This window comes from Pogoniulus pusillus, chromosome 39 (genome assembly GCF_015220805.1).
Source record: "Pogoniulus pusillus isolate bPogPus1 chromosome 39, bPogPus1.pri, whole genome shotgun sequence".
In the NCBI taxonomy this organism is placed as follows: domain Eukaryota; kingdom Metazoa; phylum Chordata; class Aves; order Piciformes; family Lybiidae; genus Pogoniulus; species Pogoniulus pusillus.
Genome location: NC_087302.1, coordinates 8,632,653 through 8,875,615, shown reverse-complemented (window position 1 = coordinate 8,875,615; position 242,963 = coordinate 8,632,653). Strand labels below are relative to the sequence as shown.

The 242,963-nt window shown below is 57.6% G+C and overlaps 11 protein-coding genes across 33 annotated transcripts; 6 read left to right on the top strand and 5 right to left on the bottom strand.

Annotated features, from left to right (window-relative positions):
• Positions 1-12,211: 12,211 nt before the first annotated feature.
• ANKS1A (ankyrin repeat and sterile alpha motif domain containing 1A) lies at positions 12,212-82,925 on the bottom strand. Of its 7 annotated transcripts, XM_064173842.1 has the most exons (26): positions 82,684-82,925; positions 68,982-69,062; positions 67,982-68,138; positions 66,189-66,251; positions 62,109-62,405; positions 61,427-61,502; positions 61,046-61,147; positions 59,676-59,771; positions 59,388-59,584; positions 58,793-58,885; positions 54,804-54,921; positions 48,434-48,993; positions 39,867-39,933; positions 34,591-34,697; positions 23,844-23,942; positions 23,385-23,537; positions 23,109-23,216; positions 21,427-21,591; positions 20,959-21,084; positions 20,734-20,805; positions 20,278-20,364; positions 19,893-20,030; positions 18,752-18,922; positions 17,613-17,711; positions 16,853-16,950; positions 12,212-15,180 (listed from the first exon to the last, which is right to left on the bottom strand). In XM_064173842.1, the coding sequence occupies exons 1-26, from the start codon at positions 82,890-82,892 to the stop codon at positions 15,177-15,179; spliced, it is 3,543 nt and encodes a 1,180-aa protein (XP_064029912.1). In that variant the 5' UTR covers positions 82,893-82,925; the 3' UTR covers positions 12,212-15,176. The 7 variants fall into 7 exon arrangements, with proteins under 7 accessions (XP_064029912.1, XP_064029911.1, XP_064029915.1 ...); XM_064173841.1 differs by having other exon boundaries at positions 12,212-16,950; XM_064173845.1 differs by lacking the exon at positions 17,613-17,711 and having other exon boundaries at positions 12,212-16,950.
• A 1,342-nt stretch (positions 82,926-84,267) lies between these two features.
• On the top strand, positions 84,268-86,893 carry TAF11 (TATA-box binding protein associated factor 11). Of its 2 annotated transcripts, none has more exons than XM_064173931.1 (5): positions 84,268-84,529; positions 84,603-84,742; positions 84,937-85,085; positions 85,471-85,567; positions 86,549-86,638. In XM_064173931.1, the coding sequence occupies exons 1-4, from the start codon at positions 84,317-84,319 to the stop codon at positions 85,560-85,562; spliced, it is 594 nt and encodes a 197-aa protein (XP_064030001.1). In that variant the 5' UTR covers positions 84,268-84,316; the 3' UTR covers positions 85,563-85,567; positions 86,549-86,638. The 2 variants fall into 2 exon arrangements, with proteins under 2 accessions (XP_064030001.1, XP_064030000.1); XM_064173930.1 differs by having other exon boundaries at positions 84,275-84,529; positions 84,998-85,085; positions 86,549-86,893.
• Positions 86,894-87,119: 226 nt separating this feature from the next.
• Positions 87,120-115,483, bottom strand: BLTP3A (bridge-like lipid transfer protein family member 3A). The gene is made up of 21 exons (XM_064173928.1): positions 115,386-115,483; positions 108,999-109,161; positions 107,506-107,544; positions 107,005-107,096; positions 106,647-106,836; positions 105,955-106,095; positions 105,257-105,427; positions 104,886-105,057; positions 103,892-103,978; positions 103,150-103,314; positions 102,463-102,605; positions 101,687-101,828; positions 101,040-101,236; positions 98,782-100,322; positions 98,153-98,349; positions 97,381-97,532; positions 97,131-97,278; positions 96,037-96,308; positions 94,971-95,079; positions 94,425-94,519; positions 87,120-89,608 (listed from the first exon to the last, which is right to left on the bottom strand). The coding sequence occupies exons 1-21, from the start codon at positions 115,427-115,429 to the stop codon at positions 89,483-89,485; spliced, it is 4,386 nt and encodes a 1,461-aa protein (XP_064029998.1). The 5' UTR covers positions 115,430-115,483; the 3' UTR covers positions 87,120-89,482.
• Positions 115,484-118,082: 2,599 nt separating this feature from the next.
• SNRPC (small nuclear ribonucleoprotein polypeptide C) lies at positions 118,083-122,635 on the bottom strand. 3 transcript variants are annotated; one of them, XM_064173603.1, is made up of 7 exons: positions 122,370-122,635; positions 121,860-122,271; positions 121,514-121,556; positions 121,093-121,201; positions 119,471-119,563; positions 119,011-119,115; positions 118,083-118,468 (listed from the first exon to the last, which is right to left on the bottom strand). In XM_064173603.1, the coding sequence occupies exons 2-7, from the start codon at positions 121,991-121,993 to the stop codon at positions 118,344-118,346; spliced, it is 609 nt and encodes a 202-aa protein (XP_064029673.1). In that variant the 5' UTR covers positions 121,994-122,271; positions 122,370-122,635; the 3' UTR covers positions 118,083-118,343. The 3 variants fall into 3 exon arrangements, with proteins under 3 accessions (XP_064029673.1, XP_064029674.1, XP_064029675.1); XM_064173604.1 differs by having other exon boundaries at positions 119,471-119,560; positions 122,370-122,630; XM_064173605.1 differs by lacking the exon at positions 122,370-122,635 and having other exon boundaries at positions 119,471-119,560; positions 121,802-121,884.
• A 306-nt stretch (positions 122,636-122,941) lies between these two features.
• ILRUN (inflammation and lipid regulator with UBA-like and NBR1-like domains) lies at positions 122,942-153,487 on the top strand. 2 transcript variants are annotated; one of them, XR_010308782.1, is made up of 6 exons: positions 122,942-123,287; positions 136,238-136,392; positions 139,746-139,943; positions 142,858-143,186; positions 149,950-150,186; positions 150,629-153,487. XR_010308782.1 is itself a non-coding variant. In XM_064173407.1 (5 exons), exons 1-5 carry the CDS (start codon positions 123,130-123,132, stop codon positions 149,983-149,985), a joined length of 876 nt encoding a protein of 291 aa, XP_064029477.1. In that variant the 5' UTR covers positions 122,942-123,129; the 3' UTR covers positions 149,986-153,487. The 2 variants fall into 2 exon arrangements, 1 of the variants encoding a protein (XP_064029477.1); XM_064173407.1 differs by having other exon boundaries at positions 149,950-153,487.
• Positions 153,488-167,957: 14,470 nt separating this feature from the next.
• On the top strand, positions 167,958-178,006 carry SPDEF (SAM pointed domain containing ETS transcription factor). Of its 3 annotated transcripts, none has more exons than XM_064173601.1 (6): positions 167,962-168,178; positions 173,708-174,169; positions 175,072-175,269; positions 175,361-175,408; positions 175,797-175,937; positions 176,024-178,006. In XM_064173601.1, exons 2-6 carry the CDS (start codon positions 173,734-173,736, stop codon positions 176,200-176,202), a joined length of 1,002 nt encoding a protein of 333 aa, XP_064029671.1. In that variant the 5' UTR covers positions 167,962-168,178; positions 173,708-173,733; the 3' UTR covers positions 176,203-178,006. The 3 variants fall into 3 exon arrangements, with proteins under 3 accessions (XP_064029672.1, XP_064029671.1, XP_064029670.1); XM_064173600.1 differs by having other exon boundaries at positions 167,967-168,178; positions 175,794-175,937; XM_064173602.1 differs by lacking the exon at positions 175,797-175,937 and having other exon boundaries at positions 167,958-168,178.
• A 421-nt stretch (positions 178,007-178,427) lies between these two features.
• Positions 178,428-195,373, bottom strand: PACSIN1 (protein kinase C and casein kinase substrate in neurons 1). 2 transcript variants are annotated; one of them, XM_064173599.1, is made up of 10 exons: positions 195,355-195,373; positions 183,480-183,612; positions 182,762-182,918; positions 182,409-182,644; positions 182,135-182,290; positions 181,621-181,796; positions 181,211-181,331; positions 181,006-181,127; positions 180,534-180,721; positions 178,428-180,180 (listed from the first exon to the last, which is right to left on the bottom strand). In XM_064173599.1, the coding sequence occupies exons 2-10, from the start codon at positions 183,540-183,542 to the stop codon at positions 180,071-180,073; spliced, it is 1,329 nt and encodes a 442-aa protein (XP_064029669.1). In that variant the 5' UTR covers positions 183,543-183,612; positions 195,355-195,373; the 3' UTR covers positions 178,428-180,070. The 2 variants fall into 2 exon arrangements, with proteins under 2 accessions (XP_064029669.1, XP_064029668.1); XM_064173598.1 differs by lacking the exon at positions 195,355-195,373 and adding an exon at positions 189,450-189,569.
• Positions 195,374-196,504: 1,131 nt separating this feature from the next.
• On the top strand, positions 196,505-202,426 carry RPS10 (ribosomal protein S10). Its single transcript, XM_064173607.1, has 6 exons — positions 196,505-196,604; positions 197,223-197,372; positions 197,792-197,963; positions 201,430-201,507; positions 201,795-201,850; positions 202,340-202,426. The coding sequence occupies exons 2-6, from the start codon at positions 197,223-197,225 to the stop codon at positions 202,379-202,381; spliced, it is 498 nt and encodes a 165-aa protein (XP_064029677.1). The 5' UTR covers positions 196,505-196,604; the 3' UTR covers positions 202,382-202,426.
• Positions 202,427-204,783: 2,357 nt separating this feature from the next.
• NUDT3 (nudix hydrolase 3) lies at positions 204,784-226,390 on the top strand. Its single transcript, XM_064173606.1, has 5 exons — positions 204,784-205,225; positions 217,086-217,196; positions 223,099-223,143; positions 223,541-223,625; positions 223,996-226,390. The coding sequence occupies exons 1-5, from the start codon at positions 205,127-205,129 to the stop codon at positions 224,163-224,165; spliced, it is 510 nt and encodes a 169-aa protein (XP_064029676.1). The 5' UTR covers positions 204,784-205,126; the 3' UTR covers positions 224,166-226,390.
• Positions 226,391-228,046: 1,656 nt separating this feature from the next.
• SMIM29 (small integral membrane protein 29) lies at positions 228,047-232,467 on the top strand. 3 transcript variants are annotated; one of them, XM_064173445.1, is made up of 5 exons: positions 228,047-228,200; positions 231,245-231,417; positions 231,508-231,533; positions 231,611-231,716; positions 232,044-232,467. In XM_064173445.1, the coding sequence occupies exons 1-5, from the start codon at positions 228,107-228,109 to the stop codon at positions 232,104-232,106; spliced, it is 462 nt and encodes a 153-aa protein (XP_064029515.1). In that variant the 5' UTR covers positions 228,047-228,106; the 3' UTR covers positions 232,107-232,467. The 3 variants fall into 3 exon arrangements, with proteins under 3 accessions (XP_064029515.1, XP_064029516.1, XP_064029517.1); XM_064173446.1 differs by lacking the exon at positions 228,047-228,200 and adding an exon at positions 230,201-230,252; XM_064173447.1 differs by lacking the exon at positions 228,047-228,200 and adding an exon at positions 230,625-230,706.
• Positions 232,468-232,755: 288 nt separating this feature from the next.
• Positions 232,756-241,401, bottom strand: HMGA1 (high mobility group AT-hook 1). 8 transcript variants are annotated; one of them, XM_064173448.1, is made up of 5 exons: positions 241,311-241,401; positions 236,258-236,369; positions 235,435-235,518; positions 234,920-234,970; positions 232,756-233,988 (listed from the first exon to the last, which is right to left on the bottom strand). In XM_064173448.1, exons 2-5 carry the CDS (start codon positions 236,357-236,359, stop codon positions 233,914-233,916), a joined length of 312 nt encoding a protein of 103 aa, XP_064029518.1. In that variant the 5' UTR covers positions 236,360-236,369; positions 241,311-241,401; the 3' UTR covers positions 232,756-233,913. The 8 variants fall into 8 exon arrangements, with proteins under 8 accessions (XP_064029518.1, XP_064029522.1, XP_064029523.1 ...); XM_064173452.1 differs by having other exon boundaries at positions 232,756-233,935; XM_064173453.1 differs by having other exon boundaries at positions 232,756-233,932.
• Positions 241,402-242,963: the final 1,562 nt, after the last annotated feature.

The following is a 242,963-nucleotide window of genomic DNA, read 5'->3' as shown; positions in this document are numbered from 1 at the left end:
AGGAAAATGCAGCAGGACATAAGGCTGGGAGCTGGGAAAGTGGTTGGAGGCAAGGTGTGTGGTGATCTCACCTGTCCAAGGATGTGGGGGTGCATGGCCCCAGCTAGCCATCGTGCCCATTGGCAGCCCCCATTGTCCTTCAGCCCACTGTGCTGCTCCTGCACCCTCTCCTATCCCCTTTTGTTCCAATAACCCCTACAGATACAATGAAGGAGGCTGGAGGTGATGGAAAACGTCCAGATAAGCCAAGGCACTGGCTGTGGACACGGGGGAAGGAATTGCAGCTGGGAGGATGCTGAAGAATCTCTGAGTCTAGTGATGATTTCCTTGCAAAAACACATGGCCCTTGGGCTGCCTTCATGGGCCAGGGAGAGCAGCACATGTGAAAATCGGGAGCTCATTCACACACTGGATCTTTCCAAAGACAGAGGCCAAGGGCAAGACTCCCTCCTGGCCCTGTGGAGCCATCTTACACCCATGGAGCTCTGCCTGCTGAAGGTGAGTCCCCCAGCCAAAGCACTGAGGTCCTAAATCCATGTGGGAACCAGACCCTTTCAGGGGAGCAGGAGACCAACATCAGCTGGAGGCCAGATCCACAGTCAGGCTCCTTGCATGCAATACAAATCTTCAGGGTTCAAATCCATGTTTTTGTGGCAAACCCACAGCCAGGGGAGTTCGAGTGGCCCTTATCAGCCTGGCCTGGCAGCTCAATGAAAAGCAACTTCCAGCTCACCATAACTAAAAGTTGCTTCTCAGCAGGGACAGCTGCTCCTGCCACTGTCCAGTGGGAATAGAAATCCAGCAGCAGAATTTCTCCATCAGAAATCCAACATCCCAACAGATCTCACTATGAGAATCAAATCAGTACTGCAAACCCTTCCCTGGCACAGCCAGGCTCCAGGACAGCCTGTGAAGGGGCAAAGGTACAGACAGGATGAATAAATCTGTAACAGAATTTTGTACATAAAACAAATGCAGAGGTGTCGGTGTTGGGAGGCATCGGGAGAGGACCATTCCCACCAGTGGGAATGTGCCACCCTGCTTTTCACTGCCCTGGAGGAGGTTTTTTGCTCTCCTGCCAGTGCCAGTCTGTGCCAGGAGCTCTTGGGGGTGAAGGCTGCTCCTCTTTGTGTGCAGCGCTGAGCAGGAACAGGCTCTGGACCTTGCAGCCCATGTCCAAGAACATTGCTAATGGGATGCCCAGCAGCCTCCTGCAGGCATCAGCTCGGCAGCGACGGCAGCACTTCTCTTTGCAGGCTGGGGTTTGCTGTGCCAGCATGAATGTCTCTTTGAGCTGTTGTGAGAGCAGAGTCAGAACGCCCTCAGAGTCTCAAAATGCAGAGGCTCTGCTCACCTGCTCCGGTGGATCTCTGTGCCTGGCCACCACAACTTGGAGCAGGACATGTTCACATCCCATCCTATGATCCTTTATCATCATAACCAGAGGCACAAATGAAGAAGCCTCCTTCTTTTCTGTCCGCTTCTCTAACCTGTCTTCTAAATCTGGAGGCTGATCTCAAGGCATGAGGGACAGGACCTTCGGCAGTGTTGATTTATAACCAAGCTGCTAAATTACAGGTTTAGACATCAGTATAAACAGCCATAAACCAGCCCTAAATACACATCTCCGTCTGTAATCACCGCGCCGGAACAGCGACAGCCGCGCAGGGACGCGGCACAGCCTCACTCAGGCCCAGACCGCTGGGCTGGGGCTCTGGCCAAGGGCTCCCCATCGAACCAGAGCCTAGCCTGCTGGATGGGTCTTGCTGTGGAAGGTAAGTTGATGTCAACACTGGAGAGTGGAGGGTCTGACCCCAACATCACAGAATCACTATAGCTGGAAAAGACCTCCAGGATCACAGAATCATGGAATTGTTTTGGTTGGAAAAGCCTCCCAAGAGCATCCAGTCCAAGCATAGACCCAACACCACTGCGGCCACCAAACCATGTCCCCAAGGTCCATGGGCATGTTCCTGAACACCTTCTGGGATGGGGACTTCCTCACCTCCCTGGGCACCCTGTTCCAATGCCTGACCACTCTTGCAGCAATTTTCCCTCATCTTCAACCTAACCCTCCCCTGGCAGAATTTCAGGCCATTTCCTCTCATTCTATCACCTGACAGCAGGAAAAAGAGCCCAACCTCCACCTGACTGCAGCCTCCTTTCAGGGAGCTGTAGAGAGCAATGAGGTCTGCCCTCAGCCTCCTTTTCTTCAGACTAAGCAACCTCAGTTCCCTCAGCCACTCCTTGCCAACTTGTTCTCAAGCCCAGCCGTTATCTGCCAGGACACAGCTACCATACCCCTGAGCACTATACATCCAGGTATGGTGACTGAACCGCTTCAACCCCTGCTTCTCTAGCAGGATTGCAAAGCACCACAGGGAAGCAGCAGGGCTGGGGTGAGCTGCTGATGCTCGGCGTCTTTAAAGAATTAAATAGGGTCGTGTTTGCTTCCACAAGCCTGTGCCTCGCTGAGCGGAAGAGGGGTGGACGAAGGTCCTGTGGCCACACACACCCTGGTGCCCTCCGAGCGCAGGGCCATCCTCCTGCACAGCAGGCAGATGGGGAAAGCCGGCAGCTGGAGATTCCCGAGATCACAGAGGGATTCTGGAAGAAGGTCTATGAATCACCCTGGAATCGCCTGCAGGACAGCCTGTCACTTCGGCCCCGACGGCTCCGGACCAGCTCCTGCTGCCGCGGCGCGGGGCCGGCCCGGATCCGGCCCTGGGAGCCCTCTCTGGAGCCATCAAAGGCATCAGGACAACGCTGCCAGCCCTCGCCGGCTGTGCACTTGTGTGTGTGTGTGCGTGTCTCAGGAAGGGCAGGAGGTGGCAGGACTCCGCTCCCTGCTGCCTCCACTCCCCGTTGTGCACCTCTGGGCAAAATCCATTTGCTGTCGGCTCCATGTAGGGCCAGGAGCTTTGGTCCATTGTGCTGCGGCGCTGAAGAGCCGACGAGGAATTGTCAGCCATGCTGAAACGGTTACATGGGGAGTAATGAAAATTTACTGCACCCTGCCCTGCTCCCTAGCCAAGGAATAAAAGCAAAAAGATCACAACAGGCATTTTTTTAATTTGCAGCGAAATTAAAAGAAGAAGGGACCCGTGCTGGTAAACAGCAACCGCAGCGCCGGATCAAAGCCGCTGCCTCCTCTCGGACGGGGCTTTAAGAGGCTTCTGCAGCCACAGGGATGTTTACACAGGCAGGGAGATCCATACATTGTGCTGTCTTGACGCTGCCTCTCCCCCCCCTCAATCTGGCAAAACATTCCCTAGGAGGCGACGTGAGGTCATTCCGAGCCCCTGCCTTGTTTTCCTCAAGCTGCCGAGGCTCCGGGGCAAGCGGCAATTCATTTCCCATTAGCACACACACATTTGCGCTTGGAACTCTCCCATCTGCATTTTGCTCAAGGGGCTTTGGGAAAGATGGGGGGACACACACCAGCCCTCGCCAGCTTGTTATTGCATTCCCAGAGGGAATACCAGGAGCCGGGGCTGCTGGGAGGGTCAGCAGCACTGGGAAGGCCACATGGAAAGGACATGGAGCTGGGAGGCAGGCTGGCATCTTCTGCAGCCCAGCCATAATGCTCCTGTAGCTTCCACCACTTTATGACAGGCAGTCTCCAGCATAGAAGAGATAAGACTATTTTTATTCCCAGTCAGGAAAATGCTGTATTCCCAGTCCCACACCAAAGGCCCAGGTGTGAGTGTCTCAGTCAGTCGCCATCACCATCACCTGGCTGCATCCCTCATTTTCCCACCCTACAATTTTATCAGGATGCCTCCAAGGTGGGTAAGAAAGTACCAAGTCCGACTCAATGCCTGCCTGTCACCTGGTGACACCTTTTTTCCAGTGTCACAGAGCTTCCCAAACAGCTGCACGAGGTGAAAGCTCCTGTTTGTAATGCCCAGCCTGCAGCAGGAGGTGACACAGGCTGAGGTGAGGTGACTTACCCAGCGTCACCAGGAAGGTCGATGGCAGAGCCAGGAATAGCCCCATTCCCAGCTAACCACTAACCACACATCCCAGAATAAGGGTCCCTTTTTCCAGTTGGATTTATAACAGCTTTCCAGGTGACATCAGCTCTTACTGAAATAGGCAGGCTCTTATTCCAGAAGAATTCCTAGGCACTCAGCTGGAGTGGGTACAACCACTCCAGGGTGTCTGCTGTGGCAAACTCTGTGCATGCTCCCTGAGGCTTTTATCTCCTGCTCTGCCTCCAGCATGAGCACCTCTACTGACAGGTCCTCATCAAGATGTGGGTGGAAAAGGAAGGGGCTTTGGGTAGAATTTCACCAAGGCAGGTTTAAGTTGGACATGAGCAGAAAATTCTCCACTGGAAAGGTTGTCAAGCCCTGCCCCAAGCTGCCCAGAGGTGGTGGAATCATCATCCCTGGAGGTGTTTTAAAGCTGTGGAGATGTGGTGCTGAGGGACATGGTTCAGCGCTGGGTTAGTGGTTGGATTCTTAGGGCTCTTTCCAGCCCAAAGGCTTCTATGAGTCCAAGAATACATTTTGTGTCCTGTGCAGGTGAAATGAAGCTCAGAGCTGAGGCCTGCAGTACGTTACCAGCACAAGCTGCTGGCTCACATCACAGCCACTGCCCATACGGAACAAACCCACGTCCTCTGCCAGGGGTGCAGCTGGCTTTGTGTTGGGGTGTACTGGGGGGGCATCAGCTGCCTGCTGCACTCACTGGAGATCCCGGGGCCAGCAGCCGTGGCGAGAGTTAACTTGGCACCAGTGGCACAGCTTTGCAGGGCCCAGTGTGTGTTCAGAGGTGGCACAGCTCTCTCTGAAATAGTTTGTGATTCTGCTGGGGATAAACCCAGCCCCCCCCCAGGCCGAAGGAGCCCCATTAACTGCTCATGCTGCAGTGAGGCTGGGGTTTACTTGCCCATCAGCACCTTTCCCCCTTGCGTCTCCGCCTGCAGCTGAACAAAGCTACAGTTTGTTCCCAGGAGGCGCAGCCAGACCCCGGCCAACTGCGGCAGTATTTTGTTGCTTACACAAATGCCACCGTTGGAGCCGCACCGCATTTTGGGGGTGGGGGGAGTGGAGGAAGGCTTTTCCACCCCGCCCTTTTATTTTCCAAAGGGCTTCTCCAGGATCCTGGAGGCACAGCTCTGAAAGCCCTGGGCGTAGCAGGAGCCTTCCGCAGCGCAGGAGACGCTTTAAAGCGGGTAGCCCTGCTCAAGGGCACTGACCTGACCAAAGGCATTCGCTAATTAATTCATTCTTCCAAGAAACTTAACTGCCTCTTGCCTTCGGAAACCAAGGCGAGCCCAAGCCAAATCCAAAGCCTGCTGGAAAACACGGAGAGACCCTGACCGAGTGCAGAAAGCTGCAGAGACGGGAGCTGGCTCTCGCCCGGACGGTGCCAGTCGCCAAGAGCCGGCACGGGGCAGCCTGCCAGTTCCAGTTGCCTGCTTCGCTGTCCCCTGCAAGGTTCCTTGAGGTGGCTTTCAGGTGCTGCAGTGGCAGGGCACAGGCTCACGCCAGCTGTTGGCGTGATGGATGCTCCATCAGTCTGCACTGTCGTCCTTCCACACTCCCCGGAAAGTCCTCAAGGGATTCCTGGTCCAGTGTGATCTCAGCACAGCTCATCCCCCCACTCTACTCTTCTGAGCACGGCTCCCAAGATCCCCCCCAAGCACATCCCAGCATCCTCACCCATCAGCACCCCCAAAAGCTGGGTGATCTCTGATCAAGCCCCAAACATCACCAGCAGCAGAACAAAGGGACTCCAAAGAATGAAGTTCCCTCAGCACCACGGACCGGGAAAGCCCTGCAGGATCTCCTCCATGATCCTGCACCAGAGCAGTTTATAGCATGAGAACGGAGCTGCCGCAGTGTGCCAACAAGCCCCTAACCACCCGAGAGCAGCTGGAAGTAAGGTGCCAGTATTATGTTTTTACATTTAAAAGGAACTTCTTCACCTAGAGGAAAGCAACCTCCTTCTGGGATGGCCAAGGAAACCACGCTGGGATTTTCCATCTGGGCAGGACTGACTGTTTATGGGCAGCAATAAATGGCTCTGCCTCAGCAGGTTTTCCTTTCTATATTTACCCTCCCCTGAAATGAACATTATTGGACACTGCCACATTTATTCCCTCTGACCAGGGGGGCAGGCAAGGGAACTACCCAGCCACAGCACGTCACAGAAATTGTTACTCTGCTGTTTGGCTGGGGCAGGGGCAGGAGGGAGTCCCCTGGTTTTCTTTGGGCAGTGCTCAGGTCCTGCTTACAACTTCCACTGCAGCTTGCTTGTGGCTGAGGAGAGATGGAGCTCATGGAACTGCTCTGCCAGTGCCTGGCAGGTCTCCATCTCTCTTCCCATGGCACTCGAGCATCCTGGGCCACAGAATCATGGAATTGTTTGGGCTGGAAAAGGCCTCTAAGAATGCAAAAGAAATTGTTTCAAGTGAGGGTGGGGAGTTATTGGGACAGGCTGCCCAGGATGCCCCCTGCTTGGAGGTGTTCAAAGCCAGGTTGGATGAGGCCTTGATGGACCTGGTCTAGTGGGAGGTGTCCCTGCCTGCAGCAGAGGGGGGTGGACCTGGATGCTCTTTGAGGTCCCTTCCAACCCAAAGAATTCTGTGGACTCATGAAAGGGTGGAAAGAGGTCCTTTCCCCACGGCACAGGAGGAACTGAGCTCCACTGAGGCCACACAAGAAAGCTTTTGCAGGGCAAGAAAGCACACCCAGATCCCAGGTAAATGCACAAGCATGAGACAACCCCCTCCAAACTCTCTCCAGGTTCCAGTTTCCACTCTGGGTGTTTCCTTACCTATCCTCAAGGTGGGAATTCCCTGCAGATGCAAAGGGCTGATCTCTCCCAGGGACCTGGCAGGCACAAAATGCCCTGCTGATGTGCAAAATGGCTGTGAAACCCTATCAAGTCCTTCCTGACAAGGAGCCAGAGGGACTGAGCCATGGCAAACCAAATCTTAACAGGAGCCAGGCCACTCAGCTGTAAAATCTCTCCTAATCCCAGCCCGGGGAGAGGAGAGGGTGGGGAGGTCGCCTGCCTCTCCAGGACCTGGCCCACATCACATGGTGCCTCGGGTCACGCTCCTGCCCACACCACCTTCAAATCTGGGCTTGACCTCCAATTCACCTTGAAGTTCACTAACTAATGGTGCCAACTGCTTTGGCACACTGACCAGGAAAGAGGCTCACAGCATCCCAGAGAGAACAGGGGCATTAATCCTCTGCCGGCAGCAGGGGGAAGTCAGTCAGGCATGGACCTGCTTTGGTTGGAAAAGCCCTTAAGGATCATCGAGTCCAACCCTTCTCTAACTCTGCCAAGGCTGGTGCTAAACCCTGGCCCTCAGAACCACATCTCTGGGCCTTTGAAACACCTCCAGAGGTGAGAATTCAGCCACCTCTCTGGGCAGCCTGTGAGAACCCTTTCAATGGAGAAGTTTCTTCTGCTGTCCAGCCTAGACCTGTCCTGGTGCAACTTGAGGCCCTTTCCCCTTGTCCTGTCACTTGGGGGCAGAGCTCAATCCCCACCTGTCTCCAGCCTCCTCTCAGGGATCTGTAGAGAGCCATGAGGTCTCCCCTCAGCCACCTTGTCTCCAGGCTGCCAACCCCAGGTCCCTCAGCTGCTCCTCATAAGGGTCATTAGGGTATGCAGGTGCCAAGGACAGCCCTCAGAAGGACTCCTTGGACTTGGGCAGCAGGGATGAACTCAGCTTTGTTCTGTTCACCTGGGCCAGGACCTGGTTTGTTTTGTTTTCCCAGCTCAACCTTTTTCCTTTTGGAAAAGCCTGTCCTGGTCAGAAGAGCAGAGCAAACCCTTCCCCAGACAGTGGCTCTAAGAACATTTGTGTTAATCCAGATTAACGAAAGAAGGCAATTTAGATAAACCACATTAAGCCAAAAAGCACCTTTGAACTTTTCTTACCTTGGATCAGGATCCCACTCCGAGCACTGTGTGTGGTTTGGGCCTCCCTGTGCCACAGCCTCCCCAGAGCCAAGCCCTCCACCAAGTCAGAATTAAGTCAGATCAGCAAGTGTGGAGATTCTCCAGAGCCAGGGGTGCTTTGCATCTGGAACCCAAACCCAGTTCTGGGCCTGGGAGTGTCTGATGGGGCAAGGATCATCTACCCAGCTCTGTGCATGTCTCCCAGCCACAAAGTCTGGGCTTCAACCAGGCTGCCTAAGGGAGCCAACCCCACCCAAGCCTCAGTCTAGCCAGCATCCCTGAGTGTGCAGGCGGCAGGGTCAGTCTGAAATGCCCCAGGGTCAGGCACTGGCCACAGGAGGTGGGGCAGGACAGGAGATGGTTTGCTTGCAGCCACCAGTCCTCACAGCTCAGACATGTGTGCTGTGACCAAGAAGGCCACCAGTGTCCTGGCCTGGATCAGCACCTTGAGCACTGGGCTCAGGTGTGGGTCCTCTCTCCAGAAGGACACTGAGGTGCTGGAGCAGGTCCCGAAAGGGCAATGAAGCCTGATGGTCTAGACCATAGGTCTAGAGGAAGAGCTGAGGGTTGTTCAGCTGAGGAGAGGCTTTCCGGCCCTCTACAGCTCCCTGAAAGAAGGCTGGAGTGAGGTGGGAGTTGGATTCTTCTCCCAAGGAACAAGTGATAGGATGAGAGGAAATGGCCTCAAGTTGAACCAGGGAAGGTTTAGGTTGGACATGAGAAGCAATTTCTTTATGGGAAGAGTGGCCAGGCACTGGCACAGGCTGCCCAGGGAGGTGGTGCAGTCACCATCCCTGGAGGGGTTTCAAAGCCACCGAGATGTGGTGCTGAGGGCCATGGTGTAGCCCCCGGTGTGGCAGATTTAGAGAATGGTTGGACAAGATGATCTTAGAGGGCTTTTCCAACCAAAACCATTCTATAGCTCTCTCCATGGCACACTGCAGATGCAGACAGGTTCACAGCTCCTCTGGTCCTTCCCCAGTATGATCATCAGGGTTACAGATTTCCAAGGTGACAAAAGGGCAGACTTAGAAATGCCCCTGTGGAGCTGCTGACTCAACCACTCCCTCTGAAAGACTCAAAATCCCAATTTCCTCTGTGGGGATTTCAGCTTGACTCAAATAATGAGATGAATCTAATCATAGAGATGGATGAAGCTCATTAAAGCAGTAGATTAAAAAACCCCACCCTGCCTATTACCCCTGCTCCTGGCCTCACCTGCATTTGTGGCAAGCTAAAGCCACCCAGGGACTGGATTTCCTGACGGAAATCTGCAGCAAATACACTAAAAAGCCATTCTGCTGCTGCAGTTCTCCATGAGAGCAGTCCCTTGGGAAAGGAAACGCACGCAGGGCAAATGCCTACAGAGGTAAACACAGAGAGCTGCCTCCTCTGGGATCGGGAGTCAGAGGCTGGGAGCAGTGAGCCCTGCTCTGAGATGGGACAGCAGCAAACTGTGGTTACCGCAGGGGCACTTCTGGTTTGTTCTCTGTAAGTGCTGTTCCCGTAGCCTCAGCTTCCTCACACAACGCTGAAGATCAGAAGACAGATCTGGCACTTCACACAGCCAAACAGGGAGCACCAGGGGGGATTCCTGGACAGAATCTGGGCCAGATTGCCCCCGGATGAGTTTTAGAGGGTTTATTTCTCGCAGTCGGCTGCTTTCCTGCCTATCAGCTCCTTCCTCTGGCTTTGTGCAGAGCAGTCACCCCTCGAAGCCTCTTTGTGCCCTCATGCGTGGGTACAGAAGGTTTTTTTGGTGGGAGTGAATCCTCTGTATGAACACTCCTCACATGCAGACACAACCTTCACACTGCAGGCCCGGGACCTCATTGCCTTTGCTTCCCATGTTTTGTCCTGGTGTTGTGTTTTCCACGCAGGAGCCACCAAAAGCGCCTACGGTTGTCCCTCAGCGGCATCACACAAGGGAAAGGGACCACACTTCTGGAGTGTTTCGTACGGCATCGCCGAATCATTTCGACTGGAGGAGACCTTTTTGCTGACCGAGCCCAACCGTAACCGCGCAGGGGCAGGCGCGCCCCGAGCCGCGCCGCTCGGCACCACTAGAGGGCAGCAGCGCTCCGCGGCGCCGGCGCAGGAGGCGCCCGGGGGCGTCCACGTGCAGGGACTGACCGCGAGATGCAGGCAGAGCTGAAGCGGTGCCGCTTTGTCACTTTGTCACTTAAAAACTCCCTCTTTCCCTAAGCCCTCAGGCTGCGGTTAACATCCTTTTGCTTACTCTTATGCTGGTTTTCTGCAGCCGGCTCTGCATTACGAACCGACAACAGGGAAGAACTGACGGCACCTCCAAAGTGATGCCTGTGCGTGGAGTGGTACCCAGCAGTGACTGCCAACTGGGGCAGCTTCTTCCCAGACAGGTGTGTGTGTAAATAATATAAACATAAATAGTATAAATGTAATTGTGAACAGATACCCCGGGCCAGCCTCTCTGTCGCATTACAGAAGGCAGCCAGAGCCTCACAGACGCTTGCACCACCACCTTGTCCAGAACGACTGAAAGAAATCCCAGGAACTCTTGGCTAAGCTGCCCAGTGAGAGGAGAAATGGCACTTCTGCAGGAGCCATTAAACACCACCAGGGACCCTGAGTATTCCAAGTGGATGTTGAGCTTTTCATCAGCCCAGACCCCCAGGGCCTGTTCCTCAGGGCTGCTCTCTTCCTGAGGGTGCACTGACTCCTCTGTCCACGTCACTGACAGAGATGTTACACAGCACTGCTGCCAGCACTGACTCCTGAGTGAGCCACTTGGCACTGGTGCCAGGTGGACATCGTGCCTTTGATCACCACTCTGCATGCCACCATCCAGCCAATTCCTTACCCAGCAGTGCTCCACCCATCCAGTCTGTGTTGTTCCAGTTTGGTGACCAGGACGTCCTGTGGGACAGAGTCGAAAGCCTTACTGGGGTCCAGGCTTTAAGTGATAATGGTCCCTGGAGAGCACCCTGCTGGGCACCCGGCTAAGCAACGGCCTGGAATACTGCTCCAGCCAAGTATTTGTTCAAATGGTCTAGGAAGAGCTGATTGTGTCGACCCTTATGGGTCCTCCGAAGGCTGCCCCGTGGCTGGCTGCGGTGCCACGAGCATCTCATGTACTCCAGCTGATTTCCAGGACCAGGCTCCTCTTGGAGGAGCTCCTTCCAGGTGAGGCTCCTCCTGCCCACTGCTTCATCCAGCCATGGATCCTTCCCAGCCCCCCCCTGGACTCCATCACCACTGTTTCTGTGGGTTCCTTCATTCCAGCAATTCAGAAGGCTCAATTAAGAGCCCAACCCAAAGCTCCATACACTCCAGGCTGGGCAGGGTGTCAAAGCCACGGCTCACTGATGCGGTGGCACTGGAGCTGCAGGACTTGGCAGCTTTCCCTCCCCATGTCTGCAGCTCAAGCCCCTGTCTCACCTGTGCTCTTGGCCACTGACAGCATTTTCCACTACTCACTTCAGGAGCAGCAAAACCTCATCTCTGAGTTCCTCAGAGAAGCTCCCTGCTGCTGCAGGCAAGATAAACTTCCTGAGGTTCCTTCTGCCCAGTTCTGCAGCCTGGCCAGGTCTCAGTGGATGGCAGCACAGCCTGAGAGGGTGTCAGCTGCTGCGCCTAATTTTGGACCATCAGCAAAACAGCTGAGAGTCTTCTCCGTCCCTTCATGCAGGTGATTGATGAAGATCAAAGAGTGGGTAGAGCCTGTGCTAACTGAACACCACCAGGCTGCTTGCCCTCACTCCTCTTACCTTCTCGGCTCGAGTTGCTGGAGCAGGTCCAGAGAAGGACAATGAAGCTGTTGAGGGGTCTGAAGAACAGGGCTGGTGAGGAATAGCTGAGGATGCCGGGGGTGTTCAGCCTGGAGGAGACTGAAGGGTGATCTCATTGCTCTCTACAGCTCCCTCAAAGGAAACTGGAACCAGTTAGGGATTTTGGTCTCTTCTCCCTGGCATCAGGTGGTAAGACAGGAAATGGCCTCAAATCGTGCCAGAGGAGGTTAGGATGGACATCAGGAAAAAATTTGTGTCCTGGAAGAGTGGTCAGGGATTGGCACAGGCTGCCAAGGAAGGTGGTAGAGTTCCCTTCCCTGGAGGTGTTCAAGAAAGGTGTGGCCATGGCACCTGAGGACAGGGTTTGGTGCCCATGGGGGTGCTGAGGTGATCTTGGAGAGGCTTTTCCAGCCCAAACAACTCTGTGATTTTGTGACATGGGCAGGATCAGCCCACAGATGGCAGGAGGCAAGCAGGAACCCACGGAGGTGTCAGTGAGAGCGAGGCCAGGGTGTGTCTAAGCTGGTTTATTAGTTCAGCCTGCTCTAGGTTGTACAGTCATGGAGACAACAAAACGACTGCTGGAAGCCCAGGAGTATTTACAGTCTCGCCTTGTTGCATGAGGTCAGCCTATGGTCGCTTATGTTTGGTACCACAAACGTCTAAAGGTCAGACAGGTTCTGAACAGATTAACAACTGTATGTACAGGAAGCAAGAGGAAATTCAAGTATCAAAATACAGACAGATTAAATAACATTTGTATTACAAATCAGTCCCACTGCCAGACATCACAACGAGCAAAAAGTGTCCACACTGCAAACTGAACTCAGCTGCTCCCTGCCTGCGCGGGGCCGTGGGTGCTGCCTCCAGGGCTAAGAGGTTTGAGCTCAGTCGACTCTGCCAGAGCAGCAGAGCTGCCTCCTCTCGCAACCAACCAACCAACCAGCCAGCAATGCCAAAACCAGAGCTAAAAGGGAACCTTCTGCAACCAGACAGAGCTGCAAACTGCCTGCTTGCTCTACAGAAAGATCTGTGGAGGGACTTCTGCTGCTGGAACCTGCTCGGGTGGGGCAGAGAGAGCCTTCAAGAGGCTGCGCCCACTGCAGCTGCACCCAGAGTGTGTTTGGAGGGACTGTTTGGCCTCTGGTCTGTGGCTCAGCAGCCTTGTGAAAGTCCAAACTTGTCACAAGAGGTACCTCCTGGTAGGTGCCACATCTTGTCCCTGTGAGTGGGACAGGTGTGCCCCCCACACCTGCATCATTTCTTATAAAAAGATAATTTCTTCTCCAAGAAACCAATCCCAAAGCAAGTTCAGAGGCAGTTGAAGAGCTAAGATTTGCCTTTTTTTTTCTTTTTTCTTTTTTGTAAATACAAAAGGATAAAGCAGCTTCAATTTGAAAAAATAAACTAAAATAAAACAAAGTAAATCATCCCCTCCTGTACAAAAAAGACAGAACTCTGCATCTTGGGTCACCTGTCCTGGGCTCAGGCCATGCACAACACGGAGCCTGTCCCCAAAGAGGGGAGCCAGGCCCAGGGCAGCACTCACTTGTCCCAGGCCGGCAGCAGAGCAGATGTCCTTTGATTCAAAGTCATGTTCAGCACCAGATATTGAGGGCACTTCCCTCCAGAGGCCCCAGGACCCTGTAGGGAGCCCAAACACCCCGTGGTGGCTGTGAGCCAGTGGCTGGCAGGGCCCAGGGCCAGGCTCCAGCACAGAAGTACCTTGAGTAAAGTCAGGGAGTGAGAGGGGAGAGGCAGTGCCCAAACTGCTCCTTTGCACGAGGTGAGAAAGGTCTGGCTACGAACTGTTGGGTCACTAAAGACAATCACAGGGTTACACCCAGGACTGGGAACGACCACCAGGGTCACCAAGCCAGTCCCTTGAAGATTAGAGCCTTCATCACCACGTCACCTCCGAGCCAACCTTCAGCAAGCTCAGGCACCAACGCCCCAGTGCACCACGCAAAGAGGGAGCCCTCCCGATCAGAGGTTCAATTTGCAGTCTCTCCAAGACTTGTTACCAGCACAGCAAACATTTACACTTACACCAGCATGAATTGCAACATTTGCAGGACAAGGAACTCAGCTTCCAAAATTCATCAGCCTACAGCGACCTCCACTGCCCGCCTCCCACCCCCCATTTACAGGTTCATGCCCTTGGGATTCTGCCTTACTCCTCTCCCAGACTTGCTGGCTGGAGGGGCACGCATGAAGTCCTGACCTACAGCAGCAAGTGGAGGTAAATGGGATTTCCTGGGGCACTTCATAAGAGTAAAGCAGCAGGGAACCACCACCACAGTGCCACCTCAACCACCATGCTGCCGGTCGAGATTTTCTGCCTCTGAAGCATTAAAATCAGAAGCAGTTTGACTTCTCTCCCCTGAGGGGAGCAATGCTGCAAGGAGGTCAGTCAGAGCCAGACCCCTCCCGGGAGATGCTTTGGTCATTCCAAAGGAGAGGCAGCACACAGCACCTTTGGGGACAAGGGACTCAGGCCGTGCTCAGGTTGAGAGGCTCCCTCCTCAGCTATGGAGTGCTTCAGGGTAATGCCCAACATTTAACTCCTCCTTTGTTCATCTTCTGAAGCTGTTGCACTAATTAAATAATGAGCTAGTATCAAAAAGTGCTAAATCACCATGGAATACACTTTAAAAACCAATGTCCCCCAACCTCGCAGGGCATAACTGGGTTTGAAAAGAAGGTGGGAGCACGGGAGGCCAGGAAGAGAACTCAGTGCATAACGGGAAGCAATTGTGTCCTTGCCATGAGCTGCAGGGCGGCAGCTCTCTGGAGGGGCAGCAAGCTCTGTACCATGGGGAATGCTTGGCCACAGCCACTCCAGGCTGCAGGATCCTTTGCAGACTCTTCCTTAAGTTATTTCCAATTGCTTGGAAGGGCTGGAGCAGCTCTGGCAGCAAAGGCTGCTGACCCCCATGGGCTCCTCCTGCTGCAGGAAGTTATTGCCAAGAATTTGGCCTCCTCTACTCTTCACCCAGAACTGAAGACTTCAAGTACCATCAGAGGTGCACACAGCACTCCCACTGCTAAGCCTTTCTGCTGCACTCCTTGCTGGACTGTGTGGATTCTCAGTCAATAAGGATCAATATAGGTGCTCCTCACCAAGACCTGCAGTGCTACATTTGAACAGGAACTGGATCTGCTCAGTGCCGCTTCTTAAGTGAAAACAAACCAGAAATGGGTCAAGAGATGTTTGTCTCGGGCTAGAGGAGGGGACACCACGCTTGGAAGGCTCAGCTTGCCTCTGCTAGACATGGAGGGAGCTGCTTGCCTCAGCTGGGGGCTGGGATCTCTCTCCCCCCTCTGCTTTGAGAGCCCTCACTGAGCGGGGCTCATGCACCTGCTCCAAGGCGGCCACCAGTGCCAGGTGGAGATGATCTTCATGCCAGCAGGGCACTGCTTCTTAGGTCTCTGCCCCGTTACTACATCTCCATGGCTGGAGCCAGCTGCCTGCGATCAGCTTCCCAGAGGCAAACAGAAAGGAAGAGAATGGAATGAATGAGTGCTGAGGCACAGGAAAACAAGGGCTGGGGAAGATGAGGCAGAGGTGCAGCAGAGCCGTGAGGGCCATGGACATGCAGCAGAAGCTTTGCAGGTTAGGCAGGGCTGCCTGTGATGCCAGCAGGCTCTGAGTGGTCACCTTTACCAAGGCACATGCTCCAGGGACCCTGTTTCGGGAGGGTCAGCTGAAAGCAGGGTGAGAGCAGGAGCTCAGACCCTCAGAAGTCAGCATGGGCAGCTGCATGCTTCAGGCCAGGCTCTGCAGTCCCACTGCTGCTGTTAGTTCAGTTCCTCTTTGAAGGACACACTGCAGCTCCTGGGGTCATGAACCACCACATGGCATCCTGCACATGCTCCAACCAGAGCCAAGTGCCCTGTGGTCTCCTGCAAACAATTCCCAGTCATGTTCTGGAATTAAAAGCTGCCTCCACTGAGGCAGAGAGCAATGGGGAGGCTTTCCCAGAGGAGAAGCATGCGCACTAGGGGTGCACAATGGGGAGAGGCAAGAGGTGCCCAAAGCGGGGCTATTGCTCAGTGAACCCTGGCTCTCCAGGATGGAAGGTGACAGATGTTTCATGATCCCTATAGCCCTTATTGTGCACTGGTTTGGAGATGGCAAACAAGCTGTGGGATGGGCAGCAGACTGATTTCAATCTCGTTTCTCCTCTGGGCAAAAGGAGTGCAGCAGAGCTCCGTCTGCTCACAGTGCAGCGCCCAGCCCCTCACCAATGCCTCCCCAGCACAGGGCTCACAACGTGTGCCTCCAAAAGCCTAACCTCCTCACGCTCTGCCGAGAACTGGGCCCACAGCTCATGGGAAGTTTGCTGAGCACAAACAGGAGGGGGGGAAATCCTCCCAGGAGGGACTGAAGTGCATGCAACGCAAAGTGCAGCTGCCCTCGGAGCAGGGCCAGAGCTCACAGTGGGAACGCTCACAGCCAGCCCAAACCAGCACTCCCCTCGGGGCATGTTTCCTGCTTCAGGCTTTGAGGGGAGAGATTCTGGGCATGGGTCCCCGTGAGAAGGTCTGGTGAAGGTTGCTATTTGCAGACAGCATCACAGTGGTTAGTGTCGATTCCAATGGCAGGCAGGAAGAGGGGAAAGTTCACCGCAACAGTACGCAGCTGTGGCTTGGTCAGGAGGAAGAGGATGGAGGAGGAGGGAGTGCGTGCACCACAGAGACAAGAGGTCTCCATCAGTCCGAGGATAAGAAGGTGAAAGAGAAAAAAAAAAACAACCAAAAAAGCCTGGGGAGTGTCACATTGCCCCAGGGATTCACAGTGCCAGGGCGAGGGGACAGACATGGAAACGACTGGCGGTGTCCGGGATCCACATCTCCGACTGCCCCGGCCTGCACCCCTCTGCTCCCCCTGCCTCCCCCACACCTGGCAGCCTGTCACCCTGTCACCCTTCTTCCCGAGTCAGGAGGATTCACAGTGCTCAGTGGTGCTCAGGTAAAAAAGCTGGTTAAGGTCCTACAGTCTCCTAAGTGCTGCTGCCTTGAGGCGGTGCCTAGGCAGGGCTCAGCGAGCAGCCGCAGCAGGAGGGAGCTTAGAAGAGCAGAGATCAGCTGGCAAAGGCACAGTTAGACAGGGTGGGCACGGGGTGCTTTAGAAGATAGTGGTCTCATACTTAGTGCTGAGGGTCCGCTTGGAGTCCTGCTTGGGGTCCACGACCCAGGAGACACTGGCATGAGACTGGGGATCTTGGTCCACTTCAGGGGGCTCCAGCTAGAAAACAAGGAGAGCAAAGGGCAGGTCAGGCCACCAGGGCAGGGCAGGTCACCACTTGTGCTGCTGGGTGCCTAGAAGCAGGCAGAGGCTGCGGCCCTGCCTGCTGCCCTGCCCAGACCTGCACAGGTGTGCAGGGCAGCAGCATTCACAGGGGAGGCACTGGAGCTCCTCACAGCTACAACATATCTGACCATGCCAGGCTCTGCCCAGCACCCTGACAGGACTCCCAGGCCCCTGTCACCATGAGCTTCACTTCAGCTCACAAGCAAGCATGGAAAATTGAGTGCTGCAAAGAGAGGTTCCTGAAGTACAAGAGGCAGAGGGAGAGGGGGAAGGCAGCTACTGGCAGGTGGGCTCCTGTTTGATTTACTCTCCTGACCAAGCACAGCTCTTTCATCTGTCCTCCTGATTCAGGCTCCTGCAGGAGGGTTAACAGCAGCAGAAAGAGCAGTGTAGTTAGCTGAGGGCTGCCACTCTGCATCAGCAGGGAAGGAGGTGAGAGGTTTGTCCCTGGGGTTCAGCTGAGCCTATGGCAGAGCCCTGGAACAAGCAGCTCAGAGGAGACAGGAATGGAGAGGAGGGGAGGCAGGCGGCTGGCGGTGGCTGGGGCAGCTCAGGGTCGGTTGGCAATGGAAGGTGGCAGGAAGCAGGGCAAAGACCTTGGCTCCAGGGCTAAGAGACTGCAGCGGCAGGTAGGAGGGGCGGTGAGCTGTGCAGGTGTGACACAGACAGCAGCGGGTGTCGGGAGGGAGCGGCACCTGAGCGGGGGGAGCAAGCACAGCACAGACAAAAGGAGACGTTAAGGCAGGCAGAGCAGCTGGCCAGCAGCCCCTGCCCCTCAGCAGCTCCTGCCCCAGCTGCCCTTGGCTACAGGAGCTCTCCTGTGCTGCAAACCTCAGACACTTCCAAGCCCCACCTTGATGTGTTCCTGTGACCTGCCCTGGGTGATCCTGCTCTAGCAGGGGGTTTGGACTCGATGGTCTCTGGAGGTCGCCTCCAACCCCTGCCATGCTGTGACTCCATGAAACCACAGGTTTCCTCCTGACCCTACTGTAGCTCTGCAGGGTTTGCTTGTGGCAACTATGCTGGACCCAGGCCCATCCCACCCAGGCTGTCAAGTTAATGGTTGGACTTGATGATCTTAAAGCTCATTCTCAGCCTAAACGACTCTGCTATGCTCTGATTTCCACCTCTGTTAGCCCTCATCCCACCAGGAGAAGCCCTAACATGATAGCAGGGCTGCCAGCAGAGCCACAGGCAGTATCAGTGGTCCCTGAAGGTACAGGCACCTTAGAGAACCATGGAATTGTTTTGGTTGGAACATCCCCCCAAGACCATCAAATACAACCATAGACCCAACACCACCATGGCCACCAAATCACATCACAAAGTGCCTTTCTTGAACATCTCCAGGGATGGGGGACTCCACCACCTCCCTGGGCAGCCTGTTCCAATCCCTGACCACTCTTGCACCGAAGAGATTTTTCTCTCATTTCCAATCTAACTCTTCCTTGGCATAATTTCAGGCCATTTCCTCTCAATCTGTCACCTGATACTAGGAGCAGAGCCCAACCCCCACCTTGCTGCAACCTGCTTTCAGGGAGCTGTAGAGAGCAAAGAGGTCTTTCCTCAGCTTCCTTTTCTCTGGACTAAACACCCCCAGGTCCCTCAGCTGCACCTCACCAGCCCTGTTCTCCAGACCTTTCACCAGCCTGTCCTGGTCTGGGCTCTCCCACGGCTCAAGGGAGGGTTACACCAGCTCAGGGCCTGCAGCTGAGCCCTGCCCATGCCTACGTACTGCAGCTTTCCTCATGCCAGCTCGGGGTTTAGGCACGGGTTTGGAAGATTTTGTTTCAATCACTTCTCCTGCTGCAGCACCCAGGGGCTTTGCCCTCTGGGCCTGGAGGGCCAGCTGGTAGGCAACCTCAAACGCCTGCCCCAGCGTGAGGATGATCTCATAGGTCAGGTTCTGTGGAGAGAACACAGAGAAACGGAGCCATCAGGTATGGGCCAGCAGAGGTCCTGCAGATGCAGACCTTGGCACAGCCTATCAGCTCTTCATCTCGAGTCACATCCTGCTGTCACCCTGGCAAAGCTGCTGAGCTCCTGCCCCGCGAAGGAGCCAGCACTGAGCTGCCTCCACGCTCAGACAGCCCTGTCCATGGGCAGCAGTGGCAGCCCTGACAGCATCACTGTTCAGCAGCGTTTTGTGTTGTTAAGAGACAAAGGCAAAAACATCTTCCAGGGTGACTTAGCCCCAGAACAAAAGCTGTGTTCTGGAGTCAATTCGAAGGCTGCTAAACCAGCCCACTGCACCCCATCTAACTGAGGGCACCTCCAGGTTTTGTTCCTGGCATACTCCCCAGAAGGGAAAAACTCCTTGGTGACCTTCTTGTGGCCTTCCAGGATCTGAAGGGGACCTACAAAAAAGCTGGGGAGGGACTTCTGAGGCTGTCAGGGAGTGACAGGACTGGGGGGGAATGGAGCAAAGCTGGAGGTGGGGAGAGTCAGACTTTGACGTAAGGAGGAAGTTGTTGAGCAGGAGAGTGGTGAGAGGCTGGAATGGGTTGCCCAGGGAGGGGGTTGAGGCCCCATGGCTGGAGGTGTTTGAGGACAGGTTGGCTGAGGCTGTGTGCAGCCTGCTCTAGGGCAGGGTGTCCCTGGGCATGGCAGGGGGGTTAGAACTGGCTGATCCTTGTGGTCCCTCCCAACCCTGACTGATTCCGTGATTCTTTGATCCCTGCCCTGCTTCATTCAGCACTGGGCACTGCAGCAGTGAAGCCAGCCAGGCCCTCTGTCCACAGAGCTCCCAGGTGCCAGCACCGGCAGCCAGGACTCAGGGGTACTTGACAGTGGCACCAGGTGAAAGAGCCCCAGAGCAAAGCAGTGCCTGGTGTGTGACAGTGCAGCACTGCTGCGGAGCAGCGGCGGCAACTCACCACGTCCACGGTGCTGAAGACGTGGCAGTAGTGGTGGTTGGTCTGCAGGTCCTTGGTGATGTAGGCAAAGGTGCAGAGGTCCTCGGGGTCTTGCGCAGCACAGGAGATGTTCCGTATCTCGTGCTCAGCGATGACATTCTGCAGAGGTCAGCCACAAAGCACCTGTACCCTTCTGGGGTGGCACAGGGAGCCTCCCTGCCAGGCCAGGCCCAGCTCCCTCCCAGTGCACCACATTTCACCAGCATCCAGCCTGTCATCACCACCTCCCTGGCAGCTCCTCAGGACCAGCTGTAGCTTCTGAAGCTGGTAAATGTGCCCAGCAGCCCCCTCCCAGACTGCAGGTCTTGTGCCTTCAGACACCAGCTTTGAGCCACCTGAAGCTCACCTTGTTTGAGGCATCGATGAACTTCACCCCCTTGTAGGTGATGGACAGGATTATGGTGGGGATCTTCTTCATATGCTCTGTGGACTTCTTCAGAAACAAAAACACTCCAGTGACCACTTGTGAATAGATGCTCCCTTCTTCACCACCACCCCAGCCCCTGTCCCACAAAGGGGTCTTGGACCAGAAGGAAAGCTGGTTCCTGGTGGAAGCAGAGGGTGCTGGTGGATGAGAAGCTGGATGTGAGCCAGCAATGGGCACCTGCAGCCCAGAAGGCAAACCACATCCTGGGCTGCAGCAAAGGCAGTCAAGGGAGAGAATCCTTCCCCTCTGCTCTGGTGAGCCCTGCAGTGCTGTGTCCAGCTCTGGGGCCCTGAAGGGTTTGGGGAGCCACAGCTTCACTCGGATCCCCCCAGTCCCATCAGCCACTGCAGGACCCCAGCCCCACGGCCCCCATACCCTCATCTTGGCACAGGCGTCCTGCGTAGACTCTGTCCCCCGGAGGTCTTTGATCAGCATCGAGCCCAGGTACTGCTTGGGGCAAGGAGAAGCCTTCAGGGCTGCAGGCAGGATGCCTGACAGCCACTGTGGCTGGGGAGGGACAGGTCCCGCGGGGAGGGAAAGGAAGTGTGGCAAGTCCACACACAACAGCCTGGCCCAGAGCCTCCCCTGCCAGCCACTTACGTTGGCCTCATAGCCACAGGACTCAAAGATGAGCTTCTCTGGCTGGTGCTGCCAGCTCTGCACTGGGGCATAGGGGGCAGCCAGGCTCGGGGGGCGCAGAGTCAGCTTGGGCTCCCGATGGTCCTCCTGGAAGGGGCGGAACATGAAACTGAACCACAGCAGGTCCCACCTGGCTTGAAACACAGATCTCAGGGGGCTCTCTGGGTCGATGAGATTGAGGTTGGCAGTGGCCAGAGCCTGCAGGGGCTAGCAGGAAACAGCACATGGCAGGGCAAGGTGCCAGCGGTGCTGAGAGCCTGAGGCACACAGGTTTAAGGTGAGGTGGAGCCATCAACGAGCTGCTGTCACCAATGCCCCCAGCAAGCCATGCCTGGGCACCTCCCTGGCACTCCACACATCCCTGAGGCTCCAGAAAAGGGAGAAGCCGCACAGAGGGGCCCCAGGGCACACAGGGGCACTGCCACTGACCTGAGCTCTGTAGCGCTCAGCTTTGCAGTAGGAAGCAGCCTCAGTGCCATGCTCGTGCTGCCTCCTGGCAGTGTCCCCCGAGGGCAGCAGCAGATCCCCAGATCTCCCTGTGCAGGAGTCACTCTGGCTTAGGGGTGATGAGGTCTGGGAGATCAAGTCCTGGCACTGAAAGCAGGAGACACCATGAACCATCACAGAAAGCTTGTGCCACAGCTGCGCCCACACCTCGCTCCTCTTTACAGTGCCCCACACAAAAAGGGCAATGATTAGGGTTCATGGGGTCAGCGCCTGCTTGTAGACACCTCCCTCAGTGCCACCCATCACAACATTCCTGCTAATAGATCCAGAGAGGCACAGAATGGTTCGGGTTGGAAGTGGCCTCAAAAGTCATCCCGTGTCAACACCCTGCCATGGGCAGGGACAGCTCCCACCAGCCCGGGTTGCTTAAGGCCTCATCCAACTTGGTCCGGCACACCTCCGGGAAGGGGCATCCACAGCCTCCCTGGGCAACATGTGCCAGTCTCTCCCCACCCTCACTCTCAAGAATTTCTTCCTCTTCTCCACTCTCACCCTCCCCTCTCCCAGCTCAAAGCCCTTGTCCCTGTCCTGGTACTCCCAGCCCTTGTTCACAGTCCCTCCCCAACTCTCCTGGAGTCCCTTCAGGTACAGCTCTTAGGGCTCCCCAACTGCCTCAGCCTGCTCCCACAGCAGAGGTGCTCCAGTCCTCTGATCATCTTTACCCTGCTGCTCACACTGCTTTTGCTCTGCCTATTCCACAGGACACCCCTGGATTGCTCCAGGTTGCTCTCAGGCAGGTTCACAGCCTCCCATGAGATCATCCCAGGAGGACAGAGCCAGGGTGAGCTACAGGCAGGGACTTATAGAGGAACAAGCTCCACTGAAGCACTAAGCAAAGCACTCCAAAGCTGCTGACCATCAGCCACCCCAGGAGAAGAATCCTGGGAGCCCAGCAGGAGATCAGCCCAGCTGCCTGACAGCCTGCCTCTTCCCCTGGGCAAGATTCGCTGTCCACCCGTGCCAAGCACCTGACAGACAGTGCCAAGGCAGGGAGTTGGCAGCTGCAGTGCGCAGCAGCCCCATTCAAGGGCCACTGATGTCCTCCCACTCCTGGAGCACACCAGCTGCAGCTCCAGGAGATGCTGCAAACGTGCCCACCCTCCCTGCCCAGCACAGCAAGCAGGGGAAGCTGCACCAAAGGGCTTGTCTCCTGCTCCTGCACTGCCACAATCCTGTTTATGGTCTTGGGAGGATGCTGCAGAGAGCAGCAGAACCCCATCTGGCTGCTGCTCCCCATGGCTTTTGTTGATGGCAAAGGGGGTGGCTGAGCAGTGGGGTGGAAGACACCTTCCCAGCTCCCAGAGCAGTACCAGCCCAAATCCCTCTTCCTTCTAACACCTGAACTCCAGCTCCAGAAAAACAGAGCAAGGCACAGCAGCCCAACCTGCCTCAGCTGAGGCTGTTTTGGTGGAGAAGCCCTGGGAATCCCAGCAAGGTGATGAGCACAGCACCCAACTGCTCTCCCCCAGGGTTGTAGCTGCTAACCAGACAGAGGACAACAGTTCCTGCTGGAGCCATGTTCAGGTCTTCGAAAAAAAGGAAGGAAGGTGAAGGAGAGCCAGGGCAGAAGGCAGCAGCCTGAGCAGACTCCACCAAGGACTCACTCTGAGCTGCGAGAACCGCGGCGGCTTCGCTGGTGGCTCCTCGTAGGGTCTGTCTGCCAGGGAGGCAATGATCCGCTTCCGGTGGCCCAGCAGGTTCACTTTCAGCACCTGCAGGGACAGGACAGGCTCACTGCTGGCTTCCTGCCCTGGGCACGGAGCAAAGTCTCTGCTCTTGGAGCAGCCCCGTGCCCCTCTGACGCCAGTCCCGGCAAGTCCCAGCCCTGCAGGACCGCGGGCAGGACCCGGCTGCCATGGCAGCAGGACAGCAACACTCACGTTGACTATTTCCAGCTCCCAGAGGTTTTTCACAGTGTCAATGGAGCTGTAGCCACTCGAGAGGAAGGACTGAACATAGTCCTGCAGCCCCAGAGAGTCGAGCCAGGCAGGCACCGAGGGCTGGCTGTTTCCATCGCAGCCCAGGGGCTTCAACTGCAAAAGCACAAGGAAGGTGTGAGAAGCCGCGGGGGGCTGGGATCCAAGACCTCAGTGAAAGCCTTTAGGTCAGCATCACCTCCACCACTGCGCAAGCAGGGGCTGAGACTGGCAGGAGCCACAGCCCCCCTGTGCCCAGCACGGAGCCATCCCAGATACACAAGTCAATGGAGCAATGAGGACCTCCTGCTCCTCCCTACTAATGCCCGTGGGTCCCAGGGACACAGCTGTGGTCCCAGGGACTGGTTTTGTTTCCTCTGCTTGCAGAGCTGTGCCGGGTGGTGCCCTGCAGTGGGTGCTGACCTTCGGCAGGGAGCGTGCAGCCTGGAGCAGCTTGCGGCGGTGGTGCGGATCCCCGATCCCGATATCCCGCAGGTCCTGGTCCTCCATGACATTACAGCCCTGTGGGGACAGGAAGGAGAGGCATGGGAGCAGAGGGCAACGGCATCTTCCCCAGGTGTTGGAGGGGAGATCCTGCACCAGCACCCTCCTGACCTAACCCTCCCTCCTAACCACACAGAAGGAAGGCTCCGAGGATGACCCTGGTCACCGAGAGGGCTGACCCGAGAGGGGCTGTGGCTCACGTGGCATCAGAGGGGCAGAGCACTGCTGTCCCCTCCCTCCCTGCTCTGCTGCATCCTCTTCGAGCCAGCACTTACAGCATCCTTACGTTTGCTGCATAGATGTTTTGTCACTGCTGACAGCCCAGCGAGCCTCAGCCCTGCCCCACACAGGGTGCCCGGCACAGGGGGACTGAGCTCTGCTCAGCCTCCCTCCACCACAGAACTCCTCACAGTTGTGTCCTGGGAGCTCAGGATACCAAGTGGTCAGATTTGTCCTCCACCCCCCAGGCATGGAAACAGCCCACCCGGCTCCAGCAGAGGTGCTCCGGGCACTGCGCACGCTCTGGTGAAGCCACCACTGTTCCTCTGCCCCTTGCAGAGCAGAGCAGGTGCACGCAGAGCACCCTGCCTTTACCCCTCTCCTCACAACCAGCTCAAGCTTCCCTGCCCCTCCTACCTGGGGAGAGCTCAGCAGGAGCTCCAGGCACAGCTCCTCACGGCTGGAACACGCTGCTGTGTGACCCAGAGCTTCAGCTGGAGTCTGGACACCCCCTCCCGGCCCTGCCTTCCCTGCTCTCAGGAGAGGCACAGCTGAAGGAGGAGCTGCCAGAGCTCCCCTGCTCCACATTTTGGTCTTAGCAGCAGAGCCCTGATTAAATTGTCTGTGGGGCAGCAGGGCTGCTGCAGGGCCACGCAGGCTGCGGGCACAACGGCCCGGGGCTTCAGGAGTGGAGGAGGGCCAAGGGGCAGCAAATGTGTCCCAGTGCTACCTCCGACACCGCCTGTAGGATCCCAGCACCTGCTTCAAACACAGCAGCCAAAGGTGAAAGCAGAGAGCTGCTCCCTGAGCAGCCGACCCACCTGAGCATGCACCCAAGGGCAGAGCAGGAAGAGTCCTTCCCCTCTGGGCACCTTTGCCACCAGAGCAGCCCACAGGGAGAGCTCATCTCTGATGGTGGATTTGCAAGTCACCAGGTCCATTCATCCCAGCTTGGATCAGCACTGGTGTGGCTAGCAGGAGCAGGGCAGGGTGAGGGCACTCTGCACTGGTGAGGCCACACCTTCAGTGCTGGGCTGTTTTGGGCTCCTCACTCCAAGAAGGACATTGAGGGTCTGGAGCAGGTCCAGAGAAGGGCAACAAAGCTGGGGAAGGGTCTGGAGGATAGTGCTAAGGAGAAGCAGCTGAAGGAGCTGGAGGAGTTCAGCCTAGAGAAAAGGAGTCTGAGGGCAGAGATCATTGCTCTCCACAGCTCTGCGAAAAGAGGCTGGAGGCGGGTGGGGGTTGGGCTCTGCTACCAAGGAACCAGAGATAGGACAAGAGAAAATTGTCTTAGGTTGCACCAGGGGAGGTTCAGCTTGGACACGAGGAACAATTTCTTCCCCAGAGGGTTGCCAAGGCCTGGAACAGGATGCCCAGGGCAGTGGTAGAATCATCGTCCCTGGAGAGGTTCAAAAGCCATGGAGATGTGGTGCTGAGGGACATGGTCAGCAGTGGACTTGGCAGTGTTGGGTTAACAGCTAGACTTGATCTTAAAGGTCTCCCAGCAAACCCTTCACCAAGTGGGGACAGCAGTGGGGACTGCTCACTCAGTGGAGCAGCTGGACAAGCTGGGATGGTGCTGATGGGCAGTGTTTGCTAACCCAGCCTGCTGAGCCCAGCTGCACTTCCACTCATGCTCATCTTCCAGCACTGAGCCAGTTTGGTGCCAGTGCAACAGAGACACTTGGCTGGCACAGCCCCAGGATGCCTAAGTGATACCAGCATGGGCAGTACCAGGCTCGAGGCAAGGCACCTATTGGTGCTCTGCCACTTTTAGCATCTCAAGTTGAAGGAAAATTCCTTGCTGTGGAGCAAGGATCCAAGTGAGTTAAATACTGCAAAGCCTGCAGCTTTCTCCAGCACTCCTGATTTTTGTGTGTCACATCAAATTCCCTCAGTGCCAGTCCTGACTCTCAAGGTACTTAACAAGGATAGACAAAGCAGAGCAGCTCCAAATAAATCACCACAGCCTGCTGTGCATCAGCCTTTGCTCGCAGCAGCGTCCTTTAAAGACCTCAGATTTCAGCTCTGTGACAAGCAGGAATCTGCCCCCAAAACGGCTGATGAGCTGCAGACACCCTGCAGAGCCTTTAGCTCCTGCCCCAGAGCAGAGCAGCTCCCTGAAGCAGACTTTCCACCTGTTTGTCTGTAGCACCCCACTCAAACAAAAGCCATGGGGCAGAGATGCTCTCTCCAAGCCACCACTGCCACCAGCCAGGCACCTCCTGCTCTCTGCTGGGCTCCTGCGCCTGCCAAGCCAGCAGCAGCCAGGGCAGAGGCCGCTCAGCACCCGGCTGAAACCAAGCCCCAGGAGGGAGATGGCCCTGACAGAGAACACCTGCTGTGAGGTTCCTGGGGTTGGATCTACACAGCACCCCAGAGCAGGGCTGTGCCTGTGCAGGTCTGGGGACTCTTCCCCTTGGGTCTCTCTGTCATTTTATCTTTTCCACCAGCTGCCTTTGGTGCTGTCACAGATCAGCGACCAGACCGTGAGATGCCACCTCCCGGGCACTCAGTGAAAGCTGCAGAGCCTGTGCCCCGGGCTCAGGGTCAGCCCCCTATGGGTCCTCTGAGGACAGGCTCAGCCAGCAGCAGAAGTGGGGGACAGGAGAGCTCCTGGGGACAGGCTCTGCTGGTGGCCAAGACCCCCACGGTCCTGCAGCAGCAGCCTCAGAAATGCCAATTCCAATCAAAAAAACCTCCCAAAGATGTGCTGCAGACTTGATTGCTTCTGACAAGTGGGTTTCACCTTGCTCATCCCTCCTTGGCTGCACAGAGCGAGCACGGCTCAGGGCTGCACCCCAGGCCAGAGCCTTTGCTTTCATCCATGCTGCAAGAGTGGCAGACACTTGAAAGCGCTACTCGTGCCAACACCTCCCCATGCTCTCCTCACTTCCAGCAGGAGCTGGCTCTCAGCTCGCGCTCAGGTGGCCTGTTTGGGCTCTCTTCCCAGGCACCCAGCCCCGTGCTGCTCCAGGTGTTCAGCAGTCATCAGTCCTGGTAGAACATCTTTGGTGATTTTTCCTTCCCAGAAGAGCTGGGATGATCCCTAAAAACCCACCAGGACACAGAGGTTTAAATGGTTTTGGCAGGGAATGCAGGAGTGAGATTCCTCTGCTAAGCTCCAGCTGTGTGTGAGGGTGAGGTAGGCAGGAGCCAGCAGCTGTGATCCTTAACAGCTCAGGCTGGAGATGAGAAAAAATTTCCTTCCTGCACAAGTGGTCAGGGACTGGAACAGGCTGCCCAGGGAGGTGGTGGAGTACCCATCCCTGGGGGTGTTCAAGGAACATGAGGCTGTGTTGGTGTTGGGGTTGATGGTTGGACTCAATGATCTCAGAGGGCTTTTCCAACCCTAATGATCTATGACTCTATGATTCATCACCCAGAAGAATCCTTCTCTGCTCCCCTGGCAATCCAAAGAGCCTGAACCACCAGCCCAGCCACAGGGAGCTGAAACTGGGCACAGTGAATCCTACCTCTGGGTCCAAACTGGCAGAGACACTCTGGAGGGGCTGTCATCCTCTAGCCTGGCCTTCAGCTTCTTCAGAGCTGACCAGAGCTCCCTCTGTGGAAAGGCACAAATACACAGGACCACGAGGGGCATGTCTGAAGCCCATCTCTGCTCTCAACACTGCCCTCAGAGAGGGCAGAGATCTGCTGGTGATGGATCTGCCCCGGGGAGCCCTGAAGGACAGCCAGTGTGGGCATCCTGCCTGTAGACACAAGTGTTTGGAGAAGGGCTCTGCCTCGGTCACGCTTCACACCTTGCACTGTAATTACACTGCCTGCAAGGCTCCAGGTTCTCATTAAGGAAGAAAAAGCCCAGTCAAAGGTGAGGCTGTGGGGACTGTGTCCCCTCCTGCAAGCAAGCTGACCCCGAAGGCGAGTGAGCCAGACGCGGGCTGCGGGAGGCTGCCAGCACTGCTCCTCCAGCTGGGTGCTCTGCAGGCACTTAACTACCCAATTTTGAGATGCTGCTTCTCGCAGATCCTGGCTCCAGTCCATGCTCTCTTTCAGCTAAGGAAGAGCCTGAGGCAGAGAAAGTTTGGGACAGGACGTGGAGCCTGACCCAGCCAGCAGCGCAGCTTAATGAACCCTGACGGCCTGGCGAAGCGATGCCAGCTCGGGCGCTGCTCCTGCCACCAGCCCTGGGGTACAGGCAGCAGCGGACAGGGACCAGGATCTGTTTGCCATTAACAGCATCAGATGCAAAACCCAAACACAGCCTCCCCAGACTACAAAAGCGTCTGCAAACATCTACAGCAGAGTGCCCTCAGCTGCAGCAGCCAAGCATCCATTTGCTGCTCGGAGGAAAGCACACAGAGCTCTTTTCTCTCCCCTCGGCACACACAACTTGCATCCAGCTGAGGGTTTTGCTGCTGCTGCTCTGCTTTCAGCAGTTAAAAGCCTGGATGTGGCAGAAAGCAGAAGGACTCAGCTGCTGTTCCAATCCCTGACCACTCTTGCAGCAATTGTTCCTATCTCCAACCTAAACCTCCCCTGGTTCAACTTGAGGTCATTTCCTCTTGTCCTATCACCTGATATTAGGGAGAAGAGACCAACCCCACCTGGCTCCAACCTCCTTCCAGGTGAGGTTGGGCTCAACACCACTTCAATTTCTCATTTCCAGGTGAAAAAAGGATCAAGAACGTTCATTTTGGTCACTTTGGTACCAGCTAGCTGCAGCCTTCAGGAAGCCCATACAGGCAGCTCAGGGTTTGCACCCAGGGGACAGTGACTCAGTTAGAGGCCCAGCAAGGGGGTCTGGGGCAGCCCTGCAAGGCTCTGCCTAAGCTGCCAGGTGTGAAAAGCCATTAGGTTTCATGGCCCCACAGCCTCGGGCAGCATCCCAAGGCTAAGGGAAGGCAGAGAAAGATGAGCTATAGAGAAGGTGTTCCTGGAGCTGACAAAGCCACCCTGGCTGACAATGAGCCCCCTGCCCCCCCTCCCCCATTAGTGGTTAATGACACACAGCTCTCCTGGCAGGGCTGGCAGGCTGTGGAGTCTCCTTCCCTGGAGACTTTCAACACCTGCCTGGATGGGCTCCTGTGCAATCTGGTCTAGGCATGGCTGTGTTGGCATGGGGGCTGGACTAGATCTCCAGAGGTGCCTTCCAACCCCCACCCATCTGCCACTCTGTGCAACCAGGGGAAGAGCCAGAGTTGTTCAGCTAAGGGCACAGTTCCTCCAGTGCCTGTGGGAAGTCCCACACAGTGCCCAGCAAAGCCTGGAGCAGCACTGGCCACTTCCTTGCTGTTCCATTCTCTGCCCCCCGCAGGCTGGCAGTGTGACAGTGGCAGCAGAAGGGATCAGTCATGGCTGCTGAGCTCAGGCAGCTTTATGGAGAGGAAAAGAAAATTAACTGCTACTTTAATGGCTTTTTTTAATGCTTATTGGGCCTGCAGCTACTTGTGAATCAAACATAAGTATCATCTAAACTGCCAGTTCTGGTCCACCCACTTTGCTCCTCAAAAGCCCACTCGAATTGGCTGCTCTCCACGGTCCACATCCACCCCCCGGGGAGCTCTGGAGCAGCTCCCTCAGACCCTGGCTCACTGCACGTCTCCACTCTTGCCATCCCTCTCCAGAGGAAACCCAAACCCCCACAGCACCACAGACAAAGCACAGTCCTTGAGAACCACCCAAGCAGTATCTGACACCCACCAGGGAGCTGTCAACCCCTTCCATGCCTTTGTGTGAGTTGAGTCCTGCTCAGATGCTTGGCAGAAACCCTCCCACGTGGGCCCTGTTCTGCTCTTACAGGATGCCTATCCAGGGCAGCAACATCAGTCTGGGGACCAAGGAAGAAAGGCAGCTGCAGGAGGCTGGCAGCAGCATTGAACAGCAGCCAGCGCCCCAGCGTGTGGCTGATGCACTCCCTGCCATCTCCTAAAAACAAAGCTGCTGCTGGGGCTTCGCTGTTGTGCTCTTAGCTAAGCAAACCCCAGGGCTTACCTGCGTCTGTGCTCAAGAACCATCCAACAGCAGCACTGACACAAAGTTCTGTCTCAATTTCACCAAGCACAGACGCAGAAACCCTTCTCGGGGGGTCTCTAGTGGGTGCCTGTTCTTCACAGACCAGCACTGGGTGCAAACCACCACTGGAATGTCAGTTCCATCTTCCCCAAATGACTGCTATGAAGTAACAAATCTCATACGAAAACAGAAAGCAGCTCTGGGGCGGACAGAGCCTGGCTGCTGCCCAGGGAACCAGCACCCGTGAGCCAGGCTGGCTACTCCTGAAGCAGACCGTGCAAAGCAGAGCCACAACCCACTGAGGCCCCCAGGAGATGCCCTGTGCTCGCCGCAGCCGTGCAGGCATGGGCTGCGAAGGAAGATGATGCGGAAAGGCAAACACCACGGAGCCAGCATCCAAAACGTGAGGGTCTGCAGGACGGTGACCCAGCTCTGTGGACATCTCATCCCTTGGTGCTGGGAGGGCTCTCCTCAGACCCTGCCTGGCAGTCTCCTGCTGGGCTGCTCCTCAGCTCTGCTCACACTCCAAGACAATGCCTCAGCTCCACACCAGCCCTTTGCCTTCCCAGACACAGGGAGAAAAGGAAGGCTCTTCAGTAACCAAGAGCACTGCAGGCTGATCAAAGGTGGCACCGAATTACATTTGATCCAATTAGTGCCAGGGCTCTGAACTATTCGTGGGCACCCCAAAGAATGCAAAAAGCCCAGAGGAGAATAGAGGAGCCCAGAGGAGCCCAGGGCACTCCAGAGAACAGACTTCCATGCCTGACTCTGTCTCATTCAATCAGCATTAGCTGCTTTCCACACACTCCACGGGAGTCCAGGCTTCAACAACAGAGCAAACAAAAAAGCCATTAAAGTGCTTTATGTCCTCTTTTACCTGCTCATTTGTGAATCAGAGTATCTTTGGACTGAATAAGAAGTTCAGCTAGAGAATAATGGTGCAGTTGCCAGAGTGTGAGAGGTTTGCCCTTCTCAGATGTCAGCCTGATGAGCTGTCTGGGGGACAGCAAACATTCAGCCCTCCAGGGGCAGGGAAAAGCTTTGGCAAGCAGCTCAGACACCATTATGGGATCCGTGGGATCATAAAACGCTGTAGGGAGGGTGCAGGTCATGGTACTTCCTTCCCCACCACCAGCCCCTGCAACCCCTTCCTATGACACCGTCCCTGGAGGTGCTCAAGAAAAGCCTAGATGAGGCACTTAGTGCCATGGTCCAGTTGACTGGATAGGGCTGGGGCACAGGTTGGACTGGATGATCTTGGAGGTCTCTGCCAACCTGGTTGATTCTATGATTCTATGACACTGGCCACGGCCCTGCTCTCCAGCACACAGCAGAGTCCAGCCTGGCCCTTGCTCACTCCTGTGCTTGCAGCAGGGCACTGGGATGCATTGCACATCTGCCAGTGCAAAACCAGTTCCCATGGACCTCCTGAAGGGAGCATCTGCTGCAGGGGCACTGATGAGTGCAGCAGACACAACTCTGGCTCTAGGAGCAGCAGAACCCACTTAGTCCATATTCCTGTGACAGTCTCCTGCTCTCCCAGCTCCCCCAGCTCACTACCAGTCAGGGACCACTAAGTCTGACACTGCTCATCACTGCTGCACTTTGGAGATGTGACTTTTTGTTTTCCCCCTCTGGTGGAGGATGAGGCCGTGGCTCTCCTGAAGCCCTGAGCACTCCCAGGGCTACATTCCTCAGCATGGAAGGTGGCAGGGCTGGCTTCTCCTGAGTGGTGGAGTGCCCTCGGCCCCCCAGCACTGCCAGGGCTTGGCAGGCAGCTCTGGTGAGAGTTTTCCTCTGCTTGCAAAGCTGAGCTTTTGCTAAGTTAAGGACAGCACAGCCCATGCCAACAGCCCCAGTTCAGCCGTGGCTACCCAGAGCACAAATTATGAGAGAGCTCCAGCAGGCTGTGCAGCAGAGGATGTTCAGCACCATCTCCACTCCAGCTTTTTCTCATCCTCAGCTGGCAGCTCAGGCTGCTCTCTGAATTAAAGCAGAAGTTGAGTGTCACAGTCTGACTGCCCCAAGCCAGTAGTGCTGGCAGTGAAGGCAAGGCAGAGGCTGAGCAGAGGGCTCTGCTCACTTGGGGCATGGGGTTTGTGTTGGAGAGGCACAGCAGCAGCAGCAGCAGGTAAAGCCTCCCTGTCAGCACTGCCCACAAGCACCACCACAAAGCCACTGCAAGCAACTCCAAAGGAGTATGAGAATTTCTGAAGACACAGAGAAGTGCCCCATGTGCACACTGCAAAGAAGGCTCAGGCTTTTAGAAGACTAAGCTGCCTAAACCCAGCTTTTAAAGCCCATTTCTTCCTCAGAACAAGCCAGAAGGTTCCACACAGCCTGCAGTGAATCCAATCCCCTCCCACAAACACAGCACCCAAGCCTGAAGGTCACAGCACAGCAATGGTTAACCCACCCTGCTGACCTGCCTTAGCAGCACCCAGTCCTGCCTGAAGCCAGCACTGGATCAGGGTCATTCACCCTCAGCTGGGCACAAGCATCCTGGGGTTTGCATTTGAACCTGGGCAGCTGTTCCCAGGCTGCCCTCCTGGGCCACAGGCACCACTGCAGCCCCTCAGGCTGCTCTGCAGGTTGAAGAACTGAACAAGAAACTGCTGGAAGTGCTGGGACAAAGCAAGGCACTGCAAGGCCTGAGTGCAGGCTCAGCCCACCTCAGCTCAGGCTGCAGGTCCAGGCAGGGTGAGAATGGTTGCATGCACAGAAGGGGGTGGGTTGGAAGGGAACTTAAAGATCACAGAGCTCCAAGCCCCTGCCATGGGCAGGGGCACCACCCACAGCCCAGGCTGCTCCAGGTCCTGTCCAACCTGACCTTCATGCCTCTTGTGACTCCCTTCCACACCAAAGGCTTCCAACACCTTCATTTTCCTCCTAAACCCTCCTTAGCCCCACGGCCTGGCTGGCAACTGGCAACCCACAGCCCATCACTCCTTGGATTCTGAAACGTTTAAGGCAGTGAGGCTCTAGCAGGGACCAAACCCTTCAGAGACAGAGCTGAACTCCAGGAAGGTAATGGCACCTAGCCTGAAATCTCTGTTAGTGACTGGAGCTGGTGGCTAATGAAGAAACTGCTGTAAGGAAAGAGGAGGAAGGGCCAGGCTGGAGCCAAGCAGCCAATGACTCCCGGCACGGCCCAGCTTCAGTGCTGGCAGCAAAAATTCATCTGAGAGCAGCAGACCACCTCTAGACCCACATTAACCTCTTGCTCCATGTTTGTACCAGTAAGTTTTATTCCCACAGCGTCAGAAGCTGGAGGTGAGCAACACCACAGAGGAGAAGTTCTCAGTAATTTGATTTTCATGCTGGGCTGGCTGCATTAGCTTCAGACTCCCTGGCCTTGGAGGGAGGATTTAAAGTCAGGCTTGGCACGGCTGCCAGAGTCAGCTTCCCAGTAAAGGGTATAAGCAGCAAAATGGAGATCAGCCAGGAGCTGCAGGAAATCTTCCTGAAGTTATTTGGCCTTTTAAATGTGAGAGCAAGGAGTGAGGAGAGTATCCCCTTGCCTGAAGCCAGAGCTCCTTCCCTAGAGGCGGCTGCCAGCACCGGCTGGGGAAGAAAACCACCAGCTGTGGACAACAGCAAGGAGGCCTCCAAGCACCCCATGGAAGCACAGCCAGACACGCACGAGGAGCCTGCCCTTCCCCTTACAGATGAGAGTTCTGCAGCAGCCTGCAGCTGAGTGTTGCTGGTTCCTGCCAGGGAGCCCAGTCAATACCAATTCCCACTCACCAGGCACCAGCTCCCAGGGCACAAGCAGGGAGTGAATTTCCTTCATCACTGGAGTCCTGTGCTGGCAGGGCTGGCACCATGCTTGCCAGGCAGGGCCAGGCAGTGGGTCACTTCTGAATGGAGTCATTACACTCTGCCTTGGAGCGCCCTGCAGACACTGCTCTGGCATCCATTCCCTTGCCCCTTGCCCAGCCCTATCCAGGCTTCCCTCTCCACTGCTGGATGGCTGCTGGCGTTTCCAGCACCCCTTCAGCACTGGGTCAGAAGGGACCCTCTGAGGTCATCTGGTCCAAGCCCCCTGCACTCAGCAGGGACACCCCCAACTAGACGAGGCTGCCCAGGGCCACATCCCATCTGATCTCAGATGTCTCCAGGGATGGGGCCTCAACCACCTCCCTAGGCAGCCTGTTCCAGTGTCTCACCACCCTCACCAAGCAGAACTTCCTCCTAATGTCCAAGCTAATTCTGCCCTGCTCCAGTTCCAAATCATTGCCTCTTATCTCCGCAGGCCCCTCTAAACAGTCCTTCCTCCAGCCTTCTTCCAGGTCCCCTTCAGATACTGAAACGCAGCTCCCTGGAGCCTTCTCCGGGCTGAACAGCCCCAACTCTCCCAGCCTGTCCCCATAGCGGAGCTGCTCCTGCTGGGCTGACAGAGCCCAGCTGCGCCAGGCAGCGGTACCAAGGGGCCAGGTCTGGCCGCCTGTGCCCGGCAGGGACTCACCAGGAAGCGGAGGTCGTCGAAGCCGTTGAGCAGCAGCTTGCTCTCGTACTGCTGCAGGCCGAGGGTCTCCAGCCACTCCCCGACGCTCTGCTCCAGCATCCGTGAACCTGACGAGAGAGGAACCGGCAGGCGCTTGAACAGCGAGAAGCCGTTCAGGCGGTAGCAGCGGCACTCGGAGGAGGACAGATGGCATTGCCACATCATGGTCATTACCAGCGAGAAACCCAAAACACTGTGCTCAGAGAACAGCAGCCCAGCGGGCAGACAGCTCCTCGGGTGAGCACAGACAATGGGCGGGCGTCGGTGCCCCGGCGCACTCCGCTCTGCTTCTGAGCCCTCTTAGCGCTCAGGGAAAGAAACGCCTGGCCCGGGCCAACTGCCTGGAAGTGCTCCTGCGACCATGGCATCACATGCACTGCTGTCAGGGCTCAGACCAGTTCCTTGCCAGGCAGCCATCCAAAGCCCAACCCCATGGGGATGTGGATCCACTCCTTGTCTCATCAGAAGTGGGCGGGAGGAGGGCAACAAACTTCCACCCTTGGCACTCCCAGCCAGTCGTAGGTGCGCGGGAACGGAGCAGAGCTCCTCTCATCCATGCAACTTGGGATGCAGCACCCTTGCTCAGCAGGCCAGCAGAGAGGGCTGGGAGCATCAGAGGGCAAAGCAGCTAGAGAGAAAATGCATCTTCATGCAGCCCAGACATAAACCAGACACGACGGACTTTGAGGAAAGCAGCAGAAGCCAGCCAGGAGCAGCTGTCCACAGCAGACATGCAAGACAAAGCAACCACACAGACTGCAGCAGAAGGAAAGAAGGGCTTTATACTTTTTCTCCCCAAGCAGTCCTGAAAGAGGCAAACCATGGTAAGGGCTTTTTTCTGGCCGTTAGGGCATTGGGAGGAGCAGAGGTGGGAGTGAGCCTGAGCAATGAGGCTGAGAGTCTTGGCACTGTCCTTTCACCAGCTCTCTGGACACAGGGCATGGCAGGAGGCAGGTGAACGGCACCACTGCTCCGGCACTGACTGCACCCAGTGCATCCAGTCCCACCAGGTGTTCGGTGCATGCTCCTCTGTGCCCATCCTCCACTGGCTTCAGCTAAGTGCAGTCACTGCACCTCAGCCCCCGGCTCAAGCAGGGAGCAGCTCTGGAGGAGCAGGCATTTAGATCCTTGCTTCTAAAGCATGGTAAAACAAAGAACACGCAAACGCCAGCACTCTCGCTCCTCTTCGGTGGCAGCTCAAGCCCGAGCCGTGCCCTGGCACCTCCTCTCAGCCTGATGAGTGAGATTCTTTTCCCCAGCACCCTACAGGCGCTGTGCTGATGAGCTCTTCCTTCCCCCACCCCTGGGAAAAGGGTCCAGTGACTTGTTACTCTCCTCTAAAAAAGCTTGACACCTTCAACAGGACCAAAAAAAGTTCAGAGAGCTTCTTCTCCTTGGGGAATTTGCTACGCAAGGCAGAGCTGCTCAGGCTCCTCGGCACACCTCTGCCGAGGCTCTGTGCAAACAGAAGGACGATCAGGAAATGCAAGTTTGCTTCCTTTGAGCCTTCAGGTCAGCTGAAGCGGCTTGGTACCTTCGGAGCCAGCCTTCCCACCCCCGCCCGCTGCGATGGCTGCAAAAGGCAGAGCTCACGCTGCGATCTGGCAGTTCTTGGGGTGGGGGCTCCTGCTGCTCTGGTCCCCAGGAGGGCTCCTCTGCCAGGCGAGTCGGGCAGCGCTGGCCGGTCCTTCTAGTGCACGCTGCAGCAGGAGAAACGCGGGCATCACAAAGGGTTTCCGTCTCCCTCCCCTAAGGCAGCCTGCGCAGGAGGGCAGCATCTGAAGCTGGAGCTGATGCCAGCAGCTGCTGCTGGCCCGGGCTCTCCATCCTTCGCTTCCTTGCTGCTCGCTGCGCCGGCGGCAGCCGCGTCCCCGCCCGTCCTTGCCGGGCGCTGCAGCAGCGCTGGGCTTTGTCTGCAGGCAGCGAGCTCCACGCTTGCCGTTTCACTCTCGGTCCTGTCTCCTGCTCTCGCACTGCCTGTCCCTCCCTTCTCCTCATCCTCCTACCCCTCCCAGCTCTTCCATCCTCTGTACAAGCCGTGAGCAGCCTTGGCAGCAGAGGCTGCAGGAGAGGGGAGGGAGGCAGCAGCGCTCTAACTCTCCAGTGGAAATTCCTGGCTGCCCAGGCTTTACTGACGGATGGAGCCGGCAGCCTGGGCTTTCAAACAATGATGGTCCAGGTCTGCTCTGCCCGTTCCCGGTGATTTGTGGCTGGCTCATGTTTAATTTATGGAGAGAGAGGTGAGGAAACTGCTTGCTGCCTACTACAGCAATTCTGGGAGGGGAATGAAACCGCAGAAGGTCTTGAGCTCCTGAATTCCCTCACAAAAATGCATTTACTCTGCTCAGCCTTTTGTGCTCTGGTGCTGCAGTTCTGCTTTGAATGGGGAAACCTGCACCGACACCAAGTGCAGCGTTTGTGCCTGTAAAATCACTTCCAATCAACACAGAGTGAGGGAGGGGAATGGGGGGGAGGGTACATCGAAAAGAAAAAGAATATAAGAGATGCCCGAAACATCCTGAGCTGAAAATAAAGCAGCACAAAATACACTTAATACTTGCAGGTACCAAGGACGGCACAAGAACAAATGAAGCCCCAGCAATGCACCCCCCAGCAAGAGCCTGACCACAACTCCTGACCGAAGCAAACTGCTAATTCTCAGCTCCATCCTTTTCCCCATGTGCCTCAGTTTAGGAATTTCAGTTTTAAAAGCCTGCAGAAGGGGGAAGAGTCAACAGAGGGCAGTTAGAAATAACTGGAGTATTTAACACTTGCAAAGAGAGCAACTGGAGCCACACAGCCCCCCTGGCAAGGCTCGCCTCAAGAACCACAGACTTCAGTGCTCCTGCTGAGCACTGAGCAGATCTCCTCTGGGGCTGCTCTTCTCCAGGCTCAGCAGCGCCAGGGCTCTCTGCTTGAGATGCTCCAGGCCCCTCAGCAACCTCATAGCCTTTGCTGGACTCTCTTCAGCAGTTCCCTGTCTCACAGAAGTTCCGGGCTCCCTGGGGTGGAGGCACTGCTGCTGCTCCCCGGCTGGCTGCACTCAGAGAGGAAAGAGGACAGAGGCTGTGCACCAGCAATGGATCTGCCTCCGAGGGGTCCCAGCTGGAGCCTGACACATCCCAGCCCGTGGGGGAGCACCTGGCCGGGGCGGGGGCAGCTCCTGGGTCTCCTGCTGCCAGAGCTGGGTGTGCATTTTGCTGAGAACTGCCGGCACAATGGCAGCTTTGGCCGCAGAGCTGGAGAGGCTCCTCCTCCCCTCCCTGCCAGACCTCCTCACTGCCGCTATCGACCGGGCACTGCTTCACCTGCCACGGACATGCTGGGGTGGGGTCACCGAGCCGGACCTCAAACAGTGCCATCGCCTTCAAACCAAACCCCGCGGTCCCTTCCCCGCCCTCGGCAAAGCCATCTGGCCCGAGAAGCCCTGAGCAGTCCACGTACAGTCTAGGGCAGGCACAGGTGGAATTTCCACTGGGAATGCAGTGGGAATTCCACCTCTCCGAGGCAAAACCCCATGGGTCAAAAGGGCTGCAGATCAGCAGGAGTTGCCTACGGGGATCCACATCAGCATCTCCTCAAGGGAGGTGCTCACCCGGAGCAGCTGGGATGCAGAATTTAAAAGGACAAAGTTCCTCGTGGTGGCAGCTTTCCAGCGTCCTCCACTGCGCTGCAGGAAAGGCAAACGAGTTCTGCTTTTGTCTGTGCTCCTGGCTTGAAGGCAGGGAAGAGAACGTGGGGCAGGAAGAAAAGCGTGGCCAGCAGCGCAGGTGAGGTTCTCCTCCCTCCCTGCTATTCTGGTGAGGCCACATCTGGATTACTGGGTCCAGTTCTGGGTTTCCCAGTTCAAGAAGGACAGGGAACTGCTGGAGACAGTCCAGTGGAGGCTACACAGCTGCTGAGGGACCTGGAGCAGCTCTGTGAGGAGCAAAGGCTGAGAGCCCTGGGGCTGAGCCTGCACAAGAGCAGCCCCAGAGGGGATCTGAGCAATGCTGAGCAAGAGCTAAAGGGCGGGGGGCAAGAGGAGGGAGCAACTTTAAACACAATTCCATCTCACGCCTCCAGGGCTGAAAGGACTTCTTGAGCCTTAAAGAGCAGAACCCCAGAGTGTGGAGGGCTGCAGAGAAGTTCTGCTCATTTCCACAGGAACAGACCCACACTGACATAACAAAACACAGCCTCTTGTCCCTGCCTCATGCACCTGCAACAGAAGTCCGATCGTGGTGGGGACTGAGAACAGCCAGAAGACAGACAGGCAGCAGCTCTCTGTCAGACTGGCTGCTTCCAGAAAATGTTGTTGCTACCCACCAGAGAGTTAACAGAAACCTGAGACAAACATTCTGCAAGGCAGGAGAAAGCTGTGAGCCATCAGCTGGAAGTTCCCAGAAGCTGTGTTGAGAACAGTAACTGCAGGATCCAGGAGATCGGCAGAACTTCCTACCCGTAAGGTGCTGGCTGGAGCCTTCACACCATCCTTCAGATGCAAGTTAGATTTTCATTCTTTCATTCTGTAGGTGCAGAAAACCTGGTCCTGCTCCTGACACTGAGCAAGGACCAGCTGCAAGTCTGAAGCACCAGAATGCAGCTGCCACTGGGCTGCATGAGCAGGAGCAAGGAGGCAGACACCATGGACCTGATTCCACTGCCATGAGCTTGAGGGAGAGCACAAGAAACTCTTCAGAGCACTCACACCAGCCAGCGACTCAAGACCTAAGGCAAGGACTGTAAGGAGTCACTTCAGGCATCAGAAACCATCAGTAACAACTCCACAATGCTCAGCCATGAGCTGAGGTTTAAAGCTGTGCCAAGGTGCCAGACACCACCTCAGGACTGCCCAGCTGATGTGCTGCAAGCCCCAGCATTCAGGAACAGAATGGAAAGAAGCAAACCCTACACACGCTGATGCCACCAGGGGAGCATTAACCAGCGCTGGGCTAATCAGGGTCCCCTCCCTTCCCAGCACCAGCTGTGGTGCTCTTCACCCAGTCCCTTCCCCTCCAGCAGGCTGAGGGTGGGACAGCTGAGCGCTACTCAATTCAATCCATCTGCCAGAGGAGTATGGAGCTGGGATTGCTGTGAGCAATACACTGGGAAGCCAAAGTCTGCTCCTGCTGTGCAGAGCCCTCTTCCCCCTTCTGGGAGCCAGAGTAGGTTAAAGAGCTCTGCAGGCAGGAGCCAGCACCTTGTCTTTGTCCAGAGCCCAGCCAAGGCAGAGAGACAGGAGCTGGGTACACTACCTGAGATCCTCTGCTGCTCCTGAGAGAAGTCGATGCCTTCGCCGATGGAGCTCATGATTTTCTCAATCTGGAACAAGATAAAGCAGCAGATGCTGCATTATTCATAAAGCCTGAGGACAGGTTCAAGGCAGCCCCAGGACTGTACCTGCCATGTGTCTGCTGGATGCTAAGTTTCCTCTGACACAGAAAAGGCACCTTAGCACCCTGCCCAGAAGAGCCTTTGTAAAAATGGGGGATGTGGAAGGGATGAGGAGAGGACAGGACTCCACAGAGCCTTCCCTTCCACAGCCTGCTAGCATCTGAAAATTAACAGCTGCAGCCAGTCCACCCCTCCAGAGCACACAGCTAAGGCAAGGGAACCCCAAATTCTCTGGCTCACCCTGTGCAAGTGTGCAGCCCCCACTGCCACCAGCAGCACAGCCTGTGCAGCTGAACTCGCACACAGCACACACAGGTGAGCTGGGCTGTGCTCAGCTGTGTCTGGGGGGCGGTTTTGGGTTGGTTTGCTTTGAAGCCATCACATTTCCCAGCCCTGGGCCTGTGCTCCTCACCACTGCCAGCGAGAAAGAGCTGCAACAGAGATGAAGTTTGCAGAGGCAGCAGCACAGGGCCAAGTGCCTGGAGGACCCAGGAGAGGGAGCTGGAGACAGCTGGAGACAGCTCCGTGCCCGGAGCGAAGCCAGGCACTGCCAGTGCCTCGGGGCAAACCCCATGCCAAGGTAAAAGCTGCTGCCCGAGCTGGTGCCTTTTCCCTGAAGGGCTGCACAGAAATGACCGAATTTGCCCCAAAGCAGCAGTTAATGCAAGCTGCATTTCCACACAGCCTCCAGAACCCCTCCTGAAACCACCACTGCGACTTCCCAAGCCCAGCCCTCGAGCAGACCTTGTAAGCTGAGGCTCTAAAAGCCACGCAGAGGGCACAGTGACAGCGACAATGATCAGGTTAATCTGTTAAGGTGAAACTGTGCCTCGGGTAGTTGGGAATTTTCAATATCCTAAGGCCCTAAAGCCCCTGCATGAGAGGAAACCCTGCAGAGACCCAGGGCTGGCTGATACCCTTGGCACCAGTGGAGCAGAAAACGACCCCAACAACCCAAGAAGCCCCCGGATGGGAGATGTCCCAGGGAAATACCCCTGTGGGCACCTCAGAGCAGCTGCTGCTGGATGCAAGGCTGGTACAGGATTGGCCCTGGGGACGAGGGGGAGGTAAGCTTCAGCTCTTGCTTTTCCTGGTCTTTTAAGGACAGAGCTGGGGAAAGAGGCCAAGTTCCACTGGACCGCCCCTGAGCCGCCTCTGTGAGATGCTCTGCTGGGTGCAGCTGCAGAAGACTTCAGCTTTGGGCTCTGGGAAATGCTGCCAGGGGCTGGACTCTGACTCCCATTCAGAACCAAAGTCAGCTTCAGGCTGAGCTCCACCAGGGAGGGTCCTTTTTGTGAAACAAAACCACGCAGAGTCTTAAAAGGCTCCTGCCAAATCCCACCTCCAGTGGAGCCCTTCCTGCTGTGGGAAGCAGAGAAGCAGTGCTCCTGGAGCACCAAATCCCACGAGGGAGAGGGAGTCATGGGACCAGCTGAGGAGTCACTGAAGGATGTGGTCCTCTGCCCTCAGAGCACCATGAGAAGTAAGTTTATGGAGCTTGAAATGCAGCTACCTGGGAGTTCTGGAACCAGCCTGGAAGAGTGATTCAGAATTCACTGGAACAATCCCAGAACCCCAGCATGGTGTGGTGGGAAGGGACCTCTGGGGATCATCCAGTCCAACCCCCTCTGCTAAAGCAGGGTCCCCACAGCAGCTTGCTGAGGATCACAACAGCCAGGGGAGTTTGGAAGCTCTCCAGAGAAGAAGACTCCACAACCTCTCTGGGCATCCTGCTCCAGGGCTATGGGCTGACACCACGACAGATTCACTTCTTCCCTTTGCCAGGGCTGGATCCAAGCTCACATTAACTCGGAGTGCCAGGTCTGGCTCCCTTGTTTCCACCCTGCTGCCTTCCCCTAACACCAGAGGACTTGATACTTTTCAGGTCCAGACTCCAGCACTGCCAGCTTCAAGTCAAAACACCCTGGTGAGGACTTGCAGGAGGCTGCCTCAGCACTAAGCCACCCAAGAACCTTTCCTGAAAAGCAGGGAAGCTCTCCCAGTGCTACACAGACCTGAGCAGAGCTGTGCACCCACAGCTGCACCACAGTGAGCAGAAGGGGACCCTGCCCCATGCCCCTGGCTCTGAGCACAGAGGGGAACCCTGCCCCATGCCTCTGGGTCTCCATAGCAGCAAAACTCTCCCCATCCACACACTGACCTAAGCTGCTTTACTGATCACTTCATTAGGAGGCTGCAAAGACAAGACGACAGGGAGAGGACACAAACTGAATGCCTTAAAGCATCCCTGAGCTCCACAACCAGTCCTCAGCTGCACCCTACAGCACCAGGACTGTTTGGGCTGGGAAAGCCCTCTGAGATTATCCATCCAACAGCAACCCAGCACCATCATGGCCACCAAACCCTGTCCCCAGGTGCCATGGGCACACCTTTCTTGAACACCTCCAGGGATGAGGACTCCACCACCTCCCTGGGCAGCCTGTGCCAGTCCCTGACCACTGTTACAGGACAGAAATTGTTCCTCATGTCCAACCTAACCCTGCCCTGGCACAATTTCAGGCCATTGCCTCTCATTCTGTCACCTGATATAGAGGGAAGAGACCAAGCCCCACGTGGCTCCAGGCAGGATGAGGCTGGAAGAGAGGACACCCTGAGCAGAGCCCATGCTGAGGGGTTGAGGCTGCTCTGTCCCAATGGTTAATTATTGAAACACAAAAATCTCCTGGCTAAACACAGCAGAGCAACTCAGGCCTGGCTGCAGCCTGAGCACTCAGCTCTCATTTGCATTGGCTTAACCTGGCTTTTTCCTCTGAGGCCCTGAGCAGGTTGTGGGGTGAGTTTGGGGTGAAATGACAGATATAAAACTGCAAAATGCTTTTGCCTCCCACCTCCATGCAGCCATGGCTGTCACTGCTCAGCTGGCTCCGTGCAGCCATGGCTGTCACTGCTCAGCTGGCTCCGTGCAGCCATGGCTCTCACCGCTCAGCTGGCTCCGTGCAGCCATGGCTCTCACCGCTCAGCTGGCTCCGTGCAGCCATGGCTCTCACCGCTCAGCTGGCTCCGTGCAGCCATGGCTCTCACCGCTCAGCTGGCTCCGTGCAGCCATGGCTCTCACCGCTCAGCTGGCTCCGTGCAGCCATGGCTCTCACTGCTCAGCTGGCTCCGTGCAGCCATGGCTCTCACTGCTCAGCTGGCTCCGTGCAGCCACGGCTGTCACTGCTCAGCTGGCTCCGTGCAGCCATGGCTCTCACTGCTCAGCTGGCTCCGTGCAGCCACGGCTGTCACTGCTCAGCTGGCTCCGTGCAGCCATGGCTCTCACCGCTCAGCTGGCTCCGTGCAGCCACGGCTGTCACTGCTCAGCTGGCTCCGTGCAGCCATGGCTCTCACCGCTCAGCTGGCTCCGTGCTGCAGAGGTGCAAAGAAATCGCTGGAAAACTGAGATAGGATCCCAGCATGGTGAGGGCTAGAAGGGACCTCTGGAGGTCATCCAGTCCAACCCCTGCTCCAGCAGGGCACCACCAGCAGCTTGCTCAGGGTCACAATGCCCAAAGAAGACTCCACAACCTCTCTGGGCAGCCTGTTCAGATGGAACCTCCTGGGTTCCAGTGTGTGCCTACCGCCCCTTGTCCTGTCCCTGGGCACCAATGACAAGAGTCTGGCCCCATCCTCTTGCCCCCCACAGCCCTTTAGCTCTTGCTGAGCAATGATCAGACCCTCTCTAGGGCTACTCTCCTCCAGGCTCAGTCCCAGGGCTTTCAGCCTTTGCTCCTCACAGAACTGCTCCAGGTCCCTCAGCAGCTTTGTAGCCTCCACTGGACTCTCTCCCTGTCTCTCCTGAACTGGGAAGCCCAGAACTGGACCCAGGACTCCAAATACTTTGGAATACAGAAAGGCTGAAGTGCTGCAGAGAGGCTCCAGCCTGCAGCATGCTGATCAGTGTGCCCTGGTGGCCAAGAGGGCCAGTGGGATCCTGGGGTACCTTAAGCAGAGTGTGTCCAGCAGACCCAGGGAGGTTCTCCTTTGCCTCTATTCTGCTCTGGTGAGACCTAATCTTGAGTACTGCCTTCAGTTTTGGGCTCCTCAGTTGAAGAGGGACTGCTGGAGAGGGTCCAGTGGAGGGCTACCTGTTCTAGTGGGAGGTGTCCCTGCCTATGGCAGGGGGTTGGAACTGGATGATCCTTGAGGTCCCTTCTGACCTAAACCATTCTATGGTTCTATGAGGGGACTGGAGCTGACTGATGAGGAGAGGCTGAGAGCCCTGAGGCTGCTTCGTCTGGAGAAGAGAAGACTGAGAGGGGATCTAATAAATGTCTAAAATTATCTGAGGGCTGGGGGTCAGCAGGGGGGGACAGGCTCTGGTCACTGCTCCCTGGGCTAGGACAAGCAGCAATGGACAGAAGCTGCAGCACAGGAGGTTCCAGCTCAACACAAGGGGGAACTTCTTGACTGGAAGGGTCCCAGAGCCCTGGCACAGGCTGCCCAGAGAGGCTGAGGAGTCTCCTCTGGAGCCTTTCCAGGCCTGTCTGGATGTGTTGCTGTGTGACCAGAACTAGATTGGATGGTCCTGTTCTGGCAGGGAGTTGGACTCGATGAGCTCTTTGGGTCCCTTCCAACCCCTGACATCTGTGGTCCTGTGATTTGTCTGTTTTGCTGAAAACCAGCACCACCACCCACAAAAAGCAGCTGGGTGTGGCTGTCACCGAGGGCTGGGGCAGGGCTGAGCTCCACACGGCAGGCAGCCAGGAAAACAGCAACAGGCAAGAGAGGCCAGAGCAGGATCTGCCTGCAAGGAGACTGCCCCGGGGCTGAGGGAGCCAGGGGGATTATTTGCAGAAGGCCACTAGAGGCTCCTTCCCACTGCCCTGCTCTCAGCAAGCTCTGGTGCCCATCCTGATTTCCCCGGTTCTACCTCCTCCCCAGAGCCGAGGCTGAAGCCTGGAGCCAGCAAATCCATCGAGAGACACAGAGGAGGATTACACAGTCCTGAGGTCTTTTGTCACCAAGCTGAGAGCTCCTGCAGCAGCTCATTGGCATGCAGGGAGGAAGCTTCATCCAGAAAGCACCAACGGAGCAGCACCCCACGAGTGTGGCACTTGCCCAGCTTCGGGGGCATTTCGATGCTGATGGAGCTCTCTGGAAGGGGCTTCAAACCTCCCCCACGGCTGCAAAGCCCTCCCAGTGGCCACCAGTATGAGAGCATGGGATTGTGCTGTGTCTCTGCTGCATCAGTGCCTCCCACGGACACAGCAAGGTCATTCTGAGGGAAGGAAAAGGAGAAGCATCAGCTGTGTGCATGCCCAGACCCCAGACTGCCGGCATGGAGGGGCTGGAAGGGGCCTCTGGGGATCAGGGAGCTCTCCAGAGAAGACTCCACAACCTCTCTGGGCAGCCTGATCCAGGGCTCCAGCACCCTCACACCAGTTTGTGCCCACTGCCCCTTGTCCTGTCACTGGGCACCACTGACAAGAGTCTGTCCCCATCCTCTTGCCCTCCACTCTTTAGCTCATGCTGAACTTTCACCTCCCAAAGTTCACTGGGACAGAGGAAATCTCACTGGGGGCAAAGGGAAAAGAGATTTGACCCTGAGGGGTGATGCAAGAATTCCTGACAGGAAAAGCAAGAGGAAATGCTGGGATCTGGAGATAAGAGAATGATCAGCACAATAATTAAGCCAATCGAGGTCCCGATGGCCCAGCACAGCAGAGAGGACAACCTCTGCCTGCAGCCTGCCTTCGGCTCCATCAGCCCTAAGAGCTTTCCAGCTGGAGAGCTGTGCGAGGAGGCCAGCTCAGGGCAAGGGGCACTCCCCAAAACAGCCTCTGCTGCTCCCAACAGCCAGCCCGGGGGCACAAGTGTGACCCCTACACCCGAAGAGAGTCAAGGAAACACTACAGGAGGCTGCTGGGAGCAAGGGGGGGTCCTGTGACCCACCTGGTGGAGACAGAACCATGGAACCTTGCAGTGCTAGGGTGGAAGGGACCTGGGAAGCTCATCCAGTCCAGCACCCTGCAGCCAGCAGAGCACAGCAGGGCCCACAGGAGCCAGAGACAGGGAGGGCACGACAGGCTGCGGGCAGCAGGAGCAGGCAGAGGCTGAAGGGCCTGCATTTGTCACTCGAAGCACCAGCGGCTGCTCTGCAGGAGCTTGTCAGAGCTGAGCTTTTACAAGATGCAGCTTCACCAGCAGCTCCCCCCTGAAGAACAAGTGACAGATCTGCATTTGCTGTCAACTCCAGCTCCCAGCTCTGAGTTTCCACTCCTCGCAGCAGCAGGAGCTGTCCTGGAGTTTCACATCTCGGTGCAAATGTTCTCAATCCCCAGCTGTGAGCTTCTAATTGCAGCACTAATTCCCTGGGGACTTAAGCACCCAAACAGGGCTGAGGGGCTGAAGGGAGCTCATCACTTCAGGCCACCCCACAGCAACCACAGCCCTAACGTTTTCTTCCCCAAGGCCCCAAAAGCTGTGGTGAAGGCACCACTACCTCCTGGCATCCACCCTTATGTGACACCAAGAACCCCACCTGTCCACAGCAGGAGCAGGTCTCTCCCTGAACGTCCACACAACACCCACTGCTGGCAATGCCAGTGGGCAACCCTTCAGCCTGTCTGCCACAGCTGCCTGCTGCACAGAGCTGCCTGTGGCTGCCTTCCCCCTCAGCTGCCTGCACAAGGGCTGTTAACACTCAGAGCACTGCACACTGACCTGCCCTGGGCTGCCCTCATGCACAGGAGGAGCTCAACTGTCACTGGCAGGGGCAGCTCAGCACTGGTCTCTGCCAGCCTGCTGAGTTCAGAGGCTGCAGGCTGCAGCTCATTGAGAGCAACTGCACGACCCTGTTCAGGGGACTAAGCACAGCTCCAGCAGCCTGCACAGTTCTGTGTTTCATCCTTGCCGTTGGCACTGCAAGCAGCTTCACCAGGCCCTCTTTGCACACACAGATCACTGGACCAACCTCCCCATGGGCACATCTCAATCATCAGCTAACAGCCACAAGACTCTGCTTTAGGCTTTTTCAGAGCAAGAAGCAGCTTGACCAGATCAGCTTCTGGCTCCCAGCAGCTCCATTTTACGCTGCTGCCAGGGGAAGCTGCTCTGCCCTGTGCCTCTGCTGCTGACAACATCAAAGAGTGCAACCAGGAGGCAGTAGTAGTCCCCACCAGGTATCTGACAGTAAAGCATCTGCAACCAGAAGAGCTGCAGAGGGGATTGGGGATGTGCAGCCCTGAAGCAGTGCAGGGGATGCTAACACTTCAGCAGGGTCCTTCTTGTGTCTCCCTTCTGAGGCTTTTAAAGCCGGAGCAAAGTGCTGGCAGGTGCCGCACAGGAGAGGCCTGGGGATGGACTGCTTCAGGAGTGACTGCATGGAACACACTGAACCATGCCTTAAGCCTTCACTTCTGTGCATCAAGAGGAACTGCATCTCAGGCTCTGCTCTGCAGCTGTCCCTGCTGACTGCAGCGGGGCTGGACTGGAGCAGCTTTAGGTCCCTTCCAACCCATAGCAGTCTGTGATGCTATGAACCAGGGGATGAGCTCATACTGAGGAGGGGTTCCCACTCAGCCTTTAGCATCTCAGAGCACCCCCCTGCTCCACAGGGGTTGATTCTGCCCCCAGGGCAGGATCAGTCAGCACACAGAGGGCGAGTGAGCAGGGCACAAGGGTCCCAGGAGCTCGCACCCAGCTCCATCCCAGCACCACACCGGAGGTTGGTCTGCTCTTTGTGTACAAAGAGTGGCTGTTGTGAGCTCATCTGCTCTGCAGTGCTGCTGCTCCACTGGCACAGAATCATCTCCAAAGATGCTGTGGTGCTGGATTGCAGAGGGACACTTAATGTGGCCCGAGAGCCTCACCACGGCCAGCTTTCTGAGCATGAGATATTTAACTGTCCACGGGCCTCCTCTTCTGTAATGACAAGACTTCTAACAAGCTGCTGAAATGAAGGTGAGCAGGAAAGCAGGAGCCATTAAACACACAAACAGCAGCCTAGCTGCTGCTCCCTTCCTTCCATCCCCAGGAGCCCAGCACACGGCTTACTCCTCACCAGCAGCAGGCACCCAGAAACAGAACCTTCCCCTTCAGATGCTGGGACAGTCCCGAGAGGCAGAACAGAGGTGGGCAGCAGAAGGATCTGTGAGGAGCTCTGTTAGCAACTCTCCCTCATTATAGGCACAAAAACTTCCGTGGCTTGTCTAGAATAGATCAAGCTCTGCATCTGAGTAACTTCAGCTTTGGAAAGCCCTCAGCTTCTTACAGTTCTGCTGCTCTCCACCTCCACTGAAGGCAATCCTTTGGCATTCAACACTTTGAAGACTCCCAGGTGAGCACTGGCCTGTTACTGTGACATGAGGGTTCACAAAGCACTGAGAAGCACCCCAGACCCCCTCTGACGGGCCAGCGTGGCAGGGAGAAGCTCCCTCTGGGTGGCTTCATTCCCGGCACAGGAGCTCTGAAGCAAGCTCAGCCTTACCTCATCCCACTCGGAGGCGAAGGATGGGGACTTCTCCAGGCGCCTCTTGCCCGCGCTGCAGTTGGACAGCGACTCGCTGCGGCTGCCCATGGCGTCCTCCTCCGTCGGGGAGCAGGTCAGCAGGTCCGAGTCCGACTTGGACAGGCTGCGGCTGAGCTTCAGCTCGGCCTTGGGCTTGCCGCCCGGGTGGGCTCTGCCCACAGCCCTGTCCCCCTCTTCCTCAGCCCCACTGGGGTGCTGCAGCCCGTGGGGGGTGCCTGCGGTGTCGGGGCCCGGGCGGCTGCCGAGCGCGTGCTGCACGGTGGCGTAGATGGCTCTGTGCTCTGGGGAGCTGCTCCGTGCTGGGGCAGGGGCGGGCAGCTCAGCATCCTCCAGCTGCATAGCAGGTGGGTGGCTGGTGCCTTCCGTGCCTCCCTTCTCCGCGGAGGAAACCAGCCTGAAAGGGTCCTCGCTTATCTCGCAGATCGGGGAGGAGCCGTGCAGCAGCCCGGAGAACTGCTCCGGAACGTGGATGTCCTCGGCAGAGTCCTGGCTGCGGCTGCCACTGCTCCTCCTGTGGTCTTCGAGGGGACAAAAATGGGGGGAATTAAAACCATGGAAGCAACAGCAGAATCAGCTCCCCCCGGGCCTCAGTCAGAGAGAGCAGAGGTCAGCAGCGCTCCGCAGGCACAGCTCGTGCCCAGGGTGGCAGCGTTCACAAGACTCCAAAGCCTGTCCTGAGGGATGCAGCTGGCAGCCTCCCTGCTTTCATCCCTGCTGACACAACTATCAGGCCTTGCTATATAAGGCTAAGAGAAGTGCTAACTATATCCTGCACAGAGAGTAAGCGAGGTGGGAGAAGCCAGACGGAGGCTGCTGGAACATCTGATCCCTTTCCATGAAGGCCAAAGAGTTATTCAGAGCTGTGCTCCCTGCTCTTGGCACAGACTGCAGGGTGGGAAAACTTCTGGACTGCAATCAGCCTGTGAGCTCCAAACTCCACTCTCCACAACGAGCACTGCTTCCCGCCCTGCCTCCCGAGCCCAGCCTCTGCTCCGGCCCCGGAGAGAGGCAAACAGCTTGTGCAAGGGGAAGCCTCTTCTGCCAGCAAAGCAGAGCAGGGTCTGACCTGCCCTGGCCAGCTGCTGCGTGCCAGCTGCCCCAGACAGAGCACCCTGCTGCCCCTCCCACACCTCCCTGCTGCCCAGCCACTCCTGCAGCAGCATCTTTAGTGTCAGCTACCAGGGTCCTGCACACACCATGAATAATTGGCTGGTGCCAAGTGCCAGGCATGTGCACAGGCACATCCACTCCCCCTGGGCACACCTGAGCCTGTGTTTGATCTGTGCAAGCAAAGCTTTGTCCTCAGAAGTGTAACTTCTGGTCACCACGTTTTGTCCTGTATCTGCTCACAAACTGCTTGCCCACTGTGACCACTTCCACTTAGTGCTGGGGAAGCAACCCTCGGGCCAAGGACCTAAACCCGACGCTGTGAAGGAGCAATGAAGCAAAGCACCCTCACAAGGTGGCTCTGAGAGGCAAGGAGGATGTTTGGATGTGAGCAGGAAATTGCTTGCTTCGGAGCCAGCAGCCAAGGGAAGCTGAGGCAAACGAATCCTCATCTCAGGGGGCAAAACACACTCAGGAATTTTGCTTATCTTGAACTGGAAGCAGCTTATTAGCAACGGCAGAGATCAGCTCCTGTCCCCAGCATCCTTCCCAGCACAAAGCCTGGCCAGGGCACTCTGAACACCAGCACCCATCTGGGTTTGTGGTCTGTCCTCCCACCAGGAATGAGGCAGGAAGGGCCTGAGTTAGTCATTTGCCTGCAAACTGCTTCAGCTCCTGGGGACCCACACGCCCTGTGCTGGATGAGCATAACTGGTCCCCCTCTCAGGCAGGGCTGAGAGCTCTGCTCAGCTGGCAGCTGAGTCAGGAACATCCAAAGCCTGAACCGAGCTGAGCTGCCAGGGCAGTGCACCACAGGCCCTTGCCTCTCGGTGCCAGGGCTTATCTCACTCTGGATCCTACGAGGTAAAGATTCCAGGACAATGAAGTAGTTGTTGACTATCTTGCACAGGCACAGAAAGCACAAGTTCTGCAGCTGAAGCTGCCAGGGGGAGGCACATGGGCTGTGGGCAGGTGGTGCCACCAGCACCAGCCTACTGCTGTCTGAGGGGTGCCAGCAGCGGCTGCCATGGGAGCACCTCAGGAGCAGACTGCTTGGTTACTCTGCATAAAGCTGTGGAGCTGCAGTGCTGGAGAGAAACCTCAGCAGCGATCAGCCCCACTGTGCCCACAGGGCTGGCACTGGGAAGAAAAAGTTCCTCACCCAACAGGGGGACAGCCAGAGGAATCCGATGCGGGGGGTAAAACTCGTGCTAAACCAAGAGCTTCTCCTCAGCCTCTTTCCTTTCTTGGCAATAATTTCTTCCATGTCCCAGCTTAACCTTCTCTGACATTTCTGCTGAAGGCAGAGGCGGCTGCTGGGAGTTTTTGCCATGTGCTGGAGCCCTTGGGTCCAGCCAGCACAAAGTGCTCCAGCCTCAGCTCCCACAGCTCACAAAAGGGCTCCTGTGGACCAGAAATCACAACCAGGCATTCATCGGGCTGAGGAGGAGGACTTCAGAACACAGGGCAGCTGCCAGGGAAGTAAGAGATGAAGCAAAGGCAGGAACATTTGGCTCAAAAGATGAGGAGCAGCTTGAAGGAGACATTTCAGAGCACGCAGAAACAGTTTGGTTGGAAAAGCCCTTTCAGATTCTCCAGTCCAACAACGACTTAACTCTGCATTCTGGGGCTAAGCCGCGTCCCTCAGCACCACACCTCTGCAGCTCTGAAGCCCCTCCAGGGATGGGGATTTGGCCATCTCCCTGATGAGTCTGTAGCAGTGTTTGAGAACCCTTTCAGTGGAGACGTTTCTCCTAAACCTCCCCTGGGGCAGCTTGAGGCCATGCCGCTTGTTCCTTGGGAGCAGAGCCTCAGCCTCCTCTTCTGCACACCCCAAGCTCCCTCAGCTGCTCCTCCCCAGCCCTGTTCTCCAGACCCTTCTTCCCTGGCTTTGTTGCCCTTCTCTGGACATGCTCCAGCCCCTCAATGTCCTTCTTGGAGGGAGGAACCCAAAACTGAGCCCAGCATTTGCAGGGAGGACTCAATTAAGAGCTTCCCTGCCAGCAGCATGATGGTTCCAGACAAGAGGCACTTCCCTAAACTCTTAACACTAAGCTACAACCACTCTGCCTCGGTCGAATTTCTTCCCCTGTATATCATCAGCAGGATTTGGTTCATACCCTGGATTAGGAGGATGAAGCTGTTAATGCAGCTGCTTGTGCTCAGCTCCTCAACCTTAAAGCATCCTCTACCCTTCATCTAGAAAAGGTTTCCCCTGTTGCACCGTGCCAGAACGTGGCAAGTGAGGAGGATGCAAATTCCTGTGGCACACAAGACCAGAGAAGAGAAGGAAACTGGGTGTGGGAGGCAGCTTTAGGGGTGCCAAAGTAGCCTCCAGCTGCAGTAAAAGACAAGCAGTGGAGCAGTGCCCATGGCACCCAGATAGGCTCAGCACTCACCTGGGTTGGTCTCAGCAAGCTCAGCCATTTGGGGCAGTTTCTCCTCCTACAACTACCTGAACTGTTGCTCTTTCATACTGCCCTTCCACTAGCAGCCTGTTAACAGAGGGCAATAAAACACTGCCATGACTGCTTCCAGAGGTCACTGATGAGGCTCTGCACAGAAGCTTCCAGACACATCACAGGAGCAGAAATGCAGGCTCGGAGCTGAGGCAGGGGGAATGGGTCTGGCCTGAAGCCGTGGTGAAAGGCAGGGAGAGCAGCAGGCTGTGGTCTGCACATCCACTTCACAGCAAACCATCAGGTTTCTGTCCCTTCAAACCTTGTGTCCCCCACACTGACATCCACACAGCCACAACCTGGCTCTCCAGAGCTGTTTTCTTCAAGCCTCTCTGTAGCACAGCTTGGATCATGTCAGAGCCCTGGATAAGAGCACAAGTCACATGCTGGCTGAACCAGTATAGCCACAAATAAAAGCCTCTAGCAGGAGGAAGGGCAAAGCAGGGACTTCAATGATGTCCATGCTCAAAGGTGATCTTTAAGGGTCCCTTCCAATCCAGCCCATTCTGTGGTTCAAGCTGGGCTTGCTCTGGCAGCAGCACAGGCTCAACACACAGCAGTTTTTACCAACTATCAGAAGCAACCAAGTCAGTCCTACCTGCAGCTGGTGACTGCCGACAGCACTTGTGGATGGCTCTCCTGAGAAGCAAGACAGACTTCAGAACTCAGGAGTACTTTCCACCAGGGCTGTTTGAGCACAGCAGCGGCTGGGCAGTCTGCTCCTGGTCAGCTCAGCACCCCTGGCTTATCCACAAGTCTCGCCGCGAGGTCTGAGTGCCATGAGCTCACACACGGAGTTTCCTCACCAAAGGGATGGGAAAACATTTGGCTCAGACCACTCCTGATCCTCTGCCCAAAGCATGAGGCCAACTTTTCCTACTGCTCCAGCATGTGACAGCAGAGTGCTGCAAGGCACACAAAGGCACCCAAGCTAGGGGATAATGCCACATTGAGCCAGCCACTGGGTACAGGACAGCTCGACGCAAGGGGAACAAAGCAGCTATCAAAGGCTCCATTAAAGCCAGCCTGCCCAAGCCCAGCCCTTCAGCTGCCTCTTCAATAGCCTGCAGGAATCTGAGTCCTCCTCTTCTGACCAAAGGCTCCTCCAGAACTCAGCAAGCACCATCTAGAAGCCCTCTCAGAACCAGGGCCAAGAAGCAATTCAAAGCCATACTTCATCCTGCTCCTTGTCTTTGGATTCAGCTGCTGCCTTTGATGCTCCAGGACCCTTCTGATCCAGAGGTGGGAAAATTCTCCAACACCCCAATTAAGGCTCCAGCCCCTTGCTCAACCTTTAGCTTCTTGCCAAGATGACCACTTCTGTATGTATCTTCCCCCTGCAGCAGCCTTGCTTCATCCTTAGCTACATCTGCTCCCACCTTCTGCAGGCTCTCCTGACCCCACTGACAGTGCAGGTGGGGAGCATTCCCTCTGTTCCCAGAGCGTGGAGCAGACTTCAATAGGCTAAAGGAGCTTCCTGCAACCTCTCCAGGAAGTAGGGCTTAGACATCCCCAGCACAGCCCCCTCTGGGTGTTCAGAACAGATCTGCATCAGGAACATGCAGATGCTGAGATCTGGTTTCAGTCAGACCCATAACTGCAGCTCTCCTTTGCTCCCATGGCCAAGCCTGGACATGGGAGCCAGAAAAGGGAGCTAAGCACCCAGGAACAGTTTACATTCCACTAACCAGCAATGACTTCACGTTGAAAAGATGGCCTGAAAAGATGGCTGCTGCCAAGGACCATTCCTGGCTGAGATCACAAAGCACCCACCTAAAAAGCATCCAAACTGCCTCGGGCAGCAAGTGCCGGTGGCAAGGCCTGGTGGGAAAGCAATGACCTCTAGTGCCACTCTGCAGGGGCTGAGAGTGTGGCAGGGCACAAGCAATGAAAGTTATGCTCCAAGGAGGGGGGGAATAGAACCTGCAGGTCTCACAGAGCAGTCACTGAGGCATCTCATCAAGCCCTCTTCATCCTCTCCTCCTCCTCAGAGTGAGACGGCTTCAGGTTTAGAGCCCAAATGAAATCCTTCCAAATTCCTGCTCAGGGCTTTTGCATAAAGCAAGAGATGTTTTCCATCTAAACAAATCTTCTGTTGTTGTTGAAGGAAAGCCAAAGAGCCCAGCAACAGCCAAACACAAGGGACGAGGTGTTCCCAGCTCCTCTCTGAAGCACACAAGTTCCTCTGGGAGAAGAGAGCCTGGGTGGGTACCCAAGCTGGCCACGCTGCATCTGTAGCCAGTCTGATGCTTGCTCTGCACAGCTTCGTTACCCTCCTCTGTTAGTTTACATCCCAGATCAGGGAATACTCATGGGATACTGATTTGCAGAGCAGGGCAGCAGACTCAACCATCTGCTGATCTAAACATGGAACACCACCAGGTCCTCGGAGTCAGCTGGATGGAGAACTGCCCCATGGAAATGCCTGCCCTGGCTCACCCCACTGCAACAGCACAGCACAGCTCCCGCCCTCCTGCCCTCGCTGACTGCACAGGACTGGGCCATTTGCTAACAGAGAAGGTCCTCACAGTCCCTTTGCTGTCGAAACAGCAGAGCTGTCCTTCCTCAGCGTACACTCTGTACAGAACACTCAGATCTCTCCTTCAGAAAAGTGGAGATCGTCAGGAAACAAAACAATTGCAACCCAGACCCCAGGGCCCCACCCAGCAGCCACTTGCATTGTTCCAGTTGCTCTCTGCCCTCCAGATCTTCCTTCAAAGCGTCTCAAGCCAGCAGCTCTGCTTTCTTGGGTGGTCACTTACCTTTTGTTTTCCTGTCCACTGCAACTGGCTTCTTAGTTTCTGCTGTAAGCAACAGCTCATAGGGGTGTTCCTCTTCCTCAGCTCCACTTCCTTTGCTCTTTCCTCGTGCAACAGAGGCCTGAGAAAAACAGCTTCATGTAGAGCTCCACAAAGCAGAGCTGTTTACCCCAGCAACAGCACAGCTCCCTTTCTGCCACGGTTTAAAGTAAGGAACTGGCAGAGGCAAGAGCTTCACTGTGGAGTACAGTCCAAAGTCCAACACTCTTCCCTCCCACCTCCCTCAAAAGCCCACCCAAACCCCCTGGATTTTCTGGGGTTTCAGGTTGCTGACAGCTTTCTGACCAACTGATCCTCTGCACAGGGCTGCAGGCAGCCTGGGGAGGGGAGAGGAGCTGAGGCCTTTATTCCTGCTCATCCCAACTCAGACTCTTTGCTGCTGGAATTTGCATCGTCATTCACTATTTAGTTGCTGACCCTATTAGGACATGACAGAAAAAAAACCCTCACAAAACAGCCCAAATCCCTGCCACCTTCCCGGCAAGCTCCCACCCAGCATCTGGAACCTTGGGACATGCAGCGTGTTTAGGACTAAGGGGCCCTCAGGCAGCACTGTAAACTCGGTTTCACCTCAGGATGTGCAGCGCTGATTGTGCTCATTCCAATCCCCCAAAGCCTCTGATCAGAGCTTGTCTGGAATATTGGCAGAGCCTCCACCCGCGTAAGGAGAGGCTGCTGTAGGATCCAAACGAGCCCCGCTGCAGACTCGCACTTGTCGGGCTGACAAGCGCCCCTTCGAACCCCACTCCAGTGCTAATGGTGCCAACCTGGGCTGCAGGGCACCCTGCCGGCAGGGCCAGCTGCCTTTCAGCACCAGATCCTGGCCAGACCCTGGCAACTCACTGCTGCCTCGTCCCGAGAGCTAACCACGGTGGGATCAAACCCCAGCGAGGCAGCAGGTGACCCCGGGATGCCATGAGAGGGAAGAACAGGTCCGAGCAAAACAGCCCCGGGAGGGCTCTGAATGGAACCTCCTGGAACTGCCTCTGTCGAGACAGCAGGTCCGGCACCTCCCCCAGTTTCTTCCCCAAAGCTGCTCCAAGAGCAGCCAGGTACCTACCCAACTGCAAGTGAGCCAGGGGAAGCCTGGAGAGTCTGCAGGGACCAGGCGCCAGTTCCTCACTGCCGCTGCTCCAGCCCAGCTGGCTTTAAGTCAGCTCCCCTCAATGGCAGGAAGCAGCCGCGTCCGGCAGGGAAAGTGCTGCTGTACCTGCCCCGGGCTGCAGCTGCAGCCAGGGCTGTGCCTGCTCCCCCGGGCTGCAGCTGCAGCCAGGGCTGTGCCTGCTCCCCCGGGCTGCAGCTGCAGCCAGGGCTGTGCCTGCTCCCCCGGGCTGCAGCTGCAGCCAGGGCTGTGCCTGCTCCCCCGGGCTGCAGCTGCAGCCTGGGCTGTGCCTGCTCCCCCGGGCTGCAGCTGCAGCCAGGGCTGTGCCTGCTCCCCCGGGCTGCAGCTGCAGCCAGGGCTGTGCCTGCTCCCCCGGGCTGCAGCTGCAGCCAGGGCTGTGCCTGCTCCCCAGGGCTGCAGCTGCAGCCAGGGCTGTGCCTGGGCACAAACCTGAACGTCAGAAGTTCCATCTGAACCTGAGCAGGAACTTGGAGGGCGCTGGAGCCCTGAAGCAGGCTGCCCAGACAGGCGGTGGAGTCTCCATCGCTGGAGCCATTCAAACCCAGTGTGATCTTTAGGTGACCCTGTGCTGGCAGGGGGTGCCCTGCATGGTCTCCAGGGGCCCTTCCATCCCCACCATGCTTTGTTCCTGTGATCAGCAAAGCGTCAGATTAAGGTGTTAATGAGGAGTACATTCCTCCAGGTGCACTTCGTGCTCTGCAGGGGTCTCTGAAGGGCAGCTCCACCTCCCCTCTGGAGGGCAGCTCCACTGGCATCTCGTCCTTTGGCTGCGCTTCCCCTCGGAGATGAGCAGAAAAACAAACCCCAGGGGGGCTCAGCTGGCAGAGCAGGCTCCTGCTTACCAACAAACCCAGATCTCTGCAGACAGCAGAAGGCAGCTCCCCAGCCCCTCCCTCTTCCCTTTTGCCTGTTTTCCCGTGACGAAGTGAGAGGTTCCTGGTTCCTGCACAGCCCAGCCTGGCAGCACAACACTGACACCACTTTGGAAAGCGGAGCTTGGCCCTGCCCCAGGACATGCCACGGCCAAGTGGCCTGGCCCGAGTGTGAGAGCAGGTCTGGAGGACAGCAGCTCAGAATGATGACAGCATTCCCTCAGCATGTTCCTGTTCTTGCCTGCCCGGCCCAAGGAGAGCATGCACTGAGGTGGGCAAGAGTCAGAAACAAGCAGAACACCTCAGAAGCAGCGAGCAAAGAAGAATCAGATCCAGACCTTCCTTAGTGGCACTGGCACAGGCTGCCCAGGGAGGTGGAGTCCCCATCCCTGTGGCCATGGCACCCAGGGACATGGGTTAGTGGCCAGCGTGGGGTTAGGCTGATGGCTGGACTGGATGATCTTGGAGGTCTTTTCCAGCCCAAACAATTCCATGCTTCTGTGAGCTTGAAGGTCATTTCCAGGCAGTGATACACTGCCTGTGGGCTCCATCAGTTTTGCTGGTTGCAGACCAAGACCTCCCCAGTGAGTCACTTGTACCAATCTCTCTGCCAGGCAGAGCTCCTTTACTGGCTTCTGCTCCCCAAGCTGTTAAGGGCAGCACAGCACAGCAGGTGCTTGGTAATTAACCGTGGCCACACGGCTCTGCAGGAGCAGCCCAAGCACATTTCCCTCCCTCCTGTTTAGCTTCAGGAACAAGTTCTGCTGTCCATTTGTGCCCTGACCTGCTACCCAACTCTCCACTGCCCAGAGCTGGCCAGGGAACTCCTTCTCAGACACTGCCAAACCCTTCTGACAGCAGTCAGGACATCAGGTCACAATGTCCTAGCTCAGCTTTACAGTTCATGCACTGCCTGGAGCTTTACTCAGAGAACCACAGAATCAGTTTGGCTGAAAGAGATCTTTAAGGTCATGGATTCCTGACTGCCAGGTCAGCACCAAACCATGCCCCTCTGCACCACATCTCCACAGCTCTTCAGCCTCTGCACAGGTGGGGACTCTGTAAAAAGCCACTCCTGTTAAAGCAAACAACTTCTGCTCCTGTCTCATGTAGATGCAAACCAAATCACAGAACACAGATCAGGTTTGTGCCCTGCAGAAGCTGCAGCAGACGAAGATGCTCAGAGCAAAGCATCTGGTGAGGCTACTCCAGCAGCCAGAGGCAGGGCACCCAGTGCTTGTCCTGCAGCTCCTGTGTTTGGGAAAGCAGAGAGCCACAGGGCCTGGGGATGCTGTCAAGGTTTGCCTGGTGTCAGAAGAAGCTGCCAAGGCAGATTTGTGGTTTCACAGCCCCTCCACAGCGGGGTCACCTCAAGAGCCCTCACCTCTGAGTTTTAAAGGCAGGTGAATAAAAATGAGGAACAGGTAGCCCAGGAGCAACAGTGCAGAAGAGAAGAGCTTTGGTGTCCTCCGAAAGCAGCTCACACTCATGGACCTCTGCAGGATGCAGCTGTAGAAAGTGCTGGGCCAGACTGCTGCCTGAATCCAAGCCCTTGATCTCTGTTCACATCAGTGGGAGCCACAAACCCACGCATCTCCTCCACAGCTGGAAGCTCAGAGGAAGCAGGAACTAAAGGACCCTCTAGGTTTCAAGTGAAGATGCATTTGGTAGAATCATTGTAAGCGAGCAAGAGTCCACACCACAATGTGAGTCAGAAAAATCTCTTCCTGAGGGAATTCTCAGCCAAGAATAGGAGAGTAAGGCTGGAGGTCACCACAGAGGTGCCCTGGAAGAACAGCACAGAGGATGTTCCCATGGCAAGTGATAGCAGCAATGCTGCACAGCCACAGCTCAGCCTGCAAGGCAGCTGACGGCACAGACAGAGACTCTTTTCTAAGCCATACGCCTGCAGAACCTCCAGCTGCAGCCCCACCTACCTCACAGGCAGCACCATGGCTCATCTTCTTCTCCATCTGCGGCTCCTCCTCCTCATCGGGCGGCGGCTTGGCAGGCGGGGGTGGGCGCTCTCTCTGCGGATCAGAGGATGCCCATCAGCCGCCCGCTGCCCAGAGCCATCTCCAGGCCATCAGCCCTGCAACAGCTCCATCTGACGGCAGCGTGGAGCAGGCAGCGCCGAGCCCTCTCCCTCAGCAAGCTCCTGCAGCTCATCTCTCCTCCTCCCTTTGCACTGCAACTCAGCCCCTTCTCTGCTCTTGCAAGGCAGAGACAAGCGCACACAGAACGACTGAACAGAACCAAAAGATGGGTTTGGGTGAAAAAGCCCTTTCAGATCACCCAGGCTCTGCCAAGTCTGGTACTAAACCATGGCCCTCAGCACCACATCTCTTGCCTTTTTTCAACCCCTCCAGGGATGGGGATTCAGACACCTCCCTGGGCAGCCTGCACCAGCATCTGAGAACCCTTTCAGTGGAGACGTTTCTTACACTGTCTGACCTAAACCTCCCCGGGTGCAACCTGAGGCCATTTCCTCTTGTCCTATCCCCTGTTCCTGGGAAAGAGAGAGCTACATACAGGCCTGACTGCTGCTGCCTTGAGCGCAGCTGACTCTGCTTCCTTATTGCTGGACTCTCTGTCCGAGGACCTGCCACTGGCCAGGCTGTCCAGGGAGTGGCAGGAGGTGGCATTGTACAAAGCCTCGTAGGGGCTCTCCTCTTCTGGGGGCATCTCAAAGTCTATGATCAGCTCTGTCACTGCTTTCTCCACATCACCTGCAAGGGGGAGAGAGAGACAAGGACGTTACTGGGGGCATCTGGCCCTGGCAGAGGAGTGCTGTGGCTGCTGGGTGGTGTGGAAGCCTACCCTGGGCTACCCGGCACACAGGGTCAGAGGCTGGAGCCAGAGGTGCTTGAGGAGTCTTCTCTGCAGCTTGGGCACTCTTCTTCCCAACAGTGTAATCTGCAAGGAGGAGGGTGACAGGGTCAGGCTATGGCAGTCTGGTGTCCTGTCCCAGTTGCTACCTGGCACTTCCTCCATGGCCAGCTGCCAGCTTAAGTCTTCAACACAGTAACCCAAGTACATCATCAACAGTTGCAGCTCAGATCCCAGACCAGGAGCAGGCAGCTCTGTAAGCACAGCACAAGGTTCAGGATGGCTCCTTCAGCTCTTAGAGTCTTTGACCAGAAAGCTGCACAGCTCCTGCAAGGGCACAAGGTCATGGGGCAGGTGATGTCATGGGGTAAACACAAGCCACATCACTAAGCAGAGGCAGCCTTCTGGAGCCACAGCACTGAGAACCCAGGGCCAGCTGTGGGTGCCAGGCTGCAGCCGAGGCCAGAAAGATGAAGCCAGCCAGCAGCACCCCGAGCAGCCAGCAGCACCCCCGAGCAGCCAGCAGCATCCTTGAGCAGCATCCCTGAGCAGCACCCCTGAGCAGCCAGCAGCACCCCTCAGCAGCATCCCTGAGCAGCCAGCAGCCAGCTTGCTCGCAGGAGAAACCCAACAGCAGCTACCTGCAAGAACTTCACTTCTAAGGCCCATCCTTGGCTTCAGTTTCAGAGATAACCCAGCAGCCTCCCAGGCAAAGCTTAATTAAAGTCTGCAAAGTGCTTTGAACCTGCAGAGCTCTCAAAGGCTGCAGATGAATAATGCACAGCAGTTGCACAGGCTTCTGATCTCCCCACAGCTGAGAGGAAATGGAGCCAGCGTAATTACAGGGGCTGGCCGGAGCTGATGCCACATTTCACTCCCTGACTTGGACAGGCATAATGGGCCAAGTTCCTTCACAAACCACAAGCAATCAAGGCCTTTCTGTAAACCTCAGCTGCAAAATTCATGCCCAAACTCCCCAGTGAAGTGAGGAGCAGGATGTAAGCTTCATGTCTGCCTGCACAGACACATGAAGGAGCTCATCCAAGCCAACTGCTAAAGCTATCACTTTGCATTCTGCAGGCAGATTCAGGCCAGCCTTCAGCTTTAATTCACTTCTGGAGCTAAACAAAGCTCAAACTGAGCCTACTTAAACTGTAAAGGTCATGCCCCACTCCTTCAGAAAAGTAGCCAATCCCCCTGCAAGTCCCCTGCCGGCACTGGCTCTGGAGACATCTGAGCAAGGTTCCCAATGAGGGGCCCGACCTAGAGCTGCTTTGCTTTCAGCACCTTCCAGGACTGGAGAGCAAAGTCCTGTCTGATCAGCATCCCAAACACTTCCCTCCTGCCCACACCTCACTGACCTTCGATGAGAGCTGCTATGTGCTGGCTCTTCTGAGAGGGGAGCTCCCTCACAATCTCCAGAGCTGTCAGGCCTCGGTTGTCCTTGATGTTCACATCAATACCTGTGGCAGCAGTGGCAGAGAAGGCAAAACCAAGGACGTTTTCCATGTGCAAATCCATGACTTTCATTGTGAGATCCTGCATTTGGGATCCTCACTGAGGAGCGCTACAACAGTGCTCCAGAGAGGCAGAGCTAAATGCCAAGAGGCAGCCTCTCCTATAGCCCTCTCTGAGGAGCTTTGAGAGCTGGCTGGAGGAAGATGCTGCACCATAAAGGAGTCTCCTCAAGCTCCAGGAGAGGGGGTCATAGGTTATTGCTTCCAAGGGGATCATTCTCTCACCTGCTGCCAGCAATATTTGTACCACATCTGTCTTGCCAAACAAAGCAGCTTCGTGCAAAGCACTGCCCTTCTCAGTCTGCAATTCAAATAGAGACAGCATAAAGCCAGGGATGGGGGCACGTTGGAGAGGGTTACAGAAGCAGGACAGCACCATGCACAAGGTGAGGGCACCAAGGGCTACAGTTGAGAACAGACCCTCAGTGTCCCTACAACTGGAATGGAAGATGGAGATGGTCTCTTCAGAGGCATGCAGGCCCAGGCTGGAGACCAAGGAAGGACTTACTGCAGCCTAGCCAGAGCTCATGTCCTGGGCAGGCAAGCTGAGGCCGTCGCAGCCGAGCTGGTGTTGTGCAGACAGCAGCTCCCAAGGCCTTGATAGGACGAGGCTCCGGCGGCCTCCCTTGCTATCAAGAGCTCGCAGCACTGGGGGCACAGGAGCTCAGGCAAAAGGGCTTTCCCTGCTCTCTCCCTCTGTCTGGGGCTCTGTGCCCAGCTAACAAGCAGGTGTGAAGCATGCAGTGCCAGAATCCCTCCAAGCAGCCCCTCAGAGTGACCAAGAGCTGAACAAAAAGCCCAGAGGAAACCAAAGCTGCTGCTCACCACGGACTGCCCCAGGGCAGAGGCTGCACAGGGTCTCTGTGCCCCCACAGCCAGAGCAGCCCTCCACAGACACAGCAGGTACCTGGTAGTTGCTGTCCATGCCAGCATCCAGGAGCACGTGGACCACAGTTTTGTGCCCGTTCCTGGCTGCCAGGTGCAGGGGGGTGTGCTTCTTGGTGTTGCAGCTTAGAAGATTGGGGTGAGCGTTCAGGAGCATCTTGACCACCTCCAGCCTCCCATAGAGCGCCGCCAGGTCAAGAGGAGTCTCAAACTTGTTGTTGCGCATGGTGGGGTCTGTCAGCTCCTCCAGCAGGACCTTCACCACCTCTGTGTGCCCGTACTGGGCTGCACAGTGCAGGGCTGTCTCGTTGTCATTGTTCTGGGAGTCACAAACAGCAGCACGTCAGAACGGGGAGAGCAGAGCCACTCCAAGCCTTGCTCCAGCCACTGCAGTTCAAGTGCAAAAACGAGACCCAAAAACCCAAACCAAAGCAGCTGGGAAGCAGAGAGCCCAGTCTGAAACACAGCCTGGTGGGTGGTCACCATCTCACTGGCCATTTACCAGGCACAGATGGCCCCTCATGACCCCCCCACCCTGTAAGAGCTCCAAACCCACTCTGAATCAGCTTTACACAGTTAGGGGAAATCTGCATCACGGGACATAGCTGCCACATAGCGAGCGAGGACCTGTCCTGAATGCACTGAGGTCACAATCAAGGGACCATGCTGATGGTTAAGGGACCTTTGAGGTCTGTCTGGATCCCCACAGACTCTGCTAGTGCTTGGGCAAGGCACTCTGCTATCTGCTGGCAGCATCCCATGCTTCAGAAATGCCTCAAAAATAAAAGGCTGCAATACAGGACAGGCAACCTGCAGCAGGAATTCCACCTGCTGGAGCTTCATCACCCTCATTTTGGATTCAAGGCTCAGTTCTTTCAGCCCCTGCTGGTGCTGACTGCAGCAGCCATCCCACCTCTGCAGTCCTCACAAGCAGGCATGCAGGGCGAGGGTAAGTTCAGGCACACACAGCTTGTGACGCCGAAAGCAGTGCCAGGGCCCCAGGCCAGCTGGGCACCAAGAGGGCATCTGCACAGGCAGAGCCTGCTGCAGCTGCCAGCTGCAGAACCAGCAAAGCAAAGTGCTGGGACGCAGCAGCCCAGAGTGCTGCACCTGCAGCAAACAGGATCGTGACCAGGTGTAAAAGAGGGCAAGGGGCTCTGGGGAGGCTCTCTGCAGCTGGTCTAAAAGCAGAGGCTAAGGGCGCAGGGGCAGCAACAGGCACATGCAGAAGAGGTACTGAAGGAGGCAAGCAGAGCATGGCATCGCTCACAGCACACAAGCGTAAAGTCACACAGGCTCTGCTGGCAGGGCTAGAGGCAGCCACGGTGAGGGAAGGGACAAACGAGGGGACAGAAGCTACTGGAAAACAGAGAAGTCTGCAGGGAGGAGTGAGAAGGGCAGAGAGAAGCAGAGATCACACCCAGCCATCAGCTGAGGCTGCTGGTCTCAGGGCATTCGAAGTTGGTCACTCATAGTGTCCCTGGATGACACAAAGGGACCCCAGGCATGGGTGAGTCCATGGCACAGCCAGCCCCAGGAGCCCAGTCTGCCCCCAGCCTGCCCAGTTTTGCCCTCTGGAGCAGCAGGTCTCTGCCAAAAGGGCCACGGGGGGCAGGCACTGCTCACATCAGTGAGACTCCAGAGCTGTCCCTGTCAGATTTCTGAGAAGCTGCTAGACAAAGACTGCTCAGGAGTGGTTTAGGTAGACCTGATCCTGTCTCCATCATCCTTTGATCCCATCCAAGCTCTTCTTGAGGCTCCCCTGTAGGACTGTGGGAACTGTGTGCAACTCTGACTGCAACCTGTCCTGCCACCTACTGCTGCAGTGGCAATCTCTGCTCCCGCAGCAGCTCTGCCCTGCTACCACGCACTCCACCACGTCCCCCTTCACAGCAGGCAGAAGTGAGAGGGAAAGGAAGCAAACCACAGGCCTCACCAGGAGGTGACACCCGAGGCCCATCACACTCTCAGGCACCGAGCAGAGCTGTCTGCAGCTGCCCTCTCAGAGGCACCGACCCCTTCTGCCCTTGTGCAGCACTCAGCTGCCGTCGCTGCCCTACACGGCACTGCCAGGAGCAGAGAAGGGGCAAGCAGGCTCCCTCCCTCCCTTCCTGCCGGTGCCCAGCAGTGCCACACACACCTGAGAAGGGCAAGGATCCCATCTGTGCTGCCAGCCTGGAAGAGCTCTGCAGGGCTTGGCTGCTGCTGTCTTGTGCAGACTCCAGGTGGGAGAAGTCCACTGCTCCCCGCAGCCCAGAGCTTGAGCACTTCCAACCCCATCTGCAGGGTTCATTTGCTCCCAGTGGAAACAGACCAAGGCAGTCTGTGCCCTGCACAGGCCTGAGCCACCTGACAGCTTTTTCTGCTGTGACTCAGCTCAGCTGCCTGGCTCCCTCAGACCAAGTAAACCACCACACTGCAGACAGCAGGAGTTATTGGAGCAAATCTGCTGCTCCAGCTCTGAACTTTGCGCCTTTTGCTTTCGAGAAGTCCTTCAGGCGTGCACAGACACACTGCAGGGACCTCCTGCTGAAGCAGAGGTGTTGAAAAGGAAGGGGCACAAAAGCTGTTAACGACTGCCTTTAACTTGGAGAGGGCAAAGAGCTTCTGGCTTCCTTGTCTGTTTCTCAGTGGCTACTGAAGCGCAGCAAAGCATAGTGCAGCCTCACAGAAACGCTTTCCCTCTCTTCTGAATGTCTCTAAACGCTGGGAAAGACGAAACGCAGAATCATAGGTTCACATAATGGTTTGGGTTGGAAGGGAACTCGAAGATCACCCAGTTCCAATGCCCTGCCATGGGCAGGGGCACCTCCTGCCAGACTGGGTTGCTCAAGTCACCATCCAACCTGGCTTTCAACACTTCCAGGCTTGGAGCCTCCACATCACCTCCAGGCAGCCTGTTCCAGTGCCTTACCACCCTCTTGGGAAGAATTTCTTCCTCATATGTCATCTAACTTTAAAGCTGGAGTGTGTGAGATTTCACTCTGGTGTTGGCTAAGCTGCTTCCAGGCACTAAACTGCTCCCCTGGGACGTTTCCACAGCAGACATTCAGCAGTACTGTAAAACTCCCACCTGGGTTTTTGTTCAACTCATCATCAGGGATGAGGTCCTATGAGCACCAGAGTGTTCCTGAGCTAGGGGCTGCAAGCCAAAGGTCATTCCCAGCAAGCTCAGGGATGCTGAATTTGTGTTCCCTAGGCCCTGCAGATCAGGCAGTGGAAGCTCTACCTGAACTCAGGGAGCAACCTGCCCTGCATGGCTGGGTCCAAACTAACAGGCTGGAAGCAGCTGTGGTGTGGTGGTTCAGCAGCAGTGCCTCTTGACAAAGCAGCAGAGCTCTCATGTCAGCACTGTCCTGCAGCTCCTCCACAAACAATGAAAGACAACACCAGGAACCTTCTCAGGGCTTCCTCGGTGGCTCAGCTTCAGCACATCCTAGTGCCGATGTAGCTCGAGGGCAGCTGACAGCAAGAGAAGAGCAAGAGAGGCAAGAAAACAAGAACAGGAGACTGAGGGATGAAGGGTTGGACGGGACAGACTGGAGACCAGGAAAGAGAGACTGATGCAACCAGCAGAACACGAAGGACTTGGGAAGGGAGGCTCAGATGTTGCTGCCTCCCCTGCTCTCACCACCACCAGGAGACTCAGGAGCCCAAACAATGAATACAGCACTCTGCATTTGGGAGAAGGCATCCAAAGTCACTGCAAACAGCCCCCAGGGAAGGTGCATCCATGGTAAGCAGGAAAACTCAAACTCCTCTCTGCATTTCTCTGCACCACAAGCACAGGAACTGAACCCTGCAGCAGCTCAGTGCAGTAACTTTACCTGCTGGGAGCCATCCAGCCCAGGGAGCAAACTGAGCATCAGCACCAGTCCTACAAGGCTAAGCAGTGAAGGAGCCCCAGGGAAATGAGGAAAAGCATCCCTTAACTTGGCTGTCTAGAACTGCTTTGAAGAGATAACCCACAGGAGGTAACTGGTCCTGCTTTACTCTTCCCCCAAGCAGCTGCAGAGTGAACTGGAACCATTGCAGCTGGCTGAAGTTGCAGCTGGCAGCAGGCGAGTGCAGCTTGCAGCAAGGATGAGAGCACAGTACACACCTTGGCATTGATATATGGGTCAAAGGGGCCGTGCTTTTTGAGTTCTTTGATCTCAAGAGCATTCTACAAAAAGGAAGAGGAAACAAGAAAAAAAATGTGATCATGAGATGGGTGAGAAATGGCAACAAAGCAATGGGTGACCCCCGAGGGGTGCAAAGGACGCAGCACCTTGGTCCAGTCCAAGCCATCAACAGCAGAAGCCGTTCCAGCTGCTGAATCCTGCAGCCTGAACTGCTCTGCCCTGCATGCACAGGCTGCTGGCCTGACTCTTCTCATCTGAAAAGCTTCTCAGCCCCCAGCCATTAATGAAACATCACCTGGAGGGGACACTCAGCTTTCAGTCCTCTGTCAAGGGCTCCTCTGGCCCAGTCCTGCTTGGAGCCCTAAGCCAGCTCTCATCAGCCAGGTTGTGAATAGCTGCCAGCTTCTCAGCTGCAGCTCAGCACCTTGCATGCCTGCAGCAGTGCCTGGAGACAGTGCCTGAGCACAGCCCTGGAGTGGTGAACTATCAGAGACTGAGACACCTTGAGCTGCTCCTGCTGGGTGCAAGAGCTGCAAGAAGCAGCCCTGGCACCGTGTTTTGTGTGCCTTAGGAGCCTGGAGAAGTCTGATGCAGAGTTAGCTGTCTTGTCTTGAGGAACAGAAAACATAAGCAGGGCACTTTGGTACCCACAAGGTATGGCTGGAAGGGGGACTAAGACTCCTAAATCCAACTGCAAAGGGAGTTTGCTCCTTAGTTTCTGAGAAGTTCCCAGAGCAGATCAAAATGAAACAGCAGCAGCTCCCAGTTTCCAGCTGCTCCTCCTGGCTGTGGTGGATTTGGCTAAACAAGCCCAGAGTGCCTTGGGAATTCAGTTCTGAAGGAATGGACACTTCCAGCCTGGTGGGAGTAAGGCAGGGAAACTTCTTTTGTTTTACTCCTGGATGTAACTCTGAGGAGCTGATTCCCAGGGACATTGGATGCTCCTGCCCCAGGGACAGGACAGCCAAGGGCCACTGCAGGTCTAACTACCTGGCACTGAGGCTCACTCAGCAGCACTGCTCAGCTGGCCTCACCCAAAGCTCTTTTATTACAGAAGTATTTGGGTCTCCCGGCAGCAGCCTTTCAGATGTGCCACAGAACCAGACCTGACTTCCCAGGGCAAGTTCCACAGGAAACAGCTCCTCCAAAGGGGGCACAGCACAGCAGAGCTCTCTCAACCCCTCTGCATCCAGCTCAAGACTATCACTGTGCCCAAGGGATGAAGCCCACCACATTGCTTTCTTCTCTCTTGCCTGGTTGAGGAAATGATTCCTTGAGGTTAAGCCAGGGATTAAACTGAGGGTAAGTAGGGTTAAAATGATCTTCCAGCTTACAAATGAGTTACTGCAGCAAGTGCTAGAGCCAAGCCAGGAGAGGAGCTAAGAGAGCATGGCCAAACAAAGCTGCTTCGAGTGGTTCCCAGCGAAGGGAGCTGACCTGTTCTCTGCCAGGGCTGGAAACCCTCTCAGCTATCCAGTAACTGAAAGGAAAAGCTGTGGGTTAGTCTCAGAAGCCCAGGAGGAAAGCAGGAGACCAGTTCCCAGGTGTGGGTTGGTTCTTGTATTTCTATCTCCGGGTAAACATCTCCACCTTATTCACTGCACCTCCAGCTCTGCACTGGCTGTGTTTATTTTAGGCAGTACCCTTCTTGCCCCAGCAGCAAGGACTTCACAGCACTGCTCTTAGCCTGGGCAGAGGCAGGAGGCAGCTGAAGGAGCTCTCCCCACCAAGGGAAGTGATTGGACAAGGTTTTGGAGAAAAAGGCACAGACCTGCTCGTTCACTTTGGTGTGCGAAGGTCCCTGGTGGATGAGGAGCTTCACTATGTCTGCATCTCCCTTCCAAGCTGCCAGGTGAAGAGGGTAGCAGCCCTTGCAATCTGCCACGTTGGTCAGGGCATCATTTCTCAGCAGAACTTCCACCACGTCCCTGCAGGAGAAGGCAATGTGAGTCCTGGAGTCACAGCTCAGACTCCGCAGCAGGTGTGGCACAAGAAGTTAACCTGAACAGAAGCAGTTCAGAGATCCTCCTGATGTGATTTTGAAGTGCTCCTATGAAATGCTGCCTTGGGGGGAAGTAATGACAGGACCTGCTGCAGTGCACTCAGGACAGCTCTGTGCTTACCTTCACACTGAGGCTGAACAGGGACTGAAGTCATCCACAGGCTGCTATGGTGCAAAGTGAATTGCACCAGGACAGTGCAGATCACAGAACCATGGATAAGGTAGAGTTGAAAGAGACCTTAAAGCTCATCCAGTTTCAACACCCTGCCATAGGCAGGGACACCTCCCACTAGCCTAGGTGGCTCAAGGCCTCATCCAGCCTGGCCTTGAACAAATCCAGGCTTGGAGCCTTCACAGCTTCTCTGGGCAGCCTGTTCCAGTGCCTCACCACCCTCATGGGCAAGGACTTCTTCCCAACGTCTAACCCAAACTCAGCTTCTTCCAGTCTGAAGCCATCACTGCTCATCCTGTCGCTCTGTGCCTGTCAAAAGTCCCTCCCCAGCTCTCCTGCAGCCCTTTCCAAATCCCGGGATGAGGAGTGAAGACTTTAACCCTGTGCAGGGCAGGCAGCAGGGAGCAGTCCCAGAACTCCCAGGCTGCAGGCTGGGGTTACCTTGGAGCATGTCAGGCACAAAGCAAATACATGGCACGGCAGTGTGGCACAGGAAGCATGGCACGGCAGCGTGGCACGGGCAGCGTGGCACGGGCAGCGTGGCTCATAAAGCCCAAAGCATCACCCCTGGGTGCAAGGCATCGGAAGGTGACTCACCTGTGCCCGTTCAGAGCAGCGTGGTGCAGGGGAGTGTACCCAGTGCTGTCCACGCAGTTCACGTTTGGCCCTCTCCAGATGCTGCAAGATGGAAACCAAGAGGGCACACTTAGGCACAGAGCAAACTGACAGAGCTGGCAAGGCCTGGGCACAGCTCTCACTTGCTACCCTGCAGCCACAGGTGTGCCAGAAAGCATCTCCAGAGGCACACATCTGCTGCAATGAGCCAGGAGACAGCAAACCATCGACCTGCTGCCAGCTCCCACCCCTCTGAGGAATTCTGCCCTCTGCCCTCCATGGCAAAGGTCACTTGAGATGGAGGTCAAGGACCGGGAGAGTCTCACTGTCCAACATTGCTGCCACCTGGCAGCTGCTGGCACCTCTCTGAAGGGGCAGGCGGTCCCCTGGCCCTTGAGGACATTGCTCTCTCCCCTCCCCTGTTCAAAAGCCGAACCCCAAGGATTTAGGGATTAGCCCTGTGGAGGACTAACCTCCCCTCTGCCCCCTGCGAGGTGTCCTATCTAAAAACCTGGAGCAAGGCAAGTGGCAGAAGCTGGCACTGCCCCAGAGCTCACTGGTACAGGGGCCAATTTCTGCTGCCATCCCTTACCAGTGCTGCCAGCCTCTCCCAGAGAGGGCAGGTAGCCTCCAGGCAGACTGACGCCCTTCCCCTGTCCCACAGGCAGCCAGCGCAGGCCACCTCTCCTTCCCTGCTGCCCTGGTTTACACTTCATGCTGTGGAGAATGAGCTAGGATTTAGGCTCAGCCTGCCAGCCCTGCCCGGTGCCCTGTGTCCTGCTGCACCGAGAGCTCTGGCTAGGGGCAGATCTCCACAGCGCCCCTGGTCCCCAGCTGAAGCACTCTGGAACCCAGCCAGCTGCTGCTCTCTCTGCAGTGCACCTCTCCTGATCGCTTCATTGCCTCCTGAGCATGGAACTGCTGTGCCCCTTGTGAGCAGCAGCTGGCTGGGTACTGCCCAGCACCAGTGAGGAGCAGAGGGCTCCCAGCCAGCCCTGCACCACTGAGCTGCAGGGAGCCCAAACCCACAGCAGCCCTGCATGGACCCAGGGCAAATTCAGAAGTGACCCAAGCAGCAGGCTCAGTGCCCAGCCTGTTTCACAGAACCACAGGGTTGGAAGGGACCCTCAGAGGTCATCTTGTCCAACCCCTGATCTCAGCAGGGACATCTCCAACTGGAGCAGGCTGCTCAGAGCCACATCAAGTTTAACCTTGAATGCCTCCAGGGATGGAGCCTCCACCACATCCCTGTTCCAGCATCTCACCACCCACATTGCACAGAACATCCTCCTGATCTCCAACCTAACTCTGCCCTGCTCCAGCTCCAAACCATTGTCCTCATCCTGCCTGTAGGGCCCCTTCAGATACCAAAATGCAGCTCTGAGGTCACCCTGCAGCCTTGTCCAGGCTGAACAGCCCCAACTCTCCCACCCTGTCCTCATGGGAAAGCTGCTGCAGCCCTCCAGTTCCAGGTGGGATCCAGAGTGTGCCCTGAAATAGAAAAGTCTCTACCCCCAGGCCACTGCTGATCCAGGAGAGCGTTACAAAAGGCTCTGCAGTACCCAGACAGACACAAGCTCCACGGAGGACAGGCAGCTGAGGGGAAACTTTATCCAAGAGGGAAGGGAAGTCAGCCACAAAATTCATTTTGCAAAGGATCAGAGGCTTATCCAGAGGCATTCCCCACACCACAGCAGAAGCAAGCAGCAAATCAACACGGGCATGTAAACCACCTCCAGTGCTCCCAAGCACCTCCAGTGCTCCCCACAGCATTTGCAGGACGATGGCTTGAAGCACACCCAGAAGATGGGAGAGACACCAAAACCCAACCAGAGCCGAGGAGGTGCCCTGCTGCATCCAGCTGTGCCAGCCCTGAAGCGTGGAGGGCACCTGAGTCATTCCTAGGCTCTGGTTTATTTCTGGCAGTGAGCTCATGCAGTGTGGCTGCCCAAACAGTTTATAGCTGGAGTTAAAGCAGCAATTGATGGTTAAAAGTAGGCCAGAAAGACTCATGTGCAGTCTGCAGCATTTTGAAGCACTGCACCAACTCCTGCCCTGGTGCTGGCTGCTAACCTGACCTGAACCAGAGTTTGGAACCACAGCAGGAGAGCTGAGGTCTTACACTGAGCTCGGGAAGCTCCAGGGTGCACACATGGAAACCCAGCAAAGCTCCCAGCTGCTAACCCTCTAGCAGGAGGCTTGGAGGGGGTCTTCCAGCCCCCCTCTGTGCTGGGACTCTGAGTGATTCCCTGAAGTTATGAAGCAAGGAAAACCAAAGGCAGGAGTGTGGTGGCAGCCCCACCAGAGCAAGGCCTCCCTGGGGGACACCTCCTCAAAGCCCTAAGCAGCACCTTCCAGAGCTCAGCACAAAGCTCACTCCAGAGAAGAGCTGGGGGCCAGGAGGCAGCAGCAGGCTCAGCAGTGAGTGCTGACTGTTGTGGAAATCAGCTGCTGGAGACTCAGACATGAAACAGGAGAACAGAATATGCTGTGCCCTTGCCTCCCCCTTGCCCTGCAAATAAACCCCAGCAGTTCAGACTGACAGCACCCAAGAAGTGTTTACAGTCAGATGTGAAGGCTGCAGGGAGGTGCATCCATCTCTGCCCTCCTCTTCCTCCCCAGCTCTGCTCCAGACATTCTTCTGAGCGAGCCAACCAAAGCTTTCATCCCACTGCTTCTGAAGCAGCGCAGGCACTGAAGGGACAGACCCAGATGTGATCCTGAGATGAACACAGGAGAGCTGCAGCCTGGAGGAGGCAGAGGTGGGAAAGCACTGGCACGGGAATGTCACTGCCGGGGCACTGCAGGCCCCTCAGGGCACTGATGCACCTCACTGAGTGACATCTCTGCGTCCCCTGCAGAAGCTGTGGGAGAGCTGCTGGAAACCTGAACTTCACCCTGAGGGTGCTGCAGCCCTGCAGCAGGCTGGTCCTTCCCGGCAGACTTTCAAAGCCTGCCTGGCTGCCTTCCTGTGTGACCTGATCTAGGCAAACCTGCAGGAGCAGGGGGCTTGGACTGGGTGATCTCCAGAGATCCCTCCCAGCCCCCACCGTGTTGGGCTTCTGTGAGACACAGCCCAGGCTGGAGCCCCAAACGCTACCCTCAGAACCCCAAAGTCCCCTCAGAGCAGCCTGGGGAGGAGGTGGGCACTACAGCATTAGGTGAGATCTCTTCAAGTGAAGACTCTGCCAGGGGTTTTCCAGCCAGGGAAATTTAAAGAGGATTAAAGCAAGAGGAACAACTCAGCAAGCCTGGGAGCTGCCAGGCTGGTGAGTGTGCAGGGCCCCTGCAGTCAGTCGCACCCGGGCACTCTGGGCAGCTCCACTGCACTGCTCCTGGCTCCCTTTTCTCCCCAGTCCCCCCAAGCCCTCATGTCAGAGCAAAGAGCTTGCTCTGCTCTCAGGCTGCTGTGCAAGGCTCTCAAACCATCACCTGGAGCTCACCTTCCTCACAGCAGCGCTGAACTCTCTCCAGCAGTTCTCTGTCTCTCTGGAACTGGGGGAGCCCAGAACTGGAGGCACCCACCAGGGCAGTCACTGCACCAGGCAGTGTCCTAGAAGCATCTCACTGAACCCTCAGGGGCTCAGCAGAGCTCTAAGGACGGTCACATCTGCTCTGCCTCCACTCGCCCTGCTGCTTCCTTCTCCCCTGCTCCATGACTCAGCAAGTGCTGCAGCTTCTGCAACAAGGCCTCCTGTTAGGGAAGGCTGCTGCAAGAGCACCGCTGGAGCTTACCATCAGCCCCTCAGCTCCTTAAACAAGACCAGATTTGTCCTCTTGCCTTGCCACTGATTTCTGCCTGACCCTTGGAACGTGATTTAAGCTGATCTGGGGCAATGAGCTCGGGCAGGATGCACAGGGTGGTGACCAGCAGGGGTCTGAATGACTCCAGAGATGGAGACTCCACCACATCTCCAGGCAACCTGCTCCAGGGGTCCAGCACCCTCAAAGTTCTGCTTGATGATTAGATGGAATTTGGGTCTTGGTCTCTTCTGCCCAGTCTCATGTGACAGGAGGAGAGGAAATGACCTGAAACTGCACCAGGGGAGGCTTAGGTTGGGGATGAGAAAAAAACTTTGCTGCAAGAGTGGTCAGGGACTGGAACAAGCTGCCCGGGGAAGTGGTGGAGTCCCCATCCCTGGAGTTGTGTGGCCATGGCACTTGAGAACATGGTTCAGTGGCCATGGTGGTGCAGGCTCCCAGGTTTTGCTAGGACACAATTCCTTAGCACCTTCCCTTTGCCCTCCCTCTGGAGCAACAGCAGCAAACTGCTGGGCAGCTCCCACGGCAGCGCTAAGCTGGCTGCAGCTGGCCACTGGCGCCCTCTCCTTCCTCCTTTGTGAGATGATTTAGCAGGCTCCAGGACCCCCAGAGACACAACCAGCAGCAGCAGAGCATCGTGTCGTGAGCTGTTCATGTCCATCTGCACTGCTCCCTTCTGACAGGCACACAAAGGGGCTGAGCAGAGTAGAAATGTTGCCAGAAGGAATCTGTGCAAACCCACCCAACTATGTGACTCTGGCAGAGGGCACTGGATCCAGCCAGCTGAAAGGTCTTTTCCAACCTAAAGGGTTCTGTGAGCCATTCCCAGTGTCTATTATTCCCTCTGCATGGGGGAAATGGATGCATAAATGCAGTGGTTTAGTATAGAAGAAAAACTCTCATGCTTTGCCAGGCACTGACTGCCAAACAGCTCCATGGCCACGGGCACCGGAACAAATCACAGCTCCGGTTCTATTCTACCCAGCACTCAAGATGGATCTTAGTGAAGGACACAGAACTGTTGGACAGGGTCCAGAGGAGGCCACAAAGACAATCAGAGGGCTGGAGAACCTCTGCTATGGGGACAGGCTGGGAGAGCTGGAGAAGGCTCCAGGAAGACCTTAGAGCAGCCTTCGAGTACCTGAAGGGACTCCAAGAATGCTAGGGAGGGACTTTGGACAAGGACTGAGAGTGCCAGGACAGGGACAATGGCTTTGAGCTGGGAGGGGACAGAGGAAGAGTGGGATGAAAAAGAAATTCTTGAGAGTGAGAGTGATGAGAGCCTGGCACGGCAGGGAGGGTTCATGTAGTGTCTGAGCATTGCCCAGCAGCAGTGGCTATGCTCAAATTGAGCAGTGCCTTGCCTACATGTATCAGGGTCCCTCCAGGGATCCCAAATTCCTACTCATCACAGAATGGGTTGTGTTGCAAGAGACCTCAAAGCTCGCCCAGTTCCAATCCCCTGCCGTGGGCAAGGACACCTCCTGCCAGCCCAGGCTGCTCAAGGCCTCATCCAGCCTGGTCCTGAACACCTCCAGGGAGGGAGCATCCACAGGCTCCCTGGGCAGCCTGTGCCAGCATCTCCCCACCTTCACTCTACAGGATTTCTTCCTAAGTCCTTAAGAAAGGTCAGGAGAAGCAGGATGGCACCAGCCAAGGCCATGCTGTGCTCTGGAAGCACCTGTGAAGCCTGGCCCCTGAAGAGCAGGCAGGAGAGGGACCAGCCAGGGCAGCAGATCGTCTAAAAGCCGCGGCAGCTGCTCTGAAGCTGTCATCGCTTCTCGGTGCCATCTGCAGAGCAAAGTCAGAGCTGAGCAATGTGCCTCAGCCACCAGGCAAATGAGACGGAGTAGATGAGAAAGGCCCTGCCCTGCTAACTGCTTCTGAAGAGCTGCGGCACTGCCTGAAGGGCAGGTACCAGGCTCTGGGGAGCTGGCACAGACATCTGCAGGCATCCCTGACTCTGGTGCAAGAGCAGAGCAGGCAGCAGAGAGCCCTTCCCACACACTTCACTCTGCACCTTGGGCTTCCAGCTCCATTTTACCCACCTGCCAGATCTGACTTTGCCCAGAGGTGGCCTCACGCAGCTCTGCTGCTTACCAGGAAGGGACACATTTCCCTTGGGAACAGACAGCCAGAGAACACATCCCAAACCCCTTCACGTATTTCTGTCCACGTGTCTGAAAGCACAACCCCCAGCCCTGGGCTCTCCCTGCAGGACAGCCAGGAACTGCCTTCAGCAGCCTCACATCCCGTGCCCAGATGGGTGGATGGGTGCAGGTCAGGCTGCTCAGTGACAAACTGCTGCAGGGATAAACCTCTCTACTTCTTCAAGCAATGCCAAGGTCACTGCAGCTGTCCCAGCCTCATCTGTAACAAGGATCACAGTGTGTGTGGGGGTGGAGGGGTGGGAGCTCTCCAGAGAAGGAGACTCCACAGCCTCTCTGGGTAGCCTGCTCCAGGCCTCCAGCAGCCTCATGTCAATAAGTTTCTCCTCCTGTTCAGGTGGAATCTTTCATTTCCCTGCCCATCAGAGGCTGGCAGGGAAGCCCAGAAAGCAGAGCTCTGGGCACTGAGGACACAGCACAGGCTCCCCAGCTCTGCACAGAGAGGAGGGCAGCTTCACTCCCTAGCACCAAGCTCTTCCCGAGCATGGCTCCCACCTCCCTGCCCTCTGCCTTTGATGAAGCTTTTACCCCTTCATCAGTCTATCCAAGATTGTTCTCTTGCTGACAGCTGCTCCCAGGTGGACTAACATTTCAATTGCTGCTTTTCTCCCTTCTGCAGGGAGCAGCTGTATGAGCTTCTCCAGTCTGTTGCTATAGAAACAAATCAATCCTCAACAGTTTTATTTTTACCACTCTCTGTGAAAGAGGATTTCTCTCATCTCCATGACTAAGCTGTCCTCCAGAGCCAGCTCCCGGGACAGGGCAGCGCAGAGCTCCTCACACCTTGCCTCAGTGACAAGAGGCAATGGCCCTCACCCTTATCCAAAGGCACCTCCTTCATCTCAAGAGGACTCTTCACCTTGAAAGGCTTTCTGCACCCATGGAGCAGAGCAGAGGAGGGCACAGCCTGGGAAAGCTCAGCAGAGCACTCTCCAGAAAGCTCCAGCACCCAGCAGATGTCAGGCAGTAGCATCACCTTCAGCCAGCCCCCACAGAGCTGCAACTGCAGGCTGAGCTGTGCTGGGGGTAAGCTCCTGCGAGAGGCTCAGAGTGGCACAGAGGCTTTGGCACCCCTGAGCTGCTGCCAGCCTGCACAGCAGCCCCTTGGGCACTGCCAGGAAAGTAGCTCAGCCTCCAGGAACCTGCCCAGGAAGCTGTCTGATCCTCAGCCAGGTGCAGCTGGAAGAGCTCTCTCCCTTGTGACCTGGGAGGTGTAACCTCCATGCACATCTCTCACTTGTGCCTTCCATCTCCTCCTTGGTTTCCCTCCAGCCTCACTCAAAGCACTGCCACAAAGAGACTCCACTGCCTCTTGGCTCTGCTGCTCCCAGCACGTCCAACACTGCTTCCTACACATGCTCAGGAAGTTCAGCTCTCTGCCAAACAGCCTCCATCAGCTGGAGCAGCTCAGGACCCAGGCTGCCTAGCCTTGCAGCTGCCCTTCCACACACACCTGCTCTGTGAGCAGCCCACTGCAGGGACAGAGCTGCAGCAAGATCACTGCTCTCTGAGGCAAAGGGAAGGGGCGAGCTGCTCCTCTGTGCTGTCACCTGCAGGCTCCTGCCAGCTCCCCCTCACTAGATTTCAGAGCTGTGCAGCCCCATGCACAGAAGTTTTCTGTTAGCTCAATCAGCTGGAGAGATCCACCCTGGCAGCAGGGCCAGCACCAGGGGAGGAAGGTGGGGCACAGGAGTGCTCAGAACACAGCTCACAAACAGGAGCGCTGCACCGCTGGCACCCAGACCTGCTGGGAGCTGCCAGCAGCCATGAGGCAGCCGACGAAGATCTGAGCTGCTCTGCTGGCTGCGCTGCAGCTGCGGGAGGGGAGGCAGCCACGAGTGCAGACTGTGGGCAGGGACAGCACCAAGGAGAGGGACGGAGCCAGGCACCCCGAGGCAGCAGCAGCAGTTTCCTGTTGCGGGGAAAGGGCAGGCAGGGAAATGTTTTCTTTGCACCTCGACGCGCTCCTGGAAGCTTGGACCTTGGAGCCGAAGCTGCAGCACCTGGCGCTTAGCCGCAGGACGTGGCCACGTCGCCAGGCGGCAGGCACAGGTGAGTCTGGTCCCCACCACCCGGGCGGCAATCCCTCCTCTTCCCAGCCGCGGCAGGCCCCCTTTCCCCTGGGAATCACAGAGCACAACCATGGAACTGCCTGGCTGGAAAAGAGCTTGAGATGACAGAATGATAGGGGCTGGAAGGGACCTCTGCAGCTCATCCAGTCCAGCCCCTGCCAGAGCAGGGCCACCCAGGGCAGGGCACCCAGGAATACGGCCAGGGAGGTTTGGAAGCTCTCTAGAGAAGGAGACTCCGCAACCTCTCTGGGTAGCCTGCTCCAGGCTCCAGCACCCTCACAGCAGAGGAGTTTCCCCTCACGATCATCAAGAGTAACCATATCCTAACATCTGTACACAGCTGTCAGACCATGCTGCTCAGCTCCTCAGCCAAACACCTTTCAAGCCCCTCCAGGGTTCCAGTGCCCCACAACCCCTGCAGTGAAGAAACAGCTCCAACTCTCCAACCTGAGCCTCCCCTGATGCAACTTGAGGCCACTGGGCAGCAGAGAGGCTGCAGCTGGACTCAGAGCAGCAGGAGCAGCAGCACTGAGAAATCAGCTCCTCAGATCAGCCAGACAAGAACAGAAATGATTTCCCTGGCTCTAACCACATCTGGGCTCTCTGAAGCTCCTCTAAGTGGCAGCATCTCATTTCCTGAGCTGAACTAAGCCCTTGCAGCAGTAACTGCTGCAAATGGACCAGAACATTGCTGTGGCTTCTGAGCAGCAACAACTGAGCCCTTTCCACAGCAGATGTGCACAGAGTCCTGATCCACAGCAGAAGTATCCCCCTGAGGGGCCTTGAGGAGATCACACACACACAGCCTGGGGCTCAGCAGCAGCCTCACTTTCTCCTCTCCCCAACAAAGAGCTGCAGCCTCTTCGCACCAAGATGCCAACCGATAGCTTTGTCTGCAGATGTGGCTGGGACTCCACTCGGCCCTTACTGCTGCTGGCAAAATCTCCTGGATGCAGCTCGGTATTCCAGGCCACAGACTGGTTTGTTCCTTCCTGCCCTGAACTTCCCAGTGAAGCAGTAAAAGAAAACACCACACAAAAAATCCCTGCTTTGCAGCCTCTCTGCAGAAGTGCCCCCAGAGCCCAGGAAACCTCTGGGACTCCACAGCATTCGCATTTCTGGACTTGCCTTTGCTCATCAGCACCAGGCTGTGCTTATGCAGAGTTGCTGCTGTCTTGAAGTGCCACTGCCCTGCAGGAAGTGCTCCTGTTGGTGCCACAGGAGCAACGGACAGAAACTGCCCCAGCCCTGCTTTGGGCCTGGCATTCAGCAGGCTCCCAACGGTCACAGCCAGTGAGCGGATCCCAGAGGCTGTGTGGACGGCAGCAGGATGCCAAAGCCTCCTCACAGAGCCTGGCAGCCACCACCTCTCTGCAGGCCCCACCATCTGCCTTGTCAAGACCAGACACCCACCTCCCCCCCTCCTTCACCACTTCTCATCCACCTCACATCTTCCCCATCACCTCTACCTGCCCTCTGCCTTCTCTCTTCCAACATCAGCCTCTCACTGGGGGTTTTCTCCCTGCCCAGTGCTGTTATGGTGGCACAGCCAGGCCCTGGGGAGAGGCTTTCATTTAATTCTGTCCCTGCCTTTCCTCCTCCCTTGGCTTATCAGGGTCCCTCACATCTCACTTCCTGCTGACCTGCAGAATGGGTGACTCCAGCTGGAGCTGGGGCAGCTGCTCACACCCAGGGCTCAGCTCCATGATCACAGCAGGAAGCAGAAGAGCTTCAGCCCCTGATAAAGTTCACATGGCAGTGGTAACAAACCCAGCAGGCAGTGAACTCTGTGAGAGCAGCAGTTGTGAGCCTGTTCTTGGCAGGAGCTTCGGGAGGATGCCCCAAGCAGCTCCCTCAGCAGGACACAGCTCCAGGGGGTGAGCAGCTTCGGTAGGGTGGGGAGACAAAAGGGGCTCCAGGAAGGAGCTGGCTGCCCAGAGGTGTCTCAGGAAGGGAGGACACCAAACACACAGCAATGACCATGGACAGGCTCCTCCACCGCAGCCGAGGGGCAAGGCACCCTCAGCTCCCACGTCCTGCCTCCAGGCAACATTCTCATCCCCACCGTTCAGGTAACCTAGCTTGAGTCCACAGCCAGTGCAGCTAGCCCCCAGCCCTGGCCACCCTCCCCCCACAGCCTTGAGAAGCTGGCACCAAGTGCAGCACCGTGGTCCTCCGCACCAGCTCACCGCTGCCACTGTGACCTGCTCTGGGCACCTCTCCAGACCCTGCTTACTGGGTTTGATTTAGAAATTGAATCTCAGCATCATCAGGAAGATAAAAGAGCTGAGCATGAGATCTAGGAGCACACTTCTCAGCCTCGCAGCTGCTGCCGGGGGCGCTGACCTGCTGCACTCCTCAGGACGCTGCACTCAGACGGGAGGGGCTGGTGGGTGCACACCAGGCAGTGTCTCAGCGTCTTCTCTGCCCCCCCAGCACCAGGCCCACTAATTTGCCAGTCCCCAACTTTCCATGAAGTGTCAGGCAGACAAAATTTCACACTCCCTGTTTCCAAACCCTTGAAGTTATTTTCACAGGGCTGCAGAAAGGCAAAGGGAGCTTTAATTAAACACCATGTTGGGGAGAACTCACTGCACACCCTCCCTGCCCCCAGGAGGTGGGGAACCCACAGGGGAAGGTGCTGGGGAGGCCTCCTATACCTCCAGAGGTGAACACACCACCAACACACGGCTTGGCTCTGGGGCAAGAGTCAACACCACACTGTGCAGGCTGGAAACAGATCACAACAGAGACAGGCTGGCACACGGGCAGCAACCACCCCACTTCTGGTGCACTTTCAAACTCAACCTGGCAATCTTCTCTGGAAACCCAGCCCAGGAATCTAAGGTTTTGTATGCAGGGGACATGAAGGAGCTCGTCTGCTGCTGCAAGAAGTCTTCCAGCAGAGCCTGCACAGCTCAGAGCTGTGCCACAGCCACCCCAGGACCCTGAGTGGTCATCTGGATCCAGCCCAGGCTACAGAAAAGTTCTGAACACTGCCCAGCTTGTCCCAGCTGTTCCCCAGACTTCTGTCAGGTTCTCCTTGCAGGTGAGCTCAGCAGCTGTTCCTCACAGACCCCTCCACTACAGCAGGAGTCAGATGGAGGCATTTAACCTGAACCTGAAGACCCACAAGGTGCCAGAAGCCATCAGAAAGCACAGGTAAGAGCACCTGCAGCAGCCAGCTGGAGGAGCTGCTCAGCACAGGGATCACATCACAGTGGTTTACCCAGGCTGGAGTCACTGTCCCTGGAGCACGTGGCCATGTCACTTGGGAACACAGTGGGGGGGGAGTTGAAGGTTGGACTCAGTTATCTTAGAGGGCTTTTCCAACCCAAACCATTCTGTGCTCACTTTGGGATCAGCATCTGCTTGGGGTAGGCAAGGAAATTCCTGTGAGCTCAGGGAGGCTGCAGCAGACTTCACACAGCAAGACCAGGACGTGCTGACTTCCAAGCTGGGAACACCAAAACACTTCCAGAACGAGAGCTGCAGCCAGGAGCACACAAAGAGCCTGACAGGAGCTCAGCAGCCAGGAGGAAAAGGTTCGTGGGTTGGGAAGTTTGGTGGGAGGGAGGGATCCTTAGCGGGTCAGTTAGGGCAGCTATCAGACACAGCAGCCGCCAGTGACAGCTGTGACATTCACCACCCTGCAGGTGCACATCCACACACAAGACCATGCCCAGATGTGAAAAAGCAGACACCAAGCAGCATGCTCTCTGCACAAAGCAGCTGGCACCATGATCAGCCCCCCAGGGGAAAGGTCCTGTCGGCAGCACTCTGTGCTGAGCAGAGCTTGGCCGAGCTGCTGGCATCAGGGCTGTCAGCACTCAGGGTGTGTGCTTAGCTCCATGGAGCCTCTCCACCTTATCTGAACACCCTGCAGGTACATCCAGCTCCTCAGCCTCAAGTGGGCAGAGATTTCCCACTCAAGCAACGGCCCAGAGTGATTGATGAGAGAATTCAGTTTGACCTGAGAGCAGATTTACAGCTCAGAGGAGCAAACAGCCGCAGCAGGGAGGCTCCAGAGGGTCTCTGCCGTCTGGCTCCATGAGCAGCTCCAGGAAGGGTGAGTAAAGGAAAAACGGATCAGATTTGGCCACAGACGGCAAGGCACAGTCCTGTAAACAGCCAGCAGTGCAGTGAGAGTGCCACCCAGCACGGGGCACAGACCTGTGTGTCCTGCACAGCGCCCGAGACAGCAAGAAGCTACAGCTCCAGAAGGCAGCAGCAGGATGCCAAAAACAAGGAGAGCAAAAAACCCAGCAAAGACCTCAGAGCTTGAAAAGAGAGCAAACGCTGAAGCAAGTGTCCATGACTCCAGCTGCAGCACCCAGCACAGCTGAGCCCTAGACCCCAGCAGCGGTTCGGGGTCCAGAGCAGAGTGGTGCGACAGGAGCCTTGGAAATCACCAGGGCATGAGCAGGGAGAGGGCACTTGGCCCAGCACCCAGCAGCTCCCCTCGCCCTGGCTGCAGGCCGCAGCCTCTGCCAGCACCCTGACCTGCTCCAGACACGCCATGTTCTCCCAGCTGCACCAGTCTGTAGCTCCTGATGGAGACCAGCAGCACCCACAGCCCTGGAGCCTGCAGCGGACGGGGTCTGGGGGACACAACAGCACTGGCAGCACCCAGTGCTGGCAGCACCCACTCCAGACACCTTCCTCTCTTCTCCCAGCCCCTGCTGCTCCTTGCCTCAGAGCACACAAGTCGGAAGGGATCCACCATCAGGCCCCTACAGTACTCCTTTCCCACAGGCAGAACCAAACCCTTAGGCTCCTTTGGCCCATCTGCACATTCTGTGCACCCCCACATCCCTCGCAGCCTGCTTGGAACACCTCATCCCAGCCTCCTAGGCCTCAATTCCCACCCAACTCGTCCCCTCCTCTGACCAGGCTGACCCAGAGACCCAGAGGACTGACCCTCTCAGCCCCTCCATGCTGGCAGTGCTGCTGCCCACATCCATGTCCCCCAGGGCTCCAACCCACACCACTAAGCCCCAGGGCTCCCTGACAGTCCTGTAGCCCACCCCCCTCCTACCCAAAAGATTCACCCCAAGAGTCCACTCAAACCCCTACAGCTGCCCCCCTACCCTACAGCTCCTCCAAGGCTCATTCCTCCTACCTCACCGACAGCCCTCCCGGCCCCACAGTCCTGTACACACCACCCCCTCTCCACGACGCTGAATCTCCCCAGTTCATTCACCTCTCTTCCAGCTCCACGGCCCCAGCAGCCCGGTCCCTCACACTCTCCAACCCTGAACCCCACACACCTCCCCTGCTGGGCTTGAGCCACACTCTCTCCACTTCCCCTCCTCTCCCACACCATGGCCCTGCCGCTCCTCTGTTCCTCTGCCCTACCTATGCCTTTCTGCCCTATATCTAGCTCCTATACCTGCCCCTCATGCCCTGTTTGCCCTCTCCCACCTTGTACACGCCGCCTCTTTCCCTGCAAATGCCCATTTTGCCCAGTGCATGCCCCCTCCTGCTCTACACATGCCTCTGCTGCCTTACGTTTGCACCTCCTATCCCACGTAAGCCCCCTCCTGCCCCCCTCCCCCCCCAAGCCTTCCTCTTGCCCTGAAGCTCACAGCCCCCTCCCCAAACCCTCCATCTCCACCCTCAGCCCTCCAAGCACTTCCCCGCTCCCGCAGCCACTCACCCCTCCCCGCACGGCCTGCTCACCTGAGAAGACTGGACAGCGGGTGCCCCACACCACCGCTCCCGCCGCCTCCGCCGCCGCCACCGGAGCCGCCGCTGCCGCCTCCCCCTCCTCCTCTTTCCCCTCCAGAGCTACCGAAGCCAGAGCTGAGGCGTTTCCCAGACAACAGTTTCTCGACGGCGGGTAAGTTCCCGGTGCGGGCGGCCTCCAGCAGCTCCTGCTCCTTCCCCATGGCCCGGCCCGGCCGCCGCCGCCGCCCGCCAAGCCACGCCCCCTCCCTGAGAGGGCTTCCGGGGCGGGGCCTGTGGGGAGGAGCCAATGGAGAGGCGGATTCGGCGACTGGGAGGAGCCTTCAGGAGACGTGGCCAATGAAGAGTGGGATTCCGCGTTGGAGGCGGAGCCGGCGGGGAGGGAGGTGGGGTCTAAGACCGCGCCCCCATCCCGCAGGCTCCGCCCCCTCCCGGGCTGGTTTCGTCCCGGGCTGTTTGCAGCAGCTCCATTTTGGGCTGGTTTGGGCTGTTTTGTTTGTGGTACGTGGGGAGAGTTAAAGGTGTGGGGTTGCGGCATGTGTGGCAAGGGGAAATGGGCGGGTTTGGGCCAAATCTTGACTTCCCCAAGTTGGAGGAGCTGAGTGTAAAGCTTAGAGGGGCGGGAGTGCAGGGGCAGCATGTAAGGGATGCGTAGGAGAGGGACGGAGGAGAGGGAGGAACGCGGCTAAAGGAAGAGGGATGTGAAGGAGGATGTGTGTAGAGCAGAAATGTGTCCAAGTGAGGAGTAAAGGAGAGAGTATTGAAAGGAGAAATGCATGTAACGGCTCCTGTGTGTGAGAGGAATGCATCTAGAGGGTGAGTGCATGGAAATGATGCTGCGTGAAAGGAAGAGGGATGCAGAGGAGCATTTACCAAGGACGAGTACAAAGAGGTCTGTAAAGGAGGAAGTGCATCAGGGAGGATGTATGTAAAGGCAGATACGTACCCAGGAAGAATGCATCTAAAGGAGGATGAATCTAAGAGGGGACTGCAGGTAAAGAAGGAGGCACAGCACGGAGCTGCCTCTGCCAGAGCTCCCCCTCTCTCGTTACCAATTCCTGGTAACCCCACAGGTGTCGCCCGGGCAGGCTCAGCAGTCGTTACCCACCACGTGCCCTAAGGGCACTCCACAGCTAACCCACCTGAACGGGACCTCGGCAGGCTGAGCCTTGGCGGAGCTGTGTGCAGGGGTTGGCTCCAGCAGTTTTCCAGGAGGATGCTAAAGGCACTCCTGGAATGCACCCCTGTAGCACCTTTTGCCAAAGGCATTCCAGGACTTTGCCTGCCAGCACAGACGCTGCGGTCCGGTGTTGATGTGGCGCTGCCTTGCAGCGCAACAAAGAACCAGAGCAGTGGGGGAGGGGAGGCCAGAGGCTGAGGAGGGCCAGGGGCAGGTGGGCGCAAGGATTCCCACTCCGCCGCAGCCTGACCCTTGCTGCCTGCTGCCAGAGCAGCAGTTGCTAGGAGGAACCACCGGCGAGGTCTGGCCACGTCCCCGGCCCAGCAGCCTCTTGAGCGCAGCCTGCCCCCGGCCTCCCCGGCCGCCAGGGGCCGTTGCCATGGCGACAGCCTCCGCCCCGCCCCGGCCCCTGCTGGCTGCGTCATCAGCCGGCGCCGCTGGCGGGGCATGGCGGACCCCGGCGAGCCGGGCCGGGACGAGCTCACCGCCTCCGCCGACCAGGAGCCACCTCCCGCGGCCTCGTCCCCCTCGAGGGATGGAGCGACGGCGGCCGCAGAGGAAGAGGAGGAGGAACCGGCGGCCGCCGAGGTGGCGGGAGAAGGCGAGGCGGCAGAAGCTAGCGAGGGCGGCGAGCCCAAGGCGGAGACGCTGGACGGGGAGGTGAGGCCGGGGCGGGTCCGCGGTGAGCGGAGCCCCGCGGGGTCACCGAGCCGAGCGCTGCGCTCTCGACTAGGTGAGGAACGCGGAGGGCGAGGCGGTGGACGGAGAGGACCTCAGCCTGCAGCCGTCAGCGGCCAAGAAGGTGAAGCTGGAGCTGAAGGAGAGGAAGGAGAAGAGGCAGAAAGTGGACGAGGACGAGATCCAGAAGATGCAGTGAGTGCCGAGGGTCGCCGGTGGCCGGGGCTGTGCGGGGTTTGCAGTCATTTAACCGAGCGTGGGCCCGCAGGTACCCGTGGCCGCGGCTCCAGCCGGGTCCGGAGCGGGCTGCGCGGGGCCGTTCCCTCCCAGGGGCTTTGTGTTCCGCGGGAGGCTCGGGATGGCTGAAGGGTTCTGTGGGACTGTTGCAGCGACCTCAAGAGCTTCAGACTGGGTTTCTTCTGCTGTCAGCAATCCACTCTTCTGCTGCAGGATCCTGGTGTCCTCCTTCTCCGAGGAGCAGCTGAACCGTTACGAGATGTATCGGCGCTCAGCCTTCCCCAAGGCTGCCATCAAGCGGGTAGGGCACAGGCAGAGGCTGAGCAGAACGAGCAGGCTCAGCGTTACAGAGCCTGGCTGGGGCTGGGCCCTGCATGCTATGAGGTGGCTTTGTGGTACTCCCCCCTCCAGCTGCCTCCCAGCCCCCGTGGTTGAGGCCATTATCAGAACGGCTTAGCCCGGTATGGCCTGGCTTGGTGGCCTGGCTTGTCCCCTTGCATGGCTTCTGCTCAAGGTGGAGCTCACCTGAAGGAATGGTGGCCTAGGGGGCATAAGGCAAAGGGGGCTGTGACTGGTACAGGGTCTGCAGCTGGAGCCCTGGGCTCTAACTGATAGCTGTGAGTTCAAATGTTCCCCTGCTGCTGTGTGCCCTGCCCTCAGCTGCCTGCTCCTCTCCTCTTGCCCAGCTGATCCAGTCCATCACTGGCACCTCAGTCTCTCAGAACGTGGTGATTGCCATGTCAGGCATTTCCAAGGTCTTCGTTGGGGAGGTGGTTGAAGAAGGTGAGTGAAGAGTTAACAGCACAGGGTCGACATTGCCTGCAGCGCAGCAGGACTTGGGACAAGCCTGGACCCTTCTCTTGCTGTCCCTGGGGCCCTCAGAAGCTTCTTGCAGCAGAACACTGTGGTCTGCACCTCCAGTGCTGGGATCAGTCTTGGGCCTCTCACCACAAGGACATTGAGGGGCTGGAGCAGGCCCAGAGGAGGGCAACAAAGCTGAGGAAGGGTCTGGAGAACAGGGCTGGGGGGGTTCAGCCTGGAGAAGAGGAGGCTGAGAGGAGACCTTACTGCTCTCTGCAGCAACCTGAGAGGAAGCTGGAGCCGGGTGGGGGTTGAGCTCTGCTCCCGAAGGACAAGTGACAGGACCAGAAGAAATGGCCCCGAGTAGCCCCAGGGTGGGTGGAGCAATTTCTTCCCCAGCAGGGCTGTCGAGGCCCGGCCCAGGCTGTCCGGGGCGGTGGCAGAGGTCCCCCAGGGCTGTGGGTCAGTTGTGACGTGGCCGTGCTGGGCTCAGGGCTGGACTGGATGAGCTCCAAGGTCTGTTCCATGACCAGGCTGATGCAGCTGTGCTGCTGGCTGCAGCGCCGTGTGGTGCCTGGGGAGGTTTGGACAAGCAGCTTCACTGCTCATTAAGTGTTCCAGGTCATTAATTGCTTCCTGTCCTGGGCAGGAGGCAGGAACAAAGCTCGCTCTAAGTGACAGGCGCTGGGTGTTGTAGCTGCCTGTCACTGCTGGGCACAACCACCCCAACACCACAGCCCAGGGGTGACTCCAGAGCAGGTGGTTTCAAGTCCTGAGTTCTGGCAAGACTCAAACCAGCTGAGTGCCTTAAGAGCAACTTGTTCTGCACTGGCATCGATGCCCCCCAGGGCCCTTTCACTCCTGTCCGTTAACCCCGTGGGGTGCCTGCTGCCTTTGACCCTCAGAAGCAGGCTGGGCTGGGCTAAGCTGCCATGCTCAGGCAGCCCCTGGTACTGTTTTCAGCGCTGGACGTGTGTGAGAAGTGGGGGGAGCTGCCCCCTCTGCAGCCCAAGCACATGCGGGAGGCTGTCAGGAGGCTGAAGGCTCGAGGACAGATCCCCAACTCCAAGTACAAGAAGATCATCTTCCACTGAGGTGAAAGCTGCTCCGGCTGTGCCCCCTGGGGCAGAGCTGCAGCATGGAGCTCCTGCTGAGGTCTGCCCTGGGAGCCCAGCGTGGAGGTGGAGGCTTGGGGCCCTCTGCCTCAGCAGAGCAGGAGCAATGCTCAAGGCCTCCAGTGCTCCCCCCCGGCGTTTCTGCGGCCCCAGAGCAGTGTCTGCTTTTGTACATTAAACTGGTATGTTCTTAGCCTTGCTGGGAGCTGCTCATTGTGCAGGGTGGGGGAGGGCAGAGCCTGCTGCTGCCACTCAACCAACCCCACCGCGTTTCAGAAGCTTCCCCTTGCCTGGGGCAGGGTTGTGCCATTAGCAGCATCTGCAGCCTCCACTTCCCAGAGCCATCTTTGTGGAGCTGTTTAGAAAACAGGACAAGAAGGGAGGGGAAGGGGGAGAAGAAATAAAGCCTCAGCCTGGAAGGAGGTTAACAGTTTAATTTCTTGTCATGGTTCACAGAACCAATAACTGCAGGAGTGGAAACAAAACTGCAACAGCTTCCAGTGCTGTCCCCAGCTCCAGGCCACTCAGCTGCATGCAGAGCAGGGCCCCGTCAGCACCTTCCATCTAGGAGAGGCTGAGGCCAGATGCTCTCCCAGGGTCGAGCTGGGGTGGATGCACCAAGGATGAGTTTGGCTCTCATCACAATGCAAAGACCTTAAAGAAAAGGCTCTATGGAGTAAACTCTGCTGGGGTGCTGGGGCAGCTCTGTGGCCGGCAGGACGGCCCTGGGCCGTGCCCGCAGCACTTCAGAACAAAACCACAGGAGGGCTTCGATTCCCAACCCGAACCAGCTGGCTGCAGCTGCTGGAGCAAGAAATGGGCTGCAAACAAGCCAGCCCTGCTCAGGCTGCAGCTGTGGAGGGAGCAGGCAGGAGGTGACAGCTCCACAGCCCAGACCACTCCATCCCTCCACTCGCTTCCCAAGCTGGCTGAGATGAAGCTGGACACCGTTCAGGACACACCTGCAGAAGAACAAAGACCCCTCCCCAGTTCCATCTATCCAGTGCTTAACAGTGAAGAACAGCCCGGCCCCTGCCTAAGGCAAGCAGCACTCCTGACTCCACACTGTGGGAGCAAGCACAGGAGCACAAAGAGAGGGCTACAAACTCAGTTTTGCTGCTGTGGGCTTTGTGGGTGCTGTTGTGGTTCTTTGTAAGCTGTTCAGAGGGAGATTTGTGCCTAGGGAGGAGGCTGCTGTGCTGCCTCTTGCTCCTTAGCTGCTCCCAGCAAGAGCAGGTCACTGCAGATGGCAGCTCAGAAGCTCCTGCTGCAGAGCTCCACACCCAAGGCAGCAGTGGTGAAGCCACTCTGGCACTGAGTATTCTGTTCTGGGGCCAGGCCTGGCTGGCTGCCCAAGGTCAGCTCCTAGCACAGCACCACAAACCTGTCCCATCAGAGGCTGTGCTGGGCAAAAGCAGTGCCCCCACACATGGCCTGGTACTGGAAGGATGTCCCCACTGCCCCAGAGCAGAACTGAGCTCAGGAAGCATTCAACAGCTCCACATCTGGGCAGGGACAAGGGTAGAAGAGCACAGCAAGAAAACCAAACCTAACTCCCAAGGTCTCTGTGGCATTTCCAGGGCTCAGCTCCTCGCATGGCAGAGTCAGACCTTGGGTTACCTTAGCTACAGCTCTAGGGGGGATGCTGCCAGGGAGAGAAGAACCAAAACACCCAGAAAACCCCTGCCCAGTGAAGTTTTGGGAGTGTGCTCAGCTGAAGCAGGCAGCAGGGACTGTCTGGCCTTGAGACCAGTGATGCTGGCACCACCCAGACACAGCCTGCCACTGCACCCAGCACAGCCTGGCAGCTGCCCCCTGGCAGCAGCACGTTGACACCAGCACCAAAGAGCTGCATGAACCCAGATTCAGGCCTAGAATACCAAAAAATCCAAGCAGCTGCAGGCAGCAAAGATGCTGCTTGTGACAGGTGGGGACCTGTGCTCACCTGTATCAGAGGGGGCTGACAGTCACCCCTGGGTCAGAGCACAAAGCAAGCTCTGCTCTGCAACAGACTCCATCACAGCTTCTTCCTCCTGCAGCACCTTGCCCAGGAGAGCACAGCCCCAGTGCCCATCTGCCAGCCTGGCTCCAGCAGTGGCTCTGACCCTGCACTTCAGAAATTCCATTTCCTTTTAGTTAATTTTTACCTCATCACTACTGGAGGCTCCCCCTTGCTCTCCACACTCCTTTATCAGCCCAGTCAGAGCCTCCTTCCTCTTCAAGGAAGCAGCTCCAGCAAAGGCAGGAGGAGAAACCATGCTCAAGCCAGCAGCTACCCCCTGGAGAGCAGTCAAGTGTCCCCTCCACTCTGATCAGCACTTTCTGACCCACAGCCCAACATCCCTGATCAAAGATGCTCAGGCCCAGGCTCAGTGCTCACAAACAACGGTGCAGGGCTGAGAGAGTCAGAAACCCCAACCCAGAGCCACTCCCAGATGTCACCATGGCAGCGGAAGCTGAAAGCTGTCACTGCCACCCACGGATGTGTCCCTCAACCTCTGGCCTTGTCTGCAGGCTGACCACTGCCCTGCTTCAGTGACAGAGGCAGCACCACACTGCCAGGACAGAGGGAAGCGGCTGCAGACAGGCAGCTCCTCCTCACTCCGCCCCTGCCACTCAGCCAGACCTCCCTCCCCCAGCGCCTCTGCTGTCCCCGCAGGCTCCACGCGAGGTCGTCAGGCTCCAGGGGGTTGGTCCATGCAGCAGCAGCAGAATGCAAGTCGCTGCTGTAGTGCTGGTGGAGGTCTCAACTCCTGAGCAGCTGCAGGCTGCACCTTCGGTGTCAGAGCTGGAAGAGGGGGTTGTACTTTCTGACCTCCTGCAGCAGCCGAGCCTTGTCCAGGTTGGCTTCCGCCAGGGCCATCCTCACGGCCTGCAGCTCCCTCTGCAGCTCTGGCACTTGCTGTAACTACAGGAGATGAGGAGAGTCAGAGCAGGACTTCCCAAAGCTCTGCAGCAGGGCAGAGACAAACACTGGTCTGCTCCAAGGGATGAGCTCCAGTCTGTGCCACAGCCCCACGGAGCCCACTGACAACATCACAAACTGCCACTGGTGCCTTACAGGGGGCAAGGTACCCTCCCTGGAGCAGCTAGGCTGAGTCTGGCTGCAGAGGACTGCACACAAAACATCAGAACAAACCCTTGACTCTGACCTGCATAACTCTTCAGCAAGGGGTCCTGAGGCACCTCCACAGAGCTGTCCAAAGTAAGGTGCCAGCTGCAGCAAGCAGATTCCTGGCATTCCTATTTCCTGTCTCCATGACCACAGTGAATTCTCTCACCCAACACTGCAGGGAGATCCCACTGCAGCTCCGTGGCACAGGGACAGCTCTCCTTGGGCTCTCAGAAACGTTTTTACTCAGGAATTCTGCCTTTGTTCAGTTCAGTAACACCAGAAAGCAAACTTGAGCTAAGCTGCCTGTGCTGCTCCTGTGCTGCAGGTCAGGGCCCTGTGTCATGAGATGCTGTGAGTGGGAAGAAGAGAAAAGCCTGCACTAACTGGAGAAGAGAAGTGAGTGGATGTGCCAGCAACTGCAGAACAAAGCCCAGTGCCAGGCCAGTGCCACAGCTGGGCAGCCACAGCAGGTGTTCAGCAGATCTGTGCTTTGAAACCTGCAGCCTGGCTTTCAGCACAGGCTGGACAGGAACTGCAGACACAGGGAGCAAAGTGGAAGGAAGCTGAAACCAAACAGCAGAAACTCTGAGCAGCTGGAAAGTGCCTGGCAAAACAGCTCTGTCTGTGGGAACCTCCCAGTGGCTGCTTTTCATATTCACAGAAGGGACCTCAAAGCTCATCCAGCTCCAACCCCTGCCAGGGGCTAGGACACCTGCCTAGGGTGGAGCAGTCACCACCAACTGTGACTAGCTCCACAAAAAACAAGAAAAAGAGAAGAGTTGTAGTTGTCGTGGACTCCATCTTGAGAGGGACAGAGGGACCCATTTGTCGTCCCGACCCGTCTCACAGGGAGGTCTGCTCCCTTCCTGGTGCCCGGGTTAGGGACATCACCAGGAGAATCCCTAACCTAATCCAGTCCTCTGATTATTACCCCTTGTTGGTAATACAGGCTGGCAGCGACGAAATTGAAAAGAAGGGGACCAGGGCAATTAAAAAGGAATTTAAAGCCCTGGGGAAATTGATAGATGGGGCAGGAGCACAGGTGGTGTTCTGCTCAGTTCCCTCTGTGGCAAGGGAGTTCACAGAGAGGAATAGCAGAACCTACGATATCAACAAATGGCTGAAGGGATGGTGCCAGCGGCGTCGTTTTGGGTTCTTTGACCATGGGGGAACTTTTACTGCACCGGACCTGCTGGCTTGTGATGGGGTGCAGTTATCTAGGAAGGGCAGGAGAGTCCTGGCAATGGAGTTGGCAGGGCTCATTAGGCGGGCTTTAAACTAGGTCTGAAGGGGGTGGGTGAGGAAATTACTCTCTCTGAGAAGGAGAGAGATGGAAGGAAACTAAGGACAATTGAATCGAGAGCCCAGCTGAAGTGTATCTACACCAATGCACGCAGCTTGGGTAACAAACAGGAGGAATTGGAAGTCCTGGTCCACCAGGGGGACTACGATGTAGTTGCCATTTCAGAAACTTGGTGGGATGACAGGCATGACTGGGCTGTTATACTGGAGGGATATAACCTTTTCAGGAGAGATAGGCAAGGGAGAAGAGGAGGAGGGGTGGCCCTGTATATTAGGGAGTCACTCCATGCCATTGAGCTAGAAGTGAGGGAGGAAGGGGTAGAGACCTTGTGGATTAAAATCAGAGGGAGAACTAATAAATCTGACATCCTGGTTGGAGTCTGTTACAGACCACCCAACCAGGATGAGGGAACAGATGAGATATTTTACAAACAGTTGGAGGCTGTCTCAAGATCTTCAGATCTTGTCCTTGTGGGTGACTTTAACCTGCCAGATATCTGCTGGGAACTTAATTCAGCAGAGAGGAGGCAGTCCAGGAGATTTCCGGAGTACATGGAGGACAGCTTCATGACCCAACTGTTAAGCGAACCTACTAGGGGTCAAGCTCAGCTTGACCTGCTGCTCTCCAACAGAGAAGGGCTGGTAGGAGATGTGGCAGTGGGAGGCTGCCTGGGGTGTAGTGATCACGAGTTAGTGGAGTTTTCAATATGCAGGGAGGTAGGGAGGCACTTCAACAAAACCTACACCTTGGACTTTAGGAGGGAAAACTTCAATTTGCTCAAGGAACTTATTTCCAATGTCCCCTGGGCAGCAGTTCTTGAGAACAAAGGGGTCCAGGATGGTTGGACTTACTTTAAACAGGAGCTCTTGAAGGCACAGGAACTGGCAGTTCCCATGTGCCCAAAGATGAGCCGCAGGGGGAGGCGACCAGTCTGGATGAGCAAAGAGCTCCTGAAGGAAGTGGGGGAGAAAAAGAGGGTGTATCGCCTCTGGAAGGAGGGGAAGGCTTCTCCTGATGTGTTTAAGGAGGTAGCCAGACTATGTAGGAGAAAAATTAGAGAGGCTAAGGCCCAGCTAGAACTTAGGCTGCCACTTCTGTGAAAGTTAACAAAAAACACTTTTATAAATTTATCAATGCTAAAAGGAAGGGCAAGAAGAGCCTCCACTGCTTACTGGACCAGGAGGGGAACACTATAACTGATGATGAAGCAAAGGCAGAGGTCCTGAATGCCTTCTTCGCCTCAGTTTTCAACAGTAAGGAGGGAGGAGAAGGAGGCAAGTGGCCTCTTGAACTGGGGGATGGGGTCGGGGAGCAGTGTGTTCCCCTGGAAATTCATGAAGAATTAGTTCAGGACCTGCTGAGTCATCTGGACACCCACAAGTCCATGGGACCAGATGGGATCCATCCCAGGGTGCTGAGAGAGCTGGCAGCTGAGCTGGCCAAGCCACTCTCCATCATTTTCCAGCAGTCCTGGCTCACTGGAGAGGTCCCAGGAGACTGGAAACTGCCAACGTGGTCCCCATCCACAAGAAGGGTCGGATGGAGGAACCTGGGAACTACAGACCCATCAGCCTGACCTCAGTGCCAGGGAAACTGATGGAGCAGGTTAGCTTGGGGCCAATAACTGCGCACCTGAGGGATGGCAAAGAGCTCAGGTCCAGCCAGCATGGGTTTAGGAAGGGCAGATCCTGCCTCTCCAACCTGATCTCCTTCTATGATCAGGTGACCCGCTTGGTGGATGTGGGGAGGCCTGTGGATGTGGTCTATCTGGACTTCATCAAGGCCTTTGACACTGTCCCCCACAGCAAACTGCTGGCTAAGCTGTCAGCCCATGGCTTGGATGGTAACACTCTGTGCTGGGTTAGGAACTGGCTGGAGGGCCGGACCCAGAGAGTGGTGGTGAATGGTGCCACATCCAGCTGGTGGCCAGTCACTAGTGGTGTCCCTCAGGGATCTGTGCTGGGCCCCATCCTCTTCAGCATCTTCATAGATGATCTGGATGAGGGCATCGAGTCAGTCATCAGCAAGTTTGCAGATGACACTAAGCTGGGGGCAGATGTGACTGAGTTGGAGGGCAGAAGGGCTCTGCAGCGGGATCTTGACCGCCTGCACAGATGGGCAGAGTCCAATGGGATGGCATTCAATAGCTCGAAGTGCAGGGTGCTGCACTTTGGCCACAACAACCCCATGCAGAGATACAGGCTGGGGTCGGAGTGGCTGGAGAGCAGCCAGACAGAGAGGGATCTGGGGGTACTGATTGATACCCGCCTGAACATGAGCCAGCAGTGTGCCCAGGTGGCCAAGAGAGCCAGTGGCATCCTGGCCTGCATCAGGAATGGTGTGGTCAGCAGGAGCAGGGAGGTCATTCTGCCCCTGTACTCTGCACTGGTCAGACCACACCTCGAGTACTGCGTTCAGTTCTGGGCCCCCCAGTTTAGGAAGGACATTGAGATGCTTGAACGTGTCCAGAGAAGGGCGACGAGGCTGGTGAGAGGCCTCGAGCACAAGCCCTATGAGGAGAGCCTGAGGGAGCTGGGGTTGTTTAGCCTGGAGAAGAGGAGGCTCAGGGGTGACCTTATTGCTGTCTACAACTACCTGAAGGGTGGTTGTGGCCAGGGGGAGGTTGCTCTCTTCTCTCAGGTGGCCAGCTCCAGAACAAGAGGACACAGCCTCAGGCTGCGCCAGGGGAAATTTAGGCTGGAGGTGAGGAGAAAGTTCTTCCCTGAGAGAGTCATTGGGCACTGGAATGGGCTGCCCGGGGAGGTGGTGGAGTCGTTGTCCCTGGGGCAGTTCAAGGCAAGGTTGGATGTGGCACTTGGTGCCATGGTCTAGCCTTGGGCACTTGGACTTGATGATCTGTGAGGTCTCTTCCAACCTTGGTGATACTGTGATACTGTGATACCTCCCCCAGCCCAGGCTGCTCAAGGCCTCATCCAGCCTGGCCTTGAACACCTCCAGGGAGGGGGCATCCACAGCCTCCCTGGCCAACTTGTGCCAGTGTCTCACCACCTTCACTCTAAAGGATTTCTTCCTCACCTCCAGTCTCAATCTCCCCTTTTCTAACAAAGAAAAAGACATTGATGTGGGGGGGAATGGAACCAGTCAGAAAAGCCAAGAGGGAATGAGAGAGCTTCCCCTGAGTCAGGGACTCCTCCTCCCCAGAGCACAGCCAGAGGAGGTGCAGGCTGTTGTGTGCACTCCCCTCTGCAGCACACCTCCCCTGCCAGAGGCTGCAACAAGACAGCAAACTCCACTGCCCAGCCTGCTGCCAGCCCCAGCTGTGCAGAATGGGCAGCAGTGACTCACCTGCAGTCCTTGTGCTGCTGGGACACTCTCCAGGGGGGCCTTCTGCTCCTGAGCAGCTGACACAGGCTCCTCTTGCTTCCCCTGCCCATGGGGAGCTGCAAAGCACAGCACACATTCAGGTGGGACAAAGGCACAATAGAGCAAAGACCATTTTAACTTTTCTCCTCTTTTTAAAGGGAGGCAAACAGCTTCTCTCATTCCCACTGCCAGTGGAGGAGCTGAAGGAAAGGCAGAAGCTGCAATCAGTCCTGTGTGAGCTGAAGGGAACACCAGGCATGAACTCAAGCTGCCAGTTCGGGTATTAACCTGTTCTGTCCTGGATACCAAATGTGCTATGCACACAAAGCAACAGAAGCAGCAGGAAGCAGAGAGGCAGGGACAGGAGCAGCCAGAGAGCAATAGAGGCTGGTTGCTGTGGGCAGGTAGATCCACCTTACACCTGCAGAGCAGAGGCCTCATAGCAGGGCACATCTCCCAGCACAGCACTCTACTTCCTGCACAGCCTGGGGGGGCAGCAGGGCAGAGGAACCCAAATCTGCTGCTGACCTGTCAGGTAGAAGACTCCATCGTCCCTGCGCCTCACCACGACGTGATCCACTGCCAGGGTGACAGGAATAGGGCCAGGGGAGGTTGGGTACAGCTGGGGGCTGTCATCCTGCAGAAGACACAGCAGAGGTGAACTCTGTGCCAGCTCCGGCAAAGGCTTCTCCCCACCCTAGTCTGCACAGCAGTGGTGTTAGCAGCTGGCAACACTGCCAGGGCTCACCGAGGTCACACAGCAGGAGGAAGGGCCTGGGCTTAGTCTTCACCTGGCCAGAGAGCACTGCCATGGAGCAGAGCCAGCTCCTGCCACACCACCTGGGGTGGAGGGGACCTTAAAGATCATCCAGTTCCAAGCCCCTGCTATGGGGCAGGGACACCTCCTACTAGAGCAGGCTGCTCAAGGCCCCATCCCACCTGCCCTTGAACACCCTCAGGCCTGGAGCCCCCACAAGCTCTCTGGGCAGCCTGTCGATATCTGGAGTCAAGGCTGAGGAGAGGCCCACAACCATCACCCCGAAGAGCTGCTCTCACAGCTGTCCTCCTACAAAGTCCTGGGTCCGATCAAGGTCCCTTAACCAAACCTGAAAAGCCAACATCCCTTCAGTCTGGAGATCCTGGTACTGCTGTGCAGCAGCACTGAGGCCTGAGCCAAACCACTGCTTCTAAACCACAGTTAGGCAGTGTCCCCCTCCTGCACAGGGTCCTGCTCTCACCTCATGGCTTCCACCTGCAATTCCCTAGAGAAAAGGTCAAACATTTCCCACCCCACAGCAGCACTTGGAGGCAGAAGTGTTCAGCTCTTCCTCTCGACTCTGCAAAACAGCTCAGCAACAAAGCTGGGGAGAGAGCCTCAATGTCAGACTGCCATTTCTCCACCACCCAAGCACTCAACACTTCCACCGAGACTCCTTCAGCCCTTTTTTAGAAGCAAAACAAAAGAGTGCCAGGGGAGCAGCACCTCTGCAGAAGCCTGCAGCAGCCCTATAGCATTCTCTCTGAAGAAGAACCCTGCAGGTGACCTCTGCCCAGGCTGCCGTGCTGGGGGAACCCCTGGTCCCCATACACTCACCTTCAACGTGATTTTGGCATCCACAACTTCTATCTCCATGGGGATCACCTCTGGAACGATTTCGTCCTCAAGGAAGGGGCCCAGGTTGGTGAGGAAGGACATGAGGAGCTCTGCTGTGTAGTTGTGGAGCAGCAGCTGGAGAAAGCCGTTCTGGAGGGCGAGTGGCGACCGCAGGGCAGCGGCAGGACCCAGCTCGAAGCGCAGGCACACTGCCGGCTGGCTCCTGCCAGCCTCGGGCGCCGCAGCCGCCTCCGGCCCTGCACCTCCCGCAGCTGCGGGACAAAGACCTCACTGCAGAGGGTGCCACAAGGACTCGCATCCCTCCTCTCACCTCCTCAGCACACTTCAAACCCAGCCCCGGTGCCGCAGACACAGGAGCGGCGCACGACGCCCCGCGGCAGGCACCGCAGCCGCCCAGGGCCTCCCGGGCCCTCCGCACCTCGCCCCACACTGCCCTCTCGTGGCCACAGGCGGAACTGTGATGGGAGGCGGCGGTCCCAGCGCGGTCCCAGCGCTCGCCCTGCAGCTGCTGGGTGGTTGTCGCTTTTGGAGCTGGGCTGCCTTGGTTTGGGTTTTTTGTGGGGGTTTTGGTTGCTTCTGTGGTTTTGTTTTTCTTTTTTTGTTGTTGCTGTTGTTTTGGGTCTGAATTCGATTTCAGCCCTGGGGAAGCACTCAAGCCCAGAATCACAGACCAGTTTGGGTTGGAACGGGCCTCAAAGATCATCCAGCTCCAGCCCCCTGCCATAGGCTAAAAACCAGGCTGCTCAAGGCCCCATCGAACCTGGCCTTGAACACCTCCAAGGAGGGGGTACTATTCTCAGAACAACCTCAGGGGTTTTCCAGATCACTTCGTTCACTCAGTCCATTTCATGCCTCCCCAGCAGACGTTCCAAAAAGCCCAGCAGTGACCTTTGGGCCCCACAGAGCTTGGATGGGCAGGCACCTGGGGAACCCCTTACCAGTTGTGTTCCCCTCCTCGAGTCACATGCCACACTACCCACACTCATGTCACCACTGCAGTGCACTGTCCCTGATGGTGACCAGTACAAAGGCCATCTGATGCCATCTGTAGGAGTGGAGCCCAGCAGACTCACCCAGGTAGCCACGCAGGTACTGCCACAAGCCGACGTTGCTCAGCTGCTCTGGGGTCACATTCATCACTTGCACAGCAACAGACAAATCATCACCTCGAGCCTCAATGCCACAGCTCACCTCCCTCATCTTCAGCACCAGGACAGACACCTGGAACAGCCAGAGACAGGTCACTTAGTAAAACAAACATTCCCACAGGATTTGCTTCCAGATCCCCTCAGAGCCATGGGAGTAAAGAGAGACAGAACTGACCAACTGAGGGCTGGGGTCTTCACTCTGAGAAGTTGAGCTGCTCACTTCGGGAGACACTGCCCCCTCCTCTTCACCCACCAAGCTTGCTCTGCTGTCTGTGTCACTGGGGACCTGAGGAAGATGGCCTGAGGGAAGAGGGTCCAGGCTGGACTCTGAAATGGAAGGAACAACAACTCGAGCTTGTTTCTTTGCCTGGTTTTCAGCAGAACTGGTCTCAGAATCTGCCTGAATCTCGTGGCCAGGAGCCATGCTCTGGGGACTCTGCAGCTCCTCAGGTGAGCATGAGCAATGCAGAGCTGAAGCCAAGCTGTGCATGGCAGTGCTCAGTGCACCCAGTCCCTGCCAGTCAGAATCAATAAGGATGGAAACGACCTTCAAGATAGTTGAGTCCAACCATCAACCAGCACCACTAAACTATGGCCTTCAGCACCACATCTATAAGGCTCTGAAACCCCTCCAGGGATGGGGACTCCACCACTTTCCTGAGCAGCAAGGGCCAGAGCCCAACTACCTTCCAGTGAAATCCTTCCTACACCTCTCCTCCATGCCAGCCACCCTCTGGCAGGCAGTTCCAGTCCTTGCTCTAGAGCAGCCCAAGGACTGCACAGCTCTGAGTCCAAGGATTCCTCCCCCCTATGTCAAAGGACAGGAATCTATCAAGGCAGGGAGAGACACTGGGGCTGAACTGTTCATGGCCTTCAAGAAGTGACACGAACAGGACAGGGAACAGCTGCCTGCAGCTGGAGCCTGCCGCCGTCGGAGCCCCACTCACCGGAGTCTGTCAGCAGCACAAAGCCGTCGCTGCCGTCGCTGTCCACCGACAGCCTGTCCTCGGCGCTGCTTCCGTCCGCCCAGGGCCACTCGAAGGAGTGCTGGGATGGGCTCCTCCTCACCGAGAAGAAACGCAGGCGGCTGCTGCCGCCCCCGCCCGGTGTCACTGCTCCTTCCTCTGCCTTGGGCACAGGGTCCCTGCAAGAAGAGACATGATCAGGGCAAACACCTTCACCCCCAGAGCACCCGCAGCAGGGCAGACATAGGCTGGACATCAGAACAAGCTCTGCACAGTGCAGGTGGTGAGACACGGGAACAGGCTGCCCAGAGAGGTGGTTGAGGCCCCATCCCTGAAGACATTCAAGATCAGACTGGGTGGGGCCCTGGGCAGCCTGATCTAGTTGGGGATGACCCTGCTGAGCGCAAGGGGGTTGGACAGGGAGGGTCCCTTCCAGCTCAGTGCACTCTGTGACTGTACTGATACTGGGCTGGACTCTGAACACCTGCAAGTCAGACTGTGGTGCACACCCCCAGAGGATGAAGATCTCTCTAATACCAATGACATGGAAGTAAGGGCAGCAGCTGGCCTACATTTCCCTCTCGCCCCAGCGAGAGGCACAGTTCACTCACTTGGCTGGGGGCAGGGAGAGCATTTTCTGCATGGTGGATGTCATCTTCTCCCTGCTCAGGCTCAGAGCATCCTTTGTTATAGACATGGCCTCTTTGGTGAGGTCCATGGTCACGTGCAGAGCTTCCTTTGTGGCGTCCTTGGTGATGTGCAGTGCACTGGACAAGTCCACCTCTATGTTCTTCAGAGGGATGAGCTCTGCCTGCCCGTCGAGAGCGACGCTTCCCCTGCCCGAGGGCTGCACGTCCAAGGTGGGGCTAGAAGGGAGGGGAGGGCTCTGAGGATGGCTGCTGGTCTCTGATGGCCTTTCTGCAACCAGAGCTTCCACAGCTTCGTGTGCTTCCTCTACCAAACCTTTCTCCTCCATGCTCTTACTGTGCGGAGCTGCACCCAGAGCTCCGTCACTTGCAGACCTGGGGAGCCTCTCCAGAGGGGCACTGGTGGCACTGGCACCTGTCTGTTCAATGCTGCTGCTCTCTGAGACCTCTGAGGGGCTGCAGGGCCCCTTCTCCGAACCAGTCTCTGACTTCAGCTCCTTCCCTTCAGCTGCCAGCCCCTCCTTGCTGTCTGAAGGGGGCAGCTCCGACTCGATCAGGCTCGTGGTGTCCGAGTCGAGGGACCTGGGCTCCAGCACAGGCCCTGGTGCTGGGTTCATGAGCAGGGCCACTTCAACACTGTGGAACACCACACCCATGCAAGCAGACATGGGGTCTAAAGGAGATCCAGTCACCTCCTGGGTATCCTGGGCCAGCTGCTCCTGCAGTGTCTGCAGAACTTCTTTCATCCTGAGCAGCACCAAGTACTGGTAGTGGTTGAGCCGAACTTTGAGATGAACAGCTGAGGACACAAGCACGTGGATATCAGCAGAAGCTTCCAGCTCCTCGGCCACCCCATCAACTTCACACTCAGATTCTCCCAAGACATCCATTGTCTCAGGGACCTTGTAGATGTTCTTCAGATCCTGGTCAGTCTTTGATCTCTGACACACCCCAGGCTCTCTGGAAAGGTTCTCACCCTGGGAGTGATTGCTAAAGCTGGCAGAAGGCTTCATTTTCAACTTGGAGGCAGCCAGCTCCTGTCGCTTGGCTATCTGAGCTTGCCCCCATCTCTTGGGAAGGCAGGCCCAAAGGGAAAGGGGAAAGGGGTCAATAAAGCTCAGGGCTCTGCCCTTGGAGCTCTCAGCCCCCTCGAAGTCCAGGGAAAGCTCAGTGAAATACACAGACCAGAGATCTGCAGAGGCAGAGGCCTTGTGCAGAAGCTGGGGAGTGCCTGCAGGCTTCCGAGGGCTGTCCTGCACCTCGTAGGCGTGGCGCAGGAAGAGGGTGTGGAGCAGGCTGAAGGTGTCCTGAGCCCTTGGGAACTTGCTGTAGCCAGAGTGGAAGAACTCTGAGCTGGCAAACTCGCGGAAGAGGCTCTGGAGGTCCTGGCAGCTGCAGGAGGGAGCGTGGCGAGTGTTGGTGGCAGTAACCTCTGCCGTGCAGATGCAGAGTGCCTGCGGACGGTCCCGGTGCTCGGCCACCTTCTTCTCCACGGGGATGCTGAGCTACAGGAGGGAGAAAGACACGGCAAGGAAAGCAGTGAGGGTGGAACTCACAGAGCCTCATCCTGGCCTTTTACAGCGGAGGTCGCCTGTGGAACAGAACCACCCGAGAGCTCCTGGTCTGTTCCACAGGCCCCAGGGCTGCACCAGGCTCAGTTCACCCCTGCCTGAAAATAAAATACAGTTCATAAATCAGGAAGAGGGATCAGCCAGGAAGGAATTTAAAGTGAGGGTTACTTTAGGTTCTTCTACCATCCATGGCTTAGGCAGCAGCTCAACTTCCAACACTCACTTTGATTCCTCTGCAAGGCCTTGCTGTGTTTTCAGGTCTGCAAAGCTCCCCAAGGCACTGCTAAGGAGGGCAGCCAATGACAACCACGAGAGACACCAGCGCAGCAGACAGCACCACTGGGAACAGCACAGGTGCCAAAGGCAACTTCAAAGGCCAGAGAGCAACCTGTGCCTCCTTGAGCCACCAATTCCTTCTGGAAGGTGTTTCCATAAACTCTGCCCTGCCTGTCTGCCCTGGTCTGGGACTTGAGCACTGTTTCTACTGCCCATGGGTCAAAACAAAGCTAAGCACAAGAGGTGGACTGAAGAAAGTCTGAGAAGGGCAGAGGCTTGGTTTCCTCATTCTAGACCCCAGCTACACCCTGGTCTCATGTCCCCTCCACAACAAGGAGGGAGAGAGGCCTGGGAAAGGAAGGAAAAGAAGGGCACCTTCAGCTGGAAGCCATCCAGGCGCACATCGAGGTGCTCATCCTGCTTGCCCGAGTCCTCCAGGTGCCTGTAGATGGCTTTGAACTGCTCCAGGCTGCGATACAGATCCAGACAGAAGAGGTTTATCCAGAGCACACTTGCTGTGTCCAAGGTAAGCATCAGGCCATTCAGCTGCATGTACAGGTTTGGGCAGGGAACTAGGAGAGAGTTGAGGCAGATCAGTAACAGCAGGAAAGGCTTCTCAGGTGGTCTGCAGCTCAGTGGGAGACCACCAGAGCAGAGGCTTCAGCACCCACGGCACACCCACTGCAACAGCTATGCTGCAGCTCAACGAAGTGTTTGGGACCCCCAGCAAGTCATCTGCAAAGCACCGCACAGCCCTGCTCCAGAGCTATCTGGGAAGGCAGAACCCCAAGAGCTGAGCAAGCAGAGCAGCTCCCTCAGTGTGTTCTGGGTCAGTCCTTTTGCAAGCACATCTTTGCCTTGGCATTTTGCACCACACCAACTCTGACCCAAACTACAAAACAACAGAAAGGCAAACATCAGAAAATGAAACAAACATTGACAGGCAGAGAATGTGTAAGAGAGTAGCTAAAGAACCAGGAGCTGAGCAGCTGCAAGAGAAGCTGCTAACCTTGGGGTATTACCTGGAAAGTCCCGATTGTCTGGGAAGTAATACTCTGTGAACTCAATATGGATTGCAGAGACCTGATCAGGGAGCTTGAAGAATTTCCTACTACATGAGAGCAAGGTGGAAGGTTTCTTGCTTTGCTGCCCAGCTGTAGAAACCTGCAAACACAAGAGCTGTGTTCAGCTCTGCTGAACCTGGCTTCGGCAAACCTGAGTGTCCCAGTAAACCTGCAGCCTCCCCTGCTCAATCCACCTCCTTTACACATCAAACACACTCTGCTTCCAAGTGAAAACAAAGCCTTTTCTACCTGCTAGAGTTGTCAGCTCCCCTCCTTTGATGGAATTCAGTTCCTTATGTCTCCTGCCATGGCTAACAAGAGCCAGGATGACTAGAATTAGGTGACTGAATAAACACAGCTGAACTCTACTACAGCTGCCTGCCAGACTCAACAGGTCTAGCTAGGGATGCCTTCTGAGTCAGAGAACACAAGGGAAGACTTAGTGCTTCTCTGCCACCACTCACATCCTCATTAACTTCTCAAATGTCTGCCTGGCTCTCGACACAAGTCCAGATGTGGACACAGGAACTCAGGGGTGAGCCCTGCAGCTTCCTCTGAGCATGAACAGCAGCAGCAGCAGCTCAGGCACAGCTGAGCAGGCAGCACAGCAGTGCTCGGCTGCTCTGGGCAGACCCTGACTGTCCTGGCTGACAGCAGAATTATCTACAGCAAATCAGATGAAGTTTCTTTCCCAGAGTGAGAGGCCCATGTCCAGCCATGGCTCAGATCCCCACCTGGTGCACATCCAGGTCATCCACTCGAACCAGCAGGCAGCTGGAGCGGAGGCGGCTCCAGGGAGGGCGGTGGAGCCGCGGCAGGCTACTGGGGGGTGCACAGCCTCTCTCTGGGGCACCTTTCTGAGGGCTCAACAAAGGATCTGTGGAGATGGAAAAGCATAACCAGCAGAGTTTAAATGCCCTCTTCTGCAGTGAGCTTCACCATTACACCAGCAGCGATGTGCTTACAGAGCAGGATTACCAGCCCCAGACAGGGACAGCTGGGCAAGGAGAACGACTCCAGAGTCCTGAGGAAAAGCCCTGGGAAAGCTGAGTCTGCTCTGCAGCAAGGGCAGGCTTCACCCAGGACAACCTTCAGCAGGGGAGTGCACAAGATCATCTCTGGAGCTCCCTTCCAAGCCCTACCACTCCCTGGTTCTGCAGCCAGAGTTTCAGTATTTCATTAGTCCTTAGAAACTCATCAGTAAGCCAGGGAAGGGCCCAGGGTAGCCTGCCCATGCCTGCTGCAGTGTTATTCCAGCAGGATCACCACTTCCCTTTGCAATCTTTATGGTTTGGGCGTACTGTGGATTTCTGCAGCAACAAATCAGCTGCTGAAGTGGGCAGAGGTGGCTGGAGGTACTGCTGGATGGGGAAACCCCCTGCCACCTCCTGCTTACCAGGAGTCTGCCCAGACATCCTCACCTGGCTTCCTCCTGAAGGGGGAGAGGGGAGTCCTGGAAAACGCAGGCTCTGCTTCCTCATAGAGCTTCTCAATCTTGCTTTGAAACTCACTGAGCAGCTTCCCTGCCCACTGCCCCCTTGTCTCCATTGCTTCACTGTACCTCACCCAATGTCTGCAGGCATCTCCTGTGTGAAAGCAAACATCCTGGCTTTACAAATGAGGTTCCTGGATATACAGAACCCTCCTGTGCCCCTCGAAGGTACAGAGCTGTGCAGCCATCCTCTCTGGTATCACTTCTGGAACATGCAATATGCAGCACACTAAGTGCTTGTGAAACAAGTGCAGGCTTCCACAGGACAGAGCTGGTCCTACCTGCAAGTGTTCCACATCCAAATGTTGGGAAGAATGCCAAGGTCACTTCTCCTTGGCTCTCCAACTAACCACAAACAGATTTTCTCCTGGCACACACCCTACAGCCCTTCTAGACCAACCAGGCACGTGCGAGACCCAGATCCAGAGCTTAAGCAACTGGAAGGGAATCCCAAGTACCAGCTTCATTCTTCACACCAGAGAGTAACTTATGCCTCTCTGTGCTCTGCTCTGCCAGCAGCTTGTCAGCCATTCACTAGCAGCTAAGAAGATTTCAGCTCCAGGCCCTCTGTGTAGCCTTCCTTCCAGTCCTGCCTGGAGCCATGCAGCATCACTGTCCTTCAACTCCTTTCTATGGCCCTGCTCAAGCTGGGAGGCCACACACTGCCCTACCTGCTCTGTGGAAGGGGTAGTAGTCAAAAGCCATCCTCCTGAAGGTCAGCTGAATGGCACCTCCTAGCATCCCGTGCTTCAGAGTGCCTGTGGAAAGCAGAACAAAGAGAACTGTGACCAGCTCTGCAGTCCCACTCCTGACCCAGAGGCTCTGACTGCCACCATCGCCAGGACCATTCCAACACTTGTCCCAGGCAAGGAAAAGGAGAACTGAAGGTGACAGGCCAACAGTTCCTACTGCAAGAACGAGAGATAGCATCTCAAACAGCAGGATGCAAGATCACATCACCTCCCAGGCCCCTATCAGCTGCACCTCTCCCTGCAAGAACCAGCACTGAGCTTCCAGCACTTGCCGGTAGGGCCAGGGAAACAAAGCCAAGGGAAGGGAGCTCAGGAGCAAGCGGCACATCAGAACAAACTCACCTGGAACAGTGATGGACACGGGCAGGAGACTGAGCTTTACTTTTTAAAGGGAAAAGGTGTAAGAGCAAACAGTGCAGCTTGGGCCAGAGCTGGCTGTGCTGGGGTAGGGGCAAGGAGTCACAGAATGCGTTGGGTTGAAAGGGACCTTGAATCTCATCCAGTTCCAACCCCCCTGCCATGGGCAGGGACAGCTGCCACTAGACCAAGCTGCTCCAGTATCTGTCCAGCCTGGCCTTGGGCACCTCCAGAGAGGGGACATCCTTGCAGCCACGCTACTGTGCCCTGAGTGCTGTCAGAACAAATGTGGACTCCCACACCTGACTGCCACTGCTCAACACCAGACTGTTGCCAGAGCATATCTTCAGTCACTGCAGCTGGGGCACAGACAACCACACCCACTGGTGGACTTCCCACACTCATCCCACAGGGACACGAGCAATGTCCTGACACCTGGGTCAGATGCAGCACCAACCTCTGCAGCAGCCCCAGAGCAGCAGCAGCCCCAGCAGCAGCAGCAGCCCCTTGCTGAGGGCAGGGAGCCCTCCCGGGCAGGGGCAGGCAGCTGCGGTACCTGCGTCGCGTGCGTGGCTGTCGTCGCAGAGGTGCAGGTCGAGGCGGGAGATGAGCAGGTGGTAGGAGGACTCCCTCATGTCATGCTTCTCGAAGTACTGCCCCAGGCTGCTGGCACTGGCCCCTGGCTGCTGCATCCAGGACTGCTGGGTGCTGGGGGCAGGTGGTGTGAGCTGGGAGAGACAGGGGCAGCTGAAGAGAACACACTGGAGCAGAAGATGCTGCTGGCCTCACTCCGGCTCAGCCTGCCAGCTCCCGGCCAGGAGGACCTCTGTGAGCAAGGGCCAGGTGCCAGACAAACAGGACCTGGCTCCTTCGCTGCATCTTTCTCTTCTTCCTGGCAGAACAACATCCAAACCCCAGCTCACTCACCTGTACAGACTCTGGTGCCAAGCTTTTCCTCTGCTGGGCAGACTTCTCCATGGCTTCACTCAGAGACTCTGCATATTTCATCATTGCTTTCAGCTGAGAGTCTGTCAGCACCCACAGCAGGTCATCAAGGAGAAACATCAGCTTAGATGCCACCACATTGCAGTCTTTGGTCTGAAACAGGAGCGTGTCAGGGGCTTTAAGAACTGCAACCAAATCCATGCATTCTTCAGAACACAGAGAAGCTGCAGCAGAAGCAGGAGGTGTTGCTCTGCCACTCATCTGAGAAGCTAACTTAGCTGCTGGATGTACACAGAACCTCCTCTGAGAAGGAAAGCAGCCAAAGTCACTTCCTTATTAGGAGGCAAATTACTCACTGGTTAAAAATAAAAGCCACAAGGATGGCTTCGACTTCAGCACATCAACACTGGCAGCTGAGCACATGGCTACCAGGCACTCACTTCCCTCTGAAGAGGTGACAGCTTGGGACATCCAAACGGGCCTAAAGACCTGCTCCACACATGATGCCTCTCCTGGGTAATTAACTGCTTTGACATTTGGTAGGAACAGAGCTGCCTCCAACAGCCACCAGAGTGAGAGAGCAGCTTGGGCTCTACAGCTGTGCAGGAGATGAATGGCTACCAAGGAACACAGCAGGTCTGCAGCACTGCACCAGGACAAAGTAAGAAGGAAACTCTCACCCTCCTCTTGAGAGAGATCTGGATCCTTCCCTGGTTGGTGATGAGTCTCAGAGGAGTAGTAACAGGATCCTGGTCACCATTGTCAGTGGCATCTGCTTCTATCCGCAGTGTCTGCCAGGTCAGCTCCTTAAACGTCAAAACCTAAGGGGAGAGGCACAGGAAAATGGAGAGACCACCAAGAACTGCTCAAAAGGGCTGCAATGGAACAGGGCTCCAGAAAACCATTCAGGGCACTTTTCTTCTGTCATCTTCAGTACAAGGCCAGAATCATGCCCCAGGTAACAACTCACACCGAGTTTAAAGACAGACAAGCCATGGTGGCACTAGAGACAGGACAAGGGGGAATGATTTGAAGCTGAGGGAGAGGAGGTTTAGACTGGATCTGAGGAAGAAGTTCTTCAATACCAGAGTGGTGAGACTTTGGAATAGGTTGGAGATGATCTCCGAGGTCCCTTCCAACCCCTACTATACTATGAAAGCCTCTCCAGCTGCATTCTCAGGTGAGAGGAGCTCAGAGAAAGCTCTGGGCACAAGTCAGCTCTCAGCAACCCTGTCCCAGCAAACAGCAGGCAAGCTCACACCTCCTGCCCATCACTGAGAACCCAGACAGCAACATCACTTCCCCAGAGGGCCAGGGCAGCACAAGGGCTGCTCTCCTGCACGCGCTAGGAGAGGCCCAAGGCAGCTCTTACCTCTCCTCTTTGAGGGTCAGTAATGCGAGTAAGTCGCAGGTCACTCTGCTGCCAGCTGGGGTTGACACTGTAGCCTTGGAGCTGCCAGAGCTCAAAGGAAGCATGAAAGGCCTTGGAGTGAATCTTGATGGTGATAGAATTGACGACAATAAACATCCCCTCCACGACCTTCTCAGCAAAGCCATACTCACTGCAAAGAGAAGACACTCCCAGGTCAGCACCTGTCACAAGAGGCCCAGGGGCCTCGAGGCTACAGAGGGACTCAGAGCAGCGCCAGAGCGCGGAGAGGCCAGTGGCTAACTGCAAGAGCAGCCACCAGCAGAAGGTCAGGAAGCAGGCAGAGGGCTCTGGGGCTGACCTCTGGCCTGCTGCAAGAGCAATGGGAGACTGTCCGTTGGGCGCCCGCGGCTCCTCGCACGTCCGCATCTCCACCTCCACCTTGTCCAGGTACTGCAGAGACAGGACACAGCAGCACTAAACCACCTGCCAGAGCCCAGCTCAGCCTGAGCCCCGAGGCCCTGGGCAGGGATAACCAAGCTGTGAATCCCGCGTCTGAAAGCTCTCAGAGCAGCAGAGCCAGGGGCAGTGAGTACACAACCCCCAGCAGTGGGAGTTAAAGCCAAGCACAAGGCTGCCCTGCACTTCCCTGAGAGCCCAACCAGCTCCATCCTGCAGCAAGGCATGGGTCTCGTGGGAGCTCACTCACCACCCAGCAGGATTAGCCTCACAACTTTCCCCTTTCCCACATGCTAAGGCCTCAGAGGATTTAGGTCAGTGCCAATCTGAGCGTGCACTTCACAGCTTCCTTTGCAGAGTTCTCCACTGGGAGAGGAAGAGAGTGATGCAGAGGGAGCATTACCAGGCAGATCGGGTGGGTCTTCAGCTTTGTCCACTGGATCTGAAACAACACAGCTGTGGTTACAAGACTTATATTCACGTGGTACAGTTTCAGAAGTTGCAGAAAAGGATCTGAGGGCAAAGTCGGAGCCCCAGCTCCCCAAGGGTGCCCACAGGGACAGCTCAGCACGGCTCACAGTGGCCGGCTCCAGCAGCTTCACACGCACGAGTGCAGACATCCCAGCCAGCAGCCCTCTAAAACCAGCTTAGCTTTTGGGTCTCACATGTCACCACCAGTAACAGACACCCTGCAGGTCAAGTTCCATTTGTCTCATCCCTTTATGGAGAACCTTCTTGTCCCCAAGGAGCTTACAGTGAACTGTTCCTGGCAATCAGGTGACTCCTCTGAAGCCTGCACACAGCCAAAGGTCCATTTTGTGCCTTCACAGCAAGGCTTACTCTGCAGTTCTTGTGGCAGGGAGAGCAAATGTTTGTTACTAAATTAAGCAGATCTGACTCTAAAACCAGAGCAGATCAGATGAGTAAGACAGGCTCATTTTCACTGCCACTTGGCAGGGCAGAGCTGTGTTTGTCTCTTGGATACATTAAACACTTCTGCAGTGCCATTGTGGGTAGCACCAAGCAATATTAAACAATCTGGCACCTCACACCAACTGGAAAAAAAAGATTTTTTGCTCTAAAAAGCACAAAGATGAAGAATTTGCCAGAGCTCAGCATGCAGAAGTGCAAGGGCAGGCACGATGTCAGCAATGATGCGTGGAAAGTGGGGGGTAAAGGCTGGGTGCAGACAGCAGCTTCCATGTGTGCTGCTCTCACATCCACCTGCTGCGTTCCCAGCACCCAGCTCAGCTTTCCAACAGCTCACAGCAGAAGCAGGCTTGCAGAGAGCTGCACTCCACCTCTCTCTGCTTCCTGTTCCTCTTGGGGGGCTGGAGGACTTCTGCAGCATTAACAAAACTTGAGTGGGGATGAGAGAAGACACCGAAGCTGCTCCACTATGGGAGCAGCAGGGACTGGGGGTGAGCAAGCAGAGAGCTCTGTAAACTCTGTGGTGGCACAGATGTGAGGAGCAGTAAACGACTGCACTGCCTGATGCAGGAGGCTGTCAGCTAGAACCAGCACACACACACTGCACACCAGCAGAAGCTGATGTGGGTCAGTGCTGACATTCCCTGCCACAGCTCACTCTGGGCCTTCAGTGAGTGGGTCCAGAAACAGCCTGGGCAAGTCCCTGCGAATCCATCAGCGGCTGTTAGATGCAAAGCCCTCACTGCTGGCTCTAGGAGTCACCTGCAGGCAAGGAAGCGCCACAGCATCCTGCCCTCCTGCTGCTGCCCACTCTCAAGGGCAGCGTTTGGCCTCTGATGCAACCTGCTGTGGCTGCCTCAGTGAGTTCCATCAGCAAACCTCACTCTTAAAGCAGGGGGCTAGAACCATATCACCCTGCCAGCAGGAGGCCTCTGCTGTGCCTGGGGCCACAGCCTCTCTGCTCACCCTGATGGACGCCTTGTTGCAGAAGACTCGAGTGACAGCCAGCCAGGTGGGCAGCTCCAGCACATTCTGCAGCACCTCCTCATCCAGCTCCAGGTTGGTCAGCTGCCCCTGTCCCTTCAGCGTGCTCAGGTTGATTTTGTCTGGAGAGAGATTCTTGGTGAAGCTACAAGATAAGAGAGAGACTTGAAAACCACCAAATCCCAGGAGGGATTGGGTTGGAAAAGCCCTCCAGGATCATCCAGTCTGACTACCAACCCAGCACCACCACGGCCATAAACCACGCCCCGGAGTGCCATGGCCGCAAGGCCCAGGAGAGGTGCTGAAACTAGAGGAGCCCTGAAGAGAGTGACTTTGAGTATGAAGTGCTTGGTGCTTTGGCAAAGCCTTTCTGGCAGCTCTGAACCCCTGGCAGGGAACCAGTACAAGCACCTTGACACCCGAAAGACTTTTGGGGTTCTTGTTTGAAACCAACATTTCAACCAAGCACCAGGAACCAGGAAAGCAGCAAACTCCCCCAAGACAAAAGCAGAGTCAAGCTGCCAGCAATGCCATCTCATGGCGAGAGGCTTCTTCCTGAAGCCAGAGGACAGGCACAAAGCAGCAGGGAATCACTGCCAGGCTGTCACTTTAGGGGAGCAGCAGCCCAGCTCCCCTCTCAGTGACCAGCCCAAGCTCCCCTGCTCCTATGCCCCTGGCAAGCAGCTGCTGCTCTCTCTGGTTGCAATTCCTCCTCCTAAGTCCTGCTGTTTCCACCTCCCTTGATCACAGCCTGCTGGCTGCAGGTCCCTTACGTGCCTGAAATGTCAATGCCATGGGTGAAGCAACTTTGGCAGGGCTGCTCCAGAGCAGTTCTGGTGCAGACCTGGAACCCTGACTTCATCCAAACCACCAGAAACAGCAATTCAGAGGGCACAGGCCCACAGAGGTTTGCCTGTGTCAGCAGGCTGCAGTGTGCTGGGGGTTGGGCTCCCCTCCCTAGCATCAAGTCATAGGAGAGGAAATGGCCTGGAACTGTGCCAGGGGAGGCTTAGTTTGGAGATGAGGAAAAATTTCCTTGCCACAAGAGTGGTCAGGGACTGGCACAGGCTGCCCAGGGGGGTGCTGGAGTCCCCATCCCTGGAGGTGTGCAAAGAAAGGTGTGGCCATGGCACCTGGGGACATGAGGGTGTTGGGTTGATGGCTGGACTGGATGCTCCTGGAGGCTTTTCCCTGCACAAACCACTCTGTGGTTCTGTGAGCACCTCTCCGGGAGGGCTGCCTGCAACCTGCTGCCACTGAGGAAAAGGCAGCTGGAAGGGCACAGTGCCAGGATTCAGAGCTGAAGACTTCCTGCCACATAACGTCCCCAGGCCTGAGGCCAGGGCTTATCCCACACCCTCCCCACGCTGCTGCTGCTACTGCTGCACAGTGCCCCAGAGCAGGAAGAAGCCTCAGGTGCCAGCAGGATCAGGCTCAGCCGGCCGCAGGCTGCCCTCTCTCCTCTCCTCTCCCTGCAGCAGCAGTTCCTGCGCTGTGAAAGGCACAAAGGGCAGCTCGGACAAAGCCGCTGCGCAGAGAGGGGAGGAGGAACAGAGCAGAGCTGCTGGGGACGGCAGCTGATGTGGGCACCGTGGGAGCAGGAGGTGGAGCAGAACTGTGGCTGAGGCACTGGGCAGCTTCTGCTCAGGTAGCCCTCAGCTTCCTGGGGCCAAAGTGCCCTTGCAGAGGTTGGTGGATGGAGAGGAGCAGTGATGTCAGCCCTGTGCTGCTGATGCAGCAGCTCCTGGCACAGGAGGGTGGCACCAACACCAACCCTGGGAGTTTGCCTGCTGCTACTTTTTACCTTGATCTCCACCACTGCAGCACCTGAGCCAGCCACTGCCTGTGCCCTTCTGTCACCTCCCTCCCCTGAGCCCCACATACGCCCTGACAGCTGAGTATGGACTGGGTCGCTGGCACCCCTGCCTCACACATCCACTTGAAACGTGTCACTCCCTCGAACCAGAGGCCCTCCTGTTCAGACACACCCAGGCAGGCAGCCAACTCCAACACTGCACAAAGCAAACACCCCCAAGTGTGCTGCAGCAGCTGTGCCCTGATAGGGAGGCACAGGGCTGGGTGCCTGTCAGGCTGGCACTGTGAGCACCCACAGCTCCAGACCCTGCTGCCCAGGCACCTTCAGAATGGCAGCACTGCCCTCCACGAAGGAACCAGCTCTGCTGGAAGCTGTTGCCATTGTGTCCATCTAGGACTAGGCACTAAGAAAAAAGCAAACACAACCTGAACAGGCAGGTAAGAAAAACGCCCTTGGCACAGCTCATGCTGCTGTGGGCAGTGGTCAGCTTACAGGCAAGGAGAGACTGAGGCACAGAGCAGATTTCTCAGACTTGTCAAGCAAGGATCAGAACTCTGCTGTCTCAAGCCTCAGGCCATGCATGTTGAGATGGGGTAGCTGCCCGGCCAGATCTGATGGCTGGCATGGCCAAGTTGGCACATCAGCAATACAGTCATGTTCATACCTGCAGCTGCCAGGCCACACTGTCTCCGGGTGAGCAGGCAGACAAAGCCAGATGCTGGAACTCACAAACTCCTCTTCAGAGCCATCTCTCTCATTGCCTTGCAGCCATAGGGCCCAGGAGCCCTCCCGTGCTCAGAGGAGATTTTGTGCCTCCTGCAGCTCTTCAGCAATCAGCAGGCTTTGTTTGTCAGTACAACCCCCAGCTAAGCACATTTCTATTCATATCCTTGTTACTATGCTTATGATATGCAAGAGCTAATTAGCAGCACACCAGTGACCTTGATTTACTTAACGGGAAGCATCATCTGCTGGCAGAGGGTCAGCTGCAGATGGAAAAGTACTGGAGACGAGTGGACAGGAAGGGGGCAATTCCTCACCCACAGCCTGAAAGGAACAAGGAATAGCAGCAGCCCCAGGAAACTGCTGCAGGGAAGAAGGCTCTTGGCTGCAGAGGGGTGAGGACAAAGTAGGGAAGTGAAGATTTTCTGCTTGGAACACAAATGGGTAATCCAAGCATGGAAATCAGACAGACACCGAAAGCCAAACCACAGAACTTCATTCTGGCTGCTGTAGATCTGCTGCTGATCCAAAAGCCTCCCCAGGATCCTGGCTGCTTAGGGTTTGGACAGGCCAATTAATGGCATTCCAATCTTCCTAAACTACAATCCAAACATCTCCCTGGCAGGGCATTTCCCCTCATACCACATCTTATCTCAGGAGCCAGAGAGCACGGTCACTTGGAAAGAGGCTCATGACTGCTGCAGGACAAGGCCAGGGACTGCCAAATGCAGCAAAGCTTTCAAGGAAGACAGCAGCAGAAGCTGAACTGCAGATACACGGCCAAGAATGACCTGAGAAGAACTTTGGAGGAAATAAAACTGGGCAAGTCACCAAAACCGGGTAAAAGGGGAAAAAACTGCTGCCTCGAAGGCCCAGAAGCCAAAGCCCTTTCAGGAAGAAAGGCCTTCGGTGTGACTGTGGAGCAGCCTGTGGTGAGCACTTGTACTGCCGCTCCTGCCTGAGGCACTCGGAGGTGCACCTGAGGAAGAGCAGCACTGTGCCCCTGGGTGCCCCTGCTCTGCTAGGGGGCTGGACTGGATGATGTCTGTAGGTCCCTTCCAACCCCTGCTGTGATGCTGTGATTCTGTGAAGTCCAGGAGGAGGTAAAGGCGAATCACTGGGCTTGCTCTGAAGCAAGGTGATGTCCTTCTCTGCATAACTGCAGGCTGGGGAAGCCACCCAAAGCAGTGCTCTTGTTGTGCAGCCTCGGAGAGTTCAAGGCAGCTCCAAGCCGGAACCCAGAGCAAGCAGCTGATGCTACCCACAGCTGGGAGGAAGAGCTCTTTGTCCCAGCCAGCTCTGACGGAGGCTGTAAACAACCTCTGCAGGATCTGCTGCGCTGCCACTGCAGCAGAGTGCAGTGCAGAAGCAGCAGAGGGGAGCCCACCTAACCTCTCTTCTTCCCAGACAGCTATGGGAGGAAGGAGCGAAGCGCACAGATGGTGAAAGTGCTGCAAGTCCCCAGGCTGCTCTGCTCCAGGAATTTAAGCTGCTCCAGCTCCCACAGGCTAAGCTCTCTGCAATACCTTCAGAACTCACAGTCCAGCCTCACAGATCAGCACAAGGACTGCTGCCAGCCCATCAGACCTCTGCCCTGCTTCATCTGAGCAGATGGGGGGAAACCCCTTCACGCTCCCCTGATTTCTGGTCTCTCCTGACCTTTCCTTACAAATTTCCAGATAGAAAAGGAGCAAACTCCACCCCCTCCACACAGAAATGGCTTTAAATGAAGACACAAGAGGAACAAGGAATTGTTTCACATTCAGATTGAAAGCAGGAAAGAAGGGCAGATTAATGATTCAGTAGCAAAGTTTTTCCAGGCAAATGAGCACAGCTGAAAGAAAGCCCCAAGGGCAGTGTGAAGCGAGGCACTTAGAGGAAACAAAACCAGAATGAAAAACCATCTCTGAGCTGTGTCCAGGATGCATCTCTGCAAACCCATCCACAGCGTCCGTGCAAGAGGGGCCAGAGCAGACCCACTGCCTGAAACGATCGAGAGCAGCTGGCAGGAAAACAGGAGCTGCAGAACTGTCCCTGGCTCCCTGTTCCCCCTGGACCTTCGCAAAGGAGGCACAAACACAAGCAGCCTGATCAGGGGGAAGAGCACTCTGAGCAGGAACGAGCTGCAGCGCTGCCAGGTAAGGGAGCTCGACGAGCAAAAGGAACTAAAAGCATCAGCAAGAGAAGCTTATCGGAGACGGAGAATTATCCACGGTCTGGGCTAGAGGAAGGTGTCCCTGCCCATGGCAGGGGGCTGGGACTAGATGAGCGTTAAGCTCCCTTCCAGCCTAAACCAGTCTGTGGCTCTCGAAGGACACACAAAATCTTCCATCCTAGGAGTGGTGGCACCCAGGAACAGAGCCCAGCTCCATTCCAGCCTTCACCAAGAGCTGCTCTCCGTGATAAACACTTCAGTGCCTGCTGACGAGAAGGCTGAATCTGTGAGGAGCACAACGTGCTGGGCAGAGGCAGAACGAGAAAGACAGGAGATCCCTGATGGCAGAAACTCTTCCCAGGGAGCGCACCCAGCAGATCGAGCAGCAGCCTCTGCTGCACTCCTTTTTGGCAGCACCTAGAACACTGGAGTTGAGCAACCAGTGCCTACTGCAGACAGACACTCCTGAGGGGACGTTCGTGGGGATGCTGCTGAGGTTCCAGGATCACTCAGCACTTGCCAGCGGGCTTCGAGTGCTGGGATCCACAGGTCTAAACCCATTCTTGACACCAGGCAAGCCCACACAGCTCACTTCAAGCCCTTTGCCTTGTACCTGTGCTTCACCACCAGTAAACGTGGCAGGGACTCCATCATCCAGAGCCGATAAAGCAGAGAGCAGAGGCACTGTGCAGTGCTGTGCCTCCAACGCCAGCGGCTGTGCCGCTGCTCAGTGTGCATGGCCCAGCAGTGCCTCCGGCCCCGCGCAGCTCTTCTCTCACGGCTGGGAAACTGAGGCACCACAGCTGGCCCTAGGCAACAGCAGAGCCACAGCTGAAGCTCTCTTTGCTGCCCGGCAGCCTCGCACACAGAGCATGAGGGTGGTGCTGCTCAGAGCACCTTTCGGTGCCCTTAACGAGCTTCACTGACAGCCACAAAGCACAGCGAGGATGACAACCACGCTCCCGAGCCCGGCCCGGGTGTATCAGGTGTCAGAGCACTCCTCGCTCCCCATCCGCACAACCTGCTGCTGCTTGGATCCTCTCCTGCCTCAGTCGCTCCCAGCCCAGCAGCAGCCCAGGCCTGAGGCCACTCCTTGGGGTCAGCAAACGCAGCCCCCCAGGGCGGCGCCCCCGGCCGGCCCCTGTCCCGCACCGCCAGCACCGAGGCAGCAACGGCAGCAGCGCCGGGAGCCAGGCGGGGCTGGAAACCTCCACCCCGCGGCTCTAAGGGGCCCTGAAAGGAGGCGCAGGGCCCGTTCCCGGCGGGCTGGGCCCGCTCCCCGTGGCCAACACGACCCGGGGGCTCTCGGACACCCTCAGGCCTCACGACACCTCCGGGCGCTGCGGCTCCAGGCCCTCCGACTCTACCCCCGAGCCCTCAGTCCCGCAGCCCCCCGATCCCCAGACCGCCCACCTTGGGCCTGGCAGCTCCGTAGCCCCACGCCGGCACCCAGCGGCCCTCCAGACCCTACAGCTTCCCCGTGCCCCCGCGCTCTCGGATCTCCCGCCGGTGCCCGACAGGCCCACAGCCCCGGGACCCCAGACCCCCCGGGCCCAGGCAGCTCCCAGACGGGCGCTCCGCTTCCCCACGTCCCACGGCAGCTCCCCGGGATCCTCCCTCACCCGCAGCCCCCCGGTCGCCGGAGCAGGAAGAGGAGCAGCCGGCGGCGCCTTACCGGGAGAGGTGCTTCAGGATCTGCTTCTTGATGATGCCGGCCATGCCGCGGGCTCAGGGCCGCGGGCGCCAGGACCCCATCGCGGCACCGCCGCCGCCTCCGCCCCCTCCCGCCGCCCCGCCCCGCCCCACCGCGCCCCCTGGCGGCCGCGGGCAGGCAGTGCCCCGGGCCGGCCGTCGCCATCCCGGGGCAGCCCCAGGCTCAGGGAGACGCCGAGACTGCGAGAGTGAAGGGAGAACTACAGACACGGAGCGCAGCGGAGCCAGGCTGGCTCCCGGCGGGAAGTACTCCGCTTCAAGCAGTTCCGTTGCCACTTCGTTTGTGTCGCCTTGCGTCCCAAGGACTTCTGCACTTCTTCCCTGGCCGGGAAATTCCCATGCCTGCTGCCTTCAAGGGGCACTGGGCACAAACTGGAACCCAGAAAGTTCCACCTGAACAGCAGGAGAAAATTCTTTGATGTGAGGGTGCTGGAGTCTGGAGCAGCTGCCCGGAGAGGCTGTGGAGTCTCCTTCTCTGGAGAGCTTTCAAACCCCCTTGCCCATTGTGCCCCTGGGCAAGCTGCTGTGGGTGCCCTGCTGTGGCAGAGGGTTGGACTGGATGATCTCCAGAAGTCCCTTCCAACCCCACCCATCTCAACCCCACCACATCTTTCACAGGAGGTTGTTCAAATCACACAAAATCATAGAAATCTCTGCTCTGAATGACCAGGAGTGGCTGTGGTGGCCCCCAGCAAGCACAGAGCTCTCAGCTCTGCTCACCAAACACCTCCTGATAAGATGCAAATCACTCCCACGCTTTGGCAAATATGCTAAGAATGAGTTGGAAGGTTCTGCAGACTGAAACAGATGAAGGGCAAGGTCATGGAACAGGTCATCTGGAGTGGCATCACAGCACCTACAGGAAGGCCAAGGGACCAGGCACAGCCAGCATGGGTTTAGGAGGGGCAGGTCCTGCCTGGCCGCCCTGGTGAACGTGGGGCAGGCTGTGGACTTCAGCAAAGCCTTTGGCACTGTCTGGCACAAGTAGCTCCCGGCACAGCTGGCAGCTCATGGCTGGGACAGATTCATTCTGAAATGGGTCAAGAACTGTCTGGAAGGCCAGGCCCAGAGAGTGGTGGTGAATGGTGCCACATCCAGTTGGCAGCTGCCACCAGTGGTGTGCCACAGGGATCAGTGCTGGGCCCAGTCCTGCTCAATATCTTCACTGATGATCTGGACGAGGAGATTGAGTCCAGCATCAGTGAGTTTGCAGATGGCACCAAGCTAGGAGCAGGAGTGGAGCTGCTGGAGGGCAGCAGAGCCCTGCAGAGGGACCTGGCTAGGCTGGATGGGTGGGCAAGAGGCCAACGGGATGAGACTGAACAAGGCCAAGTGCAGGGTTCTGCACTTTGGCCACAACAACTCCAAGCAGCACTGCAGGCTGGGGACAGAGTGGCTGAGAGGGACCTGGGGGTGCTGGTAGAGAGTAGCTGAAGCTGAGACAGCAGTGCCCAGGTGGGCAGCAGAGCCAATGGCATCCTGGGCTAGCTCAGGAACAGTGTGGCCAGCAGCACAAGGGAGGTTCTTCTGCCCCTGTGCTCGGCACTGCTCAGGCCACACATTGAGTGCTGTGTCCAGGTCTGGGATCCTCCATTGCAGAGAGATGTTGAGGTGCTGCAAAGTGTCCAGAGAAGGGCAGCAAGGCTGCAGAGGGGCCTGGAGCACAACCCTGTGAAGAGTGGCTGAGGGAGCTGGGGGTGTGCAGCCTGCAGAAGAGGAGACTCAGGGCAGAACTCATTGCTGTCTGCAGCTCCCTGCAGGGAGGCTGTAGCCAGGTGGGGTTGGGCAAGCAGCAACAGAACAAGGGGACACAGCCTCAAGCTGTGCCAGGGCAGGTGTAGGCTGGATGTTAGGAGGAAGTTGTTGGCAGAGAGAGTGATTGGCATTGGAATGGGCTGCCCAGGGAGGTGGTGGAGTCACCATCCCTGGAGGTGTTCAAGACAAGCCTGGATGGGGAACTTAGTGCCATGGTCTGGTTGACTGAATAGGGCTGGGTGATAGGTTGGACTGGATAAGCTTGGAGGTCTCTTCCAACCTGGTTGATTCTATGATCCTAAGGCAGACATCCACAGGGCAGCTGGTTGTGAAAACAGAACTAACTCTTTCAGTTCAGCTGGAATCTGGGACCTGCATCACGCAAGGCTCAAGAGCCAAATCCTCTGAATGAACTGAAGGGCCTGGGAGGAGTCCCCAGCTCCACCTGCTTTGATGCTAAGAAGGAAGCTGAGGACTGAGAAGCATTGACTCAACTCTTAACACCACAATTAGCTGTGTTCAAACACCCCAGCAGCAACAGAAAAGCAGAAACAGCTCCAGCACCATCAATGACTGTAAGGAGCAGCCTGTCATGGTGCTGGAGAATCAGCATTTCATCAGGCTCACCTTGGTTTGTGATAGTCACTGGAACCCAGCCAGAGGTACCACTGCAGCCCTTCCTGGTGTCACCTGTTCTGGTTTTAATAATTTTCAACTCATGATTTGAAACAGGGACTCAGAAAGTAGACAGTAAAGCATCTCTGCAGGGCCATGAGATGAAAAATCAGACTAAGGAGGGAAAACACCCTGAGACATCCTGTACCAGACAGGCTGGGAGAGCAAAGCCAACAGACACCTCTGCCAGCCAGAACCAGCACAGAGGGAGGCTCAGGCTCTCCCCAGGTAAACCAGCATCGATGGTTTATTGTTCCATTTCATCATTCAATGACGGGGGGAAACCCAGCAAACAAGTAAAACCAGCAAGAAAACCAGACCAGGTACAAAAGTATCAGTGCAGAGTGTGCCCTAGCCAAGGCATCTGCAAGCCGATGGAGCAGATCTCTGCACACTGATGGAGTACAAAATCCTGCGGCCAGGGGTCTAGGGAACTATATCATAGGGAGGATCAGAAAGTGAAGGAGAAAAGGCAGCTCCATATCAACCTTTATCTGTCTGGACGGGTCATTCCTGGCCTGGTTGGCACCATCATGGGTCTGGAGGGTGGTCTCATCATCGGGGGTCCTGGCATCATCGGCATGTGTCCTCCCATTGGTGGCCTCATCCCTGGAGCTATGGGGGAAGAGAAGGATGTTAGAGGAGAGCTCTTGAGAACCCCACCAAGTCACATCTGCAGGGAACCTTCATCCTACACCTGGGTAAGAGCTGGTCTGGACACTGGCTGAGGTGGATGATGTTTCACTGAAGGATGCTGATGCTGCGCAGAGGAGGAGCCAAGCTCCGAGGTTATGGACCCACTGCGGACTACAGTCACTGACAAATTCTGTGGCCAAGGCCAGCAGTGTCATGGGATGCACTCAGAAGAGTGTGATCAGCAGACTCAGGGAGGTTCTCCTCCTCTACTCTGCCCCAGTGATGCCACATCTGGAGAACTGTGTCCAGTCCCAGACTCCCCAGGTCAGGAGCCAAGGAACCGCTGGAGAGAGCCTAGCAACAGCTGTGAGCTGTACAAAGTGTGCACAGACTGAAATCCTGCCACAGCCTGGCCCTGGGCTCAGCCCTGCTGCCCAGAGAGGCACAGGACAGAATCCAAACACCCTGCAAAGCAGACCACACAGCTCATGGCTTACACACTGACCTATCACCAGACTTACCAGGCCCAACTGGCATCATTCCTGGTGGGGGAGGGCCCATCATTGGCATCATTGGTGGTCCGCCCATGTGAGGGGCAGGCATCATGCCAGGCCTCGGGGGGCCAGCTGGAGACAGACACAGAGTGGTTAGAGATCTGCCTGCTTCCACATTCAGAAGCAGAAGAGCCCACGCGTTGGAAGGGACCTTCAACAAGACTATCTAATTCCAACCCCCTGCCACAGGCAGGCACATCTCCCACTAGAGCAGCTTGCTCTAGGTCCCCCCCAGCTTGGCCCTGGACACCTCCGGGGCTGCAGCCCCCAAAACTTCTCCGGACAGCCTGTGCCAGTGCCTCCCCATCCCCGAGGAAGAGCTGCTTCCTAATGCCCCATCTGAAAAAAGCCCACGCCTGAGCTGAGCTCAGGAGGACTCTGCCGTGCGAGCTGCTCGCCCCACCCGGCGCCGCCCGGTCTCACTCACGGATGCTGGGGGGCGGGGGGATCATGGCTCCTGCGGGCGGCGGCGCCGAGAACGGTGTCGGGGGGATTTTCCCTTGCTGGAATGCAGCCGCTACATTGGGGGGGAAAAGAAAAGACAAACAAAAGGAAAGAAAGAATCCCAGGGGAAAACACAGTTACTAGGCTGAGGCAGCTCCTGCGCCAGTGCTCCGCCTCATGCCACACGGCCAGAGCCATGCTCCACGTCATGCTGCCTGCTGCGCTCCCAGCTCTGGAACCAGGCTCTGCTTTATGCTGCTTGCCATGCTGGAAGCACCTGAGATTCTTGAAGACAATTATTAATTACTCCAGCTGAGTCTAGAGAGCTCCTCGATGAATGTCACACACCTAAGGGGAAGGGAGATAGTGGAGGAAGTCCAGCGCGCAACGTGCAGCTGCAACTGCCACCTGGAACTGGTAGGTGAAGAGAAGCCATCCTGAACATGGTAATAAGGTGACAAAAGGCAGGAGAAACACCTCACGAGGAAGAGGAAAAGAAGAAATTCAAGACTGGAAGTGACCAAAAGAAGACAAAAGATGTGAAAGCTGGGAGCACCTAAAGAAGGCTGCCATCAAGTTAACCTGTCGTTCTGGTTTTGCCTCTGCACAGAAACAAGAGCCATGGCTCAGGCGGCAGGCAGGGAGACCTGGGACCTGAGCCAGGAAACTCTCGACTTTAGGCAAGCCTTTATCAAGGGAACTCATGTCCCTAGGGAGCTGAGGGCAGGGAACTACAGCATTCAGGGAAAAAGGAAGGATCCACACATTTTAATATCCATTTTCCTCTCTTTTGGAGTTCTTATTCCTGCTCTTTCCATAATGCATCCTGGCTTGGCTGGGATAAGATCTTGGGCCAGCCATGCTCTGCAGGTCCTGAGTCAGAAGCTTAAGCTGGGAGGGGCAAAAGCTAGCGCAGGTGCCCCAGCTGGCTCTGAAGTGTATCCCAGATCATCAGTGTCACAGGCAGTATAAAGGGAGAAGCTGGACGAAAAAAGTAGCTCCTGCTCCTTCTCTTCCTCCTCCCAAGGACTCATGGAGGAGCTTGCTCATGACTCTGCTTTCCTGTTTATTTTGACTGCCATGGCTTCACAGGGATGAGCACAATTCTGCCTGCTTTGCATTGTTGCTGGTATGAATTCTGCTGTTTCAGCAAACCCATTGTCGTTTCAACCCACTGATCTCCTCTGCCTTCCTTGATCCCTCTTCTCTGCTGGGGAGGAGTCACTGGGTGGTAGAACAACTGCTACAGTTTAGCCTCAGGTAAGGACTACAGGTAGCCAACATGCCACTGTCAAAAGAAAAACACGTTACGACCTTATGCCACACCACTGCCAGCGCCAGAGGTGCAGGGAGGTATCCACAACCTCACAGCCATGGTGAAGCACTAAACCCCTGCGTGCGATGCCCCCCTGGGCAGAGCCCTTGGCCTCTTACACAGAAACTCAGGCTCTGAGGAGGTCGATTCAAAGTGAGACTTTGCTCATTATTCACACAGCAAAGACAAGGGAGTCAGGAAGAATCAACATGGGAGAAGGGAAGAAAAGCAACTAGGGGAAAGACGGAAGTAACAGGAGAGCACCACAGCCACAGAAGGAGTTGCCTTACTTGTTTTATCGATCAGGCTCTGGGCTTGCTCCTCCATCCATTTCTGGTAGTAGTCCTTCACATTCTCTTTGTGCTTCCGGCCACTGCAGTGAGTTTTTCTCACGGAGGGCTGGCAAAAATTACATAAAGAGGTAGTGAAGTCTCCATCTCTGGAGTTATTTTAAGCCTGCCTGGACAATGCCCAGTGCAACCTGCTCTGGGTGACCCTGTTCTGGCAGGGGAGGTGGACTTGATGATCGCCAGAGGTCCCTTCCAACCCAACAATGAAGGGGTTCTGGGATCACCTGCCCGTCACTACTGCAAGTTCCCGTTCTGTTTTGCAATGAGGTAGGTGAGGCAGCCGAACAGTTCAGGCAACCTGCGTTTTGTTTTAATGCTCTGGGCTCAACAGAGACATTAACACCGGCGGACGGGTTCTTACCGAGTCGTGGGTGAGGTACGTGTCGCAGTAGTCACAATAAAACCTGCAAAGAGAAAACTTCTATTATTAACAAACTACTTTCCCCTGAGAGCGTTAAGAGATTACCTCTCGCGGCAGCCAAAAGGCTGTGCCCCGGGGCTAACGGAAGAGGCGCCCAGGGCAGAGCCTGCCCGGGCCCCAGCACACCCCGGACCCCTCCTCTCGTGTCCCCGCACTACAGCCCCCTCCCGGTGACCAACACGACAGGCCCCCTGGCGGCCGCCCCCTCGGCGCCGAAGCCGCACTCACTTGGGCATGATGTTCCCCGCGCCCCGCCACCGGCGCCGCCAGGAAATGACGCACTCACGTAGCGACGCCTTCCGCTCTCTGACCTCCAGCGGCTACCGTAGAACGGCAGCGGCGCAGGGCTGGAGCAGCGTTGGACGGCGGCCCGCGACGGACAAACAGAACTGCGGACGGGTTTCGCTTTTCCCGCCTCATAGGCGCAGGCCGCGCCCCTCCTCTCGGTCACGCCATGAGTTTACCCCCTTGGGGAGTCACGTCAGAGCTGGGTACCGCAGTCCCCACTGCGCTCGGGGAGGGAAGACTCTCCCGTGACGCAGCAGGCTTGAGTCAAAAGACAGTAAAGAGTTTACGTTAAAAATATTAACGCGCGACAGGACGGTGAGCTGCCGCTCCCCGCGGCGCTGGCGCAGCGCTGACACCTCTCAGGCTTCCTCATCGGAAATTCCCGGTCCACGGACTTACGAGGCTGAAAACTGTGGGAAAAGCGTAATTTAGAGGGGGTAAACCCACCCCTTAGTGAGCCTGTGGGGCTGAAAACTGGGGTAAAACATTCCAGTGGTAGAAAAATCACCTGAGGCTGTGAGGCTGGAAAAACTGGGCTAAACATCGCTCTGGGGGTACGGTGTCCCCTCAGTGAGGCTGCGGGATTGAAAGTTACGGTGAGTGTGCCATTTGAGGAGTGACATCTCCCCTCAGCGAGGCTACGAGTCTGAAAGCTGCGGGGAGAAGCGTCACGGGGGAGGAAAACAACCTCCCTCCGGCGCGGCGCGGAACAGCGCCACCGGCGGCACCGCCGCGGACCGGCGCCGAGACAGCGCCGCCTCGCGTGACGTCACAGCGGGCGCCCACCCCCGGGTAATTTGCATACGTAAACACGCGCTGCCGCCCGCGCCGCCTCCATATATGGGAGACATGGGGGGGGGGAGAGGAGGGGGCGATGCAAGATCACAGGCTCCGCCCCCAGCGAGCACGCGCGTATGCAAACACTTCATTTGCATTCCAGGCTCCACCCCCCTCGCCCTTGCGGTTCCTTCCGCTGGCAGGGGGCGGAGCGACAGCGACCAGGGCCGCCTCGCCCCCGTCACGCGCCACTCGTGAGGTGACGTCACTGCGCTGGCTCCAGACGGGATAGCGTCATAGGCTGCGTGCCCCTGGCGTAGGGAGGGGCTGCGCTTGCGCAGTGTCGCTGTGGCTGGCGGCGCCCGCGCCCCCTCCTCCTCCTCTCCCGCCCCCCGCCGTGCCCGCGCTCCCCCCCCTCGCCCCCATGCGGCGCTGAGGCGGCGGCGGTAGCGGGGCTGCCCCGGGGCGGCGGGGACCGCTGAGCAGCGGCCATGGAGGGTATGGACGTGGACCTGGACGCGGAGCTGATGCAGAAGTTCAGCTGCTTGGGCACAACCGACAAGGACGTGCTGATCGGCGAGTTCCAGCGGCTCCTCGGCTTCCAGCTCAGCCCCGCCGGCTGCGCCTTCTTCCTTGACATGACCAACTGGTGAGGGACGCCGGGCAGGAGGGGCTTGAGGCGGGCTGGGCTGGAGGGGAGGGCCGTAGGCCTCGGGGGGAGGCAGGAGGCCGCCGGCCCTGAGGCGAAGGGCGGGAGGCCACCCGCCCTGCTGAGTGTGAGCTCCTGAAGGGAGCCTCGGGAGGCCGCCGGCGCTGAGGGGCCGCGCAGCGAGTCGGGCCCGCCGCCTCAGGGAGCCGGAGGCCCGTCCAGCCACCCGGAGGGCCCCGCTGGAGGAAGGCGGGGGGAGAACTGCCGAGAGGAGGGGCAGGAGGAGGCATGGCGGAGTGTTTGTTGCGGGCTCCCCGCTCCCCTCTGCTCGCCGGGGTCGGCGGTGTCGGGGCGAAGCGGCGGAGGGCGGTGTGTGTGGCAGGGAGGGAGCTATCATGGCAGCGCGGAACAGAGGAGCAGGACAGGACAGAGGAGGGGCTCGGGTTCTCCTCCCCTCTCCAGTTCGGAGCGGTAATTTTGTCAGTTCGTAGAGCTCGGTCAAAGGGCTGCAAAGCTGTTAAAGAGTGACTAATTGATAGGAAGAGGGGCATGTGATCGGCGGGCACGACAGCTCTTAAAGGGCTCTCAGCGGAACCGGATGATGGGCTGGATCCGGGGATGGCATGTGGTGCCCTGGACACGAAAGTAGGCATCAGAAATGTGATGGAGAGGAGCTGCGTGGAAGTGTTGCAGCCACCGTGGTGTCTGTGCGAAAGTTACCTGGGTGCTTGGTGAAAACTTAGCGTCTGCCTGCAGAGCAGGGCTCCCTGAGTGTCCCGGGGCCTGGTGTGTGTTTTTGGCTGTATACCTTAGAAAAACAAACCAGCACAGCTTATCGGGGAGCTGCAGCTCGGACAAAACGTGGGAAATAAGCAGCATAGTGGTGAAAGGCTGAAACCAGGAGGGTTAGTGCTGCAGCAAGGCCAGTGACTGCGAAATTGCTGCCGAGTTGTGTAGTTTGGCTCCTTGTTACTATTCGCGTCTTTTACACCACTTCTAACAGTGGTAGGGCACCTACCAAATCGTGACCCTCCTGCTAGGTGTGCAGCTTTTCTCTGGGATGGATGCAGGAGAGCAAAGTGTTTCCTGGTTTGGGTATCATAAACAGAGACTACTCAGCTAAGCTGTAGCTAATGTTTCTTTCTTCGTGCTGTAACTTCAGATCCATAAACCTCATGGTTGGAGTTGAAATCCCAAGCTGAGGTTGTGATATCAACAGTTGGGAAGCAATTTGCATGGAATGATTGAACTTGGAAGCAGGACTAAGACAGCTCTTCCACATTTTCCCTTCCATCTTTCCCTCCTCTCCCAGCTCTTTATCAAGTATATTGGCAAATCTGCCGCGGGAGCGAGGGAATAGTAAATATCTGTGTGCCTTGTGAGCTGCACCAACGCAAACGCCTCCCTGGGAGTTTAGAAGTTTGCCTTGGAGATGTGGCTCACAGCAGGAGATGCTTTCCCACTTCGTTTATGTGTTGATAGTATCAATGAAACTACTGAAACTGCAGCCTGGTGCTATAGGTTTGTTCTGTGATCTCTGGGAAGCAGAAAGTGTAGCGGTGCTGATGCAGGAGGTTTCTGCTGCAGGTACAACATAGACCCTCCTGGTCCTGGGCTCTGCTCAGGAGTCCTTTTTCAGGAGTGGAATTCCTGATTGCAGTGTCTGCCATCTGATGAACAGAGTCTCTCTAAAAAAATATTTTAATGACAGTTGTGAAGGAAATCTAAAATGATGAAGGAAGCTTTAATTTCACAACTCCTGTGCCTGGTTTGCTTCTCAAAACAGAAATTTTCACCTGCAGGTGTGTTGGGGTTTTTTTTGAGGTATTAGTTTCTAAGCCTTGTAGCTGGATGGGGACAAGGAGGTGTCAGGTTGGTGTCGTGCTTGCAGGAGTACACAGAGATCAGCACGGGCTCTCCTGTGGTTGCTCTCAGTGGGCTCAAAGCCGGTGTGAGTGTAACCTTTGGCAGCAGGGAGCTGGGCTGGCTCTGCTGCCAGGTTCTGTTGGGCTCTCTCAGGTGTTCCTGCCGGGGCCCTGTTCTCCTGCCCTATTGTTTGCTGGGCCTGAGCCTCCGCAGCTCTGCCCTCTTGTTTCTCTCTGCTTCTCCAGCTCCCACCTCTTTTTCATCCGGCCTCGGGGTTATCAGCCTGGGTAAGCTGACTCTGCTCTGAAAGCTGAATGAAGACATTTTCCTTCTCTAGAGGCACCTTCCATTGCCTGCTGAGGGACCCTGAGCAATCCACCCTGCCCCAGCGGATGTGAGGCAACGGCCTGCTGGATTTGGGCCTTGTGGCCTGGAATTAAGGCCAGAGTCTTCCATCACCAGCCTGGCCTGCAAATAATTTGTCTCTATGGGACTCTCAAGCACCTTGCAGACTTGGTGCTGAGGAACATGGCAGTGTTGGTTGTGGTGGGACTGGACAATTCAAAGGCCTTTTCCAGCCAGAAGGGTTCCATGGTTGCCCTTGTTGAAGGCGTTGTGGCTCTTTGCCCTGCATCAGATTAACCATCACCTGCAGAAGTGGTGAGGGAGCTCCCAGCAGGGCTGGGGAGATGTCCTTACCTGGTGGGCATGTCTGTGGAGGCACTAATTAACACAGGCACATCATTTTCACTAGAAGTCTTTCTCCCAAGTGCGGCAAGTCATAGATCACCTCCAGACCAGAAGCTGTGTCACTGTTGTGTGCCTTGCACACCTCGCAGTAAGGAAGTAGAGCAGTGTGATTTGAATGGTTCTTTCCATTAGTATCAGCACTGATTGTTTAATATGGTTAAGATGAAGTTGCAGGGATTATATTTAGGTAGCTCGTTCAGCCAGTTTGGGGGGAAATGAGTGGCTGGGAATAGAGCAATAGCAGAGCAGTGAAGATCATTTAAAGCAGCCTCGGAGGTCTGTCCATGTCTCCAGCTCCCCTCGAGTTGCTCAGTGTGCTGCCAGAGCTCTGGCAGACCTGGGGCAGTCCTGGGTCTGGTTTTATGAAGAGTAGTGCAGAAATGCTTCAGGTAGAACATCTGCATCCAACGTTTGTGAGCCTCTTCCTTGATCTTCAGGAAATACAGGCCAAGCACTTGGATTGTGCCCCTGTTATTTATTAAACATTTTGCTAGAGTTCTGCCTCTTTTTAATTACTCCTTCAGTTCTGTGGGGGTTCTTCTAGCTTCATAGCTTTCTGCTGCATGAATGTGATGTTCTGAGCTGTAGGATCTTTCAGGGTAGGGCACACAGTCCCTCCTGGCTCTTCAGTTATCTAGTTATTCACTAGAAGTCATGAGGCTTCAGAGAGAGAGGCTGAGCTTTTGCTTCTGGCCTTGAGCCCAAAGTCAGTCTCTCCAAAAGATATGTTGGCACCGAAGTGTTTCTTCCTCAGGAGGAGTGGTTCGGAGCTGTTGGATGCCACCGCATCTAGGATTAAAACTCCACCCAAGCCCACCAAACTCCCTTGCCTGGCATGCTCAGCTCTGCGCCTTCCCCCCAGAGCTGCTGCCGTGCGGGCACCTGGCTGCCTGCGGACCAGGCACATCCCGAAGGGTCGGGGAGGAGGCTCCTGAGAGTGATTTTTGGTGGGGAAGTCAAGTTTCAGGTGTTGAGTGCAGTGCTGTGTGATAGCCTGGCCAGGAACGTGTCTGAGCTTGTCCTGACTCAGGCTACCTGCACAAGGAAACTCCTCCCGAAACCCTTTGTGCTGGTGTGCTATAAACAGGGCAGGTGGTGGGTGCCGAGCCAGCCTGCCCGCACTACCTGCCCACAGGCTTCTGGGGAGGTGGTACCAGGGCAGCTGGGGATACCCCAAGCCCTGGCAGAACAGAAGCTCTGTAGCACTGGGCAAGCCCGTCTTGGGCCCCAGCAGGGCAGGCCAGCGCAGGTGCGGGAGCAGAGCAGGCAGTGCCGATGCAGTCCTTGCAGACAGTCGAGGTCTGTCCCGTGCAGGCCTTTGAGTCCCTCTGAAGCTGGTGTGGGAATTGGAGCAGGTTAAGGAAGAGGAGTTACTGGGTTTAATTGGTGATTATTGCAACTTAAGGGTGAGAGGCTGCAGCGCGAGGCCTGGAGCTCCTGTAACTTGGTGAGAAAGGGAATTAATTGGCTTTGAAGTAGTGGTGCTGGGTTTAAAATCTGTAGCAGAGCTGACTGCGAGGGGGTTCTGGAATTGGGAGACTTCGTGGATGATATTCCAGGCATTTACACTCCCCGGAGCTTTTGTTTGGAGAGGTGAATTTTGATCAGCCTGGTAGGTGTGATATTGAAATGAAATGTCAGATAATGATGGTTACAGTGGGGGGGTGGGGGTGGAAGAAAGTGTTACCGTTGCCAGCCTCAGACTTGTGTGATCTGCCTTCTGGTGGAAAAGGTCTTTTTAAGGTCATCATGTTTGCGGTGGTCGGATCTCTCCTGGAGGCCCTCCACGTTCTTCCATGTGGTTAGGAGAATTTGTAGCTGTGTGATGCTTTAGAGATGAGGCTTTCTTTGCACAAAAATGTTTCAAGTGTTGCCCTGAAACTACAGCAATGTGCTGCAAGCCCTCTGTGTGCACGGTCGGATGCAGGGCCGTGCTGCTGCGGGGAGCAGAGCCACGGTGAGGTGGGGGCTTGCTGGTGGCCATTTCCACATCGGGAATCTGGCAGTTTCAGAGCACAGCCCTGAACATCTCTCTAACGTTCTTGTGCAGTACCAAATTATTGATCTTGGAACACAGGCAGAATGTTGAGTTTCAACAATGTGAAAAGTGCCTTGTAAGTGCTGGTTTGCATCCCTGTGGGTGGGCTGGTTCCGTTCTCACTGGAGTGAGCCACCTGCCTTGGCCAGGTGTGATCTGCTTGGTTGGGAGTCTTCAAACACGGCTGAGCTGCCAAAGGTGGAGGTTGCTGCTTTTACTCTGGCTTTAGGTTTGCTGCCCAGCGAGGCTGCTAGGAGGCTACTTCACAACTCAGCTCTGGGTGGGAGCATATCTGGTTACACTTGGTGTTAGTGATGGTGTTAGCTGGTGTTAGTGATGAGCATGGGCACTGCTCAGGGCAGCACTTGAAGTCTATTTAGCTAAGACAGCAGGACCCAGGGGACTGAACACCCAGCAGACTCAGATCAGGAGGATTCTCTCGCGTGATGGGTGAGACCTCTGCTCCTGCTCTTGCCTGTTCACCTTGCAGCACTTTGCAGAATGCCCTTTAAAACCCAAACACCTTGCAGGGGTCCTCTGATAAGAGTTTTGAACTGCTTTTCTGAAGAAGCTCTCTGAGTGCGTTTCATGAAGGCTTTGGGCTTGAAATGTGCCTTCTTAGGTCACACTCAAGCAGGTTGCCTCAGGCTGGCTGCAGATGAGTGGGTGGCCCTTCAGTTGTGTGTCCTCGGCTCTCCTGCACTTAGGAGGGCTTGCAGGTACCATGGAGGTGGTCACCCTGCAGTGTGCTGTCTTCTCAGGCTGCAGCAGTTGTGCGCTAGGGTTCAGAGATCAATGACAAAGCTGATCTAAAGGGACAGGCAAGGTCAGACTGCATCTGTGAAGGCTTTAGGCATTACCTGCCAGGATGCAGGCACTGAGATGAAATGTGGGGCCTTAGCTGCACCATCAAACCTTTGCCGGTGTGGTTACACCAAAGCCTGCCTGCAGCTGTGGCTGTGTGATTGCTCTGGTAGAGAGGTTCACTACCACTGCCTGCTGCCACGTGTTCCTTCCCAGCCCTAACTAAACACCAGCACTCCTGCAGGAATTTAGTCCATCTCCCAAATCAAGCCTCAGTTTCTTACATCATTATTTAGGTGCAGATGCCCATCTCCAGTTGCTGATCAAACATTTGTGATTACAGACCTGGTCTGGTGGTGGACTGCTGTTTGTATGTTTGTTGTGGGAGAAACTCTTTTCTTGGCTGCTCTGTCAAGATCTTTGCTCCAGTTTTCATTTGGAAATCCTGTGTGAAGTCTGAACAAATTCATGTGGTTTCCTCAGCTGTTCGAAGGCAACGTTTTGGTTGATGTCCAGGAAATTCATTAGTTGCTGTTAGAGAACTTGTCTGATTTTTGGTCAAGTGAAGCACTTGGGAAGCTGAGGATTTAAACCCAAAGCCATCCTTGCTCTAAACCACCTGATGAGCTGCTGTCCGTCCAGGCAGAGCCACCCAGGATGCAGCTCTGGGAGTTCTTGGCGTCCCTAATGGCTGAGGAGCAGAAAAGTCTTTTCAAACTCTGTTGTCTGTTGTGGCAGAGGTGAAGCATAGTGGAGGTCTTCTCTGTACACATGAACCATGGCAGCCTGCTGCCTCTCTGGTGGCCACAACTGTCCCTGATGCTGCTGAAAATTGCAAACCCATGGGCTCAAAAGCTGCCGAAGAGCATCTTTAACTGTCTGGTTCATTAAACCCCCCAAACACCACCTTTCTGCAGAATAACTTGGGGATTTGGCCTGCTTGTTCTGAATTAAACCTGCACCTTAAATCCGCTGGTGCTCGAGCCCTGGAGCATGCTGCAGTGGTGCCGTGTGGCGGCTTCCACAACGTTTTAAGTGGGTGCATGTGAGGTGGGAACGTAAGCAGACAACTGTAGCAGACTCAATCGGGTGCAATATAATTTTAGTCCCAGCACTGCCTTGCATGCCTGAACTTGTTCCCTGGCAGTTTCTGGAGCCTAATCCCCCTTCACTTTAACACGGACAATTATAGATTGGTGACATAGTTTACAGTGAGGAATCAGCAATTACAGAATCTTCCCTGTTCTGGCAGCTCTTGATGACTCTCCCCTGGGAAGAGCTGTTGCCTGTTTTCGGTGGCATCAAGCAGAGAGTGGCTCCTGCTGTGACATTCTCAAAATATTTTATCCCCCACTTAAAGCTCCTGACCAGCTGCTCTGGGAGGGGTCAGCTGCTGGGGTGGCTGCACGCTGGTAGCACAGGGTGCTTGGATGGATGAAGCGCCCTGCTGAAGGAGATGGATGTCCTCTGGTGTGGGGGCTGTGCTGCAAACACTGCACCTCTGCTGCTGTCCCTGCAGAGAACACAGCTTCTGCTCACCTCAGCTCTTTACCGTCTGCCCGGAACGTCCCGTTTGTGTTTGGAGCTGGCTGCTTTCAGCCAAGGCAGTGAAATGTTTGCCTTCGGCTTCACGCGGGAAAAAGTGTAAGCTCCAGATGAACCAGCTCCTGCACTTCTTCAGTGCTGTGGGTTCAGCTTCAAGCTTTCACCTCCCCATACAGTACTTTAGATCATCTGACATCCTAGCCTTATGGCTCAGTGGAAGAGAGGTCAAGAATGAAGAGAACTGATACCTGGATTTTGCTGTCTGAAATGGCTTCTGTTGAAAGCTGTTCCCCGATGGAAATTCCAGTCCTTCAGAGCAGCTGAAGACTTTCCACTTAATTGCCATGTGTCATCCCTGGTGAAAATGTTTGAGTGGAAAGCTCCAGGTAGAAGTGCTTCCCTGTGGTGTATCAAGTACCCTCCTCCTCCAGCTTTCTCTCAGTCCTTGAGTGAGGAGACTCCAGTTCAGGATCTGTAAATGCCTGTAGCATTGTCAATCTGCAGCTGGAGCCAGCACACTCCAGTAAGACACTAGAGACTGAGACAGAGGAGCAGGGTTAGGGCTGCCTCATTTGGATAACCTCCGTGTACAGTTTTAGCCTCTCCCACCTGCAGCAGGGAGAGATGTTCCATTATTTGGGAGTGAGAAGTGATCCATCTGCTGCACTCTTTTTCTTGCACATTTTTGTTTCTGGCACCTCCTGGGTTATTCTGGTGCCACTCTGGTTCCATGCTGCCTTCAGGGAGCGAGAGAAAGGTCAATGAGTTGGTTATGGGTTCAGAGTGTTCACAGCATGGCAGGGGCAGAAGCAGCCTCTGGAGATCATCTAGTCCAGGCCCCCTACTATAGCAGGTGCACCTGGATAGGGTTGCACAGGAGCATGTCCAGGCAGGTTTGGAACCTCTCCAGAGAAGGAGACTCCACAACCTCTGTGGGCAACCTGCTCAAGGGCTCCAGCACCCTCACAGCAGAGGAAAGAAGTGCAGCCGGGCACTGGCGTTACTGGAGCTGCTCGGGAGTGACCCAGACTGTCAAACTGCTGCCTACTGCATGTCCCCTGCTTGCTGTCTGTGCGTTATCCCGAGGCTGTGTCCTGTGTGAGGTTCTGAGCCGAAGGTCAGCTCTGAGGAATCTCCTTGCCTCTTCCTGACAGCTGAGGAGAATCGGAGCCCTGGAAACTTACCCCTTAGCTGGCGATAGGTGCTGGGGCTGGAGGAAGGGGCAGGAGATGGTGAGAGCAGAACTTGCACGCTGTGTTTTGAGCTGAAGCTGTGATTTGATCAGAGTTTTGACCCCAAAACAAGATTATTTTTTTCCTAAGTATGTTTTTATGTGCATCTTTCAGCAAATAATTTACTCAAATGTATCACTTCCAGATTACCTTAGAATCTGTAGCTAATATTTTGATTTTGAAATCATACAATCAACCGGGTTGGAAGAGACCTCCAAGCTTTTCCAGTTCGGTTAACCTATCACCCAGCCCTGCCCAATCAACCAGGCCATGGCACGAAGTGGCCCATCCAGGCGTTTTTTTGAACACCTCCAGGAAAGTCCATGTTTTCTGCTGTAAGTGTTGCTTTGGAGTGGAATTCTTGTATCACCACACCCTGTTGGTGTTGCTGCCTTCAGGTGCCCGCTTCTCCGAGTCGAAAGAACTCCCTGGTTTAGTTGGTGTGGTGCTGGCGCCTGTGCTGCCCGAAGTCAGCCTTAGTGCTTTGCTTTCTTCATGCTCCATAAACAAAATCTGATAGAATTAATAACAAAAAAATCTTCCCAGTTACCTATGTGTTGCTTTTGTTTGCACAACTGTTGGGTTGTAGAGGCCTCTGGTTTGCGAATTGATTTGGAAGGTTTTCTTTTCTTCTGGAATACTGCGGGATGACCTAGTTAATTGAGAGTAATTGCTGTCTAAATATATTGGTTTAACATAACAAAAGGCTGTCTGGAAAAAGACTGGGAAGGGGAAGAGTGGCTCAAGATGAACCACCTCTTTGCAAACACTTAAGAGTTGTTAAGGGGCATCTCCGGAGCCATTAGCAAAGAAGGCTTTAACTTCGCTGCTGTAATTTAGCTCCCGCGCTTGAGCGGAGCAACAGAGCAAAGGGATTGCTACCGAGGAGCCCTTGCTGGGGCTGTGTCTGCAGCAGGCTAGGGGAGGAGCGCTTGACACCTGGCAGTCTGGGGTGCCCGCAGTTAGAATGGGTTTGCTTGGCAGTGTGGAGCCATAACCTTTATTTGCTGCTTTCTCCCCTCCCTTTGTCCAGGATCCTGGTCTCAGGATTAGCCCTGTGCCCTGTGCTGGTTTCGGGCAGGCTCACCTTGTCACTGGGGTGACAGCCGCCTGCAGGCACCTACATCCTGTCAGACCTGCTCTGTGAGTATGGCCGAGCCGCAAACTGCTGCAGTCCAGGCTCTGAAAATGGGCAAATCGCTTCGTTTAGGAGAGGTGAGGATAGGCTGGCACCCCGAGGGCTGTGGTAAGAAAGATGTGTGGCCATCCCTGTCATTAGGAGAGCTCACTCGTGCAAATGACCCTGGCTGGATTTGGCTTCTCTTTGCTTCAGAGTTGTATGGTTTATCATAGTAAGTTATCTGGCACAGCAGAGAGCAAAGGGGTACTGTGGTGTAAGTCACGCCTAGGAGTAGCACACAGCAGGCAGTGCTGTGTTAGCACCGTGATAGCCTATCCCTGCTGCCGAGCTGACGCTTCCTGGCACTGCAGTATCTGTGCTTGGTGCTGGGCAGCTACAGCTGGGGCACAAGGGTAAAGACACCCCAAAATATCCATATATTGACAATGAGAAGACAAATTTCAGGGCCTTGAGTGCATTTGTCCCTGAAGCCATACTTGCAAACTGTGTGTGTGCCTGTGGTGGAGAGGCAGAGCAGTGGCAGGTACTGCTTAGCCTCAAGAACCTGCAAGCGATCAGGTTGCAATGGTTTGGCTCTGCAGATGGCACCGGCTAAGTGCTGCCTTCACACTCCCGCTTGGGTTTTAGGTGGCCAGGGGAGAAGGGAGCAGTGTCTGTGGCAGAAGTGGAGGCAAAGCCAGCAGTGCTCTGTGGTGGTTGTGTAAGCACAGAACATGAGGGCAGGGTGGGTGTATCTCGCAGCAGAGCCCTGCTCAGTGGCTATCTCTTGGAGTTGGCCGTGTCAAAGAACTTGAACTTCAGTCAGATTTGCTTTGTCATCCTGACTTTGGCTCTTGCCACTTTCAAAGTATCTTTATTTCTGGAAACTTCTTTTGAATTCTCTAGTGGGATCTATTAAGGTGTATCTCAGTACACAAACAGGCTCACCCCAAGCAGAACCCACCACACACTGATCCTAACGATGGGGACAGAAAGGTGGGGCTGTGGTTGCCTGATCACAAAAGGGGGCAAATCTGTTTGGGTTTTGTGCTGTGTGTGTTTTTTTTTTTCCAGCATGTGTTTTGTAGTTAGTTTTTAACCAAATGCTGCAGAGGGCTGGAGCTGTTTCCCAACGGCAAAGCAAGCAATGAAATCTGACCCGGCGAGGGGAAGGGGCTGGCAGAGGGCCTGGGTGCACAAATAGCCCCGCTACCTTTGGGAGCCTGTTTACAGCCAGGCAAACAACAAACAGTGCAAGCTGCTTCACAGGCAGCTACATGAGAAACCTTCCTCTTGGAGCTCTCATTTTTCTCCTCTCAAGGTCAATAAAGCATCACTGTGCTGCTCCCCGAGTCCTAACCTGCAGGATGTCACTGCATGGCTGAAAACTGATTTGTGTCGTGGTGATTTGGAAGAGAGGGAGCTGCCTGCTGGAGCTCTCAGGGTACCTTTTGCCTTGGATTGCTGTCACACAGGAAGAAATCCCAGGGCAAAGCAAACTGCAGCTCGCAGTGTTAGCTGGCCGAGCGAGCAGGAGTCTGCTGGCACAGCCCTGGTGTGAGTTATGTAAATCTTGTGCAGTGTATAAGCAACAGGCGGCTGGTGACGTAAAACTGAGCATTTGTCTCTCTGTATTGGCTGATGTGACAGGAGCCCTTCCTGTGGCGCTGGACTGGGCTGGCTGCATTAAATATAGCCCTGACACTCCTCGGGAGAAAATGCCTGCAGCTGGGGAATGGTTTCTGCTCTGAAATTCATTGTTCTGGATGTGTGGATCTGGCTCGGTGGCTTCTCTGTCTCCGGCCGTGGGAGTGGTACAAGGCAAGGCTCAGCCTGCAGGGTCTGCCAGGGGGTAGCTGTGGCCATGCTGTGCAGAGCACTCCTGCAGCACCTCCTGATTCCAGGGCTGTGTGCAGGGTGCCAGCCTCTGCTGCAGCTACCACAGTGATTATCTGCTGCCAGCCTGGTGGATTACCAAATCCTACATCTGTTGTTTAGGGCCTCTCCCACCTGCCCCCACTGCCCGTGCCTGGCAGATCTGCCTGAAATTGCCCTGCCTTCACTGACCCAAGCTCCAGTGCTGCTACCTTCTGGGTCTCCAATGTTTCCTCCAAGGAGTAAGCTGTGAGGCTTCTCCCGTGCAGTTCTGATTTTACCCAGTGACCACGTTGATTTTGTTTTGCTTGTAGCGCTGTAGGAATGGAGCAGGAGGCAGTTCCCTTGCTTACTGTTTGGAGCCTCTTTCCAGCTGGCAGGCAGTCCAGGCAGCCCTGTGTTTGCTCCTTCTCAGGGTCATGCTGCAAATGTTTCTCTTGCTTTGGGTTAGACGCATGACACTGCCCCACACACCGTGAGCCCTCCACATGTCACTGCATCCACATGCTGCAGGTTCTGACCAGCCTCCTGTGTGGCTTTGCTGGGGGGATGGCTCCCAGTTCTTGAGCTGTGTTGGTGTGTTGTTTTTCCTGCTCAAAAAGCAGCGCAGATTGCGGTAGGTGTCTGCCCATTGCGTCTGGGGAGACTTTACTCACCTCTATTCCCTCTGTACCTACTCACCAGATGTAAATGAGGGTCAGAGCCTCACAGAAGTATCAACAGAGGCATTGCCTGACTTGCCAAACACTTGCATAATAACTTAATGGTGTGTGGTGGAGTGGCAGTGAGGAGTCAGGATCCTCTTCCTGTTTGACTCTTCCCCCTTTCCAGTGACTTATCATAAAGAGCTGCTGCTGCCGTGGCAATCGATGGCATTTGTGGCTTTCTGAGCAGCCTCAGTGCTCCACAGACCTCACTGCTGTTTGTCCCGATTCAGTGAGAACCTTTGGCTGGGATGGTTTGGCTCCCTCGAGCTGTGACTGCCCAGAGCTGAGCAGGAGCTTCAGTCGTTAATTAGTTAAATACTCATAGAATGGGTTAGGTTGGAAGGACCTTGAAGAACATCCAGTTGCAACTCACCTGTCATGGGTAGGGGCACCTCATCCAACCTGGCTATGAACACCTCCAGGGAGGGGACATCCACAAGCTCCCTGGGCAAGCTGTGCCTGTGTCTGCCCTTCTCAGGCTTCGTGCATGAAGCTCATACATGACCCAGCACAGCAAGGCCTGAGTCATTGCCCATAGCTGCCCTTTGGCTCTGGCAGTTGCCATGAGGGTGTTTGTGTCTTGTTCATCTTGTGCTCCTTTGGGACCTTTGCGCCAGAACGAAAAGAGAGGCTCAGTCCTTCTGCCCTGAGCTGCTGAGAGCAAGCTGCCCTGTGTGTGGCTGCTGCACAGCACTTCTGCAGCCTCTGGCAGATGTTGCTGCCCAGCTTCTCCAGGAGCTAAGGGGGATTGGTCCTTTGAGACTCCCGAGTTCCAGGAACTCCAGTGGAAATAAGCAGAGCAGAGAAGTGGTATCAGGTGGTGCTGCTGGCAAGTAAAAGGCTGTGTTTTGAGTTATCTTGGAGCATCCTTGGGTGATTGATGGAAGCTCTCAGAAGATGCAAGCAGCAGAGCAGGTGCACTCTGAACTGCTCAGGATGAGACATGGAACCCAGTGGAAAGGACCTGAGCCACCTCCTCTCTAGGTTGTAATCTCCTTCTTTTTGCTTTCCAGGAATCTCCAGGCTGCCATCGGAGCCTACTATGACTTCGAGAGCCCAAACATCAACGTCCCCTCTATGTCCTTTGTTGAAGATGTCACCATAGGTGAAGGAGAGTCCATCCCTCCTGACACCCAGTTTACAAAAACATGGAGGATACAGAACACAGGTAAGGTTTTGGCACTGGAGAGGATGGCAAATCTCATGCAAGAGATGCTGGCAGGAGGCTTCAGTGCCCTCACCTTGGAGTGGAGCCACCTGTGTGTGTGTCCCTTCTAGAGCTGGCACAAACACTGTGGTGAAATGAGCAACTCAGTATGGTTACCAGCCCTGCTCCTTGTGCTGCCACTCAAACACCAGCTCTAGGAGACTTCTAGTTAGAAGAAATTGAAGTGCAAGTTGTTACTTGTTCTGTTTGGTTTGTTGGGCTGTATTATAATGGAAGAGGAATCAAAATCATTTTGGTTGGTCGTTGGACTCAACCCTTCTCTAACTCTACCAAGGCTGCTGATAATCCATGGCTCTCAGAACCACATCTCTGGCTTTGAAACACCTCCAGGGATGGGGATTCAACCACCTCCATGGGCAGCCTGTGCCAGGCTTTGAGAACCCTTTCAGTGAAGATATTTCTTCTAATCTTCAACCTAAACCTCCCCTGGTGCAACTTGAGGCCTCTTCCTCTGATCCTGGCACTTGTTGTCTTGGAAGAAGAGCCCAACCCCCACCTGGCTGCAGCCATCAGGCAATGATCTGCCTGAGGAGAGGTGGTGGTGCAGGGCTCTGTTTACCTTTTAGTACATTTTTCTGACAGAGCTCTGGGAGGATGTGAGGCTGGAGGGACCACATTCCAGTATGAAATAAGTCAAAGCTGTGACTGGAACCCAGGAAGTGAGGCCAGCAAAATCCATTTGGAGTGATTGATCTGCCAGGATGCAGTCAGGGAAGCCCGAGATGGGGATGCCTTGTCTCTGAGTGTGGCAGCGACAGGATGCTGCTGTGCCTGTACTTCACTGACCTGCTTGCACTGGTGCGAGGCACGAAGATAGCACAGCAAGGGCGAAGGTCATGAATCAGCATGAGTAAAGTTCAGCTGCTGTTAGTGAGGCTGCTTGTAAATAAGTGCAGCGCTCAGGGCTGTGCAGCTTTGTGCTGAGGATCAAAGTACAGCAGAGGCTGAAGCCATGCTGTAAATGTGGGAGTGTTTCATCAGGACATGGTGAAGAGAGGGCGTATGACTGTTTGAGAAGGTCAGGTTTGGAGGCTTCCACTAGGGACAGGGCTTCATTACTCGAGTTTACTTTGAGTTGGCGCGGTGGGCAGGTGACACAAGCTTGCTGCCACTCCGTGTGAAACCCTGGCTCTCATCGTTGCCACTGTCCCAAACTGCTCTCTCAGATGTGAGTTTGACAGGTCCTGTCTCTTCACTATTACTATCTTAATCACCCCTACCTTGCTCCCTTCAGGCTCCTCTCTTGTTCCTCCTATGTACTCTTTTCTGCATGCAAATTCAGCCTGAGGTTACCAGCCCAGTTCAGGCAGTGTTTTCGATTGTTCTGCCAGCATTTCATCTCCTGGGATCCATGGGCCATGGGGAGAGGGAGCTGCTGCCAGGGCCAGCATTTGGGTTGGCTTCTGTGTGGGTTGTAGCCTGACTTCTTAAAATGTACATCTGCACTCCGACAGTGGTGCTGGAGGCCAGATCTTGTTAAAACCATGCTGCTGAGGCATGTTTTAGTTCCGTGCAGCTTCACATCCTGCGTTGTGACTGTGGCTGGAGGAGGACTGTAGCATTTTAAGGCAATTATGTGGTTTAATTAAGGTCCAATATCAAAGGGCTGCAGTGTTTCCAGATAGTATCTGCTTGTTAGGTAGGTAACTGAAGTCAAGCCAAGGTTTTTAACAGCTCCACAGGAAGCCTTGATTAAATGACTTCAGTTCTAGAACATGAAATACCTGAGGCATGTGTCACCACGGCATGTAGTGTCTGACGAACGTGACAGGCAGAGCTAGGAGAGGCTGTCAAGTTTGGTATGAGCAGTAACTGGGCTCAGGCAACTTTTCTTATCTGTTATTAAAAACTAATGCCCTGCTCTGCTGCCTTGCAGGATAGTGCTTGGCATGCCCATTTGTAGGACCAGTGCTGAAAGAGCATCAGGCTCTGACAGCTTCCTCTTTCCTCTGCCCCCAGCTGCTGCTGTTTCCGCAGGACAGTTGCTCCATCTTACCATCCCCTGAGTGCCCTGGGGCAGTGTGGCAGCAGCACCACTTCCTTCGAGGGGGCTCATCAGTTGCAGCGTTCTGGGCACTTTGTGGGCCTAAGGCCATTGAAGCTGATAAAAATCCCCTCCATTATTCAAACCGAAGCATGTTGCTGCTGCCAGCCTCACAGAGACTTCATGCTCGACTCCCACACTCTGAGGTCACTTATCTCAGCACTCTTCCCATCTGCAGTGTCACATCCCCCACTTGTTCACGTTGTGCCTTCCCTGCTAGAATGTGAATTACACAGAGAAAGCCTTGAGCAGGAAGCCAAGCCCTGCCATGTCTTCACTGAGGTGTGCACAGGCATTAAATCAGCAAGCAAGCTGCTGCCCGGGGTGCGTGGCATCAGGTCAGCATCCACCACTCTCCCCTCAGACTAGACCCGGTTACAGTCTTCTTGGTGGATCTGGCTTTCCTTAAGGGCCTCCATTGGCCTCAGCCAAGTAGAAGGGATCCTCAAAGCCATTGTCTTAGTTCTGTCACCTTATAGGGAAGAAGCAAAAGCAAACTCTGCTGAGTTGATGTTTCCTGAACCTCTGAAGCGCTTTGCTGTGTGTCTGCCCCAGCCCGTGTTATCTGTGCTGGAGGTGGCTGTGCAAGCTGCCAGGTCATGCTGCTGGTCCCTACTGTCTGCAGTCTAAACACTGATCTCCATGGCTAGGTCCTGTGTCCACAGCCCCTTCCACCTTTGCATGAGACTGAAAAAAGGCTTGGTGCAAGAAAAGAAATCCATTTAGGAAGTAGTCCTTAGCTTTTCAGTCACAGCTCAAACCCTGGGTTCCTCCTGAGACTGCTGACAGGCTTAAAATAGAACAGGCCTGAAAGAAGAGGTCTCAGCACTTGGTGTTGATGTGGGGCTCAGGAGCTACATGGAGGGAGGCAGGGAGAAATGAGTATGGGGGGAAAAACCCCACCTAGGTCTGACCTCATCTCTGTCTCCAGTGTTGGTGAAATATTTGTGCCTGACAGGTTGGTTTCTGTTTCCAGCTGTTGCCCTGGGACTTGGAGGGTTTTGCTGTGTAAGTACCTAGAGATTATTCAGATAAAGGTACAAGTGGTGCTACTGGGCTCAAGAATGGACCAGTTGAGACTTCTCTGGAAGCTACTCTTCAGCATCCAGTGCTGTGATGTGTGCTGGTGCTCCTCTGGCTGCTCAGCAGTTGCAGAAGTGTCTGCTGAGCCTGTTCCATCCAATCTTGCACAAGCAGGCACAGAGGTGCTGCTGCACTGGCACTTATACTTCCTTCTCTTTAATCCCAGGGACAGAGGCCTGGCCCCCCGGGGTTTGTCTGAAGTATGTCGGGGGAGACCAGTTTGGCCACGTGAACATGGTGATGGTGAGGTCCCTGGAGCCACAGGAGATGGCAGATGTCAGCGTCCAGATGTGCAGCCCCAGCACGGCAGGGATGTACCAGGGGCAGTGGCGGATGTGCACCGCCACCGGACTCTACTATGGAGGTGAGTGCCCCCGTGCTGCTGCTGCAGCCTGCACTCGCAGGCAGAGCGGCCACTCCTGCTGCCTTCAGCCACTGCTGATAGTGAGCTGGTGAGGGTAAAGATCTGCCAGTTCCTGGGCTAAATATAGACACCAGAATAGAGAAAGCATCAGCGGAGCTGTCTTGCTGTTTTCTGAGCACGGGAACCAGCTGCAGATTGGCACAAAGCTCTGGGAAACAAAGGCACTTGCAGTCTGCTCCAGGAAACTCTTTCCCAGTCCATCCTGGTCAGGAGTCTTTCCCAGTTTTCCAGTGCTGAGGAAACATAAAGTCTGTTTAAACAGTGAAAACCGCTGCTGAGTTTGGTTAGGGGCCAGGTTTAATGGTGTCACTTGGTGCATCCACTGAACCATTTTTCTGTGCTTAAAACCCACTCTTGTGTATTTTGCCTGGTGGCTCGGCCTGTGCCACCAAACATCTCATTCGTGTAGAGCCTTTCAGTCCCTTTTAGTCAGCTTTAGTGTTGCTACTGAGAACATCTTTGTGTCTGTTTTGGCAGCTGGGAGTATCCCAAGTTATATGACTTTGGGATCAAAAATATCTCCTTGCTCAGAAGTGGTGCAGGCTTTTGGCACAGCTGCCAGGGGAGGTGTCACCCTCCGGCATCAGCGCTGAGTGTGACTGGTCCCTGAATTCCTCCCGGAAGGTTGGGACACTGTTCCACTGCTACCTGCCACAATCCTTTGGAATTCAAGTGCGGTGGGGGTCAGAAGGACCGCTGGAGGTCTTTCAGGCCCGCTAGAGCGGGGTGCCCAGGGGTCACAAGGGCCAGGGAGGGGTTGGGGTCTCCCCAGAGGAAACTGCACAGCCTCTCTGGGCAGCCTGCGCCAGGCCTCCAGCGCCCTCACACCAACGATGGATGCTTCTGGGTTCCAGTCTGTGCCCATTGCCCCTTGTGCTGTCGCTGGGCACCGCTGAGCTCCGTGCTGAGCGGGCCCGCCGTTCGCCTTCCCGGTTCAGCATCGAGGGCCGCGGGGCGAGCGGCGGGGCCGGGCCGGGCGTGTGGTCGCAGGCGAGCAGCAGGGGGCGCTACAATGCTGCTGCGCTTCGGACGCCGCGGCCCGGCCTGGCTCGGCGGCGGGGTCGGGGCTTTGCGGAGCCGTTGCGGCGTTTATCGGGGGCCGCAGGGTGCTGGGGGGGTCCTTAAAGAAGCCTTGGTTTTGTAACAGCAAATCCTCCCTTAGGAAGCCGGGAAAGCATATCACCGGAAGGTACTGAGGCCATGCGCCGAGACCTGGGGAGGAGGGACTGGAAGGAGCCAATTACGGCTGGAACATGGTTTGGGCTGGAAGGGGCCTTAAAGCCCATCTGGTCCAACTCCCCCTGCAGCCAGAGCAGGGTGCTCAGAGGCCCAAGGAACCTGGCCTTGAACGCTGCCAGCATCTCTGGAAGCTGCAGCTTCCCTGAGCAGCCTGTGCCAGCATCCTGTCACCTGCACTGGAGAGAATTTCTTTACACCTCATCTGAGTTGCCTCTTTCAGTTTAAAATCTCATCCTGTCACTACACTCCCTGATGAAGCTTTTCTTGTAGATCCCCTTTAAGTACTGAAAGGTCACCGAAGAGTCTCCCCAGAGCCTTCTCTCCAGGCTGAACATCTCCAGCTCTCTCAGCCTGACCTCACAGCAGAGCCCTTCCAGCTCTCCCAGCACTGCTGTGGCCTCTGGCCCTGCTCCAACAGGTCCTTGTCTGTGCTGTGCTGAGGACTCCAGAGCTGCCCCAGCACTGCATGGAGGGGTCTCAGCAGAGTGGAGCAGAATCTCCTCCCTGCCCCTGCTGCCCAGGCTGCTGGGGATCAGCCCAGCTATGAGTGCTGCTGTTTGGTTTTTCACCCACCAGCACTGCCAAGTTCTTCTCCACAGGGCTGCTCTTCATCGCTTCATTTCCCAGCCTGAATTTATGTGCAAGGTTGCACCTACCCAGGTGCAGGACCTTGCTGCTTAAGAACCAGACAAGAAGTACCTGCTGTCTGCTGCCCCAGGCCACACTGGCAGCAGGAAGGCAGCCCCTTCTGCATTCATGCTTGCAGAGAACCTGGGAATGATTACATGTGACAGGAGGTGCTGTTATTGGATCTGCCGAGAGCAGAGGAGGAGGAGGAGTTGCTGCTGCCCTTGTCGGTTCTCTCTGCAGCAAAACAAAACTGCACATTTAAGGCAGAGCTGGGAAAAAACCTTAGCACAAAAAAAGGCAATGAAGCTTTATCTGGATACATACCAAGAGAGGTGTTTATGTAAATAGGGCAGAGTGTTTGCATGAAGTGTAAGTGAAATGGGAAGTTCAATAATGACCTTATCTGTGTCCTGGAGCAGACCTGCAGGGCCAAGAGCTGCAAACCTGGCTTGCTCTAGCCAGTGTCTCAGGACTTCACCTAGCAGCGTGCTGGGCTGGGTGTCTGATCCACCTGCTGGGAGTGTTTTGGAGCTTGACTGGAGATGTTTTGCAGTGAATTGTTGAAAACATAATTACCTCCTAAGTCGACTTGCTGGTGTCTTAGTAGTGTGCTGAACAAAAGGCCTGCCTGTGCTTTACAGTCAGGAGGGAAGCCTGGCAGCAACAGCTCCTGGTTCTCCTTCCAGTCTCGTGGTGTAAAGTTGCTGAAGCTCTTCTTTTTCCAGTGCATTCTGGTGGTAATCCGCAGTGTCTTGTCACTTTGGGTCCTGTATATCCTTAACTGGTTCCTGTTAGTCAAGGGTGACACTTGCCTGGTTTCCCTGAAAGCTGGGAGCACAAAGGTAGTGTTGGATCAGTGTTTCTCGTGCTTCATACACATGGGTTTTGAACAGTCTCTTCCTGCCACGCCAAGGGGCAGAGTCCTTGTGCTGTTTTTCTCCTCCCTCCATCTGGCTACAGCCCAAGTGTCTCTGTCTTTCCACAGATGTCATCTGGGTGATCCTCAGCGTGGAGGTTGGAGGACTTCTAGGTGTAACACAGCAGCTGTCATCCTTTGAAACAGAGTTCAACACGCAACCGCACCGCAAGGTAGAAGGAAACTTTAACCCCTTCGCCTCCCCACAGAAGAACAGGCAACCAGATGAAAACAACCTAAAAGACCCAGGGGGTTCCGAGCTAGGCACAATCAGCAAAAACACATGGGGGCCTGCTCCTGACCAAATCGAACAAGATCAGAATGGACTCTCACAAAACTCTGTAAACCTCTCCCCCAGCAGTCACTCGAACAACTTGTCGGTAGTGACGTACAGTAAGGTAGGTGCCCTGGGAGAGCAGGAGAATGGCTAGGAGGAGCCTGGCATGTCTGTAACAGCTCCTCCCTACAAACTGCAAACCCTTCCCTTCTGCTTCTGCCAGACCTGCTAAGGAAGGTTTCGAATTTGACTGTCTGACTCTGCCAGCTCCTCATGTCATACTGAAGTATTTCGCCTCTGATAGACTCTACCTGATCCACCTTTTCCTTTGGTTTGGCTTTTCTTTTCTTTTCTTTTCTTTTCTTTTCTTTTCTTTTTATTTTCTTTGCTTCAAGTCCTCCTTAAAAATTCTATAATCTTGTCTGGGTGCTGTAACCATTAGCAGCTGGAGCCTGCTCCAGCTGCATGTGCAAATAAGTCAAAATATCTCTCTAGATGTGCTCCTGAGTTTTACAGAACTTTGAAAAGAGCAAAGATGGCCCCAGCCCAACCCTCGGATTGACCAGAGACCTTCTTTATAGTGGTGTGGGGAGGCTACAGAGCTCAACACTTTGATCCCAGCAGCTGTCAGGAACAGTCGCTCAAAGGACTATTCCTGCCTGTGTCTTGTCTTGTTTATAATTGTAGTTGACTTTTAAATTATCTTTACTTTAAACCTCTCTCCAAAGCTTGCTTGGTGGATGCTATATGAGTCTGAGTGATATTTTGACTGTTTTTATTTGCTTGTGTGTGAAAAATGACTTGCAGGATTATTTACAGTTCAGAATCCACCTGTTAATGCAGCCAGTATGTGTAGGTGTGTACTGTCGTATGTCAAACTAGTTTTGATTTTGGAAACCCTTTTTAAATGCTTTACTGTACTTTAAGCAGGCTGTGTAGGACAATAACACTTGGTTGCTGAATGACTCAATAAAGCCCTAATGTTAGTTCACCTACAGCACTTCAGTTGCTGACTGGATGAATTGCCTGTGCCCTCTCAGGGGAGCATATTTCAATGACCTACATTGCACCAGGGCTGTGCAGTTGTTAGTCTTTTACTGACAGCATGCATGGGGTTACCAGATCCCAGACTACCAATCCCCTTGTGCTCCACACCTCGAAGAGAAATTGCTGCAAGCTGTGTCTGCTCCTGCTTCTAAATCCTGGCTCCTAGGAGGTGCAGGGCATGATGCAAGGTAAAGCCTTTCACTTCTCAGTTCAGATGCAGCCTGAGTGAGCAGAGGCTGGAAGCTGCTGGGTGAGCAGTAGTGTTCCCTTGCTGGCTGTGTTCAGCCACAGCTGCTCTGCACCAGCTTTTCCTCAGGTGCTGCAGGTGGGCAGTGCTGCTCTGCAGCTGCCTGCTGCACACATCCAGCAGCTTGGGGACCGTGTGCTGGGTAGTACAGATGGGAGTCACTTACCAAGGGCAGCTCTGGGAGGCAGTGCACTGCCCTAAGCCTTCCCTAGCTAAACACCTGGAATTTAGGTGGAAAAACTCAGATCCACATGTGATGGTCAGCTTTAGGCTGGAGGTGGCCTCTTTCTTCCCCATGTCTGTTTTGAGTATAGAGCTTGGCAGTCAGTCTGTAGTCAATTTGCACTTGCAGGTGGACAGAGGTGGAACTGCTGATGGATGCAATTGTGAGGAGTTCCAGTGTGGAACCTTGGAATGGGGGACTGGCACTAAGGTGGCCTTCAGCTTTCAGCTAGGTCTTTCTCTCCCTGTACTGCCCCTTCCTAGAGAGAGGAAAGTGGTGTGGGCAGTCTTTACCAAGAGGTAAAGAGTACTAACAACCTGGGTGTAAGAAACTGATACCTCTGAGAGGTGCAAGGGTCAGCTCTGGTGTGGCAGAGAGAAGCCAGAAAGGAGAGTGAAGCACCAGCAGAGGATTTTGCTGCACTGCAGTTAGCTGCTTCAGCTGCTACCCCAGAGCTTCCCAGTACTCTCAGATGCAAGCTGCTGCAGCCCAGCCTCAGGTAGAGGCTAGGAGACCTCTCTCTCTGTTCTGTTGTTGTTTTATTTTAGCTTTTCTATCTGCAGAATATTCTTGGGTGGATTATCTGAGATCACAGCAGAAATTGTGTATGCTGATGGCTTTGGAAAGGCTAACTTGCTCCCTTTTGGATCTGGGTGGAGTAGATGCCATTGGTTGTTGGGGGGGGTTGTCTGTACTGCAGTGTTTCTGTCTGTGATGTAGAGCGAGTTTGCTTCTCTGGAGGCCGTTAGGGGAGGTCTGAAGATCAGAGTCCTGTTCCAGCCTTGTCCCCTGTGCTCAGGACAGGAGGAGTTCTGCCACAGGCTTGCTCCTCACATAGGTGCAGTTCTGTTTGTAATGCACGAGGGTGAGCAGCTTGGACATCTTAGTGCCTGGTCTCCTAAAGCCAGCAGGTGAACCTGCTGGGGCTCTGGCACCACTCCACACCACCTTCCTGCTCTCTGGAAAAGATTTTCTTTCTTCCTGTAGAAAGGACTAATATGGAAGCAGTGTTCCCAGCTGGGGCTCAGAGGAAAGCTTATTGGAGGTGATGCCAGAAGTGTTAAACCACTCCAGCAGCAGATGGGCTTCCAGTACCTGTTAGGATCAGCTCTGGCTGGCCTGTATTCCCCAGGACTCTCACCTGTGCTCTGCTGCTTGAGAGGGCAGAAGGAAACTCTTACACTTCAAGCTGTTGTCTGGTGGTCGAATACTGATGTGAGAGACTTTATTTCAACTTCTGGGAGCAGACAAAATAGTCCTGTGGGTTGAGCACTTGGTTGCACATTAGAATGCCTGGACTTTGTTTGTCTGCTTTGCTATACCCAGCAAATAGACTCAATCCCTGGTTGTGTCTGAACCCCTTTTTGTTGGGAGACAGCAAAGGGGATGAGTAGGGTCTAGTAAAGGTGTTCAGAGGGGGCCGTGTTCCATATTTAGAAGTGATAGAAGCCCTTAAATATTTCATCACCAAGGAGACTTCCTCCTCTCTGCCAGAAGCTCCTGAAGAATCCCAGTCGTGAGATCTTGGAACTCAAGCCAGCATCTGCAGGTGTAAACCATACTGGAAGCTGCCAGACCTTGTCTGTGTTGGTTGTCCCTCTGGTGCAGCTGAGCAGGTGTGACTTGGCCCCTGAAAATCCCCAGTCAGGGTCTGGGTGGCACTGGCAGGCCACCTGCTTCTGGGTGGGATCAGTGTCTCGGTGTGGAGACACTCACAATACTTCCACACAGCAGCCCGGAGCAGGTGGCTTGGATGCCCTGCCCAGGGGAAACAAACTGTCCTAGGAAGAAGGAACCCAAACAAGATGCTGAGTTTCCTCTGGGCAGATCAGATGGAACCTGTGAGATGGTTGAAACGAGCTGAGTGTGATCCCTGTTCTGCTGTAGTGCTGCCTTCCCCGGGTCCTCTCTGTTTCCTTTCTGCAGCACACTGCTGGAGGCTGCAGGTGACGGCTGTGCTGAGGGCACTGCTCTCAGCAGTGTTCAGGCTGCTCCCCGTGCAGTGCTTTGCGTGTGCTCAGAGCTTAGGCTGCATTGCCCAGCTCGGGTGGGGACTGAGCTGCGGTAGAGCTCAGCTGTAGCCGTGCTTGGGTGTTTACTCTCCTCTTTGGCAGTGGCTTTCTCACTGTACTCTCAGGAGAGACCAGGCTACTACAGCTTCCTTCTGTTTACTCACTGCTGTCTCACGGCAACACTGCCAAGGTCACTGCTGCTCCCTGTCGGCTCACAAGATGCAGTCTCACAGTGCCTGGGGAATCGGAGCTGAATTTCTGGAGAGAGGTTTAAATGCCTCCAAAGCTCTAGAGAGTCACAAACTGACATCCAGATTGTACTTACCACCCAGACAGCAACTAAATGTCTCTGTAGCCCTGTCTAGATCCTCCAGAGTGAGGAATTGCTTCTCTGTGCAATGCAGCACAGTGCACATCAGGGCTCTGGTTCTGCAAAGCTTTGCCTGTGCAGGGCAGGTTGCAGGGTCACTGCCACAGACAGGGTGTGCCACAGCTTGTCTGGGGTCAGTCTGTCCTGTTCATTGCTTGGCCTGCTCTGAGAAGCCAAATGAATTAGAAGCATATTTGGAGTAGATGAGATTCAAAGTAGAGCATCTGTGGTTTTCCTGCTGTGTTGCTGCTGCCCACCTTGCTTCACTCTTTGTGGAGCTGGAGGCTAAGCTGTGCTGTTGACAGCATTGTACACCTGAGGGGAGAACAAGCCCCTCTCTGTCCTTCCAGCCCTGGCTTCCCCCCTCTTGAGTGTCAGAGTTGCTGCTGCTTCTAGCTGTGTGCTTCTTCCAAGTCAGGGTACTCCAATCTGCAGATTTTTGGAGTGACTCCAAACTTCTGCTGGAAACAGCTTGGTGCCACCCTGTGTTTGTGGGTAAGGAAGATAGCTCAAAAGTGTTTGTTTCTGTGTAGGAGGGAGGCTGCTTCCATCCCAGTGTCTGGGCTTCACACTGGGTTGGTTACCACAACTGATTTAGAGCAAGGCCGAGAGCAGTGGACGTAGCTGCCACTGCCACGCCGCTGCTCAGTGTCCGCAGGCTGAACTGATGCTGCATGAGCTGGTGTGCTTCTCTCTGTGTTTGGATGCTGCATGTTCACTCAGGCACCAGCAGTCCTTGTGCCTCTGGGACTGTGGGAAACATGAGATCATCTGATTTTAACTTAGCTTTGCTCCACTGCAGGCCAGCAGTGCCCCTGTTGTGTTGCCTCTGCAGACTAAAGCACGCTGATGGTTAAGTGACAAGACCTAAGCTGTTGCATGGTGACTTAATCAGGTACCTGAGCCTGCTCTGCTCCAGCAGCTGTTTGCTCCTAAACCAACCCTACCAGTGGCTGCACTCTGAGAAGCCTCTTAACCTGCTGGTGGTCTTAACTGCCAAGCCACATCTGCACAACGTGCATGGAGTTGGGAAGCAGAGCAGTGCTGTGACCTCTGCTCTGTCTGTGCCCAATTTACCCCAGTTAGGTGAGGGCACCCCACGCCCCTCACAGGCACTCTGGCTGGGAGCAGCCCAGGGGTGGTGAGGAAATGGGCACTTGTAGCCTGGTCTGATGCTGCTCCCAGTGTGCACTGGGAGCAGCCCTGTATTGCTTTTGCAGCTGAGCACCATCAGCCCCTGTCTCTGGAAGTGTACCTGTACTGGTCTGGGCTCAGGACTAGAGCAGAAATAAAGTCAGCTGTTGAAAGCCTGTGTGGTGATGCTTTGTGACAGACTTGCTCAGCCTTCCTGTCCTGCCTGGTGCAGGGCTCTGTGTCTCACAGAGCTCAGTGCTTGCAGAGGCCTCTCACTGCCCAAAGCATCTCAATTTCCTGCTAGAGACCAGAAACACTCCTGTAGAGCCTGTTCTAAGGCACAGCCCCGTTTGCCGTGCCTGGGCGCACGAGCAGCCAGTGTGCTCCCACTGGCAAGTTAGCAGTGGCTTTTTGGAAGGCATTAGAAGAGCTGCAAGTCGATTTGCAAGGCTGCAGCTGAGCTTTGCAGGGAAACAGCTCAGGAGGGAGTTCACCAGCACCAGTGGGGATAATTCTTACCTTGACAGAATTCAGCAGAGCTGCCATCCTGTGCAGAATTAGTTTTGCACATTTGTGATGTAAAATACTGCAGATAGGGTAGCTGCTGCTGGAACTGTCAGCTGCTGGAGGCTGCTGTTTGCACTGCAGCAGTACCAACACCACTGCCTTCTGCACGTTGGCATAGTGTGCTGAGAGCTGCTCTGCAGAGAGCTTGCGTCTCCTGAGGAAGGAGGTTGTTCTCATCCCCACGGGGAGTAAGAACCTCTTGCTCAGGGTTTGATGTTAAACTGAGCCCACACTTGGGCTTCAGGAGGTTTTGTCCCTTACATTTACAGTGGGGTTTGGTTTTCTCAGTTCTCATGCCCACTGGTGAAGCTCATGGGTAATTGCAGTGCAGTGGGGAGTGATGATCCCAGAAGGATCTGGGGCTTTTTCTTCTTGGTGAAACTTGATGACATCAGGAGAAGCTGCTTGTGGTCATGGGTTCTGGGGCTGCTTCTGGAGAGTGAGAAACTCATCCAGGGCTGGCAGCCTGTGCAGTGCGGCCAGTGGTGCAGAGCTTGTTACTGATGCTGGAGCTGGCTGCATTCTGGCTTTAGTTAACACCTGGTTAGTGTCATTGTGCCCCTGTCAGGTGGATGCTGGAGGAGAGAGTATCTGAAGGTGCAGAGGCTTTCCCTGAGCTCAAGCATCATGGGCTCTGCCCAGGAAGGGGCCAGTGAAGTGCTCTCATCTCTGGCTTGAGCTGCAGGCTCTGGGCTCTACCCAGCCATGATGTTCACTCTCTTGCCATGTGGAGCTGCAGGTGTTCTGGCTTAGGGCACACAAATCAAACCAGGGAGATGCAGGAGTGGCACCAGGCATGCTGTGCTGAGCCCAGCAGAGAGGCAGGCAGCTGGCAGCAGCTGGAGTTAGCTCTGGGCACTGCTGCAGGCAGACGAAGCTGGTTCTGGCCAGTGTCTGTGCAGGGGACAGACAGCAAACGCTGGGTTTGGAGCTTAGCTCCTCAGGTCCTGCTGCTGTGCCCTTTGCCATCAGTGTCCTGGCTTGCAGCTGCTGTGGCACCTGCAGGAGTGTTCTGCTGTGGTGCAGAGCACAGGAGGTATTCTGGGGCTCAGTGACATGTAGCTGTTACCCAGCCTGGAGAACACCTGGAGCAGGTAAGTGGAAGGCATCTGAGCCCTCTGGGACAGAAGTTCTCAGTGCTGCAGCCTGCTGGAGGAGTGGTTTGCAAGGCTGGCAGCAGAGGTGCCCACGCTGGTGGGCCAAGGGCTGGGTGCTGGGTGTAAGAGGTCACTGCTTGGTCTCGTTCCTTGCCTCTTGACATTGACGTCTCCAACTTTCTTGCAGGGTTTCCATGGTCCTTACCCCTTCGGACAGTCTTAAAACACAAACACAAAATGGGTGTCAGCAAGAGGAGAACTGAAGGAGGAGCTGACTGTGGGGGCAGGGCAGGGGGCTCCACGTGTGGCCCCCACTCCTCTGCCTCCGTGTTCTGCATAAAGAAGAGAAAACAAACAAATCCAAAAGCTCAGTGAGCAGAGACTTAGCTGTTTCCAGAGAAGAATCCAACGCTGAGTGTGCTGTGTGAGTGCTGCTGTGTGCATCCCCCCGGCTGCCCCCCCCCCCCAGGTCACCCTCACGCCATTAGGTAACTTCTAAAGAGGAGTTTGAAAAGCGAAAAAGCCATCTCGAGAAAATAATCATCCCCGGACTGCTTTGCCTGCAGAGCAGTTCCCTTTGAGCAGCTGCTTTGGTCTCTGTCTCCTGACCAGGTTTCCCCTGGGGCAGTGTTTGTGTGGCACTGTCATTGCTCTGCCTGCTTCCTGACAGGCGTCTGCTCAGCTTGGCATCCCCTGGGCTTTGTGCAGCAGCCGCTTTGGGGCAGACCTTTTCTAAATGCCAGGTTAGGTCTGCACCCAGCTCTGTTTTTCATGTCATCTGCTTTCGGTTGCCAACTTTTTAATCCTTTCTTCTTTGTTTTTCCCCTTTGGTTTGGGTGGTGTTTGTCTGCATGTGCTGAAACCAGGTCCTGGCATCACAGGTGAAGAGAAAGGCTCCTGGGACTTGCAGGGTAACATGGAGGGTGCCTTTGCCTCCCCCTTGCGCGTGAAGTAGTCAGGGGCACCCACACTGACACCAAACGGAGCTGCTGGGCTTCAGACCTGTCCTGTATGCTCAGCGCTCTGAAGCTGCCTTGCTGCTCACCCTTCCCTGTCCAGTAGCTGTGCCTAGAGCAAGCAAATGTCTCGGGCCTGTGCCAAGAGGAAACTCTCTTCCTGTGGCTGTGATTCACTTGGTTGTAGTTGCAAAGCTTTACAGAAGTTCTTTCAATGTTGAGTCTCCCACCCCTCTCCTGCAGAGCACAAATTTGCACTCGTGTCTCTGTGCCAGCAGCTGGTGACCAGGCCGATTGCAGCTGGGGATGCAGAGCAGGCACCAGCAGCTGGGCTCTGCACTCACCTGCTCTTCATTCACCTGTCTCCCCCTGGCCTGTAGCTCTGGTGAGGCTCTCACCTTCTGAAGGGGCTCTCCAGGGCTTGGGGCTAGAGGAGGAATCACTTCTCTAAAGACTTGGAGTGCTCTGCTGCTCCTCCAGTTGTGGACTTGGAGGTGCAGTGTGAGGGGAGGGAGAGTGGCCCCCAGCGCTGTGGTGGTTTGCAGTGCTGTGTCACCAGCACCGCCGCTGCTGGGGAGCAAGGTGAGAGGCCTCTCGCAGGGGTGGTCAGGGCTGTAACAGAGCAGCATGCAGAGCTCCCACGGCCACCTTCCAGATCTGCCAGTGAAGGCTCAGGTTCTCCTTGCTGGAGCAGAGTGCAGGCTCTGGCTGCCTAGTGCTTGCTCTCTGCTCCTGACAGGTTGGGTTTGGGGATTCATTTTCACTGCAGCTGCCAAGGACTCTTGGTACATAGGGGAGGATCTTGTAGAGTGCAGAAGTGGTTCCTGTGTCCAGCAGAGGAGGGACAGGGTGACAGTTTCTCGTCCGTGTTTCAGGTGGTCAGTGGCAAAGGTCACTGCTGTCCGAAGTCTGCCTTCAAAGATCAGTTTGTGGTGAGAAGAAAGTTCAGTGTGAAAAGTGCTGGGCAGAAGAGACCCTGCAGCCGTTTACACTTAGGGTGTGGCAAGACTCTGGCTCAGCAGAGTGAAGCCCTGGAAGGTGGTGCTGCACCTCTCAGTGCAGCTGTAGGGGGTCCTTGTCCCGTGTCATCGTTTAGCCTCCTCTCATCATCCAGTCTGCGGAGCGTGGGCAGTTGGGTTCCATCTTTGCCTTTGCTCCTTCCTTCCCAAGCAGGCAGCCTGTGTGGCAAGCCCTGGAGGCGTGACCCTGCCCATCACAGCTCTTGCAGCCCTGCCACCTCCCTTCTGGAGCTCTCGGTGGCTGGAGGCTGCACTTTGTCCAAGGGTTGAGGGGATTCCATATCTTCATCAGCTGTGTAGTGAAGGGGGAAAGGTCAGCTCTGAGTCTGCTGCTGCAGGCTTTGCTCCCTGTCAGCCACAGTGACCCCTGGTCCCCCCACACTGCCTTCTGCTGCCAGCCACGTGTGCCCCTGTGCCATGGCTGCCACCGTGTGTCACTCTGCTCCTCCTAAGGCTGAATTCTTCTCCTGCACAAGCCCGTTGCATGCCCCCCAGCAGTCCTCTGCTGTCTCGCTCAGGAGGCAGAACTTGTTCTGCACAGGCTTGAGCCTTTTCAGTCCCTGCAGTCGCTGTGACAGGGCCAGCCCCGAGTCGCTGCCGAGCCCCCAGCCCCCTGCTGCTCCCACCTCAGGTAGCTCCAGGCTGTGGGAATGGTCTCTGGAAAGGATGATGGGGAGCTGTGAGGGTTGGGGCTGCCACCCTGGCTGTGGCAGGGGGCAGTGTTTGAGCTGGGGTCACTCTCGAGTGAAAGCTGTCCCGCAGAGGCCAGAGGTGGTTTCAGCTCCTCAGAGCTCGGTGCTGCTGCCAGCCCTCACATTGCTCTCTCTTAGGTTTCCAGCCTTTAGGGGCATTTGAGGTGCATTTGGCAAAGCTCTTTCCAGGTGACTTCAGGGCACTGATTTGGTTTCCATAGGGCAGAAGCATTCAGACTCCCCAAGTCAGAAAGCAAATGGCCTGGGGGAGCCTGGGGCCTGTGTGACTGCTCAGATGGTGCAGTCCATGGGGCACAGACACAGCTCAGGTCTGTGAGGAAGCCTCACCAGACTGAGACTGGGGAACCAGGCAAGAGGCTGCTGGTCCTGTCTGGGGAGGGGTGGGGTTGCTGCCCACTGGTACCAGAGGGTGCAAGTGCCAGGCTGCAGCTGGCTCCAGTGTAACAGCCATGGTCTAGAAGTCCGAGGGAAAGGGAGATTCTTGTTAACCCCCAGCCCTCCCAGAGGGAAGAGCAAGGGTAGAACATCTTGGATGGTCTCTGCACAGACCTGCCCCAGCGTGAGCCACCTGGGACCTGTCCTGTCACTGACACAAACCCAGCAGGCAGCCCAGGTCCCCTCTTGGCCCAGGCGGACCACCCCACAATACCCACTGGGGCTACCCCAAAGCTGGCAGTGCCACGTGAGGAGATGAGGGGAGCTGGAGTCTGCTGCCCACATCTTGGAGAGCACTGGAGCCCCCTTCCAGGGTGTGGGAGTTGCAAGTCCCCCTCCCAGGGCTCGGTGGGGTTGGGCAATGGCTGCTGCCCCACGTCTGTGGCTGCTGTGTGCTGCTCCATTGCTGCTGCTGCGTGTGCATGAGTGGCTGCAGCCTGTGCTCTCCCCGGGACAGTGCCTGTGTGGAGCAGGGAGAGGTTGCCTCACCGAGCCTGGGAGGAGTCCTGTGGTAGCACATCGGGGGGTGAAAATGCGAGGAGGCTTTTTCCTTAATGTATAAATGAATATTTGTATGATTAAATTAACACTGAAAACCCAAACAGAGTTGTGTAGCTGCTGAGAGTTTCATTGGAGCGGCCAAAGCTCTGAGCCTGCAACTGGCCACACCTAGCTGGCTCCTGGCCCCAGGGGCTCCCAGGCACCGAGGCAGTGTCCCTGAGCCCACTACATCTCTGCTTAGCCAAAGCACCCGAAGGACAAGCTCTCTGTGTTGGGTTCCTCTGCAGCCTGGGCAGATGTGTATAGAGCTGGCTGAGAGGTGACCCTGGTCTGGGTCTTGAGGAGAGCCTGGGAAGAAATGGATCTGTTAGGAGGATTCCCACCGGGGCTGCGTGGTGCCCACGCACCTGGGCAGCAGTGGCCCTCCTCAGGAGGTCACTGCAGCATCGTTCTGTGTCTTCTGTCTGCACCAGTCCCCGGCCAGTGTGTGTGAGGGGATGGAGCTCAGCACCTTCTCAGCACCATGCTGCCAGCACCTTCCATCTGTTGTCGGGGCCAAAGCAGGAGGAGAAGGTGCAGGTGTAAGGAGTGGGAGTCTGCTTTGGGTCATCTTCATCCGGGGCTAGGCAGCACAAAGCCAGGCTGCAGCTGCGGCCTGAAATGCTCCTCGTGTGGCTTATTAACATCCTGTTTGCTCAGCCTGGCACGGCCATGCCTCAGACTTCAAACAGCAGCAGCTCAGCCCTGCCCTGCCGTGAGCCTCAGGGAACCAGGAGAGGAGTTTTGAAGGAAGTTTGGGTTTCCCCTTCCCCCTCCCTCCGTTTCCTCTTTTTCCACTCTCCCTTTCTCTTGTCTCCCACAACACACGCGAGCCACAGAGACATGCACGTACAGACAGACACAGATGTGCACACAGACAGACACAGAGGCGTGCACCGACACAGACAGGCATGCACCGACGCACCGGCACAGACAGGCGTGCACTGGCAGGTGTGCACCGACACAGGCATGCACCGACAGGCATGCACCGGCACAGACAGGCGTGCACCGACAGGCACGCACTGACAAACAGGCATGCACTGACAGACAGGCGTGCACCGGCAGGCGTGCACCGACACACACTGCACACAGGCACACAGATGTGTGCACAGACGCACACAGAGACACACAGATGTGTGCACAGACAGACACACACAGAGACACACAGACGTGCACAGACACACTGACACGCACACAGACATGCAGAGATGCACAGATGTGCACAGACACTGACAGGTGCACACACAGGCACACACACTGACACATGCACAGACACACTGACAGGCACACAGGCGGACACGCGCAGAGGCGCACGGACGCGTGTGCGCACAGACCTGCACACACAGACGTGTGCACAGACACACAGACACACGCAGAGACAGACACGTGCACCTCTACGCCTGCCTTTCCCCTGGGCTCCTGAGCATCGCTGGGGGAGCACAGGAGGCTCTCCAGTGGGCACTTTGCTGGTCACCTCGGGCTGATGCCATTTCCCAGGCCAGGCCTGGCCCCTCAGAACACCCAGCCCAAAGGTTTGCCTGTGTGAACTCTCCTGGAGCAGCGCACCTGAGGCCGTTCCTTTGCTTACCTCTGACGGTCCCTAATCCCCGTACATGAAGCCTCCCTCCGCATGTGCTGGGTTTGATTTGGAGCAGCCTTCAGCTGCTCTTTGACCCTGCTGGGACAGGTCCTGCCTGTGCCTACAGCTGTTTGGGTTGTGCCTTGAGAAGAACGCACCCCTTGAGCTGCGGCTGCTCAGGGCTGTGCTGAGGGCTGCTCTGTTTGGGTAGGTTGGCACTGCCTCCCCCTGCGCTGCCCAGCTCTCATGTGCTGACTTATTTGCTTGAAGGGATCTGTTTGTCTTCAGGGCTGCAACCTGTCACAGTTTGCCGGGACAGGACAATGCCCTCACACCTCCCAGTGCTTGTCTCCTGAGCAGGGCAAATAACTCGAGGGGCTGGGATGGAGGTGGTCCCAGCACCCTGGTGCCCATGCAGAGCCTGGGTGTGGTGCAGGGTGGCAAGGCTGGAGGCAAAGGCAAAGGGCAGCTGAGCTGCCTCGTTTGCTTTTGCTGCCTGTTTGTGCTGTAGGGAGCCCTTAGGAGCTGCAGAAGCTGCTCTGCTGTGGAGCACCTCCTGTGCTGCTGCACTCCATGCAGTGCTGCTGGGGCAGCTGGGAGGGGGGGCAGTTAGGTGAGGGAGTTGTGCTGGGTAGTGCCCAGGACTAAACAACAAGGGGATCCCTGGAGGTCCCTTCCAGCCTGGCTTTGAATACCTCTGGAGGTGTATCCATGACCTTCCTGGGCTCCATGTTCCAGTGGATGTGCTCCAAAACCTGCACAGAATCCCCACATGTCCTTGTGCCCGCAGGCATGGGCTCCAGCCAGCTCCTTGCCTGTCAGTGGCACTGCCTGGGAGCAAAGGAGGGCAGGGGTTGTGAGTTGGGTTTTTTCCACTTGTCTGTTCTGTCTCCTGGCACACAGCAAGACATCAAGGGAGGGATTTGCTCTCTTCACCTCTTCCTCCCTCTGCTCTCCCTTCTCCACAGATCCTTCGGGACTGTGCAGTGATTGTGAGCAACCCACAAGGGAAAGCAGGGCCCGTTGGGGTGGGGGCCCATGGGGCAGGAGGGTGGCATCTGTGGGTACAGTACCGGGGGCAGGATCTGGTTTAGTACAGCCTTTGGAAGCTTTTGCCAGCCTGTCATCTGCCAGCGAGCTCTGCCTTGGCCAGAGCATGCCTGGCTGGGCAGAATTCCTGCAGGGAATCAACCTCCAGTGTCTCCTGCCCATTCACAGACCAGCCGAGCTGCAGGAGCAGCAGGGAGCAGGTGGCACATGGCACTCGCAGGTAAGGGCCAGCCCGTGGGGTGCTCCTCTCGCCGACAGCCTCTGTCCACAGCCTCCCGGTCTGGGCAGCCAGGAGTGGAGCAGGGTCATGGGGGGTTGTCCCTGGGGATGTCCTGCAGAGACACCCGGGCTGCTGCCTGTGGTGTCCCCGTAGCAATCTCCCTTTGTTGACTCAAGGCTCCTGCTTCCCAGCTGCTGCTCTGGAGCTGCTGTGGGCTGAGCAGTGTGAGTCAGGGCTGAGTGCTGTGCCCCCACCCCTTGCCCTCTCCCTGCCAGGGCACAGCCAGTGACAGTGATGCTGAGGATGGTGACAGCCAGAGGTGGTGATGCTCCCGGCTGCGGTGCTTCACCCCTGGCTGCCGCAAGGTGCCTGGCCAGGAGGCTGAGCTGCTCCATTCCCAGTGGGGTTGGAGCTCTGTGGTTTGTGGGCGAGAGAGGCCGAGGTAAGGGGTCCTGAGCCCTCCTGCCAGCTCTGCAGATGTGGGACTGTCTCCAGGATTTATGAGCAGCTGAGGGCCCTGGGGCTGGAGAAGAGGAGGCTGAGAGGAAACCTCACTGCTCTCTGCAACACCCTGGAAGGAGGCTGGAGCCAGGTGGAGTCTCCCAAGGAATAAACGACAGGACAAGAGGAAATGCCCTTGAGTTGTGCCAGCAGAGGTTTCAGTTAGACAGGAGGATGAATTTCTTCCCCTCGTGGGTTTATCAAGCCTGGCCCAGGCTGCCCGGGGCAGTGGTGGAGTCCCCATGCCTGCAGGGGTTCCAAAGCCATGCTGAGGGCCATGGCTCAGTGGGCACCTGGCAGTGCTGGGGCAGGCTGGACTCGACGGTTTTAAAGGTCTCTCGCACAGCAGCAGAGCTCCTGTGCCTTTTGTCCTTGCTCCCCAGGGTTGTGACTCATCTCTGCTGTCATCACCAAGCAGCTTCTCCACCTGTGAGGTAGGAATGAATGCCCTGAGTAGGCATGGGCTGTGTGTCCTCTGCTGGACAGGCTGCTTCTGCCTCGGCTGCAGTGCGTGGTAAGAGCTGAAGGGCATCTCCCCAGCTTTGGGCTGCGCAGGTGGCACCGTGTCCCGTGGGCAGCCGAGCCGAAGGCGCCTGGAGATGTTCTTCCTGAGCAAGGCTCGCTAGGGAAGGGCCTGGCCTGGAGCGGTGCCCAGCAGAGGGAGCTGAGGTCGCTCCTTGCTGGCAGAGCTGTCCCGATCCGGTGGCTGTGGCTTTCCGAGGCTCGGGGACCTGCTGGTGACGGTGGCAGGCCAGGCATGAGCTGTGTCCTCACGCACCTCCTGGGCAGCTGCCACCCTGCGCGGACCCCGGCGGGGCGGCACAGTGTCCCTGTCCTGTCGCTGTCACCGCGGGGCGGGGGCGATGCTGCTGAGCGGGGACAGTGTGGGCAGGACCTCTCCGGGGCTGAAACGCCTTAAAGCCGGAGAGATCCCACCAGTGGGGATGGGGAAGGTGTCTGAGCACCGGTGGGTCCCTGTTGGGTTTGGGGGGTGCTCTGCTGCTGGGGAGCAAAGTGAGGCTGCTCAGCGCAGCCTGGAGTCCAGCGCTGCCCAGGAGTGGCTGCCCGGGTGGGCTGAGAGTTCCCTGCTGGGGCCCTGCGCCTGTCCTGCGCTGCTGGGGACAGTGATTCTGCTGCCCAGGACCCTGCCCTCCCTCTCCCTCCACCAGGATGAAGCAGCAGGTCCTGTCCCCTGTGCCTCTTCGGAGGCCCTTTCCCACCTCACCCATGTTCCCCCCCGCAGCAGTGAGGAGTGGGGAGCTCTGCGCTGCTCTCACTGCCTGCCCCAGAGGCATGTGTGGGGACACCCAGCCCCAGCCCCGGGGTGTGCCAGCCCCGGGGTGTGCCAGCCCTTGTTCCAGTGAAGCCATTCTGCAGAAGGGGGATCTCAGTCTCTCTTGAGGCAGAGCTGGCGATGCAGCCGGTGAGGAGCAGCCCGGGCTTGGCACGGTCTGTGCCCACGGAGTGGGCAAGGCTGGCCCTCCAGGGGCAAAGCCCAGCAAGAAGCTCCCTTCCTCGTTATCTAATCTGCCTCTGTTTCCCTCCTGCCTGTTTACTGTGCCTTGGTTTCCTCAATTAATTCTGACAGCTGCAGGCTGGGCCCTGACGTCAGCTGCGGTGCAGAGCCCCAAAGCCCTGCCTGGTGTCGGATGGGACTCTGCTAGGTGACCCAGCAGAGCCTGCTGGGACCTTAAATGTCTCTTGTAGGTGACAGTGAAAGGTACTCATGGACCAGCACTGCTGAGCTGGCAGCAGAGGGTCTTGGTCCCCAGCAAGGCTCCAGGGATGTCCCTGCCCATGCTCTTGGGGCTCCTGCACCCATCGCACTGGGTGCTGCTCTGGTGGGTGCTGTTAGCAACCAGGATCAGTGTTCGGCTGGACTTGGCACAAAAGTGTTGTGTACCTGTGGCCAGCTGGGCAGCAAGCAGGTGGGGCTTGGGCAGTGCCAGGCTCATCCTTTCTCCCTCCTGTCCCCGGCAAAGGTTTCATGCCACAATTCCAAAACCTCTCCGTGGTGGGCAGTCAATGTGCGATGCCCTCTTCCTCCTCCCTGGTGTCCCTCCTCTGCTCCCCCGAGCTTGGCAGCAGCCCCAAAGCATCCCTGCGGGTGGAGGGAGGAGGACAAACTCCTCAAACACAGCTTTGCAGCATCCCAGTTTGTCCCTCGGGGAGGGACTCAACGCTCCACACCCAAGAAGGGTCCTGGGGCAGGCCTGGCTGCTGCGCCTCGCCCACAGGGTGCAGGCTGGGAGGAAGCAGCAGCGGTGCCCAGGGAGCAGGTTTGTCAGAATTTTAAAGGGATCTGGACAAATAGTGATAAGGAAATGATTATTTGAAGAGCAAACAGAGGAGAACTGCTAAATGCACTTTTTTCTGCACTCTGCAGGTGCAGGTGAGGGCTGATGTTGAGTCCTGGGAGTGGGTCCCTGCAGGGGCTGGATCTTAGAGCTCAGCCTTGGCTGAGCAGGAGGAGCCAGCCCTGGGGTGAGCAGCAAGGGGAAGCCTGAGGCAATCTGGCATGAGCCTCGCCATGGCAGTTCCACTTCATCCCACTGGGAAAGAAGTTTTGTGGGAGTCATCTGAAAATGCCAACCCTCAGGTAAGCCCTCGTGAGAGACTCAGGGTGTCACAGCCCAGTGCTGGCCCCTGGGGCCTTGGGTCAGGGCCAGGCTGTGCAAAGGGGTGGCTCATTGTGTGGACGCTGCAGGCTGTTGCCTGCACCTGCTGGCTTTGGCTAGAGGGAGAGAGCAGCCTTAACCTGCTGCTGTGCCAGGCAATCTCTTCAGAGTGGAGATGCACCTCCAGCATGGTGCTCAGGGTCCTGCTCAGGTTGCATTGGCTGTGTCTGGAGGCCATCCCTGCCCTGACTGGGAGAGCCATTCCCCATTCCCTGCTCTGTGTAGGATGCTGGGGGGAATCTCCACTCCCCTCTCCAGGGCGTGGAGATGCCACCCCTGCCTTCGGGGCTGTGGCTGTCAGTGCTGGGCCTGTTTCAAAGGGCAGCAGGTTCCCATCCTTCCCCCCATGGCTTTTTTCATCAGCTTTTGGTTGGGGATTAGGCACCTGTTGACAGAACAAACATTTTGCTGCCCTGAGAATCCACCACTGAGGAGCGGAGCAGTGCCCTCGCTCTGCCAGTGCCCCGAGCCAGCCAGGCTGGGCTTGGGGCTGGGACACCTCTCCATGGGGAAGGCAGAGCCATTCTGGGTCACATTCTGCACTGGGGCTGGAGCCTGGCTCCAGCATTCTACTCTCTCACCATGTTTTAATCTCTTCCTGCTTCAGTGCCCATCCCATGAAAGCAGGGATGCCACCAAGGAATGGCCCCGGTGGGGCTTTGGTGTGTGCCAGCAGCCCAAGGTCTGCAGAGAGTTCCATGGCTCACAGCATCAGTCTCAGCTTTGTTCTCCCCAGGCCAGGCTCTGGGAATGGTGGTGCAGAGGCTGGTGAGGTGCCCCTGGCCATGAACGTCTCCTGGCTGCTCATTTGCTGGGGAAGAGCAAACTCAGGGAGTCCCAACGGTGAGGACTGGCAGGGATCTCCGGAGATCGCCAAGTCCAGCCCCAGCTAGAGCAGCCACCGGGAGTGAACCACACAGGAGCACATCCAGGTGGGTTTTGAAAGCCTGCAGAGGTGGAGACTCCACAACCTCTCTGTGCAGCCTGCTCCAGGGCTCTGCCACCCCCAAAGTGAAGATGTTTTTCCTTACTTCTCTGAGCTTCAAGGCCAGCCCAGTGCCTCGTGAAGGTTGAACACTGCTCTACCTCCTTGTCCCCAAGCACAGGTCCTCATCTGGGGTCCTGCCCTCTTCCGGCATCGCTTCTTGGCTGCCCAAGGCCCCACATTCTGGTCCCTGCTGAGCCCCCGGGAGAAGGATGCCTGCCCTGGGTGATGCTCCCTGGGAACACCACATCCCCTTGGAGCTGTGTGACTCAGGGCTGAGTCACTGCTGGCTCTGCTGCATCCCTGCACCTCCAGCCTGCCCCCAGCCCTGCTGCTTGCTCTCTATTCCCACTTGGGGACCAGGAGTGTGACACTGTCACTCCAGACCCACAGCTCCATGAGATGCCATGGGATGTGGAGCAGCTGTGTCCCTCAGAGGGTCTCAGCCTCTGCATCTAGGGGGGCACAGAGGAGTCCTCCCCACTCTGCTGCCCTGGCAGCTGCAAACCCAACTTAGCAGGATTGGGACTTTCTGATCCCAAGAGGAATGGGAAGGAGGTGGCTCTGGTCCCTGCATTCCCTCTCCATCCTCCATCTCCTGCTTTGATCTGAGACTGTGCCAAGTGTGAGGTCTGGGATTGTTGCTCAGAGACTTTGCCCTGGGACAAACCCTTCTGCAGGTTCTCCTGGGATGGAAGGTGCAGGGCCAAAGGGGAGGCTGCAGGCAAGAGCCTCTGTGCTCTGCAGGGCACTGAGTGCTGCCCTGCCCCTCCTGGGCTTGGAGACCATTGGAGCTGCTCGTGCCACCTGCTCCCACCCAGGAGGGGTTTCCCTGCCCCAGCAGCTCCCCACGGCCCCTGCTCCGTGGGGCCGTTATGCCCAAGGATCGCTTTGCCTGCGGGGAGAGCCCAGCAGCAGAAGAATGAATTTGCATTTCTTAATGGCAGGCAGTGTGGGAAAACAAAGCCAGCGAGGGCTGCGCTGCCGCTCGGCCCGCAGCGGGGCTGTGTGAAAAGACAACATCCCGAGGGCTGGCACAGGGCCATGCCCGTCTCACCTGGCTGCCTGTGAGCGCTGGGAACTGCCACCACCGAACGGCCCCGAGCCCTTACCACGAGGAGGGGGTGCTGGCCCTGCCACCCCATGGCCTGCCCACATAAGTGGTGATGGTGAGGAACAGGAGGTACAGTGCCTGGGGGGGTCATTCTGGGGGAGTTCTCTCGCCTGGGTGGCATTTGGGGTTCACTTGGCATCGCAGCACCTGCCAAACTGGTGCATGGAGAGCCCAGGCCAGGAGCCATCCCCACGGGTGGAGTTGCTCCTTCTGCACCCCAAATCACCAGTGGCAGGGTGTGACCCCTCCTCATCCTGCCTCTGACAGGGCTCACTGGGCACACCCAGGCCACCCTGAGCCCTCTCTTCCTGGCACCGCTGCGCGACCCGCAGCCGTTTCCAGGCTTTTAATCCCGGGAGACAAAAGCAGGAGCCGAGTGCGGGTGCAGGAGGAAGGAGCAGGCTTTGAGCAGGGAACAGCAAACACGCTGCTGAATCCCGGCGCTGCCCGCCCCGGCGGGCACCCTGAGCCTTCCCCGCCTGTGCCAGCCGGCGTTTGCACTGGCACGGCTCAGCCTAGCAGGGGAGATGCACCGCCATGGGGTGCTGGGGGGAATGGGGAAGGCAGGCGTGTGGGAAGGGTGCTGAGAGAAGGCAGGGCAGTGAGGTTGGGTGGGGAGCTGGTGGTCCAGGGCTTCAGGGCTCAGGCTGACAGGGCTGAGCTGGCATCACTCTGGTGTCTTCACTTCCCTCCAGCCTGGCCTTCCCCAGCCACCTTCCCTGGCATAGCTGGACAGGGGAATAACAGAATGGTTTGGGCTGGAACAGCCCTCTAAGGTCATCGAGTCCCGCCGGCAACCTACCACCCCCACGGCCATTAAGCCGTGTGCCCAGGTGCCATGGCCACACGGAGGGGCAGGGCTGTGACAACCTAGAGCATGAGCTCAGCGCTTCCTGCCGTGGTGGAGGGCAAAGGAGCCTCTGTCTGGGGCCAGGTGAGCACCAACATCTCCGTGCTCTGTGGGGGATGGCTCCAGGACCTCCTGTGCCACCAGCACCCACTCCAGCCCTCTTGGATGGAGCTGGCTCTCCAGCACCCCTATTTGCACCATCGAGGGCTGCCCTGAAACCACAGGGTCGCAGAGTCAGGCTGGTTTGAGTGGGCAGAGACCTTCGGAGCTCTTTTAGCCCAACCCCCTGCAGCTGGCAGGGGCATCCCCAACCAGAGCAGGTAGCTCGGAGCCCCTGGTGTCGTGCCAGAGATGGGGCATCTCCCACCTCTCTGGGCAGCCTCTAGGTCCTGGTGCCATCAACTCTTTCTCTCCTGACTCAGGTGCCCCATCACAGCGCGGAGCTGCCGGGACCCTCCCGGCGGGCAGGGACTGAGCAGCGCCGCACCGGGAGCCGCAGCTCTTTCCCCAGGGTGGGCCCTTGGCGGCTGCCAGCTGCGGTGACCGCGGCTGTTTGCCCGCAGCTCTGTAAATGGGGTTTATGGCAACATCTGGCAGATGGGGCAGACTGGCAAAGGCAGCCCCGGGAGGTCATAAAGAGGAGTGGCCCTGCTTGGCCCCGGGGTTGCTCGGAAAAGGAGGACTGGTGAGGAGGGGTGAGGAGGGATTTGAGGGATTCTGAAGTGATCTGAGTGGCCTCAGAGCTGAAGATGCTCCCTGGTGGAGCTGCACAGAGTCACTGTGCAAATAAAACCTAGGCTGGCTTCTCCAGGCACACCTGTGAGCTCGCTCTTCTGCACTCTTTGGCCCTTTGGTTAACTCTGGGGGTTCCCCTCCCAGATTTCCTTCAGGTGTAGCAGGAACCTTGGCTGATGCCCAGCTTGGGGGCACCAGGGGCACCCTGCCCTAGAGGGTGCCTGAGGCAGCACCTCACTCCCTTTGCCCACTGCGGTGACTGTTCCTACCCCTTGCAGGGAAGTCTAGGGGGGATCCCAGGGGGGAACCAGCTCAGCTGGATGCTAGCATCACATTTCCTGCTGTTGGCTCCCATTGGGTGGCAGAGGACACTGCACAGACTGCAGGAGCCATGACCAGAGGGTGCTGCTGTGCCCTGGCACCTCTCATCAGGACACCTCCAAAATTCATCTGCAAAACCCAACCTGCCTGGAGCACCTGCCTGCAGAGCAGGACATGGAGTTTGACTAGTGAGTTGTGCAGGGGCATGGAGACCCCTCCCAGGGTGGGCACTGAGTTGAGACTGCAAAGAAGATGGGAGCTGGGCTGGAAAACATGGCCAGGTCCCCACCTTCTGCCAAGGCCAGTGCCCTTCATCAGAAAGGAGCTTGCAGGCAGTGAGCACTCCTGCAGATCAGGGCTCAGCTGGGGGCTGTGCCCATTGGGCAGTTCCAACCATTTCAACCATTCCCAGACTCCCTGACCTGCAGCCTGGCACAGAACCGTAGAAGCATTGAGGTTGAAAAGGGCCTGAGGTCATCCAGTCCAGCACCAGCCCAGCACCACCACAGCCACTAAGCCACATCTCTAAGTGCCATGGCCACACCTTTCTTGAACACCTCCAGGGATGGGGACTCCACCACCTCCCTGGGCTGCCTGTGCCAGTCCCTGACCACTCCTGAAGTGAAGAAATTGTTCCTAACCTCCACTCTAAACCTCCCCTGTTGTATCTCAGCTCAGAGCATTGCACAGAGACATGGACACAGGATATGTCCCAGAGGTACTCAGCCTTGTGGGTTTGCTTTGCACGGGGACCACCACTGTCCCTAGATGCTGTGCAGGAACTGCAACAGAGGAAACCTCGCTGCTGGGGCACCAAGGTGGCTCAGCTCAGGGACAAATCCTGCTCGGTGGCCTCTGTGGTTTCCTCAATGACATCAAGTGAGTTCAATGGTTTTATTATGCATTATAGGCCTGCTTATCTATTATTCTTGTGATGGAGCCAGAGATTAGCTACAGGCAGGTGGGCAGAGGGATTCTTCCAGGCTGATTCACAGCTCATTTCTCCATCCCTCCCCTCCGGCTGCGTTCCCAAGCCTTGAAGCTTCAGCCACGGCAAAAGGCGCCGGAATTGGAGCCGAGGGGTTGCCAGGGAGGACAAGGAAAAGGCAGAGATCTGCACACGGGACAGAAATCCCAGGCTTGGTTTCCCCCTTTTGTTGTCCCCCAGGTGTTGCAACCTCTCCTTTTCCTGGTGTCTGTAAGCTGAGCTGTGCTTTAGCAGCGGTTGCGAAAGGCAGCAGCGAGAGCCGGCAGGGATGGGGACGCTGTGGGAAAGAAAGCAAAGGTCTCATTTGGGGGCCTTGTACTTGGCTTTGCACATCCTTCCTGTGCTGCCCAGCAGCCCAGCGCTGCCCCAGCACAGCCAGACCAATGTTTTCCTCTTCAATCTCTTCAGCTTATCAAAATCTCCGGAGCTGCTGATAAGAGTACCAGGGAAAGTTCTGCCTGACCCACATGTGAGTTGGGTGCGGGTTCCCAGACAGATTGTGATGGTCCTCAGCTGGGTTTAGAGGGTCTGGAGAAAAGGGCTGCTGAGGGAACTGGATTTGTTTAGTCTGGAGAAAAGGAGGCTGAGGGGAGCTCTTCTGTCTCTCTACAGCTGCCTGAAGGGAGGCTGAAGTAAGGTTGAGCTTCGTCTCTTCTCAGGTGATAGGAGAGGAAATGGACTGAAATTGAGCCAGAGGAAGGCTAGGATGGAGATGGGGAAAAAAATCTCTTTGCTGCAAGAGTGGCCAGGGACTGGCACAGGCTGCCCAGGGAGGTGGTGGAGTCCCCATCCCTAGAGGTGTTCAGAAATGTGTGGCCATGGCACCTGGGGACAGGGTGTAGTGGCCATGGTGGTGCTGGATGATCTCAGAAGTCTTTTCAAATCTTAATGCTTCTACAACCCAGGTCTGGGACACTCCAGAGCAGGGAACCAGCACCAGGCACTGCCAGTACATCCCTTTTCCCTGGTGGCATCCAGCTTTTGCCCAGTATCCCTGACTGTCTCCTCCACCGCGTTGCTGGCTGCCTCGAGTGCAGCCTTACACGTTCGCTCTGGTAACGAGCGGCAATTAAACCAAAGAGCAGAGGGAGCCCCGCGGGTGCTGGCAGAGCTGGGCCATGCAAACCCGGCGGGCACAGCCCGTGCTAACCGCAGCCTGCTCGGCAAACTTCCCCCAGCCAACAGCCCGACCTCGGGGCAGCAGCCCGGAGCTGCTGCAGCACTGCCCAGCGAGGCCTCCGTGTGCCAGGAAGGTTTGCCATGGAATCACGGAATTGTTGTGCCTGGAAAAGACCTTCAACGTCATCCAGTCCAACCACGCTCTGACTCTGCCAAGGCTGGTGCTGACCCACGGCACTCAGCACCACATCTCTGCAGCTTTGAAACACCTCCAGGGATGGGGATTTAGCCACTCCCACGGGCAGGATGTGCCAGGATTTGAGAACTCTTTCGGTGTTTCCCCCTAATCTCCAAGCTAAACCTCCCTTGGTACAACCTGAGGCCACTTCCCCTCGCCCTAGAGGTCTTCAGGGGGTTCGCTCTGGATCCTCGGTTTCTGCAGTCGATTCACCTGCAGTTCTGTGTTGTGGCAGTGGTGTCTGTGCTTGGAGAGCTGTGGTCCCAGCTCTGGGGCTGCTGCTTCTGTTTTCAGATGCCAAAGTTGATATAGGACACAGGAGCAGCTCTGGGTGCTCTGCATCATCCTCCGAGCCAGGCAGAGTGCTCATCACAGTGCCCTCCACTCCCAGCTTCCCGTGGTGGCTCTGGCCAGGACAGTGCAGATCCAAAGCAGGCAGGAGTGATCTGGGGACATTGGACCCTGACAGCCCAGCCTGCTGCAGCCCTCTAGAACTTTGCAACAGGCTGCAAGGGATGCAGGATCAGGCCTGCTGAAGGGCAGTGGTGCTGGGTCATGCATTTAGTACTGTGCCCAAAGCAAAGGGAAGATGGTCCCAGCACTGTGGTGGGCTACACTGTGTCTGCCATGACCTGGCACAAAGTGGCCAAGTCTCTACTCCCAGCTGTGCCACATCCCCATCCCATGTACCCACCCCATGGCAAAGCCTGGGCAGGGGCTGGAAGTTTCCCCACCACAGCTGCTCATCCCCTTATGCTCTCCCCAGTCGAGGTCCCCCCTCCCAGGGCCACTGCCACGTGTGCTGGGCCCGGCTGTGTTTACCAAAACAGGAGTGAAAAGTTCTCCCCAGACGGCAGGAGCCCCGGCCCGGGGTGAGCAGTTGTTTCCCTACCCCCACCCCCACCCCCCCCCCCCCCCCCCGATAAGATAACATTGAGGTGTTGCAAAAGGGAGGCAGAAACTCCTGGCGCTGGCGATAGCGCCGCGAAGCCCTTTGCCAACGCAGCGGGCGGGCTGGGGAAGCCGCAGCGGAGGGGTCCTCTGCTCTGACCCCTCTGGGAGGGTTTGATTTTGCTCCCAGCAAACAGCTCCGGCCGCTGCCTTATCGGCCGTGCGAGACACCGCACGGACCGGCCCCGGCTCAGGGCGGCTGGGGGGTGCCGGTTCCGCCGCGGCACATGGCATGGGTTGGGAATGCAAAGCCCGCAGTGGCCACGCAGCAGCCAGGACACGGTGACATGGGTCTGGCCTGGAGTGCCCCGCGGGAGTTGTGCCCAGGGGACTGTGTGATGTGGAGCGCTAGGACGTGAGGGAGCTCGGCTTTGGCAGTGCTACGTGCGCGGGAGAGCAGCCTGAGCTGCGCTGCCTTCCTCACCCCCGCGAAGGGACAATAAATACCAGCTCCGTGTCTGTCTCGCTCAGAACAGCTTTTTCCTGCTTATGCCGGTGGAGACAACTCAGGCCTGGAGTGCTGCAGGTTCGTGCTGTGCCCCCAGCACCCTGCCCTGCCTGCAGGCAGCACCAGGGACCTCTGGTCCCGGTGTCTCGGGTGGCTTGGTTGGTGTGAGGGGCTCCTTTTGTCCCCAGCATCTCAGAGCATCCTCCCTTGTAGTCATCATCACAAAGCCTCTCGCGGCTGCAGCCCTCACGTGGGGGATGCTCCTGCCCCAGAGCGACCCGATCCGAGGGAGCGATCTCGCAGCGCAGTGTCCAGCCAGGCGCTCCGGCGCATTCAACAGCTCTCTGTGCTGCAGGGTCTGACTCCAGGAGGAGTCTTCAGCCTCACTTCCTGCAGCATCCCCACCTCTTGGGTGGGTGTCCCAGCAGAGGGTTGGGAAGAGGCGTCTGGATTCGCCCCACTCCCCTCCCGGGGCACAGAGCCTTGCCAGGTGTGAGCTCAGTGTGCTGACGCACCTGCCAAGGGTTAACCCCGACCTGAGCTACTCAAACACCTCCAGCTGAGGTAAGCACTCGGCTTGTTTGTTCAGGTAAATAAGGAAGGAACTGGATATAATGGGCAGAGGAGGCATTTGCCGAGCGCTGAGCACCCGGCTGCCGGTTGCCGCTTCCCTCGCACATCTCTCGGCTGGGCTGCCTGCTGCCTTCATCCCTCCGAGGCTGCCAGAGCTGCTCAGAGTGTTCACTTTCATCCCCATCCCCGATCCCGCCGGTGCCTGCGCGGAGCTGATGCGGCTCAGCCCGGCTGTGCTGCCGCCGCCTTGAGCTGGGCAGGGTGCTGCTGGCCGCTCATCCTGCTGGTGCCGGGGCACCTCGCTGCCGGCCATGCCCACCCCGCCCGCCGTGCCCAGCACCATGGGGACGGCTCTTCGCGCCCGGGACCCAGTCAGTTTCTGAGCTGCCCACACACCTTCGAGGTAAGCCCCACGCTGCTGCTGCAGCTCTTCCGTGCTGCCCAGTGCTCCACCAGCGCCCACCTTCCCTTCCTCTTGGGCCTCCTACAACCCTGTTGGCACCAGCTCGGGGTGGACACAGTACCATCCCACGGGAGCATGCTGTCTCACAGCTCCTTGAACCTCCAGATGCTGTCAGGGCTGAACAGGAACACGTTGTTCCCTGGCACGAGGTTCTTGGCACTTGCTGAGCTGGTGTCACCGAAAATGGAATAGGATTTGCCAACTTTGTGTCTTCACAGTCCCCTCCGTGATTGGCCTCCATGATCTTAAGGTCCTTCCCAACCAGGCAACTCCAGGATTCTGTTACTCTCTTGCTTGGGTGAGGAGGGTAGGATGGGAGTCAGGACTCCTGGGACCAGCTCCTCCCAAGCCCACCCAGTCCTAGCATGGACACCAAGTGTCCTGCAATTCCTTCTGCCCAGTGGGAGGCAGGAGGTGATCTGCTTTGGGCACTGCATGACTGGGGCACTTTCTGGAGTATCCCAGGTCTTGGGCAGCCGTCAAGGAGCTGCCAGACCTGCCCCATCTCAGCTCTGCTCTGCTTTTCCTGCTGGGTGTTTTCTGGTCCGTGCTGAAGGCTCCTTGGCTCTGGGGCTGATTCCTGCAGTTCTGCTCGGTTAGTGAAAGACAAACGTGGCCCAGCTGCCAAGTGCCCACAATAGGGGCTCTCTCCTGGGCAGGGAGGTGCTGCTATAAATAGGGACTCCCTGGCGCTGCATGGGGTACACCAAGCTCTGCTGCTCACCTCAGGGACACTGAGCACCAGGGCTTTGCTCAGGCCATGAGCTGCTTGTGCCTGTCCCCCGCCCCTTGCCTCCCTGCACCAATGGAGAGGGCAGCCTGACCTGGGACGTGGGGACCTGTGGGGACACTTGGTCCCTGCACCAGCACCCATGCAGGTAATGGCAGGAAGAGCCAGGGCGGACGCTGGTGGTGTTGGAGAAGGCTGGGGTGGGGGGTATATAGGGGTCCAGGACCCCCAGTATGAGCTTGTCCCACTTTGGTTTACAACCAGCATGACCCCTGGGCTTGCCCTGGTTCCAGCCCCATCACTGCACTGGTACCAGAGCTGGACCCTGGGCTGTCACATCCCAGCACTGTTCCAAGCCCTTGCCCTGGCTGCAGAGAGATTTTGGCCAATCTCTTTTACCTACACGCAGAGATAAAAGGGGTGCTTGGCACAGGTGGGCAGGGCTTGGCAGCTAAGAGGGACGTGGCGCAGTTGGCACAGTGAAGCTGGCAGGCAGGGTGGGACATTCTGGCAGGACCCCAAATCATCATCAGCCTCTGAGCACACAGGTGCCTGCTGCAACCTCGGGTGGTGCAGCGACTCCAGATCCCTTCACCTGCTTAATCTGGGCCCCATGAGGTGCTTGGGGTCTCCTCCTGGCCAGTAGCCACCTGACAGAGCCCAGGTTCCATCACCCCTCTGTGCACTGCTGTGGCTAGCAGAGTAGCATGGGGCTGACCCCTCCTTGGGGACCACTGCAGAGAGCTGAGCCCAGGGAGGTGGCTGGGGCAAGAGGTGCTGAGCCAGACCAGAAAATAGGGGGAAAACCACCCAGACTGCAGTGCCAAGTGAGCTTTGGGCCAAAGAGAGGATTTCTGGGTCCATGTCCCTGTCCTCTCCCACTCCTGGGGTCTCTGTCCTATCCCGCTCACAAGTCCCAGCTTGCTGTGCTGGAGCACAAGAGACAGGTGAAGCTGAAAGAATCAGACAAAGACAAATCCCTCTGCACCCGTGGCTGACCTGGGCACCCTTGGGCAGCTCTGGAACCGGCACACCTCCAGTTTCTCCCTGGACAGCACAGCAGCTCCCACTCCCTGTCCCCATCCTCAGCCTAGTGGCTGGAGGTGATTCTGGAGCCAGGCTCTGACCCCGGCCACTCCTGATCCTGGCTGCCTGGGAAGAGCTTTTGGAAGCAGCTGGGGACGTGGGATAGGCGCTGGGTGCTGCGGGCAGCACCTCCTGCAGCAGCGGCCAGGTTCTGCCGGTCCCGTCGAGCTCCCCGAGCCGCTCCGGCACAACCTGTTTGACCGCAGGCTGCAGCCCGATTAAGGGCCCCATTGTGCGCAGCTGCTGCTCGGGTGCGTTTCTTGGCGCTTGTTTCTTGCTCCCCAGGGCTGGTCCCAGCTCCCTGCTGTCACCGGTGTCCCTGTCATTGCCCCGAGCACTGCTGGGTCGTGTTTCCCGGGAGAGTTTGGGGTGGTACAGGAGGTTCTTGTCCCTGTCCTCACCCCCTTTGGCTGTGGCATCCTCTGCTTTCCAGGGCTCTTGATGGTGCTGAGTCCCTGCAACCCTGTGGAGCTGAGCCATGACCCAGTACCCTAAACCCTGGGCTCGCCACTGGCCCCACGCCTCAGGGACCATGAGGAGCCCTGTCCCAGCCCTGGTTCTGGGCTTTCTGCTGAAAGAGGACCTCTGGGTTCTGGCAGGAACAGGGAGCAGGACCTCGCACCCCTCCCAGCTGGTCAGGGTGTCTGTGGGTAGCACCAGGGAAGGATGTGGGGCCACAGCATTTCGGGGTCTGGGGACACCTCTGCCCCAGTGATGGAGCTCTGTTGTGGCCATGGAGAAACCCTCAGGGTTAGCTCCCTTTCAGTCTGGGGGTGAAGCCATCAATGTACCTGGTGGTTCTCTCCTGGTTTGAGCTCTGCTCCTCTGCCACCCTGCACCAGAGCCTTGCTCACCTAGGATGGAGTTTGCAGGTAGCACCAAGGATGCCAGTGCTGAGGTGGGTGTCCTGCAGCAGCACCTTGGTTCTGCCTGGCACCCTGGGGACAGCACTGCTCTCAGAGCTTCCCCGTGGGCTGGTGAGTCCCTGGCGCTGTGTCTTGGCCCCTGTGTGCCCACAAAGACAAAACTTCGAGGGCTTGTTGGGCTCTGACAACCTGTTGGCAGCTATCTAAGGCATAGCAGGAGCCAATTTGCTGATCTTCCCCTTCCTCCTGGAGCAGCAGGATGAGCAGGAGGCTGTGCTGGTGCAGCTGTGCCAGGCAAGCTCCAGTGCAGATCCCGTGGCCGTGGTCACTGCTGGCCGTGTGCAGAGGGAGCCTGTGCCAGGGCTGATGCAACTGACCAGTAGAGCTGGAGCAGGGAACGCCAAGGGGTTGGGATGCTGTGCAGGTGCTCCCCACGGGCATCTCAGCACGCCTGGGGCTGCCTCTCCAGCTCACCTTTTCCAAGGAAATGCCAAAAGGGAGAGGAGAGGGAAATGGCCCAAAGCAGCTTCTTAGAGCAAACAGGTCCCACCCAGCCTGGCCACCTGCGTGCCAGAGCAGGAGAAAGGCAAACAAGGGTCCCGCCCTGGGAGTACAGCACCGGGTGGCAGGTGATTGCTCAGGCTTTTGGGGACACTTGCCCAGGGAATCAGGTCCTTCTGGTCCCAAGTTAGGAGAAAAGGGCCAAGATAAGGATGGTGTCAAGAAAAGGAAGAGGATAGAATCACAGAACTGTTTTGGTTGGAGACCCCTCTAAGGTCACCCAGTCCAGCCACTGACCCAGCACCACCATGGCCACCAAATCCTCTTCCCAAGTGTCATGGCCACAGGTTTCCTGAACACCTCCAAGGATGGGGACTCCACCACCTCCGTGGGCAGCCTGTGACTGCCTGACCACTCTTGCAGGAAAGAATTGTTCCTAATATCCAACCTAAAACCTCTCTTGTTGCAACTTGAGGCCATTTCCTCTCATCCATCCTGTTGTGTGCCCAGGGACAGCTCCACAGACCTGCTCCTCCCTGTGTCTGGCTTATGGCTGTGGGAGCAAAGCCTGGAGAGGGTGGGGTGAGCACAGGATTCACCACGACCCCAGAGCATCCCGGAGGCACTGGAGCCAAGACTGCCCTTCCCAGAAAACCCCCATGGCCAGCACCGTGGGGCTGGAGCCTCACAAGCTGTTACCGGTTGCCTTTTGTGCTGCATCAGCGGGAGGCTGGGTTTAGGCTGATCCCCTGAGGCTCTGCTTTCAGCCCAGAGCCAATCAAGGAGAGGTTTGGAGGCTGGAGCCATCTCTCAGGGAAACTGGGGACAGCTCGCTGGTGTGGGACCACTTCTTGCTCTCCTTCCTTCTCACTGTGGTGCCACCAAAACCCCTCAGGATTGTGGGCTTCAGCTCTCAGACCCTCTGTGGATGCTGCTGAAGTGGCCAAGGATCCTCCATGCATTTTCCAAGCTTTTGTGGCTTTTCCGAGGGTAAAAGGAGGGAGGGACAGAGCTTCCTCGTGGTGCAGGCAGCACCGAGCTTCAGACCTGCTTCTGGGGCACTAAACCCTCGGCGATGAACGGTGAGCACTGCCCAGAGGTGCCCCTGTGGCTGTCGGCGCCATGGCTCGTGGCTGTGAATGGCATTTAATGACAGCGGGGAGAGTCCTGACCTGCCCTGGCTGCTGCCTCCTGCACCAGCAGCCAGCTGCTCGGCTCCCCACACCCCAGCACCAGCTCTGCCTGGAGTGGCCCCATGCTGCCTTCTTCCTCTTTAGCCTTTTTGTCCCCCCAGGTGAGATTTAGAGCAAACTGCCAACCCAACCCCACCCCTCCCTCTCCCTGGCCACTGCCTCCCATCCCCTTTGGAATCTTCCTGGTTCTCCTAGCAGAGTTTGGTTGGCTCAGGCTTTCCTCACTCCTGTTTTCTTGCAGGCTCTGTTGCACAAGCTGCTGCTTTTTCTGCTTTCATATTCCCAGTTTACAGATTTGGGGATTTTTTCCTTTCCTCCTTATAAGCAGCAATGATGGAGGCAGAGAAGGAGCTTAGCAGGGCCCTGGCTGTGCCCATCGCCAGCCCTGGCAGGGGTTTTCTTTTCCCATAGCCTCAGGATGGCTCTCAGGGAGGTTTCTCCGTGGATGGAGCCGTTCCTGGTGTTGCCATGGAAATTCAGCAGGCTCATCCTCTTCTCCACGGCCTGCAGGACTCCTGTGTACCAGAGGCAGATGGGGCTGGGCTGATCCTGGGTAGTTTTCCTTGCAAGAGAGTAAAAGAGAAGTTCTCATCCTGGAGCTGGCAGCAGCTGGGTGCTGTGGTGCTGGGCTTGGTCCCCAGTTTGGCAGAGCCAGGTTTGGTTTCTGCTGTGCTGGAACACCCTCAGATGAAAGCAGCAGGTGAAGTTTCCCATGCACAGAGCTGTGTCCATGTGGCTTTGGCATTCCCAGTGCCCATAGACCACCCTGGAGCCCCTCCAGCTGTGACTGACTTGCTGCCAGACTGCTGCCTGCAACGCATGGCAGGACCCTAAAATCCTGTGGTGGTCAGACCTGGCTGTCCCCCAGGCTCCTTCTCCCTGCAGGCTGCTGCAGCCGGTCCTCCCCAACCAGGGCAGCCCCAGCCCCATGGCTGACCCCAAGCCTTGCATTCAGTTGGGGGCTCACAGGGCACTGTGGCTCTCTTTGGAGTTTTTTTGCCCTCTAACAGGCTTAGTTCCTCCCTTTGTGCCTGGCTGCAGGGAGGGAAGGCAGGGCCAGTGCTAGGGTGAGCCTCTCCTCCTCTCCCGGCAGGTCTGGAGCCAGCACTGAGCAGAGGGATGGGCAGTGCCAGCCCTGGGCTGACCACTCTGCCCCCCAGCCACCTCACCCAGCCAGACGCTGCCCTACTGCCCTCACTCCAGGACCCTGACACCCAGAACTGGTGCTGCCCGGATAGCCCCAGCCCCCCCAGCACGCCTGAGCAGCCCCTGCCTGCTTTCTGCCTGCACTACTTCAACATGCTCTACTCGGAGGACATCCCCTGGGCCACCAAGGGCATGGGAGAGCCATCCCCAAGTGGTGCCCAGGGTGGGCGAGGGGAGGCCCAGAAGGAGCCAGAGCAATGTCCCATCATCGACAGCCAAGGCTTGGGACTGGGAGCCGAGGGGGACCTGGCCCTGGTGGAGCACTCACTGGAGCAGGTCCAGAGCCTGGTGGTGGGTGAAGTGCTGAAGGACATCGAGACGGCCTGCAAGCTCCTCAACATCGCTGCAGGTGGGTGTGCCCCAGCCCCCCGGGCTGCAGAGGGGGAGGGATGTGCCAGCACGGGGGCCAAAGCCATGCTGCAGCTCTGGGGGTACAACCAGGTCGTTGGGGCCTGGGGGCGCTGCTGCCCTGCTTTGCTGGCTGTTGCTCTTGGGCAGGATTGTTTGCTGATGCCCAGGGATGCTAGGGGCTGCCCCTCCAGCCTTGCTGGCTCCCAGTTAAGCTGAGGTTAGAAGAGTCCTGGGCTGAGTCTGGGGCCCTGGTATGACACAGCCAGTGCCACAGAGACAGAGAAGTGTGGGGACACAGCAGGGGCCTGCTGATGAGCCTGTCCCCTCCTCCCAGGATGGTGCTGAGCTGCCCTTCAGCCCTGCACACACTCTGGGCAGGGTGTGAGAGGCAGGGAGCAGAGAGTGAGGCCTTTCCTTGTCCTTCCTCTTTACCATGTTCCATGGGGCAGTAGGAACGGGTGGATGAGTGTGGGACTGGGGCCAGCCTGAAGCCAGCTGATGGTGCCCAAGCTGGACGTGGATTTGGGTGCAAGGGGTGCAGGACAGCCCAGAACAGAGTTCTGCTGCCATGGGGCACCGCTGGGCCATTCTCCTTGGGGCACCACTGCCATGGCACACACAGTCTCAGGATGTGCTCAGTTTATGCAGGCTCTGCCACCAGCTCCTTTAAAGCACTGATGACAGATGGGATGGTGCAGGGAGCAAACAGGGCTCTAAAAGGCTGAGCGAGGCTCTCCCAGGTGCAGGACATGGCAAGGGCACAGACTTGTCCCTGGGAACCTGGACAGGCTGAGAGCTGGGTGCTGCCACCCTGGTAGGTGATGCCACAGCAGGGCAGGAGGGGTCTGTGGGGTGAGCTGAGCTTCCCTGGGCTTTGCCCCACTCACGGCTCTGCCCCAGACCCTGTGGACTGGAGCCCTGGCAACGTGCAGAAGTGGATCCTGTGGACGGAGCACCAGTACCGGCTGCCGCAGGTCGGGAAGTGCTTCCAGGAGCTGTCGGGCAAGGACCTGTGTGCGCTGTCCGAGGAGCAGTTCTGCCAGCGCTCGCCTGCCTGCGGGGACATCCTGCATGCCCACCTTGACATCTGGAAGTCTGGTAGGTGCCAGGGGCCGGGAGGAAGCTCGGCAGGGTGGGGGATGCTGTGCAGCAGGAGGTGCCCTCTGACCATCCTGCTCCTCCCTTCCAGCTGCCTGGATGAAGGAAAAATCTGCCCCAGGAGATGTAAGATACTGTGGTGAGTTCTGTGGGGCTCTGCTTCACCTTCCCCGCCTCTGCCTCAGCCAGGTCTGGGGGGCTGAGAGGTCACTGCCTGCTCCACTGCAGTTCTCTGGCTCCCTGGAGCATCTCTGTGGCTGTGCTGCCCCTGCCCTGGAGCAGCCTCTTGGCTGTCTGCGAGGTGCAGCAAAAGGAAAGTCCCTGCAGGGCTGCATAAGGGCAGGGTTTCTGTGCTCCAGGACGGGAAGGACTGAGTGGTGCTTCCCGACCCAGTGCCTGGGCTGAGTCGTCAGAGACCACAAGCTTCGAGTTGGCATTTCCCAGACAAGGACTCGTGTGGGTCCCTGGGGTGGCTCAAAGCAGAGAGGTCTCTCCCCTCTCCATCTCGCCCATCCCTTCCACAGCAGGAGGCGATGCCAGCTGGGCAGACAGCGAGGTGGACTCGTCCTGTGCCGGCCAACCCATCCACCTCTGGCAGTTCCTGAAGGAGCTGCTGCTGAAGCCTCACAACTACGGACGCTTCATCCGCTGGCTCAACAAGGAGAAAGGTGGGCGGGGGGCGGGGGTGCTGCAGAAGCCCCGGGGCAGGCACGGGTGGGGGCAGGCGAGGCTGTAACCCCCGCTGCTCCCCCAGGCATCTTCAAGATCGAGGACTCGGCGCAGGTGGCACGGCTGTGGGGCATCCGCAAGAACCGCCCGGCCATGAACTACGACAAGCTGAGCCGCTCCATCCGCCAGTACTACAAGAAGGGCATCATCCGCAAGCCGGACATCTCCCAGCGCCTCGTCTACCAGTTCGTGCACCCAGTCTGAGCACTGAGGGCGGGACAGGCCGAGCCCCAGCAGGGACCAGGGGGCCGCCGCCACCCCCCGCTGCCGCCCAGCCAGAAAAACCATTCCCAGCCCTCAGGACCGTGGCTTGGGTGCTGAGGCTCCACCAGCCCCGGGGCCATCAGCAATGGACCATGAGACCCTTCTGGCTCCTGCTACCCTAGGAGGGCAGGGAGGAGCCCCCCCAGCTAAAGGATCGCCACCTGCGAGTGCACCCAGGGGAGGGTGGGCAGGGGGCTGGGGCCGGAAGAGGAGCTGGGGGCTGACCGGAGAGAGATAAAGGCTGATGCTGCTGTGGCTGTCGTGGGGCTCCTGCAGCCTTGGTCCCTCCGGCAGGGACTGAAGGTGGCTGAAATTACCAGGGGGAGGAGCTGGGGGATGCAGGAGTCCTGCCCCAAGTCTCTTGCTTCCCTGGCACGTTGTCCTCTTGCCACGCAGCACTGGGGCATCATCAGGACACAGGAGCCAAGGGCATGCCCCAGCAGGAGGCCTCAGTGTCTGCTGCATCATGCCCCAGAGCGGCTCTGAGGGGGCATGACAGCACCGGGGCCACTCTGCCCTCTAACCACAGCCTGTCCCTATGTCATCACTGTCCCAGCTGCCCTTGGTGCCCACCAGCAGTGACACTGTGCACTGGATTTACCCCAACAAGCAGCTCCTGGCCCTCAGCCCTGGTCAGGGTGGGGTACAGCACAGGGGCGGCCTCTGCCCCTTGCTGCGCCTCAGCCTCGGCTGCAAAGAAAGGAGCTGCCAGGATCTGGAGGGGGCAGCAGCAAATCCCTTCCCGTGCCCTTCCTCCCGGGTGCTGGCTGTGAGTGGCTTTGCCCCAGCCATTGTTCAGAGAGGACAAAGCCTGGGCATGAGCGGGGACAATGGCACCAGAGGGGACAATGGCACCCACAGGGACAAGGACACCCTTAGCTGGGCCCATGCTGACATGACCCAGAGCAACCTGGCACCATGGGACCTGTGTGCAGGGTAACTGTGCCCAGGGGACAGTGGGCATCTCTTTAGGACTGCAACTTCCACTCCCCACTCCAGGACACCTTCAGCTTCTTCTCTCCATATGGATTTGAGGTTGAAAAAGGGCATTTAGCAAAGGGAACCACTGGAAAAGACAGACATGGGACTGTGCACCCTAGGGCACCCTTGCAGGTGTGGAGGTCCTCTGAGCTGGGTCCCCTTCCTTGGCCATGGGGACACCCAGAGCCCCCTGACGCCCCCAGGTCCCTGACACAGGGCTCCCCCTTTAGATTTTGATTGCCTGATGCCAGAATTTGGGAAAAGGGAGCTGGCAGCTCTGCTTAGCCTGAGCTGGCACCCAAACCTGGGCACTGCTTGAGCTGCACAGTGCACCAGAGCCTGAGGTGCCAGCACAGCCTGAGGGAGTCACCTGCTGACCTTCACCTTCTGTATTAGAGTTTTTTCTTCAATCTGTTTGCTTTTTGGTTTTGGCTGGTGGCAAGCTGTGGTTGAGGGTCAAATGCTGAGGACAGACGGGTGGCACAGGTGCCCAGGAGGTGCTTGGTGGGAAGTTTGGAAGGAGAAAGCCACCTGGCTCTTGGGCTTTCGGTTTTCACTTGAACCAGCTGCCTGGGGAGGCCTTTTGCTCCTTGTGCTGCCTCTTTCTCTGTTGCCACAGCAGAGTAGTGGACATGCTCCTGCTGGCCCTGCAAGCGTCTGGTGAGGGATGGAGGGAGGAGAGGGGCAGGGGAAGGAGGAAAACTGCCCTGGTCTCTGGAAAAGGGTAAACAAAGAAATGGGGGAAGGAAACCCCAGCAAATTGTTCTGTGAGTCCCTGTGTGCCTGCTCCTCCCACAGTGGGAGCCCTGTAGGTGCTGGTCCCCAGATCCTGTCCCTCCTGCAGGTCTCTGGGCAGGGTGGGCGAGGACAGGTGGTTGTGTCCCCGTGGGGTTGGAAGGGGGTTAAAAGGTGAGGAAAGCTGCTGCCAGCTGGGGAGGGGGCATCCACTGATGCTGTCCACAGGGCACCCTCTCCCACAGCCCCCTGTCCCTCAGGATCCCAGCAGAGCATCTCAACCCTCAATCCTACTGCACCAAGAACCCTCATGGTGGGGATGTCCCTGCCCGGGGCCACAGCAGCTGCGGCTGTAGCTGCCCAGGGTGTGGAGGGGGTGTCTGAGACCCCAGGAGCCCCTGCGTGGAGGGGACAAGCCCGGCGCGGGGAGGCAAACGAGGAGGCAGAGCTGGAGGAGGCTTACAGAGCTCAGTTATTTTCTCTTGCTGCTTGTTGTTGTTGTATCCACAGTCATACAATCACGAGAGAGATTATAGAGAGACCTCTGAGGTTACACCACCACTGGACAAAACCGGGGCGTGGCTGACAGGAGCTTGGTTGGGTCGTTTCCGACTCTTCGCGGGGTTGTTTTTGTTGGAGTTGTTGTTGGTTTTCTTTCCTTCTTGTGTCCTTCCCCCCCCCACATCTTGTTTTTGCATACCTGGCAGGGGACGCAGGGCTGCGTGGTTCTCAGTCACGGTGCCCCCCACAGCACTTGGTGCATCTCCTGCCTCCATGAGAACGTTTGATCCCTGGGGCCAAAAAATTCATGAAACAGCGAGAGGGGAAGGGAGGAGCGAGCAGAGGTCTGATGGCATCGGTGTTGCTGAGGGGGATGGGATGGAAAACAAGGGGAGATGGTCTGAAAGGAAGAGCTCAGGCTGGTAAAAGCGCCAGGGGCAGAGGGGTTGGGGTGACCATGCTGGGTGCTGAGAGGATCCCATTCATGCCATATCTAGCTGCAAAGCCCAAGCGCAGGGTGGGCAGAGCCCCTTGGGGACAAGCAGAGGGCAAAGCCTGTGGCCATGCTCCTGTTTTGGTGTCTTCCTCTTAGCCATCTTCACCAAGCAGCTGCTTTGCTGCCCACACTGAGCCCTCCTTGTCCCCCAGCTGGCTGCAGCTCCTGCTGGCACCACACAAGGCTGGACATTGCTTATCCCCATCTCTGTGCTGCTCCTGCCTCTGCTCAGGAAGGGATTTTGATGGCGACCGTCCCCAGCAGCATCCAAGCCAGTCCCCACTATCCCAGGCTGGGCATGAAGGTGCTGCCAACCAGGCTGCGCTGGGTCCATCTCCAAGCAGCATTCTAGGGCCATCTCACCCCAGAACTGGTGTGTGCTGGCCTGCCAAGGGCGATGCTGCTCCCTGCAGCACATGCTGGGCATCGGCTTCAGAGCCTCCTCTTGCTCCAGACGTGCTGGCAGCCCAGCCACAGGGAGGAGGAGGAAGCTGAGGAGATGCCACCAAGCTCCACCGCAGGGTTGGTTCCACCTTGCCTGGGTAGGGATCTGCCTGCAGATGGGGCCGGGAGGCTGCAGGGCAGAAGGGGACATTTGTCCTCCTCCTGTGGGAAGGGAGGATGCTCTGGGGAGGAGAAGGTGGAAACATCAAAAGATGGAGTCGAGCTCCATTCACTCTTGGGTTTGGGGGGGGGGGGGGGGGGGGAAGAATTTGATTGGTCCCAGGAGCTTCAGCGCTGTGCATTTTGGAACAGTTCCAGCCAATCAGAAGGCGGCTCATGATTTCAGTATCTTTAAAATCCAACCAATCAGGAGCTCTCACTGGTTGGGCTTTAAGATCTTGAGGTATTGGAAAACAAACCAGCGACCGGCGGCCAGGGGCAGCCCTGGCGCCAGGCACCTCAGCAGGAAGCTGCTATGCAAAATACTCTCCAGAGACAACTCTTAAAAAAATAAAAGCTTGGTCGGAAAATATGCCAAAATCTCTACGAGTGAGGAGTGAGGAGCAGACGGCAGCGCGGCCGCTGGGCGGCGGAGATGGAGACAAGAGGGTGAGTGATCTGCTGACGGCGATGAGGAGCACACCACAAGATTTAGATTGCCTCCACGTAGTTGGCAGGGTAGAGCCCCAGCTGCCCGTTGTCCAAGCGCCCTTTGCACCAGCCCTGCTCGTCCTCTTCACCCAGTTTGGTCAGTTCATCACCTGCAGAGGAAGGCGGAAAGGGAGAGCTCACAGAGGGTGTTGGAGCATCTCCTAGCACTCTGTTTCTCCCCTGGATGGTGGTGCTGGGGGTTTCCAGGACTGGTCCTGAGCATGCTGGTTGGTAGGGTAGAAAGGCAATGGTGGCTTATGTGTCCCAGCCCACCCCTTCTCAAGGTGAGCCCACCCCTCACCTCGGTTTGGGCTCAGTCGTGCCTTTGCCTCTCTGCCAATTCAACTTTTTGAAGGGCTGAGAGAACTCAGCAACTATTTCAGGGCTTGCACCCCAAAACACGGAGGACCTGCAGCTCCAGGAACCAAGCCCTGGCAGCCCTGGCACCGCTGCCGGTCTGTACCTGCTTTGAAGCTGAGCTCGTCCTGCTCCTGCCCGTCATAGTCGTACAGCGCCCGCACCCGGACGCCCTTCGCCTCCTCCTCGAAGGGGTTGGCGCCGCCGTTGGCCTCGCTGGTGTTGAAGGAGTTGCTGCCCTCATCGTCCGACCACTCGGCGCTGTAGGTCTGCCCGCGGTCGTGGCTGCTGACGCTGGGGTTGGGCAGAAGCAGGGAGAGAGCATATCAGAATGGAGGGGGCATGATGGGGTGGGCACATCATCCTGTGCCACCCGGGCCTGGAAGGGCGCTGCAGCTTCCCCGAGGTTCCAGGGGTGTGGGTGGGGGCTGCAGGGGGCAGGACCCCAACTAACAACAGACAAGCAAGACGTGGAGAGAGCACAGGGAAGAGTGGTGGTGGTCACCAGGGACCTCCCATGTCCTCTCGGGTGTCACCATAGCGCTGGCAAATGCTGTGTCCTTCCTGCTGGCCCTCACCTCCCGCGTTCGCCTGCCGATGCCCCTGTCTCGCCCGCACCGGTGTTGGTCAGGGTCACTCCCTCGCCCTTCTTCTGCTTCTCCTTCCGCGTTATCGTGTGCGTCAGGTCGGGGTTCCACTCCTGTGGGCACAGAGCAACTGGACCTCGAGCTCCTGGCCACCCCACGGGGCTGCCAGCACCACCATCTGGGTGACCGACCTCACCTCGAACTGGGGCCAGTTCATGGGCATCCCAGGGCCACTGGTGCTGCGGAACCACCGGAGGTCCTCCTGCGCGTCCGAGAGGCGGATGGTCTGCTCCAGCTCCCGGTACACGTTGGCATAGCTGCGAGGAGAGACCCGGGTTGGGATGCTGCACACAGAAGTGGACCCTAGTGGGGTGGGATGGGGACATGCCCAGGCTGTGTTGCCCACTGTGAGGTACTGGGGACTGCCAGGCTCCCTCACAGCTCTTCTTCTGCTCTGGTACCTCTGGGGGACAGGACCCCTCTCTCCTGTGCACTACAGGGGGTGATGGAAGGACTTTGTCCCTGCAGGGCTTGCTCTGCTCTCCAGGCAGCACAAGGAGGCCTTGCACAGACACTTGCTGCCCAGCCAGCACAGGAGGCACCTACCTGCTGCTCTCGGCCAGGTTCAGGTGCCTCTTGATGTCCAGCAGCACTTCCTTGAGGAAGTTGAGCCTCTTCTCCTCAAACTGCTGACACTGCTCAAAGACCTGCTCCATGCTCTCAATGTACTGCGGGGTGCACTTGTTCAGCTCGTCCAGGACCTTCTCATACTTCTCCTGAGTCTGCAAAAGGTGCATCAGGGTACTGAGGTTACACATTGAGCATCTCTGAAGCCCTTTCTGGACGCTCAGAGGGTCTGGTTTCTGGGTCACCATGCTGAGGAGCACAGACTGAGCCACGAGCCTCTGTGGGCGAGATCAGTCTGGCTGCTGGAGAGATTCTGCCCAGTAAAAGTAACAAACCCCTGCCCTGCTCACGCCGCCCTCAGCAGTGCCTGCAAGTCCTCACCCTTCCTCAGGAGCCCGAGGACGGGAGGTGGGCAGGAATGGGGGAAAGAGGCCACGTCCGTGGGCTTTCCCTGCCCAGTGCCTCGTGCCTGGGGCAGGGCAGTGGCACACACCTTTTGCACATCTTGCTTGCACTTCTCCACCTTGTCCTGGAGCTTCTTCTGCTGCTCAGGGGTGTTGGACTGATCCGCCTTGCTATTGGCTTCCCGGGTCATGGCCAGCTTCTCCTCCTTGCAGGCCAGGTGGTAGGCTTTCTTAGCTGTCTCCAGCTGTGGAGAGTGTCAAGGGACACATCAGCAACAGTCACTGCCCCCTGACCATATCTCTGCCTGCAAGGACACTCAGAGCCAGAGCTGGGTGACAGTGTGGCTGTGCTTCTGGTCTCACCTCCTTGAGCTTCTTGGCCCAAGGCTTCTGGGCTTTCCGGAAGCCATCATCAGCCTCCTTGGCCTCCTTGAAGCCTCCCATGATCTGCTTGTGGTAGGCATCCTTCTGCCAGTTCTTGACCTTCTCGAAGTCATCGTTCAGCAGGCTGTTCTTCACCTCCTGGTGCAGCTCGCTCACCTTGTCTGCCTCGGTCATGATGGCACTCCAGGCCTTCTCCAGGCTGCCGTACTGGGGCCCTGGGGGCACAGGGCACAGCCGAGCCTCGCCCCACAGCCCTCACCCGCTCCACCTCTGCCAGCTGAAGTGCATGAGCAGCTGTGGGGCAGGGCTCCTGGGGAGGGGAGCCAGAGTACCTTTCTCGATGAGCTGCCTCCACCGCTTGGACCAGTCGGTGAGCTGCTGGGCATAGGACTTCTCGATCTTGGCGCGCTCGTGCACGCAGTTCATGAGGTCATTGCACAGCCGGTGCCCGTCGTCGATCCGCTTCACCGTGCGCTTGTAGTTCCCCACCTGGCAGCGGCACGGGCGTGGGCACAGGCGTGGGAGCTGCAGCTGGGCTGCTCAGCTCAGCTTCTGCTGCCCAGGGTGGGGACGGAGGGGGCAGCAGGCACCCTGGGCATGCAAGGGTGCAGCTCTGCTTTGGGGCGGCTCGAGCCCGGCTCATAAAGCCATGGAATTGCTGTGGCTGGAAAAGCTCCTGCAGATCCCTAACACTACCCTGGGCCCTCAGCACCACACCTCTGCACCTCTGAAACACCCCCAGGGATGGGGGTTCAGCCACCTCCCTGGGCAGCCTGTGCCAGCCTTTGAGAGCCCTTTCAATGAAGAAACTTCCTCTAACATCCAACCTAAATCTCCCCTGATGCAACTCGAGGCCAAGCTTCTTTTGGTCCCCTCCATCTCTCTTTACCCTCTGGGGACAGCCGAGGTGGAGATCTCCATCAGAGCTGACTGTGACACCTGAGCCACCGCGGGAGGGCAGGACAGGTCTGCCCCCCAGCCCAGAGGACGTCCTGGGATGCAGTGACAGTGGCGGGAGCTGTGCAGAAGGAGAGGGTGCCCAGGACTCACCTCCCAGAAGCTGTCGGTTGTTTCCTCCGCCGCTGCTGCCGACTCGTCGTAGGAACCCGACATGGCTCCCGACGCTGCCTTGTGCGTCAGTGTGGGCGCTGGGTGGCTCTGGGGCAGACACCAGCCTCATGCACTGAGAGGGGAGCAGGAGGAGGCATTGGGAAGGCCATGAGCAGGGGCTCACATCCCTCCTGCACCCAGCACCGTGGAATGAGCTGCAAGCACTGGGGATGAGGATCGTGCCTGTGCCAGCTTCAGACCCATAGACCCTTCCAATGACCACCACAGGCTTGGTGGCATCCAGCACCCCCCCTAGAGCTGATTGTGGTGGGAAGGAGAATCAGGAGAGCAGCACCGTGAGGAGCTCACCGATGGGGCCTGGCTTAGCACTGCCTGTCCCTGGGGAGCTGCAGTGCGGGGCAAGAGGCTGCGGCAGGGCCGGGTTGGGTATGCACTGCCTGAAGAAATTCTGGTCCTGATTTTCCAGCCTAATCCTTCTGAGCTTCATCGAGACGGCATCCCCCGAGCGTCACGTGGCCCTGCTGCATGCCTTAACCCTTTGCCACATGGCTGAGAGCCGAGGACGAGGCTGGGGCTGGCCCCAGATGGGGATGCAGAGGGCATCCTCATCATCCCCACCCTGCCCGGGTCCAGACAGTACTATGCTGAACCTGTCCCACATGGCATCTGCCCCTGGCATGGGGACAAAGCAGCCATGAGCTGCCCAAGTTTCTCCCTGCCACGTCTCTAGAAGCACTGTGGGAGCAAGATGGGACCACGGTCCCCGTGGGTCTCCACATCACCTGCAGAGATGGAGTGGGCAGCAGCAGGCTCAGCAGCCTGCATCCCATCCTGCATCCGGGGGAGAGGGTGTTGGAGTGGGACGACAGGACTGGGGCACGCTGAGTGCCCAGTGCCCAACCACAGGGAACAGCTGACAGGTGCCTGCGCTCTCCAGCTGTGCGCACAGCTGGTCCCGAGGAGCCCAGGGGCTGGGGCAGGGCACGACCCCAGGAGGATGTGGGGCCGGAAACGGTTAAAGGAGCGCGGCGCAGGGCTCGCTGTGCTGGAACTAAGAGAGCCTGGCAGGGATTTCGTGATATAACCAGGGAGGCGCCGATCCCGCCGCCCGCCCCAGCCGGGTAAAAATAAACGCGTGACTGTCCCTCGCCCAGGCGCAGATGGAGGGGACCGCGGCGCTGCCAGCACCGTCCCCCCGCAGCCGGCAGCACGCGGCGCCCGCGCCTGCCTGGCACCCACGGCGCCACAAACGCCCTCCCCACCCGTGCGAGCGCCCGACCCCGGCACCCGCGGGCTGCCCCGGCGCACCCGCAGCGGTGGCAGAGCACCCAGCGGCACCACACCGGAGGGACCCTGCGGGGTGCCGTGCGCGTCCGTCCCTCCTGCGAGCCCTGGGCCAAGGTCTTTGCTTATGCCTTTGGTCTCCAGCTCTTCGTTTTGGTGCGCGCTCTGCCATCACGGCAAGGGCGTCCCGGGGGTGACAGCACCATCTCTGGCCACGAGCAGGACTGGGACCCCTGAGGAGGGAGTGCACCCGCGGCTGGGCCTCCCCTGGGGCCCAGGGGCACACGGCCGAGGCCATGGGGCACAGCGGGCCGCGGCTGCCGCAGCTCCGGCTCCTCACCGGTGTCTGGTCCAGCGGAGCCGCACTCGGGGGATTATTTTTGGCTCTGCATCACTTCCCAGCTGACGCTGCCACCTTGTCACTGCTCTCCTGCCACGCACCCCCTCCCCCAGCCACGGCCGAGACCCCAGCACGCTGGGCTGCCCCGGCAGCCTGTGAGCTCATGTCAGCCCCCGTGCCCGCCGCCTTGGCCCTGCTGGCACAGCCCATCCATCGCTTCGCATCACGGCGGCTGGCAGTGATGCCCAGCGCCCGCAGTGCCGGCGGCCGAGCCGCGGCATGGCGAGATGCCAGCCCCAGCCACGTGCTGCTGCGTGGGCACCCTCGGCTGAGTGGGCTCTGCTTCACTCCCCCTCCCCCAGCCCCACATTTTCACGACGCTGCCGGAAAGAAGCCACAGAGTGCTTGGCATCACAATAAAGATGGTCCCAGCTTCTGCCCCCTTGTGCCCTTGGGCTGCTCCCACAGCAACTGCCCCCCTGCATCTCTGTCCCCATTGTCCTGCTCGATGCTGAGCACTGCCACATCTCATCTCACCCACTGGGCAGCTCCCACTGCCCCCAGCATTGCAGGGGGATGTCTGCCCTCCATGGGGGCTGAGGATGTGGCCACCGACCCTGCACAGACAGGAGGCTGCTGCAATGCAGAAGATTGGTGCTGCCAACACTGTGGGCACAGGCAGCTGCCATAGCCCTTTGCTGGCAGTGCCCTGGCCCAAAGCAGGCAGTGACAGCCTGGGGTTGCTGTCCCCTGTCCCTGGCAGATGGGCTGCGGAGCTTTGGGCCAGCACTGCTCCAGCATTCACTGGATGTTCCCTCTTGCAGCTCCCCAGTGCCAAGGAAGGGTGAGAAGGACAAGCCAGGTGCCCTGTGGATGCCAGGTCTCTGGCACTCTCCACCTGCTTTGTCTTTGCTGTCGCATCACCCTTACATGTCCACCCTCTGGTGCTTCAGCCTCAAGGTGTGCTGCTGGGAGGAGTTCTGGGATCCCCAGTGAGGTGCCAGGCACTGGCCTCAGCCCTGGGGAGAGGCTGTGTCTGGGCAGCAGGCTGCTCTGCCTCCAGACTTTTCTGACTGCCCTGGTCCCAGCACCTCTGCTGCAGACAAAAAGCAGGTGCTGGGGATGTGACACAGGGAACAGGCAGCATGTCCCCATCCTGCCTGCACACCATCTGGGGACCAGGACACAGAGGGGCTGCAGAGCCTCCTGCTGTGGGTTCTCCTGCTGCAAAATAGACCTTTGCAAGGCAGGATGGTGGAGGACGCACCACAAGGAGAGTCATAGAGCAAGCCTGTCCTGTGCCTGTCTCTGCGGGAATCAGAGCAAGTGGAGCTTGCCCCAACACCAGCCCTGAGCACAACTCGCTGCAACACACAATGCTGCCTGGTGCAGTTCCCTTCTCAGCTGCAGCATCCCGGTATGGAGCCACAGGATCCCAACATGGAGCCATGGGATCCCAGCATGGACATGAAGCTGCTACCTTGTAGCTACCCAGGGGCTCCTGGCAGCAAAGCTGAAGCTCGGCAGCCATAAAGGACCCAAAGGGCTGCACTGGTTTTGTTGCAGTCAAACCTTGGGACTGACCTGGCCTCTCACAACAAACCCTCTGGGGCTGCATGCAAAAGCTTCTGCATTCTGCCTCCTTTTGCAAGCACAGGAGCACGAGAGTGCTGAAGAGGAGGGAGTCAGGCTGGGGTTGGGGGTTTTACCCATGGGGAAGGACATTCACTCTCCCTGGGTGGCAGTGCCAAATGCCACTGTTATGCACCCCTGTTACCATCCAGAAAGAAACACTCCTGGCAAAGACAAATGAACCCTGCATGGCCCAGGAGAGCCTGGCAGCAGCAGCACCCACGATGCCATGGCAGCTCTGGGGCTGCATCGGTTGCTGGCAGTACCCAGCCTCAGTGCCACATCCACCATGGTACTAATGCCCATGTGTTGCTCCCACCATGGTCAGGTATGGGTGGTGAGATGCCTCCAGCATTATGCCAGACCCTTGGGCAAAGCTGGTGGCACTGATGTGCTTTGCAAGAAGCTTTGCCACCTGGTTTGCCACCTGGTTTGCTGCTCAGCTTTGACCTGAGGAGCTGTGGGTTCCCCACCAGCACCAGGCTGGTCCCTGCAGCCCATGGGGCAGGAAAACATGGCCTGGGGCTAACAAGGGTCAAGCAAGGCAGGCACAGAGAGGTTTGGTGTGGCATGGCTGAGCTGTTCCTCCCTCCAGAGCCACTGTGGACCCTGTGAGGAGGTGGCTAAGTAGGTGCTGCTGATTCATGCTGGCAGCTCTGCACCAGGTGCTGGGCAGGGAGGCAGGAGCAGAGCTGAGCCCCAGGCTGAGCAGCTCAGAGGGGCCCTCCCTCATCATCATCAAAATGAGCCCAGGGCCAGGTGGGAGGTGAGGCAGCTCCATGCTGCAAACAGCTCCCGTCAGGGCTTCGTCCTGCATTCCCTGGTAAAAGCCCTCAGGCTGCAGGATGAACAGGGCTGGAGCTCAGTGAGCAAAAGAACCGTGGTCAGAACCCCAGGCAGAGGGGAGGGCACAGGTGTGCCCTGGCAGCAGAGGCTTCTCTGTGGGATGTAGGCCAGGGCAGTGCCATGGGGTTGGTTTGGACCTGGTGAAGGCAGCTCAAGCAATGTGTGAGGTGGCTCTGAAGGCAGCAAGTGCCAGGAGGTGACACCTAAGTAATGGTGGAAAATTTCTGGGAGCTACTTTCCCAAAGGATCCTGTGTAGGATGTGCCTGTGGCAGCCTGGCAGCCACCTTACTCCAGCCAGGGTCATCTGCACTGACCCAGGGAGAGGTCTGAGGATGTGGGGTGGTCCAGCTGCCATAGGAACTTAGTGGACCATGCCACACTTCCCAAAACCATTTGCAAAGGATGATCCATGTTCCAGGAATGTCACTGGGAGCCCCAAGTCCTGCATGCTGATGGGCAGGTGCCCACCTTGGTGGCTGGGTGGGGAGCCAGGTGCTGCCAGGTTGCAGCAGCCAAAGGAACAGAGTTTGCTCCAAGGGCTCTGCATGTCATGTGCCCGCTCGGGACACCTTCACCTTCCTCCTGTGTGCCCCAAGTTATCCTGGGCACAGCCAAGTCTTCCCAGGATTTTGCCAGCCTTTGGCAAAGGTCTCTGGAAATAGGCATGGCACTTAAGAGCAGGCAAGGGCTGCCCTCCAGGGAGCTCATGGCCCCGCTCAGGGGCAGTGGATGTGCTGGGAATGTGGATGGGCACCGCGGGGAGGACCAAGATAGTCCAGCCCCTGCCTGTGCCCAGGCCTGGGGAAGGGAGTTGGGGCTGACCCTCAGCCTCGAGGGTTTCAACTCCAACCTTCCAGCTCTGCAGCTTCCCTCAGCCTGCTGCCTCAGCTCTGGGCTGTAAACAAGGACACTCAGATCCCAGGCAAGGATTCTTGTGTCCCAGGGACCTGTGAGGTCCCAGGAGCAGGGTCTTAGGAAGAAACTCCAGTGCGAGATTTCAGTTAAACCAAGCAGGAGCAGGCAGCAGTGCCGAAGGATGGCAGCAGTGCCGAAGGATGGCAGCAGTGCCGGAGGATCGCGGCAGTGCCGGAGGATCGCGGCAGTGCCGGGGGATCGCGGCAGTGCCAGCTCTTCGCTTCCGCACCGGGGAGGGGGGACGGAGCGTGACGCGCTGGCACGGGGGACATGTCCCCCTCTACCTTGGTGGGATGGTGGTGACAGGAGGCGAGTGGGGCTGCCAAGAGCAGGGTGATGTGGGGGCACAGCAGGGTTTCAGCTGTCTGCACTGGAGGCAGGAGACCAGGAGTTGGAGGGGGGGCTCAGGGAGGGGGTAGGAAAGCGTGGGGGGAGGGGAAGCTGGGAAGACAACAGCAGAAAGTGGGGGAGGGGTTAACGATGGAGTGATGCCCTCAGTTGGGTAGGGGGACAGCAGTGACACAGACGGCACAAGTGCCCCCTATCTTTTGCAGCTGGGGAAACTGAGGCACTAACCCAGCAGTGCAGCAGCACTGCAGAGGGGGTGTCCCTTGCCCCAACGCCCCCTCAGAAGCATAGGAGGGGTGAAGGTCGTGTCCCCTCCAGGCTCCCTGGCTTGCGGAGGGGATCAGGGGACACAGAGTCCTGCCGGAGGGGCGCAAACCCATGTCATACTGCCTGGTCCTGCCACAGCATCATCCCCCGATTCCCTCTCCCCATCCCCACTGGCCACCCAGACGTCCCCATCCCCGCTCGCACCCCCAGCCCCACCGGCACCCACGTAGCTCCATTCCCACGGGGGAGACCTGACTCTCAGCTGTCCCCTCCCGGCTGTGCCCAGAAAAGCCCCCGGTAAGAGGCTGCCGCTTACCTGGGCCGGCGGCGGGGGCCGGGGGGGCCCGGGGGAGGGGGGATGCTCCGCCGGGCACGGCGGGACAGGCTGCGCTGCGCTGCGCTCTCCGCACCAGCCGCGCAGCAGCGGGAGCGCGCACGGCCGCGGGGACGCGCCCTGCCTGCAGCCTGCCCGTTGCCATGGCAACCGGGGATGGAGCCGCTGCCTGCGAAGGTTGCCAAAACCATCCCGGGGGGGAAAGGAGGATGGACATCACCACCTCCCCGCAAAGGCCCTCCCTCCTTGGCCTGCTGCCCTCCAGTGTGTGCTCGCTCCGGGGTGCCCCTTCTAGCCCCCACCACAGCCATGTCTCTGCCGTGCCCATCCTGAGACCCCCACTCAGGACATGGTCCCCAGGCACCAGGGAGTGCCAGGTGGGTGCTCAGTACCCATCATCCAAGGCAGCTGCACCCCTGGGGATCCTCATCCTGCTGCTCTTTGGGTCCTCGTCCCTCCTGCACAGAGCGACGGGCTGCCACCCCCACCCTAGCCCCACGGCCTCCCCGGGAGCTGAGAAGGGGCTGCAGGGAGGATCTGGGGGCTGAGATGCAGCTCTTTCAAAAACAAACACCCCGAAATGCCCTTGGAGAGGCAGCCAGTGCCATCTCTTTGCCAAATGTGCCAGCTGGGAACAGGCTGGCAGGAGAAGCACAAACAGTCCTTGCCACCCGGCACGGCTGGGCTGAGTAAAGTGGGGCTGGGGAGGAGCAAGATGGGGGCTGCACCCCCCCGTAAGGCTTCTCTGGGGTCAGGGGGCTGGGCAGCTCCCTCCCCGCTGCCATCTGCCTCCTCCTGAGCCTGAGGCTTGTGTCTGGGGTCACCAGGACTCACCACAGCATCCCAGGGGAGGCAGGCAGCTGGAGCCCTCCTGCCCCATGACCAAAGCTGTCTCAGGGACGGGAGGATGTGGGTGGGGGTGACACCAGGCTCTCCCCACCTCAGCTGCCCCAGCGCACCGTGCATGCCTTTCCCCCATCCCGTGGGTGATGCCAGGGGGATTAAAAGCCAGCAGCAGTCGCGGCGCTGCCAGCCCAGTAACCGAAGCCGCCCGCAGAAGCTGCAGTAATGAGTCTGCAGGGCGCCGCCGGGATCGGGTTGCCCAGAGAATGCGACCCAGTCCCGGGAGGCTCCGCAGGGCTCCGACACCGGCTCAGCTTTCCCCTAACGAGCGCCTTCGATTGCTTAATGAAGCTCGGCAGGGCCCTCCGTGCCGCCTGCCTTCCGGCTCCTTCCCCCCCGCTGCCAGCCAAGCGCAGCCTCCCACCTCAGACAGAAAGCCCCCAGAACATTTCATGCCTGGCTGCAGCTGCAGCAGTGTGTGAGACGCCAGAGACACGGGAGTGGGCACAGTCTGCAGCTCCCTGCCAGGGAATCTTTGCCCATTGGCATGACAGGACGAGGGGCAGTGGCTTGAAACTACAGCAGGGTGGGGTTAGATTAGGCATTAGGACAAGTTCTGCACCGTGAGGGTGGTGAGACACTGGAATGGGCTGCCCAGGGAGGTGAGAGAGGCCCCAAGCCTGGAAGACCAGGCTGGATGAGACTCTGGGCAACCTGGGCTAGTGCAGGGGGTTGGAACTGGAAGAGCTCTAAGGTCCCTTCCGACTCAAGCCATTCTGTGACTCCAGGATCTCGCGGAGAGGAAGCAGAGGCCATCACCTTGGTGCCATGAGCTGGCAGCTCTCAGTGCGGAGTCGCTGCAGGTGCCACTGCCCTGTCCCTGCTGCCAGCATCAGTGCTGCAGAGTAGCAAACCTTCTTGGCACTAGGCACTGACAAATGCTCTCCAGGAGGGTGACAGGGAGGGCCTCAATGACTTGAGGTGGGGATTTCCCAGTGCCTCCAGCTTTGTGGCAGATGTGGTCCATGCAGGTAGGACATCTCAGAGCTCCATCCCTGGGCTGCTCAGTGCTGGCAGCCCTGGCTCCACAGCACGGTGCTCCTGCAGCACCATCCAGGTCCCTCACCAAAACTTCAGCCATGATAAACTTCTCCCTGGCTCTCACCACCCCACTGCTTGTCATTTCCCGTGGTAAGTTATTTCCCTGCCTGTAAAATGAGTTTCCTTGTGGGAAGCAGCAGCCAGTATTGGCAGAACATTAGCCCTGATTTATTGGTTCACTTTTCCCTCTGAAATTATGGCTCTTGGAGTGCCAGGGCAAGCTGAGAAGCCAAGGAAATGAGCCCAGACCATGCTCTCAGGGCTGCCAGCAGCCTGCTTGTGCAGCGAGGGGAGAGGGAGGCCACCAGCCATCAGCCACTCTGCCCATCGTCCTGCCACCAGCACCAGCCTCTGCACCAATAAGGGGGCATGGCCAAGTGCAGCCTGCCCCTGTCTGCCTCCCTAGAGAGCAGAACCCCCAGTGCTGGTGCTCTCTGCTGTGCTGGCTGGGCTGGGGGCAGAGGGAGAGCCCTCAGCCCACGAGTGCTCCAGAAAAGGTTGGGGGGGGATGGGGGCAGAGAAGGGCTCTGGCATTCCCCTCATGGCAAGTCCATCCTTGGCCTCCCACTGCTCCTTCCCACTCGGTGCTGGGACAGAGAGCAGCATGAGCTGGGGTTTGTAGGGCTGGGTGGTGTCAGTGCCCCCACGCTTGCCCCATGGCCAGGCTGTGCCCCCACCCCGGATGTGCCGCTGGCCCCCGGAGCCCTTTGAGGCTTGATGGGAGAATGCAGGCACAGGACTATTCTGCATCTTTAATTAGCAGCAGAGGATAATTGGCCTCTCTGCAGCTATTATGCAGACAGGCAGCCATTGTGGCCAGGCGTGGGGCAGGTGCTGCCAGAAACCCTGCTCCCACCCAAACAATCCCCTTCTTGTCTGCTCTGGGGGCATCCTCTGAGCCCTTCCGGGGAAGGGGCTGGGGATGGGACATAAAGGCTCCATTTTTCCTGGGAGTCTGCGTGGAGCTTGCTGCAGCAGCTGCCCAGGAGCAGCCCACGTGCACTGCCCATGGTCACAGCAATGGTGGTGCTGGGCACCCTTCCTCCCATCCTGTGCCACGCTGATGGCTCCCAGATGCTGTCTTGGCCCCTTTGGCATGCTGCTGGCTAGGTGCATCCTGCCCTTCTCTCCAGATTAGGGGCCTGGAGCTGTGAGAAGCAAAGGCTGAGAGCCCTGGGGCTGAGAGCCTGCACAAAAGCAACCCCAGAGGGGATTTGTTCAGTGCTCAGCAAGAGCTAAAGCACCTGTCGGGGCAAGAGGCTGGGGCCAGACTTCTTTCAATGATGCCCAGTGACAGAACAAGGGGCAGTGGGCACAAACTGGACCCCAGGAGGTTCCATCTAAACAGGAGGAGAAACTGCTTTGGTGTGAGGGTGCTGGAGGCCTGGAGCAGGCTGCCCAGAGAGGCTGTGGAGTCTCCTTCCCTGGAGAGCTTCCAAACCCCCCTGGCCATTGTGGTGCTGGGCAAGCTGCTGTGGGTGCCCTGCTGGAGCAGAGCTTGGACTGGATGATCTCCAGAGATCCTTTCCAACTCCCACCTTGCTAACTTTCCAAGACTCACCTGCAGAAGCACAACAGGCTCCTGCCTTTGCCTTCAAGGTGTTGCACAAACACCTGCCAAACTTTCCCCGGCAGGGACAAAGTCTGTCCCTGGCCACAGCCACTTGCCAGGGCCTCCTCCCCGTGTTGAGCTGTGCTGGAGGCACCCAGCTCCATCCTGACCCCATAGACATCTCCTTCTAGCATGACCAGAGAGCCCAGAAGGGTTGAGGACACAGGGTTTCCAGCAAGGGGAATCCCACAGAGAGGCAAAGCCAGGATTCAGCTGCTGCAGGACGTGGTCCTGGTGCAGAAGGCCCTTCCCTTCCCCCTGCCCCTGTCACCAGCCGCTGCCTGCCTGCCGCCTGGGCTGGCCCTCCCCGAGCCCTTTATGCTGCCCTGCTGCAGCCCCTGTGGCAGCTGCAGCCCCCGGGCAGAGGTGGGCCAGGAGGGTCGTAGCTCAGTGCAGACCCCAGTGGCCGAGCTGCTGCCTGAAGAGTTCCCGGTTTTCCCGGGGCTCCTCAGTGGGAACACGAAGTGCGAGAAGAGGCCTCAGGGCTTCAGCCAGGGTTTGCAGCCCAGCGTGACAGAGGGCACAGTGGTGCCAGGTTCCTGTCTGGGGGCTACGGTGTGGTGCCCTGGGCAGGCCATGCTGCAGAGAAGGTCCTGCCCCAAATAGTGGGCTTAGGGATGGAGTTTGCCCGGGGGGGGGGCGGGGGCCGGGGGAAGCAGCAGCGGCCCCAGAGGCTGCCGGGGAAGCTCTAATCCGGTTAGCAAAGCTCTTGCTCCGCCGCTTCCAGGGCAGGCACAAGGGTGGCAGAGAGGAGGTGTGGCATGAAGTGGGCAAGGGCTGGGATGAGCCAGGAGATGCAGCATTCCCATCCCTGCCCTGTGTGTGGGTTTCCTCCCCCCAGCTCCATCCCTGCTCTGCCAGAGAGGAATGGAGGAGCTGATCAGGCAACAGCAAAGCCCCAGGGTGGCACCAGGCAGCTCCGGACACCTCAGGACCTGCTGCATTCCTGAGCACCTCTTGCCCCAGGGCTGCTGCAGCCTCCTGGTCTGCCCTGGGACAATTGCCCAAGGCAGGTACAAGCCTCTCCCAGCGCAGTGTACCCGGCAGGGACCCTGCTGCTCCCTCCAGCTTCCGAGGCAGGCAGTGGTCCCTTAGGCCACCTGCTCACCCTAGCAGAATCACAGCTCTGTTGCCCTCTGTGCCTCCAGAGCTCACACACTGGGGGCAAATAGGGGCTGGCAGGGGTGAGCATTGGCCTCTGCCCACAGCTGGCTAGGCAGAGCCCCCCAGCAGCACCCAGGCTCAGCCTAAGCTGCCTTGTAGAGCCTCAGCTCCTGACAGTTACTTGGGCGTTGTGGTGCCTGGCTGACAGGATTAGGCAGCTCCTGGTGGGGCTCTCCATGAGCTCATCACCAGAGCACCCTGGAGCTGGGCAGGGGCGTCTGGCACAGGCTGAACCACTTTGCAGGGCTTGGAGCAGGTGCCTGAGGTCCTCACCAGGTGAGGTGATTCCAGACACGTGCCAGGGAGGTGGGAGGAGAAGGATGAGCAAAGCTGCTGCCAGCCCCCTGACCACAGGCTGTCGTGTCTGGGATCCCAGCACTGCCCTATGCATCCACGGGGGTTGGAGGAGCTCCACACCCAAAGCTGGCAGCAGCTGATGCACCAGCCTGGCCAACTGAGTGCAGGCCCGGGGCATCCTTGGCCCCATGGTCAATGCATGGGGCCTGCACTCACCCCCCTGTAAGCCCTTTCATGTGCAGCAGGTGCTTGGGTGGGCTGTGGGGGTAAGGGGTGCAGTACACTGGCATGTACATCACCCCACCCGCCCCACGGTGCCACATCTTGTGAGTCTCCAGAAGCTTTACCCCATGCCAAAGCCCAGCCAGACCCCTATTAGAACCCTGCCCAGAGCCGTGCCCCTCACTGCCACTTGACATCAGGCTTTGGCTCCCCCGGGAGGTGCAGGCAGCTGGGCAGGGACCTGTGGCACCTCTCCTGCCCTCCCGCCCTGCCAGAGATGCTGCAGCGCTAGGAAAAAGGAGTGAACCCCAGCCCTGGACGGGGGACCAGAGGCGGGCAGTGCGCCCCACTTGGCACGGCCCAGCACAGCCAAGTCGCTTGAGCTGGGTCAGGGAGGCGCCGTGCAGCAGCGGCCAGCGGGGCGCGGGGGGCAAAGACATTTCGAACGCCCGGACGCGAGTCGAGGTGGCCCCGGCCTGACGGCACCGAGCGCCCAGCATCCCAACCGCCACCTGGGGACACCGCCACCACCTCCGCGCTGGCACCGGGCTCCACGCCACCAACCCTCGCCACCGCCAACCCCGACCCCCCCGCCGACGCCCCGCGCGGGCCGGGACAGCCGCGGCGGCGGCAGGCGCCCGGCGCTACCTTGGGGCCGCTGGCGGAGCGGGGCTGGCTGCCGGTCGCCGGGGCTGGCTCTGCACATCGGCAGGAAGGTCACGGCAGATGGGGAGGAGGGAGGTAAAGATCAGCGCAGAGATTAGGGAGGCTTTTTTAGCCGACCAATCGCCGCCCCGGTGCGGCGGCTCCTCGGCCGCGCAAGGTGACAACGCCGCGGCGGAGACGGTCGGGAGTAAGCCGGGAGCCCCGCGTGTCCCGGCCGGAGGCGTGGGGGTCCCCCAGCCTCATCGTGTAAGGGGGCACGGCTCAGATCCCCTCACTGCACCCTCCCTTGGGCCACCACGTCCCGCTCTGGCGCCGGCGGGGGCGCAGGGGCGCTGCAGGTGCCCCTATCCCCTGGCTGAGCCTTTTGGGGCACAAAGGCACTGTGGTGCCACCAGCGAGCCCCCAGCACCTTTGTTCCCTGCTACCCTGTGATCCAGTGGGGAGCAGCCCGGCATGGAACCCCAGCCAAGGCTTTACAGCCTGGCTCCAAAGGGCACTGCCATCTGGGCGGGCTGTGGTGGCAGCCGAGGTGCCCTGGCCACGGCCGTCACCGCAAGCTGCCGTGCTCCAGTGCTCGAAGATGGGGAGACGCCCCCTGAAGCGGCCACCGGTGCCTGGCACAGAGCAGCTGCGTGGGGGCGGAGGGGGAAGCTGTGCCCGGGGGGCTGGGGAGGAGGCTCTCCTGGCCCTGCTGGTGGCATCGGACGTCCCGCGGCCGGTGACAGCTCGGACGTCGCTTGGGCAGCCTTGCTGCCTGCCCCTGGAGCTGCTTCCTTTCCAAAGGAGGCGTGAGCCTGCTGTCGGTGCCCAGGGCAGTGCTGCGGTGGGGACAAGGAGGAGGCGGCACGCGTGGCAATGTGGAGGGGTGACACGAGTGGAAACGAGAGAGTGACACACCTGTGGTAGGGACACAGGTGGCATGAATTGGGACAGAGAGCAGATGACACGAGTGGGAACGTGTAGGGGAGTGTCTGCGGTGCAGATCTGGAGCGGTCAGCACTGGGGTGCACAGCGAAGGAACTCCCGGCTGCGGGGCGCGGCTGAACCCCGGACGCGGCCGCTCTCACCAGGCACCGTCAGGGCACCCCCACGCTCGGGCCGCAGGGGTCCTACGCTCCCGACTCAGGCAGCGCCGAGGCCACCTACGCCGCCAGGGGTCCTTCGGGAGGCCGGAAGTGGCTGCGCGGCGCACGCGCGCTCCTTTCGCTCCTGGGCCCGCCGCCGCCGCCACGGTGAGGCTGCGCTCCGCTCCCGCATCGGCCTCCATCGGCGCCATCCTGGGCTGGCGGCGTGGGGCTGCCGCTTGACAGCGGTGGGAGGAAGCTGTCTGGCCCCCTGTGGGGGGAATTCCGGGACGAGGAGGGACCTAGGCCCTGCTTGTCGGGACGGGAAAGAGAGTGGGACCCTAGGCCGCGGAACGGTTCCGTTACCGGGGCAGGCCAGGTCTTGGGCTGGAGGGGCCTGGCCGGGGTTGTGAACGTATGGTCCAAACCGGCACTGGTCTGTTGCTGCTGGGAGGCTGCAGAGGGCATTTATTTTGCACCAGCAGTATTTGGTGGCACTCAGCGACCCGACAGGAGGCAACGGCGACAAGCTGGGACCCAGGAGGCTTCGTCTGAGCAGGAGAAACTTTCTTAGTGTGAGGGCGTTGGAGGCCTGGAGCAGGCTGCCCAGAGAGGTTGTGGAGTCTTCTCTGGAGAGCTTCCCAGTTTCCTTGGCCGTTGTGGTCCCGGGCAGCGTGTGGTGGGTGCCCTGCTTTATCGGGTAGGGCTGGACTAGATGATCTCCAGAGGTTACTTTCAACCCCCACCCCGATGGAATTTATCATCTTCCCCTTCCCTCCTGTTTAGATGTTGATGCCCAAGAAGAACCGAATTGCCATCTACGAGCTCCTTTTTAAGGAGGGAGTGATGGTGGCCAAGAAAGATGTGCACATGCCCAAGCACCCGGAGCTGGTGGACAAGAATGTGCCCAACCTCCATGTCATGAAAGCCATGCAGGTAGGGGATGAGAGCCAGGGTCTGGACGGAAGAGGTTGTTGTGTGCCTGTGAATAAACATCAGCAGCCGTTGTCAGATAACTATGCTCAGGCTGCTGCCTCACATTGCCTTCTCTCCTGTGCGCTTCTTTTCCCATTTGCCTGATTTCTTTTGTTTCCATTTCCTCTTCGGTTTGTTGTCCCCCACTGACTTGGATCCAGGTCTCAAGCTCTGTTGTTAGAGCTCTCTGTCGTAGTCTGTTGTTTTCTCATGAAGCAGGCATGATGCTGGAGCCTTGCCCTGTGCCTGTCAGCTTCTCTGTCTCTAGAGCTTTATTCCCCAGCTACCCTCAAACTGCAGAGCCATCTGGTGTGAGCAGTGATTGGAGATGTGTGGTAGTGATAAGGATCGTCCACCAGGTAACTGAACTCTGTCTCTAGTCTCTGAAGTCCCGTGGCTACGTGAAGGAGCAGTTTGCATGGAGGCATTTCTACTGGTACCTGACCAACGAGGGCATCCAGTACCTGCGCGACTACCTTCACCTGCCACCCGAGATCGTCCCTGCCACCCTGCGCCGCAGCCGCCCAGAGACAGGCAGACCACGGCCCAAAGGTCAGTCCTGGTGATGGGGAGGAGGCTGAGGAGTCAACAGGAGGGAGCAGGGAACCAGTTCAACGTGTTAGACAGCACCGGGGCGGACAGTCAGCTGAATGCCAGCTTGCAGCCCCGGCTGGTGTCACTGGCTGCCTGCAGGCTTTGTAGCTTCTGTCTTTGGCGCTGGTCTGATGGGCACTGGCATGTGGAAGAGTTGGAGAGGGCTGAGGAGAGCTGCGAGGATGACTGGGAGAAAGGCTTCGTGTGGGGGCCTTGGCCTGCTCTGGTGACAGGTGCCCAGGGTTACTGGCAGCAGACACTGCAGCCATGGGCTGTGGATCGAGCAAGGTACCCTTGGGTGGGCAGGCATGGCTGGGCTCTGAGGTGGATGTCTCCATCTGCTGAGGCTTTGCAGGACCTGTTCCTTTTGGGAAGACCATGCACCAGTCCTGACAGTTCTCTGGTGTGTGCATGCCTGGTCGAGTCCTGCAGACAGGGAACCTTGTCTGTGGCCAAGTTATCCTTAAAAGAGTTGTCTGGGAGGTTCTGTTGTAAGAGTTGAGTGTCCTTGGCCAGGATTGCAGAGGTGGGGAGGAAGCTTCCATCCAGGAGTAGCACACGAGCAGAAGCTTAAGCCCAGGTGCTGGCTGTGCTTTGTGTGGAGTTTGAGTTCTGGTGCCTGTGGTCACAGTGGACATCTCCCATTCTGGTTTTGTCCTGCACTCTGGAGCTGTTGGGCATGATCAGGTTACCAAAGCTGCTCTCTTTCAAAGATTCACAACAAGTACAGGTGCAGTGTTGGGTCTGGAGTGCTGGGTTTTATCTTGGCGGGGTTTTGATAGCCTGGAGTGCAGGAGATGGGTCCCGATGAGCTGTTGACCACAGCTGCCTGGCTGTAGTCACCCTGGGCAAGCTGCTGTGAGTGTCTCTACGAGGCAGAAGCTGCACTTGGTGGTAAACAGCCCCAGAGCCCTGGCAACAAACCTGAGGTGAATGTGCTGGAGCCACCAAGCCCTGGAGCCACCAAGCCCCTCGTTTCAGGTCTGAGCCTGTTGCAGTGCTCCAGGCTAATCCAGCACAGGAGAGCTGCTGACCTTGCTCACGTGTCTTTAGAAAGGCTCTGCAGAATCCTTGCTGCTTGGTTTTCCTGGTTTCTTGTCCAGCAGTAGAGACAAAACACCACAGTGCAGAGCATGAATTGTAAAATTCCGTGGAAGGTCTTTGGGGAGATGAAACCTTCTGGAAGCTCAGAGGAGGCGACAGAAAGTTACTGTGGCTGTGACTGCCAGAACAGCAGAGCCAGGTCTCAGGGGGCAAGAAATGTTCCTTCTCCCCAAAGGTCTTCTGCCTTGTGTGCCTTGCCTCTAGTGTGTACCCAGAATCATGTGCCATGATGTCACCTTGCCCTTAAAGCAGGGCTTGTGCTGTGGAAGAGGAGTCCTGCGTGACAGAGCTCTTTTCTGGTGGGGAGTAGGAGTCTGCTCCTGCTTCTGAGCTTCATCGTGTCCCATCCCCTGGGTGCTCAGGACTGCACTTCCAGCTCCTGCAGCTTCTCTTCTAGCCTGACAAAATTGGCATCATCTGCTTCAAAGGCAAGGATTGGTTTTCCAGTAGGAAGATGATGGCTTCTTTGATCTCTGAGAAGCTTTGGATGTTCTCACTTTTGTTCCTTCAGCTGCTGTGTTGCTCCAGTGGGAAGCAGCCTCCTGTCTGGCACGAGCCGGAGGCTCGCAGTTCCTGCAGAAATCTGCCTGGGGGTTCTGCAGCTTCACTTTGCAGCATCTCAGACCTTTCACTGCAGTGCCAGTGACCTCATTCAGCTCTCACCTTGGCAGGGTGAGCTGCTAGAGCTGCACAAACTGTTTCTGTGCTGTTTGGCTGAGGGTTACGTGCCTCAGGCTGGGAGTCAACAGTAGTATGCAAGGGTGCTGGTACAACATGCAAACCTGGGGAGTCTTGCTTCACTTGGGGTTTTGGGACATTTCCTAGCACTTCTGTGTGGTTCTGCTGATTTGCTCAGGTAAGGCTTGGTACAAAAGCTGGAGCAGTTAGCCTGAAACAAATTTGGACTGCTCTGTCCTTGATACTTGCAGTTGGTGACTCTGTTAGAGGTGGAAGTGAGCTGTTAAAACTTAAGGATGGAAACATCCAAGGTGTAAAAAGAAACATTCCACTGTCTGAGGGTTGTACAGGTTGGACCTGACAGGAAGGAAGGACATGGAAGCACTCGCAGGAAGGGGCAGTATTAATGCTGGCAGTGAGGGAATGGATTTCAAGATCTGGGTTTGTACTGGGAAAATGGTTCCTAGAAATAGAAATCGAGGCTGTAGGAGGGATTGGTGTTTTTGGACTGCACTGTGGTGTGCCGAGCAGCAACTGCTCTTAAACATAGAACTGATGAAGTTGTAAGAGACTTTTAAGACCATGTCTTCCTGAGTGTGAAGAGCTTGCGCGGGGACAGTGGGTGTGGGGATGTTTTGTTTCAGGGTAAGCCCCAAAGAGTGGCACAGGGGTTGGTTCCACCACAGCTGTGTCTTCCCTGCAGGTGTTGTGAGCTGTTTCACAGCATAACTGCTCTCACTTCGATTGATCTATCCCAGTGTGGAGGATCTGTGGCTGAGAGTGGAGCTGTGGACTGGGATCATCACTTTGTGATGGACCTATGCACAAGCTTGGCAGACCTGGCAGGTTCCCTGCAGTTTTTGGGGGTTGTTATCATTATTTTTTTTTGTCTCTTATTTGAAGGTTGCAAGGCAGTTGAGAGGATGCTGTGAATCCATTTTGCACACTCTTTAACCCCAGTCCAAGCACAAGCTGGCTCCCTGTAGCAGATTCCACCCTTAACATGAAGTTTTTCTTCTTCTCTCACTCTTCAGTTCAGGCTTTTATACCCTGAGCTGCCCAGGGTGCAGCTCTGCTGGTAGCTCTAATGCCTAACTGCAGGCCTTCCTCTCACCTTGAGCTCCAGGGAATGAGTTTTCAGTGTCATGGAACCATTATGGTTGGAAAAGCCCTTTTAAGAGCATTGAGTCCAACCATTCTCTCACTCTGCCAAGGCTGGTGCTGAACTGTGGCCCTCAGCACCACATCTCTGGTTTTGAAGCCCCTTCAGAGAGGAGGATTCAACCACCTCCCTGGGCACCCTCTGCCCGTCTTTGGAGAATGTTTTCAATGAAGAAATCACTTCTCATGTCCAACCTAAAGCTTCCCTGGTGCAACCTGAAGCTATTTCTTCTCATCCTGTCGCCTGTTAGTAAGCAGAGGAGCCCAACTCCCCCTCACTGCAGCTTCCTTTCAGGCGGCTGTAGAGAGCAGTGAGGTCTCCCCTCAGTCTCCTCCATACCGAAGCTCCCCAGCTCCCTCAGCTGCTCCTCCCCAGCGCTGTTCTCCAGACCCTTCCCCAGCTTCGTTGCCCTCTGAGCCATCTGCAGCCCCTCATCGTGCCCACAGCGGGTGCTGAGCGGGGCCTGTGGCTGTGTTGCAGGTCTGGAAGGAGAGCGCCCGGCGCGGCTGACGCGGGGAGAGGCGGACAGGGACACCTACCGGCGCAGCGCCGTGCCACGTGAGTGCCGCCGGGGCTCGGGGGGCTTATCTCCTGCGGGAGCTGCAGTGTGCACTCCCTGTCAAGGAGAAAACGGGGAAAGACTCTTGGTGTGGTAGACACCTGCACAGCAGCTTGTGAGGAGTCTCCTGCTGGGCGCTGGGATTTCCTCTGGGGTGGGGTCACAACTCTTTCCCAGGCTGCAGAGCTGCTGCTTCATTTGCTGTCATCTGTGGTCACAAAGCTTTGGTGCCAGGCAGGTGAGCAGGTGGGCCGTGGGTTGGTAACTGATTGGTCTCTCTCTGCAGCTGGTGCTGACAAGAAGGCTGAGGCAGGCGCTGGAGCCGCCACCGAATTCCAGTTTGTGAGTAAATTTGCTTCCTTCATTGGGGCTTTGATGAGGAGAAGCAGGACAGGTGGCAGCTGCATGCCCTGTGGTGGTGCTTCTCAGGGATGCCAGCCAGGGTTAGGTATTTGGCTTTAGTTGTGTAAGAGGCTGATGACTGCTGCTTCTTAAGCCCAGCTCCATGCTGCATTCCCTGTTGGGAAAACTCTGGTGGCCTCCCTGCTGTGACAGGAAGCCAGCTGCAGGTCTGAGAGCAAGCTGAGCTCTGGAGGAAATGCTTTTGTCCTTCAGCAGTAGAAGAGGTTCAGGTACTCTCAGAGCTGCTGGGGTGGGTCGATCTGCCCTTAGTCTGGGTAACCTGTCTGAAAGAGATCGACTCAGACTGTGCTTGGAGCAGGAGTGCTGAGCAGAGCCAACTTGCTTGTGATAATCTTGGTTCTTCTGTGTGTTTGCTGCTTTCACTTGCTTAATATGGTGACTCCTAATGCTCTTCCCTTTCTGTTGCAGAGAGGAGGATTTGGCCGTGGCCGTGGCCAGCCCCCGCAGTAGAGCTTGCTGCTCCTTTTGTGTATAATAAAATAGGTGAAAATGCCACCTGGGCTGCGTCCTTGTGTCTCACCTGAGTGCATCAGTCAAGGGCTCGCAGAGCAGAGGTGGCTCCGGTCCTTGCCGTGGGTGCCAGCAGTAGCAGCATTACCTGGGATTAGAAAACAGCCTACAGAAAAGGAGCTGTGTAGGTTTGGTGGTCACCAAGGTAGGGTTTGCTGGTGTGTAGAGGTGATTCTTGCAGAAGAGTGAGCTCAAGGCAGTGCAGAAGCACTGCAGGCAGTTGTGCTATGCTGCCCAAGAAGCCACTCCAGCCACTGCCAGGGAGGTACAGCTGGGCTGAGGGATGTCTCTGCCCCGCAGACAGAAATTCCAGCAGGTTCAGCTCTGTCAGTCCCAGGCCCTCTGTGACTGGCACACAACTAGCGCAGGCAGATGAGCTTTCCCTTCGTGCCAGTCCTGGCAACCAGTGGGTTAACGAGGCGAGCCTGCAGAAAGCTGGGTTGGCTGCTCGGCAGCTGCTGCCCGGAGCTGAGCAGAGCTGCGTCAGGAGCGGAGCGAGGCGGAGACGCCTGCGCTGCTGCCTGCCGGTAGATGTCGCTCGGCAGCCGGCGGCATGGACATGCTGACGGGAAGGGGCTGCTGCTGCCGGCGGAGCGGGGCCTGGGCAGGGCAGGCTTCAGGGCACGGAAGTGCCAGGCACTTGACCTGGGGGAAGTGAGCTTGGCTCCGGTTTGGGGGGAAGGAAACAGTGGCCATGAGTGCCTTTCTGAAAGAGGTGGCACTGCAGGGAGGCCCTGGGTGTTCCAGGTCTGTACTGCAGTGATCCATCTTCTGCTGAAGTTGGGAGGTTATTCTGCCAAAGCCCATCCAGGCTGAGCTGCTGGATCCCAGGTAACTGGGGTCAGCCAGAACGCCGTGCAGCCCAGCAGTGGGTGAGAATGTGCACTACAGAGGCTCGCTCAGTTTTGCCAGGGAGCTGCTGGTTTGTCCAGCTCTGGGGCTTTCTGGTCAGGATTCTGCTTGCTTTCTCCCGCAGCACAGTGGTCATGGGTGCTGGCCGTTTGCAGCTGTGGTTCTGATTGTGGAGCAGTGTTTGGCCCACAAAAACGTTTGGCTTTATGTGAAATTTACTTTCTATTCATTCGGAGTGCCTCAGTGGGGGGCAGTTGGTGTGAAAAGTTAATGACTTCTGGAAGAGATTCCAAAGGGAAGATACAAACGAGCCGTAGAGGCTGCTTGTTGCAGGGTGACTCCACCAGTGCTGCATGAGCTCCATGTTTTCAGTCTGGTCTAGCCCCACTGCCCAGTCTGGGGTGGGAGCTCTGCCCTCAAAGCTGCCTAACCGCATGGGTGAGGCGGGGAGAGGCCTGGCAGCTGATGGGGTTTCTCTTATGGACATGCCTCCCCCGAATGCTCTCTTGTGAGATCCACACCTGGAAAAGAGCTTTTAATTAGCGAATTGCAGAACCAGAAGATGATAAAAGGCTTCTTGGCTCACCCTGCACTCTCAACAGTCTCCTCTTGCAGAGCAGAGGCCAGGCCACCGAAGCCAAAACAGTGCTGGGCAGGTATGACTCAGAGGACGACTCAACCCTTTGCCAGGTTCTTGCTCCTGGGGGAGCACCAGCTGGGGCCTGGTGGAGCTGCGTGGGGCTGGAGCGCACAGCAGCACCGCTCTGCCTGCAGCTGGTGGGCAGAACTGTGTGTCCTCGCAGCAGGGTGCTGCTGCTGTGAGCCGCCGCTGCAGTGCAGTTTGAGGCTTGTCAGGTGAAAGTGTGCCCCGAGGCCTGGAAATGCCCGTGGGGAGCACGGGGAGTGGGCAACACTGCAGGGGCCCGCAAGTGCGTCCCGTGAGGTGGCTTGGTGCTGGCACCTTCCAATAGAGGATAGCCCTCGCTCCCCCCAGCCTGCTGCCCATCGTGGGGTGCCCAGGGAGCTCCCCACCGCCCCCGCTTTGCTCCGCTCCCGCCTGCGGGGTACAATGGGATCCCCGCAGCCGCGCTCCGCCATTGGCGTAAGCCTCCTCCCCCCACCTTGCGTAAGATGCGCACTCTTCCCTCGCCGGCGCCTGCGCTCTCCGCGTAGAGTCCCTGTCAGAGCCGAGCCATGTGCGCGGGGGGCCGGGCGCTACCCGGGTGCCTTTTGCGTAGCTGCCAGGGAGCCCCAGCCGCAGACACCCGCGGCTCAGTGGCAGCAGCCACCGGCGGCTCAGGGCCAGCCGCCGTGTTCTCGCAGGCGGCCTACGCCGCTGGCGCAGAGGGCCCGCGGCGGGGCGGAGGCGCGGGGGGGGCGATTCTGGGAGCAGGTTGCGCCGCCTGCGTGGCGGCAGCGCCGGGAAGCGGCGGGGGGCAGCCACCGCCTCCTCCGCCCGGCGGCTGTGCGCCGTTTGCGTAACGTGCCCCAAGATGGCGTCGCGGTCGTCGTCGGTGGCCGGAGCGCTGGCAGCGGCGGTGGAGCGGCTGGAAGTGAAGGGAGGGATGCGGCGGGCGAAAGGCGGCAGCGCGTAGCGGGTGGCTCCCGGCCTGCGGGAGACAGAGCGAGACCGAGAGAGAGACTGTCGCGGGGAGGCGGCCGTTCCCCCCCGCTCCGTCCCCCCCGTCCTTCCCCGCCCGCCCCTCGCAGGAGCCCCGGCGGATCCTTCCCGGCGCCGCCACCCTGCCCGCCCCCGCCCTCTAGGCCGCGGGCCTCGCTGTCCTCCGGCCTGTCCCCCCCTCCCCTTCCCCAGCCGCCCCCTCGGAGCGGAGGATGATGAAGCTCAAGTCCAACCAGACGCGCACCTACGACGGGGACGGCTACAAGAAGCGGGCGGCCTGCCTGTGCTTCCGCAGCGAGAGCGAGGAGGAGGTGAGGGCCGGGGGCCGCGGCCGGCCGGGGACGTGCGCGACCCCCGGGGGGCTGTGTGTGCCCCCGGGAACGGGGCCGCGGCGACGCCGGGCACCCGCCGTGCCGCAGCCGGAGCCGCCCCGGGCGTCGCTTGGTTTCGGCAGGGTTTGGTTTTCAAGGTGCAGTTCGGCGCCGCTGGGGAAGTTGCTGTGGTGTCCTCCCTCTCTCCTTCCTTCTGCTGAAGTGAGAGGAGCGGCAGGGAGGAAGGGCAGAGTGTGGTGGGGTGGTGGAACCGGCCGGTGGGGAGCCCTGTGGCGCGGGCTGGGATCTGGCGGTGGAGCGGACCCCACGGCGCTGGCAGAGCTTCAGTCCAGCACATCACATGAGAGGGGAGAGGAAACCTGACCTTGGGTTTATAAAAAGGAACTGGGATAAAAGGGGACTGATGGAGTGCCAGAAGCTGCTGTCCGGAGAGGCCCGGGAGGAAGTGGGAATTAAAGGTAGACTGGGCAGAAACGGCCTCGGCGCTGAGTGGTCGCATTGTGCCTGAAGCTAGAAAGAGAAACTTGCCTCCCACGGGCGATTTCGCACCGCTCCCCTTCCATCTCTGCTGGGGGTGCCTGGGGCGAGCTGCCGCAGGGCTCTGTGCTGCTCCTGGGGTCACTCCAGTGACTGGCTCCCGAGTGGCCCTGCTAAGGTCTTTGTTCTCCTGATTATCGTATTTGTAGCTCCATGAAGCCGCAGGGCATGCAGGCAGCTCGGGGGGAGAGGCAGGCAGCACACCCCTCGGTTACTGTTTAACGCGGGGCAGCAGCTCCACGGGCCCTTGGCAGCTGTGCTGTCCTGGTGAGCAGTGTCAGACACCACTGCTCTGAGAGCAGTGCTGGGCCAAGCATTGGTCGTAGCTGGTCCTTCCCACTTGACCTAGAGGAAATGTGTGACACTTTGAACTAAAGATGAAGGTAGTTGTGTAATGGTGCTGGAGGCTCCGAGCTTCCTGAAGGTGCTTTACACAAGGTGTGGGGCAGGTGTGGCAGCTCTCCAGAGTGAGGTCCTGCCCGTGTCTGAAAGCAGCAGGGTCGTCTAGGAGAACATTCTTGACAGCAGGGGTGGGGAGACACTGGCACAGCTACCCAGGGAGGTGTTCAAGGTCAGGCTGAATGAGTCCTTGAGCATTCTGGGTTGGTGGGAAGTGTCCCTGCCCATGGCAGGGGACTGGAACTGGATGATATTGAAGATCCCTTCCAACCCATCCCGTTCTGGGATGAATTTAACAGCTGATGCAGCCAGCCTCTGACTGTTGTCAGCCTTTACTCTCCTCAGCCCCAGGTGTCACACAGGCTCCAACTTGCTCCATGGAGGTGAGCCGGTGGGAATTGGTGTCCAGAGCTCTCCTGATGCTGGTGGCACAGAGGGTTGTGACCGTGGCAGTGTCACAGTGCTGACTAGAGATGATTGAAGCAGGCAAATAAACTCTGCTGCTAGCCTGTGCCATGCCTTGCAGTGTAGGCTGAGCTGGTCCAGTTGGTTTAAGGCTGAGCTTTAAAGCCTTTCTCTGTCAGAGTTGTGCTGGTTGCAAGTGGATTGAAAAGCTCAGCTCAGTTCAGCTGGCACCATCTGAGGCTTCAGCTTCCAGGTGAGGTCTGGGGGACAACAATCTGATCCTGGTTTCAGAGCAGGAGCTGAGGAGGCATCTCCCTGTGCCAGCTGATAGGCAGCAGAGCTGTGGTGGAGCTGAGGGCAGTGGAGGCTCCCACTTGAGCATCCTGCTGTCAGTGTTTGGTTGCTCCTCGTGTCTGGCCTCACCTGATCTGCCCAGTGAAATCAGGTGGTGAGTTCTGCTCTGTGACCGCTGGGGCGCCGACTGCTGTGTACATGATGCAGCTTGGGATGTGGATTGATTTCCTGAGGGGTAGGCTGAGAGTGAGCCCCAGATGTAGTGAAGAGGGAAATCAGAGGTTTGAGGCTTTCTGAGTTGGCCTCCTGAGGACATCAGACAGCTTTCCAGCCCTGGCATCTGGGTATAGAGCCCGGAGCTGAAGCTGCCCTCTGTGTCCTCACCTCCTCAGGTGGGCTTCAGCAGACAGCTGTAGGGAGCTGTTAGCAGGTCACAGCACACTGACCGCCTGCAGCCCAGCCTGGGTGCTCACAGGTGCTGCTCTTGATCTGAGTCAGGAGGCCTGGGAGCTGCTTAGCCACACTGCTGCCCCTTGCTGACATCAGCAAGCAGAACCCTCCACTTTTGTTAATTCCTCTCATAATTTCTGAAGTTCACTGCCATTTGTTGGCCTTTATTGCAGCTTTGGGAGAAGTCTTTTTCTCCCTTCTTGATGCCACCAGTGCCAGAGGTGTTGTCTCAGCTGGAGTGGCATAGTTCTGACAGGGCTGGGGAAGAGTCCTTGGCTTCGTCTCTTGGAGAGCAGTGCAGGACTTGTGCTGTGCTGACTACTGCTTGCTGCTGTTCAGGGGGAAGGGAGAGCAACTGGAAAGACCTCTCCAGGGATGGGGGGAACAGAACCGAAGAGAGCGTGAGTGTGAGTGCCTGTGTGTGCCTGTGCCTGTGCTCAGATTACTGTTTTAAGAGAGAGACAAGAAGGCTGTTTTGGTAGGTTAATTCTCTGCTGGTTGCTGGTTGGTGCTGTTCTTTTCTCCACTTCCTGATAGGAATTCAAACACTCCCCCAAGTTTTCTCCCTTGTTTCTCTGTCATTAGTTCCTGAACTGGACAATTGTGTCAATGGGCAAGAAGAGGTCAGAACGATTCTGGTTGTGCCTGGGGCAGAGGCTGTGTTTTTTTTCCTCCTTAGGTGTTGTCCTCTCACTCTTGAGTCCATTGATTTCCTTACGGTCTGAGCAGTCAGAGGAGGTCACTCCAGCAGCATGGCTTTGGGCAGGCATCAGATCTGCAAGTAAAGACTCTTCTGCACCATACTTTGTGTCTTTAATTTTGAAGTGATTCATTTTTGCCTCGTGCTGCTTGAGGCTGCCCAGTTTCTCTGTGTTGCATTTGGAAGTGCTGGAAGGTGTTTGGCTGCCCCAGCCCGTGGCTGTCTTTGTTACTCCTTTACAGAGCAGCTCAGGGACAGCTCAGTTCAGCACCATCTCAAATGGAGCAAAGGGGAAGAGGCACAGTTCTTCCTTGGGCTGTGTGGGAGAGCAGTGATCTCGCAGTGTGCTGTCCCGGGGAGGTGAGGCACCCAGGACGGGTGTCTGTGGGGGCAGGAGGGAGAAGGAGAATGAGCAGGACGGACAGAGAGTGTGAACAGGCTGCAGAGGACAGCAGGGGCTGCTGTTGACACCTCTTCAGCTGGAGTAAAGCCTGTGCTGTTTGCTGCCTCTGCAGAAGTGGGGAGGGTGCAGATCAGGAGATCCCACACCTGCTCTTATCTCCCAGGGCACTGCTGCTGTTGCTGCTGATGTCAGGGCCTCAATGCTGCCCTGCCAGTGCCCCTGGCACAGGCCAGGAGTGTTTGCTGTGCAGCTCAGCTGTTCCACGGGGACCTGCTCCAGATAATCTCCCTGCTCTCACTTAAGAAGCAGACGGGAGGCTGCCGGGTGGCAGCACCATCTCTGCCTTGCACCCGAGTGGGAGCAGAGGAGCCCTTTGGCCTGAGTCCCTCCGGGCTGTGGCTGCAGGTCCCTGCATGCCTGCCCTGTGGCTGCTGGACGCACGAACTGCTCCTTAGCGACAGCCGCCCCGGAGCCCTGGGCGGGATCCCAGCCCCTGCCTCTGCTGCCCTGGGTGAGGAAGCAGAACTTGCCCGGGGAGCTGCAGAGTGGCCAGGCCCTGCCAGCGTGCCCAGGGGACACCACAGTGCCTGGAGGAGGGACCTGGAGTGCAAATTGGCCTCTTCTTCTGTACCTGGGGCAGCTTCAGCCAGGCTGGGATGGAATACAGCAGTTCTGGGTTACCTGTAGACAGCCTGGAGTCTTGGTCAACAGCTGGATGAAGATGAGCCAGAAGTGTGCCCATGTGGCCTAGAATGCCACCAGCATCCTGGCCTGGATCAGCAATGGTGTGGGCAGCAGGAGCAGGGCAGGAATTTTTGCCTTGAGTAGCGTTGTGAGGCCACAGCTTGAATGCTGAGTTCAGTTTTGGACCCCTCACTGCAAGAAGGACATGAGGAGCTGGAGCAGGTCCAGAGGGGGGCAACAAAGCTGGGGAATGGTCTGGAGAGCAGGGCTGGGGAGGAGCAGCTGAGGGAGCTGGGGGGTTCAGCCTGGGGAAAAGGAGGCTGAGAGGAGACCTCAGTGCTCTCTGCAGCTGCCTGAGAGGAGGCTGCAGCCAGCTGGGGCTGGGCTCTGCTGCCTAGGAGCAAGTGAGAGGATGAGAGGAGATGGCCTCGAGCTGCACCAGGAGAGGTTTAGATTGGACCCTAGAAGAAACTATCACTGAAAGGGTTCCCAAAGCCTGGCACTGGCTGCCCAGGAAGGTGGCCAAATCCCCATCCCTGGAGGCATTTAAAGCCACAGAGATGTGCTGAGGGCCATGGGTCAGTGCCACTTTGGTAGAGTTAGGGCATGGTTGGACTCCGTGATCTGAAAGGGCTGATTCCATGACTACCCCGAGGAGCACAGGGTGTTCCTGGGACATCCTCCCTTTGCTTCCAGGTGAAAATAGCACCAGCTGGAAGCAGCTGGAGTGCTTCAGGGTTGGGGTGCAGAGGCAGCTCAGCATCCTCTGTCATTGCTCCACTGGAATGGGCTGCCCAGGGAGGTGGTGGAGTCGCCGTCCCTGGAGGTGTTGAAGCAGAGCCTGGCTGGGGCACTTGTTGCCATGGTCTAGTTGATTGGCCAGGGCTGGGTGCTAGGTTGGGCTGGAGGAGCTTGGAGCTCTCTGCCAAACTGGTTAATTCTGTGATTCTGTGCAACAGCCTCAGAGCCTCTGTCCTGATGCCTCAGCTGTGCTCTCCCTGTTCCCTTCAGCTACAGAAGGGGGTTGTGGAGAATCCAAGTGAAGCTCTCCCTGCCAGCTGCCAGCACATTGCCACATGTCCAGCCGAGTGAGGGCCAGAGTCTGCTCCTCTGTCCCTCCCAGCTCTGCCTGTAGCTGCTGTTCTTCAGGAGCTGGAGTGTAAACCCTGGCAGAACTCAGCTTCCATCCTCAGCAGTGCTCAGCATTGTCTCGAGGGCAGCTTTCCTAAACAGTCTTACAACAGTTCCTACTTCCCCAAGCTACAAAAGAATGGAGATTGTTAAATTTTCACTCAGTTTGCTGGAAGCTCTGCGAGCTGCTGTGAGAGGAAGAGCAGAGTTGGCTGTGCCGTGCTGCGGTGGAGGGAAGGTGGTGAGCAAGCAGGAGCAGAGTGCCCCAGCAGTGCTGCCTGCTCCCCTGCACCGTGCTCCTCTGAACTCTCTTTTCTCTCACACTCGTTTATTGCCTGACCAGAGGCTGCAGCTATTTTTTCCCACCTTCCTCTCCTTGCTCTTTTTGTCCTGTTCCTGCCTGCCTTTTGAAGTGGGAGTTTCCTTGGCTTGCTTCATCTCAGAACCCCTCAGACAAGCTGCAGAAGCCTGGAGGCAAGCTCAAGCCTTGAGGGATGCACCCAGCTGGGACTGCTGCCAGAGGACCTCCTCCTCCTGCCCTGGATGGTGTCTCAGTGTCTGGGCAAACCTGTCCCTTCTCGGTGCAGGGAAGGTGATGCCTGCGTGGATGTTACTCTTATTGTCTGGAACGCAGCAGGTGCTCCTGCCCTGCACCCTGCTGTCAGTGGGGCAGAGCAGGATGAAGCTGTCTTGGCAGGGCAGCAGCGTCCAGCAGCTGAGTGCTTGGCTTCCCCAGCAGTGCTTCAGTGCTCCTGAGAGGCTGCATGGACCAGGGAAGGAGCTCTCCTCTCTGGCGTGTGGACAGTCCCTGCTCTGGTCCTGCTGGCCACAGCATTGCTGCTGCAGGCCAGGAAGAGCTTCTGGGGAGGTGTCCTGGCTGCAGGGCTGCTGTGTGCTTTACAGCCAGGGTTTGTTAGCCCGGGCAGTGAGTGCAGCCTGCAGCTGCTGACAGCCAGGGGCCTGCGGGGGGGCAGAGTCCTCCTTTTGTCCTCACTTCACAAGGCAGCATTCCTCCTGGAGGAGCCCGGCTGGCCAGGTGTGAGGACTGAGTGAGTGTGAGAAGCAGAAGGAGGTTATCAGTCTGGGATGTTCCCCCCGAGTGCCTCCTTATCAGCCCTTGGCTTCTGGCCACAGCAGCTCCTGGCCCAGGCCTTGCAGCTCTGCCCTGGCCCTGCTGCCAGAGGCCTCTTGCAGATAGCTCTTGTGGTTATCTGAAGCATCGTCTTGGTGCTGGGAGAGGGCTCCAGCTTGTGCTGTGCTGCAGCAGGAGAAAGCAGTGGCTCAAGCCAGCAGCAGACAGTAGTAAGAGAAATATGACCCTCGGTGGTTGGGGGCCAGAGCAGCAGTGCAGGCCCTGGTGATTTATTGGTGGTGTTCTCAGGAGGAGCCTAAATCCCTCACAGGATTCTCTTCCTTTCCCCCCTCTGGTTCTAATGTTGTCAGTGTGATCCAAGTGCTAGGAATGACTTTAACTTCTTCCATTTCACCTCTCACTCCTTGTGCCTTCCTCCTGTGCAGCTCTGCAGCATGAGCAGTTCCCATTTTCTTTCCCAGCCCACAAGTCCCTCTCCCTTATCCCTTTCCTTTCCCCTTTGGGAATGGAGAGAGGTTAACAGCAGCTGCCCCTTGCTCAGTGCCCAGCCCAGCACTAGCCCTTGACACCTTTCCAGCTTCCTGCCCTCAGTGTCCTGCCTCCAGTGCCCAGGTACCAGGCTGTAGGTGAAGTCCTGCTCAGCAGGAGGTGTGTGGGCACAGCCCCGTTGCAGGGCACAGCCTCGGTGCAGGGCACAGCCCCGGGAGCAGCACTGCCCCGGGGCTCCGCTCTCGGCGGGGCTGGGGCTCGCTGGGGAGGTTGTGTCCTGGCCTTAGCTGGAGGCTCTGTCATGTTTGCAGCTGGCTGTAGCCTGCTGACCACAGCCTCTACTTGGTGCTAGTATGTGCTGGCTTCTGACATGCCCTGAATAGCAAGAGGGTGGGAGAAGCCCTGCTGGCAGCCTTGGCGTGCCTGGCAGCCCATGCTGGCAGCCCATCCTGCCTCAGGAGCCTGGCAGAGTGCAGGCTTTGTGGGAGGGTCACTGGGGCCCTGCTCCTGCTGGTGACACGAGGTGGAGTTTTGTGTGGCTTTGCTAGCTCCAGTGTCTCCTGTCCTCTCCTGCTCCTCTGGGGCTCTGTCTGCCAGGAGAGGCTGTTGGCAGTGTTCGGAGGGGCTGTGGGGTGCAGGTCCCAGGCCTGCAGCTGTGGAGCATTAAGCTCAGTAACAGCAGTAGGTTGGGACTGGAAGAGTGTGAACTGGGAGCAAAGGCAGCAAAGGTCTTTATTATGCTGGACACAGCTGCAGTGGCTCCAGGGCCCTGCCTGGGCATGGGAGTTGCCAGCATAGCTCAGCTCCAGCCTCCCAAGAGCCCCTGGCAGAGTCAGAGTGCCCAGGCTGGCAGCCCTGCCGGCAGCCATCTTCTGCACAGCCTCGCCAGGAGATGGCATTTGCCAGCCTGTCCTGCAGTGAGACAGGAGCTCAGACAGGGCAGGCTTGGTGTGCAAGGTGTGACTGAGGGCCTGATACTGCCAGGGAGGGCGAGGGCAGGTGCCAGGGCTGCTGCAGTGGCTCGAGACTGGCTACCTGGCAGCAGAGGTTTGGCCAGGCCAAATCCCAGGTAGCTAACGTCTTGTCTGCTGCCTCTCGTGAAGTCTGCCAGCCTGGCAGTGCTGCCCACATGTGCCAGCTGGGGGTCTGGAGCGCTCACAGCTCCTCTGCTGCTGAGGGCTGCAGCCCAGCTTGTACCAGCACTGTGGCCCTCCTGGTCCTTGCTGCAGTGCTTCTGCCCAGGCTCTTTCTAGGAACTGTTCCTTGCATCTCAGCTGCTCCTGCTTTGCTGCTGGGGGTTGGTTAAATCCTCCGCAGCAGGAGGGTACCTGGGAGGCTCTCAGACTCTGCCTGCCTGCTTTGTAGAGCGCCATAATTTCGGGGTGGGAGGAGAAAAGCTGCACCCTGATGGGAGCACAGCAGGTCTGTGTGCAGTCATCACAGCCACAGAGCGCGGCCGCGGCGCTCGGCCAGTGCCAGCCCTCTGCCAGGGGCAGGACACCTGCTGCCAGACCAGCTTGCCAGGGCCCATCCAACCTGCCTTTGAGCACTTCCAGGCTCGGAGCCTCCAAGCTTCTCTGGACAACCTGTTCTAGTGTCTCAGCACCCTCCTGGGGGAGAATTGCTTGCTGAAGTCTCGTCTCAATCCAGCTGCTTCCAGTGGGAAGCTGTCACCCCTTGCTCTGCGGCTGCACGCCGGTGGCACAAGTCCCTGGGTGGGTTTAAGGCCAGCATCATGTATTAGGGCTCCCAGATTGCTCCTGGGGCCCAGCTCTTTTCCCCCTTTCCCAGGGAGCTCCTAGCTCTGCCTGTGGTGGCCTGGGCAGCGTTTCCTGGCTCCTGGGGGGAGCTTGCTGGGGCTGTGCTTGGCTCTTTGTTTGCAGCTGCTTTGAAGGCTGCTTACCGCCAGGGCTGCAGTCCAGCACTGTTCAGGAGCCCCTGCTGCAGACTTCAAACTCTGCTTATTTTGCTAACCTTTCTGTTACTTCTGCATTGTGAGAGCTACCTGAGGGCTGCCTCCTGCCTGGGCAGAGGTTTGTGTCACTCATTGCCCTGCTTTTAAGGGGCAGAATTGTCTCCCAAGGCCTGGTAAGCAGAGCTGAGCTGTGTGACATCTTACCTGGGAATGCCTTCCCAAAGGCCCTCAGGCCTGCCCAGAAGCTGCCCCAAATGCCCATCAGGCCAAGAAGCTCAGAACCCATCTGAGACACGTGGGAGTCTGTGGTGTGGGCTCTGAGGACCTTGGGCCGTGTCCCTCAGGATGCTGCATGCTTGAGGCCACCAGGAGCAGTTTTGCTGGGTGGGTTTTGAAGCCCCAGCAGTGTTTCAGCCTGGGGCTGGAGGAGGCTCCTTTGTCTTGGAGGAGCTCATTGCTAGCAATATCCTGTTTAAAGCTGGTTGAAAAGAATGACCTTGGAGGAGAAGTTTCCTGCTCTCCCTTGATGGGATTTCCTCTTTGTTAAACAGGAAACAGTCTGATTGCATACAAGTGTGAGAATGACAGGCAGAGCTTCCCTTCCCAGCCAGCCTGCTTCAGCCTCCTCTAGGCAGCCAGAGCTCAGCTGCCAGAGCAGCTGAAGTTAATTTACTTTGCCCTGAGCTGCTGTTTACACCTAAAAGTACCTCCTGGTGTGTGGCTGCAGCGTTGTCCTGGTCCCAGCCGTGCAGGAGGCTTTCCTGTGGGAGCCCTGGGACAGGCATTTCTTGGCAGATGCATTTCTCACAAGTGGAAGGTGGCAGGAGTGCAGTGGAGTGCAGTGCAGCGGTGTGCAGTGGCATGCAGTGGATCTGCTGCCTTCCCAAATGGCCTTCAGCAGCTTTCCTTTAGAGACAGAGATATGTTATTTCTTCTCCTTGGAGCTGGAAACTGTGAACTGAAGTCAGAACCAGCTGAGATGATGCTTCCCTGCCTGGCAGGGAAACAGACTTCAGTGTCCATGGCTTGGAGCTTTGCCCTCAGAGTCACTGCTGACCTGGTGTGGGGAATTTCCCTCCCAGCTCTTCTGAGTGTGACACTGATTATGAATCAGGAGGCAGGAAAAACTCCTGTGGTGTGATGGGAAAAGGCACAAACTGGAACCCAGGAGATTTCCCTCTGAACAGGAGGAGGAACTTGTTTGGTGTGAGGGTGCTGGAGGCCTGGAGCAGGCTGCCCAGAGAGGCTGTGGAGTCTCCTTCTCTGGAGAGCTTCCAACCCCCCCGGGCCATTGTGGCCCTAGGCAAGCTGCTGTGGGTGCCCTGCTGGAGATCATCCAGTCCTCTGCAGCCCCCACCATGCTGGGATTCTGGGATCTGTGGAAGGAATGCACTCCTCTTGAAGAAGGCCACACAGCACAGGATGTTGCTGCAAAACAGCCCAGGAGACACAGCAGTCAGGGAGCCCCTGGGTGAGGGATCTGCGGCCCCAGGGCAGCCCTGTCCAGCTCTCCCTGGGAGCTCAGTCGGCAGCCGGGGAGGTGCTGAGGGCTCTTAGGGGGCTGTTTGCTAAGCGGCATCCCTGCAGGACTGAGGTGTGGCTGCCGCCTGACACAGGAGGAGGAGGATTGCAGCATCACTGCTGCTGAGAGGTGTGCCGATGGCACTTGGGACCTGCCAGCTTGGCTGCAGGCTTCGGAAGGGTTAGACCTGCAGTTGTGTGCTCTGCCCTCTCTTCAGTTCTGCCTCAAGCTTTGCTGCTTCTGGTTTGAGAGCTGTGGTGTGAACCCCCCCAGCTGTCCCCTGTCTCCTCATCCGGGCCCGGTCCAGTCCCTCAGCCCCTCGCTGTGCTGAGCCAGCGTGGCCTGAGTGGCCCCGGACAAGGAGGACTCATGGTGCAGGGTGATCAGCTGCAGGGGAGGCTGCTCAGAAGAGAAAAGGTTTGGGAGACCCTGAAGTGTTAACACTTCTCTCAGAAGTTTTACTTTGGAATTCTGTGGGCAGGTTTCTGCTGGGTAGTGAGAGAAATCTTGTCCTATCCCACGGGGGATAGCATTTGCACAGCAGGGCCTGGGGTTGCAGTGCCTGGCAGAGGTCAGCTTCCAAATGTCTGATTGATACTGCTGCAGCTGGCCTGGAACCTAATTGGACTGGGATGCTGGGAAGTTCCTGGAGCAAGTAGCTGTGGCTCTGGGCCTTGTGCCAGTGAAGTGATGAGGTAGAGCCCTGACTCTAATGACCAGAGAGCCAAGAAGAACCAGCACTGGGTTTGTTTTTAGCTTCCATCTCTGCCCAGGGATGTATTGCAAGTAGATCTAATAAGCACAGTGTCTCAGTATGCTTTGGGAAGGCTTTTAGCCAGCTGAGGCTGTTTGGCTTTTTGTTTGTTGAAGAACACAACCAAGCCAACCCTGCAGGGGTACAGAGCAGACTGACACTGGACTGAGACACTGAAACCTGTGTCAGTGAAGCCTGCCACAGAGCATGGTTGGGAAACACCTCCTGTGGCAGTGATCCCCAGAGTCCTCTTCTTCAACACGGCCTTGCCTTGGGGGTTTTGAAGTGGCCTCCTGCAGCCTTCTGTCTGCCTTCTGTCTCCTCAGCAGCCTCACCTGACACAGAAGGGCCAGAGCTGAGCACCAGAGCCTGCTGTGAGGCAGGCAGGGCAGCTGCAGACCTCTGGTACACAACTGAGCAGCGCTGATGCAGCTACCTGAGCTGCTTGAGGTGCTGCTGGAACTGCAGAGCAGCCAAAGGTGGCAATAATTATAGAATGGGTTGGAAGGGACCTCAGAGGTCATCCAGCTCCATCCCCCTGCCATGGGACACCACAGCCTACTCAGGGCCCCACTCAGCCTGGCTTTGAACGCCTCCAGGCTTAGATCCTCCACAGCTTCTCTGGACAACCTGTTCCAATGTCTCTCCACCTTGTTCCTAAGGTTAAATCAAGCTACTTCTGCTAAGAGTGGAGGTGCTGAGCAGCCTCTGTGCCACCTTGTGCTGCTGCATGACCCAGGCTGGCAGGACTGCCTGAGTACCACAGTGAACTCTTCCCCCTGAGCCTCGTCATGCTGTGCCACAGAGCAAGTCCTGGACTTGGTATCCAGAGGCAAGGCTGATTCTGCCACGGGCTGAGCTGGTCAGAAGGTGAAGTAATTTGGTGTGTTGGAGTCCCTGGATGCAATTCCCTTGGGAAAGGTGGAATCTTTTCAAGGGCTGCACTGGACTGTTCCTGCTTGGAGGTGTGGGAGATGCAGAGACAGCTTCTCAGCTGGGCTCTGCCAAGGAGTGTTGTTGCTTGCCTCTGGTTTGTGCCTCAGCTGCTCTCTGGTTCCCACAGGTGCTGCTAGTGAGCAGTAGTCGCCACCCTGACCGATGGATTGTCCCTGGGGGCGGCATGGAGCCCGAGGAGGAGCCCAGCGTGGCTGCTGTGCGGGAAGTCTGTGAAGAGGTGAGTTGGACACCAGCAGTTGCTCTGGGGCCTCACTGCAGAGGCTCCCGGAATTGCTCCTAGCAGGAGGGCTGTAGGGTCACTGCTGCTACCCTGTGGGAGGAAAACTCAAGTCCTAGGGACAGAGACCATGGGAATGTCATGAAGGCTGTTGGGCAGAATGGTCTTGTCCTCACCTGCTACTTCCAAGTGGAAAGAGAGCTAAGGAAGCTGTGCTCAGCTCTGTCCCCCTGCGATACTCTGTGTGAGGAGAAAGAACTCTGTGGAGCTACCTCATACCTGGTTGGAGACCTCAAAGGTCATCTAGTTCCACTTCCATGCCATGGGCAGGGACACCTCCCACTGGAGCAGGTTGCTGAAGGCCCTATTCAGGCTGCCTTTGAATGCTGTTCTCCAGGAGGAGTCCCAAGAGGCAGAGGCTCCCTTCAGGATTTGCTGCTGGGCTTACAGAGTGCAGAGATGCTGGGCAGAGGGATGATCAGATGATGCCATGTGGCTGACCAAGGAGCTTCACAGTTACATAAGGCAGGATTAAAAATGCTGTCAAGAGGGTTCCAGATGTTTATGTTGCAGGACAGGAATCAAAGCTAATTGATGGGACTTGGGGGAAAGCTGCTCCAGCACCTGCTTTGTTGAGTTGCCTGGCACAAAAGGATTTTACCTGCTGCTGCCTAACAAAGTGATGAATACTTGGGCCTTTGGACTACTCTCCTGTGGCAGTTTCTGAGCTATGTGCTTCTCTTTGGACGTTTTAAAAATCCTGCAGCTTGTCAGAAGATGTGGAAGGTGATGGAGTCAGAGTGGAATTTGTTCAGCCCCTTCAGGTCCTGCTCGTGCTGGGGATTGCTGCCGGCAGGTTTTGTTTCCAGCTCCTGCTCTTTAGCAGCTGGGTGATCTCAGGCTCAGCCCAAGCCACAGTGACTTGAACCAGAACAATGGAAATATTTGTAGCTGCAGAGTGCTGCTTCGCAGCCCCAGTAGTGGGATGGTTTGGTAGAGAAGCCAGGGGCTCGCTCAGGAGAGGGATGGCTACAGAGCTGTACCCACCCTGCCTCGGGCAGCACAGAGCCCCGGAGAGTCTCTCTCTTTCCATGACAGCTCGGGGCTGAAAGGAAGCCTTGGCATGGACTCAGTCTGCAGCGAAGGAACTGGTTTGGGCTGGCTGAGATAATCCCCTCTGGCTCAGCTGGTGTTCCCTGCTCACGTGGAGCAGTGCCCAGTGTAACTCAAACTGGCAGCCGGGCAGGCTTGAGTCATTTCCAGCACAGCACCTCTCTGCTCAGCAACAGCAACACCCAGAGCTCCAAGGCACAGCATTACCCCAGCAGCTCTCCTCCAGCGCCCTCCTAGAGGGGGTGGGAGGAGGGAGTGGAGCTCTCAGGCACTTAGGACAAGGGCTGAAGGCTTTGCTGGCAGCAGCATGTGGAGGAGCAGCCTGGTGCAGAGCAGCACCTGAGAGCTGCTGCAGCAGTGCTGCTGCTGCCTGGCACGGGTGGAAAACATGAGTGAGCTTTTGGGTGTGCAAGATGTCTAAGAAGGACATCGAGGGGCTGGAGCTGCTCCAGAGAAGGGAAGTTAAGCTGGTGTGAGCTGCTCCCTGGACAGTGGTGCTGCGGGGGGTTTGTTGTGTTACAGCTGCAGAGGCCTCTGCACCCAGTGTCCCAGCTGATGCTGTTGCTGGGTTGGCAGAGGAGGAGCTCCAGGAGGCTGTGCGCGAGCTGCCCTGGAGCTGCCACGGAGCTGCCCCGGAGCTACCCTGGAGCTACCCTGGAGCTGTGCACGAGCTGCCAGTCCTTGGGCAGCCTCTCATGTGCCTCTGGGCTGTGCAGCTGTGTTGGGGCCTGACTGGGTTTTGATGTCGTGGGTGCTCTGCTGGGCCAGGCATGCCTGTCCCACTCTCGGAGATGGGCGTAGCTGAGCAGCTGGAGTCTGCTGCTCGCCTTGGGAGAGAGCAGCTCCCATCTCCTTCCTGCCGAGCAGCACCAGGGCCGCCTGCTGCTGCAGGCAGTGGCTGCAGCGCCGGGGAAGGACGTTGGTGGACTTTCTGCACTGCCTTTGGGCTGCCCTCTCCAGCTTAAGGAGAGCCACTTGGAGGAGCTGTAGGGACTCAGGCCCTGCCAGTTGCTCGTGGTGTCTGAAGGTGGCACTGAGCTGGTTCTCAGTTCGCCTCTCTGTGTCATGCATTCTCTCTGAATGCCCTTCCCTTGACAAAGATCTTGAACCTCTCCGTTCCCCGTTCTAGTTTCCCCATATGTGTGTCTGAGCTGAGCCAGGCTGCTGCTGCAGGAATTGATCCCCAAGGAGATCTGATTCCTCCCTCTTTCTGATCTTCAGCACTTCAGGAGCCTGTTCTGAAGGTGTGGATTGAGAGTGACACCTGTGATGCCTCTGTCCCAGTTTGAGGTCAAGTCCTTGTCCTAGTTTGAGACAGTCCTGTCTGTATGGATCTGCCCCAGCAGAGGTATTGAAGCAGACAGGTACCCACCCTTGCCATGCTGCCTGTGCTGTGCAGCAGACTGGAAGTGATGAGTTGCTGGGCAGAGCAGCAGTGGATCAACACTCTGGCTCTGAACCACAGCAGCCTTTTCAGCAGAAGCCTGCTGACTCCTGCCAGATGGGTGGAAAGTGATGGGATCAGTCTCACAGGACTGCAGGCTCCAAGGGTCAGCCTGCAGGAGCGGGAGCAGCTCAGCCCCAAAGCAGGGAGTTGCTTTGCTGCTGCTGCTTGGATTTTCTGTGCTGTAGTGTTCGCTCCCCAGATGAATTTCGTGCTAGGAACAAGGATGTCTCAGGGATGTGAGCAACTGCTGAGAACATGTTTTAGAAATAGATGCCTTAAATTAAACTTATTGCAGACTTTGAAGCAAGCCTCCACACTCAGCTGGTAAACCCAGAGGCATTTTGGTTTGCTCTGAGAGCATCTTTCACATCCTGACCTTTAAGTGCTCACTGAATGTCAGGTTCTGCAGCAGACAGCAGTGTGAGCTGCCTGAGCAGCAAAAACCAGAGTGGCTGTGCTTGATCTGGGATCAAACAGGCAATTGATGCCTGTATCAAAACTTGTCCAGTGCCAGCCCTTGGATCTGATGCTGCACCTCTTCCCTCTGCTTCCCCCTCTTGACCCTGCTTTCTAGGTGATCTGTCCTGCTCGTGTGCTGGTGATCCTGACCCTGAGTGCTGCTGGTGCTCAGCGTGCAAGCAGGGAGACCTTTCTGGCTTAGGGTGCCCAGAGCACTGATGGAGTCATCCCTAGGGGGCTTTTGGAGCCATGAGATGTCATGCCAAGGTCCACGGTCTGGTGGTGACCTGGCAGGGCTGGGTTAGACTCAGTGGAGATCACTTTTCTGTTTCCCAAATGTAAAAGCTTCTTTTGGTTGTGCTGCAGTGCAGAATTAGATTAACAAGTCAAAGCCTCTCTGAGACATGGTAGAGACAGAAGACAATTTGTGTGGCAGGTCTGTAATTGGTGTCTTCAGAACTCGTGTAAGCAGGCAGTCTTGGGTGTGATTTACTGCAAGTATTAGAGCAGACTGGAGTGGTTTTTCACCACAGTGCTCTTGCCCAGCAGTGATCTGTAGTAGATGCAGGCTGTGAGCCTAATAGAGCAAAGTAAAATAGCTGAAATTCCAACCCACATTTCCCTAGCTCAGATGGAAGGAAATAAAAGCTGTCCCCAGGAGCAGATGGTGCTGCTGCAGACTGCTCTTTGCATCTGACCCAAAGGTATTTTCAGCTTTGAAACCTGAACCTGCTGTTCTTGGATGTCTTTAATTTTTCTTTATTAAAGCAGCAGAGCCAGGAGAGCTTCATTTCCTCTGGAGCTTTGCTCCTTGTCCTGCATCCCCAGCCCGGCCTCTGGCGTGCAGCAGCGGTCTGCAGTGCTGGGCTGTGCTGGGGCTGCAGCCTCCAACCGGAGCCTCAGTTTGCAAGCTGTCTGTTCCCTCATGTATCTGAGTGTGCTGCTTGGTGGGGAATGATGCTGAGGGGCCTGGGAGCAAAGAGCCCTGGGGCTATTGAACCTGGAAGAGAGCAGCCCAGAGGGCATCTGCTCTGTGCTCAGCAAGAGCTAAAGCACCTGTAGGGGGGCGAGCAGATGCGTGCTGTGAAGGGGCAAGCCCTGGTGGCTCTCTCTGTTCTCTGGCTGCTGATCCAAGGAAAAATCTCAAACATCAAAGCCACCCTCGGGGGCTGCTGAAGGAGTTCTGAATGAAATCCATCTGCAGTGTTTGCTTCTGGTTCCCTTCTGAGGGAGGTTAGCCCACACTGGCAGCAGCAGCCTGGCAGTCTGAAGTCCCACACCACCCTGCACTGGTGTGGGCACACAGGCAGACCTGCACTGACCCTCACAGGACTGCTGCTGGGCTCCAGAAGGAGCCTGCAGGGCCCACCTGTGGGCTGAGCAGAGTGGCAGCAGTGCTGATGAGACAATAAATTTGGTATCCAAAACCAACATCGAGGATCCAGTTGAAAGCTCCTCCCCAGAAAGAGAGGCCAGGGAGCAGGGTACAGAAAGGAGTCAGGATTTCTAGTAATGGTTGTAAGGGGAGCTACAAATATGGCCTGAAATTGTGCCAGGGAGGGTCAGGTTGGATGTTGGGAGCAATTTCTATGCTGGAAGAGTGGTCAGGGACTGGCACAGGCTGTCCAGGGAGGTGGTGGAGTCTCCATTCCTGGAGGTGCTCAAGTAACCTGTGGCCATGGCACTTGGGGACAGGGTTTAAGTGGTCATGGTGGTGTTGGGCTGATGTTGGACTGGATCTCGAAGGACTTCTCCAACCCAAACGATGCTGTGATCCTGTGAGTCCTGGGGCTGTTGTTAGAAGCAGTGGTGAGGCTGCTCTGGCTCCATCCTCTGCTGTCTGTGTGCTCATTTCACAGCCTGGGAACTTCACCAGCAGAATCTGTTGGCTGCTGCAGGTTCCCCTCTGAGCGTCCCGCGGGGCAGGGCAGCTGCCCTGACTGCTCAGGACAGAGCTTTTGCCTCACCGTTCAGTGCTGAATTGCCTCCCCCAGCCGCCTGCCGGCTCCGCGCTGCAGGTTGTGCCTGCAGCAGCAGGGGCAGTGTCCTCCCGCGCTGCTGGGAGGTGTTCAGCTGCCGGGAGCAGCCCCATGCCCCTGCCAGTTGTGGCTGGGTGCTGTGCCAGCTCCCGTGTGGTGTGTCACAGCAGTTAAGTCACAGAGCGGAGTTTCAGCCACTTAGAGTGGTAAAAAAAGAAGGGAATTGAAATCACTGGGAAGGGGAAAAGCCCCTGGAGGGGTCTGGAGGCAGCGGCGTGGGAGGGCAGCAGGGAAAAGATGTCTGAGGCACAGCAGCAGAGCCAAGGTGGGAGCTCCTCCACAGCATCCCAGGAGAAGATGGAACTGCTGCTTGGGTCTGCTTTGGACTGCTAAGCCCAAAGCCTCCTTAGAGCACTTCTGCCTTTTGGGTCACCTCAGGGGTAGGCTCGTTCCTGGTGCAGGGCCAGGGTCCAGCCTCGACAGGGTTTGGTGTTTCTGCTCCCTTGTCTGGGGTCCTTGTGGGCCGCCCCTGGAGCTGCTCTGAGGCTGGGGTGTTGCCAGGGGGTGGCTCACACAGACTCTCACCTGTTACTTAAAGGGGTAGAGCTGCCAAAGCCCTCAGGGCTTCTGCCTGTGCTCAGGCTGCAATAACCTGCAGAGAAGACGTTGGCTGTGCAGGCTGCATCGGTGTGCAGCTGCTGAAGCATCCAATAATGCTCTCTTCTCCAGCTGGAATGAAAAATTACTTGGATATAGAGAAAAGAGGAAACCCCTGGGACCCCGAGCATGGGCAGGGCTCAGGATCCCTTTCTGCCTGTCTTCTTGGCACCAAGTTTTCAGCTGCACAGTTGTACAGCAGCTCCTGCCCTGTCCTTACAGCTTTCTCTCTTCGACCCTTTTGCAGGCTGGAGTGAAAGGGACACTGGGAAGATTAGTGGGGATTTTTGAGGTAAGTTTGGACACTGAGGCTGTGGAACCTTCACGGCTTCTCTGGGCAGCCTGTTCCAGTGCCTCACTGTCCTCCTGCACGAGAACTGCTTCTCAGAGGCTAATCTAAATGGAGCTGCTACCAGTTGGAAGCCATCAACCCTTGGCCTGCTGTTGCCTTCCTGTGTCAGAGGTCCCTCCCCAGTTCTCCTGCAGCCCCCTGTGGATGCTGGAAGGCAGCTCGAAGGTCTCCCTGGAGCCTTCTTTCCTGCCCTCAGAACACAACCCCTGTCCCTAGGCAAACCCCAGCCCAAGTGTTTGAGAGGAGCTGCACACAAGGTGCCACAGAGTCCTAGGGAGGCAGCTGCAGCCCCCGTGCCCACCTGCTGTGCTGTTCCCCTGTCCCCTTTGCCTTCCAGAACCGGGACAGGAAGCACAGGACCTATGTTTACGTTCTCATCGTCACGGAGGTGTTGGAGGACTGGGAGGACTCTGTCAACATCGGTGAGCCCTGTGCTGCCTGGCACTGGCTGGGTGGGTGCAGCACATGTCAGCTTGGCATCCCTCTGGGAGCTGGCGTCCTTGTGACAGTGGTCAAGAGGAATTAAGTGTCTGCAGTGGGCTTTATTAAACTGGGGCTGGCTTGGTGAGTGTCCTACCCCTGTCATATGGGGAGCAGCCACCAGCGGTGATGGAGTGGGTGCCCTCAGCACCAGAGAGTCCTGAGAGAGGGTGTCCCAGTGCCTGAGAAGTGGCAGTCAGATGGCTCCTGCGGGGGCAGTGCAGGTGGCAGTGCTGGAAGCCTCAGCAGCAGCAGTGCCAGAGGTGGGCCAGGCAGCGTGTCGCAGCTGCTGCTGTTTGCTTTCCCCCACAGGAAGGAAAAGGGAATGGTTTAAGATCGAAGATGCCATCAGGGTTCTGCAGTATCACAAACCAGTGCAGGCCTCCTACTTCGAGACCTTGAGGCAAGGCTGCCTGGCAAACAACGGCACCCCCGTGGTGAGCAGCTCCTACTCAGGGAGCTCCGTGGCTGACATCAGATGACTGAAGGTGCCCCTGGGAGAGAAACTGCACACCAGACTGACACAGATTGTCCCCTCCCCTCCCTTTCACACGCCTGCTCTCCAGCTAGGCAGCAGCCTGTGGCAGTGAGTGGTGAGAGTGCTGCCCCTGGGTGCAAGGTGGGGTCTGGGCTTTGGGGGGTTGGCTTTTTTTTTTTTTTTTTTGCTTTTTTTTTCCTTTTTTTTGGACATGTTTTGTAAAATAAATTGTGTGCATGAAGTGCCCCTGCCCCTCCCACTGCTTCACAGGCTGGCCAGCCAGGCTGCAGCTCCACCTCTGCCTTGTGTTCTGAAGTGTCCCCTTTGTGTCATCCCAGCCAGGGCCACTTTTTGGTTCTTTGAGGTTGTTTTTTTGTTGCTGTTTTGGGTTTTTTTCTTTCTTTTTTATTAAAATACTTCCAATGTGAGATCAGCTCCTCAAGTCTTAGTCTGTACTGTAAGGTGCTGCTCAGACCCCCGTGAGGGCTGCTTTCAGCACAGCTGTATAAAGTTGTTTTTAGGTGGAGATTCTAACATTTTAACTCTGCAGGAGTTTTTGGTTTTTAACCTTGCTCTGCTTCTGATCAGAAGAGTTCTGAGCTAATCTGTTTGCCTTCTGTTGTGTTTGATACACCACACACCTGGGGCAGTGCGAGTGGCTGGGCCAGTTTGCTCCCTCTGCAGTATCTCCCCGCCTAGGGCAGTGACACTCGGAGGTCGAGAGCAGGCTGGCGGCGTCCCTGCTGCTCCCTCCCTGCTGCTGCAGCCTCGCCAACGTTCCTGCGTTTGCACCACACGGAAGGACACCGGAGCTGGACTGTGTAACACGGCCAAAACCAGAAGGAAATGGGACAGAGGAACTGACTTCGTCTGTGGTGGGGGTCAGGGAGCCAGAGCCTGGCAGACTGGAGTGGCCACCCCGCGGCAGCTGTGCTGTGCTGCTGTCCCCTCCTGCCCACTTGCCTTACGCTGCCCAGACGCAGCCTCGGAGTCTCCTGGGGGCAGCTGCACCAGCCCTGGGCTGCATCTGCCCTGGGGATCCCTGAACAGGAGCCCTGGGGGGAAACCCTCAGGTGTTCAACCTCTTGTCCTGTGGTTCCGCAGCACTTAGAGCTGCTCCAGGGAGCTGCTCCAGAGGCTTCCTCTCTGCCCGCAGGGGAGGGGCTGCTGGCTGGGAGGTGCAGGAGGGCTGGGTGCCCTGGCACGTTGGCACACCCCACCTGATGCTGATTTCTTTTCGTTGTTGTTTTTATTGATGTAAGTTTCATGCTGTCTCGATTTGCCAACAGTGTTGTCTAGTTGGGAAATAAAAGGGGAAGGCTTGGGGCTTGGGATGGGGCAGGGGGGGTTGGGACAGGTACAAGTTCTGGGAGGGGCATTAATGAATCCCTGGCTTGGGACAAGAAGCAGTTGCTGAATTCAGTAACTTCTCCTTTGTCAGAACAGAGCCAAGATGTGAAATTCAATCTGCAGTACTTTTTCTTTCTTTTGTTTCTATTTTATCCTCCTTTATTTAACACAAACTCCCCCAGTGAACACTGTCAGAGGTTTCTCTCTTCCCGAGCAGCGCTTACAGGACGAAAATCTGGCAGAAATACCCACGGAGCCTGGCACTGGGGGCAGTGGTGTCCTGCTGCTTTGGCGAGAAGCTGCTCATTTTAAGACCCTGTTCTGTTCCTTCACTTGTTCTTGCTTTCATCAGCCTAGAGTGGCAAGGCCAAAAGCAGTGCCAGTGATCGCTGACATGAAAAACCAGGCGTGAGGAAAAGGCTGAGAGGCATTATTGAAACTGAGCAGCTGGAATTGAGCCTAAATTGCAGCAGTTGAGCTCATTTCGACTTAGAGACGAATGTACAAACCCTCCTCGCTCTGTACTGATCGGCCTGAACCAAACTCTCACACAAAGGGCTTGAATTTCGTGTCTGGAAGCGTGCAAGAGGTGCAGTTTGCTGTCACCGAGCCTCCGGCGGCCCCGGCACAGCCATCGACTGCCTTGATCGAGTTTTGTCCTTACTGTACAGATGAGTGTGTTGGAAATGCTTTGCAGCATGGAGCTGCTGCTCCTGCCAGAGTGGCTGCAGCGTCGGTGGCAGCAGCTCACACACCCTGGGTGTTAAACTAAAAGGAGAAGTTCTTACGGGGTTGAACTCACACCGTCTGTAGTGTTGTTAATGATCTGCTAATGGCTTCTTTGTTTGGGTCAGAGAAATAAATTGTGCCAAGAAAGTGCTTCACTGGGCATGCCTTGATGCTGTTAACACACAGTAACCTGGAGGGGCTGATCTGATGCCTTCTGGGCTGGAAATAGCTCCTGGGGTAGGAGCAGCCCTGGTTCAGCAGCTGCGGATCTCCACAGGGCCCTTAGTCCTGTGCCACCTGAAGCTCTCCCTGCACCGCCCACTCCCCGAGGCTTGTGTGCAGTCCCTGGCACAGCTGCCTGCCAGATGGAATCACACAGAAATCCAGGTGGGAAGGGACCCCAAGGATCAGCTGTGCCTCCTTTCATGGACAGCTGCCCACCTGTCCTCTCTCTTTTTGTCTTTCACATCCATCCTTGGGGATTTGTTGCCCTTTAATTCCATCCTGGGGCCTTGGTCCCTCCTCAGGTTGGTTTGGTTCCAGCTTAGCAGGGTAAGTGTCCTCTGAGGGCTGTGCTGGTGGGGCCAGAGCAGAGCCTTTCCCTGGGGGAGTGGACTTCAGACCTCCTGCACCCCTGCCAACCTCCTGCATCTCCTCTGATGGTGGCTCTCAGTCTGGCAGCTGTGGAGGGAGGTAAGAGCTCGGGGCTAGGACTGTGCTTCCAGCATGGCATCAGCTGCTGTGGAGGGGGTGTGCACTGCCCGGGCTCCGGGTGAGCAGCAGGGCAGGGAGCTGCAGCAGGGCAGGGAGCTGCAGCCTGCTCTGGAACGTCCCTGACAGCAGACTCTGAGCTGGGAGGTGAAAAGGGATCGGAATCTGCTGGGGTTGCTTTTTCCCCTTGTGCAGACACAAAGGATCCAGTGGCTGAAAATGTAGGTAGGGAATGTCAGGAATCCTCAGTTCCCTTTCCAGATCTAGTCTGGGCTGGGGGGCCTCTGCCTCAGCTTCTCCACATAGAAAAGCTGCGCAGTTGGAGTTTGCCTCTCCCTGCTGGCTCCTCGCATCTTGCCTCGCAGGAACCCTGATCCAGCCCAGAGTGCTCCCTGGGTGCTTCCCAGCCAGAGGCAGTCTGCACCTGGGCAAAGCCTCCAGTGAAAGCAGAGGCTGGGGCCAGCCCTTTCTCAGTGGTGTTCAGGGACAGGGCAAGAGGCAGTGGGCACGAACCTGACCCTAGGAAGTTTCACCTGAACAGGAGAAACTTCTTGAAGGGTGGTAGAGCCCTGGAGCAGGCTGCCCGAGAGGTGGTGGAGTCTCTGTCTCTGGAGTCATTCAAACCCCAGTTGGCTCTGTCCTGTGCAGCCTGCTCAGGGTGACCCTGCTCTGGGTGGAGGTTGGACTCGGTGATGTCCAGAGGCCCCTTCCACCCCTACCATTCTGTGATCAGGGAGCTCGGGAAGGACAGGTCTGGATATTTAACCTCCCCAGAGTGGAGGCTGCAGGAGCGGGTGGAGGAAACTCCATCAGTTTCTTTCGCCAGACCTCGCCCGAAAGCGAAGCTGCTGCAGAGGCTCCCTGGTGGGAAGAGCTCTCAGACAGTCCAATGCCTGCCCCGGTCCGGCTCGCAGCTGCCTCGGGGTTGCCTGCAGGCTCCGCTGCAGGGACAGCAGCATCTAGCGGCTGCTGCGCGGGGCGCGCCGCTGGCCTCGCTCCGCTCCTGCCTGCGGTGGACACCGTCCCGCGGGGACGGCTGCACGCAGAGGGGTGAGATCCTCGCTCGTCGGCATGCTGGGATGGTGTCCTGCTGGGGATTCCCGGCCCCGACGGAAGGTGCTGCGTGGATCGGTGCTGTGCTGCTCCGCTGTGAACATGGAGAGTGCGAGTGGGGGAGCAGGCAGCCCCGGGCTGGGGAGGCTGTGTCCGGGAGGCAGCAAACCTCTGCTCGGTGCTAGCTGCTGGAAAGGTTTTCTTCGTTCTTTTTTCTTTTGTCGTTTGGTTTCTGGTTAGTTTTAGTTTCGGGGGGGGCGGGGGTTTGGGGTTGTTTGGGTTTTTTCGTGGGTCAGGGAGAGTTTTGAAGTCCTGTTTGAAAAACTGCCTCTAGAATTGCCCCAGAAACTATCCCGGGAGGTGCAAGCTGCACGTGCTCTATGTCCTCCTCCTTCCCGTGTGCTAATCAGCAGGTCCAGAGTGGTCACTTTGCCTTTCCTGCTCAGCCTTTCCCTCGGGATCAACTCTCTTTGTGCTCCCAGGGCCCCACTCCAGCAGTGGGATGGGTGCTGGGATGGAGGTGATGCTTCTCCAGCTCTCTGTGGGGATGGGCAGGTGAATGTGGGGGGCCTGAGGCTGTGGCTGGTTTGAGAGGACTGCATGGGCAGAGAGGGTCACCATGGACACTGGATTCAGTGTGACTGGTGGGGATGATTGGACACGAAGCAGCAGGTGCCCTCAGGTGCCTTTTTCTGGGTTGCAGGATCCCCCCCAGCATGGGAATGAGCCACCTGATGCCTCCCCACCCTCTGCAAGGTGCCCCAGCACCCTCCAGCCCACACCATGGCTGGTCAGGCACATCTCTGCTCCTGCATCCCAAGTCCTCTGTGACTGCGGTGGTGAGGGCATGGGGTGCAGGCAGCAGGAGGACCCCAGCTGTACCCTGGTTGACCTCTCACTGGGCAGGTTCATTCTGGGGGCTGTAGAGCAGGAGCTGCTTTGCCCTGATGCTGCCACCCTGCTGGCACAGGATGCTCCTAGTGCTCTGTGGTGGCACCAGGCCCCATCCTGCCACCAGCCTGGGTTCCCAGGACCATGCCCTGCCATCTCCACCAGTCCCAGGCTCTTCTACCCCTCAATCGTGATTTTTTTAGCTATGGAGGGGCTTCTTGCTCCCCAGTGCCCCTCACTCCAGCCTGACCCAGTTAGCAGGACCATCTGGTCCCGCACGGGCAAAGCGGATTAGCCGCACGGGCAGGGATCAGGGACACTGCTGCGGGTGGCATTCAGCCAGTCTGGCCTTCGGCACTGCCAGGGAGTGATCAGCTGCAACGTGAGCCCACGGCTGGGCAGGGGACCCACAGCAGCCCCCAACATGGGTGGTGCTGCCCAGCCAGCCCATGTGTGCTCACACCTGGCCAGCCTCTGCGCCCCGCACGGCTCTTGTCTCTGTGCCTGCATCTCCACCCCTCTGTACATCCACCCGGCAAAGGTGCAGGGCCACACCCACCCCCTGCCGTGCCCCACATTTATCACAGAATGGTTTGGGTTGGCAAAGCCTCTGAGATGGCCCAGTCCAGGACCCCCCCAGCACCACCATGGCCACCGAACCCTGTCCCCAGGTGCCATGGCCACACCTTGCTGGAACACCTCCAGGGATGGGGACTCCACCATCTCCCTGGGCAGCCTGTGCCATCGCATCCATCCCTCCGTGCGCCCTGCCCTATCTCTTGATCTGTCCATCTGTCCGTCCACCCATACAGCTCCTCGAACATCCTCCCTTCCGTCTGCCCACCTGCCTGCTCACCCCTGACTCTCCATCTTACCATCTCTCCCTCCAGCCTTTTGCCCCCCCAGTGCCTCGCAGCCTCCCACCTTTTTCCTGTTTTTTAGTCTCCTTTTCCCTTCCCCTGTTTTTCCTTTTCCCATTTTTTGGTGTTTTTTCCCTCCCGTTTTGGGGCATTTTCTCCCTTTCCTCATTTTGCCTCCCTTCTCGCGGCTTTTTTTTTGCCTTTTTCCTTTTTTCTTTGGTCCTTTTAAATTTATTTTTCTCTTTTTTTTCCTGCTTTTCTCCCTCACTCCCCCCCCGCTCCCCCCGCCCCGTCCCCTCCCGGTCTCTGCTGCCCCCTGCCGGCCCCGCCCTGATACCGCCCCGCCCTCTCCCGACCCCACGCCCCCTTGTAAAACCACGCCCACTCTCAGCGCATCAGCCAGTCGCGTCGCCCCGCCCCCTTAGCTCTACCACGCCCATGGCACCGCCCCTCCCGTCACGCGCCCGCCGGTTCCGGGTGGTGCACGGCGCGCGCAGGTGGGGCGGGGCGGGGCCGAGCGGCGCGCGGGGATGCTCGGGGCACGCGGGGGGGGGCAGGAGATGCTCGGGGGGCAGTGGGGGCGCGGAACGCGAAAAGGGCACATGGAGGGTGCGGGAGGAGAGGGTCGGAGTGCGGGAGGGTGGTGCTGGGAGCCCCTCCGCTGCCTCCCGAGGGTGTCTCGGCGGGCAGCGTCCGGGCCGGGGTGTGGGTACCGTCGGGGGTCGGCACTCTGCCAGGGGGGTCCTTACTGGGCTGGCTGCTCGTGAGCCAGAGAGGTGTTACTGGGCGTGGGGGTCCTTACGGGTGGGTGTTACTGGGACATTGCTGGGCGGGGGGTCAGTGCCGGGCCCGTGCGCGGTTACTGGGGCTGGGATGCAGAGTTCGGTGAGCCCCTCCCGGGGCCGCTGCGTCTTGGCAGAGCAGGTTGCTACCGGGGTGGTTATTCCCGAGGTCAGTGGTGGTGGTTGGTGGGACCAGTGGTGGTTACTGGGTCAGTGGTGGTTGCTGGGGTCAGTGGTGGTTGGTTGCTGGGTCAGTGGTGGTTGCTGGGTCAGTGGTGGTTGCTGGGGTCAGTGGTGGTTGGTTGCTGGGTCAGTGGTGGTTGGTTGCTGGGTCAGTGGTGGTTGCTGGGGTCAGTGGTGGTTGCTGGGGTCAGTGGTGGTTGGTTGCTGGGTCAGTGGTGGTTGCTGGGTCAGTGGTGGTTGCTGGGTCAGTGGTGGTTGCTGGGGTCAGTGGTGGTTGGTTGCTGGGTCAGTGGTGGTTGGTTGCTGGGTCAGTGGTGGTTGCTGGGTCAGTGGTGGTTGCTGGGGTCAGTGGTGGTTGGTTGCTGGGTCAGTGGTGGTTGGTTGCTGGGTCAGTGGTGGTTGGTTGCTGGGTCAGTGGTGGTTGCTGGGTCAGTGGTGGTTGCTGGAGTCAGTGGTGGTTGCTGGGTCAGTGGTGGTTGGTTGCTGGGTCAGAGGTGGTTACTGAGGCTGTTGTGGGCCTGCAGCTGTCCTGTCGAGCAGGGCTGGGCACCCACATCCTCATGCAGAGAGCAGCTGGTACTGGGCCATGAGCAACGCCACGGCCCCCACAGCCCCAGGCACCACGGGTGACTCACTGGTGGGCTACGTCCTGGGACCCTTCCTCCTTGTCACCCTCCTCGGTGCTGTCCTGGCCGTGGTGAGTGTGGGAGCATGGGGAGGGCTGAGGGGGGGCCCACAGTGCCAACCAGAGCCCTCAGCCCCCTCACAGCTTCTGCTCTCCCTGCAGGTGATGTACGTCCAGAAGAAGCGACGGTGAGTGTGGGGCTGGGGTCGGTGTGTGTGGGGTGGGATTGGTCACCGCTTGGCGACCACCTTTGTGCCCCCGGCAGGTTTGACCACCTGCGGCACCGCCTGCTGCCCATGTACAGCTACGACCCAGCCGAGGAGCTGCAGGAGTCGGAGCAGGAGCTGCTGGTGGAGGCAGAGGACACTCGGGTGGGTCAGCTGCGCGCTTTGGGGCTGGGCGATGCGTGGGGCACTTGGCAGCCTGCAGGGAGCTGCTGCGGTTCTGTGTTGTGGGTGAAAACTGTTAAGCAACCACGAGTTCGCCCCCTCCGCCCCCGGAGGCTGTTGAGCTTGGGTGGGAGCCCCAGAGGCAGCCTGCAGCAGGTGCTGGGAGCCAAGCAAGGGTTTGGGAGGGCTGAGCTGTGCTGCTGGAGCCTTCTCCACCCACCCTGATGGTACTGAGGTCGCGTGGCCTTGGCCACTCACTGTCCCCTGCCGAAGCCACCCAGCTGCTGAGGGCATCGATTTGTCTTGCAGGTGGTGCCTGGCTGGGGCGGACCCTCAGCCCATCGACCCTCACGCAGGGACTGGAAGGCCTGATGCTGCCCACAGAACCGGGGCCAAATCCTGCCCGCAGGAGCCAAGGGAGGAGGGGATGAGCACTGCCACTGTGCCCAGGAAGGGCAAGATGCGCCCGTGGCAGCCTGGTGATGCCACTGCCTGGGAGCCATCCCTCCCTGCCAGCACTGCAAGTGGTTTTCTCCCACTTTTGCACACTTTTGCCATGACTTTTTGCTTGAACTGTCCCAGCAGCCCCTTCAAATGCACCAAGCAGGACAGCTGGGGCTGGCACCCTGGCAGGGGAGCAGCCAGGCTCCAGGGCTTTGGTGGGCAGAGGGCAGGATGCCCATGGTGGAGCAGCATGGTGTGTATGGAGCAAATAAACGTGGGTCTGTGTTCAGTCAAGAGCCTCCCGCGTGGGGCAAGGTGGGGGAGGGTCAGCAGCACAGTCGCTGCCAGGCCCCACCCTCGTGACTTGGTTTGGTATTAAAAAGGCACCGAGGGTGGGCACGGAGGTGCTGCTGTGGCAGGGCTGTGCCTGTTTCTTCTTCCGTTGGCAGCTGCTGTCTGTCCCCAGGGAACGTGGCTGGACCCGCGTGGGTGTCCTGCCACCTTGGGCTCCCCCAGCACAGAGAACCTGCTCCCAGCCCCCTGCCCAGGGCTGGGCCCCAGCCAGAGGCACCAAACGTCCATAAAATGTTTTATTCAAGTAACTGCAAATAGGAACCCAAAAGGTCGTTAGCAGTGGACAAAAAAAACAACAAACCCCCAAACCAAACCCCTGACTTCCTTCTCCCTCCGGGGCTGCCCGGCACCAACCTCCAGTCCCACCGCAGCTCTCCTGCAGTGGCTGGGGGGTGTGTGTGTGGGAGCATCCTCTGGTGCCCCCCAGCCCTCCACCCTGCCAGCCTCCATCCCTTGGAGCAGCAAAGCAGCCCAGACCTTAGACAACTGAAAAAAAACCAAACAAAGCCAACAAAAACCAAACCCACAAAAAATAAAACCAAAAAAAGCCCAAAAGAAAAGGAAAAACAACCCCAATGCCCCCCCCCGGCTCCCAGCAACACCCTGGAGGAGGACCCCAACGAGCCAACGATGCCCCAATGCCAGCAGCACATCTGTGAGTTCAGAGAGTGGAACTTAAATATCCAGAGGTAGTTGTGAATGAAAGGAAAAAAAACAACCAGAAAGTACTAAAAAAACCAAACCAAATAATATATACCAGAACCTGGGGGGGGGGGCCCAGCCACCCTAGGGACAGGACACCCCCCGGGGACAGGCACCAAGCCCTGGCATCACTCAGGACTTGGAGTGGGGCACAAGGAAGGGGAAAGCCCAGGGTAGCAGCAGGACAGAGCGAAGGTCTAATGTGTTTGAGGGGGTCTCAGCTTCACTGCCCCCACCCCATCTTTTCCCTGTAGAGGCCCCCAGGGCAAAGCCTGGTGCTGGGGGGGTAACCAGCACCCACTTCGGATGGGTGAGATCATTGCATTGAGGGGGAGTGGGACAGCAAAGGGTGTGTGGAGGGTCCCAGGCTCAGGTCTCTGCCAGGTACCCCCTTGCCAGTGGGGCTACCCCAAAACCCAGTGCTGGGGTGAAGGGGGAGCTGGGGTGGGTGTCCCCCCCACAGTCCCTGGGTGGGGGGCTGCGGGGGCTGCCCAGGTTGGGCTGTTCTCCAGTGCTGCCATTGTCTGAGGGTGAGGAAGGAGCGGAGGAAGAGGAGGGAAAAGCCAGGGGCTGCAGTAGGTCTCTCCCCAAGCCCTCCCGGGCGCGGGGCCGTCGGGCGATGAGGTAGTGCCGGGCCGGGAGCTTCACTGCTCCTCCTCGGACGACTCCTGGGAAATGTTCACCTCCTCTTCGTCCTGCTGCTGCCAGGCAAGAGGGCATGGTTGGAGGAGTGCTGCAGCCCCGCCCAGCATCCCTGCGTGAAGGGGCGAGCAGGCACTAACTCCCTTGTGCAAAGAGGGAAACAGGCAGCAGCACCCTCCCGGCGCTGGCAGCTGGCTCCAGCCTGCACCATCGGGGGGTAAAGCCCAGGTGAGAACCCCCCGGGTGGGCTGGCAAGAAGAGCCACCCGCCCCGGGTGTACCCCAGCACCACTGCCGTGTCCCCAGTTGGCACCAGCTGGGTGTCCGTGGGCGCACGCCAGGGGCGGGTGGGTGGCTGAGAGCAGCCCTCGTGGTCCCGCCGGCAGCCGTGAGTCAGGGCTGAGTGTGAGTGTGAGTCAGCCCTGCCCTGCTCCATTCATGAAGCACAGCTCGGAGCTGTCCCCGGCGTGGCCCCACCAGCAGTGGCACAGGTTGGGCTCCAACCCACCCTGCCACAGCAGCCCCCCGCTCTGGGCTCCTCCAGACAACCCCTGCCGCATACGAGGGCAGGATGTGACCCTCCTTGCTGGCAGCATGGGCTGGGCTCAGCCCCTCACAAGGGATTTCAGAGCATCATGGAATGGTTTAGGTTGGCAAAGCCCTGCAGGACCACCCACCCAGTCCAGCCACTGGCCCAGCACCACCACGACCACCAAACCCTGTCCCTAGGTGCCATGGCCACACAGTCTGGAACCCCTCCAGGGTGGACTCCACCACCAACCTGGGCAGCCTGTGCCAGTCCCTGACTGGCACCGAAAGGTTCTCAAGGTCCCTTCCGAGCCAACCCACTCCGTGACTGTGCCACAGTTTCCTGCTCCCTCCAGCCTGGAGCCCAGGTTCAGAACCTGTCCTGTGCCACCTCATGCCCCCTTTTGCTCACTGCTGCTCCAGCCTGGGAGCACCTACCCCACTGCTCTGGGGACAGGCCTGGGGCTGCCATGCCCCCGAGTGCCCAGCACCCTGGCAGGGGCAGAAGCCACTCACCGTTTTTTTGGGTCGGCCTCGAGGCTTTCTCCCTGGTGCGACTGCAGCTTTCTGAGGACAGAGCAGGTCGTCAGGCCGGGGCCGTGCCCTGCCCCGGCTGCTGCTGGGGGGCGTGGGTGGGGCTCCCCTTCCTCCCGCCCGCGACTGGCAAAGTCATCCCCCCAGTGCAATCTCCCAGGCTGCTGCACTCAGATGGCCCTGGGGCTGCAGCTAAGCCCCCCCTGCTCCCCTGCCTACAGCAGCAGGGTGGCCCCAGCGCCGTGACTCAGCAGGGGTGCAGGATGTGACTCGCCTGCTTCTGCTGCCAGCTTTGTCCTGGGTGGCCACGCAGTGACACACAGGATCCTGCCCACTCCCCCGGGGGTCAGCACCGAGGTCCCCCTCCAGTCCCAGGGGTACATCCGCCCTAACCTGTCAGTAACTGAGCTCCAGCCAGAGCTGTGGTCCCAGCACTCAGCTGCGGGGCCAGAGCAGCCCTCCCTGTGCCCAGCACCCTCCCTGTGCCCAGCACCTACCCTGCCCTTTGTGCTGGCCTTGTTTTTACTGCCCTTGGGACGCCCGCGGGGTCTCTTGGGGGTCGGTGCGTCGCTGGGCTCCTGCTGGGGGGAGAGAGGCAGGGGGGGAGGGTCACTGCAAACTGGGGGTCCCTGAGGAAGGATTCCATGCCCTGAGCACCCCCACAGTGCGGCAGTGTACCCCAGAATGCTCAGGGCTGGGAGCCTCATTCTCCTCTGCAGATCCTGCCAGGGCAGGGAAGCTGCTGCACATGGCCCTGGCATTAGCCCCATGTCCCCGAGGGTTTCATGGTCCCAGGCCCCAGTTTGCTCCCAGTTCTGCTGACTGGCAAAGCACTGGGGAAGTGGAAATCACTTTGTCTGTGGGAGGACAATGGGCACAGAGCCCACGCGTGGCGGGGAGGGGGCTGGGGGTGCTGGTTGGCTCCACAAAGGCTCCAGCATCTTATCCCTCTGAGCAGCTTTTGCTAATGGGGCTTTACTTAGCCTGTCTGCAGGGGCAGGTGCAGCTGGGGAGGAGCAAGGGCAGGCCCCAGCGCCCTCCCGGCTGTGGGCAAGCCCTGGGGGTGGTGCTCCAGGGATGGGGCAGCTCTGAAACTCCCCAGGGGGGTTTGGTGCTGGTGAGCACCCAGGAGGTGCTGCCCAGAGGGTGTGATGGGGGCTGCACCATGGGCACCCCCATCCCTGCCCGGGTGGTGCTGGTGCTGCCAGGGCGTGACTTGGGAGGTTCCCTGCCACTCCATAGCCTGGAGGTGTCCCCGAGGGCACTGCTCTGGGCAGAGGTGCCCAGTGGTGTGCCCCCTTCCCCCGAGCCCCCATGTACCTGCGGCTTCTTCCTGGGCCGCCCCCGGCCCCTCTTCTCCGCCACGTCCTTCTCCCCCTTGGAGGCCAGGGGCTGGCTGGACTTGGCTCCAGACTCACTCATTGTCCTTCAGCTGTGGTGAGGAGGAGGAAGGGGAGGAAGGTTGGTCAGTGATGCCTGGCCCCGCTGGCCACTGCTGCTCCCCCCACCCCCACAGGCAGTGCTGGGGCCCTTGAGGGACAAGTGGAGCTGCTGGAGCCTCCCAGGGAGTCAGCCTGACCCTGACCGTGGCTGTGCCACCCTCTGCCCAGGGCTGAGGATGCTCACCACAGCCCCTGCCCCCAGGCCCCTCTGCGGGGATGGAGGTGGCATCAGCACAGCCAGAAGGTGACAGGAACCAGGGTCCCCCTCTAGAACTTCTCTTACAACTAAAGCCCAGATGAAAAGGGCAGCTCCTGCCCTGCTCCAGGACTCTTCCCTGAGGCTTGCCTGTATCCTGCTCCACTCCTTGCGGAGCTGGGCCCAAACCGTGCCCAGGGCACTGCTGGGGGCTGGTAGGGCACACAGTGCAGAAACCCAAAGCACCCCTAAGAGCTATGCCCAGAAGTGCCCCTCGCCTGTCGCCTCCAAGCCCTCCAGCCTGCTGGGCAGCACCGTGCTGGGGGGTGCAGGAACAAACCTCCCTCCTGCTGCTGCAGAGCTGAAACCCACCCCCACTGCACCCCCATCCCTGCAAACAGACCTTTGGCCCCTGCCAGCTCCTGCTGCGGTGTCCCCAGCGCAGTGAGCCCAGGCCAACCAACACACAGGCGGCAGGGCCTGACCCCAGCAGAGGGGCCCTGGCTGCTCAGACCCTCCCTGCCTCCCCCTGGGCAGGGGCACTGCAGCCACAGCCCTGCCAGGGATGCAGCTTGCATCCTCCCATCACTGGCTGGGGAGCAAAGTGAAGTGGCTGCAGGGCAGGATCCTGCCCCAAAGCCCTTGGCACAGACACTGCTGAATCAGCCCCGACGCTGAGCCAGCTTCTGGGGTCCCCAGCAGGCATCTGGGGAGCAGCAGCTTGGGCAGCCCTTCCCACACAGCCCAGCCCCTTCTCCCAAAGGAGAGTGGCTCCAGATTTAATCTGCAGTCCCTGAAATCCCAGACAGGCTGTTTGCACTGGCAGGTTGGAACAGGATGAGCAGAGGCACAGCACCAGGGGCTTCAGGCACTGTCATGGGGGTCTCAGCGCCCCAGAAGGGTGGTGGAGCCTCCCACAGCCCTGCAGCTCACTCCCTGCCTTGGCATCCTGCACTGCTGCACTCCTGCTCCTGCCACTCTGGCTGAGTTTAGAGATGGCCACCCCCTGGCACTTGTCCTAGGGACACGGGGCTGTTCCCGTGTGTCCCAGGAGACTTGGTGGCTTTCCCTGCCATCTACAAAGGGAAAAGGCTCCACTCTCCCCTTTCCACCCCAATGCCTCCCCAAGGGTGTAGGCAAAACCTGCTTTTCCAGAGCCACAGGGCTCACTCCACACCCAGCTCCCAGCCCAGAAGCCAGCAGGATGAGCTCCAGGCCGGAAGGGAGCAGGAATGCTCCCACAGCACGGTGGGGCCCCGAGCACAGGATGCTGCTCTGCCCCCCTGCCAGGTGACCATGGCCATGCAATGCTTCCTTCTGAGCAAGTGGCTGCCGGTTGGGTGGTGTCAGAGCAGCCAGGGCAGTGCCACCGGGCAGAGCAGGGGGCAGCTGGGGTGCTGTGGCCCTCTGGGGATGCAAAACCTCACAGGGGCAGCTAGAGGGGGTGCAGGTGAGCCACAGGGCAGGAGGAGCCATGCTCAGATCTTTGAGGCTTCTTAAGAAACATGCCTCAGCTCCTGCCCCCCCTGGAAGTGACTCACGAGTGCAGAACAACAACAACAACAAGAGCCACCCTCGGGTTCTGGGCTGGGCTTTCTCGTGGGCTTGTTGGGCTCCCCCGAGACACAAACCAGGCTGCTGTGTGCACAGCCCAGAGCACTGCTCACAGCACCCTGCAGCCGTCAGGGCTCTCTGAAGGCAGCAGCAACTGAAACGTCTGATCTGGGCTTAGGGCAGCAGAGTGCTGGGGGAGCAGGGCTGGGGTGGGTTTGTCTCTCCTCAGTCCCTGCCAGAGCTCAGGCTCCAGGCAGAGTCCTCTGCTCTGGCTGGGAACAGATGGGCCCAGCCTGGCCCCCACCCTGCCCTGCTCTCCTCCACCCTGCCGGGGATGGACACAGGCTCCACACTGCAGCTCTGGCCAGGGGTGCTGGGGACTACGCCGACCCTGGAGACACCAACAGGAATGTGTGTCCCCCCAGCCACAAAGCCCTGGGGAAAGCAGACACACATCCTCCCCACCCCTGCACTGCCTCTGGGCTCTGCACAAGGGCTCCAGAGATAAAACCACCCCAGGGGACTGAGGGGTCCCCTCTGGCATGGGAAGAATGCTTGGGTGAGGAGCAGCTGAGGCAGCTGGGAGCTGTTCAGCCTGGAAAGGAGGAGGCTGAGGGGAGACCTCATCACTCTCTACAGCTGGCTGAGAGGAGGCTGGAGCCAGGTGGGGGCAGCCTTTGCTCCCAGGAGCAGTGAGAGGGTGAGGAAATGGCCTCAAGTTGTACTGGAGGAGGTTCTGGTTGGATGCTAGGAGAGATTTCTTCACCGAGTGGGTGATGGGAACCGAACAGGCTGCCCAGGGAACTGGTGGAGTCTCCACCCCCGAAGGAGGTGCTGGGGGCCGTGGTCTGAGAGCTCTGCACAGGAGAGGTTAGGGAGGACTCAGTGATCATCTCGCACCAGGTGATTCTGTGGCGCAGGGATGCTCCCTGCTGCCATCAGCACCCCCTCTACCAACACTCCTCTCCCCAGGAGCAGCCCCAGCTCTGCGTGACACTCTCTGGCTTGGTGGCACCTGCCAGCTCCCTGGAGCACCCAGAGCTGGTGGGATGGTGCCAGGCACACGGCGGGAAGCAGCTCCGGCATGGAAGCCATGGAGAAGGGAGGGCGCAGCTGTGTTGCCATGGAGGAAAGGAAGCAGCTGAGCCAGAACCTTTCCACGCAGGGAGGAACTGGTCAGAGATGATGGCAGAGGACTGCAGACTCCCCGAGGTAGGGAGGGATAAAGGTCTGCAAGGTCCGGAGGTGGAGTGGCTACACCTGCCCCTAGATCGATGGAGCTGGGGGATGAAGGACTCCTCCTCCCCCCCATCCCTATGGATGCTGAGCCCCACACCACCCCCGGCCTCATCGGCTTCCTCTGCTCCACATGACCTGGGCCGTCCTCAGCAGCCACCTCTTGGGCTGCCAAAGAGCCAACCTGGCCCCTGGGAGAGATGCCCCTCGGTGCCCCTGGGCCTGCTCCTGCCTTCCCCCAGCTGCTCGCACCTCTGGGTGCAAACAACCCCACAAATCCTCCGCTCCTGCCACCTCCTCCCAGATGAAACAAACCAGCCCCGCAGAGGCGAGGAGACCGCCGGCGGCTCTAGATCTTCGGGAAGAAACCCGCAAAACCAAACAAAAACCCCGAATCAGTCTCTTCACGCCCAGGAAATCTCTGCTGATCGCGGCCGCAGAAGGATCCCGACCGCACCTCCTGGCACAGGGCGGACGCAGAGGGGAGGAGGGGAAGGGAGAGCGGAGAAGTTGAAGAGCCTGTTCGGCCGGGCTGGGGAGGGATGTGCTCGGCTCCCCGCAGGACAAGGCCGCCACGGGGCTGCTTTGAACCCCCCGCTCCACGCACCGCCCCCCCACACCTCCCCAGGCCTGCCATTAAGGCAAGTCCACCCCCCCCCTTCCTTCCTGGGCATGCATAATAAAAGGAAGTGATAAAAGAAAGGAAGGAGGGAGGTGGGGGAGAGAAAGAGGCAGGAAGGGCACCACCACATGCTTTGTGTGCCCCAGTCCTGCGGGGGACAATAAACCCCGGGGGGAGCCAGCCCTGGGTGGCATCACCGCCACCCCCAACGCCCGCCCCCCAGGAAGGGCTGGGCCGTGCAGGGCTCCCAGCCCTGGGGCGCGGCGTGGGCACTGCTGGGGGGGAGGGCTGAGCCCCAGCAGCGCCGCAACTTTGCACCGAGTTCTCCGTGGCCCCCAGCCCCTCCTCCAGCCGCACCGGGCCGCACGCGTTCGGATCCCGAGCACCTTGCACCGGCCCTACACACCCCACACACACCCTACACCGACCCCACGCTGGGGAACGCACACCTTACACCGACCCCACGCACCCCACACTGGGGAACGCACACCTTACACCGACCCCACGCACCCCACACTGGGGAACGCACACCTTACACCGACCCCACGCACCCCACACTGGGGAACGCACACCTTACACCGACCCCACGCACCCCACACTGGGGAACGCACACCTTACACCGACCCCACGCACCCCACACTGGGGAACGCACACCCTGCGCCGACCACGCGCACCTCACACGGACCCCGCACTGGGCCCCACATATCCTACGCCGACCTTACGATACCGACCCCACGCACCCCGCGACCCTCAGGCACTGGGGGCGCCCACTGCACCCAGCTGCAGCCCGGTTCCCACCCCGGAGTTTGAAGTCTTTGCATCACCCCAAACCCGGTAACTGGGGGAGTGGGGGAAAGCGTGGTCCGCCCCCGCGCACTCTACACCAGCCCCCACGCACCTTGCACCGACCCCACGTACCCTGCTCAGGACTCCACGGGCCCTGCGAGCCCCGGGCACGGCGCGGGGGGGTGCCCAGTCACCCAGCAGCACCTCGGCCTCCCCCTTCGCCCTGTTTTTGGGGTGTTTGCCGCAGCACAAAGAGCCTAAGTGGCGGCAGAGTCCCCGCGGCAGCCGGCCCCAGGCCCCCTCCCCACGGCCCCGCCAGGTGCATCGCCCTATTAATAACGCTAATTATTAACGAGAATTGGTGCCGCGGGGGCAGCGCAGCGCCCGCGCCCGCACCCGCGCGTCCTTGCGAGCACAGCGACCCGGGGGCGATCGTGCACAGCGTGCGGGGGGCAGGGGAAAGCAGAGCCCGGACCCCCGCCCCCCACTGCCCCCAAGCCCCCTCTCCAGCACCCCCCGCGGAAAGGCCGCACTCACAGTCAGCTTGATCGCGGAGCTGGGCGCCCGGGGCGGGGATTATCGTAAGGATTATTTTCTCCGGGGGGGTTTGTTGTGTTTTATTTTGCTCCCCTCCCGGCGCGCCTGTGTTGCGAAGGGAATGAACCCCCCCAGCCCGGCGCTCGCTGCTGCTGCTGCTGGCAAATGCGGATCTGAAAAGGAGAAGGCAGAGGAGAGAGGCTGCGACTCGCAGACGCATCCCCGGCCCAGGCCCTGCCCTCCCCTCCCACCCCCCGCTTTATATAAATAATAAAGAGAGAGAGGGGGAAAAATCGCTCCGGGAGGAAGGAAGCTGGGTCAGAATCGTCTGCGGGGAAGGAGGAAAAGGGGGGGGGGGGGAATATGAGAAAGGGGGGAAGAGGGGGGAAAGAAGGGGGGGGGGGGGAAAAAAAAAAGCAAGCTGCCAGCCTTACTGGAGGGGATCCAGCTGCTAAAAATAGCCAAATCACACTCGAAATTAAATAAGAGCAGCCAGGCTAAGGGAGCTTCCAGCCCTGGCGGAGCGGGGGGAGGAGCGGCCGCGCTGCATCATGGCGGGGGCGGGCGGGCGGCGGCGGCGCCCGGGCCCATAGGTCCGTTCAAAAGGCTGCGGCGGGCAGCGGTTGCGCTCCACCTCCCCAGCCCCGGGGCTGGCGGAGAGGCTTTCCCCTGGGAGCAGCAGCAGCAGCGGTGGGGGAGGATGGAGGCAATCTCCCGTCCCTGCTGGAGATGTTGCTGGCTGAGTTGGGGGCGCAGGCCCCCCACCCCCCCGGACGTGGTCCCGGGTAGGGGGTGCGGGTACCCCTTGATATCTTGGGGCGCTCCTGCCTGGGTGGGCAGCGTGGGTACCCCCCAATGTCCTGGGGTGCTCTTAGCTGGGGGCCGGTAGGAACGTTTCGATGCTCCGGTTAAACCCCCGTCTGCTCCCCTCCCCCTTCAGAGCGCTCTCCCTGCTGGTTTTGCGCTGGTGTGGAGGCGTTTGGCATCGGTGGGGGCAGTCACCACGCGGGGCCGCGCCACACACGGGTGGGCAAAGCAAGCTGTTCTTTCGCTACCTCCCTGCCAGGTTAGCCCCCTCCCCCCAAAAAAAGAAGCCATCACAAAAAGGCTGTGATCTCCTCGGGGATGCTCCCGCAGCCCTGCTCCGTCCCTGGGCCTCCCAGGGCCAGCTGTGCTTTCTCACCCTATTTATTTTGTTTCTCGTGGCAGAAACGGGAGGCTGCTGTGCGGGGGGGGTGGGGTGGGGGGTGTCCTGCTCGGTGTGGTTTAGGCATGGGGAGCTGATGAGCAGCCCTGAGGCTCCCCTGGGGGTTCAACAGATGATGAAGAGCTTTGCTCTGAATTCCTGTGCTCTGGTTTGAGAGGTGGTTTGGGTCAGTCTGGAAAAGGAGGCAGGATCAGCTCCCCACGTGGGCACCCCCAGACCCTCCTCGTGGCACAGGCAGGGTTTTCCGAGACATTTGCGATGTCCTGGTGGGCTTTGTTTATTTGGTGGGATGCAAGGAAACCCAAACCTCAGCATCCTCTCAGTGCTGGGACTGTGCACCCCCCCAAACTCCCGCGGAAGCTGCAACCCCAAATTTAACAGAAACTCGGATTTCAGTGCATTGGGCCATCCTGCCGGTGAGGTCTGGAGTTAGGAGCTGGGCTGTA

What these genes read in the sequence shown, in the direction of transcription:
- ANKS1A (XM_064173841.1), bottom strand. Translation starts at nt 82,892, where the DNA reads ATGGGGAAGGAGCAGGAGCTGCTGGAGGCCGCCCGCACCGGGAACTTA. An exon ending in CCGCTGTCCAGTCTTCTCAG is followed by an intron (nt 69,063 to 82,683) that starts GTGAGCAGGCCG and finishes TCCATCTTGCAG; the next exon opens with CATCTGGAGAGGGCCAAACG. An exon ending in ACAAATATTGCTGGCAGCAG is followed by an intron (nt 61,148 to 61,426) that starts GTGAGAGAATGA and finishes CTGCTGCCACAG; the next exon opens with GTATTGATGTGAACATCAAG.
- TAF11 (XM_064173930.1), top strand. Translation starts at nt 84,317, where the DNA reads ATGGCGGACCCCGGCGAGCCGGGCCGGGACGAGCTCACCGCCTCCGCC. An exon ending in GACGAGATCCAGAAGATGCA is followed by an intron (nt 84,743 to 84,997) that starts GTGAGTGCCGAG and finishes CTTCTGCTGCAG; the next exon opens with GATCCTGGTGTCCTCCTTCT. An exon ending in TGGGGAGGTGGTTGAAGAAG is followed by an intron (nt 85,568 to 86,548) that starts GTGAGTGAAGAG and finishes TACTGTTTTCAG; the next exon opens with CGCTGGACGTGTGTGAGAAG.
- BLTP3A (XM_064173928.1), bottom strand. Translation starts at nt 115,429, where the DNA reads ATGGCCGGCATCATCAAGAAGCAGATCCTGAAGCACCTCTCCCG. An exon ending in ATGACCTGGATGTGCACCAG is followed by an intron (nt 101,829 to 102,462) that starts GTGGGGATCTGA and finishes TTGTGTTTGCAG; the next exon opens with GTTTCTACAGCTGGGCAGCA. An exon ending in TGGAGTCTTCTACCTGACAG is followed by an intron (nt 94,520 to 94,970) that starts GTCAGCAGCAGA and finishes TGTGCTTTGCAG; the next exon opens with CTCCCCATGGGCAGGGGAAG.
- SNRPC (XM_064173603.1), bottom strand. Translation starts at nt 121,993, where the DNA reads ATGAGGCGGGAAAAGCGAAACCCGTCCGCAGTTCTGTTTGTCCGTCGC. An exon ending in CCCCCCGCCCCCCAGCATCC is followed by an intron (nt 119,116 to 119,470) that starts GTGAGTGAGACC and finishes GTCTGTCTCCAG; the next exon opens with CTGGCCCCCCGAGGCCTGGC. An exon ending in AATGATGCCAGTTGGGCCTG is followed by an intron (nt 118,469 to 119,010) that starts GTAAGTCTGGTG and finishes CTTCCCCCATAG; the next exon opens with CTCCAGGGATGAGGCCACCA.
- ILRUN (XM_064173407.1), top strand. Translation starts at nt 123,130, where the DNA reads ATGGAGGGTATGGACGTGGACCTGGACGCGGAGCTGATGCAGAAGTTC. An exon ending in TTCCTTGACATGACCAACTG is followed by an intron (nt 123,288 to 136,237) that starts GTGAGGGACGCC and finishes TTTGCTTTCCAG; the next exon opens with GAATCTCCAGGCTGCCATCG. An exon ending in CACCGGACTCTACTATGGAG is followed by an intron (nt 139,944 to 142,857) that starts GTGAGTGCCCCC and finishes GTCTTTCCACAG; the next exon opens with ATGTCATCTGGGTGATCCTC.
- SPDEF (XM_064173600.1), top strand. Translation starts at nt 173,734, where the DNA reads ATGGGCAGTGCCAGCCCTGGGCTGACCACTCTGCCCCCCAGCCACCTC. An exon ending in CCTTGACATCTGGAAGTCTG is followed by an intron (nt 175,270 to 175,360) that starts GTAGGTGCCAGG and finishes CCTCCCTTCCAG; the next exon opens with CTGCCTGGATGAAGGAAAAA. An exon ending in AGGAGATGTAAGATACTGTG is followed by an intron (nt 175,409 to 175,793) that starts GTGAGTTCTGTG and finishes TCCCTTCCACAG; the next exon opens with CAGGAGGCGATGCCAGCTGG.
- PACSIN1 (XM_064173599.1), bottom strand. Translation starts at nt 183,542, where the DNA reads ATGTCGGGTTCCTACGACGAGTCGGCAGCAGCGGCGGAGGAAACAACC. An exon ending in GAGGCAGCTCATCGAGAAAG is followed by an intron (nt 182,645 to 182,761) that starts GTACTCTGGCTC and finishes CTGTGCCCCCAG; the next exon opens with GGCCCCAGTACGGCAGCCTG. An exon ending in AACCTGGCCGAGAGCAGCAG is followed by an intron (nt 181,332 to 181,620) that starts GTAGGTGCCTCC and finishes CTCTCCTCGCAG; the next exon opens with CTATGCCAACGTGTACCGGG.
- RPS10 (XM_064173607.1), top strand. Translation starts at nt 197,223, where the DNA reads ATGTTGATGCCCAAGAAGAACCGAATTGCCATCTACGAGCTCCTTTTT. An exon ending in AGGCAGACCACGGCCCAAAG is followed by an intron (nt 197,964 to 201,429) that starts GTCAGTCCTGGT and finishes GCTGTGTTGCAG; the next exon opens with GTCTGGAAGGAGAGCGCCCG. An exon ending in CCGCCACCGAATTCCAGTTT is followed by an intron (nt 201,851 to 202,339) that starts GTGAGTAAATTT and finishes TTTCTGTTGCAG; the next exon opens with AGAGGAGGATTTGGCCGTGG.
- NUDT3 (XM_064173606.1), top strand. Translation starts at nt 205,127, where the DNA reads ATGATGAAGCTCAAGTCCAACCAGACGCGCACCTACGACGGGGACGGC. An exon ending in TGCGGGAAGTCTGTGAAGAG is followed by an intron (nt 217,197 to 223,098) that starts GTGAGTTGGACA and finishes ACCCTTTTGCAG; the next exon opens with GCTGGAGTGAAAGGGACACT. An exon ending in GATTAGTGGGGATTTTTGAG is followed by an intron (nt 223,144 to 223,540) that starts GTAAGTTTGGAC and finishes TTTGCCTTCCAG; the next exon opens with AACCGGGACAGGAAGCACAG.
- SMIM29 (XM_064173445.1), top strand. Translation starts at nt 228,107, where the DNA reads ATGGAGAGTGCGAGTGGGGGAGCAGGCAGCCCCGGGCTGGGGAGGCTG. An exon ending in TCGGTGCTGTCCTGGCCGTG is followed by an intron (nt 231,418 to 231,507) that starts GTGAGTGTGGGA and finishes CTCTCCCTGCAG; the next exon opens with GTGATGTACGTCCAGAAGAA. An exon ending in TACGTCCAGAAGAAGCGACG is followed by an intron (nt 231,534 to 231,610) that starts GTGAGTGTGGGG and finishes TGCCCCCGGCAG; the next exon opens with GTTTGACCACCTGCGGCACC.
- HMGA1 (XM_064173448.1), bottom strand. Translation starts at nt 236,359, where the DNA reads ATGAGTGAGTCTGGAGCCAAGTCCAGCCAGCCCCTGGCCTCCAAGGGG. An exon ending in AGGCCAGCACAAAGGGCAGG is followed by an intron (nt 234,971 to 235,434) that starts GTAGGTGCTGGG and finishes CTCTGTCCTCAG; the next exon opens with AAAGCTGCAGTCGCACCAGG. An exon ending in GAGGCCGACCCAAAAAAACG is followed by an intron (nt 233,989 to 234,919) that starts GTGAGTGGCTTC and finishes CCCTTCACGCAG; the next exon opens with GGATGCTGGGCGGGGCTGCA.